We start from the raw sequence: 282,125 nt of genomic DNA on the forward strand, positions 1-282,125 counted from the left end.
ATAAAAAACCAAAAAATACAAAAAAATTAGCTGGGCGTGGTGGCACGCACCTGTAATCCCAGCTACTTGGGAGGCTGAGGCAGGAGAATCGCTTGAACCCGGGAGGGGGAGGTTGCAGTGAGCCAAGATCACGCCATAGCACTCCAGCATGGCGACAGAGCAAGACTCTGTCTTGAGAAAAACAAAACAAAACATATAGATAGAAAAGGTACAGTAAAAATATGGTATTATAATCTTATGTGACCACCATTGTACATGTGGTTTGTCATTGACCACTGTTATGTGGTGCCTGACTGTGATTGATTATTGGGACAGACTCTGGAGGAAAGTACCTTATTTAAACGTATTAGAGAGACTCCAACCACCCCTTTCATTCTAGCCTTATCCCCTGTCTTTAATCATGTCCCAATCAGCCTTCACACTGCAGAGAGACTATTCTGAAAAACCATTTTAATTATAGAGTATAACCTCCCTGTTCCCAGTTCTTCATGACCCTATAATGTAATCTCCAGTCTTCCCCCGATATTCCAGCCACTATGTAGCTCAGTTTCGTCATCTTTAAAATAGGCACAATAATGACGCCTACTTAGCAGAGTTCAGTACATAATAAATGTAAACAATAGCAATTGTGATTATTAGTAGAGTTTAATACTTTTGTCCTTATCACAATTTATACTTCTATCTTGTCTACAGTCTTTGTGTATTGGTTATCTCTCTCAGTAGATAGTAGGGCCCTCCACAAGGGCAGAGACCTTATGTTTCATTAAAAAATATATATGACCATGGCCGGGCACAGTGGCTCATGCCTGTAATCCCAGCACTTTGAGAGGCCGAAGTGGGTGGATCACCTGAGGTCAGGAGTTCAAGACCAGCCAGGGCAACATGGCAAAACCCCATCTCTACTAAAAATACAAAAATTAGCTGGGTATGGTGGCACGCACCAGTAATTCCAGCTACGCAAGAGGCTGAGGCACGAGAATCACTTGAACCCAGGAAGCGGAGGTTGCAGTGAGCAGAGATTGTGCCACTGCACTCTAGCCTAGGCAACAGAAGCAAGACTCTGCCTCAAAAAAAAAAAAAAAAATTTATGGCCAGGTGCAGTGGCTCATGCCTGTAATCCCAGCACTTTGGGAGGCCAAGGTGGGTGGATCATGAGGTCAGGAGATCGAGACCATCCTGGCTAACACGGTTAAACCATGTCTCTACTAAAAATACAAAAAATTAGCTGGGCATGGTGGCAGGCACCTGTAGTCCCAGCTACTCGGGAGGCTGAGGCAGGAGAATGGCATGAACCCCGGAGGCGGAGCTTGCAGTGAGCCGAGATCATGCCACTGCACTCCAGCCTGGGAGACACAGTGAGACTCCGTCTCAAAAAAAAAAAATAAATTTGTATATATTTATAAATATATATATAAATATTGTATATATATATGACCATACGTATCACATGGTCTGGCACATAGTAGGTGCTCACTAAATATTTGTTTCCCAAATGCCCTCTTAGTTGCCAAATTCCAAGTTCATTCATTCAACAAATATTTAGTGAGTCCCTACTATGTGCATCTCTATGTCAGGTGCTGGTGGAAAACAGACAAAAATCCCTGCTGTCCTTGAGTAAGAAGATTCAGGGTGAAGTGATTCTGTATTTGAACGTATTCTAACATGGTCCAGCAGTTCCAACCCTGACTGCTCAACAGAATCCCTGAGGAGCTTTCAGAAAAGTCTGAGGCCATTCTTTGAGGTGGGCCCTGGAACCTGCATTTTAATTTATTTTTGTAGAGATGGGGTCTTGCTATCTTGCTCAGGTTGATCTCAACTCCTGGCCTCAAGTCAGCCTCCCATGTCAGCCACTGAAAGGGTTGGGATTACCAGCGTGCAACACTGCAACTGGCCATGGAACCTGCATTTTTACTTTTACTTATTATTATTTTTTTTTTGGAGACAGAGTCTCACTCTGTCACCCACGCTGGAGTGCAGTGGCATGATCTCAGCTCACTGCAACCTCCACCTTCCAGTTTCAAGTGATTCTTGTGCCTCAGCCTCCTGAGTAGCTGGGATTACAGGCACATGCCACCATTCCTGGCTAATTTTTGTATTTTTAGTAGAGACGGGGTCTTACCATGTTGGCCAGGCTGGTCTTGAACGCCTGACCTCAAGTGATCCACCTGTCTTGGCCTACGAAAGTGCTAGGATTTTTTTTTTACTTTTTTTTGTTACTTTTACTTTTTTTTGAGACAGAGTCTCGCTCTGTCACACCAGGCTGGAGTGGAGTGATTATAGCTCACTGCAACCTCAAACACCCTGGCTCAATCAATCCTCCTACCTCAGCCTCCCAAGTATCTGGGACTATGCAAGCTACTTTGGAGGCTGAGGTGGAAGAATTGATTGAGCCCGGTTGGAAACTTCCTTCCTCAAAAAAAAAAAAAAAAAGTAGCATTTAATAGCTGGTCCAGTGTTTCCAATATTGAGCTCTACAGGATATTTGGAGGGGGAAGAGTGGAGTTGGTCACAAGTTCTAGTAATTTTTTTTTTTTTTTTTGAGACGGTCTCGCTCCGTGGCCCAGGCTGGAGTGCAGTGGCACAATCTCAGCTCACTGCAACCTTCACCTCCTGGGTTCAAGCAATTCTCCTGCCTCCACCTCCCGAGTAGCTGGGATTACAGGTGTGTACCACCAAGCCTGGCTAATTTTTTGTACTTTAGTAGAGACAGGGTTTCAGCATGTTGTTCCCATGGTGGTCTCGAACTCCTGAGCTCAGACCATCTGCCTGCCTCGGCCTCCCAAAGTGCTAAGATTACAGGTGTGAGCCACCGTACCCGGCTCAGTTCTAGTAATTTTTAAGCTTGAGGTTTTTAATGACATGATTTAAAAACTAGATTTAAAAACCAGATTTAAAAATATTTCCTTTACCAGTTATAATTGCCCAATTTCTCTTTTGCAGTAAAATTTCCTAGTTGAAAGACTTGATTTTCTTTATCTTTTCTTTTCTTTCTTTTTTTTTTTTTTTTTTTGAGGGAGTATCGCTCTTGTTGCCCAGGCTGGAGTGCAATGATGCGATCTCGGCTCACCACAACCTCCACCTCCCGGGTTCAAGCAATTCTCCTGCCTTAGCCTCCCGAGTAGCTGGGATTACAGGCATGTGCCACCACACCTGGTTAATTTTGTATTTTTTTTTTAGTAGTGATAGGGTTTCTCAATGTTGGTCAGGCTGGTCTCGAACTCCCGACCTCAGGTGATCCGCCTGCCTCGTCCTCCCAAAGTGCTGGGATTATAGGCGTGAGCCACCGCGCCTGGCCAAAACATGATTTTCTTAAATCAATGTTTCTCCCACTGGGATTCCCTGAGTGTATCCCTAGGGGACTTTGCATTATTCAGGTTTGAAGAACGTAAGAATATACTGCTTTCTATTTATTTATTTGAGATGGGTTCTCTCTATCACCCAGGCTGGCGTGCAGTGAGGTGATGATAGCTCACTGCAACCTCCAACTCCTGAGCTCAAGCAACCCTCTGCCTCTGTCTCCCAAGTAGCTAGAACTACAGGTACACATGCCACCATGTCCAGCTAATTTTTCAACTTTTTGTAGGGATGGGGTCTTGCTATGGTGCCCAGGATGGTTTTGCATTCCTGAGCTCAAGCGATCCTCCCCTCTTGGCTTCCCAAAGTGCTGGGCTGACAAGTGTGCACCACCGCCTCTGGCTCATACAGCTCTCTATGGGTAATGGTGACCCAAGTCTGCTCAAAGAGGCCTTGCCTCCAACTTGAGGGGAACTTGGCTTCTGGCCCAGCCCTATGCCCCATGAGATTTCCTAGGAGGAAACTTTGTAAAATATTTGAAGAGATTTATTCTAAGCCAAATATGAGTGACCATGGCCCATGACACAGCCCTTGGGAGATCCTGAGAACATGTGCCCAAGGTGGTTGGGAAGCAGCTTGGTTTTATACATTTTAGAGAGACATGAGACATCAATCAAATACATTTAAGATATATTAATACAGGGCCAGGTGCAGGGGCTTATGCCTGTAATCCCAGCACTTTGGGAGGCCGAGGCGGGTGGATCAACTGAGGCAGGAGTTCGAGACCAGCCTGGCCAACATGGTGAAACCCCGTCTTTACTAAAAATACAAAAATTAGCTGGGTGTGGTGGCACATGTCTGTAATCCCAGCTACTCAGGAGGTTGAGGCACGAGAATCGTTTGGACCCGGGAGGCAGAGGTTGCAGTGAGTGGAGATCACACCACTGCACTCCAGCCTGGGCGAAGAGTGAGACCCTGTCTCAATAAATACATAAAAAGGCCAGGCGCCGTGGCTCACACCTGTAATCCCAGAACTTTGGAAGGCCGAGGTGAGTGGATCACGAGGTCAGGAGTTTGAGACCAGCCTGTCCAAGATGGTGAAACCCCGTATTTTCTACTGAATTTTGTATTTTCTACTGAAAATACAAAAATTAGCTGGGCACGGTGGCGGGCGCCTGTAATCCCAGCTACTCGGGAGGCTGAGGCAGGAGAATCGGTTGAACCCAGGAGGCGGAAGTTGCAGTGAGCGGAGATGGTGCCACTGCACTCTAGTCTGGGCGACAGAGCAAGACTCAGTCTCAAAAAAATAAACAAATAAATAAAAATAAGTAAATAAATAAATAAAAACTACATTGGTTCGGTGCAGAAAGACCGGAAACTTGAAGTGGGGGCTTCCACATTATAGGCAGATTTAAACATTTTCTGATTGGCAATGAGTTGAAATAGTTATTATCAATAGGCCTGTAATCCAAGCATTTTGGGAGGCCGAGGCAAGTGGATTACTTGAGCTCAGGAGTTTGAGATGAGAGTGGACAACATGGCGAAACCCTGTGTCTACAAAAAAAATGGAAAAATTAGCCAGGCGTGGTGGTGCCCGCCTGTAGTCCCAGTTACTCAGGAGGCTAAGGTAGGAGGGATAGCTTGAGCCTGAAAGACAGAGGTTGCAGCGAACCAAGAACTCATCACTGGACTCCAGCCTGGGCAACAGAGTTAGACCCTGTCTCAAAAAAAAAAAAGTTATTATCAATAGAAATGAATGTCTGGGTTATGATAAGGGATTGTGGACACCAAAGTTTTATCATGCACGTGAAGCCTCCAAGTGGTAGGTGGGCTCCAGAGAGAACAGATTGTAAATGTTTCTTACCAGTCTTAAGGTCTGTTGTGTTGATGTCAATGCTGAAGGATGTAATGAGGCATGTCTCATGTCCTGCTTCCTGTCATGGCCTGAACCAGTCTCTCAGGTTGGTTACATTTTAGACTGCCCTGGCCTAGGAGGAAGTCCGTTCAGATGGTTTGGTGTTGGGGGGGGGGGTGGGGGCTTAGGTTTTTGTTTTGTTTTGTTTTGTTTTTTTGGCTTACAGAGTTTAGACTGAAGCCTTTGACTCTGTATCTGGCATTTCCTTAGACCACATGCTGTAGGGCTGGGCTCATGAAGATTCTCACCTACACACCAGGTTGCTCCCTTGAGAAGGGGGACTTTGCTGGATCCTATCCCCTAGCTAGTAGGAAGTAAAGGAGCTTGGGAACCAGACAAGCCTGAGTTTAAATCCTCTTTCCCGCGCCGCCCCACCTCCACTGATAGGTGTGTGACTCCGGGCAAATAAGTGATCGTTTTCTGTGCCTCAGTTTCCTCATCTGAAAAGTGGAGCTAGTAAGAACTCACACAGTGGTTGCTACGAGGCTACGGTTAAGGGAAGACTTCTCCTGCACACCTCAAGCACAGTTTCCCTCCCCTTGGCGATATCCAAGGGCACTCCCATCCGCCATAGCCCTCTCTGCTCATCGGGCCCTCGGGGTAGAAGTGAGTTAATTCCTGGCTAAATGTTAGTCTCAAACCACCGGGAAAACCACCCAGTTGCCCCAGACAGTGCAGCGGACGGTGGGTGCGGCTATCAGGTCGACGCTAGAGACGCGGCGAAGGCGGGTGCGGAAGCCTCGCTCCCCCGAGCGCATTCCACCCTCCACAGAACCTCGGCCTGTGACCACGGCCCTTCTCAACACTGCGCCGCCCACTGGCCGCCCCTCGCCAGCCCGCCGCGCTGACGTGAGTGCGCGCGCGTCCTCCGCGCCCGCCCCGGCGCATGCGCGCTCTGCGCTGTCTTCTCCCGGCCTGAGCAGCAGCAGCTGCGGCGGCGGCGGCGTTTGAGTGGAGGAAGATGGCGGCTCCGGGCGGCTCGGGGTCCCGCCAGCTGTGAGGAGCCCCGAGCACGGCTGTCGCGGCCTGAGGCAGAGCGCCTCTGCTCTGGCCCTGTCCCTGGCTCCCTCATTACCGTCGCCAGCGGAGCGAACCCGAGAGCGTGGAGCGGGCTGGGCCAGGTGAGGCCTCTCCTCCTCCCCGGGCCGCAGAGGGGAGCCGGCGCCTTCTGCCCTTTATGCCCGGGACTGGCAAGGGGCAGCGGGCGCCCGGGGTCTGACGCAGGCCCCGTATCCCACGCGGGGGTCGGTCCTGGTTGGGCAGGGTGACTTGCTATCGCCGTCCTCGAGTGAGACGAGGAGGAGGAGAGCTCCTTTCCAGCCAGCCCTTGGGTTGGGAGCGAACCCACCCCCTCTCCTCAGCAGGGTGGTTCTCGTCCCCTCACCCGGGCAGTGAAGGGGTGTGTGGCCCGGGCAAGGATGGCTTTAGGGTGTCAGGTAATCTTTCATCGCTCCTCCGAACATTTCACTCCTTTGCGAGAGAGGAGTCGGGGGTCGGGTGCCCATCAAAATTGGGGCTGCGGCTGGGGGCTAGCATCTCTGAACCTGCAGCTGCAAAGGGATAATTTTGGAATTGGTTTACGTTAAATAAAACACAAAAGGCCTTTCCTATCCCCTAGCTTGTTGAGTGTTCCCCTAGAGAAATGGGAACTGCGGATCTCCTTGCTTGAGACAGCAATCCATGCTGTGACTGTGGAAGGCTTCTCTTGGCGAGAATTGTGTGTGCAAAGGGAACGGTGGAGGGTGGGAACGAATTTGTAAGCAAAGAGAAAACGATTGTGAGATCTTGATGGTCGCTGCAGAGTAACTTCAGCGCTGAGTTCGTTTGAAACCTTCGGTTTGTTAAGATTCAGAATAACCAATTGCTTTGTCTGTTAAATCTCCCGATTTCTGTTAGGAAAATAAAAGCCTCATTTCTTAATTGCCAGAGTCTGGATTTTTCTGTGGTGGGATTCTGATCGATCTAGATGAAGATTCTGACACATTACCAGTTTTACTTGCTGGCAGTTGCTGGCCCCGACGTTGAAACTATGTTGTTCCTTTTTGAGAACAACTTTTATTGCTGTTTAAATGCTAATTGGGAGACTTCGATTGTGTTTCTGTCATGTAGGGAAGTCGGTTTGAAGCCTTGTGGTCTCTTTCTTGAGGAATGATGGCTTCACTGAACTTGTGCTATGCAGAATTGTTGAGGCGATTGCTTTTGCTTGGACACACCAAAATATCTTTTGTAACAAATTGGCTTTACTTCTGCTTAAGAATGATGACATCATGGATTTAAAGAGGCAAGGAAAATTTGGGGGAAGTACCATCATTTAGAATTGAATATTTAGAATTAAGTCTGTATATCTTATGGCCATTAGTGATGCTGTGTTAAATTGCTAACTTTGAGTGTATTCACGTGTGTAATCTGATTGGGTGTCTTTTCTATTGTATGTTGTCATTTTATACCCAGTAACTGTTTGCTTTTGACAAGCCAGTATAAATAGATGATTCAATCTACATTGATCCATAGGCATGTTGCGTATCTTAAAAAGCTTTTCATTGTTAAAATGACAACTGTTTAGGTTATTATTTGACCATTTTCTTTCTTTCTTTCTTTCTTTCTTTTTTTTTTTTTTGCAGTCTCTCACTCTGTCATCCAGGCTGGAGTGCAGTAGCACAGTCTCGGCTCTCTGCAATCTCCATCCCCTGGGTTTAAGCGATTCTCCTGCCTCAGCTTCCTGAGTAGCTGGGATTACAGGTGTGCGCCACCACGCCCGCTATTTTTTTTTTTTTTTGTAATTTTAGTAGAGACGGGGTTTCACCATGTTGCCCAGACTGATCTCAAACTCCTGGTCTCAAGCGATACCCTGCCCCACCCCAGGCTTGAGCCACCGTGCCCAGCCTCCTTTTCTATTTTTAAATCAAAGACTTTTCCATAGAAATTTGTCGATTTTCTTAGTGTCTTTGCTAAAGATGTAAATCTGAACCAGCAGCTTCTCTGTGGTAGAAAATTGGAGAGCTACTTTGCATATCAATTTGCTAATAAAGAGTCATGAAATTAATGCAGTAAAACATCCTGGTGGCTCATCATTATGCTTCTTGGCATAATATGTTGCACTGTTATGCTAAATCATCATCAGGTATTGATGCAACTTCATGACATCCATGACATCATTTGCTCTCCAGATTTTGACCTTTGCAATTCCTTACCTTAGTTACAAAAAGAACAGGATCAGAAAAAAAATAGCTTAGGATGCTTCTTCTTGTCTGATTTCTAGAGGGGTCTTTAATAACAGCTTTATGTGGTTTAAACCCTGAGTAAGATTCAGGCAGGGTGAGTCCTACCTATTATGGAGAGCAAGCAAAGAAAATGCTAACAAAACGTCTGAGTTTTATGAGAACACTGAGGTCCCAGGGAGAAGCTATCTCAAAGATGAACAAATACGTAATTATCTTTGTGATTTCAGAATTGTTTTAGTCATTGAATTAACTCTTTTTGTTTGTTTGTTTTTTGAGACATAGTTTTGCTCTTGTTTCCCAGGCTGGAGTGCAATGATCTCGGCTCACTGCAACCTCCACCTCTCCGGTTCAGGCGATTCTCCTGCCTCAGCTTCCTGAGTAACCGGGATTGCAGGTGCCTGCCATCATGCCCAGCTAATTTTTTGTATTTTTAGTAGAGACAAGGTTTCACTATGTTGGCCAGGCTGGTCTTGAACTCCTGACCGCAGGCGATCCACCTGCCTTGGCCTCCCAAAGTGCTGGGATTACAGGCTTGAGCCACTGCGCCCGGCCCTGAATTAACTCTTTATAAAACCAGAAGCCATTTGATTAAATAAAGCCCTTCCCACGATTGTTAATGTGGATCAGAAAAGATAGTGTTCGTGAAAGTGCTTTGTAAAATGTAAAATAAAAGGTAAATGTAAAATTGATTATTCCTATTTATGAACCACCTACTGAGGGCCCTCCATATGGCAGGTGTTTTGGGAAGTAGGTACTAATTTAAGACAGCTTTTGGTCTGAAGTTGCATATAGTATGGCTGGGGAGCCAGACAAGGAAACCCGTTAAGTGCTATGTAGTGTAAGAAGTGCACTGAATCCAACCAAGAGAGTCAAGGAAGGCTTCTTGGAGCAGGGATGGCTTTTCCCCAACCTTTCCTATTATTCTGCAGAGTCTGCCTTTAGTGAGTGACTTGCTTTTTATAAAAACTTGAAAAAAAATTCTGTCATGGGTTCTTTTCCCCTTTTATTCATTCACTGTCATGACAGTTCCCACACAGTATGCCCCAGTTATGGCTTCTGCATTCTCAAAAATCCAGCAGTCTTGGGAAAACCTTTCTATATGAGTCATATACACAGGCAACAAACACAAACATTGCAGCTGCAATTAAAATATCTCAGATTACTAAGTGGTGACAACTTTAGAGTGATGATGCTTTTTTGTTTTTGTTTTGTAAACTAGTACAAGAGGCACTGTGTTTTTAATTTGATGACATTTAATTAATACAGTAAATATTTAATTGTTATTCCTTACAGTGTTGATTATAGGTGGTTATTAGTACTGTCTCCTTTTTCCCAACAATAAATAAAATGAGAAGATCTTAATTCCTTTTTGATTGAAGCTGACCGCTTAAGTGAGAATTACACTAAACTTTCTTTTTCTTTTTTATTTTTTTGAGACCAAGTCTTGCTCTCGCCTAGGCTGGAGTGCAGTGGTGCAATCTCTGCTCACTGTAACCTCTACCTCCTGGGTTCAAGCGATTCTCCTGCCTCAGCCTCCCGAGTAGCTGGGAGTACAGGCGCCCGCCCCACGCCCGGCTAATTTTTGTAGTTTTTTTTAGTAGAGATGGGATTTCACCATATTGGCCAGGCTGGTCTCGAACTCCTGACCATGTGATCCGCCCACCTTTGCCTCCCAAAGTGCTGGGATTACAGGCTTCAGCCACCGCTCCCAACGAATTACACTAAACTTTTATAGAATCTATGTGGATTGGTGTTGCTAGTAGCTTTGATATTGAACTTCTGTATCCCAGTACAAGTTATTCACCTTAGTGCTGTAGTTGTTGTACAATTAATTTAGCGTGTTGTTGCCTATATTGCAAAAACTTCGAATTTTTGGATTGAGTGAAATTTTTATGTGGCACTGTATTACTGAACATATACCATCTGTATCTTAACTGAAAATGAGTGCTCTAAAGTTGCGGCTGATGGAAAAGTGAAGGTGATGTGTTCAGTTTTCTATAATGTGACAGCTTGCTACATATACAAGGATATGACTTACAGACAAGTCATTTAAAAATTGTCCAGCATTAAGCTTATAATACAGCTTATGACTTATAGGCAAGTCTTTCTTTTCTTTTTTTCTTTTTTTTTTTTTTTTGAGACGGAGTCTCGGGTCTGTCGCCAGGCTAGATAGAGTGCAGTGGCGCGATCTCGGCTCACTGCAAGCTCCACCTCCCAGGTTCACGCCATTCTCCTGCCTCAGCCTCCCGAGTTGCTGGGACTACAGCCACCCGCCACCACGCCCAGCTAAGTTTTTGTATTTTTTTGGAGGGGGTGGCGCGGGGGCAGAGTCTTGCTCTGTCGCCCAGGCGGGAGTGCAGTGGCGCCATCTCGGCTCACTGCAAGCTTTGCCTCCCGGGTTCACGCCATTCTCCTGCCTCAGCCTCTTGAGTAGCTGAGACTACAGGCACCCACTACCACGGCCGGCTAATTTTTTGTATTTTTAGTAAAGACAGGGTTTCACTGTGTTAGCCAGGATTGTCTCGATTTCCAGACCTCGTGATCTGCCCGCCTCGGCCTCCCAAAGTGTGGGGATTACAGGCGGGAGCCACTGTGCCTGCCTAATTTTTGTATTTTCAGTAAAGATGGGGTTTCAACATGTTGGCCAAGCTGGTCTGGAGCTCCTGATCTCAGGTGATCCGCTGGCCTTGGCCTCCCAAAGTGCTGGGATTACAGGCGTGAGCCACAGTGCCCTGCCTGAAATTTCTACTTTTTAATTTGTAAAGTTGTTTGTTTGTTTGTTTGTTTTGAGAGGAAGTCTCTCTCTGTTGCCTAGGCTGGAGGGCAGTGGCGTCATCTTGGCTCACTGCAACCTTTGCTCCTGGGTTCAAATGATTCTCCTGCCTCAGCCTCCTGAGTAACTGGTATTACAGGTGCACACCACCATGCCTGGCTAATTTTGTATTTTTAGTAGACATGGGGTTTCACCATGTTGGCCAGGCTACTCTCGAACTCCTGTCTTCAAGTGATCCACCTGCCTCAGCCTCCCAAAGTGCTAGGATTACAGGCATGAGCTACTGTGCTGGCCTGTAAAGTTTTTTTCTGAGTTTTTAATTTTTTCCAGTGTTTTGCTTCAAAGGTGGATGTATCTTGTGATGCTTTGATGCACACACACACACACAGATAAGTGTATTTATATATGTATACTATATAAATCTGATAAATGTATAGTTATTATATATGGCAATAGTCACTTTTAAAATTGTACTATTCTGACAGGCCAGGTGCGGTGGCTCATGCCTATAATCCCAGCACTGTGGGAGGCTGAGGTGGGTGGATCACTTGAGGTCAGCAGTTCAAGACCAGCTTGGACAACATGGTGAAACCCCATCTCTACTACTAAAAATACAAAAATTAGTGTGTGCCTGTAATCCCAGTTACCTAGGAGGCTGAGCCAGGAGAATCACTTGAACCCAGGAGGCAGAGGTTGCAGTGAGTTGATGTCCCTCCACTGCCCTCCAGCCTGGGCAACAGAGTGAGACTCTGTCTCAGAAAAAAAAAACAAAAAACTGTACTGTTCAGTACAGTAATTTAGCTTAGTAACTTATTATCTCTTGTTTTTTTTTTTTTTTTTTTTTTTTCCCCGAGACGGAGTCTAGCTCTGTCGCCCAGGCTGGAGTGCAGTGGCGCAATCTCGGCTCACTGCAAGCTCTGCTTCCCGGGTTCACACCATTCTCCTGCCTCAGCCTCCTCAGTAGCTGGGACTACATGCGCCCACCACCACGCCCAGCTAATTTTTTGTATTTTTAGTGGAGACGGGGTTTCACTGTGTTAGCCAGGATGGTCTCGATCTCCTGACCTCATGATCCGCCTGCCTCGGACTCCCAAAGTGCTGTGATTACAGGTGTGAGCCACTACGCCTCGCTCTCTTGTTTTCTAGTAATAAATAGATTTGAAGTAGTTCATTTAATTTCTATAAAGGCAAGCATGTTTTGGTTTTAGCTGGTAATGTTCCCTTAGAATATTTTCTATTTAGGATACTTTCAGTTGTTTTAAGGAATTCACTAGTATGGGGGTAAATGCACTTTCAAATGTTTCCTTTATTGATCTCTAATAAGGTAGGGTGTTTACTTTTTTGCTTTTCATTATAAATTTCTTCGTAAAGAATTGGTGAAGTGGTCACCTCAGTGGTAGCAAATAAGTTTCCTTGCTACTTTCTGTATCACTATATTGTACATGGATTTTAATTTATTCATTATTTTACACTTTGCTCTCACCATTAGTCGTTCTGACCCTGAAATTTGGCCAGCATAAGCCTCCTTAAGTTGGTGGTGTGTCCTTCTGATATGTCACCTTTGGTCTTGGAGTGCTTCCTTATTTTTTGTCACAACAAGCTATCCCGGATTCACCTTGTACTCTACCTGTCATTGAAGTGAAATTAGTTGTTTTTCTAAGAAGACCTGGTGTCTTTTTTTTTTTTTTTTTGAGACGGAGTCTCGCTCTGTCGCCCAGGCGGGAGTGCAGTGGCTTGATCTCGGCTTACTGCAAGCTCTGCCTCCCCGGTTCATGCCATTCTCCTGCCTCAGCCTCCCGAGTAGCTGGGACTACAGGCGCCCGCCACCATGCCCAGCTAATTTTTATATTTTTAGTAGAGACAGGGTTTCACCTTGTTAGCCAGGATGGTCTCGATCTCCTGACCTTGTGATCCGCCTGCCTCGGCCTCCCAAAGTGCTGGGATTACAGGCGTGAGCCACCGCGCCCGGCGACTCAGTGTCTTTTACAGGGAATGCCAGTAGAAACCAGGATCTGTGTGCTAGGGATGCTCATTGCTACAGGGTCTTCATTGTTTCTAGGTCCTTTCAGTAGTCACAACTAGAAAATTTTATTTTATTTTATTCTATTTTATTTTTAAGACAGAGTCTCGCTCCATCACCCAGGCTGGAGTTCAGTGGTAGGATGTCAGCTCACTGCAACCTCCGCCTCCTGGGTTCAAGCAATTCTCCTGCCTCAGCCTCCCAAATAGCTGGGATTACAGGTGTCCTGCACCACGCCCAGCTAATTTTTTGTATTTTTAGTAGAGATGGGGTATCACCATGTTGGCCAGGCTGGTCTCGAACTCCTGGCCTCGTGATCCGCCTGCCTTGGTCTCCCAAAGTGCTGGGATTACAGGCGTGAGCTGCCGCGCCTGGCTCAGAAAATATATATATATTTTTTGTTGTTGTTGTCGTTTTTTTGAGACGGAGTCTCACTCTGTCTCTCAGGCTGGAGTACAATGGCATAATCTTGGGTCACTATAACCTCCGCCTCCCAGGTTCAAGTGATTCTCCTGCCTCAGCCTCCGGAGTAGCTAGGATTACAGGCGCCCACCACCACACCCAGCTAATATTTGTATTTTTAGTAGAGATGGGGTTTCACCAGGTTGGCCAGGCTGGTCTCAAACTCCTGACCTCAGATGATCCACCCACCTTGGCCTCCCAAAGTGTTGGGATAACAGGTGTGAGCCACCATGCCCGGCCCAGAAAATATTTTTATTAGAAATCAGAACTTTATATTGATATTTACAACTGAATTTAACACATTTATGGGATTTTTTCTTTTGATTTTATATTTGTCTCATACTGAAATATTTGGTTTTAATAATATTAACATTTATTTGCTTTATCCTATGTATGTATAAGAAGGTTTAAAAATGTAACAACTGGATGGGTGCTGTGGCTCACGCCTGTAATCCCAGCACTTTGGGAGGCTGAGGTGGGCAGATCACCTGAGGTTGGGAGTTTGACACCAGCCTGGCCAACATGTGGAAACCCCGTCTCTACTAAAAAATACAAAAAAAAAAAAAAAAAAAAAAAGTTAGCTGGGTGTGGTGTTATGTGCCTGTAATCTCAGCTACTTGGGAAGCTGAGGTAGGAGAATCACTTGTACCTGGGAGGCCGAGGTTGCGGTGAGCTGAGATCAAGCCACTGTACTCCAGCCTGGGCGGTAGAGTCTCTGTCTCAAAAAAAAAAAAAAAAAATTATATATATTCCATATTACTACTAATAAAATACCTGAAGCTAACTTAAAGTAATCCCAGCACTTTGGGAGGCTGAGACGGGTGGATCACCTGAGGTCAGGAGTTCGAGACCAGCCTGACCAACAATGGAGAAACCCCATCTCTACTAAAAATACAAAATTAGCTGGGTGTGGTGGCACATGCCTGTAATTCCAGCTACTTGGGAGGCTGAGGCAGGAGAATCGCTTAAACCTGGGAGGTGGAGGTTGCGGTGAGCCAAGATCGCGCCATTGCACTCCAGCCTTGGCAACATGAGTGAAACTCTGTTTCAAAAAAATAAAAAAAAGATCCCTTTGCAGTTTTGTTTTTTTGTTGTTGTTTTTCTTTTGCCATGCTAAAGTGTGGTGTGATTATGGCTCAATGCAGCCCCAATCTCCTGGCTCAAGCGATCCTCCTGCCTCAGCCTCCTGAGTAGCTAGAACTACAGGTGGGCACCACTACACCTGGCCAATATTTTTTTTTTGAGACGTAGTCTCTGTCACCCAGGCTGAAGTACAATGGCACGATCTGGGCTCACTGCAACCTCCACCTCCTGGGTTCAAGCGATTCTCCTGCCTCAGCCTCCCAAGTAGCTGGGATTATAGGCACCCACCACCACGCCTGGCTAATTTTTTGTATTTTTAGTAGAGATGGGGTTTCACCATCTTGGCGAGGCTGGTCTTGAACTCCTGACCTCATGATGTACCTGCCTCGGCCTCCCAAAGTGCTGGGAATTTTTTTGATTTTTATTTTTTTAGACACAGGGTCTGGCTCTGTCACCTGGGCTAGAGTGCAGTGGTGCGATCTCTGCTTACTACAACCTCTCCCTCCCAGGCTCAAGTTACTGTCCCATCTCAGCCTCCTGAGTAGCTGGGACTACAGTCACATGCCACCATGCCAGGCTAATTTTTTTGTGTTTTTTGTAGAGATGGAGTTTTGCCATGTTGCCCACGCTGGTCTGGAATTCGTGTCTTCAAGCAATCCTCCACCTGCCTTGACCTAAAGTGTTGGCATTGCAGGCGTGAGCCACTGCGCCTAGCCTGCAGTTCTTCTAAATCCTTAGAATTTTTTATCCATCAGGATCCAGCCAAAAACTGGAAAATATACTAAATATTTCAAAGAGGAAATTTAATATAGGGAATTGGTTACATATGTGTTATAACACCAGAAGGGCAAAAGATGGTAGAGTAGGTGTCTTAGTCCATTATGTGTTTCTGTAAAGAATACCTGAGACTAAGTAATTTATTATATAAAGAAAAGAGGTTTATTTAGCTCATGGTTCTACAGGCTAGGAAGTTCAAGTCCATGGCCCTGGCTTCTGGCAGGGCTTTCCAGCTGTATCACAGTGTGGCAGGAAAGGTCAAAGGGGAAGTTGACACGTGAATAGGGGAAACGTTGGGGATGGCCTGATTTATAACAACCTACTCTCCCAGGAACTAATCTAGTTTCGGAGAGCCAGAACTCACTCACTACCAGGAGAACAGCACCAAGTCACTCATGAGAGATCTGCCCCCATTACCTAAACACCACCCAGTAGGCCCCACCTCCTAACACCACCACATTGGGGATCAAATTTCCACATGAGTTTTGGTGGCGACAAACCTTATCTAAACCATAGCAGTAGGTAACTTAGAAATTAATTACTGTAGGGTGAAACTATTAAGGGTCAGGGGAACAAAAGGGAGGAGATGGTATTACTATAACTTTTTTTTTTTTTTTTTTTTTTTTTGAGACAGGATCTCAATCTGCCTCCCAGACTGGAGTGCAGTGGGCGATCACGGTTTACTCCAGCATTGACCTCTCCAGGCTCAGGTGACCCTCCTACCCCAGCCTCCCTAGTAGCAGAGACTACAAGCAGGTGCCACCGTGTCCATTGTTTCTGTAGAGTTAGGGTTTTTTTTTTTTTTTTTGAGACAGAGTTTCGCTCTTCTTGCCCAGGCTGGAGTGCAATGGTGTGATCTCGGCTCACCACAACCTCCGCCTCCCAGGTTCAAGCAATTCTCCTGCCTCAGCCTCCTGAGTAGCTGGGATTACAGGCATGTGCCACCACACCCGGCTAATTTTGTATTTTTAGTAGAGACGGGGTTTCTCCATGTTGGTCAAGCTGGTCTTGAACTCCCAGCTTCAAGTGATCCGCCCGTCTTGGCCTCCCAAAGTGCTGGGATTACAGGCGTGAGCCACTGCGCCTGGCCTGTAGAGTTAGGGTTTTGCCATGTTGTCCAGGGTGGTCCTGAACCCCTGGGCTCAGGTGATCCACCCACCTCAGACTCCCAAAGTGCTGGGATTACAGACATGAGCCACTGCGCCTGGCCCAGAACTTTTTTTTTTTTTTTGGAGACGGAATTTCTCTCTTGTTGCCCAGGCTTGAGTACAATGACGCGATCTTGGCTCATCGCGACCTCCGCCTCCCAGGTTCAAGCGATTCTCCTGCCTCAGCCTCCTGAGTAGCTGGGATTACAGGCAGATGCCACCATGCCTGGCTAATTTTGTATTTTTAGTAGAGACGGGGTTTTCTCCATGTTGGTCAGGTTGGTCTCTAACTCCTGACCTCAGGTGATCCGCCCGCCTTGGCCTACCAAAGTGCTGGGATTACAGGCATGAGCCACCGCACCCGGCCCAGAACTTTTAAGAATATCAAATAGTAGGGACCACCACTCAAACTTACTGCCACTTTTTTTTTTTTTTTTTTTTTTAAAAGACGCAGTCTCACTTGGTTGCCCAGGCTGGAGTGCAGGGGTGCAATCTCGGCTCACTGCAACCTCTGCCTCCCCACCTCCCAGGTTCAAGCGATTCTCCTGCCTCAGCCTCCTGAGTAGCTGGGATTACAGGCGTGCACCACCACTCCCAAATAATTTTTGCATTTTCAGTAGAGACAGTGTTTTACCATGTTGGTCAGGCTGGTCTCGAACTCCTGACCTCATGATCTGCCCGCCTCGGCCTCCCAAAGTGTTGGGATTACAGGCATGAGCCACGGCTTCCAGCCTACTACCACTTTTATAGCTGGGACTTTGAGGAGGAATTGCCAAGGGTTGTCTCATGGTTGGTGCTTGAACCATTCTAATATTTATTTGGTTTTGGTTTATCCTTTAAATGTTGGATTTTGCAATAATAAGCAAATATCTGCATATATTCTTTTTTTCTCTTATGCAAAAGGTTTTCCTACTATATATGCTGCTCAGCCTCTTGGTCTTTTCACCTAGTATATTTTGGAGATCATTCCATATTGGAACAGAGGTAGTCCTTATTCATTTCCACAGCTACACAGTGAGGATGCACCAGAGTTTGTTCAACTGGTCTGTTTTTGATGGACATTAGTAAATAATGCTTTACTGCTGATTTTTTATAAATAAATTTTGGTATGGTACAATAGAAGAAGTGCTGGGCTGAAAGACAAAAGATACAGTTTCTATTTTTGCTACTCATTGGCTGTATGACCTTAAAGCCACTTAGGTTTTCTGACCTCACTTTCCTCATTTGTGAAATAAGGGTTCAGTTGTTCTATAATATCTACTCCTGCTTATACTATTTTGTATTTTTCTGCAAGTTTTATTAACCATATTTTAAGCCTATTGCTCAGTAAAGTGTATAAAGCATTGTAAGAAAATTATAAATGAGAACATAAGGTTAAGTTTTAGAAGTAACTTAACCTTGGCATGGCAAAACCCTAACCCTCAGTAGAGGGTTGGCCGGGCGCGGTGGCTCACGCCTGTAATCCCAGCACTTTGGGAGGCCAAGGTGGGTGGATCACTTGAGGTCAGGAGTTTGAGACCAGCCCGGCCAACATGGTGAAACCCCATCTCTACTAAAAATACAAAAAATAAGCTGGGCGGGGTGGGCGCCTGTAATTCCAGCTACTCGGGAGGCTGAGGCAGGAGAATTGCATGAACCTGGGAGAGGCGGAGGCTGCAGTGAGCCGAGATGGCACCATTTCACTCTAGCCTAGGCAACAAGAGTGAAACTCCGTCTCAAAAAAAAAAAAGTACTACCAAAGGTTTTCTGGATTTGGATCTGTGGTGCTTGTTGATAGAATTAAGATTTCTGCTTTCATGCCTATTTTTCTGAAACAGTCTCCAGGAAATCTACCTGCTAGGTGATTTTTAATTTTTTTAATTTACTTTTTTTTTTTTGAGACTGGAGTCTTGCTCTGTCGCCCAGACTGGAGTGCAGTGGCACGATCACGGCTCATTGCAAGCTCTGCATCCCGGGTTCACGCCATTCTTCTGCCTCAGCCTCCCAAGAGCTGGGACTATAGGCGCCTGCCACCACGCCTGGCTAATTTTTTGTATTTTTAGTAGAGACAGGGTTTCACTGTGTTAGCCAGGATGGTAATTTACTTTTTAAATTTTTTCTTGAGACAGGGTCTTGCTTTGTCACCCAGGCTGGAGCGCAGTGGTACAATCATGGCTCACTGCAGCCTGGATTTTCCAGGCTAAGTGATCCTCTACCTCAGACTCACAAGTAGCTGGGACTACAGGTGTGAGCCACCGTGCTTGGCCAGGTAATTTTTATGATCAGGTGAAGCAAAGATTTACTTCATGTGCATATACACCACTGTCCTTTAGGTTTCCTGGGGATAAGATGTAATCAAGACATTATCTACCTTTCATAAATTTATAATCTGTTCCAGCTGTGCAAGTATTAACCAAAAATGTGTAATCTGGTTATTGAGAAAATTTACATAAGAACATAACTATGGCTGGGTGTGGTGGCTCATGCCTGTAATCCCAGCACTTTGGATGGCTGAGGCGGGCTGATCATGAGGTCAAGAGATCAAGACCATCCTGGCCAACATGGTGAAACCCTGTCTCTACTGAAAATACAAAAATTAGCTGGGCGTGGTGGCACGCACCTGTAGTCCCAGCTACTCGGGAGGCTGAGGCAGGAGAATCACTTGAACCCAGGTGGCGGAGGTTGCAGTGAGCCAAGAACATGCCACTGCATTCCAGCCTGGCAGCACAGTGAGACTTCATCTCAAAAAAACAAAAACAAAAAAACTATAACAATATGAAATAGTGTGACATTGTGTCGATAAGTAATGGTATAGATGGACTTCTGGAAATGATTAATGTGGAGTGGAGTAGGAAATGACTTGTGATGGAAGGAGGTCCTCTCCTCTGCTCTAGAGAAGTGAGTAGGAGGCAGAAGCAGGAAGGCATTCCTTTGCCCTGACCACCACTAGAAAAAAGATAAATGACCGCTGGGCAGGGTGGCTTACGCCTGTAATCCCAGCACTTTGGTAGGCTGAGATGGGCGGATCGCTTGAGGTTGGGAATTTGAGACCACCTGGCCAACATGGTGAAACCCCATCTCTACTAAAAATACAGAAATTAGCCGGGGGTGATGATGCGCACCTGTAATCCCAGCTACTCAGGAGGCTGAGGCAGGAGAATTGCTTGAACTTGGGAGGCGGAGGTTGCAGTGAGCCGCGATTGTGCCACTGCACTCCAGCCTGGGGAAAAGGGCGAAACACCGTCTCAAAAAAAAAAAAAAAAAAAAAAAAAAAAGACAAATGGAAATAAAATGTTCCATTCCATCACAGCATCTTGTTAAAATGTATTATGTTCTTTGCAGAATATTTTTGTTTATCAGTGGGGAAGCTAGGTTTATATGCCACCCGAGAGATTTGATAGGAGCATTGTGGGATTGTAAAGTACTTTGAATTCCTCTTGAAACACTATTTTTACCGTGCTACTGGTCTGCTCACATTTAGTAAATTCCTGGAGACAGCAGAATAATCTCTAGATTGATGAGGCAAAAGGCTAGAGTCAGAACAGTTAGGTAGGTGTCTACTATTTTGGTTCAAGTGTGGATGACAATGCCCAGCATCAAAGCAGGGGGATAACAATAAAAGGTAGGACGTTTTGAAGAAACAGGTAATAGAGGAAAGTGAAAGTCTGTATCCAAGACAAGATGTCATGCAACATTGTTATTCTTTTTTTTTTTTTTTTTTTGGAGATAGGGCCATGCTCTGTTCCTCAGGCTGCAGTGCAGAGACTCACTGCAGCCTCAACTTCAGTGCTCAAGCGATCCTCCCTCTTTTTTTTTTTTTTTTTTTTTGAGATGGAGTCTTGCTCTGTTGTCCAGGCTGGAGTGCAGTGGAGCATGATCTCAGCTCACTGCAAGCTCTGCCTCCCGGGTTCACACCATTCTCCTGCCTCAGCCTCCCGAGTAGCTGGGACTACAGGCGCCTGCCACCACACCTGGCTAATTTTTTGTATTTTTAGTGGAGACGGGGTTTCACTGTGTTAGCCAGGATGGTCTTGATCTCCTGACCTCATGATCCACCTGCCTCGGCCTCCCAAAGTGCTGGGATTACAGGTGTGAGCCACCGCGCCCGGCCAATCCTCCCTCCTTGGCCTCCCAAAGTGTAGGCGTGAGCCACTGTGTTTGGCCTATTATTCTTTTTTTTTTTTTTTTTTTTTTGAGACGGAGTCTCGCTCTTTCTCCCAGGCTGGAGTACAGTGGCGCGATCTCCGCTCACTGCAACCTCTGCCTCCTGGGTTCAAGCAATTCTTCTGCCTCAGCCTCCTGAGTAGCTGAAATTATAGGTGCCTGTCACCGTGCCCAGCTAATTTTTGTATTTTTTGTAGAGACGGGGGTTTCACCATGTTGAGCAGGCTGGTCTTGAACTCCTGACCTCAGGTGATCCGCCCACCTTGGCCTCCCAAAGTGCTAGGATTACAGGCGTGAGCCACTGTGCCCGGCCTGGCCTATTATTCTTTTGAGGATGGTTTGAAGTTAATTTCAATGACAATTTATAGTATCTCTTAAAAAGAATAAATGGAGTCCTATGATTGGGTTCAAATCTGGTTCTGTGTAATCATGGGCAAGTTAATTTATCTCAGCCTCAATTTTCCTCATCTTAGCCTCATCTTAGAATTGATAATATGTTCCTCACAGAGTTGACGTAAAGATTAAATGAGATAAGGCACCTGGCACATGTTCTCAATACCTGTTGATTCCATTTTCTCATCTAGTGTTGATACCAGCTACATTTTAATGGTTACTGAAGACCTTGATACTCAAGGTCCCCAAACTGGCAGTGCTGGCATCATCAAGGTGAGAATACAGTGTCAAGTTCCACCCAAGGCTTACTGAATCTGAATCTATAAACTAGATTCACATTAAAATTTGAGAAGCATTGGAACCTTAGGAGATATCGAATGAGATTTCCTCTGAGTACCTAATGATTTGGTTGTTCTTTTATCTTTGGACAGTTGTTTTTGCTGTGCACTCTTAGCTGAAACTATTTTAGATAAAACATGTGCACTTGTGTTTGGAAAGACAGTCCAATTGCAGAAATGTTTATATTATTATTTTTGAGACAGGGTTTTGCTCTTATTGCCCAGGCTAGAGTGCAATGGCGTGATCTCTGCTCACCACAACCTCCACCTCCCGGGTTCAAGTGATTCTCCTGCCTCAGCCTCCCAAGTAGCTAGAATTACGGGCGTTTGCCACCACACCCAGCTATTTTTTGTATTTTTTAGTAGAGACGGGGTTTCACCATGTTTGCCAGGCTGGTCTTGAACTCCTGACCTTAGGTGATTCACCTGCCTTAGCCTCCCAAAGTGTTGGGATTATAGGCGTGAGCCACCGCACCCAGCCCAGACATCCTTCTTCTATGAATATGTCCAAATTAAACCTTGGCCCAGCTAGGGACAGTGGCTCATGCCTGTAATCCCAGCACTTTGGGAGGCCGAGGCAGGTGGATTGCTTGAGGTCAGGAGTTCGAGACCAGCCTGGCCAACATGGTGAAACCCCTCTCCCCTAAAAATACAAAACTTAGCCAGGCGTGATGGTGTCTGCCTGTAATCCCAGCTACTCAGGAGGCTGAGGCAAAGAGCTGCTTTAACCCAGGAGGTGGAGGTTGCAATGAGCCAAGATCACGCCACTGCTCCCCAGCCTGGGTGACAGAGCTAGACTACATCTCAAAAAAAAAAAACAAAAACAAACAAAAAAGGGCAGCAAGAACAAAGGATCATAGAGGTGGGAAGAGAGAATATTACGATCATTTGGCTGAAGGAGAGAGGAATAGACCAGAGTGAGGAGAGGCACACAAAAAGTAAGATTAGGTCAGACGCGGTGGCTCATGCCTGTAATCCCAACACTTTGGGAGGCTGAGGTAGGCAGGTCACCTGAGGTCAGGAGTTGAAGATCAGCCTGGCCAACATGGTGAAACCCCATCTCTTCTAAAAACAGAAAAATTAGCCGGGCATGGTGGCGGGCGCCTGTAATCCCAGCAACTTAGGAGGCTGAGGCAGGAGAATCGCTTGAACCCAGGAGGTGTTCAGTGAGGTTGCAGTGAGCCGAGATTGCACCATTGTACTCCAGCCTGGGCAACAAGAGCGAAACTCCATCTCAAAAACAAAACAAAATTTAAAAACCTTGAATTTTAAAGAATAGGCATTAAAACAGTCAAAAGGTTTTTTTTTTTTTTCTTTGGCGCGACGGAATCTCGCACTGTCACCCAGGCTGGAATGCAATGGCGTGATCTCAGCTCACTGCAACCTCTGCCTCCCACGTTCAAGCGATTCTCCTGCCTCAGCCTCCTTAGTAGCTGGGATTACAGGTGCCCACCACCACGCCCAGCTAATGTTTTGTATTTTTAGTAGAGATGGTGTTTCACCATGCTGGCCAGGCTGGTCTCGAACTCCTGACCTCTGGTGATCCACCCGCCTCAGCCTCCCAAAGTGGTAGGATTACAGGTATGAGCCACTGTGCCTGGCCCAGTCAAAAGTTTTTGATCCAGATTTGCATCATGACGTTTAATACTACAGCAAAATAAAGAATAGATTGAAGAGGGAAGAAGGAAGGAAGTGGGAAACCAGCTAATTCTCTCTAATTGTGGCAGATTAGTTAGGAAGTGATATGAGCCGGGGGCATGGTGTCTCACACCTGTAATTCCAGCACTTTTGGATGCCAATACAGGAGGATCACTTGAACCCAGGAGTTTGAGACCAACCTGGGCGATGTGGCGAAATCCTGGCTCTACAAAATAAAAAAATTAGCTGGTCTTGATGGTGTGCACCTGGAGTCCCAGCTTCTTGGGAAGTTGAGGCAGGAGGATCACCATGTTGCCCCAGCTGGACTCCTGGCCTCAAACAGTCCTCCCACCTCAGACTCCTGAGTCGCTGGGATACAGACACAAGCCACCATGTTGGTAATTTTATTTATTTTCTTTTTTTTTGAGACAGAGCCACCAAGCCTGGCTAATTTTTTTTTTTTTTTTTTTTTTTTTGTACAGACGAGGTTTTGCTGTGTTGCCAGGGCTGGTGTTGAACTCTTGGGCTCAAGCTATTCGCCCACCTTGGCTTCCCACAGTGCTGGGATTACGGGTGTGAACCACTGCGCGTGGCCATTATTAAAATACTTTTTTCTTCCTGATACTAAGGATCACTGTTTACCCTTCTAGAACTCCATTTAATTTGTATTTGCTTTAAGGAATTTCAGTGTTTAAGAATGAGAGAACTTTGAATGTTTTTGCATACCTGTTTGCCTGTATGAGTCATCTTTATGTACTTTCTATTTAGCATTTCTCCTATTTGGGATTCTGATTTGTAGTTTACAGCATTAAGGAAGTAACAGAGAACTAGATAACTCATAACAACCTTGGTATTATCTTTTGTATGGTAATGTTATTGTGTTGTTGGGAATTCTGTTAAGTGTGTGTCAGTTTAATTTTAGTTTGTAAACTGATACAGAATAGTAAACATGAAGCAGTGAAATTATGTTGTTAGTTGTGGGTTATTTTAAACATTATTGAAAAGTGGACTGTTTAACATAGACCATATCATTGGCCTTTTGCTCCAAGTGCCAGGGAGGTGTTCTCAGGTCATTAGTCTTATCTGTAGAATCAGTCTGTTTTTTTTTTTTTTTTGAGGCGGAGTCTCACTCTGTTGCCCAGGCTCGATCTCCGCTCACTGCAAGCTCCGCCTCCCGGGTTCACGCCATTCTCCTGCCTCAGCCTCCCGAGTAGCTGGGACTACAGGCCCCCGCCACCACACCCGGCTAATTTTTTGTATTTTTAGTAGAGACGGGGTTTCACCGTGTTAATCAGGATGGTCTCGATCTCCTGACCTCATGATCTGCCCGCCTTGGCCTCCCAAAGTGCTGGGATTACAGGCGTGAGCCACCGGGCCCGGCCTAGAATCAGTCTTAAATGAAGTGAACACTTCTGTCTTCCCCATATTTCTGTCTGGTAGCTGAATTTCATATTATAAGCTATCTTTGAATATATTTGTATTCTGCACAGTCATCACTTATTTTCATAGAAATGGTACAGAATATAGCCTTTTGAAGTTTCTGATGGATTATTATTTTTACTGTACAGTTGATACAGTATGCAAAATCAATTTTCCTGAGATCATAGCAAGTTTATAGAAGGTCAGAGATGGAAATTAGTTTTCTGGATTCCATCCCTTTAAATGCTGACTGTTAAAATTGAACTAGTATTAACAGTTTTCAGCCATAACACTACCCATCTGAAATACAGTATGATTCAACACACATAAAAAGACAATTGGGGCCGGGCGTGGTGGCTCACGCCTGTAATCCCAGCACTTTGGGAGGCCGAGGCGGGCGGATCACGAGGTCAGGAGATCGAGACCATCCTGGCTAACACGGTGAAACCCCGTCTCTACTAAAAATACAAAAAATTAGCCGGGCGTGGTGGTGGGCGCCTGTAGTCCCAGCTACTCGGGAGGCTGAGGCAGGAGAATGGCGTGAACCCGGGAGGCAGAGCTTGCAGTGAGCCGAGATCGCGCCACTGCACTCCAGCCTGGGCGACAGAGCGAGACTCCGTCTCAAAAAAAAAAAAAAAAGACAATTGGTATTGGCAATTTTCACATTTCTGGACACCACATCTTAAGGCATATTTTAAAGCAAACTCGTGGCTGTGCATTTTTGCATCTTGATTGCTTTAGTGCTCTTGCCTTGTCTTGACTTTATTGGAAGCCATAGCAATGAGAAGTAAAATGTGGATTTTATTTTTTCATATTTTAATTAATTTTTTAAGAGATGGTCTTGCACTGTCACAGGCTGGAGTGCAGTGGTGCAATCATCAAGTGATCTTCCCACCTCAGCCTCCCACATAGCTGGGACTACAGGTGCACACCACCATACCTAGCATTTTTTTTTCCTTCTTGGAGATTGGGGGGGGGTCTCACTATTTGCCCAGGCTGGTCTCGAACTCCTGGCCTCAAGCGATCCTCTGGTGGCAGTCTCCTGAGTTGCTGTGATTATAGGCATAAGCCACTACTCCTGGCTCTTAATGTGGGTTTTAATTAGGCAAGTGGTTAATAAGCAAAATTGTAACTTATGAAGTGGTGAAAAGTAGAAACTATCTCTAGTATTTATCTAATGTTGGCTTACGTCTTGTAGGCCACCTCTCTCAACAAATATTTATATAACTTTGAGATAATGAAGATACTGTACAAAATGAATAGAAGGTCAGAGGAATACTTAATTGGCTGGAGGGGATAGAACCTCAAGAAGAGGTAACTCTTATGTGGCAGAGTAGGAATTTGTCCTACTGGCAAGTAGGAGTACGGTATTTCTGCAAGAGGTCCAGCAAGAGCAGAGACTAGAAATGAGAAAGGAGTTTAAGGTATTTCACAAACAAGTATTTCAGATGACTGAATTGAAATCTGTTGGAAAAAGCCACTACTCTTCTCATCGTTAAATTCATGACATGCTTTGGTCACTATTGCCTGATAATTTTATTCATTTTATCAAAAATATTCATTAGTCGAGGCCAGGCGCAGTGGCTCACACTTGTAATCCCAGCACTTTGGGAGGCCGAGGCAGGCATATGACTTGAGGTCGGGAGTTCAAGACCAGCCTGACCAACATGGTGAAACTGTATCTCTACTAAAAATACAAAAATTAGCTGGGCATGGTGGCACATGTCTGTAATCCCAGCTGTTCAGCAGCTTGAGGCAGGAGAATCACTTGAACTCTGGAGATGGGGGTTGTAGTGAGCTGAGGTTGTGCCACTGCACTCCAGCCTGGGTGACAGAACAACTCCGTCTCAAAAAAAAAAAAGGAAAAGAAATTCATTAGTTGAAACATTGTTAATAGGAGTAGTTAAACCAAGTAAGATTTATTTTCCAACCTCCAGGAGGATAACTTTATTTGCTTACTAAATCACAATATAGCAATGTCATTTATTAAATCTTTTAATCAATTCCATAAGCATTTTTTTTGGAGAATAATAGATATATTTAATCTTCCTTCATTCAACTGTAGCAATGGTAATAATAACAATGTGCCTCCCATTGTTGGAACAATTTTAAAATTTTAACCTATAAATTTACTGTCATTTTTAAGTGCAAGCAAAGCTCTCAGTGTTTGTGATTAAATTTATCAAAGGTGGCAAAGAGGGGATTACATTTTTATTTCACTTGTTTTTCCCTGTCCTAAATCTGTTATCCCAGAATGAACAAAACATATGCTGTATCAGAAGCGACTAACTATTAAAGCTAATGAGATATAACCAGCAACTGATATCATATACTTTTTCTTTTTCTTTTTTTTTTTGGAGATGGAGTTTTGCTCTTGTTGCCCAGACTGGAGTGCAATGGCACGATCTCGGCTCAACACAACCTTCACCTCGCAGGTTCAAGCGATTCTCCTGCCTCAGCTTCCCGAGTGCTGGGATTACAGGCGTGTATCACCATGCCTGGCTAATTTTGTATTTTTAGTAGAGACAGGGTTTCTCCATGTTGGTCAGGCTGGTCTCGAACTCCCGACCTCAGGTGATCTGTGCGCCTCAGCCTCCCAAAGTGCTGGGATTACAGGCATGAGCCACCGCGCCTGGCTGCATTTATTTATTTATTTATTTTGAGACTGAGTCTTGCTCTGTTGCCCAGTAGTGCGATCTCGGCTCACTGAAACCTCCGCCTCCCTAGTTCAAGTGAAAATCCTGCCTCAGCCTCTGAATAGCTGGGATTATAGGTGCCCACCACCAGGCTGGGCTAATTTTTGTATTTTTAGTAGAGACAGGGTTTCACCATGTTGGCCAGGCTGGTCTCGAACCCCTGAGCTCAGGTGATCCACCCACCTTGGCCTCCCAAATTGCTGGGATTACAGGCATGAGCCACCGCACCAAGCCGGTTTTTACTTTTTAATTAAATTATTATTATTATTATTATTATTTTTTGAGACAGAGTCTCGCTCTGTCGCCCAGGCTGGAGTGCAGTGGCACGATCTCGGCTCACTGCAAGCTCTGCCTCCCCTGGGTTCACGCCATTCTCCTGCCTCAGCCTCCTGAGTAGCTGGGACTACAGGCGCCCGCCACCATGCCCAGCTAATTTTTTGTATTTTTAGTAGAGACGGGGTTTCACCGTGTTAGCCAGGATGGTCTTGAACTCCTGACCTCGTGATCCGCCCACCTCGGCCTCCCAAAGTGCTGGGATTACAGGCGTGAGCCACCGTGCCCAGCCTATTATTATTTTTGAGATGGAGTTTCACTCTGTCACTAGGCCAGAGTATAGTGGCGCTGTCTTGGCTCACTGCAACCTCCGCCTCCTGGTTCAAGCGATTCTCCTGCCTCAGCCTCCCAAGTAGCTGGGGACTACAGGCACGCGCCACCATGCCCAGCTAATTTTTGTATTTTTATTTTATTTTATTCTTGAGACAGAGTCTTGCTCTTGTTGCTCAGGCTGGAGTGCAATGGCGGGATCTCGGCTCACTGCAACCTCCGCCTCTTGAGTTAAAGTGATTCTCCTGCCTCAGCCTCCTGAGTAGCTGGGATTACAGGTGCCCACCACCATGCCCAGCTAATTTTTTGTATCTTTAATAGAGACGGGGTTTCACAGTGTTGGCCGGGCTGGTCTCGAACTCCTGACCTCAGGTGATTCACCCTCCTCGGTCTCCCAAAGTGCTGAGATTACAGGAGTGAGCCACCGCACCTGGCCAATTTTTGTATTTTTAGTAGAGACAGGGTTTCACCATGTTGGCCAGGATGGTCTCAATCTCTTGACCTTGTGATCTGCCTGCCTCAACCTCCCAAAGTGCTGGGATTACAGGTATGAACCACTGTGCCTGGCCAAATAAATTAATTTTTGTGGGGGACAGGATCTCACACTGTCACACAGGCTGGAGTGCAGTGGTAAGACCATAGCTCCCTGCAGCCTCCACCTGTTGGGCTCAAGCCATCCTTCCACCCCAGCCCCCAAGTAGCTGCCACCACACCCAGCTAATTTTTAAATTTTTTTTTGTGGAAACAGGGCCTAGTCTGTGTTGCCCCAGCTGGTCTTGAACTCCTGGGCTCAAGTGATCCTCTCATCTTGGCGTCTCAAAGTGCTGGGATTACAGGCATGAGCCCCTGCACCCTGCCTACTTTAAATTTTTTAATCTTCATTTCCCCATTATGAATTTCCTGACATAGATACACAGAAAGTTTTATTTGCCCAAGGTATGCAGGAATGAAATTACTTTCTGTCCATTGTAAAACTAGCTTAGTGTCTAGCTACATTGTGTGATAATAATATAATAACTTCACCTAGGTGGAGACTAGTTAGGAAGGTAGGGGAAATTATGCTCTACTACTGTGAGAGGAAAACATACATACACGAATTATTTGGAAATCTGCAGGGGAGATTCCCCCCTTTTTGTTTCCCCCGCCCTGAGATGGTATCTTGCTCTGTTTCCCAGGCTGGAGTGCAATGGCAAGATCTTGGCTCACTCCAACCTCTGCCTCCTTGGTTCAAGTAATTCTCCTGCCTCAGCCTCCTGAGTAGCTGGGCTTACAGGTGCACACCACCACGCCCAGATAATTTTTTGTATTTTTAGTAGAGATGGGGTTTCACTATGTTGGCCAGGCTGGTCTCAAACTCCTGACCTCGTGATCTGCCTGCCTCGGTCTCCCAAAGTGCTGGGTTTACAGGCATAAGCCACCGCACCCAGCCTTTTTTTTTTCTTAATCAGTTATATCAATATGAATTTGTGGATATTCATTTTGTACTTTGGGATTGATTGATTGATTGATTTATAGATGGAGTCTCGCTCTGTCTCCCAGGCTGGAGTGCAGTGGTGCGATCTTGGCTCACTGCAACCTCTGCCTCTTTGGTTCTAGCAGTTCTCTTGCCTCAGCCTCCCGAGTAGCTGGGACTACAGGCGCACACCGCCACGCCTGGCTAATTTTTTGTATTTTAGTAGAAACGGGGTTTCACCCTGTTGCCCAGGCTGATCTCGAACTCCTGAGTTCAGGCACTCCACCCGCCTCAGTCTCCCAAAGTGCTAGGATTACAGGCATGAACCACAGCACCTGGCCTGTACTTTGGGTTTTGATCCAATACCAATTTATTTTATGGCCCAGTTGTTTCAGTTTTGACCATCAGGAGCTCTTTCATCTGCCTCCTTTGCCCCTTTTACACAATCCCATCAATTTTCTTTCTTTTTTTTTTTTTTTGAGACAGAGTCTCGCTCTGTTGCCCAGGCTGGAGTGCAGTGGCACAATCTCAGCTCACTGCAACCTCCGCCTCCTGGGTTCAAGCAATTCTCGTGCCTCAGCCTCCTGAGTAGCTGGGATTACAGGCACCCGCCACCACGGCCAGCTAATTTTTGTATTTTTAGTAGAGATGGGGTTTCACCATGTTGGTCAGGCTTGTCTCGAACCCCTGACCTTGTGATCCACCCGCCTCAGCCTCCCAAAGTGCTGGGATTACAGGCGTGAGCCACCGCACCCGGCCAATCCCATCAATTTTCTTTTGTTTTGTTTTTAGGGCACTTCCTTACTTTGTGGCAGTACTGGATTCTCCAGGCTCATCTTATATATTTCCTGTCCTCCTAGATTCTGCCGTTTCACCAAGGAGCCCTGGTTTCTTTTATTGGAGAACGGTATTAGAAAGAACTTCTGGGTGCTAGGTATGCTTATTACTTGTAGGCCCTTGCAGTTAACAGAACAAGGTGGTAGATGAGTGTATACTAACACATGTATATATGTGTGTGTGTGTGTATATTATGCACCAATTGTAAATATTTATATGTAACCATCTGTATCTATTTAAACATGAGTTCATTCTGTCTCCCACTCTAATCCATTATCACAGGATCATTCTATCTTCCTTCCTTGACTATTTGTAAATTCCCACTCCAATAAGAAAATTCGGTCTAGCCATCTGCCAACTATTTACTTAATCGTTCAATGCCAATATACATGTATAGCTAGATTAGTATTGTTAGCCTCTGCTTTTGTGAGAAACAACTTTGTCAAGTAGAGACTAGTGCTTATATGAAGTTTCTTTTGCCTTTAGTCTTATAGATGCCCCTTATTTCCAAAGTTACTTAGGTTACACCTTTTCCTCCACCCAAGGTGGTCTCATATATTTGTAATATAGTTGGATTGTTTTATCATAATCTAGGATCCCCCAGCCTCCTAAGTAAGTGTTTTTAAAAAAAATTTACATGTATTAAATTTCACTCTTTGATGCTGTGGGTTTTGACAAATGTGGGTTGTTAGCTTTGAGTCTTACCAGTTTTATAGAAAACCTTGGAATTTCTGACAGTGGCACTTGTCAGTATAAGCTACTTGACTTGGATATGTCTATCATTTTGATTGTTTCAGACTGTCCCAGCTGGGCAAAGTGGGTCACACACGTAATCCCAGCACTTTCAGAGACCAAGGTGGGCGGATCACTTGAGGTCAGGAGTTTGAGACCAGCCTGGCCAACATGGTGAAACCCAGTCTCTACTAAAATACGAAAATTAGCTGGGTGTGGTGGTGTGTGCCTGTAGTCCCAGCTACTTGGGAGGCAGAGGTGAGAGAATCGCTTGAACCTGGAGGCAGAGGTTGCAGTGAGCAGAGATTGCACCATTGCACTCCAGCCTGGGCAACAGAGCGAGACTCCGTCTTAAAAAACAAAACAAAAACTTTCCCATCTTAAAATAAATGAGATTGTGTTTACTTTGCAGTAATTCATCAAGCTCGACTCTTAGGATGGTCACTTTTCTGTGTTACTTGGATTTTAAAATGCTTTAAAGAATTGAATGGTTTGGGCAAAATAGTTTAGGCTCTATCTTTAACTCTGAATCTATTTATCTTTCTAATTTTGAACTCCTTTTAATGTTTTTCTTCTGGGACTTATCACGATTAAAAGTTAGCATTTTTGTTTTGTTTTGCTTTTTGGTTTTTCAGCTAGGCTCCTGACAGTATTGCACATTTACATAAAAGTATAATTATGCCTTTGCTTAAGATTTGTTTTTATTTCAGTAAATTCGTCAGTGAAGAAAAATACATTTTATGCTCTACTCCCAACTAAGATGAACTGTCTTACAGATGGCTTTGTGCTTTTGGTCATAAGCGAGGCCATGTGAAAGTATGGTTCAGTGAAGTCTTTCAACACTGAACACCTCAAGAATATACTTTGCAACCATAAGTGAGTCATTAACATCCCTCGTCAGTAAGGTACTTTATGATCTTCATCAAAAAAGTACCGATATTGTTAAGGTGTCTACTAATGTGCCAGATGTACAAAGATAATATGGCTTAGTCTCTGCTCTCAAGTAGTGTACACTCTAATGGGGAAAAAAGGAAGTTAAAATGACATTTAGAAGTGGGTCATAGAGAGAGATGGTGAGAGAGAGATGGTGCTGTGTAAGTGAGCAGGCTTCCTGGTTGACACCTTTTGGGATTAGGAAGATTAAATGGTTCATAGTAAACTGAATGTTTTCAGAGCAGACCTATCTTGTTTAAGGGCCTTTAGCCATTACTTAGATGACATTTATGTAGCTCATCTCCATGTTTTATTAGTTGTTTGTTTAAATTATGTGAGTAATGAAAGGTGTAGTTGATTCTGGCTTACGTGTTTTAGATGACTTATAAATCCTAGAAAAAACATCACCTATCAGAATTAACTCAAGAATAATTTTTTTCTTTCTTTTTTTTTTTTTTTTGAGACAGGGTTTGGTTCTGTTGCCCAGGTTGCAATACAGTGGTGTGATCTTGGCTCACTGCAACCTCTACCTCTTGGGCTCAAGTGATCCTCCCACTTCGGCCTCCTGAGTAGCTGAGACTACAAGTGTGCACCACCACACCCCACTAATTTTTGTATTTTTTGTAGAGATGGAGTTTGACCATGTTGCCCAGGCTGGTCTTGAACTCCTGAACTCAAGTGATCCACTTGCCTTGGCCTCCCAAAGTGCTGGGATTACAGGCATGAACTACTGCACCTGGCCTCAAGAAGAAATTTTAAAACTCGAGTAGTTGTATTAACAATAAAGAGGCTGGGCACGGTGGCTCATGCCTGTAATCCCAGCACTTTGGAGGCCCAGGCGGATGGATCACCTGAGGTCAGGAGTTCGAGACCAGCCTGACCAACATGGAGAAACCCCGTCTTTACGAAAAAATACAAAATTAGCCGGGCATGGTGGTGCATGCCTGTAATCCCAGCTACTTGGGAGGCTGAGGCAGGAGAATCGCTTGAACTCAGGAGGTGGAGGTTGCAGTGAGCCGAGATCGTGCCATTGCACTCCAGCCTGGGCAACAAGAGCGAAATTCCATCTCAAAACACACACACACACACACACACACACACACACACACACACACACACACACACACACAAATTTGGGAACTGGGCAACAAGAGCGAAATTCCATCTCAAAACACACACACACACACACACACACACACACACACACACACACACACACACACACAAATTTGGGCACTGAAGTTCCATTTTACCTTTCTACCAAATAAAGCATTTTGCTGAATTTAAAACGTATGGTTCTCCATATGAAATTTTCGGCCAGGTGTGGTGGCTCACGCCTGTAATCCCAGCACTCTAGGAGACCGAGGTGGGCAGATCACCTGAGGTCAGGAGTTTGAGACCAGCCTGGCCAGCATGGTGAAACCCTGTCTTTACTAAAAATACAAAAATTAGTTGGGCGTGGTGACGCATGCCTATAATCCCAGCTACTCTGGAGGCTGAGGTAGGAGAATCGCTCGAGTGAGTTCACTGCACTCCAGCCTAGGTGACAAAGCCAGACTCTCTCAAAAACAAAACAACAAAAAAAAGAAAGTATATTGATGGGTAGTTTGTGGAATACTTTATTTTTCCATTTTTAAATTTTTCTGTTTTATTAAGGGAATCTTAATTGGGTAACACACTAATGAGTTCACCATTTTTAAAAACTGCAGCTGGTATCTGTTATGAAATTTGGTATGCTTTATAAAATAGCTTCCTGAATTTGTCATAATAGCTCACAGTTTACTAATAGCAACAATGGTTATGCCAAATTATTCTATTTCTAGGCTTTTTTTTTTGTCAAAACATAGACTGTCAATAATAAGGAGTCTCTAGATTATATGCTTCGTTAATGTAGAATTTAAAATATTAAACTGTGTACTTAAAAACAATTGGGTAAAAAATGTGTTGTTTAGTTTAGTTTAGTTTTGTTTTGTTTTGTCTTAAAGGTAATTCTGTTTTGTTTTTGTTGTTTTGGGACAGAGTCTTGCTCTGTTGCCCAAGCTGGAGTGCAGTGGCATGATATTGGCTCACTGCAGCCTCCACCTCTCGGGCTCAAGAGATCCTCCCACCTCAGCCTCCCAAGTAGCTGGGACAGCAGGTTTGCACTACCATGCCTGGCTAACTTTTGTATTTTTTATAGAGACAGGGTCTCACTTTGTTGCTTTGGCTGGTCACGAACTCCTGGGCTCAAGCAATCTGCCTGTTTTGGCCTCTCAAAGTGTTGGGTTTACCAGTGTGAGCCACTGCACCCAGCTCTAAAGGTAATTCTGTAAGTGGCAAAGGATATCAGTTTAAGTTACAATAATTTGACAGTGTTTAATCCCTTCACCTTCCCCAATTTTATTCTCTGAAATTCTACCTCTTCTTTATTTTTGTTGTTGTTTTTTGATTTTTTGAAATGGAGTCTTGCTGTGTCACCCAGGCTAGAGTGTAGTTGCGCGATCTTGGCTCACTGCAGCATCTAACTCCTGGGCTCAAGCGATGCTCGCACCTCAGAACCCCTGTAGCTGGGACTACAGGTGTGCGCCACCATGGCCAACTAATTTTTGTATTTTTTGTAGAGAAGGGTTTTGTCATGTTGCCCAGACTGGTCTCAAATTCCTGGACTCAAGTTTTCTGCCTGCTTTGGCTTCCCAAAGCGCTTGGATTACAGGCATGAGTCACCACACCTGGCTTCTACCTAGTCTTTAGAGCTCAGCTGAAATGCTTGTCTGTGAACCTTCCTTATACTAGTTAGAAGCCATCTCTTTCTTTCTTGAACTGTTAAGGCTTCTTGTTTTGTCTCATAGGTCATTTATTATATAATGTTCTGTGTTGGTATTATTAATTTATGTGTCCTTGGCCCTTAGTGGGTCCATCTGTTTGACAGCAAATAGTGACATATCTTCTTTTTGTACCCTGTGTGGGATCTAAGCATAATATATTTTTTCTTTTTGTGTTTTTAATATTTGATAGCAGTCAAGCTTGCAATAAGCACGGTATTTTTACATATAGCAAATGTTTCATTGATATTTGTTGAATGCACGGAGTAAGGTAGAATTTTTTATTTTATCCTTTTTCTACTTTCTATAACTTTTTCATTTGAGTTGATAAAATGATAACCGTGGTATATTCATAAGAAGGCTTATTGTCTTAGATTGAATCACTTTATGATCTTCTTTAAATCTCCCATTCAACAGTATATTTTCAAGAGTAGCATTTAGTACTTAGCCTACATTAGTGCTGCTGAAGTGGTTCACTTTATGAGTTCATAATGACATCTGTTCAGGGTTGCTGCTTTGTCCCTAAAGCCTCAGAAGCCCTCATGCTGTGGGATGACTGTGGGTGCCTCCATTCAGTCCAGTCCCTTCTTCTTTTTATTTTTCTCTGCTCCTCCTCCTTGTCCCTTATTCTTTTTTTTTTTTTTTTTTTTTGAGACAGAGCCTTGCTTTGTCACCTCACCCACCTTGGAGTGCAGTGGTACGATCTCGGCTCACTGCAATCTCCGCCTCCTGGGTTCAAGCGATTCTCCTGCCTCAGCCTCCTGAGTAGCTGGGATTACAGGTGCGCACCACCACGCCTGGCTAATTTTTGTTTTTAGTAGGGGTCTCACCATATTGGCCAGGCTGGTCTCGAACTCCTGACCTCAAAAGATCCGCGCATCTCAGCCTCCCAAAGTGCTGGGATTACAGGCGTGAGCCACTGCGCCCGGCCCTGTCCCTTATTCTTTAGTTAGGTCTCAGTCCTTTATTTTATTATCTATCAGTAAGAAGTTCCCTTAATTACTTTTTTTGTTTGTTTGTTTTTGAGACGGAGTCGCGCACTGTCGCCTGGGCTGGAGTACAGTGGCACGATCTCGGCTTACTGCAACCTCCGCCTCCCAGGTTCAAGCGATTCTCTGGCCTCAGCCTCCCGAGTAGCTGGGATTACAGGTGCCCACCACCACACCCAGCTAATTTTTTGTATTTTTAGTAGAGATGGGGTTTCACCATGTTGGCCAGGCTGGTCTCAAACTCCTGACCTTGTGATTCCTCCGCCTTGGCCTCCCAAAGTGCTGGGATTACAGGCGTGAGCCACTGTGCCTGGCCAATTACATTTTTTAACCTTTTGAATTTGTGACAAATATGTTCGATTGCATTTTAAATGTTCAGCTTCCTTTTAGGTAAATGAAGTGTATTCCAACTTTAATAAAGATGTGTTTACCACAAGAGGATTGTCAGATGTCTAGTTGAATAGAAACCAAAGGCAAAAAACTAATCAAATATTGCCCTCAAATCTGGCAATGGCTTTTAAATGCATAGCAGTTTCATTCCCATGTTGAAATTCTTTTGAGTTGATTCTTTCTAGGTTATGGATTTTCTCCAATGAATTCAGAGTAGTTTCTTGATATCTACTATCTTTACAAAATCTTCCTGAAGTAAGTGGGGAACTTTCATTACTTAGGGAGGTTTTTGTTTCTTACTCTGTGTGACTTATGCTAGGTTTCACAGCATTAAAGCTAGAAACAGTGGCCACATCTTCCAGTCTCAAAATCTTAACCTTAATTTATACCTCAGAAGGGTAAGGCATTCAGACTTTAGAAACTGATTTGTGTTTAGTTATATGTAGCATAGTTTTTTTTTTTTAATTTAAAAATTTTTTTTTATATTTTGAGACAGAGTCTCGCTCTGTTGCCCAGGCTGGAGTACAGTGGTGCGATCTCAGCTCACTGCAACCTCCGCCTCCCAGGTTCAAGCAATTCTCCTGCCTCAGCCTCCTGAGTAGCTGGGATTACAGGCATGCGCCGCATGCCCAGCTAATTTTTGTATTTTTAGTAGAGACGGGGTTTCCCCATGTTGGTCAGGCTGGTCTTGAACTCCTGACCTCATGATCCACCCACCTCAGCCTCCCAAAGTGCTGGGATTACAGGTGTGAGCCATCACGCCTGGCCTAGTATAGTAGTTTTTCGGAAGAAAAAGATACTACTGGGCCAAATAAATAGTTTCCTCTCTGGCAGCAGACTCTCAGGCCAGTATATATACCTTAAAAGGTACAAAATTCCATAAACCAGAGATTTGTATTAATTCTGACCAATAAAATATTTTGACAACATCTAGTAACATATAAAAGTAGGATCTACCATTTTTTGGATATACTAATGATGTAATTTTTTTTACATGTCCCAGGTAGCTGGGATTACAGGCGCCTGCCACCACGCCTGACTAATTTTTGGTGTTTTTAGTAGAGACAGGGTTTCGCCATGTTGGCTAGGCTGGTCTCGAGCTCCCGTCCTCAGGTGATCCACCCACCTCGGACTCCCAAATTGCTGGGATTACAGGCGTGAGCCACCACGCCTGGCCTAATGATGTAATTTCTATTATAAAATAACTACTGGGCACAGTGACTTATACCTGTATTCCCAGCACTTTGGAACATTGGGACAGGAGGATCACTTGAGCCTAGGAGTTCAAGGCTGCAGTGAACTATAATTGTGCCACTGCACTCTAGCCTGGGCGACAGAGCAGAACCCTATCTTTAAAAAAAAAAAAAAAAACCCTTGCGAGCTCAGCACAAAGGTGTTCTGAGTAGACATGTCAATAAACCTTACACTCATTTGAATGCCTAGTGCTTAGAAGACAAAGATGCCTAGGCCAATGGTCCTGCCTCCAGGGAGTTCAGATTCCAGTACATTCATTCAGTTATGTTGGGGAAGCTGAGAAGGTGTAACACAAATGTGAAGGGTGAGAAGGACTTCTTTTAAACAGTTTCATGAAAATTACATTCATTGAGTTAGTATGCTTACGTGTGAAAAGTTTGTAGGGCTTCTTTTGGCATGAAAACAAGAAAAACTCAGAGTTTCAAAATGCCTCTATATCCTTGGGGGAATATGAGTGATGATTTTATTACCTAATCATGGAAGTGAAAAAGAAGGGCTATGCAAATTGGTGTTGGGCATGTAATTACAGAGGAATTGCATCTGAGCTCACCCATGTGTGTTCTCCTTGGCATCTGTGCCTAGGGCCAAGTTAGCAAACATGCCCTCAAAGGTATGGGGTTTGATGTTTTTGTGGAGGGTGTAACAGTTGAATGGTGGAAATTGCTTGACATTGGCTATTACAGCAGTATGAGTCTCTTTATGTTGGCTTGCTATTGTATTTTAAGACAATTTGGAAAGAGAATGAGTTGTTTTATTGAATCAAATTTATTCTGATTGGGAAAAATAGTAATGTAAATAAACTTTTGCAGCCTCCATTGATTCATTTTGTTCTGCAACAGACCTTAGGCTTATAGTCTGTCAAAATGTTGTGCAAGGGAGCAACTATTTAATTTAAATGTCAACCATGCAGCCAAAGTCAAAGAATCCATTTCTTTGGGCTCTTTTCCTTGGTGAATTTAGAGCTGAGTGGAGGTTAAAAATATAAGAAAGTTAGGCTGGGCACGGTGGATTACTTGAGGTCAGGAGTTTGAGACCAGCCTGGCTAACATGGTGAAACCCTGTTTCTACCAAAAATACAAAAATTTGATCATGCCACTGCACTCCAGTCTGGGGCACAGAGCGAGACTCCCATCTCAAAAAAAAAAAAAATTAGCTGGGCATAGTGATGCGCGCCAGCTACTTGGGAGGCTGAGGTGGGAGAATCACTTGAACCTGGGAGGCAGAGGTTGCAGTGAGCTGAGATCATGCCACTTCACTCCAGCCTGGGTGACAGAGTGAGACCCTATCTCAAAAAAATAATAAAACAAAAAATATATATGAAAGTTAATAAATCAGTGAAGTTAGCCAGTAGGAAATGATAATATATAAGGGAACAAGTAAGAGGGACTATGGGAAGTGATATTTTTTCCAGTAATAAAAGGCATGGTTTGATTTTTTTTTTTTTTTTTTTTGACATGGAGTTTGCTCTTGTTGCCCAGGCTAGAGTGCGGTGGCATGATCTCGGCTTACTGCAACTTCCACCTCTCCAGTTCAAGCGATTCTCCTGCCTCAGCCTCCCGAGCAGCTGGGATTACAGGCATGTGCCACCACGCCCAGCTAGTTTTTTGTATTTTTAGTAGAGACGGGGTTTCACCATGTTAACCAGGCTGGTCTTGAACTCCTGATCTCAGGTGATCTGCCTGCCTTGGCCTTCCAGAGTGCTGGGATTATACGCGTGAGCCACCATGCTCGGCGACTGTACGTTTTAGGATAGGAATTTGGGCTGGAAATGGAGGTCTCTGTTGTTTGAAAGGCCTCCCTCTAGCGAGTCAGTCATGTTGAAAAACACCTTACCCACGTGAGCATGGAAAGAGGCATAACTATCTAGGATCCTTTTTCTTTTTCTTTTTCTTTTTTTTTTTAAGATGGAGTCTCACTCTGTTGCCCAGGCTAGAGGGCAGTGGCGCAATCTCGGCTCACTGCAACCTCTGCCTCCCAGGTTCAAGTGATTCTCCTGCCTTAGCCTCCCGAGTAGCTGGGACTACAGGTGCACGGCACCATGCCCGGCTAATTTTTGTATTTTTAGTAGAGACGGAGTTTCACCATATTGGCCAGGCTGGTCTCGAACTCCCGAGCTCGTGATCCGCCTGCCTAAGCTTCCCAAAGTGCTGGGATTACAGGCGTGAGCCACCACACCTGGCCTAGGATCCTTTTTCTAATACAGTTTTCAGGAAACCCATTATAATACTCTTCTCTGCTTTTGGGGAATGAAGGGAATTGCTCCTTTCTCACTGTCACTGCCTTTCCCCCACACCACCAGGTGGACTTAAGCCACTCCAGTCCTTCCAAGTAGCCACCAATTTGCTGATTATCACTAAGATTCTAATAGCCACTTTGCTAGGAAACATTTGCAGTATCATAAGCTTTCAGCCAGTTTGGTAGTAAATTATCTGGGAAGCAATTTTATGAGTTCATGTTTTCATTTTCCTTAATGTGATTCTTCCAGTTTTAAAAGATGTTACACATAATTAGTGCATGAATTACTGCAGTGGTAGAGATGAGGTAGGAGGTTTCTGTTCTCTGCTCTCCCCTGTCTGTCACTTTTTGGAACATTTCAGATCTTTCTCAAAGCCCCAAAGTATATTTCGAGATTACTCTTCGTTTCCTTCCCCACCCCCCCCAAATCCAGCTTTTCCCAATTTTGGGAAGACCCTTCTTATTCTTCCTTTCATCAGTGCTAGAGGGAATGCTGGAAATTTGTAAAGTGGGGTGGCATAGTAAATGGTCTGGGTAGAGTGTGTGGAGCAAGGGAAATAAATGTATTAAAAAATAATAAAATTATCCCTTCAAAAGGACTTACTGTCCATCTGTAAGGAGGCTGGCTGAAGCTGTTAGCTCCTTTAGGGTCTGCCTCAGCTTTGGAGCCTTCTGCCAGTGGTTGAGCGAAGCAGTGATTTAGAGCCTTGCCCTTTCTGCCCAGTACTAGATTCCCCTGAGTGGCCGTCTTTGCTCCCGAGCTCTCTGTTGGACAGGCTTTGTCAGGTCTGCGTTGTGGTCTGATGGCTCCTCTTGCCCAATCCTGCTGCTTCTGCACTTCTTCCAGAAGTTACTTCCCATTAAACTTTTTCCATTCTGAATTCTGTCTAGCATCTGCTTCCTGGAGAATCTAATCTGCAACACAGTTCTTACATAAAACACCCTATTTCCTTCATTTTACTGGTTTTACCTCAGACTTTGTGTATAATGTCATAGGAGTATAAATGAGATGCCTGCCTCTATGTGTATGTTTTCTTTGTAGAAAATTTAGGAAATACCGATAAGCAGAAGCAAGACATTTTTAAAATTATTAATAATATTCCCAGTAGAAGTAACTGCTGATAATGGCTTATTTTGGCAAACTTTATTTATTTATTTAAGACGGAGTCTTGCTCTGTCGCCCAGGCTGGAGTGCAGTGGAGTGACCTCAGCTCACTGCAACGTCTGCCTCCTGGGTTCAAGCGATTCTCCTGCCTCAGCCTCCCGAGTAGCTGGGATTACAGGTGTGTGCCACCACACCCAACTAATTTTTGTGTTTTTAGTAGAGACGGGTTTCACCATGCTGGCCATGCTGGTCTCGAACTCCTGACCTCAGGTGATCCACCCGCCTAGGCCTCCCAAAGTTCTGGGATTACAGCATGAGCCACTGCACCCGGCCAGTATTTTGACAAACTTTAGAGAAGTGCGTGAGTATTCAGCTCAGTAAATTTTTTACAAACAAAAAACATCTGTGTAACCAGTACCCAATCAGGAAACAGAACTTTACTAGTACCTCAGATACCTCACTTGTAACAGCATAAATTTTGCCTCGTTTTGAACTTGATATAATTGTAATCGTATAGTATATATTCTTCGTCTTCTTTTTTTTTTTTTCTTCGAGACATGGTCTAACTCGGTTGCCCAGGCTGGAGTCCAGTGGTGTGGTCATGGCTTCCTGTAGCCTCAAACTCTTGGGCTCAAGTGATCCTCCTGCTCAGCCTCCTGGGTAGCTGGGACCACAGATGTGTGCCAGCACACCCGGTTAATTATTTTTTTGTAGAGATGGTGTCTCACTTTGTTGCCCAGGCTGGTCTCAAATTCCTGACCTCAAATGATCCTCCTGTTTTGGCTTACTAAAGTGTTGGGATTATAGGCATGAGCCACTGTGCCTGCCCATTCTTCTGTCTTCTGTTTGTTTGTTTGTTTGTTTGCTTGTTTGAGATGGAGTCTTGCTGTATTGTCTAGGCTGGAGTGCAGTGGCCAGTCTTGGCTAACTGTAACCTCTGCATCCCAGGTTCAAGTGATTCTCCTGCCTCATCCTCGCAAGTAACTGGGATTACAGGCACGTGCATCACCAAGCCTGGCTAAGTTTTGGATGTTTGTTTGTTTGTTTGTTTGTTTGTTGAGACGATCTCACTCTATTGCCCAGGCTGGAGTGCGGAGTGATCTCTGCTCACTGCAACCTCCACCTCCTGGGTTCAAGTGATTTTCATGCCTTAACCTCCCTAGTAGCTGGGACTGCAGGCATACGCTACCACGCCCAGCTAATTTTTGCATTTTTAGTAGAGATGGAGTTTTACCGTGTTGGCCAGGCTGGTCTTGAACTCCTGACCTCAGATGATCTGCCTACCTTAGCCTCCCAAAGTGCTGGGATTACGGGTGTGAGCCACTGCGCCCGGCCTAATTTTTGTATTTTTTAGTAGAGACGGAGTTTCACCATGTTGGCCAGGCTGGTTTTGAACTCCTGACCTCAGGTGATCCTCCCGCGTCAGCCTCCCAAAGTGTTGGGATTACAGGCGTGAGCCACTGCATCCGGTCTTCTATCTTCTTTTGCTTAACATTATGTTTGAGAGATTTATTTATATGTATATAACCTGTGGTTCTTTGCTCTATATTTCATGGCGAATGTACCACAATTTATTTGCTCTGTTGTTGATAGACATTCATGTTGTTCTAGTTTTTTACTGCCTGGATCTCTTAATGATTCATATTTTCTATTGTAAATACTGCCTTGTATTTGGTATTTTAGCAAGTGAAGTCTATTCTTGGAACATTTACTATCTTCTTTTTTTTTTTTTTTTTTTTTTGAGAGTCTTTCTCTGTGGCCCAGGCTGGAGTGCAGTGGCATGATCTCGGCTCACTGCAACCTCTGTCTCCCAGGTTCAAGCAATTCTCCTGCCTCAGCCTCCTGAGTAGCTGGGATTACAGGCACGCGCCACTACACCTGGCTAATTTTTGTATTTTAGTAGAGATGGGGTTTCACCATGTTGCCCACGCTGGTCTCAAACTCCTGACCTAAGGTGATCTGCCGGCCTCAGAATCCCAAAGTGCTGGGACTACAGGTGTGAGCCACTGCACCCAACCAAGAACTACTATATTTTGTAAATGGAAATAACCACTATTAAAAACAGAATGCTATAAATAGAATGATGTCTTTTGTTTCTAAAGTTGATGTACTAGAGCAATGTGAAAACAGTAACAAAAGAGATATTTTGTGGCAAAGTTATCTCGGGGTAAACACCGCAGTTGCAGGCACCGCTGGCAAGTATTCTCCGGGCAAACAGGAAAAAGGTTAAGTGAATTGTCTTGCATAAAAGTTTAGAAAAACTGTTCTTTCTTTTCTTTCTTTCTTTTTTTTTTTGAGATGGAGGTTTGCTCTTGTTGCCCAGGCTGGAGTGCAGTGGCACGATCTCGGCTCACTGCAAACCTGCCTCCCAGGTTCAAGTGATTCTCCTGCCTCAGCCTCCCGAGTAGCTGGGATTACAGGCATGTGCCACCATGCCCAGCTAATTTTCAATTTTTAGTAGAGACGGGGTTTCTCCATGTTTGTCAGGCTGGTCTCAAACTCCCAACTTCAGGTGATCTGCCCGCCTCGGTCTCCCAAAGTGCTGGGATTACAGGTTTGAGCCACCATGCCTGGTCGAAAAACGGTTATTTCTTAACCCATATTCTCAGAATGTTATTACTCTTTGCAGGACCCACAGTTAGTTTTTCCTTCAAAATTTGAGGTCTTAGATCATTGTTACTGGCCAAGGAGGCTAGTTGCTCTTCCCTTTGCTGTCGGTCAGTCAGATCCTTGAGTTAGAAGAATTGCTGGAGAACAAGTTTTCTGGTTTACGGTTATACCAGAACTTGGCTGCCACTCTGGTTTTCAGTGAAGAGAAAAAATGTAATCAAAAGCCTTTGGGGATGGGCTTGGTATTTGAGCTGTACTTGTCGAATTAAGGTGGCTCACAAGTGGTATTGGAAAGTGCTGAAGAGCAGATTTCACACTGAGAGTGGAAACGAAATTACAAAGAGCTTGGATGTACATGCCTGAATTGTTTTTGAGCTGCTTTCAGTGGAATACTGATATTTGTGTTTTACCTATTACAGCTGTTGAGTGGAATGTCATGGCCAGCTCCTCGGACAGTGAAGATGACAGTTTCATGGCTGTGGACCAGGAAGAAACTGTGCTGGAAGGGACAATGGATCAAGATGAGGAGCCCCACCCAGTATTGGAGGCTGAGGAGACTAGACATAATAGGTCCATGTCGGAGCTGCCAGAAGAGGTTTTGGAGTATATCCTGTCCTTTCTCTCACCGTATCAGGAACACAAAACTGCGGCCCTTGTCTGCAAACAGTGGTATCGACTTATCAAAGGTACTGTGGATAGGAGAAAGGTTTATTTATTGATTTCAAATTTCACTGATTTATTTTTAGACTCCAAATTTAGTTTTTTTCCTCCCTTAAATGTATTATGGTTATAAAATCTAGCATTAGACGATACTACCTGGTTTTCTTTCTTACCCTGGTTAGTTTAATGAACAGCTTGAATACTGAAGTATCTAATCCCATTTGCATTTTAAAATGAGGATTGTTTTTAAAAGCTTCATATTCTTAGAGTTGATCTGGTTAATTGTATAGTTCTTTTATTTTTTTTTTTTTTCAGACGGAGTCTCACTCTGTCGCCCAGGCTGGAGTGCAGTGGCGCAATCTCAGCTCACTGCAAGCTCTGCCTCCCGGGGTCACGCTATTCACCTGCCTCAGCCTCCAGAGTAGCTGGGACTACAGGCGCCTGCCACCACGCCCGGCTGATTTTTTTGTATTTTTACTAGAGACGGGGTTTCACTGTGTTAGCCAGAATAGTCTCAATCTCCTGACCTCGTGATCCGCCCGCCTCAGCCTCCCAAATGGATTAATTGTATTGTTCTTGAATGGGCAAAATAGAAATGGATATGGGATAATAGTAATAGCCAATGTGAACATAGCTTTTATCACGTGTCAAGCACTATTGTAACTGCTTTACATTCTCACAGCAAACTCTGACGAGAAGATCCCTGCATTTTATAGATGACAGAACTGAGTGAAACACAGTTAACTTATTTACACGGATAGTAAATGCAGGATTAAAGATTCACGTTCAGGCGATCTGGCTTTAAAGTCCATGCTCTTATTAAGGCTACAGATTGTCTCTGAGTAGCTACTTTTAGCAACTGTGCTTTCTTGAAAACATTTGTCACTTGATTTTATCTCTAAACAGCAAAGACCCTATATACATCTTTTACTTTTTAAAATATGTTTCTTGGCTGGGTGCGGTGGCTCACACCAGTAATCCCAGCACTTTGCGAGGCCAAGGCAGGTGGGTCACCTGAGGTCAAGTTCGAGACCAGCCTGGCCAACATGGTGAAACCCTGTCTCTACTAAAAATACAAAAATAAGCCAGGTGTGGTGGTGGGCACCTAATCCCAGCTACTCGGGAGGCTGAGGCAAGAGAATTGCTTGAACCCAGGAGGCAGAGGTTGCAGTGAGCCAAGATCACGCCACTGGACTCCAGCCTGGGTGACAGAGCAAGACTCTGGTCCTTTTTTTCATCCTTTTCCTAGTCAAGATTTCAACTTTTTGCTAAATGTTTAGGTGCTAGACATGCTGTATTTTTAATTAGCAGAAAGCAGTTAGTGGCTTCATTGCATCTTAAGTGGAAAGGGCCCATTTTTTGTTTGAAGATGATCAATCAAGTGGAGTCATTTTTTATCAAGCGAGGGTTGTCTCAGTATGTTCTTTCCTGGGGGAACAAGACAGCCAGAGATATAACAGAGAACAATCTTTAGATCAAAATCAATCAGTTTTAAAATGTTTTCCTTGCATCAAGGTGGTTCTCATGGAGTCCTTGTCAACTCCCAAAGTCCACCTAGAGGGCTAAGAACCAGCTGTATTGAAACTGCTCTGTTGGCCCTGTGCTCATTTGATTATAACTGCTAATACTGGCACACACAGCCTGCTTCTATATTCTGAGTTGATGGGCTCTTCAGGAGAGATTGGCTCCCTGCAATGTGGAAATACATGGTTTCACTTCCCAAATAAAGTGAGGAAAACCACAGGTAAGGGACTGTGATTTAATCAAATATATGAATTTATCCTTAGGTTTTCTTTGGCAGTCTTATTTTGGTTTTCTTTCTTTTCTCTTTTTCTTTCTTTCTTTCTTTCTTTCTTTCTTTCTTTCCTTCTTTCTTTGTTTTCTTTCTTTTCTCTTTCTTTCTTTCTTTCTCTCTCTTTCTTCTTTTCTTTCTTTCTTTTTTTATTTTTATTTAGAGAAGAACCCTACCCTAGTACTCACAATCTTAGATCGATCTTTCTGGCAGAAGTCACTGACAAGATAGTTTTGTTTGTTTGTTTTTAATTTTAGTAGACTTTTTTTTAAAGAGCACTTTTAGGTTCACAGCAAAATTGAGTAGGAGAAACAAATTCCTCTGAGCGGACACAGTGGAACACGCCTGTAATCCCAGCACTTTGGGAGGCCAACGTGGGCGGATCGCCTGAGATCAAGAGTTCAAGACCAGCCTGGTCAACATGGTGAAACCTCATCTCTACTAAAAATACAAAAATTAGTGAGGCATGGTGGTGGGTGCCTGTAGTCCTAGCTACTCGGGAGGCTGAGGCAGGAGAAACGTTCAAACCTGGGAGGCAGAGGTTGCAGTGTGCCAAGATCGAGCCACTGCACTCGAGTCTGGATGACAGAGAGAGATTCCGTCTCAAAAAAAAAAAAAAAAGCAAAACAAAACCGATTTCTCATATATCCCCTACCCTGACACATGTATAGCCTCTCCCATTATCAACATCCCCCACCAGAGTGGTACATGTGTTAAAATTGATGAACCTATACTGAAACATTCCATAAACCCAAATTCCATAGTTTACATTAATGTTCATGCTTGGTGTTGTGCATTCTATGGGTTTGGATGAATGTATAATGACACATATCCACTGTTACAATATCATAATAGCTTCACTGCCCTAAAAATCCTGTATACTCTCCCTGTTTATCCTTTCCTTCCACCAACCACTGGCAATCACTGATTTTTTTTACTGTCTCCATAGTTTTGCCTTTTCTAGAAGGTCATATAGTTGGAATCATACAGTATACAGCCTTTTCCGATTGGTTTCTTTCACTTAGTAATATTTGCATTTAAGTTTCCTCCTTATTTTTTGAGACAGAGTCATGCTCTGTTGCCCAGGCTGGAGTGCATTGGTGCGATTTTGGCTCACTGCAACCTCTGTCTCCCGGGCTCAAGTCATCTTCCCTCCTCAGCCACCAGAATAGCTGGGACCACAGGTGTGCACCACCATGCCTGTGTAATTTTTTTAAAAAAATGCTTATAGAGACAGGATCTTGCTGTTACCTAGACTGGTGTGAAACTCCTAAGCTCAAATGATTTTCCTGCCTCAGCTTCCAAAAATGCTGGGATTACAGGTGTGAGCCACCGTGCCCGGCTTCCTCCATTTCTTTTCATGATTTCTTAGCTCTTTTTTTGTTAGTGCTGAGTAATATTTCATTGTCTAGATGCACCACAGTTTGTTTACCCATTCACTTACTGAAAGGGCATCTTAGTTGCTTCCAAGATTTTACAATTATTAATAAAGCTGGTGTAAGCATCCATGTGCAGGTGTTTCTGTGGACATAAGTTTTCAGCTCCTTTGGGTAAATAAATACCAAGATGCACAATTGCTGGATCATATGGTAAGAGCATCGTTAGTTTTGTAAGGAACTGCCAAACTGTTTTAAGTGGCTGAACCATTTTGTACTCCCACTAGCAGTGGAGTACCATTTTGCTCCACATTCTCACCAGCATTTGTAGTAGTAGTTGGAATTTTCATCATTCTCATAGATGTGTAGTGGTATCTCATTTTAATTTGCATTTCCCTGATGACAAATGATATGGAGCGTATTTTCATGCGCTTATGTATTATCCACATACCTTCTTCGGTGAAGTGTCTGTTTCAGGTCTTTGACCCATTTTTTATTTTATATATACATATATATGTGTGTATATATATATATATTTTTTTGAGACAAGATCTTGCTCTGTCACCCATGTTGGAGCACAGTGGCATGGTCATAGCTCATTGCGGCCTTGACTTCCTGGACTCAAGCAATCCTCCGCCTCAGCCTCCCAAGTAGCTGGGACTACAAGTGTGTACCACCACACCCAGCTAATTTTTGTATTTATTTATTTATTTTTGTAGAGATGGGGTCTCACTGTGTTGCTCATGCTGGTCCTGAACTCTTGGGCTCAAGCAATCTTACCACCTGGGCCTGCTAAAGTCCTGGGATTATGAGCCACCATGCCAGGCCTTTGACCCCCCTTTTTTTTTTTGAGACGGAGTCTCACTCTGTCGCCCAGGCTGGAGTGCAGGGGCGCGATCTCGGCTTATTGCAAGCTCCGCCTCCTGGGTTCATGCCATTCTCCTGCCTCAGCCTCCCAAGTAGCTGGGACTACAGGTGCCCGCCACCATGCCCGACTAATTTTTTGTATTTTTAGTAGAGACGGGGTTTCACCTTGTTAGCCAGGATGGTCTCGATCTCCTGACCTCGTGATTCGCCCACCTTGGCCTCCCAAAGTGTTGGGATTACAGGCGTGAGCCACCGCGCCCGGCCTTGACCCATTTTTTAATTGGGTTGTTTGTTTATTAATGTTGAGTTTTTTTGTTTGTTTGTTTGTTTTGAGATGGAGTCCCGCTCTGTTGCCCAGGCTGGAGTGCAGTGGCACAATATTGGCTCACTGCAACCTCCACCTTCTGGGTTCAAGCAATTTCCTGGCAATTTTTGTATTTTTAGCAGAGACAGGGTTTCACTGTGTTGGCCAGGCTGGTCTTGAACTCCTGATGTCAAGTGATCCACCAAATAAATAAATAAATAATACTTAATTTATTTGAGCACCTGCCCAAAGTGCTGGGATTACAGACGTGAGCCACCGCGCCTGGCCCTAATATTGTTGAGTTTTAAGAGTTCTTTGGATATTCTATATAACTGTCTTTTATCAGATATGTCTTTTGCAAATACTTTCTCTCAGTCTGTGGCTTATCTTCTCATTCCCTTGACAGTATTTTTCACAGAGCAGAAACTTTTAGTTTTAATGAATTCTGGCTTATCAGTTATTTTGGGGAGGGGATAAGGTCTTGCTTTGTCACCCACGCTGGAGTCTAGTGGCGTGATCAGGGCTCACTGCAGACTCAACCTCCCAGGCTCAAGCAATCCTCCAAATTCAGCTTCCCAAATAGCTGGCACTACAAGCACATGCCACCATACCCAGCTAATTTGTTTTTCTTTTTTTTTTTTCAGATGGAACCTCACTCCATCACCCAGGCTGGAGTTCAGTGGCGCAGTCTCAGCTCATTGCAACCTCCACCTCCTGGGTTCAAGGAATTCTCCTGCTTCCACCTCCCAAGTAGCTGGGATTACAGGTGCATGCTACTACGCCCGGCTAATTTTTTTTTTTTTTTTTGAGATGGAGTCTTGCTCTGTTGCCCAGGCTGGAGTGCAGTGGTGTGATCTCGGCTCACTGCAAGCTCCTCTCCCGGGTTCACGCCATTCTCCTGCCTCAGCCTCCCGAGTAGCTGGGACTACAGGCATCCACTACCACACCCGGCTAATTTTTTCTATTTTTAGTAGAGACGGGGTTTCACTGTGTTAGCCAGGATGGTCTCGATCTCCTGACCTTGTGATCTGCCTGCCTTGGCCTCCCAAAGTGCTGGGATTACAGGCGTGAGCCACTGCGCCCGGCCAATTTTTGTTTTTAGTAGGAACAAAACCTTTTTTAGTAGAGTAGGTTTTACCATGTTGACCAGGCTGGTCTCAAACTCCTGACTTCAAGTGATCACCCACCTCGGCCTCCCAAAATGCTCGGATTACAGGTGTGAGCCACTGCACCCGGCCACACCCGGCTAATGTTTTAAAAAATACTTTGTCGAGACAGGGTCTCCCTGTGTTGCCCAGGCTGGTCTTGAACTCCTGGGCTCAAGATATCCTCCCACCTTGGCCTCCCAAAGTGTTGGGATTACAGGCGTGAGCTACCATGCCTGGCCATTCTTTCTTTCATGGATCATGCCTTTGGTATTGTGTATAAAAAGTCATCCCCAAAGTCAAGGTCATCTAGATTTTCTCCTGTTATCTTCGAGGAGTTTTATGTTTTACATTTAGGATTGTGATTCATTTTTAGTTCATTTTCATGAAAGATGTCTAGATTCATTTTCTTGCATGTAGATTTTAATTTATTTCAGCATCATTTTTGGAAAAGGTTTTTTTCTTTAAGAGATGGGGTTGGCCAGGCGCGGTGGCTCATGCCTATAATCCCAGCACTTTGGGAGGCCAAGGTGGGTGGATCACGAGGTCAAGAGATTGAGACCATCCTGGCCAACGTGGTGAAACCCCATCTCTACTAAAAATACAAAAAAAAAAAAAAAATTAGCTGGGTATGGTGGCGCGTGCCTGTAATCCCAGCTACTTGGAAGTCTGAGGCAGGAGAATCACTTGAATCTGGGAGTTGGAGGTTGCAGTAAGCCAAGATCGCGCCACAGCACTCCAGCCTAGGTGACAGAGTGACACTCCATCTCAAAAAAAAAAAAAAAAAAAAAAAAAGAGATGGGGTCTCCCGGCCTGGCATGGTGGCTCACGCCTGTAATCCCAGCATTTTGGGAGGCCGAGGTGGGCGGATCACTTGAGATCAGGAGTTTGAGACCAGCCTGGCCAACATGGTGAAACCCCGTCTCTACTAAAAATGCAAAATTAGCTAGGCATGGTGGCACATGCCTGTAATCTCAGCTACTTGGGAACCTGAGGCAGGGCAATCATTTGAACCTGGGAGGTGGAGGTTGCAGTCAGCTGACATTGCACCACTGCACTCCAGCCTGGGCAGCAGAGTGAGACTCCTTCTCAAAAAAAAAAAAAAAAAAAAAACAGAGATGGGGTCTCCCAGCCTGAGAACATGGTCAACCTCCATCTCTATGAAACAAACAAACAAACAAAAAAACAGAAATTAGCTGAGTGCAGTGGTGTGTGCCTGTAGTCCCAGCTACTTGGAGGCTGAGGTGGAAGGATCCCTTGTGCTCAGGAGGCAGAGATTGTGGTGAACGGGGATCGTGCCACTGCACTCCATCCTAGGTGACAGAGTGAGACCCAGTCTCAAGAAAAAAAAAAAAAAAAAAAAAAAAAAAGAGAGAGAGATGGGTCTCACTGTGTTTCCCAGGCTGAAATTCAATGGCTGTTCACAAGTGGGATCATTGTGCACTACAGCCTCGAACTCCTGGGCTCAAGCGATCCTCCTGCCTTGCTTCTCATGTAGCTAGGACCACAGGCATACACCACTGAGCCTGGCAAAAGGCTGTCTTTTCTGCATTGCATGACTTTTGCTTCTTTGTCAAAGATCAGTAAAGGCTGGACACAGTGGCTCATGCCTGTAATTCCAACACTTTGAGAGGCTGAGATGGGAGGAACACTTGAGCTCAGGAGTTTGAGACCAGTCTGGACAATATAGTGAGACCCCACCTCTATTAAAAAAAAATGAATGGACTGTATTTGTATGGGTCTATTTCTTGGCTCTCTATTCTGTTCCATTGATTTATTTGTTTATTATTTGCAAATACCACACTGTCTTGATTACTGTAGCTTTTATAGTAAGTCTTGAAGTCAGGTGGTATCAATCTTCTGACTTTGTTCTCCTCCTTCCATGTTTTCTTGGCTATTCTGGGTCTTGTGCTTCTCCACATAAACTGTGGAAACAGTTTGTCGATATTCACAAAATAATTTGCTGGGGTTTTGACTAGGATTGCATTGAATCTGTAGATGAAGTTGGGAAGAACTGACATCTTGACAATATTGAGTCTTCTTATCCTATCCATGAACATGGACTATCTCTTTATTTAGTTCTTTGATTTCTTTCATCATAGTTTTATGGGTTTCCTCATATAGGTTTTGTATGTATTTTGTTATATCTAAGTATTTCATTTTTTGGTGCAAATGTATATGTGTTTTAATTTCAAATTATGTGTTTTAATTTCAAATTCTACTTGTTCATTGTTGTATGCTAACCTTGTATCCTGCAACCTTGCTTATTAGCTCTAGGACCAAGACAGGTTATGATTCCATAATCAATTCCTCTCTATTGTTATATGTTCATCTTTTTTTTTTTTTTGCTTGTTTTTTAAGAGACAGGGTCTCACTGTCTTGCCCAGGCTGGAGTGCAGTGGCATGGCATGGTCATAGGCATGATCACTGCTGCCTTGAACTCCTGGGCACAGGTGATCCTCCCTCCTCTGCCTCCCAAGTAGCTAGGACTACAAGTGCAGACCACCATGCCTGGCTAATTTTTACATTTTTTGCAGAGAAATGGGGTCTTGCTATGTTGCCCGGGCTGGTCTCAAACTCCTGGCTTCAAGCTATCCTTCTGCTTTGGCTTCCTAAAGCACTGGGATTACAGGTGTGAGCCACTGCGCCTGGCCTCTCATCTTTTAGAAAACTTTTCCTGGTTGGGCATGGTAGCTCATACCTGTAGTCCCAACATTTTGGGAGGCTTAGGCGGGTGGATCGCCTGAGGTGGGGAGTTCGAGACCAGCCTGGCCACCATGGTGAAACCCTGTCTCTACTAAAAATACAAAAATTAGCTGGGCGTGGTGATGCATGTCTGTAATCCCAGCTACTGAGGAGGCTGAGGCAGGAGAATCACTTGAACCTGGGAGGCAGAGGTTGCAGTGAGCCACTACACTCCAGCCTAGGCAACAGAGCGAGACTCTGTCTCAAAAAGAAAAAAAAAGAAAACAAACTTTCCTGAGTTATGTATTTCGTAATCCATTTTAGCCAGGCATGGTGGTGTTTGCCTGTAGTGCCTGCTACCCAGGAGGCAGAGGTAGGAGTATTGCTTGAGCCTGGGAGGCAGAGATTGCAGTGAGCTAAAGTCATGCATGCCACTGCAGCCTGGGTAGCAGAGCGAGACCCTGTCTAAAGAAAAAGATAAATAAACAAAACATAATCAATTGTAAACTAATTATTATCTCCATATTTAAGACAGAGAATGCTTTATTATAGTTTCCAACTATAGATATTTACTGAACACCTGTTATGTTCTAGACATTGTTTTATCATACTCTTTCATAAGGCTAAATTATCCCCCAACACCTTTGCTTTGGAGTAAATAATATCAATGATCTTGATATGTTGCCTTATGAGATAAAATAAAAGGGACTAGAGTTACAGTGTGAGCTAATTTTGTAATTTTTAATGTCACTTAACCTCCATGAACTTTGATAAAATGGAAGGATTGCCTTTCAGTTTTAAAACTGTATTTCCTTTCTTTGAATGAAAATCAGATAAATTTGGAATTCCTCAAAGAAACTTGTCTTATAGGCTGGGCGTGGTGGCTCATGCCTGTAATCTCAGCACTTTGAAAGGCCGAGGCAGGTGGATCACGAGGTCAGGAGTTCAAGACCAGCCTGGCCAAGATGGTGAAACCCCATCTCTACTAAAAATAAAATTAGCTGGGCATGGTGGCAGGTACCTGTAATCCCAGCTACTTGGGAGGCTGAAGCAGGAGAATCACTTGAACCCAGGAGGCGGAGGTTGCAGTGGCCGAGATCATGCCACTGCACTCCAGCCTGGGCGACAGAGTGAGACTCCATCTCAAAAAAAGAAAAAAAAAAGAAACTTGTCGTATAAAAATGATAAACACAGGTAATAGACACAGTTTTAATAATTTGATGGATAAGTTAAGTGTCTGGACTGAAGGGTTTGCTCTTTCTGTCTTAGGTGTAGCCCATCAGTGTTATCATGGTTTCATGAAGGCTGTCCAGGAAGGAAACATTCAGTGGGAGAGCCGTACGTATCCTTATCCTGGAACCCCAATCACTCAGCGCTTCTCGCACAGTAAGTATTTACTGTGAAAGCAGATTCCACCCTGCCTGTGGTCATATTTCCAGAAACTTGTTTGGAGGCATGTTTTTTTGTTTGTTTTTGAGACAAGGTCTCACTCTATCACCCAAGCTGGAGTGCAGTGGCATAATTACAGCTTACTACAGCCTCCACCTCCCCAGGCTCAGGTGATCCTCCCACCTCAGCCTCCTGAGTATGAGGACTACAGGCGTGCCCCATCACACCTGGTTAACTTTTGTATTTTTTGTAGAGGTGGGGTTTCACCATGTTGCCCAGTCTAGTCTTGAACTGAGCTCAAGCAATAGGCCTGCCTTGGCCTCCCAGAGTGCTGGGATTACATAACGTGAGCCACGACACCCAGCCAAGGCATGTATTTTATCCGACTTTTAATTATTTATTTATTTATTTTGAAACGGAGTCTCACTCTGTCACCCAGGCTGTGATATGGTGGTGTGATCATGGGTCACTGCAGCCTCGACCTCCTCGGCTCAGGCAGTCCTTCTGCCTCAGCCTCCCGAGTAGCTGGGCCCACAGGTGCATGCCACCACGCCTGGCTAATTTTTAAAAAATTATTTGTAGAGATGGGGTCTCACTGTATTGCCCAGGCTTGTCTTCAACTCCTGGGCTCAAGCGATCCTCCCACCTTGGCCTTCCAAAATGTTGGGATTACAAGTGTGAGCCACTGTGCCTGGCCGTTATCTGACTTTTTAATGAAGAGAATGTAAAATGAGAGTTTATATTAATTTTATAACCAGAATTAGGGAAAAGTGTCAGCCTAAATATATTGTAGGCAGTTTGTTAAGAATTTTGTATTCTGCTTTTTCTCTTTTTTGAGACAGAGTCTCTGTTGCCCAGGGTGGATTGCAGTGGTGCAATCTTGGCTCACCGCAACCTCCACCTCTTGGGTTCAAATGATTCTCCTGCCTCAGCCTCCTGAGTAGCTGGGACTACTGGTGTGTGCCACCACACCTGGCTAATTTTTGTATTTTTAGTAGAGATAGGGTTTCGCCATGTTGGCCAGGCTGGTCTCGAACTCCTGACCTCAGGTGATCCACCCACCTCGGCCTCCCAAAGTGCTGGGATTACAGGTGTGAGCCACCGCGCCCAGCCCTCTGCTTTTTCATTGGATTTTTCTCTACTCCAAAGTGGTCAAGGTGTTATGCTTAGCATTTTAAACATCTGACATTATCTAAGAGGAAAACAAAGGAAAGCTGTACATGAGGGTATTTCTAAGATCTTGCTTAGGGAGTAGTCATATTTTAGTACTAGATCATATAATGGCTATTTAACATAATACATGTTCAGCAAACACAAAATTTAAATGGACTCCTACAAAAATTTTGAATGTGACAAGTGTCGATTATAAAATTCAAATTTGGGCTGGGTTCAGTGGCTCACGCTTGTAATCCCAGCACTTTGGGAGGCTGAAGTTGGCTGATCACCTGAGGTCAGGAGTTTGAGACCAGCCTGGCCAACATGGTGAAACCCTGTCCACTAAAAATAGAAAAAAAAATTAACCAGCCATGGTGGCACATGCTGGTAATCCCAGCTATTTGGGAGGCTGAGACAGGAGAACTGCTTGAACCTGGGAGGCGGAGGTTGCAGTGAGCCGAGATTGCACCATTGCACTCCAGCCTGGGCAACAAGAGTGAAACTCCATCTCAGAAAAAAAAAAAAAAAATACAAATTTGGCTGGGTGCTGTGGCTCACGCCTCTAATCCCAGCACTTTGGGAGGCCAAGGCGGGCGGATCACCTGAGGTCAGGAGTTTGAGAACAGCACGGCCAACATGGTACAACCCCGTCTCTGCTAAAAATATGAACAATTCCATCTTGGCTAACACGGTGAAACCCCGTCTCTTAAAAAAATATATATATAAAAAATTACCCGGGCATGGTGGCGGGCACCTGTAGTCCCAGCTACTGGGGAGGCTGAAGCAGGAGAATGGCGTGAATCCAGGGGGTGGAGCTGGCAGTGAGCCGAGATCACGCCACTGCACTCTAGCCTCGGCGACAGAGTGAGACTCCGTCTCAAAAATAAATAAAATAAAAATATAAACAATTAGCCAGGTATGGTGGCAGGCACCTGTAATCCCAGCTACTCAGGAGGCTGAGGCAGGAGAATCACTTGAACCCGGGAGGCGGAGGTTGCAGTGAGTCAAGATCTTGCCACTGTACTCCAGCCTAGGCAACAAGAGTGAAACTCTGTCTCAAAAAAAAAAAAAACAATTATCTTCTTGCCTTTCTTCTATCTTCATGTGAACCTGGACTAAAGACCATTAATAACCACCTCTAAAACTGGGGACAGTATCTCCTCTTCCTCTGACATTCGGAAATCTGTAAGAAATCTGTAAAGTCATTGCTTACTGTCATCACTGAAAAGCAGTATAAACATGAAGTAGGCAAGGGGCAGGGATGTGCAGCATCCTGCAGTGCATAGGACAGTCCTACAGATAAAAAAATTATCCTGCCCCAAATGACAAGAGCTCCTGTTGGGAAATACTGCAAGTCTGAAACATGCAACTAGCCTTGCATTCTTCCATCAGCAAGCTTCAGCGTTAGTGTGCTGCATGTAGGAGTTTTCATTCTGCCTGCCTTTCAAGGACCTGGCTTGCCTTTTCAGCCTGACTCACTGCTGCATCCTTAGGTAGCCAGACTTCAGCCACATGAACCTCCTTGTTATGTCTTAAACTTCCCTATTTGCCCTTCCCTTTTTTTCTTTTTTGAATTAGTTTTTGAAATTTTTAATTGTGTTTTGCCATGTTGTCCAGACTGGTCTCGAACCCCTGAGCTCAAGCAGTGTGCCCGCCAGATATGGTTTGGCTCTGTGTCCCCACCCAAATCTCATCTCCTCCAGTGGTAATCCCCATGTGTCAAGGGAGTGACCTGGTGGGAGGAGACTGGATCATGGGGGCGGTTTCCTCCATGCTGTTCTTGTTATAGTGAAAGAATTTTCATGAGATCTGATGGTTTAAAAGTGGCGGTTTCGGCTGGCCGCAGTGGCTTACGCCTGTAATCCCAGCACTTTGGGAGGCTGAGGAGGGCGGATCACTTGAGGTCAGGAGTTTGAAACCAGCCTGGCCAACATGGTGAAACCCCGTCTCTACTAAAAATACAAAAATTAGCTGGGCCTGGTGGCGGGTGCCTATAGTCCCAGCTACTTGGGAGGCTGAGGCAGGAGAGTTGCTTGAACCCCTGTGGTGCAGGTTGCAGTGAGCTGAGATTGCATCACTGCACTACAGCCTGGGCAACAGAGCGCGACTCCGTTTCAAAAAAGAAAAAAAGGTGGCAGTTTCCCCTGTGCTCTTTCTCCTGCTGCTTTGTAAGAAGTTGCTTGATTCTCCTTTGCCTTCTACCATAAATGTAAGTTTCCTGAGGCTTCTCCAGCCATGTGGAACTGTGAGTCAGTTAAACCTCTTTCCTTTATAAATTACCCAGTCTTGGATAGTTCTTTATAGCAGTGTGAAAATGGACTAATACACTACCTCAGTCTTGCTAAGTGCCTAGATTACAGGCGTTGAGCTACCGCACCCGGCCTGCCCTTCTTAATGGACTGAAAGTGTCCTGTTCTCTAAAAGTCATCTCAAAGATAAAATCAAAAGCCACATTTTTTACCAACTTCACTCAGATTCCTCGCCGTAGATATTAAGCTCTTTTCTTCCTCTCTGCTTCCCTAATATACTGTTCATACCTTCCTCCATTATTTATTACCATCTGTCTTTTGCCATTATTATCTGTGTGAGAGAGGCTGCATGCTAAAAAGGAAAGACCTTTGGATGTGGGAAGCAAGTTTCTTGGCTTGTCTGACCCACAGTTTCTTTGTCTGAAAAATGGATATGACAAATTCTGTTTGTGCCATAGATTGCTGAGAAATGCATTTAAGAAAACACTTGTAAAAATATGTTTTAAGGTCGAGGCAGGAGAATGACTTGAGCCCAGGTGTTTGAGACCAATTTGGGCAACATCTCTATTTAAAATTAAAATATATGTATATATTTTAAGCTGTAAAAAAGTAGGATGATGATGATGTCTCCCCCACAAGATTGTTGTCTACTTGAAGATAGACAGGCTCCATGTCTTAGACATTCTTGTACCGTTTCTTTTTTTTTGTTTTTTTGTTTTTTTTGAGATGGGGTCTCACTCTGTCACCCAAGCACCCAGGCTGGAGTGCAGTGGCGCGGTCTCGGCTCACTGCAGCCTCTGCCTCCCAGATTTAAGCTATTCTCTTGCCTCAGCCTCCCAAGTAGCTGGGATTACAGGTGCCTGCCACCACGCGCAGCTAATTTTTGTAGTTTTAGTAGAGACGGGGTTTCGCCCTATTGCCCAGTCTGGTCTCAAACTCCTGGGCTCAAGAAATCTGCCCATCTCAGCCTCCCAAAGTGCTGGGATTGCAGGTGTGAGCCACCGCACCCAGCCTTCTTGTACTGTTTCACAACACCTTGTTCATAGTTGATATCTAATAAATTTGATATCAATATATTTTGATACCTAATAATTTTTGTGGACTTAAGTGCAACAAAGGTATGCACAGTACAGTATCTTTCCTATGGAAAAGTCTGGGACAAAAAAGTCAGGTGAAGTAAAAAGGCCAATTCTAGGGCCAGGTGCAGAGGCTCACCCCTGTAATCCCAACACTTTGGGAGGCCAAGGCAGGTGGATCACTTCAGGCCAGGAGTTGGAGACCAGCCTGGCCAACATCGTGAAACCCTATCTCCACTAAACATACAAAAATTAGCTGGGCGTGGTGGGCGCACGCCTGTAATCCAGCTACTCGGGAGGCTGAGGCAGGAGAATCGCTTGAACCTGGGAGGCAGAGGTTGCAGTGAGCCAAGATTATGCCACTGCACTCCAGCCTGGGCGACAGAACAACACTCTGTCTCAAAAAAAAAAAAAAAAAAAGGCCAATTCTAGCTTTTTGGTGAATGTGTGCATAGCTAATCATGCAAGCTTTAATTAATGTAGAATGTCCTTTTCAGATTGATGTAGGGGGTCTCCTGAGTCCCCAACATCATGCATTGAAAAATGTTTCAGTGTTGTAGGTGTCACATATAGTCAGGTAGTTTCATACACAATGCTCATCATGCTCCTGCAGGAGCCAGCAGGCCCAGACTGGATAACCGCCCTTGCTTCTTCATAGTTACGTAATTAGAGACCTTATCAAATATGTTCTGGCTTGTTGGTGTGAGACACATGACAGCATAGTCTCTTTAAGCATGGGATAAATGCCTCAGGATCTTTCCCTGGAGACAGGTGAAGAAACAGAAGAGAATTTGACGTCTGAAAATGCAAAAGCATATCATTCATTTAGTGAGTATTTATTGAATGCTCCATACACCATGGAAAAGATGAAACTACTGGAAGATCTTGCACTTGAGATGATTATAGAATAGTGGAGAAGTATTCAGAACTGTGAAGAACTGTTTGCTTGCTCTGTGTGTAATTAAATTGTGACTATTTGACTTGTATTTTAATAGGGATGATTAGTATGTGTCGTAAACTAAGCCCATTTCAGAAAACTTGAAGAGTTTTACCAGTTGGAATAGACATTCTCAGTATTATTTGTTAGCCCAGTATTCATACTGTACTGTGAGCTGTAACTGTATAGCACATTCTAGTGGTCTAGATGTTCTGAAAGGAAAATTTTCTGTTTGGGTTGAGAACTTGTGAAAAGGGAAATTACTACTGGAGCACTGGGAGTTGCTCAAATTCTTTTTCCTAAAAGGTTCATTTGAACTTGTTGGGTCTTCCTCCCTGCCCCTGCCCCTCTCAGATCAATCTATAGGTGTCTTAAATAAAAAATAGGCAATAAGTAAAGTTCAGTAGGCTAGGGTGCTTAAAATAGTTGAGCGTGGCCGGGCGTGGTGGCTCACGCCTGTAATCCCAGCACTTTGGGAGGCCAAGGCAGGTGAATCACGAGGTCAAGAGATTGAGACCATCCTGGCCAACATGGTGAAACTCCGTCTCTACCAAAAATACAAATATTAGCTGGGCATGGTAGCGCGTGCCTGTAGTCCCAACTACTCGGGAGGCTGAGGCAGGAAAATCGCTTGAACCCAGGAGGCGGAGGTTGCAGTGAGCCGAGATCGTGCCACTGCACTCCAGCCTGGGTGACAGAGCGAGACTCCATCTCAAAAAAAAAAAAAATAATAATAATTAAGCGTATTATTGATAGTTATTTTCTCATTCCATTATATCTGAGTTCTAAATATAGCTGCCTAAATTGACTCCCTTCATCTCCCAACTTTGTTGATAATTGACTGCTGGTCACTGAAAATACAGTAGTGTGTGAAACTTGCCATTTTAGTGCCATTAGCTTTGCATACTTTGGGCTGTGCCTTCCTCTTCCAGAAACCTTTGTTTGCTCAAGAGAAGCAGGAAAATGCCAATTGCCCTATTTTAGTGTGGGATTAAAATACATGTGGTAAGGACCTCAGGGCCCCGCTGTTGGCTGGGTTTTCAGTCCAAATAGAGAAGAAAAATGTGGGCTGGGTGCGGTGGCTCATGCCTGTAATCCCAGCACTTTGGGAGGCCGAGGCGGGCAGATCACGAGGTCAGGAGATCGAGACCAGCCTGGCCAACATGGTGAAACCCTGTGTCTACTAAAAATACAAAAAATTAGCCAGGCATGGTGGCACATGCCTGTAATCCCAGCTACTCGGGAGGCTGAGGAGGAGAATCGCTTGAACCTAGGAGGCAGAGGTTGCAGTGAGCCAAGATTGTGCCATTTCACTCCAGCCTGGGTGACAGAGCAAGACTGTCTCGAGGAAAAAAAATAAAAAAGGAAAAATGTTTGTTACCTTTTTGAAAAATACAGGCACTGTGTTCTTTTGCTACACTAAGGAAGCAGCTGCCAAGAAGTTATCTGTGAGGAACTGGGAGATGTAACAAACCCTTGACTCTTTTAGTTATGAAATCATGGATTTGTTTTATTAAGCAATGTTATAATGGACACTAGTTAAGGTTTCAGAAGTCATAGGACATTGGCCGGGCGCGGTGGCTCACGCCTATAATCTCAGCACTTTGGGAGGCCGAGGCGAGCGGATCACCTGAGGTCAGGAATTCGAGACCAGCCTGGCCAACATAGTGGAACCCCATATCTACTAAAAATACAAAAACTAGCTGGGCGTGGTCGTGGGCACCTGTAATCCCAGCTACTTGGGAGGCTGAGGCAGGAGAATCACTTGAACCTAGGAGGCGGAGGTTGCAGTGAGCCAAGATCGTGCCACTGCACTCCAGCCTGGGTGACAGAGTGAGACTCCATCTCAGAAAATAAATAAATAACTCATAGGACATTGCTAATTTCTTTTTCTGGAGGTCTGGAATATCAAGAGGAGAAGAATGTTCTTTTACTGAGCCAAACTGGTACCAGTTGGCTCATTTCAAAATTTCCCCATTTTTTAGGATTACTAGGTCAAGATATGTCTAAGAGGACCAGGATATCTGGAGTTGAGCTCCTTTAGTGGAGATTAAAATGTGGCTCCAGTAATTGTCCTTTTGTTTGTCTAATGTCTTCTAACTTGATCCTTTGTTATTTGTAGTTCTTTGGTTTTTTTGTTTTTGTTTTTTGAGACAGAGTCTTGCTCTGTCGCCCAGGCTGGGGTGCAGTGGCGCAATCTCAGCTCACTGCAACCTCCACCTCCCGGGTTCGAGCGATTCTACTGCCTCAGCCTCCCCAGTAGCTGGGAATTACAGGTGCATGCCACCATGCCAGACCAATTTTTGTATTTTTAGTAGAGAGGGGTTTCACCATGTTTACCAGGCTGGACTCGAACTCCTGACCTCAAGTGATCCACCCGCCTCAGCCTCCCAAAGTGCTGGGATTACAGGCATGAGCCACTGTGCCCAGCCTGTTATTTGTAGTTCTTAACAGATCTGACATGTGAGCCATGGATTCATTGGACTTGACTTTTTTTTTTTTTTTTTTTTTGAGATGGAGTCTCACTCTGTCGCCCAGGCTGGAGTGCAGTGGCGGGATCTTGGCTCACTGCAAGCTCCGCCTCCCGGGTTCATGCCAGTCTTCTGCCTCAGCCTCCTGAGTAACTGGAACTACAGGCGCCTGCCACCACGCCCGGCTAATTTTTTTTTTTTTTTGTATGTTTAGTAGAGATGGGGTTTCCACTGTGTTAGCCAGGATGGTCTCGATCTGCTGACTTCATGATCTGCCTGCCTCGGCCTCCCAAAGTGCTGGGATTACTGGCGTGAGCCACCACGCCTGGCCTGGACTTGACTTCTTAGTAGAGTTCTGGGGATACCATAAATATTTTGCAGGTGTGAGCCTATTGATGGCTAGATGGTATTTTATTTCTTCAGATCTGTTTTGTCTAATTTCTTTGGTAATTTTAAAAGCCTGCAGCTCCATTATTCCACAGTGTCAGAGGTCAGATAATTTGGATTTAACCCTTCCACTGACTGAGATTATGGGGTTTAAGGCACTAAACATACTGCTTTCATTACCTCTTAACTTGCTCAGTTTTCTGACTTGGCCTTCTTACCGTAGAGAGTCCCAGGGGTCTAACAGGAGGGCTGAATTAAGGGAAAATAAAAGAAGGTGGGGGGCTGGGCGCATTGGCTCTCACCTGTAATCCCAACACTTTGGGAGGCTGAGGCGGGTGGATCACCTGAGGTCAGGAGTTCGAGACCAGCTTGGCCAACACGATGAAAACCTATCTTCACTAAAATACAAAAATTAACTGGGTGTGGTGGTGTGTGCTTGTAATCCCAGTTACACCTACTCGGGAGACTGAGGCAGAAGAATTGCTTGAAGCTGGCAGGTGGAGGTTGCAGTGAGCCAAGATTGTGGCACTGGACTCCAGCCTCGGCCACACAGCAAGACTCTGTCTCAAAAAAAAACAAAAAGCGGGGGGTGCGGGGGAGGGGGGAGTTTATTCCCAGAGCTAGTATAGTGTGTATCACAGAGGTGATTATAGTAGTGGCATTGGATGAGTCAACAGTAGTAGCATTTCCCTTTTTCTGAACTCGGGTAACTAGTGCCAGAGTTCAGAAGAGACCTTAAAAATATTGGTGTGCTAAACTGAATTAGACCTACAAATATGCTAGATGATCATTAAAGCCATGCACAGGGCAATGAATCTGTGAATTTCTTGTTGGTGTTTTTTTTTTTTGAGATGGAGTCTTGCTCTGTCATCCAGGCTGGAGTGCAGTGGCGCAATCTTGGCTCACTGCAACCTCCGCCTCCCGGGTTCAAGCGATTCTCCTGCCTCAGCCTCCTGAGTAGCTGGGATTACAGGCATGTGCCACTACGCCTGGCTAATTTTTTTATTTTTAGTAGAGACGGGGTTTTGCCATGTTGGCCAGGCTGGTCTCGAACTCCTGACCTCGTGATCCGCCTGCCTCAGCCTCCCAAAGTGTTGGGATTACAGGCATGAGCCACTGCACCTGGCCTGAATCTGTGAATTCCTTTTTCCTTTCCCCTTCCTTTTATATGACACTGAACCGTTAGTTTCACATGAAAATTGAGAGGTCTTTTTTGTTTACTTAATTTAATTTAATTTAATTTTTACCTCCTGCGTGCATGAAATGGATGGCAAGGAAAGCTTTGCTTGGGCCTCTTCCTGAAATCCAAGATGGCAAATGCAAGACTGTGAGGAATGTGATCGTCATTTCCAAAGGATAGAGACCGCAAGGGGCAGAACTTAGCACTCATGCATCTTTTCTAGACTCTGGCTTTGGTCTTTGTAGTTTTTGGGTAACAGCCCTTCTCATAGTCATTGCCTCTTTTTCTTAGGAATGCCTGGTGATGTGTATACAATCATCTAATCAAAGAAGGCTTTTTTTAGAGATCCTGGTGTTTTTTAAATGTTACCGTTCTGTTTTCTAGTCGGCTCCAACCAACATGCCTTGGTAGCTCTTGGATACATATTGGGACTTAATGATTTCCATGCTTTTTCAGTCTGTTGCTTTGGGACTAGTCCAAGACCATACTACTATTGAGTTTCCCCCACTGGCCTTTGGAATTAATAAAAACTGTATTTCTTCAATCACATTGGACTTTATGTGTGGTTACTTCATAGTATTGATTAAAATTATTTCATTGTGTGTCATATAAAGATTCATTTATTGGCTGGGCATGGTGGCTCATGCCTGTAATCCCAGCACTTTGAGAGGCCGAGGCGGGTGGATCACCTGAGGTCAGGAGTTTGAGATTAGCCTGGGCAACATGGTGAAACTCCATCTCTACTAAAAATACAAAAAAATTAGCTGGGTGTGGTGGTGCACACCTGTAATCCCAGCTACTTGGGAGGCTGAGGCAGGAGAATCGCTTGCACCTGGGAGGCAGATGTTGCAGTGAGCCGAGATCTTGCCACTGCACTCCAGCCTGGCTGACAGAGGGAGACTCCATCTCAAAAAAAGAAAGAAAGAAAAAAAAAAGATTCATTTATTGATTTGTGCTTCAGGTTTAATTTGAAAACAAAAACAATAGGAGGATTGGAGGAAAGGAATGGGAGGACAGAGTACATGTGTTGGCATATCTTTGCTTAGCTCTAGAGGATAATGATGCAGATTTAGATTAATTATGTAGCTGTGCTGAAATTTCCCTCATTTGAGCACCTTTAATGTGAATTATTATGTGTTCTTGCTGGACTTACACTGTTACATCATTGTCAACTTGCTTAGTGTGCTCAGAAATAAAATTTTCATAGCTTTCCTCTGGACCTTGTTTTAAAGGGTAATATATTGATCCACTTGGAGACAAGAGGCTGGTAATAGAAATTTGGTACTTGGTAACAAAATTGCTGAATGTGTGAAATAAGCTTTGAAAAATATATGTTATGGTTAAAATGTTGGAAGGGCCTCAGAATTTTCACAGCAGTTATTTGTGTATTTTCTTTCTAGGTGCATGCTATTATGATGCTAATCAGTCTATGTATGTGTTTGGAGGCTGTACCCAGAGCAGCTGCAATGCTGCTTTCAATGACCTCTGGAGACTTGACCTAAACAGCAAAGAGTGGATCCGACCTTTGGCTTCAGGTAAGAGATGAAATGCTGATCTTTGCCTCCTTACCAGGTGACTCCCTTGGCATGGAAACTCTACCTGATCTTTTTTGGTGTTGGTCTCAAGGATAGGTTACTGGGACTCAGGTCCTTAAGTTTAATGTGCCATGTAAATGATAATAGTAATATGCTTGTGTAAGTCTTTGTTTTTTGTTAAATTATACTTTATCATTAGTAATGGTGCCCTGCCAAAATTGCTGTACTGCTGTGTGAATTCATTTGCATGGTTTTCTCAAGTATACTCATACAGGTGTGATACATCATTTGGTAGGAGGTTGAAGTAAGAACAGAAACACAGAGTCGTGAGAACTGTAGTTGACTAACAGAAGCTATTGTCCTAGGGCTAAGGTCTCTGAATATCTGTTGTTGTTGCCAGCTCAGATATTTGGGGAGTGTATGGGACGTGCCTCTGCTAGTTACTCTTAACAACCCAGGGGTGTGGGAAGATTCCACAGTAGGTACATTCCTACCCAGTCCCACTATGCCAGAAATCTGGCAGAAAGAAACTAGATTATTTTCTTATTTTTGACCTAACCTCTCCTGGGGGAAAAAATAAAAACAATGGTTTTTGCACTCATGAGGCAGGGCAATTTGAGGAGGCATAGATTGGAGGGGTTGGTGTGATGGAGAAATAGTGTCCACTGAGTATAAAGTATTCTGCTAGGTTTGTTGGCAAGCTTTTCCCAAAACATTCATTTGGCTTTTTAGTATTAGGACTCAGTCTTAGGACTAAGGACATTTGGGTTTCCATTGGGCAAGTTCCTTATTTATTTAGGCCTTGCCTTACTACTTTGATTACCAGATAGGAGGCATCATTGTGTATTAGAAAGGGCACTGGACTAAGAGTGAGGGGACATGAGTTTCATTTCCTGGCATAGTCACCAATTCTCCATGTAACTATAAATAAGTTATTGCACTTCTCTGGGAGAAATGTGGAGTAGTACTAAATGACTATTTTTAAATGGGCTAAAAAGGCTAGTTTATGTTTCCCTTTCTATAACCGCTACTGTGAATGTCTAGGCCAGGGACTTAAACCTATTTATGAGAAGAAGCTGCATTTTGCTTCCCTAAAACTTAAGTTCCTGTTCTTTCCGCCTACATTAGGCAAATATAGGAGGAGCCTACTGAGTGGATACCATGGGTGGAGCTGGGCTTTGTGTAGATGAAGTTCTTTATTAAAATTATTGGCATTTGGAGGGTAGGAGGGTGGTGGTCCAGTCTGCAGATGGCCACACCAGGAGGAGGAGCTATTATATCCCCTTCTCTTCCACTTCCTGTCACAACCTATAAAGGCTGTTTGTGCCATTCATAAAAAACAAAAACAAAAACAAACCTACAGGCCAGGCCCACTGGCTCATGCCTGTAATCCCAGCACTTTGGGAGGCCAAGGCGGGCGGATCACCTGAGGTCAGGAGTTCGAGACCAGCCTGGCCAACATGATGAAACCCTGTCTCTCCTAAAAATACAAAAATTAGCTGGGCATGGTGATGGGTACCTGTAATCCCACCTACTTGGGAGGCTGAGGTAGGAGAATCTCATGAACCCACGAGGTGGAGGTTGCACTCCATCCTGGGCAACAGAGCAAGTCTCCACAAAAACTATTGGAATAATAAAGAAATGGTAATCGTATAAAAAGTTTGATAGCTAGAACTATTTCAGGGCCCTGAGAATTTTGTACTTTGGAGAATAACCTTTTCTAGCCCTTTATACCATATTGCACTTAGTGCGAATTGATTAATATTTGGAGTTACAGCTTCTGTTTTGTTTTGTATTGTTTTTTGAGACAAGATCTTGCTTTGTCACCCAGGCTGGAGTACAGTGGCACAGTCACAGCTTACTGCAGTCTCAGCTGAGTTATGGATTCTAAAATATAGAAGATCTTCTCAGCTTAAGCATCCTATTGCCACCATGCTTGGGATCTTGTACAGGTCTTATTTCAGAGGAGCTTTGATAGTTTCAGTCACAAAATACTATTACTGTCTTTATTTTGTAAACAAGCTTTATGCCTTTGATAATTTAGCATGGGTGGTGCTCTTTCTTGTTAAAATGGAGCTCTGGTTTGGGGACCTTCATAGCCTCTGCCAACTACTGTGCTTATTTCTCCCTGTAATATGGAGTAAGACTTTTTTTTTTTAAAACCATCAAGTTTAAAGACTGCTTTGTGGCTAGGCGAAGTGGCTCACACCTATAACCCCAGCACTTTAGGAGGCCAAGGCAGAAGGATCCCTTGAGGCCAGGAGTTTGAGACTCACCTGGGCAACATGGTGAGACACCCATCTCTACAAAAAATAAAAACAAAAAATTAGCCAGGCATGGTGGCATGCCTCCATAGTCCCAGATACTTGGGAGGGTGAGACAGGAGGATTGCTTGAGCCCACTGATACAAGCCCAGACACCTAGGCGAGAGTGAGACTGTGTCTCAAAAAAAGAAACAAAGAAAGAGAAAGAGAGGAAGGGAAGAAAAGAGGAAGGCAGGAAGGGAGGGAGGGAAGCCAAAGAAAAGGTTATGCTTTGAAATTCCCAAAGTAGAAATGTTGGAGAAATAACTGCTTCAATCATTTACATTCTCTATGGAATATGAATTTTTAAAAATAGAGCATTTGGAATATTCCCTTTGACAAAACATACAAACTCCTGAATGTTTAAAGTAATTTTCTAACAAAATGTCTCAAAGAATCTAGTTACTCCCTCATCCTAATCTGAAATTAGAGGCTAGTTTTAGAAGGAGGAAAACCTGAGCTTTTTGAAATGTCTACTTATAAAAAACAATTGTTTAATAAAGAGTCCTGGCTGGGCACAGTGGCTCACTCCTGTAATCCCAGCACTTTAGGAGGCTGAGACAGGAGGATCTCTTGAGGCCAGGAATTTGAGACCAGCCTGGGTAACATAGTGAGACCCTGTCTCTACAAAACAATTAAAAATTAGCCGGGCATGATGGCATGTGCCTGTAGTCCTAGCTACCTGAGAGGTTGAGGTGGGAGGATTGCTTGAGCCCAGGAGTTCAAGGCTACAGTGAGTGATGATTGCTCCACTGCACTCTAGCCTGAGTGAAAGAGGGAGACCCTGTCTCAAAAAATAGCCTGGGCTTGGTGGCTCTCGCTTACAATCCTGGCACTTCGAGAGGCTGAGGTGAGAGGATCACTTGAGGCCAGGAGTTCCAGACGAGCCTGGCCAACATAGCGAAACCCCATCTCTACTAAAAAGACAAAAAATTAGCTGGGCATGGTGGCATGTGCCTGTAACCTCAGCTACTCAGGAGGTTGAAGCATGAGAATCACTTGAGCCCGGGAGGCAGAGGTTGCAGTGAGCCAAGATTGCGCCACAGCACCCCAGCCTGGGTGGCAGAGTGAGACTCTGTCTCAAAATAAAATAATAAATTAAAAAAAAAAAGTCCCATGAGATTCTCATTTAGGCAGAAACCCCATGTAAGATGCCCTGAGACAATGTTTCTGTATGCTATCATGAGTCCTAATCAAAATCACTTCCTAACTGAAATGTCAATTAGTCCTTCTGAATAAAACATAGTTGTTTATAAGTCTTGGTGTACCTGACTCACTCATTTTAGTGCATCGAGGTAGGTAGATTGGAGGGTGACTGAGGGGAGAGCACTGTCAGTTGTGAGGTTGTCTTCTAACAGAGTATGTACAGGAAGGTAATAGTTGCTTTAACAGTGTTCAGACTTCAAAAATGTAGCTGTTGGAGAAGTAAGAGCATCAAGCAAGGAGTGGAACACTTTTGGTTGGGAGTGGAGAGTCTTGATAGAGAATACTGCTGCATCAGATGTCTTTTTACATGTGTATTTGGTTATGTGGTTATGAGATTAGAGCATTCTCCTATTGGTTGGTGTCTTAGTCAGCTCAGGGTGCCATACAAAAATACCATAGACTGGGTAGCTTAAACAGCAGAAATGTATTTCTCACGGTTCTAGGGCTGGAAATTCAAGATGAGAATCTGGCATCGTTGGCTTCTAGTGAGGATTCTTTTCCCAGCTCCTGGTTTGCAGACTGCCACCTTCTCAGTGTGTTTTCATGTAGCAGAGAGTGAGCTCTGGCATCTCTTGTGCTTCTTTTTTTTTTTGTCACTCTGTCACCCAGGTTGGAGTGCAGTGGTGCGATCTTGGCTCACTGCAACCTCTGCCTCCTGGGTTGGAGCAATTCTCCTGCCTCAGCCTCCCGAGTAGCTGGAATTATAGGTGTGTGCCACCACGCCTGGCTAATTTTTGTATTTTTAGTAGAGACAGGGTTTCACCATGTTGGCCAGGCTGGTCTTGAACTCCTGACCTCGGGTGATCCACCCACCTCAGCCTCCCAGAGTGCTGAGATTACAGGCATGAGCCACTGTGCCCAGCTTCTTGTGCTTCTTATAAGGGGATTCATCTTGTGAGGCCTACCCTCATGACCTCATCTAAACCTCATTGTCTTCCAAAGGCTTCATCTCCACCATAGCATCACCTTGGCGTTAGGGCTTCACCATATGGATTTGGTGGAGGACACAATTCCATCTATACCAGTTGGAATTAATGTGATTTCCCAGTGAAATCTTGTCTTTAGTTCCTTTCAAAATGATAGAAGTGCTCCATCTGGAGAAAGAGTGGTATTGGAGGTAGAGTGGTGACGAGTGTTGGGATGACAGATCTTACACTAAAAGAGACCCACAGCTAGTACTTCTCAGACATTTCCAACAAGGTAACACCTCCTCCCATTTACACCTGCTTTTGTGGCCCCTGCCCTCATGGAGCTTATATTGTAACGGGAAAGAAACAAGAAGCAAGTAAGCAAATTGTTATAAATTATGAAGGAAACAAACGCAATGAAGTATAGAATAAGGGGAGAGCTCCTTTTTTTGAGACAAGGTCTTACTCTGTCATCCAGGCTGGAGTGCAGTGGCACAGTCACAGCTCACTGTAGCCTCAACCTCCTGCCTTAGCCTCCTGAGTAGCTGGGAATACAAACGTGCACCACCATGCCTGGCTAATTTTTGTATTGTTTTGTAGAGATGGGGTCTCACTATGTTGCCCATGCTGTTAGGGGAGACCTACTTTAAACAGGAGACTTTTTGTTTGTTTGTTTTTGTTGTTGTTGTTTGTTTGTTTTTGGCTGAGACCTAAAGAATGAATAGTGGAGGGAAGTGAGAATGGCATGTGCCTGGTGCAGCAAAGAAAAGGATATGTTAGAGGAGCTTAAAGCAGACCTTTGTGGATGTAGCCTAAGGAGCAGGGGAGATAGTGGCACAGGGGGAGCTGAGATAAAGACAGGAGCAAGCTTATTCACAGACTAAGGTGGGGACTCAGAAACCTTTGAGATTTTAATGAGAGGAATGTCATCATCTGGATTACTTTTTTTTTTTTTTTTTTTTTAAAGAGACAGTCTTGCTCCCTTGCCAAAGCTGGAGTGCAGTGGCACAATCATAATTAATTGACTATAGCCTCAAACCCCTGGGTTCAAGTGATCCTCCCACCTCGGCCTCCTGCATAGCTGGAGCCACAGGTTTGCACCCCCACGTCGGGACGTTTTCTTTTCTTTCTTTTTTTTTTGTAGAACTAGGGTGTCACTATGTTGCCTGGGCTGGTCTTCAACTCCTAGCCTCAAATGATCCTCCTGCCTTGGCCTCCCAAAGTGCTGGATTACAGGCATGAGCCACTGCCTTTCCCTGCCTCAATTTACATTTTAGAGCACATTTTGCTTCTATTTAGGAAATGAAGGAAGGCAAGAAAGTAAACCAGACTAGATAGAAGGCCATCAATATTGACAAGACTCAGATGAGCATATATCAGTAAGAAACTGACAAAACTTTTTTTTTTTTTTTTTTGAGACATAGTCTCACTCTGTCACCCAGGCTGGAGTATGGTGGTGCAATCTCAGCTCACTATAGCCTCTGCCTCCCGGGTTCAAGCAATTCTTGTGTTTCAGCCTCCCAGGCAGCTGGGATTACAGCAGTGTGCCACCACACCAGGCTAATTTTTGTATATTTAGTAGAGATGGGGTTTCACCATACTGCCCAGGCTGGTCTGGAACCCTTGACCTCAAGTGATCCGCCCACCTTGGCCTCCCAAAGTGCTGGGATTACAGGCATGAGCCACTGCACCTGGCCAAGACTTCTTAATGAATTAGATTTAGGAGCATGAGAAGGCCAATCAAGGGTGACTTATGTTTCAGGTTTATACAGCTACGTTGATGGTGGGGCCATTTGCTGAAGTGGAAAATAAATATTTGGGAGAGGTTCAGTTTTTGGTTCCTATTAAATGTTTAAGTAGTAGTATCTAGTAATTCATTGTTATGAGAGTTTGACATTTGTTTATTATTATTATTTTTATTTATTTATTTATTTATTTTTTTTGAGATGGAGTCTCGCTCTGTCACCAGGCTGGAGTGCAGTGGTGCGATCTGGGCTCATTGCAACCTCCACCTCCCGGGTTCAAGTGATTCTCCTGCCTCAGCCTCCCCAGTAGCTGGGGTTACAGGCATGTGCCACCATGCCCAGCTAATTTTTGTATTTTTGGTAGAGATGGGGTTTCACCATGTTGGCCAGAATGGTCTCGATCTCTTGACCTCGTGATCCGTCTGCCTCGGCCTCCTGGGATTACACGCTTGAGCCACTGCACCCGGCCTATTATTATTGTTTGTTTGAGACAGAGTTTCACTCTTGTTTCCCAGGCTGGAGTGCAATGGCATGATCTCGGCTCACTCCATCTCCTGGGTTCAAGTGATTCTCCTGCTTCAGCCTCCCAAGTAGCTGAGATTACAGGCGCCCACCACCACACCCAGCTAATTTTTTGTATTTTTAGTAGAGACAGGGTTTCATCACGTTGGCCAGGCTATTTTTAGTAGAGACGGGGTTTCATCACGTTGTATTTTTAGTAGAGACAGGGTTTCATCACCTGAGGTTAATCCTGACCTCAGGCGATCCACCCGCCTCGGCTTCCCAAAGTGCTGGGATTACAGGCATGAGCCACTGTGCCTGGCCGAGAGTTTGACACTGAAAACAAAGGGCCTGACTTCCCTTAAATGACAGCACAGGCCAGGCACAGTGGCTCACACCTGTAATCCTAGCACTTCAGGAGGCTGAGTGGGAGGATGGCTTGAGGCCAGGCCACTCTGAGGCCAGGATGGCTTGAGTTCAAGACCAGCCTAAGCAACATAGCAAGAGCCCATCTCTACAAAAATAATAAAAAATAAATGACTCTACAGTCCTTCTGTTCAGTTAAATTCTTCTCTCATCCTTCACTTGTTCATGTAACAAATATTCATGGATTGCCCCCCTGGTATTGTTCTATATGCCAGGGACACATGAGTCAATAACTGACAAACATCTCAGCCCTAATGAGACTACATTCAAATGAAGGAAGACAGATACTAAAAATGACAAATATATAACAGTATGTTAGAGGATGGAAAGTGCTATTGAGAAACTACAGTATGGCTAGGAGGATTATAACTAGGAGAATCAGAGAGAAGGCGACATTAGAACAAGGACTTGATGGGTACAAGAAGTGAGCCATGTGGGTATCTGAGAAACGAATGTTCCAAACAGAGAATAATCAGTGCAAAGACCCAGAGTTGGGAGTGTGCTTGATATAGTCAAGGGATACTGAGGAATCCACTGTGACTGGAGCAGAGTGAACAAAGGAGAGGAGGTTGGACAGAAAATGAAAGGGATGTATCACATATATGTGGCTTTCTGGCTGTTGTAAGGACATTGTCATATTCACTGAATAGAATGGCTAGTTGTGTAGGTTTCTGAGAAGAGGGCAAGTATGGAAGCAAGGAGACCAGTTAAAAGGTGGTAGCAATAATCTAGGCTGAAAATGATAGGCACTTGGAGTAAAGTATTCACAAAAGGTAAGAACTAGGTGGATTTGATAGAGCCAAAGGGATTTGCTCATATTTTGGATGTAGAGTAGGAAAGAGAAAGAAAGCAATCAAGATGACTCTTCAGGTTTTTATCCTGGGCATTTGAAAGGGTGGAGTTTTCATTAACTGAGATGGGGAAGACTGGGTGATCAAGGTTGGCAAGGGGCAGGAGAGATGAGAAATTCCACTTGAAACGTATTGAGTTTGAGATGCTTATTAGGACATCCAGGTGGAGATATATGTATATGGAGTTCAGGGGAGACACACAGGCTGGAGGTAGCCATGTAGGGCTCATTAGCCTATTAGTTAGTAATATAGTTTGGCCCTGTGTCCCCACCCAAATCTCACCTCAAATTGTAATCCTCATAATCCCCATGTGTCAAGGGCAGGACCAGGTGGAGGTAATTGGATCATGGGGGTGGTTCGCCCATGCTGTTCTCATGATAGTGAGTGAGTTATTGATGGTTATATAATTGTCTGGCATTTCCCCTGCTTGCACTCATTCCGTCCTGCTGCCCTGGGAAGAAGGTGCCTGTTTCTCCTTTGGCTTCTGCCATGATTGTAATTTTCCTGAGGCCTCCCAGCAATGCCGAACTGTGAGTCAATTAAACCTCTTTCCTTTATAAATTACTCAGTCTTGGGTATTTCTTCATAGCACTGTGAGAATAGACTAATCCAGATGGATTTAAAGCTATGAGACTGCATGAGATTACCAAGGGACTGAGTGAAGACAGAGGATGGTATAAAGGCCAGGCATGGTGGCTCACGCCTGTAAAATCAGCACTTTGGGAGGCTGAGGCAGAATTGCTTCAGCCTAAGGGTTTGAGACCAGCCTGGCCATCTCCTCAAAAAATTTAAAAAAAATTAGCTGGGCGTGGTGTGAACCTATAGTCCCAGCTGCTCGGAAGGCTGATGCAGGCGGGCAGGGGTGAGGGGAGAGGATCACCTGAGTCCAGGAGGTTGAGGTTGCAGTGACCCATGTTTGCGCTACTGCACTGCAGTCTGGGTGACGAAGCAAGTCCTATCTCAAAAAGAACAACAAAAACAAAAAAGAGAATGGTGTAAGGATTGAGTCTGGGAGACTCCAGCATTTGGAAATCAGGGGACTCGAAAAGGAGCACCCAGTAAGGAAGGAGAACATCGGAGAGTGTGGCATCTGGGAAGCCAGCATATGAGGAAAGCGTTTCCAGGAAAGGAGGAAATAATCAGCTGCATCAAATGCAGTGAAGAGGTCAAGTCATGTAAAGACTGAGAATTACCCTTAAATTTAGTAAAGAGAGCTTGTGGGGTGAGTGATAAAGATGGAAGCCAGTTTGTAATACATTTTAGAAAATGGGAAGACAGGCTGGGCATGGTGTCTCATGCCTGTAATCCCAGCACTTTGGGAGGCCAAGGCAGGCAGATCAGGAGGTCAGAAGTTCGAGACCAACCTGACCAACATGGTGAAACCCCGTCTCTACTAAAAATACAAAAATTAGCTGGGCATGGTGGCGCCTGCCTATAATCCCAGCTACTCAGGAGGCTGAGGCAGGAGAATCACTTGAACCCAGGAGGCGGAGGTTGCAGTGAGCCGAGATTGCACCATTGCACTCCAGCCTGGGCAACAGAGCATGGGAAGACAGATGTTAAAGGCATTAAGTATAAACAATACATTGATTTTTTTTTTCTTTTGAGGAATTTTGCTAAAGGAGAGCAAGGAGCTGAGGTGCTAAGTGGAGGTAGATGTAGAATTGAGATGTTCGTTGTGTTTTTTGTTTGTTTGTTTGTTTTTGAGATGAGTCTTGCAGTGTCGCGGGGCTGGAGTGCAGTGGTGCGATCTCGGCTCACTGCAGCCTCCGCCAACCAGGTTCAAGCAGTTCTCCTGCCTCAGTCTCCTGAGTAGCTGGGATTACAGGCATGTGCCACCACGCCCGGCTAACTTTATTTTTGTTTTGTTTTGTTTTTTGTTTTGTTTTTTGAGACAGAGTTTCGCTCTTGTTGCCCAGGCTGGAGTTCAGTGGTGCAATCTCTGGCTCACTGCAACCTCCACCTCCCGGGTTCAAGCGATTCTCCCGCCTCAGCCTCCCAAGTAGCTGGGATTACAGGCATGTACCACCACACCTAGCTAATTTTGTATTTTTTGGTAGAGACAGGGTTTCTCCATGTTGGTCAGGCTGGTCTCAAACTCCCGACCTCAGATGATCCTCCTGCCTTGGCCTCCCAAAGTGCTGGAATTGCAGGCATGAGTCCCTGCGCCTGGCCTAATTTTTTTGTATTTTTAGTAGAGATGGGGTTTCACTATCTTGGCCAGGCTGGTCTTGAACTCCTGACCTTGTGATCTGCCCACCTTGGCCTCCCAAAGTGCTGGGATTATGGGCATGAGCTGCCACGCCCAGCTCGTTTTTTTAAGATGACAGATTTTATAGCATATATGTATGCTGATGGGAATGATCTTCCTGAGGGGAGAAGTTGATGTGGATAGAGGGGGAGAATTGTTAGAGCAATATCTTCAAGTAGTGAGAAACACTGAATCAAATGGAGACATTGGCCTGAGATAAGAACATTGTGTATCTGTATGAACAAAAGGGAATATGTGATTGCAGGTGCTGGTGAGTGGGTAGATGCGGTGGATCCTGGTGGAAGTTCTCTATTGATCGCTTTATGACTCAGGTAAAATAATTGAGGGTAGAACAGAAACCATTGGAAATCCTGGCCAGTAATTATGAATGTATAATTATGTACATTGTAGTCTTTGCCAAATGGTTCTAGAAAGTTGAATGTTTCATCTTCTAGTATTGTCTGAAGGTAACACCTTAATTCTTAATCAGATTTGTATGACTTAGCCTTTGTTCAATTCTCAAAACAAATGAGCAGTTCTTGGGACAGGTGCTTTGAAAGACTAATGTTTAAACCACTGTTTCTGAAATAAATTACCCTTTATTCAAACTCAGACTGATTTTGGCATCTGTTTAATACAGAGTCAACGTAAGTCATACTGCCTTTTTCGGTTACTTTAAATCAAGATAGAAGTTTTCAAGTAGAAATTTTACATTTAAATTAAAACTGGAGTATTCTGATTTTCAAAACTACTTAGAGATTAACCCAAACCCATTTGCAAAAAGGGAACAAATTTCAGTTTTAAAACTTGCCACAGGCCAGGCACGGTGGCTCACACCTGTAATCCCAGCACTTTGGGAGGCCAAGGCAGGTGGATCACTAGGTCAGGAGTTCAAGACCAGCCTGGTCAAGATAGTGAAATCCCGTGTCTACTAAAAATACAAAAAGTAGCTGGGCATGGTGGTGGGTACCTGTAATCCCAGCTACTCGGGAGGCCGAGGCAGGGAATTGCTTGAACCTGGGAGGTGGAGGTTGCAGTGAGCCAAGATTGTGCCACTGCACTCCAGCCTGGGCGACAGAGCGAGACTGTCTCAAAAAAAAAAAAAAAAAAAAAAAAAAAAAAAAAACTTGCCACAGTTAGAAGAGTCTATAAATGCCAGGTAAAGATTTAAAGCTCAGTCTGTCATTTTCACTAACTGGTACTGGAGCACAGTTGATTTTCCCACCACATTCTCCCCACAGAATTGTCTTTCCCAAGGATTTTCTTTTTCTTTGCAGTTTCCTCCCTTTCAGTCACACATGCAATTCCAGGTGATGGTTTGTGGGTCCAAGCCCTTTGTTTTAGAAAAATGCACTCGAAGATAGAGATGTGTAACCTAGATGCCTGTTCTTGGCCTTGCTACTTCTCAGTTATTTGCCTCTGAATTTAATCATTTTTTGCATTCTCTGGGCCTCAATTTTCTTTCCTGTAAAAAGAAGAGACAAAATTACTGTTCATAAAAATTGGATAACAGATCACCTTTATTCAGATCACCTGAGAAGCTTACCTAAACTATGGGTTCCTTGGCCCCATAGCAGACTCACCTAATCTCAGGAGTTGGGGATAAGATGGTGGATCAGCATTTTTTTTTTTTTTTTTTGAGACGGAGTCTCACTCTGTCACCCAGGCTGGCCTGCAGTGGTGTGATCTCAGCTCACTGCATCCTCTGCCTCCTGGGTTCAAGCAGTTCTCCTGCCTCAGCTTCCTGAGTAGCTGGGATTACAGGCACCCACCACCACGCCCGGCTAATTTTTGTATTTTTAGTAGAGACGGGGTTTCACCATGTTGGCCAGGCTGGTCTTGAACTCCTGACCTCAGGTGATCTGCCCACCTTGGCCTCCCAAAGTGCTGGGATTACAGGCATGAGCCACTGCACTCAGCCGATCAGCATTTTTAAAAATGGAAATGGGGTCTTACTGTGTTGCCCAGGTTGGTCTTGAACTCCTGGCCTCAAGCTGTCCTCCTACCTTGGCCTCCCAAACTGCTAGGATTTTAGGCAATTGCCACTGCACCTGGGCATGGATCAGCATTTTTTTTTTAAAAGAGAAAATGGCCAGGCACGGTGGCTCACACCTGTAATCACAGCACTTTGGGAGGCCGAGGCGGGTGGATCACCTGAGATCAGGAGTTCGAGACTACCCTGGCCAACATGGCAAAACCCCGTCTCTGCTAAAAATACAAAAATTAGCTGGGCATGGTGGTGGGCGCCTGTAATCCCAGTTACTTGGGAGGCTGAGGCAGGAGAATTACTTGAACTCAGGAGGCAGAAGTTGCAGTGAGCCGAGATCGCGCCACTGCACTCCAGCCTGGGGGACAGAGTGAGACTCTGTCTCAAAAAAAAAAAAAAAAAAAGAAAATGTCTCAGTTGATTCTAAACATAGCTAAATTTTGAAATCCTGGAGCCCTATGATATCTTCTTGCAGTCTTACTATATAATATGTGAGCTCGCTCAGTGTTATTACAGTAAATTAGGTGAGTATGTGATGTGCTAAACTGGATTCCTCAACTATCATTAGGAAGCAACATAGCCACTCTGTGCTCTCAGTGGCTGCTTTGTAGAAATAGCTACCTTTGGCCAGGCATGGTGGCTCACACCTGTAATCCCAGCACTTTGGGAGTCGAGGATCACTTGAGGTCAAGTGACTTCACTTGGTGGATCACTTGAGGTCAGGAGGATCACTTGAGGTCAAGAGTTTGAGAACAGCCTGGCCAGCATGTGAAACCCTGTCTCTAATAAAAAATACAAAAATCAGCTGAATGTGGTGATGTGCGCCTGTAATCCCAGCTTCTCAGGAGGCTGAGGCAGGAGAATCGCTTGAACCCGGGAGGTGGAGGTTACAGTGAGCCAAGATTGCCACTGCACTCCAGCCTAGGCAGCAGAGTGAGACTCCGTCTCAAAAAAAAAAAAAGAAAAAGAAAAACAGAAAATTAGCCAGGCATGGTGATCCATACCTGTAGTCCAAGCTACTCAAGAGTCCGAGGCACAAGAATTGCTTGAACCTGGGAGGCAGAGGTCACAGTGAACCATGTTCTGTCACTGCACTACATCCTGGGTGACAGAGCGAGACTCCATCTCAAAAAAAAAAAAAAACACAAAAAAAGAAAAAGAAAAGAAATAGCCACCTTTTACAAACCCAGTTAGTCATGAGTGGCCTACTGTCCCAGGAGATGTACGTGGACCTTGAGAGGGTGTTAGGGATGAGGTGCTGGTTCGCCCAGATTCTTTATGCATATTATCTAACCTTCATATCAACTCAATAGGATGATACTATAATTATCTCCATGTTACAAATGAGGAAACCGAGGCAGGGCACATTGCGGCTCACGCCTGTAATCCCAGCACTTTGGGAGGCCAAGGCGGGCGGATCACCTGAGGTCAGGAGTTCGAGACCAGCCTGACCAACATGGAGAAACCCCGTCTCTACTAAAAATACAAAATTAGCCAGGTGTGATGGTGCATGCCTGTAATCCCAGCTACTCGGGAGGCTGAGGCAGGAGAATTGCTTGAATCTGGGAGGCAGAGGTTGCGGTGAGCTGAGAATCGTGTCATTGCACTCCAGCCTGGGCAACAAGAGTGAAACTCTGTCTCAAAAACAAAAACAAAAACAAACACACACACAACAAGTGAGGAAACCAAAGCTCACAATCACCTGGTAATTTACCTAAAATCACATAGCCAGTAAGTGATGGAGCAAGGATTGAAACCAAAGATTTTGTCTCTAAAGTTTGTGTTCTTTCTACTAAGCCATGCTGTGAGTAGTTTTCGTTTTTCTTTTCTTTTGTTTTTTTTTCTGGAGACTGGGTTTCACTCTCTCTCCCAAGCTGGAGTGCAGCGGCGGATGTTGGCTCACTGCAGCCTTGACCTCCGGGGTTCAGGTGATCCTCTTTCCTCAGCCCCCAAGAAGCTGGGACTTCAGGTGCTAACATAGTGTTTTATTTTAGAATAGAACAGAGAGAGTTTCCATATATCTGACACCCAGTTTCCCTAATGTTAGCATCTTGTATTAGTATAGCACACTGTGACAATTATTAGGTTGGTGCAAAAGTAATTGCGGTTTTTGCCATTGAATAATGATAAACCAATATTGATACGTTATTATTAACTAAAATGCATACATTATTCAGATTTTCTGATTTCTTTCTTTAACATAACATCCTTTTTCTGTTCTAAGATCCCATCCTTGATACATTACATTTAGGCTTTTTGTCTCCTTAGGCTCCTTTTGGCTGTGACAGTTTCTAAGAGTTAACTTGTTTTTGATGATCTTGACAGTTTTGAGGAATACCGGTCAGGTATCTTATAGACCACTCTTCAACTTGGAGTTTATCTTATGGTTAGACTGGAGTTATGGCTTTTGGGAAGAAGACCGTGGAGATATAATGCCATTCTCATCACATCAGATCAAGAGTACATATTGTTGGCTGGTGTGGTGGCTCACGCCTATAATCCCAGCACTTTGGGAGGTCAAGGCAGGTGGATCACTTGAGGCCAGGAGTTCAAGACCAGCCTGGCCAACATAGAGAAACCCTGTCTTTACTAAAAAATACAAAAATTAGCTAGGTGTGGTGACACAGGCCTGTAATCCCAGCTACCCAGGAGGCTGAGGCACAAGAATCAGTTGAGCCAGGGAGGCAGAGGTTGCAGTGAGCCAAGATTGCACCACTGCCCTCCAGCCTGGGCAACAAAGCAAGACTCTGTCTCAAAAAAAAAAAGAAAAGAAAAGAAAAGAAAAGAAAAAAAAACCATTGTCAACATGATTTTTCACTGTTTCTATTAACCAGGATCACCTGGTTGAAATAGTATACATTTGATTTTCCACTGTAGAGTTACTCTTTTCTCTGCCTTGTAATTCTTTTTTATAGTCTATTGCTTTCTTTTCCTGTTATTCTCTTTTACCTATTTGTAATTGCCCTTGGTTCTCAATGTTCCATTGAATTTTAGGGGAATAACTAAGCTATTTGACTATTATGTTTATCATTAGAGTCAGGAAAGGATAATGAGAAGAGGGTATATCATTTGAAGAAACTTTTTCACAGCTTAGAGAATTTTTAGATATCAACATGATTTGCTTTTAAAATTTTTTTGGTGAGGAGCAGGATGCTAGACAAGATGTAGACAAGATATCTCTTCCTGTTTGTTTGCTTTTCAAGAGATGGGGTCTCACTCTGTTGCCCAGGCTGGAGTGTAGTGACTCAGTCATAGGTCCTAGTTCACTGCAGCCTCAAACTCCTAGACTCAAGCAGTCATCCTGCCTCAGCCTCCCTTCTTTCAAGCTATCCAGAGTTAGAAGCTCCGTTGGAAATAATTTTGTTTTTTTAGGGCTATTCTCTAAAAGAACAATATCTTCCAAAATCACTGAGTAATCTTGCAGAAAAGCTAATTTACTTTCGGAGGTGGGGGCAGGAAAAAGTATTGGTCATATCACATGTCAGTAGGAAGACCACAGGATATCCTTAAAAATTGGATAGGGAGCACGACCAGTGCTAGAACTGTTCAGAAATAACCGTCTAGGCTGGGCGCGGTGGCTCACACCTGTAATCCCAGCACTTTGGGAGGCCGACCCAGGCAGATCACCTGAGGTCGGGAGTTCAAGACCAGCCTGACCAACATGGAGAAACCCCGTGTACTAAAAATACAAAATTAGCCAGGCATGGTGGCACATGCCTGTAGTCCCAGCTGCTCGGGAGGCTGAGGCAGGAGAATCGCTTGAACCCAGAAGGCGGAGGTTATGGTGAGCCGAGATTGCGCCATTACATTCCAGCCTCCAGCCTCGGCAACAAGAGCGAAACTCCGTCTCAAAAAAAAAGAAAAAAAGAGAAATAACTGTCTAGAAATAACTGTCCAGAATATTACTGTTTCTTTTACAGTGTAAATGATACCTTAAAAAGGTTACATATGGGGCTGTCAGTCCCGTTAATGAAGCTTACTGTCATGTGTCTAGTGGAAAAGCTTAATCTTAGGTTATCTTCCCTGAGCCTGTGGTAATATCACCAGGAAATGTCTAAACAAGGGAGTCTGGGACTGATACCTGGTACCAGGTATAACTAAAGCAGCTGACAGTAGAGTCTATTCTAACAAAAAACAAAACAAAATAAAAATAAAAAAGACAGTAGTCTATTCTGGGAAAAGATTTCCCAGTCCATCCTTTGGCTCAGGTCCCAAATGTCGGTGCTAACATTGAAACAGCTGGATGTGGTTTTTTTTGTTTTGTTTTTTGTTTTTTTTTTTGAGATGGAGTTTCGCTCTTGTTGCCCAGGCTGGAGTGCGATGGCGTGATCTCTGGCTCACTGCAACCTCCGCCTCCCGGGTTCAAGCGATTCTCCTGCCTCAGCCTCCCGAGTAGCTGGGATTACAGGCATGTGCCACCATACCCAGCTAATTTTGTATTTTTAGTTGAGATGGAGTTTCTCCATGTTGGTCAGGGTGGTCTCAAACTCCCAGCCTCAGGTGATCCGCCCGCCTTGGCCTCCCAAAGTGCTGGGATTACAGGCGTGAGCCACCACGCCTGGCCTGGATGTGGATTTTTAAAAATTATTTATTTTTTGATACAGGGTGTCACTCCATCACCCAGGCTGGAGTACAGTGGCATGAACATGGATTACTGCAGCCTTGACCTCTTGGGCTCAAGTGATCCTCCTGCCTCAGCCTCCCTAGTAGCTGGGACTATAGACATATGCCACCAAGCCCAGCTAATTTTTTAAATTTTTTGTTGAGACAGGGTCTTGCCCTGTTGCCCAGGCTGGTCTCAAACTTCTAGGCTCAAGTGATCCTCCTGCCTCATCCTCCGAAAGTGCTGGGATTACAGGCCTGAGCCACCACGCCCAACCTGGATGTGGAATTTTTTAATTTTTTTTTTTTTGAGACAGAATCTCGCTCTGTCACCCGGCCTGGAGCGCAGTGGCGAATTTCGGCTCATTGCAACCTCCGCCTCCTGGATTCAAGCAATTCTTCTGCCTCAGCCTCCTGAGTAGCTGGGATTACAGGTGCATACCACCACGCCCGGCTAGTTTTTGTATTTTTAGTAGAGATAGGGTTTCACCGTGTTGGCCAGGCTGATCTCAAACTTCTGAGCTCAAGTGATCCGTTTGCCTCGGCCCCCCAAAATGCTGGGATTACAAGCATTAGCCACCATGCCCAGCCTGGATATGGAATTTTTAAAAATAATATATTAGTAGTGGGGGCAGGGAGGAGAAAAAAAGAAAAAAAAAGAATAATGTATTAATGTGCTTGTCACTATTCGATTCTGCTTTTTAATATTGTTTTGCACTAAGCACTTTATACATTTTTAAAATTATAATATGCAAATATGTTAGGAGAATGCCAAATCTTGTGGCGATGGGGAAGAAGTGGATGATGATTAACTGCTGAATATCAGACAGTATAACAAGAGGACACACGTGCCTTTCAAATATACTCCTAGCTTCTATTCTGTCTTAAAAACAAGTGATTGATCTCATTGTTTTAGTATTTTGTTTGTGAATGAGACAATCCAGTTCTACTCACAGATCTTTCCTTGATTACCAAATGTATTTATTACCAAAATGTATTAATATCTGTCCTTAGCTATTTCTCCTCCATGTTGAAAATCCTGCCTCCTTTAACTTGTAGTCATTGGGTCAAACTCATGAGACTTTTCTATTCTTTCTTAAAATCATCTAAAATAAAACCCTCTTATTTTAGTAGTGTCAGTGAAAATAAGCAGTGACATTTCTTGGAATTCTCAGCTTTCAAATCTACATGCTTTGATCCTGTCTGCCTACCATCTGGACAGTTTTTGTTTACTCTTGGGTTCCCCCATGGAGTAAAAGTCTCAAATCATCTAGCATTGTTTCTCTTATTCTCAGGTATCCATGTAATCTCCTAACAGTACTTCATGTTTTATTACCACAATAAATTTCATTTCATATGATGCCTTATCCTTGTATATCTCCAATGCTATATAGATTAACTTTATGTCCTAAATGTAGTTATAAGAGGCTAATTCTAAATGGGAGAGGAACACAAGATACTATCCCTGAGTCATTTCTAACTTCTGCTTCCCAGGAATGACCCTCTTGGTTTCAAGGACACTTGGTAGTGCCATGGACCAATTCATGGCTCATGCTCAATGTTTGGCTGTTTAGTTTCTATGTAATTAGGATCAGGCCAGTTTCTCAAGTTCTCCAGTTTTCTTTTCTTTTTTTTCTTTTTTTTTTTTTGGAGACAGAGTCTCGGTCTGTCACCTGGGCTGGTGTGCAGTGGTGTGATCTCAGCTTACTGCAAGCTCTGCCTCCTGGGTTCACGCCATTCTCCTGCCTCAGCCTCCCGAATAGCTGGGACTACAGGTGCATGCCACCATGCCCGGCTAATTTTTTGTATTTTTAGTAGAACGGGGTTTCACCGTGTTAACCAGGATGGTCTCGATCTCCTGACCTCGTGATCCACCCACCTCGGCCTCCCAAAGTGCTGGGATTACAGGCGTGAGCCACCGCGCCCTGCCAAGTTTTCCAGTTTTCATAACTGTGAGGAGATGTGCTGTTCCTAGGTGGGTAAGAGCTGTGATGGGTCGTTTATTGACTTATAAATATCACCTTGAATTCTAGGAGGCTCCTTTGCCCTTTTTTGTTTATTTATTTTGAGACGGAGTCTCACTCTGTTGCCAAGGCTGTTCTTGGCAACAATTCTCCTCCCTCAGCCTCCCAAGTAGCTGGGATTACAAGCACGTACCACCACCACGCCTGGCTAATTTTTTTAGTAGAGACGGGGTTTTGCCATGTTGGCCAGGCTGGTCTCCAACTCCTGACCTCAGGTGATTCACCCACCTCAGCGTCCTAAAGCGCTGGGATTACAGGCATGAGCAACCACTCCTGGCCTCCTTTGTCCTTTTAAAACTCAGAAGCTATTTCTCATTCCCCCTTGAGGAGATGAACTCTTGAACTATGGCTTTTAATTTTTATTCTTCCTTTTCTGTTTTTGGGTAAGAGACAGGGTCTAGCTTTTTGTCCCTGAGTGGAATACGGTGGCATCATCATAGCTCACTGCAGCCTCAAATTCCTGGGCTCAAGTGATCCTCCTGCTTCAGCCTCCCAAGTAGCAAGGACTACAGGCATGTACCACTATGCCCGGCTATTTTATTTTATTATTTGTAGAGACAGCGTCTCACTATAATGCCCAGACTGGTCTTGCACTCCTAGCCTCAAGTGATCCCCCTGCCTTGGCCTCTCGAAGTGCCGAGATTACAGACATGAGCCATCGCACCTGATGTACTATGCATATTGATTCTACTTTTCAAATAAATTGTGCCCCTGATAATTTCCTCTTTTCTGTAGTTCTCTCTAGAAGTGATGATGGGTTGTGGGTTTTATATTTGATTTGTTGGCTTTTATGTTGTGTCCCTTTTTTGTCTTCTCTCCCATTTTAGTAAGCTTTCTGAAATCCCACTGCTGAATCTCAGAATGTTTCTTGCTATTGGATTTACATATGTGAGTTACAGGGTAGTTGCATTTTATGTGATGAATGGGTTCTTAAGGACCTCATATAATGAATTTTAATTCTAATAATGGATTGCTGATATTTCTGCTTACTGGCTAAAGTAGTTGGTGGTACCATGTGACACCAGTATGAACATGGTTTACAGTTTACTGCCAGCTTTTACATTAGCGATTCTTTTTTTAAAAACAATATTATTCTATTAAGACATAATTTGATAGCTGGGCATGGTGGCTCACGCCTGTAATCCCAGCACTGTGGGAGGCTGAGGCGGGCAGATTACGAGATCAGGAGATCGAGACAATCCTGGCCAACGTGATGAAACCCTGTCTCTACTGAAATACAAAAAATTAGCTGGGCATGGTGGTGGGTGCCTGTAGTCCCAGCTACTTGGGAGGCTGAGGCAGGAGAATCGTTTGAACCCAGGAGGCGGAGGTTGCAGTGAGCCAAGATCGCGCCACTGCACTCTAGCCTGGCAACAGAGCAAGACTCCGTCTCAAAAAAAAAAAAAAAAAAAGGGGGGGGCATAATTTGTATGGGGGGGGACATACATTACTTATAGTTAAATGAGCAAATCTTAAGTGCACAACTCAGAGATTTTGTTTTTTACATATGTATACAGTCATGTGATCATTACCTAGATCAAGATACGAAAACTTTCTTCACCTCAAAAAAGCCCCCTCATGCCCCTTTCCTGTCTGTACAACCCCCATAGAGGTCAGCTCCTATTCTGACTTCTAACACTGTGGCTTTGTTCTGTTCTTTTTTTCTTTTCTTTTCTTTTTTTTTTTGTGTTTTTTGAGACAAAGTTTCATTCTGTCACCCAGGCAGCAGTGCAATGGCATGATTATCATAGCTCACCGCAGCTCCAGCTCTTGGGCTCAAGCAATCCTCCTGCCTCAGCCTCCCAAGTAGCTGGGACTACAGATGCACACCACCATGCCTGACTAATTTAGTTTTTGTAGAGATGGGGTACTGCTATGTCTCCCAGCCTGGTCTTGAATACCTGGTCTCAAACAATCCTCCTGCCTCAGATTCCCAAAGTATAGTTCTGTGTTCTTGAACTTCGTGTAAATGGACGTCTGTGATAGGTAGTATTTTGTGTCTGGCTTCTTTCTTTGAACATGTTTTTGAGATTCATCTATGTGGTTGCATCTGTCAGTAGTTTATTCCCTTCCATTACCATGAGTGCTTCTTAATATGAATGTACCACTTTTTTTCTTGTTTTAGACAGAGTCTCGTTCTGTTGCCTAGGCTGGAGTGTGCAGTGGCACAATCTTGGCTCACTGCAGCCTCTACCTCTTGGGCTCAAGTGATCCTCCCACCTCAGCCTCCCAAGTAGCTGGGACTACAGGTGTGCATCACCACACCTGGTTAATTTTTGTATTTTTGTTGAGACAGGGTTTCATCATGTTGCCCAGGCTGGTCTTGAACTCCTAGGCTCAAGAGATCTGCCCACCTCAGCCTCCAAAGTGCTACGATTACAGGCATAAGCCACCATGCCCGGCCCTCATTTTTTTTTTTTTTTAAGTTGTTCTCCTGTTGATGGATACTTGGGCTGTTTCTACTTTGAATATAGCTGCCATCAACATTGTTTGTACTTTTCAGTGGATATATGCACTCATTTCCTACTTGTCAACTTTAAGAGATATTCTAGACATAGCAAGCATCCCAGAGAGCTCTCCATTTCCTTAGTCCTGCTCCATCTGAAAGATCTGATGATATAACTAAGTATTACAGAAGTTTGGGGAGGAAAGACCACTTGGCTAATAATAAAAGATACTAATTATTAGGGGCTAATGACCTAAAGTAATGTGAGGAAGATATTGTAGGAGGGAAGGAGGCTCGTTAGTAATACCATAAAAATGATGGGTTTTGTGCCAGGAGGCATACTTTTTCATTTGAGCCCTGTCACTTGCTGGTTACCGGTTGTTTAACCCCAGTTGCCTTACCTTTAGGGTAGAGATGGTAATACCTACCTTTCATAGTTTTTGTTCATATTACATACAATACAGTACTCAGTTGGAGAGGGTTTCTGGGAACTGATGATGAAGTTGACATCTTTATATATACGGAGATACTAGCTAAGGAGTAAGTTGTCAGGGTTCTTTGGATGAGAGGTCAGGCAAACTGGCTTTGTCTCTAGGGAATCTGAAAGAAACAAAAAGAATCGAGACAAGAACTTTACATCCATTCAACAGGATTATTTTTGCAGTTGCCTGTTCTGGGGACCCTGGTTGATACTTTCATGAAAATGAAATATTCCTAAGAATTCATCAAATGCTAGCCATTGTTCGTGTAAAGGCTAGAAGTTATAACATCAGGAAAAGCTATGGATTTTTATGTACACAAATTTCGATGACTAACATGTCCTTTTACCCAAAGTATCCTACTTGCTGCCACCTTGGGTCTCAGGGATAGGAAAGGTAGTTAGGGATCAAAGTGTGGCTGACAAGATCCTGCATAATCTTCCCTTCTCTCCACCTCTACCTTTGTGCATACTCTTGTTCCTTCAGCCAAGCCTTTACCTATTAGAGAGTTGCAGTGACCCACCGGGCACGGCGGCTCACGCCTGTAATCCCAGCACTTTGGGAGGCCAAGGTGGGTGGATCACTTGAGGTCAGGAGTTCGAAACCAGCCTGACTAACATGGTGAAACCCGGTCTCTACTTAAAATACAAAATTAGCTGGGTGTGGTGGTGCATGCCTGTAATCCCAGCTACTCGGGAGGCTGAGGCAGAAGAATCGCTTGAACCCGGGAGGCGGGAGTTGCGGTGAGCCAAGATCGTGCCATTGCACTCCAGCCTGGGTAACAAGAGCGAAACTCTGTCTCAAAAAAAAGAGAGTTGCAGTGAGCCTTATAGTTTGCGTCTCTGTGGACATCTGGCCAGACTTCATGCTGTTAGACATTAATCATTTCAGTCTACAGAGGACTTTTTTTTTTTTTCTTTTTGGGACGGAGTCTTGCTCTGTCCCCCAGGCTGGAGTGCAGTGGCACAATCTTGGCTCACTGCAACCTCCACCTCCCAGATTCATGCGATTCTCCTGCCTTAGCCTCTCGAGTAGCTGGGACTATGGGCATGCACCACCACGCCCAGCTAATTTTTGTATTGTTTTCTTTTTTTTTTTTTTTGGTAGAAACGGGGTTTCACCATGTTGGCTAGGCTGGTCTCGAACTCCTGACCTCAGGTGATCCACCCGCCTCAGCCTCCCAGAGGGCTGAGATTACAAGTGTGAGCCACCGCACCCAGCCTACAGAGGACTATTGAGCATCCAATGACTATGCTAGGTATGCAGGTATAGTACTAAGTAACAGGAGTTCCTAATCCTAAGAGGTTCTCCTTCTAGCAGAAGAAAACCAAACACTTATGTGGTAAATGAAGAGGGCTATGAATAGCCATTGAAAAAAGGCTGTGGATGGAGGTAAGAGAGTTTGGCATGTTCATGGACTTACAAATAGGTTGGGTGTTCCTGAACCAGGATATGTGAGGGGAGAGTGGTACAAGTGGGTATTAGAAAGGTAGTTAGGGGCCAGGTGCGGTGGCTCATGCATGTAATCCCAGCACTTTGGGAAGCTGAGGTGGGCAGATCATCTGAGTTCAGGAGTTCGAGACCAGCCTGGCCAACATGGTGAAACCCCATCTCTACTTAAAATACAAAAAGTAGCCAGGTGTGGTGGCAGGCGCCTGTAATCCCAGCTACTTGGGAGGCTGAGGCAGGAGAGTGGCTTGAACCTAGGAGGCGAAGGTTGCAGTGAGCTGAGATCATGCCACTGCACTCCAGCCTGGGCAACAGAGTTAGATGCCAACACACACACACACACACACACACACACACGCACACGGTAGTTAGGGATCAAAGTATGGCCAAACAAGGTCCTGCACAGTCATCCTGTCCCCTCATCTCTCTGACCTCATTGCCTGCTGCATTCCTGTCCCTCACTGTATTTTAGCCTCACACCTGGGCCTCTGCTCTTGCTATTTCTGCCTGGAACACTCTTCCTGCATGTCCTTGTGACTCTCTCCTTTACCTGCTTCACAGGTCTTTATTCATATGTCTCCCTCTGTGAGGCATTCCCTAACTACAGTTTGAAAGGACAACTTCCCTGACTCCTTTTCCTCTTGTTTTGTTTTTTTTTTCCCCCCTTGGCACTTACCACCATATGTCACACTGTCTTTCTTCCCCTCAGCAAGCTATACGCTTCCTGGGACTGAGGGCTTTTTGTCTGTTTTACTCACTGCTGACTCTAGTACCTGGCACATAGTAGTTGCTCAAAGAATGGAATTTTATGTGTGTGTGTGTGTGTGTGTGTGTGTGTGTGTATGTGTGTATCTCATGGTAAGTAAGGGATTTGGAATTTATCTTTTCTTTTTCTTTCTTTTCTTTTTTTTCTTTCTTTTTTTTTTTTTTTTGAGAGACAGAGTCTCTCTGTATTGCTCAGGCTGGTCTTGAATTCCTGGCCTCAAGTAATCTTCCCACCTCAGCCTCACAAAGTGCTGGGATTACAGGCGTGAGCCACTGCACCTGGCCTGGCCTTTATCTTGAAGGCTCTGGTGAATAAGTGAAGGATGATGAAAAGAAAGGGACATGATTATATTTATGAATTCATCCCCAATCTTCCCTTGGGAATTATTTTCTAGACAAATCCTAAGCACTTCAGCGTCCAGTTGTTAGGCCTAATTAAATTGTTTTCTCCATTTACTGCTGCCTAACTCCATCTAGCAGAGACACTGGAAGTGATGGGGCTTGCCATGGTTTGAATGTTTGTTCCCTCTGAAACATGTGTTGAAAGTTAATCCCCAGTGTAGCAGTATTGAGAGGTGGGGTCTTTAAGAGGTGTTTGGGTCATGACAGCAGAATGGATTAATTCGTTCCTGGATTAATGGGTTAAACTGGGAGTGGGGACTGGTGGCTTTATAAGAAGAGAAAGTGGCTGGGCGTGGTGGCTCACGTGAACCTGTAATCCCAGCACCTTGGGAGGCCTTGGCAGGCTGATCACTTGAGCTCAGGAGTTCCAGATGAACCTAGGCAACATGATGAAACCCTGTCTATACCAAAAATACAAAAAATTAGCCAGCTGTGGTTTGCATGTCTGTGGTCCCATCTACTTGGAAGGCTGATGTGGGAAGATCACTTGAGCCTGGGAGGCGGAGGTTGCAGTGAGATTGAGCCACTGCACTCCAGCTTGGGTGACAGAGTGAAACTCCATCTCAAAAACAAAACAAAACAGAAAAAACAAAGAAAACATAAAGAATAGGCCAGGCATGGTGGCTCATGCCTGTAATACCAGCACTTTGGGAGGCCGAGATAGGCGGATCACCTGAGATTGGGAGTTTGAGACCAGCCTGACCAACATGGAGAAACCCCGTCTCCACTGAAAATACAAAATTAGCTGGACATGGTGGCTCATGCCTGTAATCCCAGCTACTCGGGAGGCTGAGGCAGGAAAATCGCTTGAACCTGGGAGGCGGAGGTTACAGTGAGCCGAGATCACGCCATTGCACTCCAGCCTGGGCAACAAGAGCGAAACTCTGTCTCAAATAAACAAAAAATTATGAGTAGCCAGATGTGGTGGCACATGTATAATTTCAGCTACTCAGGAAGCTGAGGCACGAGAATCGCTTGAACTGAGATACTGCCACTGCACTCCGGCCTGGGGAACAGAGTGATACTCTCTTAAAAAAAAAAAAAAGTCTGGGTTCGGTGGTTTATACCTGTAATCCCAGCACTTTGGGAGGCCGAGGCAGGCAGATCACCCACGGTCAAGAGTTTGAGACCAGCCTGGCCAGCATGACAAAACCTCATCTCTACTAAAAATACAGAAAATTAGGCGGGTATGATATCATGTGCCTGTAGTCCCAGCTACTTAGGAGGCTGAGGCAGGAGAATCGCTTGAACCCAGGAGCTGAAATTGCACTGCTGCACTCCAGTCTGGGTGACAGAGACAGAGACTCTGTCACAAAAAAAAAAAAAAAAAAGCCAGGTGCGGTGGCTCACGCCTGTAATCCCAGCACTTTGGAAGGCCGAGGTGGGTGGATCACGAGGTCAGGAGTTCGAGACCAGCCTGGCCAACATGGTGAAACACTCCCATCTCTGCTAAAATACAAAAATTAACCGGGTGTGGTGATGCGTGTCTGTAGTCCCAGCTACTCGGGAGGCTGAGACCGGAGAATCCCGGGTTCAAGTAATTCTCCTGTCTCAGCCTCCCGAGTAGCTGGGATTACAGGCATGTGCCACCACACCCAGCTCATTTTGTTTTTTTGTTCGTTTGTTCGTTTTTAGTAGAGACGGGGTTTCTCCATGTTGGTCAGGCTGATCTTGAACTCTCGACCTCAGGTCATCTGCCTGCCTCGACCTCCCAAAGTGCTGGGATTACAGGCGTGAGCTGCTGTGCCCGGCCTCTTTGTTCTTATTAAAGTGATGTGCTTTTGATTAAGAAGGAGTTAAGATGTTATTTAAGGGAATATTTTAAGTTATTATATTAGCTCCTCCCTGACCCATGGACCTATTCCTGGTTAACCTTCTTCATGAGGTGGTGGTTCTTCCTTGTTTCCTGTAGCCCTTTGCAGTCCTGTAACAACCTGGACCTGTGATGGTCTCAGGACATGTGAATGAAAGCAGAGCCAGTAGGTTCCTTTAGAAAAGGAAGAAATCCTTCTTGTTTATTTAGAAAGTTCAGACCCTGGGATTTTTCCAGAATACATGCTTTTCTAAGGTGTATACACATTACCTCCTGCTAAAGAGAAGAGTGGGAAAATTTGTATAGCACAGATCTGGGTAACTTTTGGTCCTCCCAGGGAGAGAATAAGTAAGATTTTACCATATTTCAGTTTGGCTCACTCTCAGGGCTGACAAGGATTTTTCTGTTTTGACACCAGGCCAGAAACTTTATGACTGGTAACATTGTTTTCACTTCTTAAAGTCCCTACTTGAAAGAGTACCCCCTATGCCCCCCACCCCCATTAGAACTGCAATTAACAAATTATCAGATTAAACTGAGACTTTGGACCTCCTCTCCTCCCTCAGAAATTGAATCAAAAGACTACTTGAAATGGTAACAAGGAACTATTACTGGCTTTTGTATTGTTAATTTTTAGCTGATAAGTGCTGCCCTATTCATCAAGTGGTCTTTCATATGGTTTTGTTAAGAAGTGAAAACAATGCCAATAGAGAATTTCCTTTAGTTCATGCCTGTGGCATAGTTAGACAAGATCTAAAAGTTTCTCATGCCCATTACAAAAGTTCCTGTTATTTGGATATTTCATAAATGACCCATAGAATGATGTTTTTAAAGATGTGGATATAGTTGTAATAATAATGTATACCCTGAATCCTGAGATCCAGACAAGTTTTGTCTAATACCAGTGAATGTTGATGTCAATCAGTAACTTTTCTGGCCTTTTTACAATTGAGGAGTAAAATAGGAAGAAAAAAATGGAGTGGGTAGAGGGGGAGACCCAAAAAAATGTTTGACTTTAACCCCACCCAAAGGTGGGCTGATGCCTCTAGGGTATGTTATAATTAGCTGGAGCCGACCCTGATCTCAGCTCCTGAGAGATCTATAACCATTTGGCTTCCGTGGATGGCTTCAATTCAACAAACATTTTCATAAGAAATAGTCCCTGTCTTCTAGGATAGTATAGTCTTATTGGGGAGAATCTAAATGGATAATTTCAACACCCCTGATTAGAACTGCAATTAAAGAGCACTCCTGGGTAGAACCAAGTCTTAGGAAGCAGGAGTTTAGAGGTTCTGTAACTTTGTATTTACTTCCTATTTCTTTCTTTAAAGCATTATGTACTTGTATCTTCATGGGCATTTATATAAATGCAATGACTTGTAATTATCATTGGCCACATTGATGTTAAGTTGGAAATATTTTTATTACCAGAAGAGAAACTAGTATCTGTTCCAGATAGAACCTCCTTGGTCCTTGGGCTGCAGTATTTTGGAGACCATTCCAAATAGTTGTCTTCAAGGTGTTTATGGTCAAGACAGACTTTATACTCATGAATTTTGAAGTGTTTTTCTCAATTATCCTTTTATCCCTACCTCCTCAAACCACAGAACCATGAAACATGCTTTTGTTGTTGCCCTTACGAAGTATTGCCTGTAAAATCAAAATAGTTTTGAGTAAGCAGTTAAATTATAACGCCAGCAGTTTTTCTTTAAGGAATCTGTTTCCTTCAAAGTTAAATGTGCCACGCTATCCTCCAGTGCCCTCTAGGTTTTCTGATTATGATGGTAATATGGTATTCTGGGAAATATCTGTCCAAATTATCCTGATCTCTGAACTCCTGCTGTCGAGGTCAGTCACTTCACACAATACCATGATGACAGCTTTACCAAGCCAGATGCTTAGTCAGAGCTTTCCAAGACCCAGCTTTGGTTTTATCAGCAAAATCCATCCTTCCCACCCCCCATACACACGCCAGTTTGAGGCTCCTCGCTACCACAAAACAAAACAAAAAACACAGCATCTGTGGGGTAGGGTTTTAGTTAACTGGTCTATCTGGCATTACTTTGCCCTCAAGGCCAGTTTTGTGTGTGAAGGACTGGTATACTGCCTGTGGAGCTGGAGTTGGAAGTGAATGCTTTATATTGGACCCACTCTGAGAAAGCGAGTCTGCACAGAGTGGTTAAGATGGGGAGACTTAACCTATCTTAAGGCAGGAGGTTAAGCCATCCTCCCGCCTCAGTCTCCTGAGTAGCTGGGGACTACAGGTACATGCCACTGTGCCTGGCTGTTAGCAAACTTATTTTAGCATGGCTCTTTTCCTCAAATTCTCCTTTGAATTAGCATTACTTCCTGCTTGCTCCCTTATTAATAAGTTAAATATATCCTAACACATGTTTACTCTATATATGTATGAAAGACATGTTTCTATTTTTTTAAAAAAAACTATACTTTGAAAACAGTAATGAAAATAGCCATTTTCCATGGGGTAGAAAGGGTTCTGACTTTTTCTTTCAAAAGTTCTATCTTGTTTGATTATTTTATTTGAAAGTGTTTTAAAGCACTTTCATTTTCTTAAGGAAATAAAAATAAATAAGTCAGTTTCTCCCCAAAAGTCTGAAGTGTGTAAGACTAGAGTAACAGTTCTATTTGTTGAGAATGTAAGTGATATTGAGAAAATGGTAGGATTATATACCTGCTTCTCATCTTGTGACATTTGGCTATTATTGCCTAAGACACCTGTACTCAGAGCCAACTGTGTAGTATGCAGATCAGGGACCAAAAGGCTTTGTGAGCCATATAGAGCTCCTTTAGGAGGCCTTGAAATGTCTTTTTTTTTTTTTTTTAATAGGGACTTATCTGAACCTAAACTTCCAAGGACAAGGGATTAACTCTTCTTTCATTAAATAACCCTTTAGGTTGGATTTCTTGATTACTCAGAACATGGAATTTGCCTTTTTTTTTTCTTTTTTAGTTTTCAAGAGGTACCTAGAACAGTGTCTAGCTCGGTGTAAGCATTATGCATTAGCTTCAACTACCGTTATTCATCTGTAAAATGAGGCTAGTAATACCTGCATTTTAAGGTTATAATGATTAAATTAGATAATAAATATAAAATTTGTAGCACTCAGTAGTTAGCACATAATAGGCCATCAAACAGTATTATTTATAACTCCTTAACAATAAACTAATACTAAAAAATGATAATAGCATGGAGATACAAAAATATTTTTTAGGCCGGGCACGGTAGCTCATGCCTGTAATCCCAGCACTTTGGGGGGCCAAGACGGGAGGACCACCTGAGGTTGGGAGTTCGAACCAGCCTGACCAACATGGAGAAACCCCATCTTTACTAAAAATACAAAATTAGCCACTTGGTGGTGCATGCCTATAATCCCAGCTACTTGGGAGGCTGAGGCAGGAGAATCCGTTGAAACTGGGAGGCAGAGGCTGCGGTGAGCCGAGATCGCGCCATTTCACTCCAGCCTGGGCAACAAGAGCGAAACTCCGTCTCAAAAAATATATACATACATTTTTAAATCGTGCATAAAATACAGGCATCCCCAATTAAAACAGGTGATTGTTTTATCTTGTTATCAAATAGTTGAGCTGCTCTATTTAGTCCTGGGTTCTGTGTAAATAGAAACTACAATTGTGGGAAAGTGGCATAGAAATCAAACTAGGATTTGGAACTGCTTCACTGTTTAACCAGCTTCTTTGCAAACGTAAACAAGAATGCCGTGTAATTATACCACCATCATATGTGAAATTTTATTCTGATTTCATAGGAACCTTGGGAAACAGCTGAACCTATTAGCAGTTTTAGGGAATGTTAGTTCTGTTGTATAGGGTGTCTATCTGATTATTCAGTTTGCCACAGCTGCCTTTTGGGCTTGTGCCTTGTTTTGAAATTTGTTCCATTGATCATATCTGCTGTGCGATTTAGGAGGCCTTTGATGTGTTTGGGGAATGAAGCCCATGAGGGTGACTCCTGGCTCTAGGGGAAGAGGGCTCTAGGGGAAGAGGCTCAAGTAACATGTTCATCTACGCTTGATGTGGGCACATTTGGTCCTGTCGTGCTTGATGGGAACTCAATGGGAATGACACCCTTCCTTTCTTCACTTTTGTGCAGTAATGGCACTTAGACTGAATTTAGAAGCCCAGTGGCTTTGTTATTTTGAAGGCAGGCCAAGAAATGTCCTAATGAGTATAAAACCTTCATTTTATAAGTGTTCTTGCAGGAGCAGTATTTATTTCATCATATGTCACCATAGTGGTTATGTGCCTTTTTAACTATCGAATGTCAGCTATTCCGAGAGTACTTCATGTTGTTCAAGATTTCCAGTTACTCAGGTGCTAGTGTGGCAGATGTGTGTGTTTTAATAAAAATGTATTAAACCTATGTGCTATAACTGTAGCTGCTGTTTGGAATGAATTACATGCACATTCAGGCAGTTCTTCAAAGTCATTACTTGACATTTTATCTACGGCTACTCCATATAAAAATTATTGTTGGCCTGGCGTGGTGGCTCATGCCTGTAATCCCTGCACTTTGGGAGGCTGAGGCAGGTGGATCACCTGAGGCCAGGAGTTCGAGACCAGCCTGGCCAACATGGTGAAACCTCGTCTCTACTAATAATACAAAAATTAGCCAAGTGTGGTGGCACACACCTCTAATCCCAGCTACTCGGGAGGCTGAACCAGGAGAATCGCTTGAACCTGGGAGGTGGAAGTTGCAGCGAGCCAAGATTGTGCCATCGCACTCCAGCCTGGGCGAAAAGAGTGAAACTCTGCCTCCAAAAAAAAAAAAAAAGTTATTGTTAATAATGTATGGCCGTGGGTTTTTTGTTTTGTTTTGTTTTTTGGTTTTTCGTTTTTTTTGTTTTTGTTTTTTTCCTTGAGACGGAGTTTCGCTCTTGTTGCCCAGGCTGGAGTGCAACGGTGCGATCTTGGCTCACTGCAACCTCTGCCTCCCGGGTTCAAGCGTTTCTCCTGCCTCAGCCTCACAAGAAGCTGGGATTACAGGTGTGCACCACCATGCCCGGCTAATTTTTTGTATTTTTAGTAGAGACGGGGCTTCACCATGTTGGTCAGGCTGGTCTCGAACTCCTGACCTCAGGTGATCCACCACGCCTGGCCGGCCGTGTGCTTTTAAAGAAGGTTTATAGGTACTCTTTTTTCTGATGGAGTCTCGCTCTGCCACCCAGGCTGGAGTGCAGTGACGTGATCTTGGCTCAATGCAAGCTCTGCCTCCCGGGTTCACGCCATTCTCCTGCCTCAGCCTCCTGAGTAGCTGGGACTACAAGGCACCTGCCACCACACCCAAGCTAATTTTTTGTATTTTTCACCATGTTAGCCAGGATGGTCTCGATCTCCTGACCTCGTGATCCGCCCGCCTCAGCCTCCCAAAGTGCTGGGATTACAGGGATGAGCCACTGCGCCTGGCTTAGGCACTCTTTAAATGGCTTGCTTTTCCTGGAACTTAAAAAAAAATGAATAAAGTTATGTAATTTGAATATGGCTTTTCTTGTTTTTCTTGAAATTCTAGTAGAGACTTACTGTTTGTTTTCCAGAACTCCACTTTGGCTAAAGAGAATGTTATTCTTTGATATAGAAATTACCAAAGTTGTGGCGCACGCCTGTAATCCTAGCACTTTGGGAGGCCGAGGCGGGCAGATTGCTTAAGTCCAGGAGTTTGAAACGAGCCTACACAACATGGTGAAATGCTGTCTCTACTAAAATTACAAAAAACTAGCCTGCCGTGGTGGCACGTGCCTGTTGTCCCAGCTACTTGGGAGGCTGAGGTGTGAGAATCACCTGAGCTTGAGAAGTCGGAGTTGCAGTGAGCTGAGATCGATTACGCCACTGCACTCCAGACTCTAACGTGGGCAACCGGAGTGAGACCCTGTCTCAAAAAGAAAAAGAAATTGCCAAAATTGATGGATCCGCGTAATCTCTGACCACCCCATGTGTACTGGTGCACGGTCTGGGCTCACTGCAACCTCCACCTCCCAGGTTCAAGCGATTCTTGAACCTGGGACCACAGGCACATGCCACCACACCTGGCTAATTTTTGTATTTTTAGTAGAGACATGGTTTTGCCATGTTGCCCAGGCTGGTTTCAAACGCCTGGCCTCAAGTGATCCACCCGCCTTGACCTCCCAAAGTGCTAGGATTACAGGCTTGAGCCACCACACCCCATGTGATCTCACCATAAATTCATTTGATTTATAGATTTTGCTTTAAGATCATCGAGAGGGAATTAAGGACCATCTGCTTTAAACAAATTCAAAGTATGAAATATGAGCCAGGCATTTTGGTATACTCCTGTAGTCCAAGCTACTCAGGAGGCTGAGGCAAGAGGAATGCTTGAGCTCAGGAGTTAAAGACCAGACTGGGCAGCATAGCAAGACCCCATCTCAAAATATATATACATATACACACACACATATATGAAATATGTAGATTTTTAGAAATAATGGAAGTAGGAGTTCTTTATAAAGGCTTCACAATATCAATTCTTAAAGTAGCAATAATTTAAAAGTATCCAATTTGCAATAAATATGCCAAATATTATATGGGCACTCAGGGTCACATAAAATTTGATATACCTGGGCCAGGCGCGGTGGCCCAACGCCTGTAATCCCAGCAGTTTGGGAGACCAAGGCGGGTGGATCACAAGGTCAGGAGATCGAGACCATCCTGGCTAACACAGTGAAACCCTGCCTCTACTAAAAATACAACAATAAAAAAAATTAGCTTGAGTGTGGCGGGGGGTGCCTGTAGTCCCAGCTACTCGGGAGGCTGAGGCAGGAGAATCCCTTGAACCTGGGAGGTGGAGCTTGCAGTGAGCCGAGATCGCGCCACTGCACTCCAGCCTGGGCGACAGAGTGAGACGCATCTCAAAAACAAAAAAAAAAATTGATATACCTGTATCCTTGACTTCTCGTTGCTGAACTCACTGTATAAAAGCTGTATGTTGATCTCTGCCACCTCATTTGTTCTTGTATGGTAAGTTTTTTTCCAGTTCACCCACAAATTGAGGTGGGGGTATACAATTGATTTAACTTTCCCCTACTTAGTTGAGATAATTAAGATGCTGAAATTAAGTTGAGGTATTTAAGATGCTCCTGCTCTTTGTGACATAAAATAGGCCATGGAGATAAATTCTAGATGGAGGAGTTCTCCTACTTCATGAGATAAAAAGTAGAGGGAAAGATTTTGCCTTTCTAAAAGGTCAGGATATCTGAGGCATCGTTTTGGAAAGCCCTTACCTAAGATAATCCTAGAGGATCTCTTATATTGATTTATCATTATCACTGGCCTCAGCTTACCTTTCCTTGGAGAGTTCGGAGAATAAGTAAATGGTCCTATATTAGAGGTGGAGTGTGTCCCAGAGCCTTGTAGAGAAAAAGAGGTTCTAAGAATAGCCTTCTGTTTAATTTACTTCTCTCTGACTAGGTCTTTGGCTTTACCGGATTAAGATTGAAGAAAGAACTTCTTCAGCTTTGAAACAATAGACCTTTTAAGGCATCAGACTTGTTTGTGGCAACTATTCAGAAGGAATGTATCTGTATGCATGAAGTGCAGCATGATATATTCTGACTTTAAAGCTCATTCTTTTAAGGTGAGGTGGCTCATGCCTGTAATTCCAGCATTTTGGGAGGTGGCAGAGGTGGGAGAATCACTTGAGGCCAGGAGTTTAAGACCAGTCTGGGCAACACAGAGAGACCCCCATCTCTACCAAAAAAAAAAAATTAGCTGGATGTAGTGGCCTGTGACTGTAGTCTTAGCTGCTTAGGAGGCTGAGGTAGAAAGATCCCTTGCACCCAGGAGGTCAGAAGTGCAGTGAGCCATGATCAGTCACACCACTGCACTCCAGCCTGGGTGCCAGAGTGAGACCTCATCTCAAAAAAATAAAATTAAAAATTAAAATCCAGAATAAATGGATTAGAATCCTGGCTCTTCACTTATTAGTTCTACGACCTTGGACAAGTTATTTAAAGAGTTGTGCCCTCAGGTTTCTTATCTGTAAAATAGGAATAAAACTAGGAATTTTAGAAGGATTAAGTTAATTAATACATGCAAAGCACTTAAAAAGCTGCATAGTAATTGGGCCAGGCTTGGTGGCTCACACCTGTAATCCTAGCACTTTGGGAGGCTGAGGCCAGTGGATTGCCTGAGCTCAGGAGTTTGAGACCAGCCTGGGCAACATGGTGAAACCCCGTCTCTACTAAAATACAAAAAATTAGCCGGGCGTGGCAGTATGCGCCTGTAATCCCAGCTACTTGGGAGGCTGAGACAGGAGAATAATTTGAACCTGGGAGGCAGAGGTTGCAGTGAGCCGAGATCGTGCCATTACACTCCAGCCTGGGTGACAGAGCGAGATTCTGTCTCAAAAAAAAAAAAAAAAAAAAAAAGCTGCATAGTACATAATAGATGTAGATGCTCAATAAATATTAGTCATTACCATCAGTAGCAGTAGTAAGAGTTATAGTAACAATAATTGTCATTTCTCTTGGAGTTAAGTTATTCATCTATCCCTGCTACTTTCCCGTAATCCCCAAACATAGGCACACTGTTGACAAAGTTAAAACCTTTTTCTAAAATACCGCTATTAAATAGAACTTTCTGCAATGATAGAAATGTCCTACATCTGTGCTCTTCAGTTTGATAACCACGGGCAACATGTGGCCAGTGGTGACTTTGTTGGGCAGTACAGATCTAAAGTGTAGTCTTTCCTCTACTTACATTATGTATGCCATGTTTTATGAATACTTTTAAAAATTCTATGAATATGTCCCACCTTAAAAGGTATATATTCTTTCTTTCTTTTTTTTCTTTCTTTCTTTTTTTTTTTTTTTTGAGACAGAGTCTTGCTCTTTCACTCAGGCCAGAGTGCAGTGGCTCAATCTTGGCTCACTGCAACCTCCACCTCCTAGTTTCAAGCAATTCTTGTGCCTCAGCCTCCTGAGTAGCTGGAATTACAGGCGTGGGCTACCATGCCTGGCTAATTTTTTAATATTTTTAGTAGAGACAGGATCTCACCATGTTGGCCAGACTGGTCTCAAACTCCTGACCTTAAGTGATCTGCCTGCCTTGGCTTCCCAAAGTGCTGGGATTACAGGTGTGAGCCACTGCGCCTGGCAAGAGGTATATATTCTTATACTGCATTTATAATTTCTTTAAGCCCAGTATCTCAAATCCAAATCCACATTCTAGTCTAGAGAGTTTACATTACTATTTTGCTGAAGTCTGTGATGTGTTTATTTGTTTTTTCTTTTTTCTAACTGTTTCATAGTACTGATGATTTCCAAGTTAGAGGCAAGAACTTGGAAGCTTTGTCTGGTATTTCACAAATTAAATTATTTTAGAGCAATAGTTGTGTTTTAACTAGACCATTATATTACTTAGGCTTTCTAATTGGGCTAGGAGATAGATCCCCTTGGGGAGGTAAATGTTTTTGACCAGGAACAGTAAGGCTATATGAAAGACAACAGCCTCTTTAATCACTATTCTTGTGGGATTTGAGGGTAGAGAATACTTCAGCACTTCAGATTGATGTGATAACTCTTCCTAGAGAAGATTTCTGACTGGGTGAGGTGGGTAATGCCTATAATCCCAGCACTTTGGGAGGCTGAGGCGGGAGGATCGCTTGAGGCCAGGAGTTCGTGGCCAGCCTGAGCAACATAGCAAGACCTGATCACAACAAAAAAATTTTAAAAATTAGCTGGATATGGTATTACATGCCTGTAGTCTCTGCTACTCGAGAGGCTGAAGCAAGAGGATTGCTTCAGCCTGAGGAAGTCGAGGCTGCAGTGAGCCATGATCGCATCACTGCACTCTAGCCTGGGTGACAAAGCTAGACCCTGTCTCAAGATTAATAAATAAATAAAGACTCATTTCTACAGTCAGTTCCTGTGGTCTGGATTAGTGTTGGTTTTATTTAGGAAAGTATTCAAAATAGTTGACACGGACAGGCACAGTGGCTTACACCTGTAATCCTAACACTTCGAAAGGCCAAGGCGGCAGGATTGCTTGAACCCATGAGTTCGAGACCAGTCTGGGCAATGCAGGGAGTCCCCATCACTACAAAAAATTTAAAAATTAGTCGGGCATGGTGGTGCTTGCCTGTATTCCTAGCTATTTGGGAGGTTAAAGTGGGAGGATCCCTTGAGCCCAGGAGGTTGAGGCTGCAGTGAGCCGTAATTGTGCCACTGCACTCCAGTCTGGGCAACAGCAAGACCCTGTCTCAAAAAAAAAAAAGGAAGAAGAAATGAAAAATAGCTGATGCCACATGGTGTTCTTAGATGCTCACCCTGTACTCTTCAGGACTGATGCCTTCTCAGTAAATCGTATTGTTCCCCTAAGTGAGATCACAAGAAAGACAGTCCTCTGCTCTACCTTCTCAACCTTGAGACTTTGTAAGTGACACCATTAAAGCAGTCTGAGCAGGGCTTTTCAAACAGTGTTCCTGTAATGTGCTACTGAAAGAGGAAGCAAAGCTCTCCACCTAGATTGGAGCATCTCGACTGCTGTCAGGTTAATGTAGTGTTGGGATTTCTTCTGCTTAAGATATCCTTTGAAAAGTGAGTCCTGCAGCTTTAACCAAAAAGAAAAAAAAAAAGATTTTTTAAAAAAAAGTATTCTTGGCGAGGCATGGTGGCTCACGCCTGTAATCCCAGCACTTTGGGAGGCCAAGGCGGGTAGATCACCTGAGGTCAGGAGTTTGAGACCAGCCTGGCCAACATGGTGAAACCCCATCTCAACTAAAAATGCAACAATTAGCTGGGCATGATGGCAGATGCCTGTAATCCCAGCTACTCAGGAGGCTAAGGCAGGAAAATCACTTGAACCCAGGAGGTGGAGGTTGCAATGAGCTGAGATTGCATCATTGCACTCCAGCCTGGGTGACAAAGCGAGACTCCACCTCCAAAGAAAAAAAAAAGTATTCTGGTATTTACTGACACCTGGATATTGGGACAAGTTACTTTGGTCTTGAGGAAACTAAAGGTGACATGTAGAGTGAGGGATGGGGAAAAATAGCAATTGTTATTTCAAAGACAATAGATTTTGAAAAATTATGCTCCTGTAAGACATTTGTTATCTCTAAAGTTTTCCAGCATAAGCCAAACTGTTTTTTTCAGAATTTGGTCAGTGTAGCCCAGAGGTCCAGTCTAGATGGTGTGTGGTGTAAGACTTATGGTTTCACTGGAATTCCTTCACACCAATCCTTGAAGGTCTGCCCCATTTGTGCTAGGCTGAGGCTATCTGGTTATGTGAAGCCCATAGCTAGGGGCCTAGAGGTCCCTATGTTACAATTTGACTCACAGGACAAATAAGAACTGCCTCCTGCCTCCTTTTCTTACCTGTGTTTTGTAACGAGTTATTTTTAAGTTGCATCCAGACATCCAGCCTCTATGTATACTTCTCCCTGGTCCTCTACATTCTTTCTTTTCTTTGTGACCTCTGTTCAGTTTGTTAAAGGGATGGGAAGGGGTGCTCATTTGTTGAGCACTTTCTATGTGCCAGGCATTATGTTAGGTGCTTTGAATATACTATTTAATACTCAAAACAGCCTTATGAGATAGGTACTCTCATCCCTAATTTTAGGTGAGCAAATTATAAACATGAGAGAGGCTAAGTAACTTTTCTCTAACTCATATTTCTCTGTTAATAATAAAAGACGTGTGAATTAGTGATGATTTTCTCTCAGACTCAAACCCGGTTTTCTTTCCACCTTTCCTCTACACTTTGTAGTATTAGTTCCCCTTTTGTTACTCTTCCAGGGAAAGGTGATCTATGGATAGCCTAACTACGGATTGTTGTGAGATCCTGAATGCTAACCATGGTGTTACTGACTTTCCCTAGGGTCCTATCCTTCCCCCAAAGCTGGAGCAACTCTGGTCGTGTACAAGGACTTGCTAGTGCTGTTTGGTGGCTGGACGCGGCCAAGCCCTTATCCCCTACACCAGCCAGAGAGATTCTTTGATGAAATACACACTTACTCACCCTCTAAAAATTGGTAAGTCACAAAGATAAACTCTTTAAATCTGGAAGAAAAGGCCTTAAATCAGTGGATTCTTTGTTTTTTCTGTCAAGAGTCCCTTTGAGAATTAGATGGAAAGCTGTGGACTCTTTTCCTAGGAGGGGAAAAATGCACATATTCACAGATTTTACCAACAGTTTCAGAGAATTTACAGGACTCTCTTAGAACCCTGCATTTAGAACCCTTATTCTAAAGAGAAAAAATAGAAGAGATTTATTCCTCTTTCAAGAAAAATGAATGAGCCAGTTGAAGAACAGCGAGCTCTTCAGCTTTGGCTGCTAACACTCCAGGAGTGTTGTAGATCCAGATGATTCCTTACTCCTAACTGTGTCTCCAGGACTTACTCTGAATTGTTTTTCAAACATATATCTCTTAATGACAGCAACCGCTGTTTCTTGTAATGGAATACTTAGTACATGGCGCTTGTTAGCTGTTACTGATCAGGACCATAGGGAAAGGTAGCAGGTGGCAGGTGGTGCTTTGTCAGCAAACCAGGCCAAAGAAGCCATGATCTTGTCTCTTGTCATCGTTTTCTCATCTCTCTCCCTCCAGACCATTTACATTCAGAACTTGAAAGAAGATAACTTTAAGCAAACTTGTAGGAAAGGCATAAATACATTATGCCATCCTCTACTTATTATCCCAACAAATCTCTGCTGAAAGTGATAGGATTATCATTTTAAATGGATGCCTACTTACTATTTTTACATCAAGTGTGTGGTGCTGACTTCTTGACTTCCTCCTGTCTTTTTACATTAGGTGGAACTGCATTGTGACAACCCATGGGCCACCTCCCATGGCTGGCCACTCCTCCTGTGTGATAGATGATAAAATGATTGTCTTTGGTGGCTCTTTAGGATCCCGGCAAATGTAAGTACATTTGGTTTGCTCCATATGAGCCTGAAGGTAAATACTCCTGGGAATAACAGGTTTAAAAGTGAATTAGGGACCAGGTGCCTAATTCACACCTGTAATCCCAGCATTTTGGGAGGCCAAGGTGAGTGGATCACCTGAGGTCAGGAGTTTGTGACCAGCATGGCGAACATGGCGAAGCCCCATCTCTACTAAAAATACAAAAATTAGCCGGGCATGGTGGCACACACCTGTAGTCCCAGTTACTTGGGAGACTAAGGCAGGAGAATCGCTTGAACCTGGGAAGTGGCGATTGCAGTGAGCCAAGATCACCCCATTGCATTCCAGCCTGGGCAACAGATCGAGACTCTTAAGGAGAAAAAAAAAAAGTAAGTTAGGGTCAGTATTCCTGAGCATGGCTCTAATTAATCCAATTAGTTATCTCATCCTAGCATTCTGTTCTTTAATCCCTTAATCACAGACCAATAAATTGAAAAATTTGCTCTATAAAATCATAGTTATGTAGAATCTCTTTGACACATGGTTCTATTCAGTAGGATCAAATTCTGATGGAACCTCCACCTTGCCTGCTGTGCTGTGCCTGCAGAAGGCCAACTTTCGAGAAACAGAATGCTTTTACTTATTCTACTTTATTACCCAGCTCTTGCCCTTTTGGGCTTTAGAGGAGAAGAGGGGGAGATTGACAGGACAAGTGGAAATGGTGGGCCCTCCAAATGTGATAGGTTGGTTGAGCCACATGTAAAGGGCATGAAAAGAAAGAAAGAAGGAAAGAAAAGAAACAAACAAATGGGATGGGTTGTGGAATGGGTAGGAACAGGAAAACTGTGTCAGGCATGACATTTCTGTGAGGTCATTGTCCCTACCTCCTGTCCTGTCCACTTCTGGCCATACTGGACAGCTCAAGCCATAGTCAGGAGCCAGAGCATTCCATCTGTATCATTGTCTGATTCAGCGGTAGCAGCAGTTGTGGTCATTCCCCCTGTGCTCTGAAGTGGAAGTTGATGAGCTGTCAGCAGCAAGACCATCCCACACCTGTCCTCCCTTAGGGCATTTCCATCTTCATATTTTAAAACAGTTATGGAGAGAGATTATAGGAGCTACTCTCCCAATGAGAGAGTTTAGGATTTCAGATATTGGAACTATTATTCCTGTATTTTTGTGGGTGAATCAATGACCTTAAGTGACCATGAAAGAGAGACTGCCATCCCGGAGTCTGTCCTCGTCATGTTGGTCCCTTGAGGGTTAGAGATGCCAGTCTGTCCTTGATAAAACTGCAGCTTTCATTAGTCATTGTGCAATTACTTTTTGTAGCCAGAATCGATAAAGCTTTTAACTCCTGGACAATGATGAAGCTGCCTTTTGAATCGTTTTTTCTCTTCTTTGTGGTTTTTGCTTTTGAAAACTGTAGCTTGACCAGTGTCTATTTCCTGCTGTCACCAATTAACTATTTTTTAATCATCTGCTTTTACTTCAGTTAATAGATGGTTAAAAAAATAATCTCATTAGGTACTAGTGTCTGGCTGCAGACGTGGCTCAGATGAGGCCTCGTGGAAAGAGCAGAGGGAGGGTCTCAGGATGACTTCTAGGGAAAGTAGGGGAAGAAAGATACAGCCTAAGTGCTAAGTAGGAGCATAACACTTTGCTGCGCATCTTTATAAAGGTTCCTTCATTTTATATCAGCTCCTCAGAGAGTAGTAACAGTATTTTCATTTTAGAGATAAAGTCAGAGTTAGAGAAAATTAAGTGACTTGTTCAGGCTACAGAGCTGGGATTCAGCAACATGGTCTCTTTCTGGTTCAGAAGCCCCTGAACTCTGAGTAGGGCATCTCTAAAACCTGCTCCAGCCCACACAGTCTGTGAAAGTGAAAATGGTGCAAGTTTGCCAGATGGGCCACAGGCATGTGAAACTCCCCAGCCACCATTATGGTCCCTGGGAGCTCCTAACTACCTTTATCCTTCTGTCCTTAATTCACAGGAGCAATGATGTCTGGGTCCTTGACCTTGAGCAGTGGGCGTGGTCCAAGCCGAACATCTCCGGCCCCAGTCCTCATCCTCGAGGTGGCCAATCTCAGGTGCTCAGGAATTAAAATAACTATTCAGCAAACACTGTAGCGTCTTTCAGTTAGGACGGGAGAGGGAGGAGGGAGTCAGGTAAGATGCCAATATGCACTAAGCCAAAGAAAATGTATCATTCTTTTTTACTGGTATTTATTTTTCAACTTCTAATGGGTCATATTATTTATAGTGGTTTTATATTATGCTCCTCCCCAAAGCATTTACTTTGCTGTGTCATTTCTCAAGAGAATCCTGCATTTTATGTGGTTGACATTCATGTTAATATTTGATCAACAAAGAATGTATCCTTTCAGGTGAATTATCAGTAATTTGTTCACAGGGATCAGAATTGATATGTTTTTAGGAGAATGGAGAGGTTATGGTAACTAGAACATTCCCATTTGGGAGCTAGGTAGGCTATTCTCATATACCAGTGAAGCATAGAAAGTCAGAAACCTGTGTCTTTGTAGGTTTATTTTCAATGTCTTCCCCTCCTCAGATTGTCATAGATGATGCAACTATCTTAATCCTCGGAGGGTGTGGCGGTCCCAATGCTGTGAGTATTGCTTCTGTGGCATTCCCATGTGCATGCTACTAAGTGTTCAAAACCTGTTTCCCCTGTCTTCTTTTCTAGGAGTATACAAGACTATTTCCATGGCATTTTAATTTAAGGAATGCTTTTTGGGTATAGCCTTTGTATTTTCTGGCCTTTGTTTCTGCTTTTTTTTAGGGTTGGGGGGGATCCTTTTAATCATAGATATTTGTCTCTTGAATATTCATATCTATATTCTTCCTATTCCTATTTCCTTTTTAGGCTATAAAGTTTACTGCTATCATATTTTCAAAGGGGAGAGGGCAGTGGAACAAAAAAGCAGGTTGATAACTGTCAGAGTTCACACAGAATTTAAGAAAGCAGATTCAGAAAGTTGTGGATATGTATTATTTATCCTCTCCTTCAATCCCCAATACATACACATAAAATTATGGGCAAGTGTCAAAACCACTCAGTTGATTCATGGGTCACAAGCACAATTCCATGTGCTAAGCCAGTGGTAATATATGAATGAATGAAAGCATAAGTGGATGCATGCACAATGGAATAATTAACTGAGGATTTTGCTATCCTTCTGAAGAGTCCACATCCTTTCAAGACCGGACAGGACAGCTTTGAGACTGCAACTCTGTGTGTGTGTGTTTTGGAACGCATATCACACCTGAGTCTTGTTATTGGTTTTTTCTCTTACAGCTATTCAAGGATGCTTGGTTGTTGCACATGCATTCTGGTCCTTGGGCCTGGCAGCCACTCAAGGTAGAAAATGAAGAGCATGGGGCCCCAGAACTGTGGTGCCATCCAGCTTGCCGGGTAAGCAGGGAGCTGACAGGCTAGCAGGAGGACAGGTCCTAAATTGTGGAAAACCACATTACTTTGTCAGGTTACAAAGAAATTTGTACAAAAATAGAAAACACCTTGGTGTCACAAAAGAGGTGAACATTAGCCATAGCTCCTTTGGCATTTCTCACTAAATGGGAAAACTTACAGGGGCCCTACTCATTCAGTAAGTCCCAACTTTAAGCATCTATTTGTCTGTGAAACTTTCCCTTCTCCTTCTAACAAAAACTGATTGTTCCCTTCTCCCCACCCCTTCTGTATACATATCTCTAATGATAGCATATGTCACACAAAGCAGCGATTGTTCCCATGTCTGACTTCTAGCCTAGAGGGCAGACTACATCATTTTCATCTTCATATCTCAGGTACCTACAAAATGTCTGGCACATGACAGATGCTCATGATAAAATGTTTGACAGTTGAATGAACAATCAGAATCATAGAAGAGTGTGAGCACTGGTCCTTTGTCTTCCAGGTGGGACAGTGTGTGGTGGTCTTCAGCCAGGCTCCTAGTGGGAGAGCCCCACTCAGCCCCAGTTTGAACTCTCGCCCATCACCTATCAGTGCCACTCCTCCAGCTCTCGTTCCTGAAACCCGAGAGTACCGCTCTCAGTCTCCAGTAAGAAGCATGGATGAAGCTCCTTGTGTTAACGGCCGCTGGGGAACACTGAGACCCAGGGCTCAAAGGCAGACTCCTTCAGGTTCCCGGGAAGGGAGCCTTTCCCCAGCCAGAGGAGACGGCTCTCCTATCCTCAATGGTGGGAGTTTGTCTCCAGGAACGGCAGCTGTGGGTGGCTCTTCTTTGGACAGTCCTGTACAGGCCATATCTCCAAGTACTCCATCTGCTGCTGAAGGATACGACCTGAAAATAGGACTTTCTTTGGCCCCCCGACGAGGATCACTACCAGATCAGAAAGATCTGAGATTAGGATCCATAGATCTGAATTGGGATCTGAAACCCGCTTCCAGTAGTAATCCCATGGATGGCATGGACAATAGGACAGTTGGGGGAAGTATGAGACACCCTCCTGAACAGACAAATGGTGTGCATACCCCACCTCACGTGGCCAGTGCCCTTGCAGGGGCCGTCTCCCCAGGTGCCCTGCGTCGGAGTCTGGAAGCCATCAAAGCGATGTCCTCCAAAGGCCCCTCGGCCTCTGCAGCACTAAGTCCTCCTCTTGGGTCTTCTCCAGGCTCTCCTGGGAGCCAGAGTTTGAGCAGTGGAGAAACAGTGCCCATCCCTCGCCCAGGGCCTGCCCAAGGAGATGGACATTCCTTACCTCCCATTGCTCGCCGCCTGGGCCACCACCCTCCACAGTCCCTAAATGTTGGCAAACCCCTATACCAGAGTATGAACTGCAAGCCCATGCAGATGTACGTGCTGGACATTAAAGACACCAAGGAGAAGGGGCGGGTCAAATGGAAAGTATTTAATAGCAGTTCTGTGGTTGGACCTCCTGAAACCAGCCTGCATACCGTGGTACAAGGCAGGGGTGAACTCATCATATTTGGAGGACTCATGGACAAGAAACAGAATGTGAAGTACTATCCAAAAACAAACGCCTTGTACTTTGTACGAGCAAAGAGATAATGTGTTCTAAACCCCTTTCCTTTTCTGTGGCTTTTAATTTGGAATTTTCCAGTGTGTAAGCATTTGGACTGAGAATTGGGAAAACAAAATTACTCCCAGAAGCCAAAACTCTTTAATTCCCAACCGAAGTCACTCCAGGCTGGGATCAAATCTCCATTAAGAAAAAAAATTATATATAAATATATATATATATTATGTAGCCAACTCTGTTGACAAAAAAAGGGAGAGATTTCCATCCTGGTTCAGATAAAGTTGTTGCTGTGTTTTAACAGGGGCTAGGCTGCCTTTTTCTACCTTGCTGGTAACTAGACCAAGAAGTTAGAGAACAGACTAACATCAGTAACTTCCCAAAAGAAACTGAAGAGCCCCCTGTAAATCTTTATGTGGCCTTCTTGGAGTTAAAAAATGAAAGGGCATTTGTAAGTTGCAAAGGTGGAGGGTTTTAGACTCTCATGCTTCAGGTGCTGTCAGGGTAAAAGTAACTGTTTTTCCCCTTCTCTTAAAACCACAGAGGACCTGTGACAGCTCTGCAGAAATGCCAGTGCCTGGCCCCCTGTTGCCTTTTATGGCTGAGGAAAGTTACCCAACAAAGGATTTTATTCCACATTTGTGTGCCGGGTCATCGTGAAATAATGTTTATGCAGCCAACATCTGACCGCCTAGTAGTGTCCATTGGTCTTTGGAGTGCTTCTTGTGTGTCTCAGAAAACGTTTTGTGTCTGATTGTGGAAATTTCTGACAATCAATCATATTTGGTGGCAAGTTGCCAAAAAACATATTTATTCTCCTCTTTCTTCCCTTAGAACATGGTACTTGGAAACTGCCTTTTCCATTCACTTACAGGCTGCTTTTTTCTTCTACCTTTTTTTCTTTTTTTTTTTTTTTCATATGTGGTTAAGTCCTAAAACCTGTCTGACTTTCTGTTTCTTTTACAAAGCTCAGGTGCCTACAGAAATCAGAAGCTGCTTAGAAATACTTGTGGAACCCTTTCCCTGGTGTCACTAGGGGGCCAGTAGGGAATTCTAAGATGCCAATATTGTGAGAAATCTTTGAAGCATCAAAAGATACTGTTTTTTCCCTATGGGCTTCTTTTTACTTCCAAAGCACATTGAGCACACTCATCCCATATTTGTAGAATGTGGAAATTGATTCTGGAAGGGAATTCCAATAACAGTTCTTTTTAGAAATGTTTTTTTCCTTGTGGTGACATATATTCCTCTTCCTGGCTATTGGCAGGTGATGGAGTTGAGAATCATGTATTTGACTTCTTGACACATGGCTGACCTCAGAAACAGCTCCATCCTTTGCACTTGTCTTCTTCATGTGTCACCCAAATAGGGCTTGGGTTTTTACTTTCACTTCATTTCTGAGATTAAGGTGTAACCAAGTAGAGCATTTCTTTGCTTGATACAGAAAGTTACTAGTCTCAACCATGGCCTGGGCATAGGAGATGTCAAAATAAGTTTATTTCAAATGGCACCATTTAAATAGGGATTTTTGGTGATTTCTCATCAGTGGAAAGAGGATTTTTGTTTTGCCTTTGTTTTGTTTTGAAATATAAATCCTAATTTCAAAACATCACCTTCCCACCCTGACACTCCTCTTTTTATTATTAGCGTTTCTCAGGCACAAAGCCTGCTGCAGCTGGCCCTGGGTCCTGGCTTTCAGCCGGCATCTGGCAGCCTAAGTGTACTGATAAGTGTGTTTTCTCCTGTTACATCATGCTGAATGCTTTCCCTTAGCCATTAGCTTTTATGATGTGGTCTTCGTAGGAAAGCCACCCTGGTGCCAAGCCTAGCTTGTGGGGAGGGGTATGTGTTCCAGAAACTGCTCTTTGTGTTCCCTTCAATGAGGAAACAACATGTGTCTACTTATGTGGCATCCAACTGCTTGGAGCTCCACACTTCCCTTTCGCGACTCAGGCTCTGGTGCTGTTGCCAATCCTTGCTTGGCAAAGACTGTTCGATCATGTGGGGTCCTTATTTACAAGGGAAAGCTGGGCCAGAAGGCTAGCAATTCAGGTGTTACCGCTATTGCTGTACCTTGTGTTAGGACATTGTGTTTGTGCATGGAATGTGCCTCCAAACTCAGTAGTTCCTATCTAAATATAAAGTATATTAGAAACCTGAAAGTACAGAATCTCAACCTTACAGTCTTTCCCTTAGTCCTGTGGCCTTCCTAAGCCAGCTGTTAACGTGTTGATTCCTTCCACTTCCCCCAAGTAGGCAGGCAACAGATATGTTGATTGTCTTAGAAAGTAATCTGGTTCCTCTGAACTCCATTGAATTCCAGTTTGACGCATACTGCCTGGAACCAGACTGTTTGCTTACAGCTTTTTAAGAAAAATCTGCCTTGTCTGCCCCCATTATTGTTGGTCTTGGTAGCTCCTGGGCACTGTGGGCGTGTACCATGGGAAAGTGATTCAACACAGTGAAGGTGATTGTCTCCTCAGGCCTCCTGAAGCCACCTGTGCGGTGGGACTTCACGTGTCTCGGCCGAGGTGAGCATTTCCACAATGCCGTGGATGCTGCAGTCAGGCCAGATTGAACCATGACCCCATTTTTCACATGATACCAATTTTGTCTTAAAATTCACTGAGAAAAATGAGACTAATTTTTTTTTAACCCTCAGCAGCACCTGAAGCAAATATTTATCCGTATTTATTGAAAATTCATTTTGTTTCTACTTGAAGCTTTAACCCCTTCCATTCCTGCAAGTGTGCCTTTTGAGAGCTCCCATGGCCTAGTGACTTCACTGGTCACCTTGTCCATCTTACGTAAGAATTTTAGTCTCTCCCTACCCTCTTGGACAGAGCTTCCTGTTCTCTTATTTCACAGGTTATGCAGCAGAGAGGGTTTTGTGTTTTCATTCCTATTTCCACCCTTCATTTGGTTGGTGGACTCCACAACCCCACCCTACCCTACACTTTGGGAGCACAAATTTGGTGTTGAAACAAGCTTAAATTTCATTTTAGGGCATACTGGGCTTACTCTCCTCCCAGCTGTCTGTGGATTGATTTGATTTTAATGTTCGAGTTTTACAGCAACAGCTGAAAACCATGAACTATTCTAGGAACTGTGTTGGAACTCTTTAAAATAAAGAAAAGAGGAGGAGGAGGAGGAAGAAAGAAAACCAACTTAAGAAGCCTTGACTTTGGAGGACAGAAAGCCACCAGCCAATGGAGAACAAAGAGATGTTTCCCTTTCCTTTCTTTCACCTTGTCATTCTGGGTTTCTTCTGCTTCACTCTTTCCTTCCCCCTTAAAAGTGGTATTCCTGGTTGGTCTGTCTGTCTGTCCTTGTCCTTGTGGTGATCCTGGCATGGTGATGTGCTCTACTTTGCATTATCCATGGTCTCTTACCAGCACACAAGTCAGTGGGGAGGATCTAACCACGCCTGGTGGTGAGGAAGCTGAATTTCCAGGCCTGCGTCCCATGTAGCCTCTCCATGAACTGCAGAAGGCATGTTCTGCATGGTTACCAGTAAGTGGCTCCCTCTCACCGTGTTCATTGTCAAATGAGAGCAAACTTTAGGTGTTGGCTCCATTGTACGCTCTACTTGCTCTGCTCCCCTCCCTCCAACCAGGGTTCATGTCAGTGCACACCCCATGTGCCCTGGCGAAGCTGGTGCTGTGAGTGATGTTTCCCATACAACTCAGGGATGCCAGGTGGCTTACCCTGAGATAGTCATTTTGGGCACATAACAGTGTAGGAATGAAACATGGATTTCATTGATATTTAAATCTGTCAATTTCATTTTTTGTTAATGTTTTCCCCTGATGACTTTTTAGCAATTTAACAAATAAAATAAAATGGACAATTGTCTTAACTGTTTTATTAGCAAAAAAAGAAAAAGAAAGAAAAGAGGTCTGGCCGGGCGCAGTGGCTCACGCTTGTAATCCCAGCACTTTGGGAGGCCGAGGCAGGCGGATCACAAGGTCAGGAGTTTGATACCAGCCTGGCCAACATAGTGAAACCCTGTCTCTACTAAAAATACAAAAATTAGCCGGGCATGGTGGCAGGCACCTGTAATCCCAACTACTTGGGAGGCTGAGGCAGGAGAATTGCTCCAACCCAGGAGGCAGAGGTTGCAGTGAGCCAAGTTTGTGTCACTGCACTCCAGCCTGGGCAACAGAGTTAGACTGTCTCAAAAAAAAAAAAAAGAGGTCAATCACAGTGGCTCATGTCTGTAATCCCACCACTTTGGGAGGCTGAGGCAGGAGGATCACTTAGACCAGGAGTTTGAGACCAGCCTGGGCAATATAGTGAGACCCCATCTCTAAAAAAAAAAAAAATTTACCCAAGCATGGTGGTGTATGCTTGTGGTCTCAACTACTCAGGAGGCTGAATGGGAAGATCACACTTGAACTAGGGAGGTCAAGACTGCAGTGAGCCATGATTGTGCCACTGCATGCCAGCCTGGGCGACAAAGTAAGACCCTGTTACAAAAAAAAAAAAAATTGTCTTGATGGGAAACAATTGAGGTTGGAGATTGAAGGCACAGTAGTTGGAAAGAGATACCTTCTCTAGGAGGTTGTGTTTTCATGGAGAGGTGGAGAGTTGCCACTCCTTGGGGACAATGCCATTTAATAATAAAGCAGCTCCCTCCATCACGCTTGAAGGGCTTGGTGTTTCAGAGCCTCAGTACCAGCCTGCAATGGACATCCAAGAGTGGTCATGAGCTTGGAGCAGAGGCCCAGGGGCCAGGACGACATTTGCATCTTCCCTGGCCCCCTAAGCAAAGATGAAGACACAGGGCCCCAGGGGCATGAAGAGGCACAGCAGATGATGGTTTGGAATGCAGTCCCGAAGCTCCGAAGGCCTATGGCTTAATCCTGCTTTTCCCTACTTACTACTTAACCTTGGATACAAGCTTCCTCATCTGTAAATGTAGTTGCTTCTACCTTATAGGAGCCTGTGGGTTAATTGAAGTTGTATGTGAAAAGCGCCAGCACAGCGCCCAGCACATAGTAAGTTGGCAGCTACTGCCTTCCACTGCAGGGCCAGCACAGCACTCCCCAGCCAGGGTTCTTGCTTTTCTGGATACTAAAGGGTCAGTGGGCTAGGCATGGTGGCTCACGCCCGTAATCCCAATACTTTGGGAGCCCAAGGCAGGTGGATCCCTTGAGGTCAGGAGTTCAAGACCAGCCTGACCAACATGGCAAAACCCCTTCTCTACTACAGATACAAAAATTAGCCAGGCATGGTGGTGCACGCCTGTAATCCTAGCTACTCAGGAGGCTGAGGCAGGAGAATCACTTGAACCCAGGTGGAGGCTGCATTGAGCCAAGATTGCGCCACTGCACTCCAGCCTGGGCAACAAAGCGAGACTCCATCTCCCAACAAATAAATAATAAAGGGCCAGAGGCCTATGCACATTCGGGTGTAAATTAAAAATCTGCCCGGGGAAGGGGAGACAGTGCAGGAATCAGCACCTCAGCCCAAGGTTTTGCCTTCATTACTCCTCCCGTGAGGCCTGAGAAAGGTTCCTAGAAGTGGTAGGCTTTGAGCACCCCCACGTCCAGGCAGGAGGGGAAGCATCCACCAAAATTTTGCCCGTGAAAATCCTGCAGGCTGGCCTCTGCGTGGTGCTGCCGCACATGACTGGGGCTTAGTGCTCTGTGCCTTTTCACCTCCCCCAGGCCAAGGAGAGACTCCCAGCTAAGTTCTGCCTTCTGGTCTCAGTGGCTTTACTACTTCTCTTCCCACAAACACTGCCAGCATGTCAGTGGATGCTGTGTGAGGTGATGATTTGCCCACGGCTGGAAGTGTTCAAACAGGGTCTGACTACCTGCATGGGAGGAAATAACAGAGATGCATCAGATCAAGATTGGAACCAAGGAAACGCTTGATGCCATTTCAATTTTTTGAGACGTAGTTCTGTGGACTCAGAAGGGACTTAGAGGCAGTAGGACAGGGCAGACCTAGGTTCAGGAGCTGACTGTCACTTTGAGCTGGAGCAAGTCATCCTGCCTCACTGAGCCTCAATTTTATCAGTAAAATGGCAATGATGGCAGCCAGCCTCACAGGTTAGCAGCTTAGCTGGTACCAGCCAAGAATCGTTTAATCCATTGGATGGGTGTGATTCCCCAAAAGGCCACCTGAGGGCACCCTGTGAAAGGCTTCAAGTGTGCTTGGGCGATCTGTCAGAGGCAGTCTTGAGAAAGAAAGCAGATGGGCAGGAGGAAGAAAATGCTTGCCCGTTTCTCCCCTCCCTCTGTCAGTTAAGCCTGGGGGGCACCCGTCCCTGGCCCCTGCCTTGTTTCAAGTACCATCCTCCAGCTGGCCTACCTGCCTTTCCTTCCCCAGCCCTCAGCTGTGGGAAAATTACCGTCTTTCTCATGGGGCTGGGCTCTGGGTCCAGAGCCTGTCGGAATGCACAAAGCCAAGCCCATGTCTTAAGTAAATGCCGAAAAGTCCTAGCAGAGTGTGTTCTGCACCCACCAGGGAGCCTGTCTGCCCACCTACTGCAAGGAAGAGAAGGAGGGCTCCTTTCCAGCAGAAGCCTGGGGAGAGGGAGGATGCTCCTGCCCGAGGACATGGGCTGTGGCCCGTTGACAAGGCCTAGAATGCCTGGAACTGACTGGGAGACTGTTCACTCTCAGCAAGCATTCCCTGAGCATCTGTGACCCCCGAGGCACTGGGACACACACAAGACACAAAAGAGGCCCACCCATGAAGGAGCTTACAGCCTAATCACAAACCAGGGAGGTGTCACATGGGCTAAACAAAAATGACAAATCCTGAGATTCTAAGGTCAAAAGACAGTCCAGGTATCATACTAAAAAGATACCAAAGAGGATGGAGTCAGTAGAACCATCTGCAACCAGTGCAGCCACCCAGGGCTGGGACAGTTGTTCAGGAAGCCAGAAGCCAAGAAGTTAGCCTTCTCTTTGCTTTGGTGTCTTAGTTCCCTTGTGCTGCTATATACCATACCACAGACTGAGTGATTTATAAGCAACAGAAATGTATTTCCCACATTTCTGGGGGCTTAGAAGTCCAAGCTCAAGGCACCATCAAGCTTGGTGTCTGGTGAGGGCCCAGTCTCCACTTCCAAGACATTGCCTTGTTGCTGCTCCATCGTGAAGGCTGTGTCTTCACACCGTGGATGGGATGAACTGGCCCCTCACGCCTTTCCATAACATCACTAATCCCATCGTGAGGGCTCTGCCCTCATGACTTAGTCATTCCCTGAGGGCCCCACCTGTTAATACTGTCACAGTGGTGATTAAACTTCAACATGTGAATCTGGCGGGACGTTCAGATCATGGCACTTGGCCTCGTCCTGCTAACCTGTGGCAGGGGGGCAGATGAGGATAGAACCTATCTGGGGCATCCCAGATGGGTGGGGTCTAGGCCTCGCTTCTGGCAGTCAGTAATGCAGGGTCTTGATAAGCCTATAAGCCGCAGCAGCCAGTGGTCAGGGCTGAGGACAATGGAGGGTGACCCATGTGGACTTGATGACCAGAGGTCATCCCCTCAGATGTAATGGGAAAGGAGCTCCCGAGCAGAATCCATAGTGGGAAGACAACACTTAGGACCGCATGGCTGGGGCCACGGCAGAGGCACAGAGCAGAGTGCTCTCTGCAGCAGAAGGCCCACAAGAGATGGCGTCCAAGGAGTAGCATCGCTCCCCAGCCATGCTTCCCTGGGATTTGGGCAAGCCTCCCTGCACACCAAACATGAGCCTCAGGGCGGGCTGGAGGAGGGGGTTTCCGGTTCTTCTGCCTCTCCTGGGTCTGACCTCGTCGTTGTCATTGCCCAGGTGGCATCCAAGGCTCTGCTGTCTGTCCACAACATCCGGACCTCTCATCTGTCTACACCCATTGCTTCAGGCTTGGTCCCTCCGCCGTTAGTAATGTCCAGCTCCACTCAGGCCGCTCACCTGCGCTTTACATTCCAACATCTGCTGTGAGTGTGTCCTCTCTGGGCAGCCCCCCACCCTCCCTCACTCCCCAGGGGCGGCTCCTCTGACCCTGTGCGCTTCCTCCATGCTTCCCCCACAGTTAGGGGCACCACCATCCATCCAGTCACCTGGGAATGATCCCAGGGTCAGGTGATCTGAGGATGGAGAATTGACCGCTGAGCTTGGTGGCGAGGCTGGTGCCCTTGACCTGACTTGATTAACTGGCTGTGGCTCCAGCTTGGAGAATGGCCTGAAGCCGGTGAGCCTGGTGGAAGGACTGCTAGGAGGCAGAGCAAGCATTCCAGGTGTGAGTGGAGCACTCCTGGTGCCAGGCCATGCTGAGGGAGGGGTGGGTGTTATTCTAGGTGCTGAGAGGATTTTAAGCCTGGTGTCCTAGCTGACCTCCCGCCCCCCACCCACCCAGGATCCTCAGGCAGGGCTCTCCATGCCTCATTCTCACCCCAGCTCGGCATGTGTGTCTGCCCACCTGGGCCTCCCATCCACTCTGTCAAGGTGGTGACTGTGTCCCTGCCTTGTGGAGTCCTCTCAAGGTCTTGTGGGGACCTTGTCCAAAAGGTTTTTAATAAATATTTGTGGGGAGACCAAACCAAGAAGAAATGAGTGGATTAATCACAGGGCTCTAGGCCGGGCACGGTGGCTCATGCCTGTAATCCCAGCACTTTGGGAGGCCGAGGCGGGCAGATCACGAGGTCAGGAGATTGAGACCGTCCTGGCCAACATGGTGAAACCTCGTCTCTACTAAAAATACAAAAATTAGCCAGGCGTGGTGGCATGTGCCTGTAGTCCCAGCTACTTGGGAGGCTGAGGCAGGAGAACTGCTTGAACCTGGGAGGTGGAAGTTGCAGTGAGCCAAGATCACGCCACTGCACTCCAGCCTGGCGACAGAGCAAGGCTCTGTCTCAAAAAAAAAAAAAAAAAAAAAAAAAATCAGAGGGCTCTAGACTAGAAGGGTCCTTAGGGAGATGTTCTACATGTTTTGCTTGAGGCCCTGAAAGGAGAAGCAGCTGGCTTAGGGGGACACATAGTTTAGTGGTCAGAGGGGCACAGGAGAGCAGAACTCATAGACCAACACGGTCCACAAGCGTCCTTCTGAAATGCGGTTCTAACCATGTCACTTTCAGGTCCCAACAGTCAGCTGGCCTCCTTTGCCCAGCAGCAGTGTTTACATGAGGTCTGTGGACCCTGTTATGGACTGAATTATGCCCTGCTCCACCCAAATCCATACATTGAAGCCCTAGCCCCCAATGTGACCATATTTGGAAATAGGTCCTTTAAAGAGGTAATTAAGGCACGCTTTTCATCTGTCCCGCTGAGTGTTTGCCTCTTGATCGGGAACTCCTGCTTCTCCCTGCCTCTAAATGGACCCCAACTGCTCCTGCTCGCCTGATGGTTCCTGCGCCTGTGCCGGCTCCTGCAAATGAAAAGAGTGCACATGCACCTCCTGCAAGAAGAGCTGCTGCTCCTGCTGCCCTGTGGGCTGTGCCAAGTGTGCCCAGGGCTGCATCTGCAAAGGGACGTCGGACAACTGCAGCTGCTGTGCCTGATGCCAGGACAGCCCTGCTCTCAGATGTAAATAGAGCAACCTTATAAACCTGGATTTTTTTTGTACAACCCTGACCCATTTGCTACATCTTTTTTTCTATGAAATATGTGAATGGCAATAAATTCATCTAGACTAAAAAAAAAAAAAAAAAGGTAATGAAGGGTGAGCATGGTGACTGATGACTGTAATCCCAGCACTTTCAGAGGCCAAGGCAGGCAGATCACTTGAGGCCAGGAGTTTGAGACCAGCCTGGGCAACAAGGCAAAACCGTACCTCTAAAAAAATACAAAAGAAAAAATCCGGGCATGGTGGCTAATGCCTGTAATCCCAGCACTTTGGGAGGCCAAGGCGGGCGGATCACCCGAGGTCAGGAGTTCAAGACCAGCCTGGCCAACATGGTAGAACCCCGTCTCTACTAAAAATACAAAAATTAGCTGGGTGTGGTGGCAGGCGCCTGTAATCCCAGCTACTTGGGAGGCTGAGGCAGGAGAATCACTTGAACCTGGGAGATGGAGGTTGCAGTGAGCCAAGATCGCGCCATTGCACTCCAGCCTGGGGCACAAGAGTGAGACTTTGTCTCAAACAAACAAACAAAAATACAAAAAAAAAAAAAAAAATTAGCCAGGTGTGCTGATGTGCACCTGTAGTCCTAGCTCCCCTTGGGGCTGAGGCAGGAGGATTGCTTGAGCCTGAGGAGGTCGTGGCTGCAGTGAGCTGAGATCACACCACTGCCCTCTAGCCTGGGTGACAGAGTGAGGCCCTGTCTCAAAAAATAAAAGAAAAAGGTAATCAAGGTTAAATGAGACTATAAGCATGGAGCCCTAATCCAGTAGGACTAATGTCCTATTTGTAACAGAGGAAGAGACACCAGACATGTATAAGCACAGAGAAGAGGCCATCTGCAAGCCAGGAAGAGAGGCCCCACCCAGAAACCAACTCTGCTGGCACCTTGATCTTGGACTTCCAGCCTCTAGAACTACGAGAAAATAAATTTCTGTTGTTTAGAGTACCCAGACTGTGGTATTTTTGTTACAGCAGCCTGGGCTGACTCATATAGACCCCAACTTCAGAACTGCCTAGTGCTTTTGTCAAATCTGCAGGCTCACAGACCTACCCAGCCCCTGACACAGAATGTCGGGGTTGGATGTGTGAACCCCAAATATCTGAGACAGGTCACAGTCAATTTAGAAAGTTTATTTTGCCAAGGTTAAGGATGTGCCCATGACAGCCTCAGGAAATCCTGAGACATATACCCAAGGTGGTCAGGGGTACAGTTTGCATTTATGTTTTAGGGAGACATGTGACCTCAATCAATATGTGTAAGATGTACATTGGTTTGGTCTGGTAAGGCAGGACAACTTGAAGCAGGGGCTTCCAGGTTAGAAATACATAAGAGACAAGGCCAGGTGCAGTGGCTCATGCCTATAATCCCAGCACTTTGGAAGGCTGAGGTGGGCGGATCATGAGGTCAGGAGATCCAGACCATCCTGGCCAACATGGTGAAACCCTGTCTCTACTAAAATACAACAACAACAAAAATTAGCCGGACATGGTGGGGCATGCCTATAGTCCCAGCTACCTGGGAGGCTGAGGCAGGGGAATCACTTGAACCTCAGAGGCAGAGGTTGCAGTGAGCCGAGATTGTGCCACTGCACTCCAGCCTGGGCGACAGAGTGAGACTCTGTCTCAAAAAAAAAAAAAAAGCTGATAAGAGACAAAAGATTGCATTCTTTTGAGTCCTTGATCAGCCTTCCACTGAATACATAATTTATTTTGTTTATTTATTCAGCTCTGTCACCCAGGCTGGAGTGCAGTGATATGATTCTGCTCACTGCAACCTCCACCTCCCAGGTTCAAGCGATTCTTCTGCCTCAGCCTCCAGAGTAGCTGGGATTACAGGCGCCTGCCATCACAGCCAGATAATTTTTGTATTTTTAGTAGAGATAGGGTTCACCATGTTGGCCAGGCTGGTCTTGAACTCCTGACCTCGGGTGATTCGCCCGCCTCAGCCTCCCAAAGTGCTGGGATTACAGGCGTGAGCCACCGCGCCCAGCCATTTTTTGTATATTTTTAGGGATAAGGTTTTGCCATGTTACCCAGGCTGGTCTCAAACTCCTGACCTCAAGTGGTCCACCAGCTTCAGCCTCCCAAAGTGCTGGGATTACAGGCGTGAGCCACCGCACATGGCCCCAAGAGGACTTCACATCTTCTCTGGGTTGCAGATTAACAGGCACGTTCATTCTGCAAAGTTGCTTCATTTTCTCACACGCTCACTGAGCCCTCCACGAGCCAAAGATGGATGGATGTGAAGTCTGGAAATCCAGAAATAATTCAGATCAGAGCCCTGCCACTGAGTCACTCCTGGCCCATAGAGAGAGCTCTGGACAGCTGTGAATCTCCCTGACTGGGCAGATGTGGTGACAGTTGCAGGAATGGGAACCATGTGACCTGGGAGTATGGGCAAAGGATTCCACCTGCAGAATCCTGTAGGAATGGTTATTCATCTGGTTTTTCTGCCTAGCCACAGCGTGAGCAAGTTGAGAGAAAGCACCTTGTCTTACACATCCTCATCCCCTCTCTTAGACATAATGGGCCTTAAAAATCTGTGAGTTCGTGGTCCTCTGGCTGCTTTCTGCTTCCCTAGGAACAGCCCTCCTAGTGGCTAGGGGCAAAGTTTTAAAAACACAAAACCCAAACTGGCAGAACAGATAAGTACTTTAGAGTCAGGTAAGTGTGGGTTCTTTTTTTTTTTTTTTTTTTTTTGACAGGGCCTGGCTCTGTCACTCAGGCTGAAGTGCAGTGGCATGATCTCGGCTCACTGCAACCTCCATTTCCCGGGCTCAAGCAATCCTCCCATCTCAGCCTCCAAGTAGCTGGGACTACAGGCGTGCACTACTGTGCCCGGCTCATTTTTGTATTTTTTTTTTTGTAGAGGCAGGGTCTTACTATGTTGCCCAGGTTGGTCTCAAACTCCTGAGCTTAAGCAATCTGCCCGCCTCAGCTTCCCAAAGTGCTGGGATTACAGGCGTGAGCCACCACACCCAGCCAGCTGTGGGTTCTGAGTCGGTTTCACACTGACTAGCTGTGCGGTGTGACCTCAGACAAGTCACGTTATGTTTCTGAGAGTCTTCGTCAGTACAAGAGGGTAATACTATTTACACAGGTTTGTTTATAGAATTAAATCAGGTGACCCCTGTAAAGTCCCCACTGTCTGGCACTTGGGTGGCCTTAGGTAAAGCTTAACTCCTAAATTATTCCTTTCAAAACAGTGATTTGCCCTACTTGAAGGCATTGCGGAAAGATAATGGTAAAAATTAAATGTAATAGACAAACTCTCAGTAATGACCCACCTGCACTCTTTCCAACCAGTGGGCATTTACTGAGCACCCACCTTCTGGGTAACAGGCCTGGTGTCCAGTGCTGGAACGGTGGAGAGGAGCTCAGAGTTTCAGAGCTGAAAAGTCAGCTCCAGGAGAGCAGGGACTTCTTGTTGGCCACTGTATTCCCAGCTAGTTGCTCAGTATTTGTTGAATGAATGAATGAATGAAAAATACAATCCAGCGGGCCTCTGACTCATTTTTTAAAACTTGAGCCAAGTCCCTTGACCTCTCTGAGCTGGTGTGTGTCCCCATCAGTGAAGTCAGAGATGTTTAAGTCATCTAGAGGTCCTGCCAAGCAGGATTAATAGAGCAATAATATTAATAATAGCAACAATCATAACTAAACATATGGAGCACTGCTATGGAGGGAATAACATGTTACGTCCACGTTATAGAAGAGGAAACTGAGACACGGAGAAGCATGAAAGGCTCCTGGATGGGGGGGTTCATGATGTTTTGGAAGAAAGACTAGGGATCGGACGGAGTCATAGAGAAGAGGATCCACAACCCAGAGGAAAAGGCCTAGTCCAGAGCCACCGCGCGGCGCAGGCTGCGGACGTTGTAGGAGGGACGAACGTCTCCCGGAACCCGCCCAACCCAACCTCCGGCGTCTCCATGGCAACAACCTCCGCACATGCGCCGCGAGCACCTGCGCCGGAGCTGCCGGCGCGCGCAGAAGGCGGACGCAGGCGGAGCGGAAGCGGGCCCGGCGGGCTGGGGCGGCGGGAGTGCGGTGGGCGTTTAAAGGGGCCTTCGGCACCCAGGTCGGTTCGCCGCCGGGACTGCTGACGGGGAGGGCTAGGTAGCCCCGGGAGTCGGGATCTAGAAGGTAGAGGAGAAGCGGGGCTGTCTGACCCCCGGAGGTGACAAGGGGAGAGGGGCTGTGTGAATACCCTCCATGGGCAGTAATGGGATGACTATCCCCAGGGAGCATTGCGGAGGAGAGAGGCGGCTGAGGGACTGCACTTTCTGGGGCCCCCCGGGAGAGTCAGAGGGCAGTTAAGAGGGATCACAGGCCCGGCTTGGTACTGTCACTCCCCTTCCCACTCCCTGCTCTCAGCATTCTGTCACCTCCCTACCCCGTCGCGGTGCCCAGCCATGGCCAGACCTCCCGTGCCCGGTTCAGTGGTTGTCCCAAACTGGCACGAGAGTGCCGAGGGCAAGGAGTACCTGGCTTGCATTCTGCGCAAGAACCGCCGGCGGGTGTTTGGTAAGTGCCTCCCCCTTTCCTCTAGCCCGCCACTTGTCTTTCCCTGGGGAGAAGAGTGTCACCCGTTGCTCCCTGAGGAGAGCAGAGAGGCAGGGCAGTGAGGGCCTGCTCCACTGCAGTCTTCAGCAGTCTTCAGCCTGGGGGACTGAAAGCCCTATCTCTGGGACCCCCACACCTAAATCTCCTTAGAGCTAATTCCATCGTCAGAGCCAGGAACATGGAAACAGCAGAAACCCTGCCAGCAACCACTGTCACCAGAGATGCAGTTGATTGAGCACTCCCCTGGTGCCAGGCCCTCTGTTGGGCACGTTACACAGTGCACGCCCATTTAACCTCTCAACAGCACATGGTACAGACTTGGCTAAGATCACACCCCAATAAATAGAGGTGAGCCTCTTCCATGTCCTGCTGTCCCTGGGATGAGACGCTGGTGTTCCCCGTGGTGAAACTGACTCACCCAGGCAGGGCCCAGCTGTCAGGCCGGCAGAGGTGCCTGGAATCAGCTGTGGAGCCCAGCTCTGGCCAGGAGAAGCAAGGTGCCAGAAGACTTAAGACCAGAGAGTGAGATAGCTAGAACCAAAATTTGTGAATAAGTCAACTGTTTGTTTGTTTTTTTAAAAGAAATTATATTAAATTCAAAAAATGACCCTCTAGAAGGCTGGGCGCGGTGGCCTGTAATCCCAGCACTTTGGGAGACCGAGGTGGGCAAATTACCTGAGGTCAGGAGTTCAAGACCAGCCTGGCCAACATGGCAAAACCCCATCTTTACTAAAAATACAAAAATTAGCTGGGCATGGTGGCGGGCACCTGTAATCCCAGCTACTTGGGAGGCTGAGGCAGGAGAATCGCTTGAACACAGAAGGCAGAGGTTGCAGCAAGCCTAGATCGAGCAATTGCATTCCATCCTGGGTGACAAGAGTGAAACTCCATCTCAAAAAAAAAAAAAAAAAGACCCTCTAATATGGCCACTGTCCCTCTAATCCCATGATGGCTGGCAACACTGTATTTGGGGTCACACATACCCAGGCAAGTGACCCAGGCTCCACCACTGCTAGCTGTATGGCTGGGAATAAGTGAACTCTAACCTCAAGTCGCACCTCTGTAAAATGGGGATAATCACAGTATTTACCCCATAGAGTTACTGGGGAAATTAATAAGGAGGGTGTTTGTAACATACCAAGCAGGTTCTGGCATGCAGTGGGTGTTCACTGAAGGTTGGCTGTTATTGTATTTATTTTGCATTTAGTTGTGTTGAGTGGAAGAGAATTGAGTGAAGGTCGAGCTGATTTTCTGGGAACATCATAGAATCCACTGACCATATTATCTATGCCACAGATAGGATTAAGTAGCCATAACTTAGAGGAATGGCAGTGATGGCTTTTAATTTTTGTGTTTTTACTTTAACCGCAGACATTTGGGTTTTTTTTTTTAACAGCTGGGTGTATGCACCTGAATGTATCATTCAGTGGTTGTCATGCAGGCCCCACAACAAACGCTGAGAGCAGCTGGTAAATAAATATCAACAGACTGACTATAATGCTTAGGCTAGTCTCTTTGTATCCCAGACTTCTGTAAAATTGGGTTGAGTATTAAGAGCCACAGATGAGGCCGGGCACGGTGGCTCATGCCTGTAATCCCAGCACTTTGGGAGGCTGAGGCAGGCAGATCACCTGAGGTTGGGAGTTCGAGACCAGCCTGACCAACATGGAGAAACCCCATCTCTAAAAATACAAAATTAGCCAGGCATGGTGGCGCATGCCTATAATCCCAGCTACTCGGGAGGTTGAGGCAGGAGAATCACTTGAACCCGGGAGGCGGAAGTTGCAGTGAGATCACACCATTGCACTCCAGCCTGGGCAACAAAAGCGAAACTCCGTCTCAAAAAAAAAACAAAAAAGAACCACAGATGGTTGGTTAGCCCTGAAGAAGCCATTAGAAATGAGGTTGTCCTTGGCTGTATGTGGTGGCTCATGCCTTGTAGTCCCAGCACTTTCGGAGGCCAAGGTGGGAGGATTGCTTGAGCCCAGGAGCTCAAGACCAGCCTGAGCAACATAGTGAGACCCCATCCGTATTAAAAATAGAAGGTAAAGAAAAAAATAAAAATAAATAAATGAGATTGTCCAGCCCAGGATCTGATGGGGCAAGTGCAGGATTTACCCGCGTCTTAGTCCATTTTATGCTGCTACAACAGAATACCACACTCTAAGTTATTTATTTATTTATTTTTGAGACAAAGTCTCGCTCTGTTGCCCAGGCTGGAATGCAGTGGTGTGATCTCGGCTTAGCACCTTCCACCTCCCAGGTTCAAGCAATTCTCCTGCCTCAGCCTCCCAAGAAGCTGGGATTATAGGCACCCACCACCACACCCAGCTGATTTTTGGTATTTTTTTTGTAGAGATGGAGTTTCACCATGTTGGCCAGGCTGGTCTCGAACTCCTGACCTCAGGTGATCTGCCCGCCTTGGCCTCCCAAAGTGCTGGGATTACAGGTGTAAGCCACCGCACCAGGCCTCCTCTGGGTAATTTATAATGAACAGAAGCTTATTTGGCTCATGGTTCTGGAGGCTGGGAAGTCTAAGAACATGGCAGCAGCATCTGGAAAGGGCCTTCATGCTGTGTCATCCCATGGCAGAAGGCAGAAGGGCAACAGCAAGACAGCAAGAGGTGCCCAAACTGGCTTTTATAACAAACCCACTCCCTCAATAACAACATTAATCCATTTATGAGGGCAGAACACTCGAGCTGATCACCTTGTGTTAGGCCCCACTTCCTAACACTGCTGCATTGGCAATTAAGTTTCCAACACATGAACTTTGGGGGACACCTTCAAACCACAGCACCCCTTGACCCTGCCTGGCTCCCTCTTTGCCCTAGGGCTGCTTGAGCGGCCAGTGCTGCCACCGCCTGTGTCCATTGACACTGCCAGCTACAAGATCTTTGTGTCCGGGAAGAGTGGTGTGGGCAAGACGGCGCTGGTGGCCAAGCTGGCTGGCCTGGAGGTGCCTGTGGTGCACCACGAGACCACCGGTGAGTGGGACCTCTATCCTTTGCCCATCCTGGGAGGCCCTCCTTGGGGGTGGAGGCAAGAACCTGGCCCTGGACCACCTCTTACTCTGTAGCCTTGGAAAGTCACTTCACGTCTCTGAGCCTACATGGGCTCCTTGGTCCCAAGGGGATAATAGTACCACAGGGTTGTTGTGTGGTTGCCACTAGAGGTGGTGGTGGTGGTAACATGCCTAGCATCAAGCTACGCTCAAGGTAGATGCTCAGGAAATGCTAATCTTGCTTTGTTGTTTCTCACCACTGGATGCTGATTGTTCCACCATGTTGAAACATCTCCCAGTGTCCTGGGCCCTTTGGGTCTCCCTGGACATACAAACGAAACTTGCTTTGCCATAGCTAGGGCTGCATCTTCCTGGTGTACCAGAGTCTCCTCCAGGGCCAGTTTCTGTTTCTCCCATCAGACTGAGAATTATCCCGGGTCAAGGACTGTGCCTCCCTCATCAAACTGGGGACCCATCAGGGCAGGGATGGATCTCTTCTTCCTATTCCTTCCTGGTCCCCTATTCCTCCCATCTCCACCTCTCCCATGCTGAGTGGCTGACCCTGGCTCCCCCTCAGGCATCCAGACCACTGTGGTATTTTGGCCAGCCAAGCTGCAGGCCAGCAGCCGTGTCGTCATGTTTCGTTTTGAGTTCTGGGACTGTGGAGAGTCTGCACTCAAAAAGTTCGATCATATGCTGCCGGTGAGCAGGCATGTGGGCCTGGGTGGGCTCTGCCAGGGGCCGATTGGGTATTAATGAGCTCAAGGCACTGCTCAGAGACCTGAGCTGGCACTGGAGACAGTCCCAGCCCATGCTTGTCCTAGGACCAGCCGCTCCTTGCTCTGGGCCTCAGTTTCCCAATCTGTGAAAGGAGGGATTATTCCTGATTCTTCTGAGGGCTCTGCAGCTGATGGGGGGTGACATGGTTATATGCCTCTCCATCACCAGGCTTGCATGGAGAACACAGATGCCTTCCTCTTCCTCTTCTCCTTCACTGACCGTGCCTCCTTTGAAGACCTCCCTGGACAGCTGGCCCGCATAGCAGGTGAGGCCCCTGGTGTCGTCAGGATGGTCATCGGCTCCAAGTATCCTTTGGATACCCTTGGCAAGTCACGGAGCCAGGGGGTCAGGGGCCCAGCCTCTGCCCAGGCATGGAATTCAGCACCTGGGCTTTTACTTAAAGGGTACAGCATGGCTACCCCAGCTCCTAGGTGTGGGCTCCAGGGAGGAGGGAGAGGCAGGGTCTGATGGGGGGCTGTGCAGAGGCATCCAGTTAGGCTCCTTGACCCTCCTCCAGATTTGACCAGTACATGCACACGGATGTGCCCGAGCGGGACCTCACAGCCTTCCGGCAGGCCTGGGAGCTGCCCCTGCTACGGGTGAAGAGTGTGCCGGGGCGGCGGCTGGCTGATGGGCGCACACTGGATGGGCGGGCTGGGCTGGCTGACGTTGCCCACATACTCAATGGCCTTGCTGAGCAGCTGTGGCACCAGGACCAGGTGGCGGCTGGCCTGCTTCCCAACCCCCCAGAGAGTGCTCCTGAATGAGTCACGAGTGGGTGCCTGTGATCCCACCCCCAACCCTCAGGTCTCGACATAGGGCTGGAGGCTGGGGCAGGAACATGGATCCTATCTGGAGGACTGGCCAGCATGGCCTGATCAGGGAGGATGTGGCCAGAGAAGGCCCACCCGCGAGCAGCGCTTTCCTTGCAGAATTCATGGCAGGGAGGTGGGGACCAAGGCCCTGAGCTCGAACATCTCCCGCGGCCTTTCCCCCTTTGGCAGCACCGATGGAGGATGACTGGGAGAGGGGGTGCCTCTCAAGTGACTTCAATCAAGAACCTGTATTGGTTGAGGTGACACCATCTGTTGTAACAGATAAACCCCGAAATCCCAGTGCTGAACTCCAGAAACGTGTTCGTTCTCGCGTAGGCCTCAGCTCGGGAGGAGGTGACAGTGGGTGTGGGGCTCTGCTCCAGGCGCTCCTGCAGAGACCCAGCCCCAGAGACCCTACCCTGCCCAGTTGCCCTAGGGTATCAGCACCCAGTCAGCAGCCAGGGAGTGAGTGCAGGCGGGAGGTGTCCCCCCGCTTTCTGTGGACCAGGCCCAGGGTGGCACCTCATTCTGCCCACATTCCAGAGGCCAGCACCCAGCAGTCATGTGGTCATGTGGCGCTGTGGGGGAGGCTGGGACATGGAGTCCACCTGTGAGTCCAGGAGTTAAGCCCGTCGCTCTGCAGGGCCTTTTTTTTTTTTTTCCAGAGTCTTGCTCTGTGGCACAGGTTGGAGTACAGTGGTGCAATCTCAGCTCACTGCAACCTACACCTCCTGGGTTCAAGCGATTCTCCTGCCTCAGCCTCCCAAGTAGCTGGGATTACAGATGCCAACCACCATGCCTGGCTAATTTTTGTATTGTTAGTAGAGATGGGGGGTCTCACTATGTTGGCCGGGCTGGTCTCGAACTCCTGACCTCAAATAATCCGCTCGCCACAGCCTCCCAAAATGCTGAGATTACAGGCACGAGCCACTGCGCCCGGCCTGCAATGCCCTTCTTGATCATGGAGCTGTCAGGCCAGGCTTAGGATAGGAGTCTTGGCAGCCCAGGGGCACCCGAAAGCAGCACCATGCAGGGCCAACGACCATCCCAGTGGGGGTCAGGGCGTGAGCTGGCCTGAGAGGCAGCTCTGCCCCGTGGGAGGCCATTGAGGACAGGAGCTGGTAGAGGAGTGAGTAGGCCCAGCTTTGTATCTTGGCCCTGCCCCATAAGCCAGAGACGCTGGTGGAAGTAGGCTAAGGAGGATGAGGGGAAGTCCCCAGGGAAAGGGACCTTTATATGATCCCCTCCAATGAGCCCCTGCTGGGCCCCATAGATGAACCCCTGGGCTGAGGCTTGGCGTGCATCTGGCTCAAAGCAGAGTGTCCCCAAAGCCAGCTGACTCAGAACTCTGCAGCTGTGCCCAGGCCCCATTCACACAGTATGACCTGTGCTCACACACCTGTGCTAGGACGAAAGCACTTTCCACTCCTGCCGGCTGGCACACAGGAGGCCCAGACTCACCTGTCCTGATGCCCGTGCCCAAGCACACTGCTCACATGCCCATGCACACTGCCAGCCTATCCACCCTGGGTGCTGCCACCTACATTTGTCAACCCTTCCAGGGTCTGGGCCAGAGGAAGAATTGATTCCAGCACCTTCTCACCCCTGACTAAGGCTTAGAGCTCAGGCCCTGCACTTATCCCACACCCCAAGAAGGAATGTCCCTGGGCGGGACCCCTGCCTCAGAGCCTGCAGGCCGGCTCCCACTCCTGCAGCCCTCACCCCTGCTTCCAGGTGGGCCTGTCCACGTCCCCCTCTGTCCTTAACTCCAGGAGACCTTGGCTCACGTGGACAGCAATGGAGTGGGGGGAAGGGCCCTGAAGGCAGCCCCAGGCCTGACTGTGGGCCTCCAGCTACAAGCATTTGTGTTTGGGTACCAGCTACCCCACATTCCAGCTGGTCATCTCTGGGCATAAACCCCCACCCTCCAGAAAGGAGGCTTCCTGTCCCTCTTGGGCACCAGCTCAGCCAAAAGCCAGAAAGCTGCGCTGGAGCATAACCTGACCCCCCAACGGCGAGGCAGGGCAGTCTTCTCCTGGCTGGCACTGCTCTGGTCATAGAATTGATCCCTCATCCACCTTTACCCCAAACAAGAGGTGTCTCCCTGGGTGAGGACAAAGTGGGGAGGGCAACAGGGCTGGGGCTTAGAGCCCCTCCACCAGCCATCCAGGGCTGCCTTCTCAGCTCCTCCCAGCGCAGCACCGGTGCCACTTTAGTATTTAGTAGGCCACCCCCGGGACCTCCATCACCACAGTGCAGAACTGGAAGCCACAATGCTTTGAATAGTCGACGCCTGTGCCTCCTGGGAGGTCTCTGGGCAGCCCTGTGGAGAGTGAGTGAGAGGAGAGTGTGTTCTTACATGCACGTGCTCAGGCTGATGGCATGGGACTGTGACCCGTCCAGTCACACAGGGTCTCAAACTCCAAGGAGCCCCACACCTGGTTTAATGCTCTGCTGTTGCCCTCTTGCTGATGCCCTTCTTATTTTTTTAGAGACAGGGTCTTGCTCTGTCACCCAGGCTGGAGTGCAGTGGCACAATCATCATTCACTGTAGCCTTGAACTCCTGGGCTCAAGTGATCCTCCCCGTTTCTCCCCAGCCCCGGAAGTAGCTCCCACCATACCCAGCTAATTTTAAAACTTTTCGAGAGACCAAGCTGGTCTCAAATTCCTGGGCTCTACTGGGTGTAGTGGCTCATGCCTGTAATCCCAGCACTTTAGGAGGCCAAGGTGGGCAGATCACCTGAGGTCAGGAGTTCGAGACCAGCCTGGCAAACATGGTGAAACCCCGTCTCTACTAAAAATACAAAAATTAGCTGGGTGTGGTGGCAAGTGCCTGTAATCCCAGCTACTCAGGAGGCTGAGGCACGAGAATCGCTTAAACCCAGGAGGCGGAGGTTGCAGTGAGCCAAGATTACACCACTGCACTTCAGCCTGGGCAACAGAGTGAGACTCTATCTCAAAAACAATACAAAACAAAACAAACAACAAAAAATGGGCTGGAGGAGCGGGTTGGAGGCCCTTCCGCCTCTGGTGGGTGGGGAGAAGCAGGGGAGCTGGTGTTCAGCTCTATTCTACAAAGAAGGGGTGGATCCTGAGAGGCAAGGGTGGGACTGAGGCCTAGTTACAGGTGGTCGGGAAGGAGGTTGAAGGGGAACTGTGTGACCTTGGATGTCCTTTGTAATTATCTTATGCTTAGCTGACACATCTGTAAAATGGAGATAGCAGCACCCACTTCTTTTGAGTTGTGAGAAGTAAATGCATGTGAAATGTTTAGCATGTGCCGGGCACCAAGTTAAGAGCCCAGTAAATGTTGACTGTTATCATCGTCCTTGTTATTACAGTAGCAGCGGCGGTTCTGGTCAGAGAGCAGGTGGAGGGGAGGAAGAAGCCTCTCAGATCGCGCTGAGAGCGCCTCTATTGTTACACTTCAAATTTAGTCAGGGGTGCGGGGCGGGAGGGGCAGCCCAACTGGGCCAATTGAGAAGCTTCTGGCACCTGCAACTGCGCCCTGTCCCCTCACCTTCACCCCATGCCTGCTGCACCCAAGACGGCGATGACGCCACCGACAGGACGACGACTGTGTCTCGCGCCCTGCGGCGGCATTTATGTCCCGGACTCTAGGGGTACATTTTCTGAGACGGGAAAACCTGCATTGGTGAGACTTGGGCCAGACCCACCCAGACTCTTGTCCCACCTCACCCAGAAGGCCCGAGTGGCCAGGCCACAGGCTCTCCCTTAAACCCCCTCTCCCCTCCCCGAGGAATCCCGCAGCGTCTCTTGTCATTTTCTTGCAATGGGCAGTTCCTTCCTCGAACTAACCCTAATACCTTTTGCTACAACTCAAATTTCCTTTAATTTTGGCCTTAGTGGGACTGATGGACTCAGATCCCCCTTTCTACCCAGATAAAAGTGGGACAGAGCGGGGTCAGACCGCTCCTAACTGTCCCCCTGACCCCGCGATGGGGCAGACTTCGTGCTCGCCTGGGAGGAGAAGCTGCGACCCCCGCGGCGGCGGGAGAGAGGCGACTCCGGCAGCGGCGCTGGCGCGAGAATTTTCAGCGGAACCTGGAGGAGGTGAGCACGGAGCCGGCGGGCTGCGAGACCCGAGGCCGAGCGCAGACGCCCCTAGCCAGCTCTGAGACCCGCACAAGAGCCTTCAGCAGCTCATCTGTCAAATGGATTTGGCCGTAGTGTCAGCCCCAGGCAGGGGCTGTGACGATTACACGGACGCAGGGTGTAAAGCGCTGAGCCCAGGACCTGGCACATTGGAGGTGCCCAAGAAAGGGACAAGATCAGTCGCTATACGACGCGGCCCACCCGGCGTCTGTCTCTGCGTTTGAAAAACGAAGGTGTTCGTTTTCCTCATTTGAAATTTAAACGAGGAAAGGCATGTCAAAGCGCTTTTGAAGGCGGAAAGGACCGACGCGAAAAATGGGATCTGGCCAGGCGCGGTGGCTCACGCCTGTAATCCCAGCACTTTGGGAGGCCGAGGCGGACGAATCACCTGAGGCCAGGAGTTCGAGACCAGCCTGGCCAATATGGTGAAACCCTGTCTCTACTAAAAATACAAAAATTAGCGGGGCGTGGTGGCGCACGCCTGTAGTCCCAGCTACTCGGGAGGCTGAGGCAGGAAAATCGCTTGAATCCGGGAGGCGGAGGTTGTGGTGAGCCGAGATCGCGCCACTGCACTCCAGCTTGGGCAACAGCGAGATGTTGTCTCAAAAAACAAAACAACAACAACAAAAAAGGGATCTGTCACCTCCCGGCCGAGATCGTGAGGGGAGGGGCTTAGGGGTCCTTCCCTCTCCTCCTGGAAGAGCAGCCCAGGAGAGTACCCCGGCATAGCGCCGCACCCTTCGCCGAGCTGAGCGCGCCTGGGAGCCGCTGTGCTACGCCGAGGAACTGAGCCTGCGCGCGCCGTCTCCTGTGGAGGCGTGGGGCGGGGTCCGCCAGGGGCGGAGTCTCCCCAGGGGCCGTAACCCTGCACTTGACCCCAGGCCCGGCCCAACCCCGACTCTGAGGGCTCGGCGGAGCCACGGCGACTGCGCAACCCTCTGCAGCAGTAGGTGCCCAGCCGGCCGTAGGATACATGCGCCTTCCGCAGCTCGGAGCTTGACAAGTGAGACCAGGAGGCCCCTTGGGTGGGCAGGGTCTGTCCGCGGAGGGGCTGGAGCCAGCAGAAGCCTTAGCCCAGCCAAGGCTGATTTGCCCTTCCTCGGCGTGCCTCAGAGGCAATTCCCGCCTCACTCGCTTTAGGTCTCTGACCCTGTCCTTTCCGCAAACTGGGGCCCCAGCCCTGCCCACCATCTCTGATTCCCACCTGTTCAATCCGCTCTGATGCACACCTGACTGGAGCACACCCAGCCCAGGCTGCGCTCTGTGGGCAGAAGGGCTCTCTGGCAGTGGCAGCTGGCATGTCTCACCTGCCTGTCTCCAACGGAGAGGCTCTGGACTGGTATTAGGTTTCAGATCGGGCAGAGGGCTGGGCTTCTGACCCCTGTTCCTCTCACAGATTCCTGGGCAGAGATTCCCATGGCTCCTACTTCTCTTACATGTGGATGCACTGAGTGGTGAGATGGCTGCTTGGGGCGAGTCCAGCTGGGACCTTAAGCGGGCAGTTGACACGAGGACTCCTCTGGCAAGTGGCAGAAATCCTGGACCGCACAATCTCCAGGAAGAAGAAACATACAGAGATGGGCATCGCCCACCTGCTGGCAGAGGGAGTCTACACTGCGGCCTTCCCACTGCGTGAGGAAGAGATGTCCCAAGCCCAGATCTCTCCCAGGCCTGACAGCATGGCAGCAGTGGCTGGGGCATCCGGAGAGCACTCTCAAACCTCCCTGCAGCTCTCCCTCCTTTTGTCCTCCTAGGGCCTCTTTGAACTGCCTGGGTACCAGGTACCCGGTTCAGATCTCAACTCTTGCCAATTGCTGTACCCATACTGGGCTTGCTGGGGATACTGGCAGAAGTACCAGCTCCTGGACCAGCCTCTGGACAAAGTATGAGAGTACTTTGGGGAGAAGGTGGTCATCCACTTTGCCTGGCTAGATGAGTCTGGCGCTGGGGTGGGGGCTGGGAGTGGGGCTTGAGTGCAGAGATGGGGGTTCATGAGCTTTCTCTCACCCTTCAGGTTTCTACATGGGCTGTCTGCTGCCTGTGACCCTGGTGGGCACCCTGCTCTTTATCTCTAGCCTTGTCACCGTGGGGACCAACACACTAGTGTGGGTGGCTGTGGAAGGGTTGGGGGATGGGCTGGGTGGGCTAGGTTGTCTGCCTGGTTGAGGATAGGCCCTCCCAGGATAGGCACCCTCTGCTCACAGACAGGAGATCTGTGCCAGTGGGGGTGCCACTCTGTGATACCTGTGCCATGTGGAATATTTCTGGGATCTGCCCCATGGCCAAGGTGAGCCAAGGAAAGGGGCAAAAAAAACGGGTAGGTATTTTGGACCCAACCTGGGCCTGGATGCTGGCCCTACCATGTGCCCTCTCTCCCGTACTCACAGCTGAGCTGCCTCTTTGACCACCCAGGAACCGTGTTCTTCAGCATCTTCATGTCCTTCTGGGCCATGGCCTTCCTGGAGCACTGGAAGCAGGGAGTGCCACCTTGGCCCACCACTGGGACTACAGCGACTTCCAGGACCACAAGGCAATGCCCAGTTCAGCCCCCGCCCCCCCACTGGGACTGCAGCGACTTCCAGGACCAGGAGGTGATGCCCAGTTCAGCCCTCCACCACTGGGACTGCAGCGACTTCCAGGAACAGGAGGTGATGCCCAGTTCAGCCCTCCAGGCCACAACCCCACTTCCCAGAGTTCTCAGAGGCCTTAAAGTGTGCTGGGAAGAGCTCAGACTTTGGAGTCCAACATCCTGGGATCCAAATCTGGCTTCTCCTCACACTTTTCCTGGGTCACTTTCCACCCTCCCCTGACATCAGGATGATACAGGCTTGGCGAGGTGAAACATTGAGAGTATTTATATAATAAGCTGGGCCTTGGAAAGAGACCCTCCCAAGAACCGAGAAGGAGAAAACATTCCACCTACCCACCCACCCATCCAGCTACCTACCTGTCTATCCAAACATCTTATCATTGATCCTAAGTCTGTTCGCTTCTCCCTACCTCCTCTGCCACAACCCAGCTCTCCCCACTCCAGTCCAAGTCACCATTTCCTCTTTCCTGGACCACTGCAGTGACCTCGCAACAGGTCTCCTTGCCCCACGTAATTCATTCTCAGCTGCCAGGACAGTGACATCTGTGTTACCTTCCTCAAAGCCTTCCAGGTCAGTCTCATTTGAGACGTACCTGGGAAACCATCCAGACCCCTCACAGTGGCCTGCAAGGCCCTGTGCCATCTGGCCTGTGTCTGGTTCTCCCCAACTGGCTCCACCAGATCCTTGAATAGGTCAAGTTCATTTCCATCCTGGAGCCTTGGCATTGGCTATATTGGCTATGCTCTGCCAGAATCCTCTTCCTTCAACTTTTTTTTTTTTTTTTTGAGATGGAGTCTCGCCCTGTTGCCCAGGCTGGAGTGCAGTAGTGCAATCTCAGTTGACTGCAGCCTCTACCTCCCAGGTTCAAATTATTCTCCTGCCTCAGCCTCCCAAGTAGCTGGGATTACAGGTGTGCACCACCACACCCAGCTAATTTTTTATATTTTTAGTAGAGATGGGGTTTCACCATGTTGGCCAGGCTGGTCTCGAACTCCTGACCTCAGGTGATCTGCCTGCCTTGGCCTCCCAAAGTGCTGGGATTACAGACAGACATGAGCGACCACACCCAGCCCCTTCAGATTTTATGTGGCCTACTCCTTGTCATTCAAGTCTCAAATATCTCTTTCCTAGAGAGGTCTTCCCTGATCACTAATCCAGAGAGGCGCCCTGTCACTGTTTTAATTTAATTGCAGCATTCATCACTGTATTTTATGGTTTGTTTGTTTATTATCTGTCTTCTCCCACTGGCGTGTGAGCTCCATGAGAGCAGAGACCTTATGTGTGATGTTGGCTGCTGTACCCCAGTGCCCAGAATAGTCTCTAGCACATAGAAGATGCTCCATAAATGTTTGTTGGGTGAATCTGTGAATAATCTATCTTCTGCCTACCCATTTGTCCAGCCATCCATCACTTTATCCATTCAACAGGGTTATAGGAAGATAGAAAACCAAACAAGATATTTTAACAGAGATAATTTAATATATAAGGTATTGGTTAAACAGGTGCTGGGGGACTGAAAAAGCAGAAAGGGTACACTGAGGCAACGAAGTAAATGTCAGTGGTACCGTTTGGATAGTGCAGTACATAACTCAGGTAACTTTAAACAGTGGCCCTGGCCCGGGCACAGTGGCTCACACCTGTAATCCCAGCACTTTGGGTGGCTGAGGCAGGAGGATCACTTGAGCCCAGGAATTCAAGATCAGCCTCAGCAACATAGTGAGACTTTCTCTCTACTAAAAAATAAAAAATTAGCTGGGTGCAGTGGCATGTATCTGTAGTCCCAGCTACTCAGTAGGCTGAGGCAGGAGAATCACTTGGGGCCAGGAGTTTGGGGCTGCTGTGAGCTATGATTGTGCCACTGCACTCCAGCCTGGGTGACAGAACAAGACCTTGTCTCTAAAAAATATATTAAAAATTAAATTAAAATTGAAATTGGCCATGCACGGTGGCTGATGCCTATAATCCCAGCACTTTGAGAGGCTGAAGCAAGCGGATCACTTGAGGCCAAGAGTTTAAGACCAGCCTGACCAACATGGCAAAACTCCATCTCGACTAAAAATACAAAAATTAGCCCCGGCTGGGCGCGGTGGTTCACATCTGTAATCCTAGCACTTTGGGAGGCCAAGGTGGGTGGATCACAAGGTCAAGAGATTGAGACCATCTGGCTAACGTGCTGAAACCCCGTCTCAACTAAAAATACAAAAATTAGCTGGGCGTGGTGGCACGCGCCTCTGGTTCCAGCTACTCGAGAGGCTCAGGCAGGAGAATTGCTTGAACCCGGGAGGCGAAGGTTGCAGTGAGCCCAGCCTGGTGATAGAGCGAGGCTCCGTCTCAAAATAAATAAATAAATAAATAAATAAATAAATAAATAAATAAATAAATAAGCCCAGCATTGTGGCATGTGCCTGTAATCCTAGCTACTTGGGAGGCTGAGACATGAGAATCGCTTAAACCCAGGAGGCGGAGATTGCAGTGAGCTGAGATCATGCCACTGCACTCCAGCCTGGGCAACAGAGTGAGACTCTGTCTCAAAAAAAAATAATTAATTTAATTTAATTTAAAAAGAGCGGGCTGGGCACGGTAGTTTATTCCTGTAATCCCAGCACTTTGGGAGGCTGAGGCAGGCAGATCACTTGAGGGCAGGAGTTCGAGACCACGCTGGCCAACATGGCAAAACCCCATCTCTACTAAAAATACAAAACTTAGTGCCAGGCACAGTGGCTCATGCCTGTAATTCCAGAACTTTGGGAGGCTGAGGAGGGTGGATCATTTGAGGTCAGGAGTTCAAGACCAGCTTGGCCAACATAGGGAAACCCCATGCCTACTAAAAATACAAAAATTATCTGGGTGTGGTAGTGCACACCTGTAATCCCAGCTACTCGAGAGGCTGAGGCACGAGAATTGTTTGAATCTGGAAGGAGGAGGTTGTAATGTGCCAAGATCGTGCCACTGCACTCCAGCCTGGGGGACAGAGTGAAACTGTCTCAAAAAAAAAAAAAGAAAAAGAAAAAAAAAAAGAGTGGCCCTGCCTTTGCACCCACTGTTCCCTCCCCAGAAAGCATCTCCCCACTGTCCCTTTAGCACCTTTTCACCTTTTGGGTCATAGCTAAAGTGTCATTTCTTCAGACTGACCATCCATGAAAAAGTTTTCCTTCATAGGACATATATATATGTCTCTGTTCATTCATTTAACCTGTCTCACAAACTAGTTTGTAAACTTCATTAGGGCATGGATCTTCTCCAGTTTGTTCACTATGGCATATTCAGTATCTATTGCAGAGTGGTACATGGTTAATAGTTATTGACTAAACTAATAAATTTATCCATTTATCCATCCATGCACCCATCCCACTCATCCGTTCATCCAAATATCCCCATGTTCATCAACCATTCAAACAGACTTTCATCTGCTCATCCACCTAACCATCCATCCATCCATCCTCATGTCCATCAGCCATCCCACCAAACTTTCATCTGCTCACCCACCTAATCATCCACCCATCCTCCATTCATCCATCCATTCATCAATCCTCAACCATCCAACCAGACTTTCATCGCTCACCCACCTAGCTATCTGTCTATCCTCCATTCATCCACCCATCCATCTATCCATCCATCCTCATGTCCATCAACCATCCAACCAGACTTTCATCTGCTCACTCACCTAACCATCATCCATCCATCCATCAATCCTCATGTCCATCAACCATCCCACTAGACTTTTATCTGCTCACCCACCTGGCCATCCATCCATCCCTCCACCCACCTGCCTGTCTACCCACTTACTTGTGAATAAACTATAGAAATTTACTGATTGCTTGCCTAGTTTACCTGCCCATTTGTCGGCCTACTGCCCGCTCACTCATCAGTCTATCTATCCCTTTTCCACATGTCCACTCATTTGCTGTTTACTTCTCCGTCTACCCACCATCCATCTAGCCATCCATCCACATGCTTTTAACCATGCCCTGGGGAAAAAGGTCCTGCAAAACCGAAAATGAATTAGAACCATTCCTGCACTTCCAGAGCTCCCTCTGCAGTCAGGAAAAGGTGGGGGGCTTCCCCTAGCCTAGGATCATGGCACCAGCCTCTTGGCCCTAGGATGCACATTTCTGTTGCCCCCTGTGATAGGAGTGCCCACATCTACAGTTTGCTGCCCTGGCCCTGCAGATGACCCAGAACCCAGTGACAGGCTTGAAGGAGCCCTACTTCCAACCGCACAGCTGCCTTTCCCGCCTACTCACCAGCTCTGCAGCCATCCTCACTGTGGTGAGGGGACACTGGGCCTTTGCTCTGGAAGGACTGGCTCCTCCAGGGTGGGTGCACTGGAACCCTGGCAGTCTACTCTCCAGCTCTGACAGCCCTCTCTCCTGGCCCCCAGCTCTGTGTGGTGATGATTTTCCTGGTATCTGTCATAATTTACCATGGCATCATCAGCACTGCAATGTTCCACACTGGCAACTCTGTGCTCATGACCCAAGCGAATGTCCTTTGGGGCAATGGAGGGTGAGAGCACTGTTCCAGGCTCCAGGCCTAATGGGGCATCTTCAGGTTTTTTTCATCCCACCAATGGATGGGCTCCCGGTAATGGCCCACCACACCCGCCTAATTTTTGTATTTTTAGTAGAGATGGGGTTTCACCATGTTGGTCAGGCTGGTCTCAAACTCCTGACTTCAAGTGATCCACCCATCTCAGCCTCCCAAAGTGCTGGGATTACAGGTGTGAGCCAGCGTGCCTGGCCTGTTCTTTCTCTAAAACCAGGTAATGTGTTGCAAGGCTATCTTTGTGTCATCTGGGAACTGGGAGTCTGGCCCTCAAGCGAGAGTGGCCAGGGACACTTGGCTGGCATTAGGGGTTGGTAGGTTAAGGACAGGAGCATAGGGGCTGACCTGATGGGCTATGCCCGCCCCCTTGCGCCCAACAGAATTCTGACCAGCTCTGCCCTTTGTCCAGAGATGCATAGAATCCAGACCCTCCATGAAAATGCCTTCACTTTCATTTTCAGTTTGTCAATTTCTATTCTTCTCCCTTCTACATGGCATTCTTCAAAGGCAGGTGAGGACCACTCCCCAAACCCCAGCCTTAGGGCTGTCGCCTCCCAAGGAAGCAGCCCAGCAAAGCAGCAGCACCCTTTGGGCTCCAGATTTGTTCTTAGCCAGGTCTTGCTATGGACCTTGAAGCTGGTTCTTGATTTCCCTGGGCGAGAGTCGTAGCAACTGTAATTTATGGGTACACCATTGCACAGCTGTGAAAATCTAACACCTGCATTCAGTCTGTCCTACAGCCCTCACTGGGTGGCCCCAGGCCTGACAATGCCACCTCCCAATGCTGCAGTTTGAGTTTATCACCATCTTTTGGGGGCCTTCCTGCTGTGCACCCTTGGTTGGATGCTAGGGACACAGAAATGAATCAGAGCTGGTCCCTTTTCCTAGAAGCATTGAGTCTTTAATGAGATCTGGTTAGGAGTCATAAAGTGCTGGACTCTCAGGAGGTGCTGTTATTGTGTAATTGCCATTGTCATTTGATGGGATGGGAGGGATGGTCACCAAAAGAGCCCACTCCCCAGCACAATGACCCCATCTTCCTGGGCCATAAATGCCGCATTGGCTGATCATGGGTTGAGCAGTAAGTAGATTTAGGCCATGGTCCCAGCAGACTTCTGGGGCCTAGTAGGGTAGGCAAGGCCTCCCATCAGCTCTGTCAGCAGGGTTAGCTGTCAATTCAGGGGGTGGCCAGAGGACCAGGAGCAGTGGGGAGAGGGGGTCAGCCTCAGCATGGAGTTTAGCTGCAGCCTGGCTCCAGAGAGGGAGAGCAAATTACCCACAGATGCAGGGGGCCCTCAGGTTTGTGGGATACCCCGGTCAGTATGGCACATTGCTCAGCATGCAGAGTAAGGATGTGATTATGTACCCCTGGGTTGCTGATTCTTGGGGGTTAGGGGGTAGTCATCACAACCTCAGGTCTGGCAGGGGTAGGATCTGCCTCTGGGGCCTCCAAAGTGGGTAGGAGGAGCAGGTGGCCAACTCTCTGCACCAGCAGGGAGGTGGGGTAACCCCTATGCAGCCCCTAAGCCCTGAGTAAGGTGCTCTGTGTCTGCCAACAACAGTGCGGTCCTGGTGGCTGCCACATTCAGGTCACCCAGCAGCTCATCATCATCATGGTGGGCAAACAGCTGCTCAACCACATGGAAGAATTTGTTGGGCTGTGAGTGTTGGGGGAAGAACGGGGGACAAGGCTGGGCCTAATCAGGCCGTTTGGGAGGCTTTTATAAGAGCAGAGCAGAAAAACCCTTTACTGGGACAGAAGATAGGGGCACAAGTCCTAGCCCTGCTTCTTGTAAACTGCGTGGCTTTGTGTCTCTCTGGGCCTCAGTTTCCTCATCTGTACAATGGAGACAATAATACCTCTCCATGAGAGTTGAGGGGATTATGAGGCGTTCAACAGGAAACAGCTTTGCAAATGGAGGGCTTTCTATTACTATTTTTTTCAGGGGGCAGTGATATTTCAGAGACCAAGAATGACTATGTGGGAAGTGCAGAGTTGAGAGCACTGGACTCGAGTCTAACAGATTGGATTTGAACACTGGCTCCACCACTTACAATTTGGGGAGCCTGGGGCAAATTCTCCAGGTGTGTTTCCTCATCAATACAGTGGAAATCATCATGGTGCCTGCCTCTAAGGGGTGCTGGTGATAGAAGTGGCAGTTCCTAGCACAAGGTCCTGTTATGACCATTATCTGGTTGCCCTGCCTCCAGGAAACTGAAGGCTTGGTGGCAGAAGTGGCAGCTGGCAGGGCAGAGGGACACCCAGATCGGGCAGGAGCTGCAGCACTGGGAGAAGGAAGGACTATGAGCTCATCAAGTGCCAGGGCCTGTTTGATGAATACCCAGGGATGGAGGAGCAGTCGCTCAGCAGCGCGTGCCCTGGGCATGAGTGGGGCCCCTGGGGGCCTGGCACAGCAGGGGAGGTGGCCCCGGGCCTGACACTCCCTGCCTGCCAGAGCTGCAGTTTGGGTTCATCACCATCTTTGTGGGAGCCTTCCTGCTGGCACCCCTGTTCGCTCTGCTCAACAACCGGGTAGAGATCGGACTGGACGCCCACAAGTTCCTGTGCAAGTACCAGCGACCAATGGCTGGGCGCGGCTGGACATCTGGATCTGACTGCTCCTGCTGGAGGCCATGGTACACTTTGAGGTCACTGTGAATGGGAGTGAGGTAGATGAAGGAAATACAGGGGCAGGGGGCGGGGGAGATGGAGCTCAGAGACTGGGGAAGGGGGTTCAGGAATAGGGAAATGCAGGGCTGGAGAAGGAAATCCGGGTCAGAGGTTGGGAAATAGGGGAGAGGAGGCTAGGATCCCGGGCCAAAGGCTCATCCTGCCACGGGAGGGGGTCTGGATCCTAGTTGGGGTGAGTTAGGGGGTTGGGCCCTGAAGGCCCTCTGGCTCTGCAGGCTTTCGTCTCGCCTTCATCTCGGACTTCTGCCGCATATCCCGTAACAGTACGAACACCACACCCAGCTGCACGGATTTGTGAATTTCACGCGGACACCCGCGCCTCCTGCCTACCTGGCCCAGAGCAAACACACTCTGCCCTTCAGGCTGGGGAGGAGGGGCGCGGCGGGAGGGGCGGGGCCCTGAGCTTTGGTGGGCGAGGCCTTCCTGGGAGGGGCGTGGCGCTGAGCCTTGGTGGGCGGGACGCTGAGGCGGGAGGGGCAGGGCTGTCTGGGAAGCACGGCGCTGAGCCTTGGTGAGGGAGGCCGGCCTGGGAGGGGGCGGGTGCTGAGCCTTGGTGGGCGGGGCCTGTCTGGGAGGGGCAGGTGCTGAGGAGGGAGGGGCGGGGCCTGGCTGGGAAGCCGGGAGCCGAAACTGGACGGGTGGGGTGGTGCCTGGCTGGGGTGCAGTGAGCTGATTCTGCCCCGGACAAATGCGCGGAGCCGGCTAGGGTACTGGCTGAACGGGCAGGGCCGGATTCTAGGGAGGAGGAGGGGAGGAAATGCGGGGTTCGGAGTCGAGATCCGAGAGCCTCTCCAGACCCCGCAACCCAGATACATGGCCTCTCGCGACGTGGGGGTGAACCTCGCCCTCTTCTACTGGAAGCTGCTGGCTGTGCATCTGGGCTTCATTATCGCCTTCGAGGTAGGCTCAGCCATCTGTCTTGGACAGACTTGGTTCCAAGTTCAGGTTCTGCCGCCGACCGGCTGGAAATTGGGATATATTATACAATAGGATCTACTTCATAGGGTCGTTATGAAGGTTCGGTGTCAAGCATTTGCACTGTGCCTGGCATGTTGTAGGTGCTCAATGAATTAATATCACAAATAATAATAACATTGTCTCTTGGCAAGAGAAAGGAGAAACGAGAGGAAGCACTCTCCCACCAGCTTTGCTTTTTTACAAGCCCTGCCCTGACGGGGTTCCTAGTGTTAAGGGGTTCGAATCATACCTCTATGTCTTTGGGCAAATGGCAACCCCTTTCTGTTTCTGTTTCTTCACTTGTGGAGTAGAAATTACCCCCAGCTCATAGAGTTGTTGTGAGGATTAAATGAATTCACATCCGGAAAACCTTCAGGTTAGGGTTTGGCGCAGGGTAAGCGCTCCATGAGTTAAGATCGCTAAGGCAATCATTCTCTCTTTTTGGCCCCCTCCTCCCCAGAATGTAGTGTTCTTCTTCCTGTGCCCCAACGACCGGCTCGTGCCCGATGTGCCAGCCCTGGCTACCAAGATAACTGCGCGAGCGCTACCTGGCCAAGCAGGCGGTGGCAGACAACCGGGAGACGCTGTTTCAGTCAGCAAGGCAGGCGGACCCCGGCCCCACCCGCACCATAATGACCATAATGACCACGCCCCTTGGCCTGCCCTCAAGCTTTAGCTCAGCCCTCTCAAGTTCAGCACTCTCTAGCCCCGCCCCCTTATTTGGCCTCACCCATTGGAGGGATTGGCTGGACTCCCTGTAGTTTCCGCCTGTTCCCGCCCATCATTAAGCTCCGCCCCCGCCAAGCCCCCTTTTCTACTTTATCTGCAAGCTGGGGTTGGGGGCTCTGCTCTGGAGTGCCAGCCTGCTCAGCCTGACCAAGCTGTGCTCTATGTCCGCAAAAGGGACGCAGGGGCGTCCAGGACGCAGGGGCGAGTGAGGCAGGGCTGCCCTTCCAGGACCCTAGGTTCCCCAGGATGCTCCTCCTATTGGAGTCCTCTGGCTTCCAGTTACGCATCTGGGCAGTGTCCCAAGCGGGAGTTGGATGAAAGGATTGGAGTTCCCTGGAGACCTCCAGACCTGCACTGCTACCCTTCCGTGTTCCTTGCCTCCTGGCCTCTGTGCAATGCTGACAATAAACCTGTCTCTGCGTCCCAGACTACCACCTCTCCACGGCCACCTGGTCCCCACCCACACGGTGCAGTGTCTCCTCACTATGTGGCAATGCTCTAGGGAGCCAAAGTGAACATGGGGGAGCAGAGGGACCCTAATCACTCTGAACTTAATGGCCGTCGGTTGGCAGCTAAGGAAAATACTTTGGGGCCGGGCGCGGTGGCTCACGCCTGTAATCCCAGCACTTTGGGAGGCCGAAGAGGGTGGATCACCTGAGGTCAGGAGTTCGAGACCAGCCAAACCAACATGGAGAAACCCCGTCTCTACTAAAAATACAAAACTAGCCGGGCGTGGTGGCGCATGCCTATAATCCCAGCTACTCGGGAGGCTGAGGCAAGAGAATTGCTTGAACCCGGGAGGCAGAAGTTACAGTGAGCCGAGATTGCGCCATTGCACTCCAGCCTGGGCAACAAGAGCAAAACTCCGTCTCATAAATAAATAAATACATACATACATACTTTGGGGGACTAGGGCATGGGCCATGAAACCTCTGCTGTGTATTCCGAGCCTGTAGTGTAAGAATAATAAGACCAATAAGAGTTTAGTTAGGTCAGCCGAGACACCCCGGATTACACTTTCACACACTTTTCACCACGAGACCCTCCTAAAAGCCTGGTGAGGCAGTACCAGGCAGTGGTGAAGGACTCAGGTTGGTGGTGGGGTCAGACAGACCTGGGTTTCTTTTCTTTTTTTTTGTTTTTTTGAGATGGGGTCTCGCTCTGTCACCCAGGCCGGAGTGCAGTGGTTGTGACCTCAACTCACTGCAACCTCTGCCTCCCCACCTCCCTGGTTCAAGCAATTCTCCTGCCTCAGCCTTCTGAGTAGCTGGGATTACAGGTGTGCGCCACCACGCTCGGCTAATTTTTGTATTTTTAGTAGAGACAGAGTTTCACCATGTTGGCCAGGCTGGTCTCAAACTCCTGACCTCGTGATCCGCTGGCCTCAGACTCCCAAAGTGCTGGGATTACAGGCGTGAGCCACTGTGCCCAGACTATTTTTGTGTTTTTAGTAGAGACAGGGTTTCACCATGTTAGCCAGGCTGGTCTAGAACTCCTGACCTCAGGGGATCCACTTTGGCCTCCCAAAGTGCTGGGATTACAGGCGTAAGCCACCGTGCCCGGCCAGACCTGGGTTTCAATACTAGTCCTGCCCCTTATTAGCTGTGTGACAAGTTATTTAATCTCTCAAACCTTAATGTCATCTGTAAAATAGGGACTTCATAGAACTGATGAGAGATTTCAAAGGGATAATGCTCATGACTTAACTTGTTAAGTTGGCCCCCCATATCCTCAGGTTCTGCATCCTTGGGTTCAACCAACAATGCATGGAAAATGAAAATAAAAACAAAAAATAACAAAAATAATGACAATAAAAAATAATGCAAATAAAAAACATTACAGGATAACAACTATTTACATAGCATTTACACTGTATTAAGTAATTTACACGTGTTATAAGTAATCTAGAATTGATTTAAACTGTACTGGAGCGCCGGGCGTGGTGGCTCATGTCTATAAATCCAGTACTTTGGGAGGCCAAGACTGGTGGATCGCCTGAGCCCAGGAGTTTGAGACTAGGCTGGGCAACCTGGTGAGATCCCATCTCTACAAAAAATACAAAAATTAGTCAGGTGTGGGGGTGCACACCAGTGGTCCCAGTTACTCAGGAGGCTTAGGTGGGAGAATCACCTGAGCCCAGGAGGTCGACGAGACTGCAAGTGAGCCCTGTAATTGCACCACTGTACTCCAGCCTGGATGACAGAGTGAGACCCTCTCACTTGAGGACATTTTATTTTATTTTTTGACAATAAATACATAAAATAGACTGGGTGCGGTGGCTCACATCTATAATCCCAGCACTTCGGGAGGTTGAGGCGGGTGGATCACTTAAGGTCAGGAGTTCAAAAACCAGCCTGGCCAACATGGTGAAACCCTGTCTTGACTAGAAACAAAAAAAATTAGTAGGGTGGTGGCATGCGCCTGTAATCCCAGCTACTGGGGAGGCTGAGGCAGAAGAATTGCTTGAACCTGGGAGGCAAAGGTTGTGGTGAGCTGAGATCCCACCACTTGCTCCAGCCTGGGTGACAGAGCAAGACTCCATCTTAAAAATAAATAAATAAAATAAAATAAAATAAAATAAAATAAAATTTACTGGAGGATGTACAAAGGTTATAGCAAACACTATGACATTTCACATAAGGGACTGGAGCAGCCATGGATTTTCGTATGGGAGGGTTCTAGAACCAATTCCCCACAGATTCTGGATACCAAGAGACAACTGTACTCACCTGATAAGTGGTAGCAGTATCTACCTGACAGGGTCATGGTGGAGATTAAATGAGTAAATACATGTGAAGTGCTCAGGACAGTGCCTGGCACCTAGTAGGTGAACAATAAGTTAGCTTCATGAGTATTAGTCTGTGTACACATCTGCATATTAATATTAGGTGCCTGGCAATTGCTGGGAGCTCAAACAGATGGCAGGTAGAATTAGGGGAAAATGCAGCTTCCCCTTCCACAGGGTTGGGAAGATTGCATGCCAGGCATAGAGCATGCCCTTGTTATTGGAGGCGGTTTGACTTGGCTATTTGGCTTGGTTTATTGAGGGCTCAATTGGTATAGTCTGGGAAGGCTTCATGGTGGAGGCGGCCACTGGAGATGGTGGGGCAGGTCATTCCAGGCAGTGGGAAAGGATGGGGATTTGCAAGCAGTGGCTGTACTAGATGAGGAGAGGCTGTCCAGGATGATGCCACATGTCACATCATCAACTTTCAGGATTGATTTCTGTCTCCCAATCATAGGGATGAGTGTTCCAATTTGATAGATGTAGTAATAGGATCAGAGAGGGTCATCAGGGTTCTCAGGGTCCCTAAGGAGTGCAGGGCTTGGGAGGCTCTCTGTGAAGCTCCCAGGATGCTCCCCAGCTCCAAGAAGTCCCCTGAGCATGCTCATGTTTGGGAAGCTCCAGAAGAGTGGTGACCTGTCTCCTAGGAGCAGAGGCACTGCCTCCCCCGTCTTTAGGACCTGGGTGTAGGGTCCTTTAGAGCCTCACTTGGGCATAGGACTCCCATTGTTCCAGCCCCCCTCTTGTACCCCAGACTAGCCAAACCGGTTCTGGGGAAGGGGGGCGGGGAGCAGGCACGTTGAGACAGCCGCCTGCCTCTCTCTGCAAGGTTCCCTCCTCCTTCACCTCCCCCTCCCTGCCCCACACAATACCCAGGAGCTTGCCTTGCTCGGCTCTGGGGCCATGCTGACATGCTGACATCGCCCCCTGAGGACTTGGCTGCAACCCCAGAGCCCCCAGGGTGTCCCGGAGCCCTGGACCGTGCTGGCAGCTGGACGGAGCTCCCTGGCTGAGGTAGGGCCCCACCTGGGTGCCAGCAGTCCCATTCTCTTCCCGCCAGTTTTCCCCACTGAGTGAGCCCTTTGTGCTGCCCGCCTGGTCTCTGATCCTGGCTCTGACCCACTATGGCCTTCTGGGGCTCTGTGAACCACTTGGCCTGGATCCACTTTCCAGCCATGACTTCCCACCTGGCTTTATTCCTTAAAGGGCAGAGAGGCCCTGGCAGGGTACCAGCTCTCCTGGGCAGCAAGGCAAGGGGCACCCGGGAGGGGGCAGGGAAAAGCTAGGTACAGGAGGCCAGAAACGCTTTTTCTGATCACAGTAGTGTCCAGGGACTCTCTGGCAGCCTTGCTAAGTGGGCCCATCGTCTTCTGTAATTAGCAGCACCCACCAAGGGTACTTTCCTCGGCCCCTGCCCATCCTTCTTGGCCCAGAGACATTTATGATGAGACATGTTTCTTAGAGAGGGCATTGGGCGGTGGTGCGGTCCCTTAGGAGCCACTTTACAGATGGGAATACTGAGGCCAAGGGATGGGCTGTGAATTGCCTAAGGCCACACAGCTGGTCAGTGTCAACACTGGGCCTCAAAGCTTGGGCGGAGGTTATTCTTTTTGGGCTCCAGAGTGGCCCTTGCCTAGTAGACACTAGAGTCTCTATCCTGTGATCGTGCCTTGGGAAGGTAATGTCCCTGCTGTCTGGGGCCAGTTCTCTTTCTGAGGTTTTTGTTTGTTTTTTCTAACAGAGATGAGCTACACACAATATGAACACAGCTTGTCCCTCTTAGCTCCCCAGCATTGAGGTTGGGTGGGCCAAACCCCTGGAGGGACACAGGGCTGGCATCCCAGCTAGATGGGTCATTCTTATTACCCCTTGGCTTGAGCATAGGTGGAGGCTGACACACTCCTGACTTCCCCGCTAGGGACCTGCCTCCAGCTTCATCTCCCCGGGAAGCCTTCTATGTCCCCTCTCCCCACATTCACCTAGCCTTCTCCTCTGCAGCCTTAACTGGGGGTGCTCCTGCTGCAAAGCCTCAATGTTTTGCCTACTTATCCCTGCCAGCCATGGGAGAAAGGGTCCCTCCCTGCCCTCCAGGAGCTTCCAGAACCCAAGTGCTAGAATCTCCCAGCATACAAAGGGGCAGGGGGCATGTGTACATGCCTGCACATGTGTGCCCCCAGAAGCAAGCGGGACTTCTGTGTTGAGGACTTCTGATTCCTGCAGAGAAAGAGACCTGTCTGTGGGCAGGGGCCTCCTTCTGCACACTCCTGCAATATAATGTGTGTCTCAGCCTCACTCCTTCATCTTCCCCATCTGTGTGAAGGCCTGAGCTGCCTTCTGTCTAGAGAAAGACTGATGATAATAAAAATACTATTCCTATTTGCCGGATGAGGAGACTGAGGCTTAGGGAGACTTGCTCAGATGGGTACTTTTCAGGCTAGAGGGACAGAGGCTGATGGTACAAGCCAGAGTGGCCACCGTAGAGAGGACCCCTTTGGAGCAGCCAGTCCCCTTCTTCTCACCCTCCCAGACAGCAGGGTGAAGGGAGCAGGGGGAAGCAGTTGAGAAGCTGTGCAGAGAGAATGGGGCCTGCCATAGACCCAGCCATCTCTCACTGGGTCCTCTTCTCCCTCTCTGTCTCCAATAGTGACTGACACTGTCACTGTTCAGGCCAAGGCTTTCCCTCTAAGTGCACTATGTATCTCAGCCATGGAGCAGTTACCTATTACCTCCTCCAGGAAGTCTTCCTGGAATACCCAGGTTGAGTTGAGCCGAGCACCCTCCTCTGATGGTTCCTCTGGCTTGGCTCTTGCCAACCTGGATTGTAACTGTTTTCGTTTTTGGCTCTCCCACTAGACTGGCAGCCCACGGGCATGAAATGTTTGTCCATCTGTCTCCCTGAGTTTTCTGGGCTTCATCTGTGTCTCTGAGGATCTGGTTGGCCTGAAATTGTCAGTGTCTCTGTCTCCATCTCTGGGTCCCTGAATGTCTCAGCATCTGTGGTTTTTCTGTTTTTGAATGTCTTGGGGTCTTGGTTTCTCAGTTACTGGCTGAGTGGTCTCTGTTTCTCTGGGTCTCTCTCAGTCTTCATTTCCTGGCTCTCCTGGTCCTGCCAGGCTGGGCACTGCCCCTTTGGCCTGAGGGGGCCTCTGGGGGGTCCTGGCTGCCCGGCCTGCCCACAGCGAGGCCAGGCTAGGGTAGGCCCCCGCCCAGCCCGCTGCCTGCTCCCTCCCTCCCTCCCTGCTTGCCTCACCACAGGGTTTGATGAATCAAACTCTTTGTCTGGGTGGGATCTCCCCCAGCCAGCTGGGCAGAGAGAGGGCTTCCCCTGCCGGAACAGCCAAACAGCATCAGCAGCGGGCCTGGGCCCAGAGAGGTGAGGGGCTGCAGGAGGGAGGCTGGCAGAGGGCCACAGGGCAAGAGCTGCGGGGGCTTGGGCCTCTCAGATCATCAGGCCTGCCCCGATCGGAGGGCTGGCTCCCCAGGGATAACTTCCTGCCCAGAAAGGACCCATCCAGCCTGGCCCACCCAGGGGCTGGAAGCTGGGGTGGGGGACAGCCCCTCTTTCACTCCAAGCCGGGGGTGCTGGGGCACCTCTTTGAACTTCGAGAAGGCCCCTGCCTGATCTGGGTGGTGGCCCGCCTGCCAGTCCATGACCCTCCCAGCCAACTTGGCATGGGTGTGGGCACCACTCAGCACTGAAGGCCGCAAATCTGGGCAAGGGTCGGGGAGATGGGGGGAGAAACATCAAAGCAAGGACCTGTGGGCTGGTGTGTGTCTGTGTGCATGTGAAGGGAACAGGAGGGTGAGAAATCTTGGGTGCCTGTGTAAATATCGGACGGGTCAGCGTGTTTGTGAGGAGTTGTCTGTGAATGTATGCGGTTGTGTAAAAATGTGTGTGTCTGTGACTGTGTGAGCCTGAGTTTGAAATGTCTGTATCTATGAAAGTGTACATGTCATTCTATACTTGGGAGAAAATGTAGTGTGGATGTATATGTTGGGAAATGGATTTGTGTGACAATGTATGTATTTGCATGTCTGGTGACATGTCAGTGTGTTTTAGAGAAGTACAAGGTGGTTAAAATCATCGATTTCAAAGCTAGAACGGCCAGGTTAGAATCCTGGCTCCACCATTTACCAAATAACCTCTCTGTGCCTCAGTTTCCTCACCTATAAAATGGGGATAATAAGAGCATCAACTCACAGGGTTGTTGTGAGGATTAAATGAGATAGTATGTGTAAAGTACTTGGCCTATCATTCAGGCAATGCCAAGCAAGTATCAGCTATTTCTATATAATTAGACATGTGAGTGTGTTTGTGGAGATGTGTGTACACAAGTGTACACAGGGGTTTGTCCAGGCCTCCAGGGGTGGTGGCTTACTGGCTAGCCCCACTGTCCTCTGTCTAGGTCTGATATCTTCGCTTCTGCAGGGCCAGGTGGGTGGCAGAGCAAAAGAGGAATGGACTGTGGGCCACCTGCTACCCTCCAGCCCCACCTGACTGGGCCACCTGGCACTGCCCACCACCCTGTAGCAGTGTGCCAGCAGGAGAGTCTGTCCTTTGCAGAGCTGCCCGCCCTGAAGCCCCCGAGCCCAGTGTGTCTGGACCTTTTCCCTGTTGCCCCAGAGGAGCTTCGGGCTCCTGGCAGCCGCTGGTCTCTGGGGACCCCTGCCCCTCTCCAAGGGTTGCTATGGCCATCATCCCCAGGAGGCTCAGATACAGAGATCACCAGCGGGGGGATGCGGCCCAGCAGGGCTGGCAGCTGGCCACACTGTCCTGGTGCCCAGCCCCCAGCTCTGGAGGGACCCTGGAGTCCCCGACACACACAGCCACAGCGCCGGGCCAGCCACGGCTCGGAGAAGAAGTCTGCCTGTGAGTCACCCTGGGGGAGGCGGGTGTGGGTGCCATGGGGGGGGGATAAGGGAGGGGCTGGGCAGCTCCTTAACCTTTATGTCCCAAGGTTCCCCCAAAAGTCAGGACAAGTGGTAGATTAGTGATAAGGAAACTAGCGGGGCTCAGGGAAGGCAAGTGACTTGTCCAAGGTTATGCAGTGAGTGAGTCACCATTCTGGGCAGCCTGATCCCTCTGCCTACTGCAGCCAGGCCCTGTGCTCTCCTTACCCCTCTCGTGGACCCCAGGGCTCTGGGGACCAGATGCTAGCAGAAACACAGGCCCTTCCCTTGGGCATGGTGCCTGAACCTCCCCAGGTGCTCAGGGCCAGGGGCAGCAGCAGGGAGGGGGTTGGGGGAGACCCCAGCCCGTGCTCTCACTCCTTGCCCCCAACCCTAGGGCGCAAGATGCGGGTGTACCAGCGTGAAGAGGTCCCCGGCTGCCCCGAGGCCCACGCTGTCTTCCTAGAGCCTGGCCAGGTAGTGCAAGAGCAGGCCCTGAGCACAGAGGAGCCCAGGGTGGAGCTGTCTGGGTCCACCCGAGTGAGCCTCGAAGGTCCTGAGCGGAGGCGCTTCTCGGCATCGGAGCTGATGACCCGGCTGCACTCTTCTCTGCGCCTGGGGCGGAATTCAGCAGCCCGGGCACTCATCTCTGGGTCAGGCATCGGAGCAGCCCGGGAAGGTACCAGCTCCTCCCATGGGCCCTGAGGGCAGCCAGATGCCGGGTGGGGGTGGGGGTGGGGGATGCCCACTCACCGGCCGCCCCGGCCCAGGCCCCAGGCCCACTCTCTGGAACCCCCACCCTCTGGAACCCCCACCCTCAGTTCTCGCCCTCTCCAGGGAAAGCATCTGGAATGGAGGCTCGAAGTGTAGAGATGAGCGGGGACCGGGTGTCGCGGCCAGCCCCTGGTGACTCACGAGAGGGCCATGGCGATTGGTCCGAGCCCAGGTACCACCTCCCGTTTGGGCTTGGGTCCGAGACAGGGTGCAGGCGAACCAGGGCCGTGACGCTCTCTCTTTCCTAGGCCAGACACACAGGAAGAGCCGCCTTTGGGGTCCAGGAGCACCAACGAGCGGCGCCAGTCTCGATTCCTCCTTAACTGTACGTGGGAGGGGGGTCCCTGGGAGGAGGTAAGGGAGGAAGGGGCTGCGGTGTGGAAACGGGGAAAAGAGGGTTTGGAGAGTTGAGAGGTAGGGATCGAGTGAGAAACGGAGAATGGAACTGTCGGTATCTAGCACTCAGTAGGTGCTCAATTTGTTTATGGAATGAATGAATGAATGAATTCACTGTGTCCAGATATCCGAACCGCGGCAAAGGTTAAGTGACGCGGGCTCTTGAGGGAACCGGGGAAAAGCCGGGCAGGGGCTGGCGGGCGCCCCACGCTCTCGCCCGCCCGTCTTTCCCCCAGCCGTCCTCTATCAGGAATACAGCGACGTGGCCAGCGCCCGCGAACTGCGGCGGCAGCAGCGCGAGGAGGAGGGCCCGGGGGACGAGGCCGAGGGCGCAGAGGAGGGGCCGGGGCCACCGCGCGCTAACCTCTCCCCCAGCAGCTCCTTCCGGGCGCAGCGCTCGGCGCGAGGCTCCACCTTCTCGCTGTGGCAGGATATCCCCGACGTACGCGGCAGCGGCGTCCTGGCCACGCTGAGCCTGCGGGACTGCAAGCTGCAGGAGGTGGGCGCGCGCGGGGACCCGGCGGGGCGGGGGCGGAGGCGGGGGCGGGCCGGGGAGTACGCGGTCCGGGGACTTAGCGGGAACCGGGCCATAGAGGGAGGGGGACACACAAAGGATGTTGCTGGCGCGACTGTCCGCGCGGAAGGTTGGCTCTAGGACCTGACTACAAGAGGCCGTGTGGAAGCGAGGACAGCAAGCCGCTGAGCGAGAAGCGAGGGGAGCCGGGCTTGGGTGCGGGTAGGGGGCGGAGCCAGCGGGACGAAGCCTAGGATAGGACAGGGCCGGATGAGGGGCGGAACCATTGGGAGAGCAAATGCCTGGTGGGCGCGGAACAAGGCGGGGCCAGGATCAGGGGCGGGACCTGGGGGGTGGGCGGGGCCCTGGGAAGAACGCGTCGGGGCGGGGCTTAGGAGAGGGGCGGGATCGAGGACAAGCGAGGCTTGCACAATTGCCCGCGGCGGGACGTGGGTCGCCGGGCCAGCCCGGCGCCAGATTAGGAGTGGGGCTAGAGAAGGGGCGAGGACGCGAGGTGTGGCGTCCCGGGGTCTGGGGATGCGAGGCCAGGGCCTCCGAGGTGAACTGGTCCTGCCCTTTCGACCCCGTGTGCGCCCTCCCTCAGGCCAAGTTTGAGCTGATCACCTCCGAGGCCTCCTACATCCACAGCCTGTCGGTGGCTGTGGGCCATTTCTTAGGCTCTGCCGAGCTGAGCGAGTGTCTGGGGGCGCAGGACAAACAGTGGCTGTTTTCCAAACTGCCCGAGGTCAAGAGCACCAGCGAGAGGTGAAGAAGTGGTCTGGCCTGGCCCGGGATGGGGACCGAGCCAGTGGTTGGCCAGCTCCCAGATCTGGGCTCTCCATCCTGGCTCTGACTCCTCAGGTTCCTGCAGGACCTGGAGCAGCGGCTGGAGGCAGATGTGCTGCGCTTCAGCGTGTGCGACGTGGTGCTGGACCACTGCCCGGCCTTCCGCAGAGTCTACCTGCCCTATGTCACCAACCAGGCCTACCAGGAGCGCACCTACCAGCGCCTGCTGTAGGGCTGGGGGCTCTGAAAGGGGCGGGGGTGTGGAGGGAGTCTCAGGCAGGTGTAGGCACTGAGGGCTGGGTGATGCAAGGTGACTCTGGGAGGGGAGGGGTCCCTGAAAAGGTCTCTGTGACCAGGATAAGGTGAGATGCAACCCCAAAGGGCAGTAAGGATGTGCTGAGAAGCCCCCTGAGTACCCCGTGGATGGCCAGGGTTGTGGATCCCAGGAATTCAGGCCTACCTGTGATTCCAGAGTCCTCCCCATTTTCCAGCCTGGAGAACCCCAGGTTCCCTGGCATCCTGGCTCGCCTGGAGGAGTCTCCTGTGTGCCAGCGTCTGCCCCTTACTTCCTTCCTTATCCTGCCCTTCCAGAGGATCACCCGCCTCAAGATGTTGGTGGAGGTACCTCGAGGGGACAGGCCACAGTGAGGGCTGGGCGAGGGAGATACACCTGTGGGCGGGCCGGGTCTCAGGGGAGTATGAGGACTGCCTCATTGTGCTGATCCCACCTTCCAGAACATCCTGAAGCGGACAGCACAGGGCTCTGAAGACGAAGACATGGCCACCAAGGCCTTCAATGCGCTCAAGGAGGTGAGCTGGGCAGGGCAGGGGCTGCTTGGCTCCTGAGGCCCCCCTGGACCCCCAGCATGTCTCTAAAACAGCCCCCAGCTGTCAGAGTCTCCGGTCCCCAGGCAAGAGTCTGAGGCTGGGCTCTGGGAGCCGGAGCTGAGGGGCTGCAGGTGACCTCCCCACGGCTCCCCCAGCTGGTGCAGGAGTGCAATGCTAGTGTACAGTCCATGAAGAGGACAGAGGAACTCATCCACCTGAGCAAGAAGATCCACTTTGAGGGCAAGGTGTGTGTCTGCAGCCAGCGGGATGGGGACCCCAAGGGGCAGCTCTTGTTTCTTCCTTGCCCTGGGGGCTTCAGGCCAGTTAATCGCTGCCCACACCCTCCCATCTACCATCTTGTGCTCTCTGCCTGGTGCCCCTGGGCCTGACCCATCCTTCTCCATCCCTCTAGATTTTCCCGCTGATCTCTCAGGCCCGCTGGCTGGTTCGGCATGGAGAGTTGGTAGAGCTGGCACCACTGCCTGCAGCACCCCCTGCCAAGCTGAAGCTGTCCAGCAAGGCAGTCTACCTCCACCTCTTCAATGACTGCTTGCTGCTCTCTCGGCGGAAGGAGTGAGTCGGGGCAGTCAGGGGTGGGTAGGTAAACTGGAGCCAGGCTCTCTTCCTCCCCACCACTGGGCTTATGACCAGTCCATCCCTGGGCCTGGGAGTCCCTGCCTGTGCCAGGGTATGCTGCCAGGGCACCCTGAGATTTGGAGGCTCCTGAAGCAAAGGCAGAGATATGAGACAAGTCCATGTTCCAGAAGGGAGAATCAAGGGCTAGACTGTATGCCGAGGACTTGGAGATGCTGTGAGCTTCAGCCAGTAAGAGCAGAGACTAAGAGCATAGCCCTGGAGTCCCAACTCTGCCCTGAGTCACAGCTATGCCAGAAGCCAACATTTACTCAGTACCTACTCTGTGCAAGGCATGCTACGTGGATTATTCCCTTTAATCCTCCAAATACCTCCCTGGGAAATAGGCTTCTCTGTTACTCTCAGATCATGGAGCTAGTAGGTGGGGGAGCCAGGAGGATGCCAGCTCTGTCTGATGGCAGCACCATGCCTGACTCACAGTGAACACTTGTTCAGTATTAGCTGTGATTGTTATGAGGAGTGAGGTAGAAGACTACCTGGATAAGGTGAATGGGATAAAGGATGGACATGTGGGCTGGGCACGGTGGCTCACACCTGTAATCCCAGCACTTTGGGAGGCCAAGGTAGGAGGATCACTTGAGTCTAGGAGTTCAAGACTAGCCTGGGCAACATAGTGAGACCCCATCTCTTAAAACAAAAAAGGATGGACATGTTATGCTATAAGAAGAATTCATTCCTGATTTGTTTGTTCATTTAGTAAACAGTCACTGAATCTCTGTTCTGTAGCAGGCCAGTGCTAGGGACATAAATATGAATGAGACTTGTTTTCTGCTCACAGAAGCTCTCAGACAGTGAAAATACATTCTGATAACCATATCATCAGGGTTTTGATGGAAGGGTGTACTGCGGTAGTTCCTGGTGTGGAGTGAGAATCAATAAAGCTTCATAGAGGACAGGACATTTGAGCTGGGTTTTGAAGGATGAGTAGGAGTTTTCCAGGTAGACAGGTAGTTTGAGTGCAGGCATGCAGCAGAGTCATGGTAGTGTAGAAGAGCAGCATGTGTGTTTGGGAATGATGAAGCCTAATGTGGCTGGATTTGTAAAGGAGAAAGGCAGCAGAGGGAAGTTGGGATGTTGAAGGTCATGGTAGAGAGGTTGGACTTTTTCTGGGGCAGCAGGGAGCATGGAGAGTTAAGCAGAGGGATGATATTTTGCTCCTGGCCAATTTGGAGGATGAACTGGAAGGGGAGAGGCCAGAGGGTCTTGCAGTTGCTCAGGAGAGGGTAGATGCTCCAGAAGTGGCAGGGTACTTCAGGATAAGTGGATTCAAGGGACAACAAGGAGGAAAGACAGGACATAGCTACCAGGTGGGTATAGGGGGGATGGAAAGGGAAGAGGTGAGCATGACATCTGAGTTTCCTCTTGGGCAAACTGGTGGGGTCTTTCACTGGAATGGAGAACAGTAAAGGGGATCTGGCTTGGAGTGGGAGAAGCTGAGTTTTTTTTGATGCCGAGTTTTGTTGAATGAGTTGACGTCTGTGGAACACCCTCCACCCATCCTGCCTACAAGTACTTACTGAGCCCAAATTGTGGGTCAGGCAGTATCATCAGACACTGAGATACAGTGGCAAAGAGACGAGGCTCAGCCTTCGTGGGGCTTATATACTGGAAGAGAGTTAGACACTCCTCAGGGGAGCTGTCCAGTTGGCTCTTTGGAACAGACGCTTGGCAGAGAGGTTCAGAGAGAGGTCGTGAATCGCTTGAACCTGGAAGGCGGAGGTTGCGGTGAGCCGAGATCATGCCACTGCACTCCAGCCTGGGAGACAGAGCGAGACTCTGTCTTAAAACAAAACAAAACAAAAAACCAAAAAACAAACAAATAAAAAAACAAAAAAAAAAGAGAGAGAGAAATGTCAAAAGTGTGCTTGGGGCTCAGGGACTGGTCTCCATCACCTCCAGCCTCCACCAGCAAGCCAGCAGAGAAGGAGCTCTTGGTTCCTTGTGGGGACTAGCAGTGCCCTATCCAGAAGCAGGACCCTGTGAGAACGCTGGCAGGGCAGGCAACCCCTTCTCCCTGCTTCCAGTCAGAACCCACCTGATCCCGAGAGTGGGTGCCTGGAGCCAGGGCCCAGGCCAGGCTGACCTCCCCTCCCCCGGTCCTCCAGGCTAGGGAAGTTTGCCGTTTTCGTCCATGCCAAGATGGCTGAGCTGCAGGTGCGGGACCTGAGCCTGAAGCTGCAGGGCATCCCCGGCCACGTGTTCCTCCTCCAGCTCCTCCACGGGCAGCACATGAAGCACCAGTTCCTGCTGCGGGCCCGGACGGAGTGAGTGGGCCTGGATATGGGAGAGAGGAGGCTCCCCCTCCCCATGACAGGCACCCCCTCCCCATGACGGGCACCCCTGGGACATCCTGGCCTTGTTCCTCCCCAAGTGCTCAACTCTTCCCTGACTTGGGCAGGACACAGGGGCAGAGGGCAGGGCTGGAGGCCAGAGCAGAGGTGCCTGCCCCACAGGTGGTGTCGGGGGGGCTGCCACCTCCTCCTCAGCCTCTGGGCATCTGTTGGATGTAAACCTCCACACCCTGCTATCTCTGGCTTCAGGACTGTGGCGTTAGGCAGGATGGGGGTAGGGCTGGCATCCAGGGGGTTCTGGGCCTGTTATGCTCAGAGCTGGGTGGGGCACAGGCTTGGGAACCGGGTTGTGGGGTGGGCCCTGGGGTGGGGCAGACATGACCTGGGTCCTAGGCCTGGACATCATGTCCGGCTCCCCCAGCCTTGGTTTCAGCACCCTGCCCTGGGCAACTGCACTTTGCATATTGTGACAACTCAGCCTCCCCCTTCCCTAGAAGTGAGAAGCAGCGATGGATCTCAGCCTTGTGCCCCTCCAGCCCCCAGGAGGACAAGGAGGTCATCAGTGACGGGGAAGGTAGTAGCTCATCCCTGCTGCTTACATCCCTGGGCTGGACCCTCGCCCGCTCTCCTCCCCTCCCATCCTGGGTGCTGTGTTGCTGGCAGGGCTATGGGGAGAGAGACCAACTTCTGGGGCAGTCAGGGGTAGCTCTGAGGAACCTCGAAGGCTGGGCAGAACTTACATAGCACAGGTGGACTCTGTGTCCACAGGCAGCATCCTGGAGATCACAAAGCCTTCGTAGCCTCCCATTTCACCCCTGTTTTACAAGTTAGAAGAGAGGTTCAGAGATAAATGGACTTGTGTAAGTTCACCCAGCCAGTAAGTAGCAGAGCCGAGACCAGAGCCCGGGTCTGTCTCCATCTTTGCGTCAGTTGCAAACAAGACAAGAAGCAGCCGGAGCCAGGGTATGAGGGGTGGTGGGGGTAGTGGTGGCAGGTGAGGCATCTGCTCAGTTGGAATAAAGGTTTTTCCTTTGGGTGTGAAGTGAGGCTGGTAAGCCAGGGTGCGGCCTAATCATAGAGAGCCTTCCTATAGTGTCCCTAGGGAGCTATTGAAGGTTTGTTTGGGGTTTTTTTGAGACAGGGTCTTGCTCTTTTGCCCAGGCTGGAGTGCAGTGGCATGATCATGGATCACTGTAGTCTCAACCTCCTGGGCTCAAGTGATCCTCCTGCCTTAGCCTTTTGGGTAGTTGGGACCACAGATATGCACTACCACACCTGGATACCACACCTCTATTTTTATTTTTTGTAGAGATAGGGTCTTGCTATGTTGCCCAGGCTGGCCTCAAACTCCTGGACTCAAGCAATCCTTTCCCTTCAGCCTCCCAAAGTGCTGGGATTATAGGCATGAGCCATCGTGCCTGGCTTATTGGAGGCCTTTATTTATTTATTTTTTTGGAGACACAGTTTTACTCTGTACCCCAGGCTGGAGTGCAGTGGCACAATCTCTGCTCATTGCAACCTCCACCTCCCGGGTTCAAGTGATTCTTATGCCTTAGCCTCGCGAGTAGCTGGGATTACAGGCACTTGCCACCACGCCTGCCTTTTTGTTTTGTTTTGTTTTGTTTTTTGAGACAGAGTCTCACCCTTCCATCCAGGCTGGAGTGCAATGGCACAATCTTGGCTCACTGCAACCTCCACCTCCCAGGTTCAAACAATTCTCCTGCCTCAGCCTCCCAAGTAGCTGGGATTATAGGCGCCTGCCACCATGCCCAGCTAATTTTTGTATTTTTGGTAGAGGCAGGGTTTTGCCATGTTGACCATGGCTGGTCTCGAACTCCTGGCCTCAAGTGATTCACCTGCCTCAGCCTCCCAAAGTGCTGGGATTACAGGTGTGAGCCACTGCGCCCAGCCTTAATGGAGGCTTTTGAGCAGAGGAGTTAGGGCTGAGCTTTAGGTAGTAAAGGGAAAGAAAGGGCACTCATGCCCACTGAGCGCCTGCCATAGGCCAGGCCCAGGGCTAGGGGCCTTGTATTTGCATTAAATCTAATTTAATCCTCATGGCAACCCTACTAGGTAGACATTTTTCATATCTGAGAAAACTCAGGCTTAGAAGGTGAAGTAAATTGGTCACACAGCCAGTAAGCGGCAGAACTGGGATTCAAGCGAGGTCTGGCCCCTCAGTCTGTGGCTTTGGATGCTACCAGCCCACCTGGTCTAATGAAAAGAGCTGAGGACCAGGAAGGGGGTAGATGCTCTGGCTTGAGCTAGGAGTCCCACCTGGGTGGGGGTAAGCTCTCTATTCCCAGGTGGTCAGGGGAGGTCCCTGGCAATTAACATTTGGCCCCTGAAGGATGAGGAGAGGTTGTCACGAAAAGATCTGGGGAAGAGCATCTGGCAGAAGGAAGAGCCAGCACAAAGGCCCTGGGGCAGGAGGGAGCTTAGAGTGAGGAACAGCAGTGAGGCTGGTGTGGCTGGAGCTTTGTGAGCGAGTAGGGAGGGAAAGTGGAGGGGAAAGTAGGGAGGGAAAGTGGAGGGGAGAGTAGGGAGGGAAAGTGGAGGGGAGAAGACGAGGATAGCAGGGGGCGATGCCAGACCATGAAGGGCCTTGTAGGGCCTAGGGAGGACTTTGGATTTTATTCTAAGAGGACTGGGAAGCCCTGGAGGGCTTTAAACAGGGGAGTGATGCAGCTTGAATCCCAGTTGGGAAGGATGGGCCAAAGGGAGCACCAGAGTGATGTTAGAGGCACATTGCAGGGCCGTTACTGTTTTCTGTGGGGTATCTGGGGGCAGTTGGACGTTGGGGTCTGAAGGTCACAAGCAAGGTGTTGGCTTGAGCTGGGGAGGGGACAGCCCTTGGTATAGAGGCAGAAACTGAAGCTGGGAGGGACTGGATTAATCCTGCACTTGTGTTTAGGGTAGGAGAGGAGATAGGCCAGGGTGGGCAGAGGGTATGCCTGCTTGAACGTGGGCCTGTGGCATGGGAGTGGCAGAGGAATAGAAGCCTCAATGGCCACCTTCCCACCCCCTTACTTCCTCCTACTGCCCCTCCCTGCCCTACCCATGCTCCTGCCCCTGCCATCCTGCCCTTGGGACTCCCTGAGCCTCCCTTGGGCTGTCAGATTGCCCCCAGGTTCAGTGTGTTAGGACATACAAGGCACTGCACCCAGATGAGCTGACCTTGGAGAAGACTGACATCCTGGCAGTGAGGACCTGGACCAGTGACGGTGAGGGGGCCTCCTGGGAAAGTCTCCCTGATGGGGCTTGGGTGGGCAGGAGGTGGCTAGATGACTAAGATATCACAGGGAAAGGTTCTGCAAGTGTTGATCTGCCACAGCATGTGGGAATCAGGTTAGACGAGAGGAGGAACTTCCTGCTTGTAAAGATATAGGATGGAGAGTGATGGGGGAGAGTGGGAAATACCCTTTCAGAGGATATCAGGAAAAACAGGTCAGAAGTTCATCTGCAAGACAGCTCAAGACAGGGTCCTTCCTGGAGCTGAGAGATGCTGAGATGATGTCACCTTGGCCCCAAGGGTGCAGACAAAGCTTGCATCAGGGCTGTGGTGTTCCCTTCCAGGCCTGGCCCTGGTACCCCTTTGATGCTGTTGTTCTTGGCCTATGTGTCCCTAGGCTGGCTGGAAGGGGTCCGCCTGGCAGATGGTGAGAAGGGGTGGGTGCCCCAGGCCTATGTGGAAGAGATCAGCAGCCTCAGCGCCCGCCTCCGAAACCTCCGGGAGAATAAGCGAGTCACAAGTGCCACCAGCAAACTGGGGGAGGCTCCTGTGTGATGGGCAGCCATGGCCTAGGACCCCACCTCCATGCCTGGCTCCTGGATGGTCCTGGAGGGGCCTGCAGTGTCTCCATTCCCCAAGCTGCTCCTGCTGGCACTTCGCTTCTGTGGCCTTGGCATTGAGGGCACAGGCTGGACACAGGAATGGGGGCGCCTCCAGAGGGTCTCTCCGTCCTCATGCTCCTCAGTGTCCACACTTCAAGGCCAAGGGTAGTTTCTTCCTCTGACATGGGGACCATAACAGGTGATCACTGATACCTGGCAAAGACTGGGGCCGTCTCCTTTCTATGTCCTCAATCCTGCCTGACTCTTGGTCCTTCTGGCAGGGACCTGGCTGGGGAACGTTCTGGTGCTGATGGTGCTGGGACCTATATGTATATTTATATATATCTGGGGTCTTGTCTACCACCTCCCCTGGTCAGAGCCCGAGTGGGTGCTGGTTGCTGTGTCTTGTCTGTAAATAAACTCCTATCATGCCTTTGCTTGGAGTCTGTGATCCATCTGATGCTGCCCCCACCCCCACAGTCCTATTTTCCCAGCTAAAGACCAGGAGAGTCTCCGGCTGGCTCCCAACTGGGGCTTTGCATTTCTCTAGAGTTCATCTCTGAGCTGTAAGGGTGACCAGGGGACAGGGGGACGATTGTGTATCAGCTAGGCTGCTTTTGGCTGCAAGTAACAAAATATCAGATACAAATAGGCTTAAACATTAAAGAGATTTGATTAGTTCTTTATTTGTTTCCTGTGGCTTCTATAACAAAATTACTTCAAACTGAGTGACTTAAAACAATATTTTCTTCTCTCACAGTTCTGGAGGCCGAGTCCAAAATCAGCAGCACTGGGCCCACACCCAGGGGCTGTACCCCCTCCCGGGGCTCGAGGGGAGAGTGGTTCCTCACCTCTTCTCGCTGCTGGTGGCTGCCGCGTTCCTTGACTTGCAGCCGTATCACTCTGATCTCTGCCTCCGTGGTCACACTGCCTTCTCTGTGTGTCTATACCAAATTTCCCTCTGCCTCCCTCTGATAAACAAGTGATTGCATTTCAGGCCCACCCAGATAATCTTCCCATCTCATAATCCTTAATTTAAATCACATCTGCAAAAACCCTCTGCGCCCCCGCCCCCTACTTTTTTGTCATATGAGGTAACATTCACGGGTTCCAAGGACTAGGGCATGGATATCTTTTGGGGGCCATTTTTCAGCCCAAGCTGGAGTGCAGTGGTGCAATCTTGGCTCACTGCAACCTCCACCTCCCTGGTTCAAGTGATTCTCCTGCCTCAGCCACCTGAGTAGCTGGGATTACAGGTGTCTGCCACCATGCCCGGCTAATTTTTATATTTTTAGTAGATATGGGGTTTCACTATGTTGGCCAGGCTGGTCTTGAACTCCTGGCCTCAAGTGATCCACCTGCCTCGGCCTCCCAAAGTTCTGGGATTATAGGCATGAACCACCATGCCCAGCCCCTCCCACAGTTTTTGTCACTGAGAAGTATAGAACCAATGCAGGCTTCAGGCAAGGCTTGATCCAGTGGCTCAATGATGTCACTGAGGACCCAGATCTTTCCATTTTTCTACTCTGTTGTCCTTGGTGTTGGCTTTATCCTAAGGCTTCCAGGGGCTTCTTCATTCACATCAAACATGGAATAAGAGAATTGTCCTTGTCTCAGCCTTCCCAGAGTCCTGGGATTCTCTCTGGTTGGATCAGCTTGGCTCACATGGCTACCTCTGGGCTGATCATGGCGGTGCGGATGGGCCTAGCCTAAGTCCTGTGCTCTATCCCTGGAGCCAGGCTGGGGAGTTGTCTTCCCTGGAATCCCGTGGATCCCCAAGTGGAACGTGGTGGCTGCTGCAAAGGAGGGGTGGGTGCTAGAGAGGCCAATGCTTATTACATCACCCAAAAGAGTGGAAGGGCCTGGGAATAATGAACTTGCAGATGTGAACACCTGTGGGGATGGGAGCATCCTTCAACCCTCCAAGGGAGGTCATGGGGCAAAGAAAACAGGTGAGTCAGGGTGATCCAGAGGGCAAACGTGGGACAGGTGGGGAGAAGCTCAGATCCATGAGGAAGTCTCTGGGAATGACTTTCTATCATGGTGTAGTATAGGGACGGAGGAGCATGTGGGCTTAGGAAGCAGACACATTGGAATTTTTTTAATTTTTTAATTTTTTTTTATTTTTTAGACAGGGTCTTGCTCTGTTGCCCCGGCTGGAGTGCAGTAGTGTGATCATGGCTCACTGCAGCCTCCCAGGCTCAAGCAATCCTCCTGCCTCAGCCTCCTGAGTAGCGGGAACTACAGGTGTGCACCGCCCTGCCCAGCTAATTAAATTTTTTTTTAAGATGAAATTTTGCCATGTGTTGCCCAGGCTGGTCTTGAACTCATGGGTTCAAGTGATCCTCCTGCCTCAGCCTCCCAAAGTGCTGGGAAAACAGGTGTGAGCCATCATGCCCAGCCTTGAATTTTTTTGTTTTTTGTTTTTTGTTTTTTTGATTTTTTTTTCTCGAGACGGAGTCTTGCTCTGTCACCCAGGCTGCAGTGCAGTGGTGCAATCTCAGCTCACTGCAACCCCTGCCTCCCAGGTTCAAGTGATTCTCCTGCCTCAGCCTCCCGAGTAGCGGGGATTACAGGCGTGTGCCACCGTACCTGGCTACTTTTTGTATTGTTAGTAAAGACAGGGTTTCACCATGTTAGCCAAGCTGGTCTCGAACTCCTGACCTCAGGTGATCCACCCACCTTAGCCTCCCAAAGTGCTGAGATTATAGGCGTGAGCCACTGCGCCCAGCCTCCAGCCTTGAATTTGAATTCTGCTTCTGACATCTATATCCCATGTGATTTTAAGAAATGAACTTCTTGTTTTGTAATACTTTTAGGTTTATAGAACAGTTGCAACAATGGTACAGAAAGTTCCATCCACCCCTTTCACAACTTCCCCCATTGTTAGTGTCTTACGTGACTACGGTACAGTAGTCAAAACTAAGAAACCAACACTGGTACACTGCTATTAACTCAACTCCAGACTTGATTCGGATTTCACCAGTTTTCCCACTAATGTCCTTTTCTGTTCCAGGATCCAATCCAGGATCCCACATTGCGTTTAGTTGCCGTGTCTTAGTCTTCTCTGGTCTGTGACAGTTTCTCAGTGTTTCCTTGGTTTTCATGACCTTGACAATTTCAGAAGTTCTGGTCTGTGGACTATCCCTCAATTTGGGTTTATCTGATGTTTTTCTCATGACTAGCCAGGAGTTATGGGTTTGGGGGAGGAATACCACGGAGGTAAATAAAGTGCGCTTCTCATCACGTGATGCCAGGAGGCACGCGATGTCCACGTGACTCGTCTCTGGCAATGCTAGCCTTGATGACTTGGTGAAGGTGGTGTCTGCCAGGTTTTTCTTTTATGAAGTTACTCTTTTTCCTCTCTCTTCTCTTACTTTCTTTCTTCTTCTTCTTCTTTTTTTTTTTTTGATGGAGTCTTTCTCTATCGCCCAGGCTGGAGTGCAGTGGCACGATCTTGGCTCACTGCAAGCCCTGCCTCCCAGGTTCACGCCATTCTCCTGCCTCAGCCTCCCAAGTAGCTGGGACTACAGGTGCCCGCCACCACGCCCGGCTAATTTTTTGTATTTTTAGTAGAGATGGGGTTTCACTGTGTTAGCCAGGATGGTCTCGATCTCCTGACCTCGTGATCTGCCCGCCTTGGCCTCCCAAAGTGCTGGGATTACAGGCGGGAGCTACCGCGTCCGGCTTCCTTCCTTCCTTCCTTCCCCTTCTTTCTTTCTTTCCTTTCTTCTTTTCTTTCTCCCTTTCCCTTTCCTTTTCCCTTTCCCTTTCTTTCTCCCTTTCTCTCTCTCTTTCTTTTTCTTCCCTTCCTTCTTTCTTTCTTTCTTTCTTCCCTTCCTCCCTCCTTTCCTGCCTCTCCTTCTCTCTTTCTCTTGCTTTCTTTTTGAGACAGAGTCTGGCTCTATTGCCTAGGCTGGAGTCCAGTGGTACAATCGTGGCTCACTACAACCTCTGCCTCCCAGGCCTCAAGCCATCCTCCCACTTCAGCCTCCCGAGTAGCTGGGACCAGAGGCACATGTCACCACACCTGGCTAAATTTTTTTTTTTTTTTTTTGTAGAGATGGGGTTTTGCCATGTTCCCCAAGCTCATCTTGAACTCCTGGGCTCAAGTGATCTGCCTGCCTTGGCCTCCAAAGTGACAGGATTACATGTGTGAGTCAATTTTTTTAATTTTAATTTTTTGTAGAGAAGAGGTCTTGTTATGTTGCTCAGGCTGGTCTTGAACTCCTGGTCTCAAACAATTCACCCTCCTCAGCCTCCCAAAGTGCTGAGATTGGCCAGGTGTGGTGGCTCATGCCAGTAATCCCAGCACTTTGGGAGGTTGAGGCGGGCGGATCACCTGTGTCAGCCTGGGCAACATAGTGAGACTCTGTCTCAAAACCAAAACAAAAAAAAAAACCAAAGTGTTGGGATTTCAGACATAAGCCACCATGCCTGGCCAACTATTTTATTTTTATTTTTTGTAGAGACGGAGTGTCACTGTGTTGCCCAGGCTGGTCTTGAACTCCTGGGCTCAAGCGATCTACTCACCCCAGCTTCCCATGAGGTTGAGATGAGCCACCATGCCCAGCCCCCTTTTCAAATTCTGTTCTTTGGAAGCAATTTGAGCCCACATTCAAGTTGGCGGGGGCGGATATACTTGGGGCCAATTATTTGGAATTCTGTAAGGAAGTTTTATTCCTTTCCTTCCATTTATTTGGGAAGTCATTTACAGTCATGCATTGCTTAATGGTGGATATATTCAAAGAAAGCACTGTTAGGCAATTTGGTCATTGTGAGACCATCATAGAGGGCTGTTAAACGCACCTAGATGGAGGAGCCTGCTACACACTTAGGCTATGTGGTGTAGCCTACAGCTCCTGGTAACCTGTGCTGCATGTTACTGTACTGAACACCGTAGGCACGTTACTGTACTGTAACACAGATCACTAGGCAATAGGAATTCTTCAGCTCCGCTGTAACTTTATGGAACCACCATCATCTATGCGGTCCATTGTTGACTGGCAATGTAGAATGTCACTATGCAGCCTATGACTGCATTTCTATCAGCATGGACCTCTGCATTTATTATTTTATTTTAATTTAATTTAATTTAATTTAATTTTATTTTATTTTTTGAGACAGAGTCTCACTCTGTCACCCAGGCTGGAGTACAGTGGCGTGATCTCGGCTCACTGCAACCTCCACCTCCCAGGTTCAAGTGATTCTTCTGCCTCGGCCCCGAGAGTAGGTGAGATTACAGGAGTGCACCATCACGAGCCCAGCTAATTTTTGTATTTTTAGTAGAAATGGGCTTTCACCATGTTGGCCAGGCTGGTCTCGAACTCCTGACCTCAGGTGATCCACCCGCCTCTGCCCCCCAAAGTGCTGGGATCACAGGCGTGAGGCACCACGCCCAGACTGTTATTTTATTTTTCAGATGGTTCCGGCTCTGGCCATTAGGAGCTCTTTCAGATAAGCTCCTGTGTCTGTTTGACATGCCCCCATCTTTCTGCTTTTTGAGCATTTCCTTGCTTTCTTGCGCTGCACTCCAGAGCAAGATGCTCTGGAATCATCTTGCATTTTTTCCTGCCTCAGTGCTAGAATCAGCCATTTATCCAAGGAGTCTGATCCTTTTATTTTAGAGACAGGGTGTGCTTATTGCTGCTGAGGCGTCACTGCTTCTAGGCCCTCTCATCAGACAGAGGTGACACACACACACACGCGCACACATATATATACATATATTTATATATGTGTATACATATAGACACACATACGTCTATATGTATATACATATATGTGTGTCTATATGTATACACATATATAAATATATGTATATATATAAATACACATGTATACATATATGTTAATATATAATATATACTTACATATATAATATATGTATACATATATAATATATACGTGTGTGTGTGTGTGTATATGCACCATGTGACTTTTAGGCAAGACACCAACTCTCTTTACAGCCTCTTTAAGGCTCCAAGCCCCATCTGCAAAATGGGGACGGTGATAACGTTTCCTGCCTCATGGAGCCACTGTGAAATGAAGTATGTAAGTGGTTGACACAGTGTCTGGCCCATAATTAGTCATGAGAAGTGGTGGCTTTTATTGTGTCAGAGCTGCACAGCCAGAGCATGGGGGCCCTTGTGAGGTGGGGAGGCCCCCGTCCCCTGAGGATTGAAGGAACTCAGGCAGTCTGGGAATGGGATTCCTGTACTGAGTAGAGACCAAGGGGCCTGCGTGTTTCTTCCAGTGCTGAGTCTGCCTGAAGAGCGCCCAACTTGGCAGCAGCTTGGCAGAGCAGAGGAAACAGGCTCTCCTGCATTCAGCCTGCCCTGGCACATCTGGAATCTGGCTGACACCTGAGTCTGGGTTAGACTGCTGGGGGCCAGGGGACTGGCTTTGGGGCTGTGCTTCAGGCAAGGAGGCCAGGGCTGCTCACCGGGCCCACTTCCCTCATTCCCCACCTGCTCCCTGCCCACCTGCCCAGGGGGTAGATCCGGGCCAGGCATCTCAGGGGAGCCCCTCTCTCAGTGGTGCCTGCCTCTGCCCATCATGCCCTGCCCTGGTAGGGCTTTGGCCAAGGACCCAGGGCCCTGCCCCTGCTTGCCGCAGAAGGAGGAGGAAGCTGGGGGGTGGTATCTGCAGGACAGGACCTGGAGATGGCGTCTGGGGTGGGAGTTTTGGCCCCTGAGGCTGTCTGCCCAGCCAGTCTCCAGTCCTTCAGGAGCTCCTCCCCACCCAGTGCCCATGCCCTTCTCTGCAGCGATCCTGCTCTGCAGAGACTGCAGGGACCCTGCTACCCCTCCTCATTCCTCCTGGTCCCCCAACTCTGAGCCTATTGTTTAGAAGATTTTGTCCTGAAATGAAACTGTTGAGAAAGAAACTTATTTGATTGTTCATTTTCAGGGCACACTGAGGTTTCATATGAACCAGTGAGCCCTGGCTTCAGCCCAGCAGGCACTTCAGCTCTGGGGCAGACAGTGTGGCTTGCTTCTTTGTTGATGTCCTCCCTCCCTCCCTCCCTCCCTCCCTCCCTTTCTTCTTTCCTTCCTTGCTTCCTTCTTCCTTCCTTCATTTCTTCCTTCCTTCTCCTTCCTTCTCCTTCCTTCCTTCCTTCCTCCCTTCTTTCCTTCCTCTCTCCCTCCCTCCCTCCCTCCCTCCCTTCCTTCCCTTCTTTTTTCTTGCTCTGTCGCCCAGGCTGGAATGCAGTGGCACGATCTCAGTTCACTGCAACCTCCACCTCCTGGGTTCAAGTGATTCTTGTCCTAGCCTACCGAGTAGCTGGGACTACAGGCGTACACTACTACACCCAGCTCTCTTTCCATCTTTCCAATCCCTTCATTCTCCTCTCTGATTGTGTCACCTATGGACCAAGGGACATCAGCAGCATCCCCATCCTTGGTGACACTCCCTAATGGTGAGACAGACAAGTAAACAGGTGAAGTGCAGGGCCCCACACAGTGTGTTGTCAGGATGTGGGGCAGCAGGAATTCTACACTGTTGGTGGGGTGTGAATTGGCACAGCTACTTTGGAAAACAGCTTGGCTGCATCTGCAAAAGCTGAACTTGCCTATGCTATGACCCAGACATTCCACTGCTTTCTCTGGGTATACACCCAACAGAAATGGGTACATATGTGCCCAAAAAGACCTGAATTAGCATGTTTTTAGCAGTATTATCCATTAATAGCCAAAATGCTAGAAACTACCCAAATGCTCATCGATAGTAAAATGAAAATCCTGGTATATTCACACAGTGGAACACTGCACAGTCACGAGACTAAACCGTCTACAACTACAAGTACTGTCTGTGTCTGCATAGGCGAATCTAGACTGAACGTGAGAGAAGCCAGACGCCAAAAAAAAAAAAAAAAAAACCCAACAAAACAAATTAGTTGATTTGCATAAAGTACAAAACCAGGCAGACTAATTGATGGATCGAGGTCAGGGTGGGGAGCGCCTGCAGCTGAAGTAGTGACTGCTTAGGGAGGGACTGCCGATGTTGCTTCCACAGGGCTGTGCACTTTGGGACAGTCCATCAGGCTGGGCGCCTAAGATCTGTGTGCTTTTCTGCATGGGAGTTAAATTTCAGCTGAAAGCTTACACAGTGCAAACTGTGGGGCTGTGGGGGCACAAATAAGGGAGCAGCTTGTCCTCACTGGCGGTCAGGGTGGGCTTCCTGGAGGTGGTGCCACTGAAGCTGCATCTTGAGAGCTGAAATGGAGGTGACAGGAGGGGGACAGTGCAGAGCCGAGTGGCCACTCTGGGATTCCTTGTTGATCCATGTGGTGACCTGTTTTCTGTTGTCTCCCCTACTGGACCGTGAAATCCATGAAGAAAGGGCCTCTGGCTGTCTTCCCAGTGCTGTGGCCTCATTGCCAACTGCCATGCCTGGAACCCAGGAGCAGCTCAGTGAATATTTGTTGCTGGGTCTGAGCCTGGCTCTGCATGAACCCTGAGCCCGAGCTCATAATTGCCCCTCAGACCCGCTCTGCTTCCAAGTCCCACCCCAGCTCTCTTCCCTCATTTGAGCTACTTGGTGCCAGTATGGTGGGGTGGAGGGTCTGGATGCCCTCGGGCTGTGGGCGGGGCTGCCCCATCTGGGCTGAGACTGCCCTGGACACCAGGAGACCCACTGGGCCGCTCTTTTTTTTTGTTTGTTTAGATGAAGTCTCACTCTGTCGCCCAGACTAGAGTGCAGTGGCACCATTCTGGGTCACTGCAACCTCTGCCTCCTGGGTTCAAGCGATTCTCCTGCCTCAGCCTCCTGAGTAGCTGGGATTACAGGCGCCCACCACAGCGCCCAGCTAATTTTTATATTTTTAGTAGACACGGAGTTTCACCATGTTGGTCAGGCTGGTCTCGAACTTCTGACCTCAAGTGATCTGCCCCCCTCAGCCTCCCAGAGTGCTAAGATTACAGGTGTGAACCACTGCGCCTGGCCTCGCTTGGCCACTCTTGTCACCCTGACCGGGATTTGAACCTGCGTTCGCTCTCACTTCCTGTCCCCAAGTGTGCCTTCCCCTTCCCAGGATCCCACTCTCCCAGCGTTTGTCTCCCCCAGATTGTATTTCTGATGCTACTGGGAGAAAGAACTAAAATAAATGGGCTGACATTGTAGCAGGAGGGACTCTGGTGGGACTTAAGGCAGAGTTTGCCAACTGTGGGAACTGTCTCAGACACCTGGGCGAGTGGAGGGAGTGGAGCTGGGGAATTTCTTCCCCTGAGCAGTGTGAAGAACAGGATGAACAGTCATCTGCTTGGGTGGGGCACAGCGGGGTGGAGAGGATGGCCTTTGGAAGCCACTCTCAAGCTCTTGGCTCATGAGCTGCCCTGAGGGTTGGGAGCTGGTCAGGAAGGAGGAAGGGGTAAGCTATTGGGCCTAGCGTTTCGGCTGCTGGAAGGGTGTGGGAGCAGAAGAGGGGCACTGAAGGAGGCAGAAACCAGGCCTGCTTTACTTAAATGAGGCAATAGGATTTGGGGGATTGGAAGGTTCCTCAGAGTTTCCAAAGCAGCGTGTGGGAAAGTCCAGCACTGGGTTTGGAGGCAGGTGGACCTGGCTTGAGTCTTGCTTTAACTTATAAGCCACGATGCTCTAGGCAAGCTGCTTCCCCTCTCTGAGCCTCAGTTTCCTCATCTGGTAAACGGGCATGATAATGCAGCTAAAAGAAGGTGATGCCTTGGAAAAGGACTTCGGAAAAAGCCCTATGCAAAGGGGAGTTGATCTCCCAGGACAGACTGGCCAAGGATTAGTATATAAAGACAGCCATGTTATTCTCTCCAACCCAAGTGCCAGGTGTTAGGTCTTTTAATAGCCACCTAAATTCCAGAAGGGTATATTTTGGAGGCCAATTTAGTTCAATAGATGATTTGTTGTTGTTGTTGTTGTTGTTTGTTTTGTTTTTGACAGAGTCTCATTCTGTCGCCCAGGCTGGAGTGCAGTGGTGTGATCTAGGCTCACTGCAATCTCCACCTCCTGGGTTCAAGCGATTCTCAAGTCTCGGCCTCCTGAGTAGCTGGAATTACAGGCATGTGCCAACATGCTTGGCTATTTTTTGTATTTTTAGTGGAGGTGGGGTTTCACCATTTGCCCGGGCTGGTCTCAAACTCCTGAGCTCAAGCAGTCCTCCTACCTCGGCCTCCCAAAGTGCTGGTGTTACAGGCATGAGTCACCACGCCCGGCCAGGTGTTAGGTCTTTTAATCCTTATAACAACCCTATTTTTGTCACCCCGTTCCACAGATGAGGAGTCTGAGGCTCAAGGAAGTGACATGACTTGCCCAAGTTCACATAATCAGTTGGAACTTGACTAGGGACTTACATTCCCATCTGATTTCAGTCCAGAACCCTGCACTCTGTTTGGTGCAGCCTATGATTGACGGAGAAGGTACTCGGCAAACCATAAAGCAATGAATATCATCATCATCGTCATCATCGTCATCGCCATCATCGTCATCATCATGAGTAGCAGCAACAGCATTTTATTTTTTTAGGGCAATTGCGGTTCTACAACGGCAGTAATGGGAGCAGCATCCTTCCCAGCCCAGCCACCAGAGGGCGGCAGAGCCCAGGGCTGGGATAGCGGGGTCCTCCGAGCGCAGCCTGCTCATTCCCCACATTCCTGTGGGTTGAGTCCTCCTGAGGCTTGGCTGTGTCTGTGGGGCAGGGGTAGGGAGTAGGGGCAGGGGCAGTGGGCTGGGTAGAGGGAAGGGAGGGCACAGAGCCCGGGAGACAGGAGCACATGGCCAGTCCTGGCCTCAGCTGTGAGGGTTCCTAAGTCTGAAACATGCTCAGAGGCTCCAGAGACCACCCCCTTGGTCCTATGATGTCCCAGTCCTTCATGTCAAGTTCTTCTTCTTCTTTTTATTTTTCTTATATAAAAATATGAATCACAGAAATAGTTAGTGGTTGTATTTACAATTTGAACTTCATTATCACATGGCACAGTAACTCACATAATGTATCCATTCTTTATATTGGTGTAATTTTTTTTATGCTTTAATTTCTGGGATACATGTGTTGAACATGGAGGTTTGTTACATAGGTATACACGTGCCATGGTGGTTTGCTGCACCCATCAACCCGCTATTTACATTAGGTATTTCTCCTAATGCTATCCCTTCCCTAGCCCCCCATGCCTCCCCCTTTTTTTTTTAAGAGTCTCGCTCTGTCACCCAGGCTGGAGTGCAGTGGCACAATCTCAGCTCACTGCAACTTCCGCCTCCCAGGCTCAAGCGATTCTCTTGCCTCAGCCTCCTGAGTAGCTGGGATTATAGGCATGCACCACCATGCCAGGCTAATTTTTGTATTTTTAGCAGAGATGGGTTTTTGCCATGTTGGCCAGGCTGGTCTCGTACTCCTGACCTCAGGTGATCTACCCACCTCGGCATTCCAAAGTGCTGGGATTACAGGCGTGAGCCACTGCCCCGGATATGCCAAGTTCTTGACTGAATAAGGGGACAATAAAAATCACCGCCACTGTGCACTGAGTGTTGTTTACCACTCCATTGGCACCAATTATGCCCTTTAATCCTTGTAACTCCGCTAGGAGCAGGTTCTGTTCAACTCAGCCAAACTTTACTAAGAAGGAAATGGAAGCTCAGAGAGGAGAAGTGACTTGCCTGAAGTCACACAGCAAGTAAAAGGCAGAGCTTCTTTGAAACCAGACCCACCAGACCTAGGCCTACTCCCCGAAGCCCTTGACTATCACAACTTCCCCGACCCCAGCTCTGCAGCGATTCCAGCTCAAAGTGTAAGCATGTTCCCCAGCCCCCAGGATTCTCACAGCAGCTTGAGAGGCTGGAAGTGAAGACATGGAGGATGTGCCAGTGCTGTACCTGAGCCCACTCAGACGGGCTCTCAGGAGGAGCTCTGCCCAGGCCGGGCACAGTGGCTCACACCTGTCATCCCAGCACTTTGGGAGGCTGAGGCAGAAGGATCACTTGAGCTCAGGAGTTTGAGACTAGCCTGGGCAACATAATGAGACATCATCTCTAAAAAAATTTTTTTTGACAGGGTATGGTGGCTCATGCCTGTAATCCCAGCACTTTGGGAGGCCGAGGCAGGCAGATCATGAGGTCAGGAGATCAAGACCATCCTGGCTAACAAGGTGAAACTCTGTCTCTACTAAAAATACAAAAAGTTAGCTGGGCGTGGTGGCGGGCACCTGTAGTCCCAGCTACTCAGGAGGCTGAGGTGGGAGAATGGCGTGAACCCGGGAGGCGGAGCTTGCAGTGAGCCGAGATCGCACCATTGCCCCCCCAGCCTGGGCGACAGAGCGCGACTCTGTCTCAAAAAAAAATTTTTTTTTAATTAGCCAGGTGTGGTGGTGAGTGCCTGTATCCTAGCTACTCAGGAGGCTGAGGTGGGAGGATCACTTGAGCTTGGGAGGTAGAGGCTGCAGTGAGCCATGATCACTCCACTGCACTCCAGCCTGAGTGACAGAGTGAGACCCTATCTCAAAAGAAAAAGGAAAAGAGGCCAGGCACGGTGGCTCACACCTGTAATCCCAGCACTTTGGGAGGCAAAGGCAGGGGGATCATAAGGTCAGGAGTTCGAGACCAGCCACAGTCAACATGGCGAAATCCCGTCTCTACTAAAAATACAAAAAAATTGGCCGGGCACGGTGGCTCACGCCTGTAATCCCAGCACTTTGGGAGGCCGAGGCGGGTGGATCACGAGGTCAGGAGATTGAGACCACAGTGAAACCCCATCTCTACTAAAAATACAAAAACTTAGCCGGGCGCGGTGGTGGGCACCTGTAGTCCCAGCTACTCGGGAGGCTGAGGCAGGAGAATGGTGTGAACCCAGGAGGCGGAGCTTGCAGTGAGCTGAGATCGCGCCACTGCACTCCAGCCTCAGTGACAGAGCAAGACTCCGTCTCAAAAAAAAAAAATATTAGCCAGGCGTGGTGGTGGGGCACCGGTAATCCCAGCTACTCAGGAGGCCGAGGTAAGAGAATCGCTTGAACCTGGGAGTCGAAGGTTGCAGCAAGCTGAGATCGTGCCACTGCACTCCAGTCTGGGCGACAGAGCGGGAGTTTGTCTCAAAAAAAAAAAAAAAAGAAAAAAAAAGAAAAAGACTAGTTCTTCCCAGCATTGCACTAGGAAATTCAGGCTGGGTGCTGGAAGCGGCCATGGTGACAGTGAATATTGCACCTGGAAATCAGCTCCCGCACCCCTGCCCTGGAGTCCGCTGAGGCCTGGATTGGGAAGAGATAGGACCGAGAGGCCCAGGGGCCCTCCCTGCTTCCCCACCAGGCTTCAGCCCCTCAGCCAGGCCCTGCTGATGCCTCTGCTCTCCCTTGCCTGGGTGTGGTGTGTGGTGATGAAATTGGTGGAGGCTGAGCCCCAGATCCTATTATCCCCTCCAGGGTGTGACAAGTGTCTGTGACTGGCCCTGCTGGGACCTCCCCCAACTGGATCCTGAGGACAGGGGGTGCTCCTGAACCCATTCCGTATTCTTGACCCCCCTCTGGGCAGCGGGATCCTTCAGACCAGATTCCATGGAGGCCCTAAGCTGTGCCCCGTGGCAGAGTGGCCCTGATACCTCCCAAAGAAGAGTGACAGCAAGTGGTGTCACATAGACCTGCCTCAATGCTCGTCTACACCTGCCCCTTCAGGGTGGGGCAAAACAAGGCTCTGCAGACAGCAAGTGGGGACATGCCCTGAGAGGCTGTGCTGCTTGGCTGAGGTGGTGGCTGGCAGCACTGGTCATGCAGAGCCTTGGTGGCACCATGGACTCAGCCCACAGCTGGCTCGGACTCCTGGATCCGGTGGCTTCTGGGGTCTGGGCAGGTGGTGGGAGGTTCGGGGGGCACCTGGAGCTAAGTACCTGTGCACTGGCTGTGGGGAGCTGCAGGGCAGGACAGGGTTCCCACACACCCTTTTCCCAAACAGGTGCCTCCCTCCGACACCCGCACTGCGTCTACTGTTTTCCAGGAAAAGGCCGATGCACTCGTTGAGTCAGCAGATCGAGGCTGCTGTCACCCTGGCAGCTCCACAGGGTGAGCCTGTTGCTCGCAGGGCCCAGCAGGGCCTGCCCAGTAGTCCCAGAGCTGGCCGGGCTCCCGTTACCTGCCCTGTACCATTGTTCCTGCCTGGCGCTTGGCTCTGCCTCTCTGGCTGTCCTCTCCTTCCCCACCCTCTGGCCTAAACATCACCTTATGCCCAAACCCAGCCTCTCTCCAGTTCCACAAATGTCAAACTGGCTCATCCCTGGGGGTAGGAATCAGCAAGAGAAGACCTGGATTGGAATTCCAGGACCACACTGACTGGCTGTGTGGCCTTGGGCAAGTTCCTTTACCTCTCTGAGCCTCCGTTTCTTCATCAATGAGAGGCAAATTGTCCTCCCACCATGTCATGCTGTTGAAAGGAATCAAGTGCCCAGCGCAGTGCCCGGCCTGCAGGACGTGCTCAAGAAATGGCTTTTGCAGAACACGACAGAATCTTCCCCAGCGGGACCTGTTCTCCCAGGGCCTGTGGGGAAGGAAATGGCGGGATCTTCTGCTCAGCCATCTTACATTAATCAGCATGCAGTCATCATGTTCACACCAGCTCTAATTGTTCGCTGCTGAAATGGGCTCGAGCTTTGGGGCTCTCACCTCAGCCAGCCCAGGGCTCCGGGCTTGGGCAGAGCTGGTGCATGGAGCAGGTCTGGGGCTCCTGGCATGAATGAAGCTGAAATGTGGACAGGTGCAGTCGGGATGTGGAAGAACCCAGCCTTGGGCAAGTCCCTTTACCTTTACTCAAAGAGGGGAGTGGGTGAGGCTGCCCGGGGTGGGGGGCACTGGCCGGGCACCTGCAGGTGGGGAGGCCTGGCCATCTCTGGAGCAGCTCCGGTGATGAACTCTGGTCAAAGAACTCATCCTAGAGGGTTTGTCCCACACCTGCTTCTGGTCTTAGCACGTGACCCCTGCTCCAGATAGGTCCTTCTTGTTTGTTTTGGGCTTGAGAGGAATTAATGAAATTGTTAGGGTAATTGGCAGCACGGCGGGCACCATCCAAGACTGGCAAAGGGGGGCTGGGAGGACCGAGAGGAGAGAGCCTGGCACACGGGGATTGCTTAACAGATGACGGTGAAGAGGGAGGGGTGTGTAAGTGGCGGATGGCATGTAGGAGCGAATCAGTGAATGAACAGTGAGTGAGTGACTCAATGAAAGCGTAAGCTGGAACCTCAGTAATAGCATTGGCCAACACTCATGTAGTTCTCACTACATGTGCAACGTCGTTCTAAGCACTTCACTTGTAAAACTCATTCAGTCCTCTCAAAAACCCTGTGAAGGAGGCACTATGATTACCTCTGTATTTTTTTTTTTTTTTTTTTGAGTCTCACTCTGTTGCCCAGGCTGGAGTGCAGTGACGAGATGTCAGCTCACTGCAACATCCGCCTCCCGGGTTCAAGCAATTCTCGTGCCTTAGCCCCCCGAGTAGCTGGGATTACAGGTGCCTGCCCCCCACACCCGGCTGATTTTTGTGTTTTTAGTAGAGACAGGGTTTCACCATGTTGGGCAGGCTGGTCTCGAACTCCTGACCTGAAGTGATCCATCTGCCTTGGCCTCCCAAAGTGCTGGGATTACAGGCGTGAGCCACCGCGCCCGGCCGATGACTACACTTTACAGAGAAGGGACCAGAGGCACAGAGAGGTTAAGTAACTTGTCCAAATTTACACAGCTGGGAAGTGACTGAGTTCAGACTAGAACCCCGGCAGGCTGGCTCCGTAGTCTCCAGGTACCAAGCACCTTCAGAATCATGAAGAGAGTTCAGAGCAGAGGGGATAGGAGGATGGACTCCTCTTTTGCAGTCTCGGCCTTGAGACTCCAGGCTTCATGTCATTCAGTCTGTCATTCACTCATGCTGCATAGTCGCTGGTCAGCCGCTTACTCACTCACGCACTCACTGAGCGCTGGCTCTGGGAGTGTGAAGCGGGGAGACTTGTAAGATTCTGTCCTCCCCGGTCCTAGTTTACCTTTCAGGGCTCAGTTCAATGCCACCTCCTCCAGGAAGGCCACAGGGCTCTAGGCTTCCCCTGATCTCCCCAGCTAGGCAGTGCTTATGTTCTCAGTTCTTGGAATACCATGGGTGCTCAATAAATGCTTGAGGCGGCATCCTGTTGCTGCTGAGCCTTCTCCTGGGGTCTCGTGGCTTTCCCAGCTCTTTGTCCCTTCCTGTCCTCACCCCAGCCAGGATGCTCCCGTATCTGGACAGAGCCTGGATCCACCCACACCTCCCATGACCTTCCCATCCCACCAGCGGAGTGGAAACTCCCCGAGCACTGGGTCCAGCCGGAGGCCACGGTCAGCAGCGCTGGGATTCACCCCTGCCCTGAAAGGGAGGGACCTGGGCCCGCCCGGGCTCAGCAGCCAACAGCAGCCTCTTCCTTCCCTGGCGAAGTGTTTGTTTTCAAATTCCTGAGGCCTGCGTCACCCCCAACCCTGTGTCCGCTGGCCCCGGCTGCCTCTGCTTCCTTCCTCTGCCGGACCAGGCTGATCTGTGGGGTGGGGCGCTGGGCCAAGCCTCTCCCTCCCATTGCCCACCAGCTAGGGCCAGAGCCTCGAGCTGGCTGACTGGAGAGCCCCAGAGGTTGGTAGGACATGGGATAAGGGAACTCAGGACCCCTCATCCCAGCCCCTCTGGATAGAGCAGGGAAATTCCAAGTCTTTTTGCTCTTCAGGGAACAGTGCAGGCTGGCAAAGAATCATGGGCTGGTAGCCGGAAGTAGCTATCTTCATCCCAGCTATCTTCTGGGTTAGCTGGGATGGGGAAGTTCTGAGCAGTGCACATGCCCCTAAGCAGGCCTGGTCTGGGCCCAGAAGGCCTGGTGCAGGTCAGACTTCGTTCAAGCTCTCTTCCTGGCCGGGAGTCTTTTTTTTTTTTTGAGACGGAGTCCCGCTCTGTTGCCCAGGATGCAGTGCAGCGGCGCGATCTCGGCTCACTGCAACCTCCACCTCCTGGGATTACAGGCGCCCACCACCACACCTAGCTAATTTTTGTATTTTTAGTAGAGACGGGGTTTCACTATGTAGGCCCGGCTGGTCTCGAAGTCCTGACCTCAAGTGATCTGCCCGCCTTGGCCTCCCAAAAGAGCTGGGATTACAGGCATAAGACTTTGCATCCAGCCAGCGCTGGGAGTCTTGAACAACTAGGGCAGGGGGGTGGGTTTCAAACTTGACCTCATGTGCATCAGAATCAGCTGGGGTGTGTGGTGAACGGGCAGACGCCCAAGCCCTGGCCTCTGAGATTCTGATTCAGGGGGTCTGGGATCTCAGGGATCTGAAGTTTTGGCTTCCCAGGTGATTCTGCTGCCAGAGGCCCAAACTGTGGAAAGCCAATGCTCAAGAAAGTGAATAACACACAGCTAGGCCCAGCTCTCCCACTCACATGCTGCTGACCTTTTAGAGCTGCACTGGCCAGTTCGGTAGGTACTATTTAAATCTAGAGGCCGGGTGCAGTGGCTCATGCCTGTAATCACAGCATTTTGGGATCCAAGGTGGGTGGATCTCTTGAGGTCAGGAGTTTGAGACCAGACTGGGCAACATGGTGAAACCCCATCTCTACAAAAAGCACACAAAAAATTAGCTGGGTGTGGTGGCGTACACCTGTAGTCCTGGCTACTCAGGAGGCTGAGGTAGGAGGCTGGCTTGAGCCCAGAAGGCAGAGGTTGCAGTGAGCTGTGATTGCGCCACTGTACTCCAGCCTGAGTGACAGAGCGAGACTCTGTCTCAAATAAACAAATAATTAATTTAAATTAATTAAAATGAAATAAAATTAAAGTCAGCTCTTCAGGTGCACCAGACGCATCTCAAGTGCTCAGTAGCCGCGTGCGGCCAGTGCGGAGCAGATGTAAAACGTTTCTATCCATTCATCATTCCATCCCCAGCAAGTTCTTCTAGACTGCTGTTCTCCAATGTCAGTTTCACAGAGGCAGAGACCTTTGTCTGCTGTGTTCATTGCTATATCCATAGCATCTGACTCATGCCTAAAACACAGCAGGGGACCAGTAAATCTTTTTCTCTCTTTTTTTTTTTTTTTTTTTGAGATGGAGTCTCACTCTGTCACCCACCCAGGCTAGAGTGCAATGGCACAATCTCAGCTCACTGCAACCTCCACCTCCCGGGCTCAAGTGATTCTCTTGCCTTACCCTCCAGAGTAGCTGAGACTACAGGTGTGCAGCACCACGCCTGACTAATTTTTGTATTTTTAGTAGAGACGGGGTTTCACCATGTTGGCCAGGCTGGTCTCGAACTCCTGACCTCAAGTGATCTGCCTGCCTCAGCCTCCCAAAGTGCTGGGGTTATAGGTGTGAGCCACCATGTCCGGCCCAGTAAATCTTTTTCATTTGTGTTTTTATGGTGGTAACATATATGTAACATAAAATCGACCATGTTAAGCGTTTGGAAGTGTACAGGTCGGTGGCATTAAGTGCATTCACATTGCTGTGCAACTTCACCACCGTCCATCTGCAGAACTTTTTCATCATCCCAAACTGAAACTCTACTCAACAAAAGCTCCCCATCAATCAATGTTTTCTAAATAAATGAATAACCTTGGCCGGGCGCGGGGCTTACGCCTGTAATCACAGCACTTTGGGAGGCCGAGGAGGGCGGATCACCTGAAGTCACGAGTTTGAGACCAGCCAGGCCAACATGTTGAAACCTTGTCTCTACTAAAAAAAAGTACAAAAATTAGCCAGGCGTGGTGGCGGGCGCCTGTAATCCCAGCTACTCAGGAGGCTGAGGCAGGAGAATCACTCGAACCCAGGAGGTGGAGGTTGCAGTGAGCCAAGATTGCACCACTGCACCCCAGCCTGGGCGACAAGAGTGAGACTCTGTCTAAAAAAAAAAAAAAAAAATAATAATAATAATAATAAAAAACCTTGGTCAAATCACTTCCACTCTCTGGGCTTCTGGGCTTCAGGTTCTTCATTTACAAAACGGGTAGCACATGCGTTCCCACCCGGCAAGTTCTTTGCAAGGATTAAATAAGATGAAGCATGCGATTAGCACAAGCCCTGGCACACAGCAAGTGCTCATCAAATATTAGCTGTTCCTGTATTATTATTACCTCATCAGGAAGTCTTCCCTGAACATTCCACACCTCCTTGTTTTCTAAACTCTGCAAGACTAGAGCGCACCTCATTCAAGGCAACAGAAACAGAGTCTGCTGCTGCCGGTGTGAATCACGTGGGCGTGTTCTGTCTCCAGGGCGTGAACTGTTGCTGGTCCTTTGTGTGTCAGCTAGCCTAGTTCCTCAGCTAGCCAAGGTTCCCCAGCCCCGATATCCCGCAACAACCCCCTGAGATGGGGAAAGGAGTTGGAAGGAACCCTTATGTGGGTGCCATTGTACAGATGGGAACGCTGAGGCCCATGGTACCGAGGAAGCCAGTGCCAGAGCCAGGACTCAAAGCAGGCATCCCGACTCCAGTATCCTTCAAAAACACCACCCAGCACAGGGGAGCCGCTAACTGAAGGAATGGGTGGATGGATGAATTAAAGTAGTCAGGCTGAAGGGCCCCATTTTGCAGCTTTGAAGAAACAGGCTCAGGGAGGTTAAGTGAGGCGCTGGGTAAATATTTATGGAATTGATCATACGTGGTCAGAGGGCAGGGCACGCTAGCCAGGGGCTCTGAACCTGTAGTACCTTTAATCCCTGCCCCCAAGGGACAATCAGGACAGTTTCTTGCCCTGGACAGGAAGTTGTCATGATGGGGTAGAAAGAGACGCTAACTCTTGGCCTCGTGAGGGAAGGAAGGCATTTCTTTGGCTTTGGTGTCAGACAGGCTCAGATCCGTCACAGGTCCTGAGACACGGGAGGAGTCTTGCTAAGCTCTTAAACTTTCTAAGCTCCAGACCCTTCTGAGACGCTATAAATGCTGTGGCCTCAAGCCAGTGGTGAGCTGGTAAATGTTTAACAACCTGCTTTCTAAAAGGAAAAGAGAAAAAAAAATGAAAAGGGTAAAAAGAAGGCCAGGTGTGGTGGCTCACGCCTGTAATCCCAGCACTTTGGGAGGCTGAGGCAGGTGGATCACTTGAGGTCAGGAGTTCGAGACCAGACTGGCCAACATGGTGTAACCCGTCTCTACTAAAAATAAAAAAAATCAGTCGGGCATGGTGGTGGGCACCTGTAATCCCAGGTACTTGGGAGACTGAGGCATGAGAATTGCTTGAACCCGGGAGGCTGAGGTTGCAGTGAGCCGAGATTGAACCACTGCACTCCAGCCTGGGCGACAGAGTGAGACTCTGTCTCAAAAAAAAAAAAAAAAAAAGGAAAAAGAAGAGTGTCACTGCTGATTGCTGTGGTGTAAATACTCCCACTACAGTTGACTTCAAGCAACCAATGAAACTTGGCTTGCAAAATGCATGAAAATGGAACAATCTACTCTCCCTGAGCCTGCAAGAGCCAACTGGGCACACCACTCAGTGTAAACTCAGGCAAATGCTTCCTCTTTCTGTGCCTCATTTTCCCCATCTGTAAAGTGGGTGGTAACGGTTGCTACCTTCAAGGCTCTTATAAGGAGTCATTTCCATGTTCCAAACTAGAGGTGGCAGGATCTTCAGGGACTGGTGAGGACAGGGGAAGGTCACATTTTGCAGCCCTTGGAGGTGCGTCAGGGGATGGCAGAAATAGGGCTGGTGCCTCACCCTTCATAGGCTCCTGGGAGCATGTCTTTCTTTCCCTACCAGCAGAGGTGACCATGTGGCTCCCTGCCCTTCTCTTTGGGCCACTTTCAGAAGCCAAGCAGTGGGGAGGTCGGAGTAGCCAGGTGCTGGTGACAGAGTTTGCCCAAATCTGGAAAGACAGTCTCCCGTGTCCCCACCTTACTAATCCCGCACACTTACCCTGACTTTACTCCTGGGGCTGTGGGAGACAGGGGTGGAATGGGCCCCTGCCACCCAGGCAGCCCCTCCTATCCCTGCATGAATCCTGGCATGACCCCGGACACCCAAGAAAGTGCACCTTTGACAATGGTGCACCAGGTCATGGTGGCACCTCTCCCCTTGGTGGTGGCATCTGGGGCCCTTGCACACAGGGGACAAGGAACCTGAAGTGAAGGGGAGTTGACGTATTGAGGCCACACTGAGGACAGTCCCTCTCACTTTGGGAGAGGAGATGGCTCTCCTGGTCTGATGTTCCAGAATTCCTCTCCATGGAAGGAGAGGAGAACACCATAACATATTAGAGCAGAGAGGGGATCCGCGGCAAAGGCAAGGCTTCTGTTACAAAGATGGGGAAACTGAGGCCAGCCAGGGGAAAAGTCATATTCACAGTCACACAAGGACTCAGACGTTGAGTTAGGACCTGGGCCCAGTGCATGGGTGGCCAGTCTCTCTTCCGTATCTCCTGACCTTGCGATCTGCCCACCTCGGCCTCCCAAAGTGCTGGGATTACAGGCATGAGCCACTGTGCCTGCGAGTCTCTCTTCTCTCTTCTCTACTGCCTGGCAGAAGGGGCTGAAAGGTGGGGGCCCAAAAGCTTGTCTGTCCTGGGGAAGGGGTGACCAGCCAAGGCAGGACATTTTCCAGGGGGACCCTTGTGCTGGGTGACCACCTTAGGGGAGGGCACATCACTTCCTAGGAAGCAGACCACCCCTCTGAAAGACGCAGGGACCTGAGAAGTGTGGTGACTGTGGGTTTGGGGGTGTCAGTAATGTCACTTGGGAGTGGGGGACCTGGGTCGGCCTGGCTTTGCCTCTAACCCTCTGTGCGGTGTTGAGCAGGCCATGGCCCCCTCCTCGGCGCCAGTCTCTGGCTGTAGATGGGTGGTTTGGGCCAGACCAGTGTTTTAAAACTTGTCTCAAGCTGCAGAATTATTTTCTAGATGCTTAGTAGAGAAAACAGACACAGGAAGGGCAGATGCAGGGGCAGTGGGAGCTTGGAGGAGGAGGACGGAGGAGGATGGAGCATTTGGGTCCTGGAGCCTCCGCTGCTAGACACCCCCTCCCTCCCCTGGAGCGGCAGACCCCCGACATAGGGCTGTGACATGCCTGGGGATTTTATGGCAGGGGCCCAGGCCACACCCCGAGGGAGGAAGTCTGGTACCTCTCCTGACTCCTGAAAGCTGCGGAAAAAGAAATAGAGAAAGAGACAGATAAATCAAGAGATAGGAAAACAAAGAAAGAATGAGAGAGAGAGAGAGAGACAGAGGCAGGGAGAAACAGAGGAAGACAGAGAGAAAAACAGAGAAAGGGAGGTACAAAAAAGAGAAATATTCCATGATGAGATGGAGAGAGATAGGGAGAGAGGGAAGGGGAAGAAAAAAGAAACACATGTTTCCACTCAAAGTTCTTTTTTGTTTAAAATAAAACCAACCCAACAATCTCTGCTGCTGACGGTTGGCCGGAGCCCAGGCCCCAGGCGGAGTGTGACCGCGGGCCTCCTGGCACCCGGCCTGGAAACTCAAGTCATCACCGCCTGGGCTTTGCTCTCCGCAGCCTCTGACACGGTGACTTGTCCCCAGACACTGGCTCAGGTCTGAGGGTCACAGGAGAGACCCCCGCACAGGCAGGGCCCCTGAAGCCTCTCCCAGGTCCCCTGAGGCTCCTACCCACTACGGGAGCCTTTTAGCAATTCTAGGCTGGGAGAAACCAGCCACCATGAGGCCCGAAGCAGAGGGCCAGGCAGGGAACTGTGGCCAGGAGGAGGGCCTGCCTGAGCAGCGACAGGAGCAAGCTCGGCTTTAATTTGAGACCTAATCAGCGGGGGCTGGCATCCACCCCCCCTCCCCAACCAGTTGCGGAGGCCCCTCCGTTCCTGCTCTGGAGAGACACATCCCGGCCCCTGCTGCCCCAGGCCCAGGGCCCCTGAGGTGGGGACTGTGGAGGGTGGGATGGGAGGAAGAGCAGGCCCACAGGAGTCATAGGCCTTGCCTCCCAGCACACCTGCCAGGCCCGCACCGAGCCCCATCCCACCCCCTCCCACTCCCTCACATATATTTTACACTCAGTCCCAAGATTTGTTCTGGCCTAAGCCCCACATACCCAGGCAAGAAAGAAGCTGGTCTAATAGCAGCTGCAATTGTAGAGCACACAGGGCCCCAGGGCCTGCCGCGTGCTGAGTGCATCATCTCATTCAAGCATCCCACATCCTGAGCGACTCTAATGTCCACTTTACAGATCATGAAACTGAGGCTCCGAGGGCTTAAAACACTTGCCCAAGTCTCATGATGAGTAGAAGGTGGGATCTGAACCCAGGTTTGCTCGCCCACCATAGCTCCACACCCGGAGGTAGTGGGGAGCTTCTGGGGTATGGGGCCAGCCCCGGCACCCCAGGGCCCATGGAGGGAGTGCGGCCCACCCCTCAGGCCCAGGCTTCCGTCCCTTCCGGAGCTGAGAGAGGCAGGCCTGAGAACAGCTGATCCCCCGGGTTTTGTTCTTGGCACAAAGGCGCCCGGATCCAGGCTTAGCAGTGAATGGCGAGGGGCCCACAGCCCCCTCCCTTGGGCAGGCCTGGCAGGCTCAGCCCCTGCCTGCTTCCCCGCAGCCCATGAGCCCTCAGCTTCCTATTCAGAACCCCAGCTCAGCCACCCACAGGAGTATCAAAGGCTGGCAGATCTGTGGGGATTAAAGGAGGCAGTGAGGGGCTGAGAGCTGGGGGCACGCATATGGGACTCCCCTTTTCTGAGAACCTACTATGTGCTGGGTAGATAATAATGGGAAAGACCAGAGAGGGGAGGGGACTCGCCCAAGGTCACACAGCAAGTCAGACAGAATCAGGGTGCTCCCAGCCAAGGCCTGTTTTCATCAGACAAGTTTCTTCTGTGCTTGGGACACCCCTGTCCTGTGGCCTCTTCCTGGGATGAAGAGACAGAGAGAAAAAGACAAAGGCAGACAGAGAGAGGAGAACCTGGCCAGGCCAACACAGAGGGAGGGAGGATTCCCTGGGGGAGGCTCCTCCCCTGACTGCCTGATGGGGTTGCTGAGGGCCAGGGCTGGAAGGATGCAGGTCCTGGCCCCCCTCCCTGCCCCATCCCCCGTAAATGCCTGGTTGGCTTGAGGGGCAGAGGACGGGCAGGGTTCCCCACTTGGATGGAGCTCCAGGAAGTGGGGAGACGGAGCCCCGAGCAGGAGAACTGTGGAGCCTCCTGCACCAGGTCTGGCCCTGGCTGGTGGGAGTAGAATCTGGGAATCCTCACCGACCTGGGGTGCAGACTTGCCCAGGGGATGGGAGAGTGCGGGTCTGGCTAGTGAGGCTCTGGGTGGATGGAGAGGAGGGCAGGCATGATGGGCACTCAGCCCCTGGGGCCTATACCTGCTGTGTGGCCTAGGGGAGGTGCAACTGTCTCTCTGGGCTTCAGCCCCATTCTAGGGCCCAGAGCCAGAAGACCCCCTGATTTTATTATAGGGGTGAGGGTCTGCTTCACGGAATCCTCACGGTGAGGCAGGCTGATGCTGAGCCCCAGACGGGCGCACTCTCATTCAGTCCTCCCCATAAGCCCACCAGAAGGCTACTGCTATTCTCCCTTCACCTTACAGGTGAGGAAACTGAGGCTCAGAGAGGCCTTGTTCAAGTCACATGGCTGGTACAGATTTCAAAGCCTCATGACCTCACTCCATCCCCCTGCCCTCAGGACACTGGGCCCTGACTCCTGGCTCCCTTCTACCTGTGGCAAGGTAACAGAGGCAGGTGTCTACCTGCCCCCCACCTGCCCCCCAGTCACAGGCACGGTGCCACGGCACCCCCCAGGAATGTTGCTGCATTCCTGTGGCAGGGGTGTGGTTGCCGTGGCTCTGTTTGCCCGAGGCCTGGGCTGTTGCTACAGCAAGCCCTATCCCCAGGCGCTGAGTCAGCAGGCTGGGCAGCTCTGGCACTCCCAGCAGAGCCCGACCCTCACCAGGAAGGTGGTGGCAGGACCAGAGGAGGAAGCTCCATTTCCCATGAAGGAGGGAGGGGTGCCTGGGGCAGGAGTGGGACAAAGGCTGGGAGTAGTGGGGGAAGTCAGGCCCAGGGGTCCAGGGAGGGGAAGGGAGATCCCCCAGAGAAGCTGGGGAGCTGAGTGAGGATTTCAGACCTGAAGGAAGGCGACTGCTTCGCTGAGCACTGTCTGTGTGCCAGGGCCTGTGTCGCTGCTTTGTCCAGCCGCCTTATCTCATATAATAAAACTGACTCACTCTCCTCAGCCTCTGTCTTTCATAAGGGGAACCTGAGGTGTGGTTAGTTCTTCCGCAAGAGAAGGACACAGACAGGCCTGTGACGCTCAGAAAGGCGCTGTATGCCCCAGTGGGAATGGTGGGGATGCAACTCCCCCACCCCTCCTCTGCCAGGCCGGCTCTATGAGCCTGGACTCCTGCTCTGGGCCTCAGTTTCCAAGCTCTGCTGGGGTTGGCCGAGAGGAAGAGGCCCCGTGAACTCCTCCTCAGGGCTGATACCCTTCAAGTGACCTCGGCTGGCCTCACCCACTCGGGGCCAGACATTGATCTCCCAGCAATCCGAAGGTGGAGGGTGCCTCCATGCTCAGATTCCTTTTTCTTTTTTCTTTTTTTTTTTGAGATGGAGTCTTGCTGTTGTTGGCCCCAGCTGGAGTGCAATGGCGTGATCTCGGCTCACTGCAACCTCCACCTCCCAGGTTCCAGCAATTCTCCTGCCTCAGCCTCCTGAGTAGCTGGGATTACAGGCGCCCACCACCACGCCCAGCTAATTTTTGTGTTTTTAGTAGAGACGGGGTTTCACCATGTTGGCTAGGCTGCTCTCGATCTCCTGACCTCATGATCTGCCTGCCTTGGCCTCCCAAAGTGCTGAGATTACAAGGGTGAGCCACCATGCCCAACCAGATTCCTTTTTCATTATGGGCCATGCCCCTGGCCTGCCGCCCTCACTCCACTCCATCCCCTGCCACTTAGAGATGCCGAGGCAGAAGGCAAAGAAAGGCACACCCCAGGAGAAACAGTAGGGTGGAGGGCCCAGGGCCAGGAGGGGCTAGGGACCGAGGGGGCCTGGGTTGTTGGCCTCCTGGTGCCAGCTCTGCTCCCTTCTGGGTCTTCCCAGGAACGGAATAGGCAGGTTTGGGGCACTGGATGCCAGGTTGGGAAGACGGGTGGAGACGGGTGGGGCATGGGGGTCAGGAGGCTGGGAGTTTCGATGGCGGGTTTTGGTGGTTTTTGATAAGAGAACCAAGGGGTGGTCAGAGTCCGTGGGAGACAGGGCTGAATGGGGTGGGGTGGGAGGGGGCAGTGATCCAACTCCTGGCCAGCCAAGCGCTTGTGCCCCACTGTCCAGGGCCTCCGCCCAAGTCTCAGGACCAGCTGCTCCCAGCCGTGGCTGCCCTCGCAGGCTTACAGTGGGGGAGACTCCAACAGATGACATGGATCTGGGGACTTGGGGCTGAGAGGCCGTGTCTGTTGTGCTAATGCCTCTCCCTCGGAGACATTCACCGTAGAGCTGCTGGACTGAGCTGAGGTCCCAGTCTGATGGGGGAAGGTTACCTCTGCCCCGGGAATATCCCACAGCCTCTGCCCTCAGGGAGCTCCTAGTCTGATAGCAGAGGCCTGGCCTCTGTCCTGCTGAAGCCTCCACTCTCATGGGGAAGCCACAGCCTCTGCCCTCTGAGGAGGGGACATATACTCCATTTCCGGAAGAGCCCTCCAGTCTGCTAGAGGAGTCACCACCTCTTATCGTCAGGAAGTTTGTGATCTGAAGGCAGAGGCGGGCAGACGTAGCACTGACTCGCAGGGCTGCCCAGGGCCTGGGCCCTTCACCTGCTGGGCCTGCTGAGGCCAACTTGGAGGTGAGGAAGGCAGGGCAGGGCAGGGCCCAGAGATCCCCACTCCTCCCAGGGATCAGCCTAGGGTCAGGCTTGGGCAAGGTCTGGCCCGGCTGCCCTGACTGGGGGGTGGTCTCTGCAGACGGGCCCCGAGGCACATTCTCAAGCTATGGCATGAGGCAGTTCTGCTGGGCAAAACAGTTATTACCGCCCATCGCTGGCGAGACAGGGAGGGTCTATTACAGGGTTGGAGCTGCAGGCAGCCCCCCCTTCACTCCACCCTACCCACCATGCACACACACCTGCACACACACACCCCCATGGGCAGACTCACTAGTTGCATGATTTTCAACGAATCCCTTCACTTCCCCATGCCTCAGTTTCTTCATCTGTAAAAGGAGGATAATAACATAGGCTTGCCTGGACACGTGACACCTGTGTATGCCAGGGCCTCCGTCCCCTACCCGGTTCCATTGCTCAGGACATACACACTGTCAGACGTGGACACATATACGACCCTGAACTCACATGCAATGTGCACCCATGTCCTGGCTTGCACGCCTTCACCCAAGTGCACACACACCTGTATAAGAAGTTAGAGGGGCTGGGGGTGGCGGCTCATGCCTGTCATCCCACACTTAGAGATGCCGAGGCAGAAGGATTGTTTGAGCCCAGGATTTCGAGACCAGCCTGGGCAATACAGGGAGACCCTGTCTCCACAGAAACATTTTTAAGATGGGCTGGGTGTGGTGGTGCACATCTATGGTCCAAACTACTCGGGAGACTGAGGTGGGAGGTTCGCTTGAACCCGGGAGTTCAAGGCTGCAGTGAGCTGTGATGGAGCCACTGCACTCTAACCTGGGCGACAGAGTGAGACTATGTCTCCAAAGGAAAAAAAAAAAAAGGGTGGAGGATTGGGGCAAAGACCGCAGGACCCCAAAGGGAGCTCTCATACCCCCTCCACCAGCAGCATTCTATCTCTGGGGCAGCCTCCCACATCTACAGGCTCAGTGCCCCTTCCTTGCCCCCTCTCCCGGGGAAATGCCAGGTTAACAAGGGGAGTACGAGCATGTGAGAGCCACATAGATCTGGCTTCAAATCCCAACTCTGCCCCTGAGTCTCAGTTTCCTCATTTGTAAAATGTGGAGATGAATAGTCTTTGGGAGATCATGAGGCAGCGGGTAGGGGTGGACTCCGTGAGACGACCTATGTCAAGTGTGTTGCTTTTAAAGTGCCTAGGAAATAGTAAGTGCTCACTAAATGCTGCTTGGATTGACTTGGGAAGGCAGGACCTCTCTGGAGTGTGGAAGAAAACAGATAATTACCAGGTGTCTTCAACAAATTTGTTATGTCCCAGGGCCTGAGCTGAGTACTGGTCCTCAGATCAAAAACAAAGCAAAAGCAAACCAAGGCCTGCTTCGTCCCTTCCCTGAAGATGCTTGCCCAATACTGGAAACTTGTCAACAACCAGTTTCAAGTCAGCGTGAAATATGTTGGGAGACACAGCAAGGCAGGAGGGCACCGGTCAAAGAACAGGGTTGCCACTCATCAGGGGGTAATCTTGTCAAGTGACTTTCCTTCTTTAAGCCTCGGTTTCCCTCTCCATATAATGGGCATGAAATAACCACCTCCCTGCACTGTTGTTCACATTCACGAGGTTTTGGACACATGGCCCGGCATAGTGGCTCATGCTTGAAATCCCAGAACTTTGGGAGGCCGAGGCGGGCAGATCATTTGGGGTCAGGAGTTCGAGACCAGCCTGGCCAAAATGGCGAAAACCCATCTCTACTAAAAATACAAAAATCAGCTGGGTATGGTGGCGCATGCCTGTAATCTCAGCTACTCAGGAGGCTGAGGCAGGAGAATCACTTGAACCCAGGAGATGGAGGTTGCAGTGGGCTGAGATCATGCCACTGCACTCTAGCCTGGGCGACAGAGTGACACTCTGTCTCAAAAAAAAGGTTTTGGGCACATAGCCAAGATCACTAAATAGAAGGGATGATGATTGTGGTGTTGCTGCCCTGGAAGTTGTCTCTGGGCCCATTTCTCCTCTTCTGAGCCTGTGCTGGAATGGGTCTGAAGGTCTGGGATGAGGCTTTCTTTTTATGGCAGAGCTGGAGGTTTCCCCACCAAGAACCCAGTCCTGTAGACCTCAGATCTCAGGATCAGGACAAGGGACTGGGGCACCTTGGGGTGTGCTTGTGCTTGGAGAGACATGGTCAGCCTTCAGCCTGGATTTGGGCATTTCTAGTGACCACAGACCTGGGGGAGTGACAGAGGTGTCCTAACCCTTAGCAGTGTCCAGTCTGACAGGAGAGGCACAGCCCCTCACCCCCAGGAGCATCCGGTCAGAGGAGGGAGACAGCACAAGAAGTCACCCTCTCAATAAGCTAAGACTTCAGAATGGCAGAGCTGGAAGGCCCCTTAGAGATGTCTCTTGAGTCACTAGGAGCTTGGTCTGGAGAGATTCACTTCGGGTCCCAAGGGTGGGGACGCACTGGGGGACAGAGTGGGGGTGTGACGCAGCAGGGCTGAGGTGAACTAGAGCATGCATACCCTGACTACAGGCCTTCAGAGTCAGAATGCCACACTCAGCCCCTGCTCAGACAAACCTGCGGTCTCATTCCCACCCTTGCGTGGTCACTCGGCAAGCGCCTGGTGCGAGCTTCCCTTTTTACAAATGAGAACACTGAGACTAGAATGAGGAGGGAATTTTCCAGGTGTGAGACCTTGAGCAGACCCCCTACTAGCTTTAGTTTTCTCATTTGTAAATATCGACAAAAGTGGCCTCTCCATACAGGGTTGGTATGAGGACAGAAGAAGATGGGGGTGAAGGAAGCACAGAGACAAAGCTCAGCCAAGCCTAGCCACGATCACAGTGATGATGAATTATTATTGTTATGAAGTGTCAGTGGTGCCACCGGGCATGGTGGTGGTGGCTGAAAGCTTCCTGGAGGAGGTGACTTTTAAAGGCAGGGGTGGCCGAGTGCAGTGGCTCATGCCTGTAATCCTAACACTTTGGGAGGCGGAGGTGGGCAGGTTGTTTGAGTCCAGGAGTTTAACACCAGCCTGGGCAACATGGCAAGACCCTGTCTCTATAATACAAAAATTGCCGGGCATTGCCAGGCACGGTGGCTCACACCTGTAATCTCAGCACTTTGGGAGGCTGAGGCAGGCAGATCACGAGGTCAGGAGTTTGAGATCAGCCTGGTCAACATGGTGAAACCCCGTCTCTACTAAAAATACCAAAAAAATTAGCCGGGTGTGATGGCACGCGCCTGTAATCCCAGCTACTCAGGAGGCTAAGGCAGGAGAATTGCTTGAACCTGGGAGGCGGAGGTTGCAGTGGGCCAAGATCTGGCCACGGCACTCCAGCCTGGGTGACAGAGGGCGACATCACCACACACACACACAAAATTAGCCAGGCGTGGTGGTCCCAGCTATTGGGAAACTGGGGTGGGAGGATCACCTGAGCCTGGGGAGATGGAAGGCTGTAGAGAGTCATGATCGCACCACTGCACTCTGGCCTGGGTGACAGAGCGAGATCCTGTTTGAAAAAAATAAATAAATACATTTTAAAATAAATTTAAGACAAATAAAGGCAAGGGTGATGGGTTTGGGGAGGAGGGGCGGAAAGAGAGGCGGGCCCAGCGAGGCTGGCGGGGCCCAAGGGGAGGAACCTGCAATGGTATGCAAAGTGCATGGGGGCTCTCCGGGCCGCCGCCTCCCCGCCCCGGTTTCCATGGCGACGGAGGCCGCCGCCCCCCATGCCCAGACCTCTTTTACGAGACGCAGAGGCAGTTCCTCGCCGCGGGGAAGGGGCTCTGGCTCCGGCTCCGCGGTAAACTGCGAGCGGCGGCCCTCAAAGGCGGCACCTGCGGAGCCGGAAGCTGGGGCGGACCGGGGTGCGAGACTTGGGGGGATGGGGGTGAGGCTGGGACAGGGGGGGTGAGGCTGGGACAGGGGCCGCCCCGCCCCGCTTCCTCTCGCCTCTTGCGCTCGCTTCTACACAGCACTTCCCACCCCGAGACCCTAGCTTCCCCCGGACCCGCTCCCAGGGCAGGTGGGCCATCCCCCCACCCACTCCCCCACCCCGCCCTACGGGACCCGGAGTTCCACCCCGTGCCCCCCACCGCACCCCTGGCCCGCGTCCCTCCCCGCGTCTCCTCCGGTCCCGCTCCATTGTCCTGGGCAGCCTTGCTCTCTCCTGCCTCCTCCCACCTCCCTCTCCTCCACGTGGCCCGGGCTCCTTCCTGGGCTTTCCCGGGCGCCCAGCATTCTCCGTCTGCCTCTGTGTCTCCGTCTCTCCAAGTCTCTTTCTGCTGGTCTCTCGTCTCTCAGCAGCAGGAAGAGGAGAGGGAGCGGTGGTGGGGAGTGAGAGCCCTTTGAGGGAGGAGACTGGATGACCCCAGGCAAGGGACTTCCAGGGCTTGGGGGGCCTGGGTCCCCAACCATGCTGGGCATTAGTCAGGCCCCTCTTAAGGAATCAGGAAGAACGGAAGCCGGGCACAGTGGCTCATGCCGGTAATCGCAGCATTTTGGGAGGCAGAGGCAGGTGGATCACCTGAGGTCAGGAGTTCGAGACCAGCCTGGCCAAAATGGTGAAACCCCATCTCTGCTAAAAATACAAAAATTAACCGGGCGTGGTGGCGCGTGCCTGTAATACCAGCTACTTGGGAGGCTGAGGCAGGAGAATCACTTGAATCGGGGAGGCGGAGGTTGCAGTGAGCCAAGATCCGGCCATTGCACTCCAGCCTGGGTGACAGAGCAAGACTCCATCCCGGAAAAGAAAAAACAAAACCAAAAAACAAAAATTAGCCAGGCGTGGTGGCGCAGGCCTGTAATCCCAGCAACTTGGGAGGCTGAGACAGGAGAACTGCTTGAACTCAGGAGGTGGAGGTTGCAGTGGGCTGAGATCGCGCCACTGCACTCCAGCCTGGAGGACAAAGCAAGACTCTGTCCCCACCACCCCCCCAAAAAGGAAAAAGAATGGAGGTGGGAGAGTTTTCCAGTCGTATATTTATTTTTGAGCAGGCCATTGATGCCTACGGTGCAACAGACCACAGGGAGAATACACAGGGAAGCTGCTGTGCCCCCCACCAAGAGGTTCCCAGTCTTCCTGTCCTCAACCCCTCCCCAGCTCCTCATCCAGGTCCCTTGCCCTCTGCTCAGCACAAGGCATGCTGGCGGCCACAGACATATCTACTGACATGAACACACGCCCCCCACCTACACTGCACTGGCTGGGGGATACCACAGGGACCCAACTAGGGAACATGTGAAAGGTGGCAAGAATGGACAAGTGGCCTGTGGCATGATGGATGGGCTGGCAGACAGATGGATGGATGGGTTGGTAGACAGACAGACAGATGGAGCTGCTAGGAGGTGACTACCTGGCTGGGGAGGCCTGTCTGAGAAGTGATGGATGGGATGCAGAGGGGGCTGAGAGGGGCTGGGCCAAGGTGGGAAGGAAGGAAGGAAGGAAGGAAGGATGGATGGATGGATGGACAGATTGACAGATGAAGGACACAGCTGAAGGGGTGGGGGGATAGATGGGTGGGTTCTAGAGAAATGATGAGAGACCCTGCTGAGGACAGGGACAGGGTCTTGCAGGGGTGTTGTGGCAGAAGTGATGGACAGGGCTGGGTAGGGATAGACTGCTCACTGCAGGGCTAGCTACAGGCAGGCGACAGACAGATGGACCCATGTGTGGACGGACGGATGGGCAGACGGATGGAGGGGGAACAGGGAGGGAGTGAGCAGGGGCCCACTGGGACTGGTTGATGAAGATGGATGGACAGACAGAGGGAAACAGGGCAGGAAGGGGAATGGGAATGGGGGAGGGAAGACCATGTCCTGTCCCGAGGTGGTCCCTACAGAGCCCCTGAGACCTGGCCATTAGGAAAGTGTATGCGAGTTTGCCTGGAAAGGTGTGTGTGTGTGTGTGTGTGTGTGTGTGTGTGCGCGCACAGGCATCTGTGAGAGCTCTGGCATGGCTGTGTTCCTGGCACTTCCTGCTGTGTGTGTAGCCTTGTGAGGGCCCAGGCCTGGTGATGGGCGTGGAAATAGGGGCCCGGAGGAGTGTAAGCTCTCTCCTCTTCCCTCAGGGGCTGAGGGCATCCTGGTGGGTTTATCCAGGGAGCATGGCAGCCAGGGGGCCTGGGACAGATTTCTGGTGAATGGGGGACTTGTGTGTTAGTGCCTGCAGGGAGGGGAAGGGGCTAGAGTCAGACTGGGAAGTTCTCAGAGACAGAAAACAAACAGAGGGGCTTCCCTGACCCCTTCCTTCTTTCCTCCTTTCCTCCCTTCTTCCTTCCAAGCCTCCACCCAGGCCTGCAGCCAAACTGTCAGGACTCAGGAAGGGGGTGACACCTGGCAGGTACTCTGCCAGCCTGGGGCCCCCAAATATGGTGTCAATGATAAAAATAATCCTAGCTGACATTTACGGAGTACTTGCCATGTGCCAGGCACGTTGCCAGGTTTTTCAGGCTCCCATGTCTTCCCACAAGGTGGGTATTGTTTTATTTTTATCCCCACTTGACCCGGAAGAAGAGCTCAGGGCAGTGAAGCATCTCATCCGAAACTCCCAGTAAGTGGTGGCCGTGGGAAGCCAGAAATTTGCCTTCGGCCCCTGGCGAACAACAACTTGATCTTCCTCTGCACATCTGCCCAGGGGACACGGGTTGTCAGGCTGACCCTCAGAACACAGTGCAAGGAGGAGAGGAGGGTAGAGAAAAGATGGCAGTGATGTCCAGAGGCCACGTGGTTAGCTGAGTGGCATCAGGGCCTTTAGAGCCCAACGGCTTGGATTCAGAGGCTGACTTTGCCACTTCCTTGTGCAACATCGAGCAGGTCACTTCACTTGTGTAAGCCTCAGTTTCCTTGTCTGTGAAATGGGGAGTGTGCTGCTCACAGAGGCTATTGGGAGGATAAAATAAGATAATATAGGAAAAGTACCTGGCAGGTTGGAAGGCCCCAGGGTCACAGAGGAGGATCCTGGGAGTCAGGTAAGGGCACTTCCTGGGGGCCCCTGGGCACCAGTCGCCCCACCTTCTGCAGAAGCGGGAATCCCCCATTTGTCATTGTCTCTGGATTGTATCCTGGGCTTCTGGGCATGACGTCATGCTCTGTGCTTGGCAAATAGTAACTTGTGCCATCGTCATACTGCTCTAAGAGGCCGAGCTACTGTCATCTCTCAATGCACTGATGAGGAGAGGGAGGGAAAGACAGCAGTGACTAGCCTAGATCACGCAGTGTAAGCTTTCATCACTGGTCAGCTGGGAAGCCACCATGTTTATTTGCTCATTCATTTAACAAATTTGTAGGACAGACTAGGGGGTGGGGACGGTTCACGACTCACAGAGCAGCAGCAACCCCGGCCCCTCTCCTGGAGCTCACACACGAATGGGGGTGGTGTGAGCAGGGGGAGACAGACAATAGACAAACGAACGGTAATCTCTGGAGTGTGGCAGCTGGTGGTGGTAATTGCTATGGAGAAAAATACAGCAAGGAAGGGGGACAGGGAGTCCAGAGGTGGAGTAGGGTGAGAGGCTGCTATTTTATTTTATTTTTTATTTTATTTTATTTTATTTTGAGACAGAGTCGCTGGGATTACAGGCATGCTCCACCACGCCCGGCTAATTTTGTATTTTTAGTAGAGATGTGGTTTCTCCATGTTGGTCAGGCTGGTCTTGAACTCCCAACCTCAGGTGATCTGCCTGCTTTGGCCTCTCAAAGTGCTGGGATTACAGACGTGAGCCACCGCACCCGGCCTGAGGCTGCTATTTTAAATACGGTGGTTAGGACATGTGGCAGACATGAGCTGAACTTCAAACAGAGATCTGAAGGAGGCGAGGGAGCCAGCCCTGAAAATTTGGGGGCAGGGGCACAAACTGATCCAGGCAGAGGGGACAGTACGTGTAAGAGCACTGAGGCAGGCCTGGACTATTTTTCAAAAAAAAATTTTTTTTTTGAGATGGAGTTTCGCTCTTGTTGCCCAGGCTGGAGTGCAATGGTGCGATCTCGGCTCACTGGAGTGCAATGGCGCGATCTCAGCTCACTGCAACCTCTGCCTCCCGGGTTCAAGCTATTCTCCTGCCTCAGCCTCCTGAGTAGCTGGGATTACAGGTGCACGCCACCTCGCCTGGCTAATTATTTTTAGTAGAGACGGGGTTTCACCATGTTGGCCAGACTGGTCTCGAGCTCCTAACTTCAGGTGATCTGCCCGCCTCAGCCTCCCAAAGTGCTGGGATTACAGGCATGAGCCACCACGCCCAGCTGGCTATTTCTATTACTTCAAATTTACTTATCCCAAAGGTCGTGAGGAAGCACCTTCCATTTAGCTGACAGCCTTTGGGTCTGCAATGGAGGAGCGATGGGCTATCTTTTTCTTTTTTTCTTTTTCTTTTTTTTTTTTTTTTGGAGATGGAGCTTCGCTCTTGTTATTGCCCAGGCAAGAGTGCAATGACGCTATCTCGGCTCACTGCAACCTCCACCTCCCAGGTTCAAGAGATTCCCCTGCCTCAGCCTCCAGAGTAGCTGGGATTACAGACATGCGCCACCATGCGCGGCTAATTTCATATTTTCAGTAGAGACGGAGTTTCTCTAGTTTGGTCAAGCTGGTCTCGAACTCCTGACTGCAGGTGATCCGCCCGCCTAGGCCTCCCAAAGTGCTGGGATTACAGGCGTGAGCTCCCGCGCCCGGCCCCCTTTTTCTTTATTTTATTTTTATTTTTTCACACACATCCCGTAGGATGAGATGCTTTTTGATTTTTTAAAAGACACCTAGTTGAAGACTGGCACTCAGAGGCCGGAGAAAAGCCTGTGGTTCCGATGGTTAGGGAAAGGCTTTTGGGGTCGAAGCTGAGTTGGGAGAGAGGAGGATGTGGCCGAATGGGGAAGGCAAGGCCGAGCAGAATGAGGGGCGCCCTCAGGAAGTCGGGGATGTTGGAAGGGGGCTGTAAATACAGGCGGGAGGTGGGCGGAACCCGCCCAAGCTACCGGGTGGCCGCCTCCCCAATGCGGGCCCAGGCTGAGGCCCCGCCCTGCCCGGAGGCTCCGCCCGCATCCAGGCCCCGCGGGCAGGATCTACCAAGAACCCACATCAAAGGCTCCCAGGAAGCGCGAGCGAGCCCCAAAGGAAGCGGCGCAGCCTCTAATCCAGCTCTGGGGGTGGGGGAAGCCCCGCAATTATTGGGGGGCTTCCTCCCGCGCTACCCCCTTTAAAACCCGGGAGCCCACATTTAAGTCTCCCCACCCCCACCTCAAATTGCCTCCTTGTTGGGGGTGAGGCTGTGTTCAGCAAAACTTTTACTCAGACGAGTTTCACCCCAAAACCTCACCTGAACAGCTGAACAGTCTCTCTTTGCGGCTGCACCTGGTGAGTGTGTTCTTTTGAAAAAGATGGGGCCCTAGTTACCGCATGTTTGTGCAACACACACGTTTACTGGGCACCACTGTATGCCCGGCACCATGGGGGACGGCAAGATGGAATAAAACTGGGTCTCTGTCCTTCAGGGAGCCCCCTGCCTAAAGAGGAGGGAGTGAGAGCTGGGGTTTGTCCGGGGAGGAATTATTTATTTGGCCTGGGGGAGCCCCGTCTATTCTTCAGAAGTGACTTTTGATTGATTGTAAAGGTAGCAATAGCTAAGATTCAATGCGCATTCACTGTGTGCCCAGCACTGAGCAAAGGGCATTAGATACGTGATGATCTCACTGAGTCCCAGCAGCAGCCCTGAAGGGTGGAAACCAGGATTATTGCACCCGCATGGCTCCACCAAGGCCACACAGTGGGTTACATGGAAGAATCCAGGTCTGCTGGACCCAGTGTTCATTCATTCACCAAATCTGTGTTGGGCTCACACTATAGACCAGGCACTCTCCTACCCTTTGGCAATCCGTTCTCCTGTGTTATGTATGCCAAGGCAGGTCTAGTAGGAGCTGCCCAGATGGAAGGGGCATCCAGGGAGAGGGCACAGCTGGGACAAAGGCATGAAAGCCCAGGATGTGTTCAAAAAAGAGCAGGTCTACTCGGCTCTGGGGTAGACACACTTAACTTTTTAGTTCCACCTCTGCCATGTACCAGCTGTGTAATTTTAGTCATTTCTTCTCTCTGAGCCTCACGTTGTTTCTGCAAAAATGGAGGCAATATTAGCTTTTCCTTCCAGGGCTAGAGAGGATTAAATGAGTTTACAGAGGTGAAGTGGCCTGGCATAGAGCAGGCCTTCAAGAAATGTGGATTGAAATGAACAGAGGGGTCTGGGTGTGGTGGCTCATGCCTGTAATCCCAGCACTTTGGGAGGGTGATCGAGACCATCCTGGCTAACATGCTGAAACCCCGTCTCTACTAAAAATACAAAAATCTGGGCGTGGTGGCGCGTGCCTGTAGTCCCAGCTACTCGGGAGGCTGAGGCAGGAGAATCACTTGAACCCAGGAGGTGGAGGTTGCAGTGAGCCGAGATCGAACCTCTGCACTCCAGCCTGGCAACAGAAGGAGACTCTGTCTAAAAAATAAATAAATAAAAAATAAAAAAAGAAATGAATGGAGGGGGCTGGGCCTGCTGGCTCACGCCTGTAATCCCAGCACTTTGGGAGGCCGAGGTGGGAGGATCACTTGAGGTTAGAGGTTCAAGACCAGCCTGGCCAACGTGGTGAAACCCCATCTCCACTAAAAAATACAAAAATTAACTGTGCATGGTGGTGTGTGCCTGTAATCCCAGCAACTAGGGAAGCTGAGGCAGGAGAATCCCTTGAACCCGGGAGGTGGAGGTTGCAGTGAGCCGAGGTTGCGCCACTGCATTCCAGCCTCGGTGACAGAGCAAGACTCCGTCTAAAAAAAAGGAAATGAATGGAGGAAACTAATTTAGAATGTCACCATCAAATGTGAGCATCTAAGGCCAAGCACAGTGGCTTACGCCTGTAATCCCAGCACTTTAGGAGGCCGAGGAGGGCGGATCACGAGGTCAGGAGTTCAAGACCAGCCTGACCAACATGGTGAAACCCTGTCTCTACTAAAAATACAAAAATTAGCCAGGTGTGGTGGCATGCACCTGTAATCCCAGATACTCAGGAGGCTGAGGCAGGAGAATCACTTGAACCCGGGAGGTGGAGGTTGCAGTGAGCTGAGATTGCGCCACTGCACTCCAGCCTGGGGGACAGAGCAAGACTCTGTCTCAAAAAAAAAAAAAAAAAAATTAGCATCTATTGAGCAGAATGTGTGGGGAACTGTTCTACCTGTTGCTGGATTCATACCCTGCCTCTGAGGGATTTACAGTCTAGTTGAGAAGATAGTTCAGAGGCTTTGAAAAACAAAAAAGAGTTCAGTTGGCTGAGAGCAGGGTCCTGGTAGGCATGTAGCATGGAGGCCCCTGGGGCTCTAGGGCGGGCCTGATCCCTGGGGGTTTCACCCAAGAGGTAGTAATTAGACTGACCTTAAAGATCCCAGCTGCGGAGAGTTGGCACATTCCAGGACGGGGCACTGCTCTCCAGGTTCAGTGGAATTCAGAGGCAATGGTTGAGACAGGTACCCATGAGAGTGCGCGCTGGATCTAGCCTGTCTGGGCCACAATGCCAGCTCCTAATTTTACTTCCAAATTTCCTCTTCTGCAAAATGTGGGCAGGAGCAGTGGCCACCTCCCTGAAGGTGTCATGAGAACTAAGTGGATCAGTACAGATAAGTGCCTAGAACTGGGCCCGGCACATAGTAGTGCTTCATAAGTATTGGCTACAATTTTTTTCTTTGCTTTTCTTTTTTTAAAAAAATTTTGTTTTGAAACAGGGTCTCACTTGGTTGCCTAGGCTGGAGTGCAGTGGTGCAATCACGGCTCATTGCAGCCTTGACCTCCTAGGCTCAAGCAATCCTCCTTCCTCAGCCGCCCGAGTAGCTGAGGCCACGGGTGCTCACCACCATGCCCAGCTAATTTTTTTTCTTTTTTCTTTTGTAGAGATGGGGTCTCACTGTATTGCCCAGGCCGCATTATTTTTTTTCTGATGCTCTTGGCCAAAGGCAGGCACAGATCAAAGGTGGGGTAAGTGAGGCCATGGCTTCAGCATTCACCTTTGTCATCTCCTTGCCCCCAGTCCCCAGCCCCAGCTAAGTCCTAGCAAAGGTGGGCCCCTAAGCAGGCTGGTGGGCCGGAGGCAGGGATTGGCAGGAGAGGCAGTCACACACAAACACACACTCACTCGGGCTCCACCTGCCTGTACAGGAGCCTTGTCTGCTGCAGTGGCGCTGAGGCCCTGAGGGCTCCTTGGGGCCTTTATGGGGTAATTCCATCTCCATTAGGGCTGATTATGTCACTATAAATACCGCGTTTTGGTGCCGCTTTATAAGACTCGCTGAAGAACTTTCCTCCTTAGCACCCAGTCACCTAGAGCGGGAAAGACTCTGAGTCGGACAGGAAAAGACGGAAGGGTGTGTCATTAGATGGGTGACTAAAAGCCAGGGAAAAGCCAGGTGGAACACCCTCTTGCCACCACCTGACATACCACTCCTTTCCATAGGCCTCTGTTCACGTCACATGCTGCAGATGAGCGACACCCTGCCCTATGCTCTCAGCCCCCAACTTGTGCACATACTGCTGGGCACACGCCCCACAGCCATCAGGGCCTGCCTGCACTCCTGCCATGTGTGTGTGCTTGGATTCAACCTTTTGAGGCCACACATGGAAACCCACACTTGCCACCAGAAGGACCAACCAACACTACACACAGAGACTTTCACGCAACACAGAACTCGCAACACTGTCATTCACTCACTAGTTCATTCATTCAGCGGAGGCTTGCTGAATATCTAGTATGTATCAGGCACTGTCTGTTTTCTTTTTTTGTTTTTGGCCCTCGCTCTGTCACCCAGGCTGGAGTGCAGCGCTGCGGTCTCGGCTCACTGCAACCTCCACCTCCTGGGTTCAAGCGACTTTCCTGCCTCCAACTCGAGCAGCTGGGATTACAGGCATGGGCCACCACGCCCGGCTAATTTTTGTATTTTTAGTAGAGACGGGGTTTCACCATGATGACAAGCTTGGTCTCAAACTCCTGACCTCAAGTGATCTATCTGCCTCGGCCTCCCAAAGTGCTGGGATTACAGGCGTGAGCCACCGCGCCTGGCCCAGGCACTGTCTGTTTTCTACAAACATCCCTGTCCTCCTGCAGTGTGTCCTCTAGTGACACATCTGACAGATGGAGCCTGCAAGTGGCATGTAACACACATGTACAAGCAGTGGCTTCCACACAACTCACATGGAGTCTTACACACGCCAGTGTCCCTAGCCCAGAGGCTCCAATACAACATGCAAAACACTTATCCAAACCACGTACTACACACATGCTCACACTCATCCACACACCCCATGTGCCTGTCCACAGAGCCCTGGGCACAACACATGCCCTGCTCTCCACGGATGTGGCTTCCTGTTGCTGAAACGCATGTAACCCAGTAACAGCTGAGATTTCATGCGTGCTTTCTGTAGTCCTGGCCCCTGTGGTTTACACGCATGACTTTATTTGATCTTTACAGTAACTCTCCGAAATAGGCTTTACATCTTTCCAGGAGCAAACTGAGGCTCAGAAAAGTGAAATAACTTGTTCAGAAACTCACGGGCTGACTCCACATCTACTGTGAAGTATGGCACACTCACAAATACATGCATACACAAATCCACACTCACATGCACTCATACACAAATCTCTCACACCCACATGCACACTCATACACACATCTAGACACATCCACACAATCCACACAAACACACACAGACACACACTCATACCCAAATCCTCTCATGCCCGTGCACACACACTTATACACACATATACCAACACTTTTTTTTTTTTTTTTTTGAGACAGAGTCTTGCTGGCCCAGGCTGGAGTGCAGTGAGTGGCGCAATCTCGGCTCACTGCAATCTCTGCCTCTGGGGTTCAAGTGATTCTCCTGCCTTAGCCTCCTTAGTAGATGGGATTACAGGTGAGTGGCACCACGCCCAGCTAATTTTTTTGTATTTTTAGTAGAGACGGGGTTTCACCATGTTGGCCAGGCATGTCTGGAGCTCCTGACCTCAAATGATCTGCCTGCCTTGGCCTCCCAAAGTGCTGGAATTACAGGCCTGAGCCACCGTGCCCAGTCACATACAACACTTATGTCCATACACACACTCACACACAGTCATACATACATCAACACTCTCATGTCTACACACACGAATGCACATTCAACAAAATCTCACACCCTCATACACATGCACTTATTCTCACAGGCACTTGCACACTCACAGGCTCTCAGAGGACCAAGGCTCTCCTCCCATCCTCTTGGTCAAAGGCTTTAATTAACCCCAACGCCTGTAATTAACCCTTCCTCTCCTCCTGCAGGAGAGATGTCTGGACCCGCTTCCCAAGAGTAGGCACCAAGGCGAGAGGCCAAGATGTCCACATCCGGCAGAGAAGACCCAGGTACCTGGGTAGCAGGTCCCGGGCATCAAAGCGAGGATGGGGTCAGAGAGGAAGAGGTAGGCAAAGGGAGTCTGGGGCCTCCCAGGAAATCAGTCCTGCCACAGTTGCTCTTCCTGGACTGGTCAAATGGTGATTGGCCAACAGGCAGCCGTGGGTGGCTGGGCAGGCAGGCCAGAGCAAATTTCCCGTTTGTTTCACTCACACTAGCCGCTTCTGTCAGGAAGGGAGATGAGCTCATGTCTGAGGAAGTTTTGTGAAGAGGCCTTATCAAGGGGCAGGTGGTAGGCAGGTGTCCTCCAAACTGTCAAAACCTATCAACCCATGCCAGGGTCGGGGGCCAGGGGTGCCCCTTGCCCCCTTCCCCAAAAAGAAGCAGTGGTTCAAGCAGAGACCACCAGGATTCAAATCCTGCTTCCACTACCCGTGAGCTGTGCACCCTTTGGGCATGTTGTTTCTGCTCTTGGAGCCTCAGTTTCCTCTTCTGTAACATGGGGATGATGACCACTGCCTCCCAGATGAGAATTATTAATAAATAAGATAGTGCATGTCTGATCCATTCCCAGAGGAAATGAACCTATTCTCAGATCATAGTAGGCTTAGAGGCTTCTGAACAGAGATACTCTTTTTGACCATCAACAGCTTGGTATACTCTTCAAGGGTTTTAGGAAGGAGGGCATCCAGGTCTATTTCTGGGCCACTCTCCCAGGCCTGCTGCTTAGGAGGCAACTGCTTATTGGACCCCCAATCCATTTCAGCTCAGGCCTTCAGGCCAGCGTTGAGCTCAGTTGCATTGAGCTCAGTCTCAGAGGTGAAGGGCAGAATGGGTATGGCTCAGCGCAAAACCATTAAACGTTTCCACCGAGGATACCAGGCTCAGAGATCCCTGGGGGCTAATCCGTAGGGGCGCTGGCGCTTTGAGACGCTCAAACTTTGGAAGGCCTGCGGGGAGCCTTCCAAAGTCCAGAGGGCCCCAAGGTCCTCCTCCAAACCCCTCCGGACTTCCCCTCCCTCTCCTCTGGGTGCCAGCCCGGCCCCTTTAAAGACATTCCTGAGGGCGGGCGTTGGTGACGTCACGCAGGGCATGAATGAACAGGAGTCGGTTCTCACCCAACTTCCATTAAGGACTCGGGGCAGGAGGGGCAGAAGTTGCGCGCGGGCCGGCGGGCGGGAGCGGACACCGAGGCCGGCGTGCAGGCGTGCGGGTGTGCGGGAGCCGGTCTCGGGGGGATCGGACCGAGAGCGAGAAGCGCGGCATGGAGCTCCAGGCACCCCGCGCCTGCTTCGCCCTGCTGTGGGGCTGTGCGCTGGCCGCGGCCGCGGCGGCGCAGGGCAAGGAAGGTGAGTGCGCGCGGCGTCTGGACCCCTGGCCCCCGGGCCCCAGTGCCCCCCAGAGCCCGGCGCTCCTTGACGCGCGCAACTTTGGAACCTACCTGGTGCCGCCCAGTCCCGGCGAACTGGAGTCCGGAGGGCGCACGGGCTGCGATCGAGGCGAGCCCTGGCCCCCACCCGGGGTCATAGGGGCTCCGGAGAATAAGCGGTTTCAGCTTGGTCCCACGGGCCTCGGAGGCTGCGGAGAAGAGGACGCGGCGCAGGCCACGCGGTTGCAGTCCAGGCGGCGACTTCGGGAACGCGTCCCGGCGGGGGGCGTGGGGAGCCCCCTAGAGAAGGGGGTGTTTGGGCAGCTTTCCGCGGGCTCAGCTTCTTAGTGACCTGAATTCACTAACCCGCTTGCCGGGGTTTTGCGGAGAAGGCATACTGTGCAGGCCTCGCATTTTGGGGAGGGGGCTCGGGCGGGCGGGAGTCCCCTGTCGAAGCCCCTGTTCCCTGAGATTTTCTCCACGCCCCCTTCACCTCCAGTCCCGGGGGAGAGCGTGGAGATAGGTTCGGGCCAATCCCTGCTCACACACTCCTTTCCCTCCTTCCCAAGCCGCACTCCCGGGCTCCCGGGGCAGGTTAGGGGCCGCGAGTGCGGACAGGAAGTCCCAAAGTCAAGCGTTCTGAGCAAGGGTGACTCAGAACGAGGAAATGCGGCAGGTGGGGGTGCGGCCTCCCAAGGTGTGGAGCTGTCAGCCCAGGGCCACCAGGGAGTCAGGACACCCGGGGGTGGGGGACTGAATCACCCACCCCCGCCCCAGTGTTCCCGGAGCCGCGCCGAGTGAGGGGCCGCAGACTTTGCTCATGGCGCGGCGGGTGTGTGGTGGGGGTGTTGTCCCTCCGCTAGGGTCGCGGCGAGGATGGGGGCTCCTGCCCTGGCCGAGGACCTTCCTGTCCACCCAGCCCAGGCCAGCTTCAATTTCCAACAGTGAGGGCAAGGCTTCCCCTCCTGCCTGGGCAGAGCGAGGTTTCCGCAGGCTCCACAAGGGGGAAGCCGGGAGGAAACTTGGGCCGGTGAGAAGTTTCCTTCTTTTTTTTTTTTTTTTTTTTTTTTTTGAGACGGAGTTTCGCACTTGTCGCCCAGACTGGAGTGCAATGGCGCAATCTCAGCTCACTGCAACCTCTGCCTCCCGGGTTCAAGCTATTCTCCTGTCTCAAGCCTCCCTAGTAGCTGGGATTACAGGTGCCCGCCACCAGGCGCGGCTAATTTTTGCATTTTTTAGTGGAGACGAGGTTTCACCATGTTGGCCAGGCTGATTCTGAACTCCTGACCTCAGGTGATCCACCCGCCGCGGCCTCCCAAAGTGCTGGGATTACAGGCATGAGCCACCGCCCCCGGCCTGTTTCCTTCTTTTTCTGCCTCCCAAACTGGGTTTGGAGATTTTGCTGTTCTGTGTTGGGAGGAAAACAGGCCAGATCTGGAGCCGTTGGGCAGTGGCAGGTGTTGGGGGTGGCATCCTGTCTCAGTCTCTGGAGTGACAGGGCCCAGATTGGGGTCTCAACTGGGACCTCTGGTTGCAGGAGGAGCTCATGGCAAGGATTTCTGCCACCCTCAATATCCGCCCCACCAACGTTTGGTCCTCCCCCTTCCTGGGGGACTGTGGTTGGAGAGAAGGGGAGAGACAGCTGGAATCACTATAGGCCTTTCTCCTCGGCTGCCCATTGGGGGGTGGGGGATTAGGCGGGTGCTTTGCTGCTGCAGTCTCCAAGCTGGCCTGGAAGCCTGGAGCTGCCTTGTTCTTGTCCCCTGTGTCCACCTCTCCCCAGCCTGTGTGATTAAACCCCACCCCCACACACCATGGGATGCAGGGGGAAAGGCTTGTGTATTGCACTGGGGTGGGGGTACATTTTTGCTTCGACTCTGAGTCCCCGTGAAAGAGTCCCTAGAGAAGTGTGCCTAGGTGGGGGTGGGCATGATGGCCTAGCTGGCAGCTGCTGGTTTCAGTTCCTGGGAATCAGGCTGTATGTGGTGGGTCTGCCTGGGGGTGGCTTAGGGGGCAGGCAGGAGGACACAGGTGCCTTTTTCACCTACCCCCAGGCTGCTTCAGACTTCTTTCTTGCCCCCTCACCCCTAGGCTATACTTGGTCGCCCACGTGGCTCCTGTTAGGTCATCAACAGCCACTGAATCTGCCCTCTTTTTTACAAATGGGGAAACTAAGGGAGGCCGGAGCCCTTGCCAACCAGGGCCTTCTGGACAGAGGACCAGACCTGAGCATCCCGCTTCTCGGCTGCCAGAGCCAAGGCCCTGCCTGCTTTGTGGTTGGTGTCATGGTAGATTTTCCTGGGAAGCAGGCATAGCTGGGCAGGGGCCTGGGCGGGTGGCAGGGGGTGCTGAGCTGGGGTGCTGCTGATGGGAAGAGGGCTGGAGAGTGCCAGGAAGTCCTTGGTTTCTGGTTCTACCGGGGCCACATCTGCCCTCTATCCCCTTCCCCTTTTCTTTCATGTTTTCCCCAGAGTCCCCACCTCCCTGCTTCCTTTAGGGATTAGCTAGTCTTGGTTAGAGAGGAATGGGGGAAGCGGGGAGGGAACCACAGCCTCGGAGGCTGCGGAGAAGGACCGGAGACCGGGAGTGGGTGGCAGTCCTGCATTTGTGGAAGAAGCTGTGGAGCAATGTGGACCCACAAAGATGGCACTTACGGTGGAACTCATGGCAAAGAAAGGAGGTGTTTTTTGCTTTTTTTTTTTTCCCCCCAGAAATGGGAAGGTAAGGGGATAGAGAGCTCATGGATAAGCCCTGCTTAGCCTAAGCCTCTCCAGGAAGCCGTCTGGGTCAGCCGAGGGGCTCCCAGGCTCCCACCCTTTCCAGGGAAGCGGGAGCCTCTGTCCCTGGAAGAACCTGGGGAAAGAGCCGCGCCCGCGTCAGGGCGGAGGGACCCAGCGCTGGGCGCCTCCTGTTCCTGGTGGTTGGTTCGAGGGAATTTCCCTGGGAGGGGGCCGGGGTTGGAAACCCCTGCAGGGGGGGCTCCTTCCTGTGTGAGGGCTTCTTTTCTTCTCCGATTGAGCCCTGTGCTACTTCTAGAGCCAGGCCTAGGCTGGAAAGGGAGGGCCCTCCATGCCAGGTTAACCCTTCAGAAGCCTGGTAGCGGTGAGCCCTCTCACTTGGGCACAGACCTCAGCCTCCTGTCAATCTGAGGGGGAGCTGCAGGACTGTGAGGAACCTTTGTCCTTCTACCCACCCAGCTGAAATCAGGAGCCTCCAGATTCCTTCCTGTGTAGCTGGAACATTCCATTTGCTAGTGGGGTTAGTGAGTTTCAAAGCCCCGGCCCTGGGCATGTCTGAACAAATCCCTGCCCCTGCCCACCCCGCTGCCCCCAGCCACCCTCCCCTATCCCCACAGCCTCTGTCATGGGGCCGGTGTCACATCGGATTTCCTCTTGCCTGTCTGGGCTGCCTGACCCTTCCTAGAGGGGTTTGGCCCCGGTCAGTAGTGGGGGTGGCAGCATTTCACGCCCCAGCCTGGGAGCCTTCAGCCCAGGTAGGAGGGCCATGTCACTTCGGGAGGCGGTCTTCAAGACCACCCTCAGAGCCCAGCTCCCATCTCCACAAACCAGGCCATCCCTGCTCCCAGCCTGCCTGGAGCTCTGTCCACTCTTTGAGTCCTTCTCCGGTCCTGGCCTTGAGGAATGGGGCTTCTGAGGCAGATCCCTCATGCTCCAGGGCCCAAAGGAAGCATTGACTTGGTTTCTTTACCCCCACCTTAGGGCTTTACCCTCTGAATCCATCTTGCATAGGTTCTATGCCCCAGTTTCTCCTATCTCCTTACCCTCTAGGGAGGGTAGCACTTATTGGCAGCTACCTGGACTTTACTTGGAAATAGAGTGGGGACAGTACCTAGGGTCTTAGGTTTTGGCTATGGCCTCTGAGCCTGGCAGAGAACCTGGGGTGGATCAGTGGGAGGTGCCCAATGGCAGGACTAGGTCTAGGGAAGACCCCGGGAGTGTATCCCTCTGCCAGGCTCCAGTTGCCTCTCTGGGAACAGGATGGTCCTGACACCTGGTCTCTGGGCCTAGAATGTCCCCTACAAGGGCTTTTATTCCTGATCCCCCAGGAACCTCTGGCACCCCTGGCAGGGCAGTGGTCAGGATGTGAGGGGCAGGGGTGGTGGGAGTGACTTTCCCAGGGAGGGGACCTCACCAGCTGTGTGTATCTTTGGGCCCCTCTTAGGGGCCCTATGGGTCCAGGGCTTTATCCTGCCTGCTCTGTGGCTTTTGTGGTGAGAAGATCGGTTTCCAGATACCCTCTTCCCTCCTCCACCCTGGAGCTATTCCCACCTGTTCACAGCACTCTCTTCTTGGAGTACCGCAAGATGCACGTGTACATATAGGTGCATGTGTGTGTGCTACATGACCTGAGTGGGGTTGGTGTGTTTCCTGCTGGGGGGAATGTGGCAGAAGCAGACACCAGTGTCCCCAAGGCCCACATGCACGTGAAATGCTGCCGAAGGGCCTTGTCCAAGGAAGCAGAGGGGGCGGTGTGGTGTCACTTAATACCCTGCTCAGCCCAGCTCTCTGCCCAGCTGCTGTTCTCCTGCCGGGCTGAGCTCCCTGGCCTGCTCTGCCCAGCTGGGGACTAACGGAGGGGGACAGGATGGCTGGAATCCTGGCCTGGGAGACTGGAGGCCCAGTCCTGACCCCAGTCTGCTGTGTGCCTTCAGCTGGGTTCCATCCTTTTTCTGGGCCTGTTTCCCTCATGAGTCGAGGGATGATTTTCTTGGATATGGTGACCCTGTGTGGTGGGGTCCCTCTCGCTCTGTCTGAGAGTTGGGGTTCCTGGAGGGATCCTCACCTTTCCTGCCATGGTCTGACTCCTGAAGACACCCCCAGGCTCACCCCCTCTCCCTTCTCCCTTTCAGTGGTACTGCTGGACTTTGCTGCAGCTGGAGGGGAGCTCGGCTGGCTCACACACCCGTATGGCAAAGGGGTATGTAAGCCTTCGGGGTGGGGAGGGGTGTGAGAATGGGGCTGCTGGTCCCCTGTAGAGATGGAGAAACCGAGGCCCAGGGAGCGTGGGGCCTGGCTTCAATTCAGCAGCTCAGCCAGGTCTCAGGCTCAGGGTCCAGCTTCTTACACCAGGCTCAGAGTCAGCCGGCCCAGGCCAGGGCTGGATGGGCGTGGGAAGGTACGAGGGTGTGGGTGTAAGCCTGAGAGGTGGGGGGAACTGGGGAGACAGAGAAGGCCCTAGCGGAGCTGGGCCTTCCATGTTCCAGAAGGGCTGACAGTCAGAGGGATCTCTGGCACCACCCATCCACCTCTTGGGAGGGAAGGGGTTAAAGATGCCCCCTGTCTTGAGGTCTCAGCCCAGGAGGTGAGGGGTGAAGAAGAGACAGGGAACAGGAAAACCTGATCAAGTTCCTTCCTGCCCGCCCCTTTCCCACCTCCAGCTGTTGCTTCCCCTTCCTGTGGGGGGCTGCATTTCTCTGCCTCATTCTCACCTGGGTCTTCCCCTCTATGCCGTCCTGATGTGACCAGGAATGGGGGCAGGGGCTGGGGGTTCTTCCCCTGGCTGTGTGTGTCTGCTGTGTGGTCTTGGGGAAGATGTGGCTCTCGGGGCCTCAGTTTCCCTCTCTATACAATGGGCCCTTGCTGAGTTTGTCCTGGGACCCTGAGCTGAGAAAGGGGGCTGTCTCCCAGGGGCTACTTGGAATAGTTCCCAGAGCTGGCCAGATCTGCATGAGTCGAGTTCTTGTCCCTGGTCACCCTAGCTCTGGGCAGGCTTGGCTGGGGTGTAGCCCTGAGCAGGTTTCTAGGATCCTGGAAGTCTAGCTGGGAGGGAACATGGGTCACCTAATACAACCCAGTCTTTATACAGAGTGGGAAACTGAGGCCCAAGGGCATGTAGGGCCTTGGCCAACGCCACACAGTATAGCCCGGGCCTCTGTCCTCCTCCCCTGTGCTTTCATTCATTCTTTTGTTTATTCATTCAACAAACGCTTCCCTGAGCACCTACTCTGTCTCAGGCAGGCTCTAGGGACACAGGTGAATTAGATGCAGACCCTGGCTGAGGAGCTCAGAATCTCATGTGGGAGCCCAGATGTGGGTGTCCCCATGTGCCGTGCCAAGTGCACTTTGGTAAATGGCAAGGGGTACAGGGTAAAGGGAACATGGCAACTTTGGGAGTTGGGTGGCCGGGGGCACCTGGCCCAACTGTAGCCTAACCTGGGAATTCTTTCTGGAGAAGGCTGAGTTATGATCCAGGGAGGGAGGAACATGTTCATCTGCTGCAAAGCCAAATTCTAAATGACGGAGAGCATCCTCCGTTGTTTTTGACTTAATGCCACTCCTGCGTTTGCCAACACACATGGGTGCATGGTGAATAATACCAAGAGTAACAATAATCATACTGGCTGCCCGTATGCCTATTACCTTGTGCCAAGCACTGTGTTCAGCCAGTGTAGACATTCTGTCCTTTATCCTCACAGCAATTCTGTGAGGTAGGGGGTCTTGCTCCCATTGTACAGATGAGGAAATTGCGGCTTAGAGAGCATAACCCACCTGAGGTCACATGGAGTCCCGGACTCCACCTGCAGGCTCACAACCTAATAGAGAGGTTTGGCTTCCAGACATGTGCCAGAAAGACCAGGGGCCAGATTCCAGCTCAGCCACTTATGGATGCAGCCCCCACCCGCCTCAGGCCTCAGTTTCCTTCACCGTAGAACCCGGAGAGCACGAACTGGAAAGCATCTTCCTAGTGCCCCACTCTGCCACCTGGGCCTCAGTTTCCCCAGGCACCTGCCCACACTAACCTGTGTCTTCCCCCCACAGTGGGACCTGATGCAGAACATCATGAATGACATGCCGATCTACATGTACTCCGTGTGCAACGTGATGTCTGGTGACCAGGACAACTGGCTCCGCACCAACTGGGTGTACCGAGGAGAGGCTGAGCGTATCTTCATCGAGCTCAAGTTTACTGTACGTGACTGCAACAGCTTCCCTGGTGGCGCCAGCTCCTGCAAGGAGACTTTCAACCTCTACTATGCCGAGTCGGACCTGGACTACGGCACCAACTTCCAGAAGCGCCTGTTCACCAAGATTGACACCATTGCGCCCGATGAGATCACCGTCAGCAGCGACTTCGAGGCACGCCACGTGAAGCTGAACGTGGAGGAGCGCTCCGTGGGGCCGCTCACCCGCAAAGGCTTCTACCTGGCCTTCCAGGATATCGGTGCCTGTGTGGCGCTGCTCTCCGTCCGTGTCTACTACAAGAAGTGCCCCGAGCTGCTGCAGGGCCTGGCCCACTTCCCTGAGACCATCGCCGGCTCTGATGCACCTTCCCTGGCCACTGTGGCCGGCACCTGTGTGGACCATGCCGTGGTGCCACCGGGGGGTGAAGAGCCCCGTATGCACTGTGCAGTGGACGGCGAGTGGCTGGTGCCCATTGGGCAGTGCCTGTGCCAGGCAGGCTACGAGAAGGTGGAGGATGCCTGCCAGGGTGAGTGACGGTTCTGGGTTGCAGGGAAGGGGTTCTGCATTCCCAGGTTCTGGTCTTTAGCTTTGGAATCATGGAATCTTGGTAAGCTCATCCCTGCTTTGACACACATTAGTTCTGTTAGTGGAAATTATAGATCCTTCCCAGACATCAGTTTCCTTATTAAGGCTGGATTAACTCATTCATTAAGAATGAATGAATTGTGGCTGGGCACGGTGGCTCATGCCTGTAATCCCAGCACTTTGGGAGGCTGAGGTGGGTGGATCACTTGAGCCCAGGAGTTTGAGACCAGCCTGGGCAACATAATGAAACGCCGTCTCTACCAAAAACATAAAAATTAGCCGGGTGTGGTGGCATGCACCTGTAATCCCAGCTACTTGGGAGGCTGAAGCACAAGAATCGATTGCTTGAACCCGGGAGGTGGAGGATGCAGTGAGCTGAGATCGCACCACTGTACTCCAGCCTGGGGTGACAGAGGAGACGCTTGTCTGAAAAAAAAAAAAAAAGAATGAATGAATTGAGAAACAGCAGAATGTGGAGTTTATGATTGATGACTCTGAAACAAGAATGCCTGTGTTCAAATCCCAGGTCTACATTTTTAGCTGTGTGGCTTTAGGCCATTTCCTTGGCCTCTCTGTGCCTGGGTTTCCTCATCTGTAAAATGGAGAGGATCATAGCGTCTATCTCGTAGGGTGGCTGTGATAATCAAATGACTTAATAGTAAAGTGCTTAGGTCAGTGCCTGCCACGTAAGTACTTTTAAATGTGGCTGTTATTTTTGATTCATCCCACGAATGTATACTGAGTAGCTCTGGTACGGCGGCACTGTGGTCCCACGGTGGAGTACCAGGAGCAAGTTCCGTGTCTGTTATCAGCTCACTATGTGGCCTTAGGCAAGGTACTTAAAATCCCTGGGCCTGAAACTCCTCTTTCGTACATAGAAGTGACTGAGTTGGACTCGGGGTGCACATCCCCTGGCTGCACATCAGGATCACCCGCGGAGCTTTTGGGAAATGCTTCTGTTGAGGGAGAGGTTGGAGGGGGGCCAAGGGTCTGCCTTTCTTGTCTGAATGTCCCCAGGGCCACAAATTTCCCATTGGGACCTCTATTGATTTTCCACTGGGGCCTCTATAGATGACACACTGGGCCCAGAAAAGGGCCAATTCATTCAGACTCTCCTTGGGGAATGAGGCTTGGGCATTAGTGAGTTCACATGGAGGAAGCCGTGGCGTGGTGTGGCCAGGGCCTGTGACAGCGGAAATCTCCACAGCAATGTGGATTTTCAATGGGTGACTTTTTCTGGAAATGGCCATGAGGCAGAGCATTTGTGGAATGCAGGCCGACCTTTGGAGGGCTGGCTCATCCCCTCTCTCTGGCAGCTTCTTTGCTGAGATAAGCGGGACGTTAAGGAATTGGAGGTTTAGTGGCTGCGTTGCACACACCTTGGCTAACTCCCCCCTCATCTCTGGTCTTGGGTTTCCTTTGAGTAAAATGAGAAAGTTCAACAGCACCAGCAGACTTTATGCTTGTTTTCTAGCCATGGATCCTGCAGCCCCTGGAGGGGGTTGAAGGGTTGGAGGACACTGAAGCCCTTTGTGATGGGCCCTACTTGCCTCCTAAAGCAAGTCCTCAGAACCTTACTTAACACGGTCTGTAAACCCCCCGATGAGAAGTTCCCTACGAGCTTTCTGGCCATAAGCCTGTGGTGTAGGCTCTGCTCCGGCCCATGCCATCGCCCCCTTGTCTTCCCAGCTCCCCTCTGCTGAGCGAGCCCCCCTTCCCCAGGCGGCCCCTGCTTTAGGTGACCTCGAATGCATACTCTCAGTTTCAGACAATGAGTGCGGTTGAGGGGGCCGGGACGAGGCAGCCCAGTGGGGCGAGCAGGCTCCTCCCACATGACATCCTCGCACAAGAATGCGGGGGTGGGGGTGAGGGGCAGCTGAAAACTTTCCACAGGCTGGTGAGGCAGGCCCCGCAGAGATAAGTGGACGGTTGGGGTGGGGGGTGTCTCTCCAGGAAGCGGGGCAGCCTTCCCTCCTCTAGAGGTGGGGGGTCAGGGTTCTGGCAGATTTTGTTTGCAGAGAGCCGAGCAGCCCCCTGTTGGGAAGATCAGCCCAGCAGGAGGACAAGTTTCCAAGAGCGAAATTTCCGACTTAGTTCGTGGAACCCTGTCAATCGCTAGTCACCTACTGCCAGATTGTTCCTCCTCGGGATCCTCCCACCAAAATTCCTTTCAGTGTGGCTGGGTGCCGGTGCGCGAGATGCCAGGAACGCCCGGCTGGCTCCTCTTTATACCTCTAGACTTTTCTCAGCAGCCCCTGGCCATGCTGCTGCTGGAAGTGATGACAGTCGCTACCGTAGACGGATGCCGTCCGAGGGGCAGGCGCTGAGCCAAGCAAGCGCTTTATCAGACATGCGAGCGGAATCCACACCGCCTTTCTGCGTGGCAGGGACTGTGATCAATCCCATTTGATAGACCAGGAAACTGAGGTTCAGAGAGCTAAAGAGGCTTGCCTGAAGTCACACAGCTAGGATGTGGCTGCATCAGGATCTGAATCCAGGCGGTGCAGCGGCGCCCAGGCTGCAGGATGGGTCAGGAAATGGGGCGGGAAGTGACCAGTTCCTTTGGAATCCCTGACTCAGCTCCTGGCCCTGGGGTAGGCTCTCTGGCCAGCCCTGGGGATGGCAGGGTCTGTTGCAGGGGCTTGGGCGCTCTGTTGGAGGCAGGGGTCCTGGAGAGGGCACTGCTGGGTACATTGAGGGAGAACCAGAGGGAGGCACAGGGTCTGCCCTCCCTGCCGGACCCTCCCCAGGCCTGGAGACCCAGATTCTTTCACTGGGGCTCCTGCTGGTGACAAACCAGACCCAGAGTGAGGCGGGGCACCCTGAGGTCACCTGGCACCTTGTCTAGGTTATTCCCAGTTTGTCCGTTTCTCCTCAGGGTTCTTTCCCCAGGAAGCCCAGAGCTCAGGAAAGAGTTAAGTGGGCAGAGGAAGGGAGGCACCTCCCAGGTGCTGTGTGCGGCAGGTGGGCACGCTGCCCGGAGCGCTCCCATGAACTATGTCAGGAATGAGCCAGCTTCCCTTGGTTCCCCCGCCCTGCCCCCGGCCCTGCCTGCGGGGACAGTGGAGTGGGGACAGTGGAGTCGCTCGGGCTGACCGCTGTCCCCCGGGGGCTGCTTTGTCTCCATGTCTCCGCTTCCTGTGCTGGCCTCAGCAGCTGGCGGGGCCCCTGCTGGCGCCTCAGCCCTGGGGACCGCTGGCCAGGTGAGCAGGTGGCCAGCAGCCTTGGCCAGCGGCTCAGCTGAACAGCTGGGAGGCCAGAGCTGGGGTTGTGGGGAGTTGGAGATTCCCTCCTGAGAGGCTCCTGCTCCCTCAAGGGGCCCAGCCCCTTGGGGATGTCCCCTCCCTACTGTAGTTTCACGATCCCCTAGTTCACAGGGACACCCCATTCCAGGCACCATGCTGGACATCTCATAAGCAGGGCTTTCTTCCATCTTCACACACAACCCAGAGAGGATGAGGACTTGATCCCCATTTTACAGATGAGGAAACTGAGGTCTGGAGAGGAAGCAGTGAACAGTGACCAAAAGAACGGGGGCCTGGCACAGAAAGGCAGTTGCCCCTGGTGTGTGTCCTTCCACCCACAGGCTGTATGACCTTAGCAGGTCCCCTCGGGGTCCCACCCCCATCTGTAAAATGAGTGGGCTGGACCTGTGGCCCTGAAGGACGCTGTCAACCTGGTGATCCGAGCTTCCCTCCTGTGGTTTCCCACTGGGGCTCAGTCTGAACACCGGGGAAGCTGTTGACTGTGTGACACAAGTGTGGTGAGGAGGGGTCCCACTGCTTACAGCCCCAGTGGCCTAAAGTCCATAGCTGACAGGGAGGAGTCCCCTGGCCAGGGTATGTCTGTGGTTAAGGTGGTCTTTAGACAGGGTGGTCTCGGGCCATGGCAGGGGCTGCTGGCAGGATTCCTGTTTCATCAGATCACAGTTGGTCCCCCAGGTGGAAGACTCTGGGAGCTGCTGGCTGTGGCTCGCAGGCTTTGTCCCCTGCTGGGAAGTCCCACCAGGCCTTATTTCTGTGATGTTTCTTCTGGCCTACAGGGGTGGGACCATGGTGGCAGCACCCCCAGCCCCCCATGGTGGCTCTCACCTCTGTGCCCTGTCTGCCCCACCCTCAGCTCACACTGGGGGCAAAGCTAGGCGCTGGCATCTCCGCTGGGCGGGCACCGGCTTCTCCCTCCCTCCCTCTCTCCCTCCTGGAGGTAAGTGGGTCCCCAGAACGGAAGGAAGGAGGCGAGGGAAAGCAAACAGAAGATGAAAGGCTGGAGGCAGGACGGGAGCGGTAGGCGGGGGCTGAGGTGGGGAGTGGTGCTTATCAATGGTGGAGGAATGTGCCTGCAGATAGCTCCCTAGGGTGTGTGTGAAAGGGACAGGGTGCTGGCAGCCGTCAGGCCCTGGGGGCAGCCCCCCTTCTGCAGAGACGACAGGGCCTGCTGGGAGCAAGAAGCCACCAGGGCCTGAGGTTGTCAGCTCCCTCATTTGCTGGGTCAGTAACCCATAGGTCGCCATTTGCCGTCTGTCAGGGCCCAGAGACAAAGTCCAAGCTCCACATCCCTGGGCCAAGGTGGTTCCTGCGGTCACCTGCTGGGCCTGGCTTGGGCGGTGACTGGCCCTAGGTGAATTGCCACCATGACCTCTTGACCTCACAACCTTGCCATTGCCAGCCTGGGAGGTGGCTGTGCCTTGGGAGGAGGGGCTCCACTGGGGGCTGGACTTGCGTCACGATAAGGGCGTCTGTCCCTGAGTCACCTCATGCTGCCACCTGAGGGGCGGGCATCAGGAACTGGAAAAACCAGGGTATAGCCGGAGGTGCAGCCACTGTGCCCCAGTTCCCCTGCTCAGAGTAGCCCAGGCCTGCCAGACAACCGGGGCCAGAACAGCTCTCCACAGGTGTGCCACAGGTGTGCCAAAGTTAGGCTCTTGTGTAAGGCAGGTAGGCATCCTGGTGGACCTTCTCCACAGTGTCTCTCTGGGCGCTGAAACACTGCTCATTTCTCTGGCCCTGGAGTGCATATTTCACATGCACATGGTAGGTTTGCCACCCATTCTCTCTCCCACTCACTCTTCCATCCACCTGTCCACCCATCCACTCATCCATCCATCCACCCCTCCACCCATCCACCCCTACATCCATCCATCCATTCATCCATCCATCCATCCATCCATCCATCCATCCATCATCCATCCATTCACTCGTCTACCCGCCAACCCACCAAACCACCCATCCACTTGTCCATTCATCTATCCATCCATCCATCCACTCATACCCCCCTCCACCCATCCATCTGTCCACCCCTCCACCCAACCATCCATCCATCCATCCATCCATCCATCCATCCATCCATCCATTCCTCCACCCACCCACCCTCCCGCCTATCCATCCCTCATCCATCCATCTACTCATCCACCCGTCCACCCACCAACCCACCCATCCACTTGTCCATTCATCTGTCCATCCTCCGCCCCATCCATCCATCTATCCACCCCTCCACCCAGCCACCCACCTATCCATCCCGCATCCATCCATCCACTCATCCACCCGTCCACCCACCAACCCACCCATCCACTTGTCCATTCATCTGTCCATCCTCCCCACCCATCCATACATCCATCCATCCAACCACCACTCCACCCACCCGCCCACCTATCCATCCCTCATCCATCCATCCACTCATCCACCTGTCCACCCACCAACCCACCCATCCATTTGTCCATTCATCTGTCCATTCATCCACCCACTCATACCCCCCTCCACCCATCCATCCATTCATCCACCCACCCATCCATCCACACACTCATCTACCCATCCACCCACCAACTCACCCATCTATCCATCCATCCATCTGTCTGTCCATCCATTCAGCAAACATTAACTGAGCACCGCTGGGCCATGGGACACAGATAAATTGGTCTCCATTCCTGCTCCTCAGGAGCTGCCGGTCTCACGGAAGCTCCTGATACATGCAGGAATAATTTCAAATGGAGCATAAAAGCCAAGTTTTGAATTCCCCTGGAGCTGAAACGGTGTTTATCTGTCTCACCATCGCATCCTAGCACCCAGCATTGTGCCAGACACGTATGAAGTGCCCATTTCTATTTGGTAAACATAAGATTAATAGATGCCCTAATGGGGGCCAGGGGGGCCAGGAATTGGGCAATCTGGGAGGGCTGTGTAGAGGAGCTTAAGCTGGGTATTAGAGGATGCATAGGAGTTTGCTGGTTGGCTAAGGAACAGTAGGTATCTGGTGTATGTGGGTGTGTTTGAGTGTGTGTGACCCCTGTCCCCACTTGCCCGCCCAGAATGCCAGGAAATCCAACTAGATAAAGTCAGGAAGAACACAGGGGCTTGCTGGTGTCCTACTCATGAACTCTGGGACCCCTGAGCACTTGGAAACTCTGGCGGGGCCCTGGAGACAGCCCCTGGTAGCTTTGTGGTTGGAGGAGGGGAAGCACATCTCGTCAGGCAGGCACATGCCCTGTTGACGCTGCCTCTCTGCTGTATTATCTGGCACATCCGCAGCGGAAATCTCTCCAAATTCCCTCTTTCCTGGCGGCAGCAGGCAGGCAGGCCACCCCCGGGCGCTGGGGCCAAAGAGCCCATCTCTTCCCCCACTTCCTCCTCTTGGCATAGAAGCAGCCACACGGTGGGGAGTCGGGGCATTGTGAGGGTTTGCCGGTGGCTAAAGCCTCCAGTGGGTCCGAGCCTGGGCTGTGGGGGTTTATGGCCCCTGCCTGGCCTGAGAGCCTGGGCTGGGAACACCCCCGAGCTTCCCAAGTCAGCTGGCCCTGGACCACCTGAACCAGCACTGAGCCAGGTGAAGTCTCCTCCACAGACAAGTCAGGGCATTTGGGGGAATTGACCCCAGGATAAACATGGCCCAGCTTTCTGGAGTCTCAGTTTTACTCAAAGATCTGGTGGAGGAGAGAGCTATTTTTGTATCATGCAGATATGTTATGGGGAGGGATGCAATATACTCATGGGTTTCCAAATACAATAGGAGACTTGAAGTCATTCGGGGCTTGAAGGAGACCACTTCAGCCACCCCAACCAACCCCCCTGGGCTGGAGTCTACACTTTTCTGCTCACAGACACAAAAGTGCCCAGTTTGAGAAGATCTGTGGTGGGGAATACCCTCCCCCCCTCCACAACACATAGACCCACAGCTGCTCTGAAATTCGTCAGGAGTTTCTGGCTTTTGAAGTGGGTCAGGCCTTATCTCCTCTCTCTTCAGGCTTGTTTCAGAATGTTGATTTATCTTTGCTCCAAATTGAAGTGTTCCTAAGAACAGAAGTGGGAAAGGAGGCCCGGTGAGGTGGCTCACGCCTGTAATCCCAGCATTGTGGGAAGTCGAGGTGGGAGGATCACTTGAGGCCAGGAGGTCAAGAGACCAGCCTGGGCAACAAAGACACACCCCGTCTCTAAAAAATAAAATAGGCCGGACGCGGTGGCTCATGCCTGTAATCCCAGCACTTTGGGAGGCCGAGACGGGTGGATCACTTGAGGCCAGGAGTTCGAGACCAGGCTGCATCTCTACTAAAAATACAAAAGTTAGCCAGGCTTGATGGCCGGTGCCTGTAGTTCCAGCTACTCAGGAGGCTGAGGCAGGAGAATTGCTTGAACCCAGGAGGCAGAGGTTGCAGTGAGCTGAGATCCCACCACTTCACTCCAGTCTGGGCAACAGAGCGAGACTCCATCTCAAAAACAAAATAAATAAATAAATAAATAATGAAAAAGGAGTGGGAGAGGAGAGAGGCTGAAAATCAGGCATCCTAAGTTTGAGTTCTGGTTTCCTTCTTGGGAGCTTGGTGACCTTGGACAAGTTTTTTTGTCTCTCCTCACCTCCAAAGTGGAACCAGCGCTAATAGTGCCTGTATATAGCAGGTCTATTGCGAGGACTACATGAGGGTACAGTGCTCAGCCCGAGCCCTGCGCATAGTAGGTACTGTCATTGGGACTCCAGGCTCTGTGCAGAGCAGGAGTCGGGTCCCGGGCCTCCTCTGCTGCATGACCTGGGACAAGCCCCCTTCCCTGCCCTGTGTGCCTGAGCTCTTGCAGGGCCAATGCTGAGGGTCTGCAGAAGCAGGATGGACCAAGGGGGTGAGAGCGGCTGTTTGTGTGGTCCCTGGGCCAGGGTAGGGAGGGGACAGGGATGCAGCCTGGCTCTGAGAGCAGAGTCATCAGCAGGAGGTCACTATCTGGCACCTTACAGAGCTGGGTGTCCTTTGAGTCCTGTTCCCCTGACTCCTGGTCCCCCTCTGCACCTCTGCTCACACAGGGGACTGGATGAAGAGAGTCTTCGCTCCAGATTCTGTCCCTGAGAGTTAGCAGGTTTGCTTGGGTCAGGGCACTTGAAATTGCTTCCCTGGAGGGGGTTGTCCTTAGGCCATTAGGGGCCAGGTTGCCCCCAGGGTCTTGGACAAAAGCTGCCTCCAGGCACAGATTTTTCCTGACGGCGGGGTCTGACTTCCCCACATCAGACCTCCAGCGGCTTTCCATTGCCTCCAGAATAAAGTTCCAGCTTCTTGGCCTGGCATTGAAGGCCTTTCTCAACTGTTTTATTGCTTGCTGCTCCCCACATTTGTGCCCACAAACCCACTCATACCTTCCGTATTAGTCATGCACTTTCTCACTCCTAACTCCCTCTCCCAACATCTATCATTCCCCTGCTGAACTCCTATGCAGCCTCTGAACCCCAGCCAAAATGTCCCCTCTGTGACTTCTCAGACTCCTGGCCAAGGTTGTTTCCCCTTCTCCACCCCCTTAGCTCTTAGCTTGTTTCCTCCCTCTGTCTTGCAGACCTTGTCAGGTGCTTCTGCTCCCTGAGATCAGGAGTTTGTTTTCATCTTGGTGCATACCCAGCACTGGGGGTGGGCCAGGCACAGAGCAGAGGATCATTGTGTGTGTGGTGAACACGGTGCTGAGGTTGGAGGTGTCTCAGGACCCTCTCATCAGAACAATCTGAAGGATTATAATTGTAGGGTTGTTGGAGGAGCTCCCTAGGGTGACCTCTACCCACCCTGGCCACTTCAGCAGCTGCCCAAGCCCTGGACAGCCCTGCACCGTGAGCTCTGTGTCTGGGCAGCTTCCTGCCTGTAGGGCCAGGAAGGGGCTTAGGGCAGGGGCGGGATGAGACAGGATAGGGCGGTGGGAGGAAGAAGCCCCCGGAGTCAGGTGCCTGAGCCCCCAGCCTGCTGGGCCAGGACAGGACTGGCCACTGGGGGAGGAAGAGTCACTTCCTGGCTGTCCTTGTGAGTGGCGGATATGACTCGGTCCTGGAAGCAGAGCCAGAGAAAATGCCAGGGGGCTTGGCCTTTCCTGCTTCCTGGTCAGCCCCGGATGGAAAGGAGGGCAGGTCCTGGGCTGGAGGTAAACCTGCAGGGATGGCATCCTGAACTGATGAGGCTGGCCAGTGAGTCAGGGTGGTGGTGACAGTCAACAAACACACATGGTCAAGAAGAGGCAGTCATTGCCCTGGGCAGCTCTCAGCTACCCAGGTGGGGACCGGACAGGCTAGTCTGCACGGAGGAAAGGGGATGAGGCCGGTGGGCAGCGTGCTTGGTCAAGTGCTGAGCTAGGCTGTGATGGGATTCTTGGTTGGCTGAAAGGCGAGGTATGGCCTTGAATGCCAGGCTCAGGGGCGTGGTGCTTCTTGCAGGAGCCAGTGGGGAGTGAAGCAAAGGTTTGCAGCATGTGTGTGAAGCACTTCCTGGGTGCCCGGTACATGCTAGGCCCTTGCCATGCATTTTTCCATCACAAGACATTGTGCCGATGAGAAAACAGGTCCATAGAGATTTACTGACCTGCTTGCAGGGCAGGGGTCCCTGGTGAGGGAATGAGACAGTCACTTGGGGTGGAAGCAGATTGAACTGATGTCCTTGTGCTCTGTCTGTCCTGTGTCCACCAGCCTGCTCGCCTGGATTTTTTAAGTTTGAGGCATCTGAGAGCCCCTGCTTGGAGTGCTCTGAGCACACGCTGCCATCCCCTGAGGGTGCCACCTCCTGCGAGTGTGAGGAAGGCTTCTTCCGGGCACCTCAGGACCCAGCGTCGATGCCTTGCACACGTGAGTCTTGCAGTGGGTCAGGGTGGCGTGACTGAGGGTGACGTCTCCGCCTGGGTCCAGCACAGCACTGACTCCTCCTGTCTGTGCAGGACCCCCCTCCGCCCCACACTACCTCACGGCCGTGGGCATGGGTGCCAAGGTGGAGCTGCGCTGGACGCCCCCTCAGGACAGCGGGGGCCGCGAGGACATTGTCTACAGCGTCACCTGCGAACAGTGCTGGCCCGAGTCTGGGGAATGCGGGCCGTGTGAGGCCAGTGTGCGCTACTCGGAGCCTCCTCACGGACTGACCCGCACCAGTGTGACAGTCAGCGACCTGGAGCCCCACATGAACTACACCTTCACCGTGGAGGCCCGCAATGGCGTCTCAGGCCTGGTAACCAGCCGCAGCTTCCGTACTGCCAGTGTCAGCATCAACCAGACAGGTGAGGTCCAGGGGTGGCAGCTGTGCCCTATGGGGCCTGCCCAGGTGGGGCTTAAGGAGGACGGCCATCTGGGGCTCGGGTGTGTTTAGAGAGAGGCAGCAGAGCAAGTGGTTAAAGGCACAGTGTCTAGAGCAAGCTTGTCCAACCCGTGGGCCACATGTGGCCCCAGCCGACATTGAATGCGGCCCAACACAAATTCGTAAATTATCTTAAAACATTATGATATTATTTTTGCAATTTTTTCCCTTTTTTTTGAGACAGAGTCTCGCTCTGTTGCCCAGGCTGGAGTGCAGTGGCTCGATCTCGGCTCACTGCAACCTCTGCCTTCCGGGTTCAAGCAATTCTCCTGCCTCAGCCTCTGGAGTAGCTGGGATTACAGGCACGTGCCACCACACACAGCTAATTTTTTGTGTTTTTAGGAGAGACAGGGTTTCACTATGTCGGCCAGGCTGGTCTCGATCTCCTGACCTCGCGATCCGCCCGCCTCGGCCTCCCAAAGTGCTGAGATCACAGGCGTGAGCCACTGTGCCCAGCCTGCAATTTTTTTTTTTTTTTTTTTAGCTCATCACCTGTTGTTAGTGTTGCTGTATTTTATTTGTGGCCCAAGACCATTCTTCCATTATGGCCCACAGAAGCTGAAAGATTGGACACTCCTGCTCCAGAGCCGCTTCTGAGCTCTGTAACTGTGGGCAGGTTACTTAACCTCTCTGGGCCTCAATGTTCTCCCCTGTAAAGTGGGATAATAATTGAGAATTGAGACTGGGCGCGGTGGCTCACGCCTGTAATCCCAGCACTTTGGGAGGCTGAGGTGGGCAGATCACCTGAGGTCGAGAGTTCGAGACCAGCCTGACCAACATGGAGAAACCCCATCTCTACTAAAAATACAAAAAATTAGCTGGGTGTGGTGGTGCATGCCTGTAATCCCAGCTACTCGGGAGGCTGAGGCAGGAGAATCGCTTGAACCCAGGAGGTGGAGGTTGCGGTGAGCCGAGATCGCACCATTGCACTCCAGCCTGTGCAACAAGAGCGAAACTCTGTCTCAAAAGAAAAAAAAAAAAAGAAAGCATTCAGCAAAAGTTAGTTCTTCTTCTTCTTCTTCTTCTTCTTCTTCTTCCTCTTCTTCTTTCTTCTTCTTTTCTTCTTTTCTTCTTCTTTCTTCTTTCTTCTTCTGTTTTTTTGAGACGGAGTTTTGCTCTTGTTGCCCAGGCTGGAGTGCAGTGGCACAATCTCGGCTCACCGCAACCTCTGCATCCCGGGTTCAAGTGATTTTCCTGCCTCAGCCTCCTGAGTAGCTGGGATTACAGGCATGCGCCACCATGCCCAGCTAATTTTGTATTTTTAGTAGAGACGGGGTTTCTCCATGTTGGTCAGGCTGGTCTCGAACTCCCAACCTCAGGCAATCCTCCCACCTCGGCCTCCCAAAGTGCTGGGATTACAGGGGTGAACCACCACACCTGGCCTTTTATTATTATTATTATTTATGCACTCGTAAATATGGGGCACCTCTGATGTGCCAGCCCCTGTGATGGGGCCAGGGTGGAGGCCTGGGGCTCTGGCCCTGTGCTCTGGAGCTGAAAGTTTAGGATCCTAGGTTGGGATCTAAAGAGCCTGGGAGCTGGGCGTGGTGACCACGCCCATAATCCCAGCATTTTGGGAGGTTGAGGCAGGAGGATTGCTTGAGCTCAGGCATTTGAGACCAGCATGGGCAACATAGGGAGACCCCATCTCTACAAAAAATACAAAAATTAGCCAGGTACAGTAGCACGTGTCTGTAGCCCCAGCTATTCAGGAAGCTGAGGCAGGAGGATCACTTGAGCACAGGAGTTCAAAGCTGTAGTGGGCCGAGATCATGCCACTGCACTCGAGCCTGGGTGAGAGAGCGAGATCCTGTCTCAAAAAAATGAAAGAATCTGGGCTGTGGAGGATGTGGCTCCACGTCCACTTGTCCCCCCAAACCCTGCCTGCTCGTAGGCAGCTTCTTACCCACTTCCCCCACTGCCTGTCCTGCCCAGAGCCCCCCAAGGTGAGGCTGGAGGGCCGCAGCACCACCTCGCTTAGCGTCTCCTGGAGCATCCCCCCGCCGCAGCAGAGCCGCGTGTGGAAGTACGAGGTCACCTACCGCAAGAAGGTAACTCCCAGAGGGGCGGGGCTGGCTCTAGCTGGGCCGAGAGCAGGGGACAGGCTGGTCACATAGATGATCACCAAACCACCCAGCCATCTGAAGAAGCACCCTTCTGCAGATGGGGAAACTGAGGCCTGGGGTCTGCCAGGGGGTTACATCTCCCAAGGCAGCACAGCAGAGATTTGTACGAGAGAAGACATGGCGTCCTTGGAAGAGGCAGTCAGGGTGAGGACAGGGGCAGAATTTTGGGACCCCACACACTCAGTTTGAGTCCTGGCTCATGCATTTAGTGGTTCTGACCTTGAGTGAGTCACTTAATTCCGAGCCTCAGTTTCCTCCTCTGTAAGAAGAGCCTCAAGTTTGCTAACAAAGGCAAGCCACCTTGCTAGCTTGGGGTGGTCTCCAGCGGGCTGAGCCGAGGCCCCTGCCCTGCCCTCACTGCCTGCTCCTCCGCCGGCCACCCACCCACAGGGAGACTCCAACAGCTACAATGTGCGCCGCACCGAGGGTTTCTCCGTGACCCTGGATGACCTGGCCCCAGACACCACCTACCTGGTCCAGGTGCAGGCACTGACGCAGGAGGGCCAGGGGGCCGGCAGCAAGGTGCACGAATTCCAGACGCTGTGTGAGTTGGGGGACCCTGGGCATGGACCAGGCCAGGGCCCAGAACCAAGCAATTGAGACATCTTGGGAAAGGAAGTGAATCAAATAACTTAGAAATGCCCCTTTCTCGGTCAGCGGGGGCCTGGGACAGCCCTTCGGGGATTGCCCCCAAGCCTGGGGAGGGGGAAGCATGGAAGGCTGAGGGGTGGAGGAGCCGGGATGTGGATTCACGACAGTGGTGTGAGGAAGTTCAAATCCGCATCACAGAAAAAGCCAGAGCTTTGAGCCCCACATACCTGCAATACCTCCCGTGAGACCTTCGGGAAGGCCTCCGCTTGACCGTCTATGAAATGGGACTAAGTACCCTCTGGAGCCTTCCCAAGTGCAAGCACCCAGCACACAGTAGGGGCCCAGGTGTCTTGGGTGCAGCGTGGGTGTTGCTGTAATTTGTGGGGGAACTCCCTTGTCATCAGCTGATTTCTTCCACCAGCCCCGGAGGGATCTGGCAACTTGGCGGTGATTGGCGGCGTGGCTGTCGGTGTGGTCCTGCTTCTGGTGCTGGCAGGAGTTGGCTTCTTTATCCACCGCAGGTTCGTCAGAGCCCATACCCTAGCTCCACATGGGCTTGGGTGGGAAACTGGGGCAGGAACCTCCATTTCCTCATCTGAACGATGGGGCCCACAGGATGCTAGTCGAGTCTAATCCCTGCCTCCGGATGATGCGAGGATATACGAGTTAGAGTGTGTAGCGAAGTGCCTGGCACGCGGCGGGGCCGGGACACGGGGGTCATTACCTCTGCTCTTGTTATTAATGATGTGTCCACACTTCCTCTGGACACGCAGGCAGGAATCCCCGAGTAGCTCTAATGGGAATGCCTTCGTCACGACTGCTTAAGGGGCCATTCTGGGGCCTAGATCCTGGAGAGGGAGTCCTGGCTCGTTCACCTCCTCCCTGTTCCTCCACCCGCCTTCTCCACACCCTCGGCCCTGAGAGTGGAGCTTGGGCAGCGAAAGCGGGGACTGGGCCGCATTCTGAGCACCCCAGGTCCTCCTAGGACCAAAGTAGGGCCAGGAGGCTTCCCTGGCCGGAGCAGACCTCACTGACCTCCCTGCATTTGGTTCCCCGTGGGGCTCTTTCAGGAGGAAGAACCAGCGTGCCCGCCAGTCCCCGGAGGACGTTTACTTCTCCAAGTCAGGTGAGACGCAGCCCCCGCTCCAGGCCCAGCCCTGCCCGCACCGTCCCCAGCTCTGTGGGGGAGGTGGGGGCAGCCAGGGTGTTCCCAGGGCACTGGGGTGGGGCCACAGGCTTCCGTGGGCAGCTCTGAGGGGTCCGTCCCCCACAGCCTGGTCCAAGTCTCTGAAGATCACGTGACCTTCTCCTCTGACTCCAGAGCACCCACCATGGGGCCCCTCCTGAGCTGCCTGTGACCCCACCCCTTCTCCTTCCAGAACAACTGAAGCCCCTGAAGACATACGTGGACCCCCACACATATGAGGACCCCAACCAGGCTGTGTTGAAGTTCACTACCGAGATCCATCCATCCTGTGTCACTCGGCAGAAGGTGATCGGAGCAGGTGAGGTTGGCCCCCTGCCAAGGGGCCCTGAGGAGGCAGCGGTGGTGACACAGTGTGGGAGCCCTCATGCCGGGGCTGACCAGGGCACTCCCCTGACCCTGTCTGCCCACAGGAGAGTTTGGGGAGGTGTACAAGGGCACGCTGAAGACATCCTCGGGGAAGAAGGAGGTGCCGGTGGCCATCAAGACGCTGAAAGCCGGCTACACAGAGAAGCAGCGAGTGGACTTCCTCGGCGAGGCCGGCATCATGGGCCAGTTCAGCCACCACAACATCATCCGCCTGGAGGGCGTCGTCTCCAAATGTGAGGCTTGGGGCCAGCCCACACTGGGTGGAGAGGGGCCACTTAGCAGGGGCTCTGTCTGTGACTGTGCCCACCTCCCCTATACCTGTGCCCACCTTCCCCCCACACCTGCACCCACCTCCTCTACAACTGTGCCCACCTCTCCCCAATACCTGTACCCACCTCCTTACACCTGTGCCCACCTCTCCCCATACTTGAACCCACCTCCTCTACACCTGTGCCCACCTCTCCCCAATACCTGCACCCACCTCCTCTACACCTGTGCCCACCTTCCCCCCACACCTGCACCCACCTCCTCTACACCTGTGCCCACCTTCCCCCATACCTACACCCACCTCCTCTACACCTGTGCCCACCTCTCCCCGATACCTGTACCCACCTCCTCTACAACTGTGCCCACCTCTCCCCAATACCTGCACCCACCTCCTCTACACCTGTGCCCACCTTCCCCCCACACCTGCACCCACCTCCTCTACACCTGTGCCCACCTTCCCCCATACCTACACCCACCTCCTCTACACCTGTGCCCACCTCTCCCCGATACCTGTACCCACCTCCTCTACACCTGTGCCCACCTTCCCCCCACACCTGCACCCACCTCCTCTACACCTGTGCCCACCTTCCCCCATACCTACACCCACCTCCTCTACACCTGTGCCCACCTCTCCCCAATACCTGCACCCACCTCCTCTACACCTGTGCCCACCTTCCCCCCACACCTGCACCCACCTCCTCTACACCTGTGCCCATCTTCCCCCATACCTACACCCACCTCCTCTACACCTGTGCCCACCTTCCCCCATACCTACACCCACCTCCTCTACACCTGTGCCCACCTCTCCCCGATACCTGTACCCACCTCCTCTACACCTGTGCCCACCTCTCCCCATACTTGAACCCACCTCCTCTACACCTGTGCCCACCTCTCCCCAATACCTGCACCCACCTCCTCTACACCTGTGCCCACCTTCCCCCCACACCTGCACCCACCTCCTCTACACCTGTGCCCACCTTCCCCCATACCTACACCCACCTCCTCTACACCTGTGCCCACCTCTCCCCGATACCTGTACCCACCTCCTCTACAACTGTGCCCACCTCTCCCCAATACCTGCACCCACCTCCTCTACACCTGTGCCCCCCTTCCCCCATACCTACACCCACCTCCTCTACACCTGTGCCCACCTCTCCCCGATACCTGTACCCACCTCCTCTACACCTGTGCCCACCTTCCCCCCACACCTGCACCCACCTCCTCTACACCTGTGCCCACCTTCCCCCATATCTACACCCACCTCCTCTACACCTGTGCCCACCTTCCCCCATACCTACACCCACCTCCTCTACACCTGTGCTCACCTTCCCCCACACCTGCACCCACCTCCTTACACCAGTGCCCACCTCTCCCCAATACCTGTACCCACCTCCTTACACCTGTGCCCACCTCTCCCCATACTTGAACCCACTTTCTCTACACCTGTGCCCACCTCTCCCTGATACCTGCACCCACCTCCTCTACACCTGTGCCCACCTTCCCCCCACACCTGCACCCACCTCCTCTACACCTGTGCCCACCTTCCCCCACACCTGCACCCACCTCCTCTACACCAGTGCCCACCTCTCCCTGATACCTGTACCCACCTCCTTACTCCCGTGCCCACCTCTCCCCGATACCTGTACCCACCTCCTTACACCCGTGCCCACCTCTCCCCATACTTGAACCCACCTCCTCTACACCTGTGCCCACCTCTCCCCATACTTGTACCCACCTCCTTACACCTGTGCCCACCTCTCCCATACTTGTACCCACCTCCTCTACACCTGTGCCCACCTCTTCCATACTTGTACCCACCTCCTCTACACCTGTGCCCACCTGTCCTCAATACCTGTGCCCTCCTCCCCAATACCTGAACCCACCTCTCCCCATACCTCTGCCCACTCCTCCGCCTGTGCCCAGCTTTCCCCACACCTCTCCCCATACCTGTACCCACCCTCCCCACACCTGTTCCACCTCTCCCCACACCTGTGCCCACCTCTCCTGCACCTGTGCCCACCTTCCCCCATATCTGTGCCCACCTCTCCCACATGCCTGGGCCCACTTACCTCTCACCTGTGCCCACCCCCCTACAGACAAGCCCATGATGATCATCACTGAGTACATGGAGAATGGGGCCCTGGACAAGTTCCTTCGGGTAAGGATGTGGGTTGTAGGGGGCGGGGATGCCTGGCCATTGAGCCTGGCTGGGGCTGGCCTGGCGGGTTCAGGGCTGGCCTGCAGCTGAGCGCCTGTGCTCCGGCAGGAGAAGGATGGCGAGTTCAGCGTGCTGCAGCTGGTGGGCATGCTGCGGGGCATCGCAGCTGGCATGAAGTACCTGGCCAACATGAACTATGTGCACCGTGACCTGGCTGCCCGCAACATCCTCGTCAACAGCAACCTGGTCTGCAAGGTGTCTGACTTTGGCCTGTCCCGCGTGCTGGAGGACGACCCCGAGGCCACCTACACCACCAGTGTAAGTTGGGGAAGGGGACCTCAAGGGAGAAGCGGCCTTCGCCCTGCATGGTGTCCTCTCACCTGCACACCTGGGCAGTGCTTCAGGAGGCAGAACACCTGTAGGAGTCCAGGGAGGGGTCGTGGGGCTTGGCTGCAATGGTCCTGGGGCCAGCCAGAGGGCACAGTGGTGACTGGGCCTGGGTTCCCTGCAGGGCGGCAAGATCCCCATCCGCTGGACCGCCCCGGAGGCCATTTCCTACCGGAAGTTCACCTCTGCCAGCGATGTGTGGAGCTTTGGCATTGTCATGTGGGAGGTGATGACCTACGGCGAGCGGCCCTACTGGGAGTTGTCCAACCACGAGGTGGGTGCCCTTGCCCTCCCCAGGCCTGCCCGGACCTGAACTCAAGCCCTTTACTCATCTCAAACTGCAGGGGCTGGGCAGAGGACAGTTTAGATGAACCTTCTTAGGTTTGCTCCATAAATGTTTATTTTTTTTTTTTTGGAGATGGAGTTTTGCTCTTGTTGCCCAGGCTGGAGTTCATTGGCATGATCTCAGTTCACTGCAACCTCCACCTCCCAGGTTCAAGCAATTCTGCTGCCTCAGCCTCCCGAGTAGCTGGGATTACAGGCATGCGCCACCACACCCAGCTAATTTTTGTATTTTTAGTAGAGACGGGGTTTCACTATGTTGGCCAGGCTGGTCTCTAGCTCCTCACTTCAGGTGATCCACCTGCCTCAGCCTCCCAAAGTGCTGGGATTACAGGGGTAAGCCACTGCACCCAGCCCCGTAAATATTTCTTGAGGATCTACTGCGTGCCAGGCCTTGTGCTGGGTTCCAGGAGCTGATTCAGAGAGTGCAGAGATGAAAAAAGGAGTGGGGTGTACGTGTGTATCCGTGTGTCCATGCATGTGTGTGCATCCGTATGTGTGCACATGTGCATGCATGCATGCATGCGTGTGTGTGTCTGTGTGCTTGGTGCCTCTCTCAGCCTGGTGGCCTGGGAGGCTTCTCAGAAGAGGTCACATCTCTGCCAAGACCAAGGGCACTGTAAGGCAGCCAGATGAGAAGGAGGGGAAGAGAGATGGGAGGGAGGCTGGGCTGAGGGCACACAGTGTGGCTGCTGCCTGGTGCCCTGTGAGGGAGCAGGGTCCCTTCTAGCTGGGAGCAATGGCACATGCCTGTAATCCTAGCACTTTGGGAGGCTGAGGCAGGAGTATCGCTTGAGCTCAGGAGTTCGAGACCAGCCTGGACAACATGACGAAACCCCATCTCTACAAAAAATTCAAAAATTAGCCAAGTGTGTTGGCACGTGCCTGTAGTCTCAGCTACTCAGGAGGTGGAGGTGGGAGGATCACCTGAGCACAGGAGGTTGAGGCTGCCGTGAGGTGTGATAGCGCCACTGCACTCTAGCCTGGGTGACAGACTGAGACCCTGTCTCAGTCAAAAAAAAAAAAAGTCCCTTCCAGTGAACTCTGGACACAGACCCTTAGGCATTTGCCCTTTGGGCAGCTCTGAAGGTTGGGTGGCAGCTCAAGAAAGGCCCTTCCTGTCTGTTTCTGGGATGTTCCTGTTCCCCTCCCCTCCCCTGCCCACCTCCATAGGCTGGAGGCTGCAGAGGGTTTCAGTGGCTTTCTGCAACAGCGCCCCTGACCTTCGTGCCCTGCCAGGTGATGAAAGCCATCAATGATGGCTTCCGGCTCCCCACGCCCATGGACTGCCCCTCCGCCATCTACCAGCTCATGATGCAGTGCTGGCAGCAGGAGCGTGCCCGCCGCCCCAAGTTCGCTGACATTGTCAGCATCCTGGACAAGCTCATTCGTGCCCCTGACTCCCTCAAGACCCTGGCTGACTTCGACCCCCGGTGAGTTCTATGCCCTCTGCCCATCATGACCTCAATTTTCCTTCTGCAGACTCCTGAACCACTTCGGTAGAGTGGCCACCCAGGTGAAGCTGGTAGGGGGGGTGCTGGGGGCTAAGAGGTTATGTGTGGACTTGACTTAGACTGGACACGATGGCCCAGGAAATCCTAATAGAAGCAACCAGCTTATGTGTCTGTGTGCAGGGCACTGCGTGAGCACTTAATATGTTTTCATTCATTTAAACAACCTACGAGATGAGTCCTCCAGTGATCCTCATTTTGTAGAAGAAGAAACTGAGACACAGGGTGATTGAATATCTTACATGGCTGGAAGTGGTCAGGCTGGGATTGTGACTCAGGATCTGGAATCTCTGCTCGTAGCATTTTATGATGTGGTAGTTATTGGTGGCGGTCCTGTTAGTAGGAGTGGCGGGGCAGCAGTAGTTACAGATGCTGAGCGCTCCCAACGTGCCAGGAGGTCTCATTGAACCCTACTTGACTGGGCTTCCCTGTTGCCCAGATAAGGAGATGGAGGCACGGGGCAGCCGAGTCAATCGTCCAGGTTAGGGAGCGGCAGGTGCAGGGCCCGGGGTGGACTGGGTGCTGCAGCCCCTCACCTGTAGTGCTTCCTGTTGCAGCGTGTCTATCCGGCTCCCCAGCACGAGCGGCTCGGAGGGGGTGCCCTTCCGCACGGTGTCCGAGTGGCTGGAGTCCATCAAGATGCAGCAGTATACGGAGCACTTCATGGCGGCCGGCTACACTGCCATCGAGAAGGTGGTGCAGATGACCAACGAGTAAGTCAGGCCCCTTCCCGTCCCCCCTCGCCTCCCGCCTCCCACTCCAGAGGCTGCCTCCATGCCCCCCCAGCCCTCTTCCCTGCCCCTCAATGCTCCTCTCTTTGTTCTTTCTCTTCTGGGAAGAGGCTCCTTGGAAGAGAAGGGCAGAACTCCGCCAGCAGCTGGCAGCTCTGGGTGCCCACTCTCAGCTCTCTCCTCTTCCTACATCCTTTACCAGAGTGGGGAAATAATAGTAACCGTAATCATAACAGTAGCTACTGTTTACTGAGGGCTATGTGCCGTCTCTGCTTGAGCACTTTGAATGAGAACCCAGCGGGGTGAGTCCTGTTAACAGGTGAGAAACAGGTGCAGGTGAGAAACAGATGCAGAGAAGTGCAGTGACCTGCCCAGGGTCCCACAGCCATGAGGGGGAGAGCAGGATTCCAGGCCCAGTCAGTCGGGGTCCCAGAGCGCAGGGATCGGAGAGGTCATTGGTAGAGAAACAGGCTGAGACGTTACCGGCTTGCCTGAGGTCACACAGCCAGTTTGGGGCAGTCTTCTCCAAGATGCCCTGACTGCTGCCCAGGAGAGAGAACCCCTGGCCTACCCCAGGCACCTCTCTCCACTTGGTTGGCTCTCAGCCTGCAGTCCCACCTGGTGAGAAGTGCCACTTACTCCCTGCTGGCCCTGGGTTTGCCCCTTTGTCAAGCTGCCCCTTGGCAGCTCTTCTCCCCTTCCCAACTCCAGCATTGAGACTTTTCCCGGCATGGCCTTGGCACAGACACCTCCTCCTGTCCCAGGAGGGGGAAGACCCTATCCTCTTAGCCTTTTGTGCCTCTAAAAATAGTGGCCAGTTTCAACAACCCAGCTTGTGCATGGTCCAAGGTCATGGCGGGAACAGACCGGGAGGCTGGGAGGTTTTGGGAACCGTATGGAGGGGATGACCTGGGCCTCCCATGGTTCTAGGTCACAGAAGTTCTGGGATTTGAGCCTGTTCATGAACATTCTCTAGGGCCTTTGGAAATTGCTCAGCTGGGCTTCCAACCTGCTGGCCAAGGCCATAGCCTCCCTCAGGGGACAGTCGGTGATGGGAAGCAGGCAGGAACAGAGCCGACCAGAGGGGAGGCGGGGACACGTAGGGAGGGGAGATGGATCACAGGATGTCTTTTGCTGCCGGCCAGCCCAGCAGGGCCACAGGCTTGGGCTCTGCACACATACCTGGGTTCAAGTCCCGCATCTGCCACTTCCTAGCGGGTGACCTTGATCAAGTTTGATGGGATTGCATGGGTGCAGCGCAGATGACACGACTGGTATACAGTGGGTGCTAAATCCTCATTGCTCTCCTCTTTTCCTCCACTCCCTTGCTTTCCTCCCCTAGCACTGTGCAAATGCCCCCTCCTTTTCTCCTTTTTCCTGAGAACATCCACCAGACCCTTTGCTCCTCCAGGGGCTCCCACCAAGGACAACACAGCCTCTCTTCTGGGGACCAGAGCTGAGGGCACGGAGAAGTGCTTATAGGAAACACATGTTCTTAGAAGCTTCCCTAAATAGCCCAGGGTGCTCCTCGTCAATTCCTTTCCCACGAGCAGGGACGGGGCAGTCTTGGATGGATGGAGGCTGTGTGTGTGTGCGCTGCAGTGTGCGTTGTTGTGAAAGGGCCTGGATAAAGGCAGGAAGTCATTCGGCGACCCCCACCACCCACCACCCGCTCCTCCCACCAGCCACTGGTGCTCAGAGCTGGGGCCTGCATGCCTCCTCCTTCCCCTCTGCCTCTTTCCAAATAAATGGGGATCTCAAAGGCCTTTTTAAAACCTGAAGCCTGGGTCTACACACGCCATGGGTCCCAATGGGAGACTTGGAGCTGGTAGCAGGGGAATGCGTGCCTTTCCCAATGGGATCAGGATTTAGGCTTCAGTGTCCCACCTCCTCCCCTTCTCAGCCTCCTGCCTTCTTGACTCCCTCCCAGGGGACCAGCTGCCTGGTCCCCTGGGGTCCCACAGCCACTGTCTCTTCTCCATTTGTGCTATTTTGGAGTCAGTTGGGTTTCTAGCTAGACTAGTGGTCCCAGATGTTTTGTGAGCAGCTGGCGAAAGGCGTGGATGTTGCACCCCAGAAAAATAGCCCAACCCCAGGCTCTGTCTAGAGCTGGGACTACAGCATTTGCATCCTGTGTGGGGGTCGAGGGCACAGGCTGTAGATCTTAGGGTCTCCAGTGCCCTTGGCATAGGCTTGGCACTGAAGGAATGCTTGCTGAATGAATGAATGATCTGACACGTGAGGCTCCAGGAGCCATTTCTTACTCCCGTCTTCCTGCACCCAGGGCCAGAACACAGTAGGAGCTCACCGAGTATATGGCCTTGGAGTTTTCTACGCAGGGCCTCCAAAGCAAACTGTGCTCCCATCCTGTGAGATTAACCACTACCATTTGCAAGAGGGACCAGAGGTGGCCCAGCAACGGCCCAACCTCCGCTAAAGCATTCATTTGCTCATGCATTCATGCAGCAGACACTTCCTAGGGACCTACTATGTGCCAGGCCTATCCTGGACCCTGGGCAGGGGTGGGGGCGGGAGCAGGTGCTGTGGGGGTGATGGGCCCAGATGACAAGGTCTCAGCACTTGTCCTCCTGGAGCTTACAACCCACTGGTTTTTAAACCGGATGTCAGGTTTCTTCTGGGATTCAACCAAACGCAGACTCCTTGCCCCACCTGCGGAACTGCAAATCGAGTGAATCTGGGGTCAGGCCGGGGGTCCTGTCTCCTTCACCGTGGTCTGAGCGCTTTTCCAGGGACCACAATTTGAGACCTTCAAGTGTGTGGGAAACTGCTGCTTTTTCAGCACCTCCAACTGTATAGGTTAGAAACGTCCTGTGCGGGTAGTGTAGGAAGTTCTCCCAAATGTCCCAAATGTCCCGGCCTTCCTGCTGCTGTGGGAGCACCAGCCTCTGCGGGAGGTCCTGGAGTCCCCCCCACTCACCTGGGTCTGCCCTTCCCTGCTCTGCGCCTGTGCCGGGGCTCCCGGATCCTGTGGGAAAGTCATGTCTGCAGAACTGCAACTAGGATCTTGCATCATATAATTAGCTCCCTTTACAGCCAAAAGTCGGCCCATAAAAACTTGGGTGTTTTCATGGGTTTGGGCTAGTGGGTGAGGATCGTGGAGGAGAAAACTCCCAAAGTGAGTAATAAATGCCCTCCTCACAGGTTCCTGGGAGCATAAGTGATTTCATGAGGGGACGGAGGGGCATGGAAGGGGGCCCCAGGAGAGCGTGTACCCTGTGGGGGTGGGAAAGCAGGGCTGTGGGCTCCTGGGCACATCTGTCCATCTGGTACTGATGCTGCCTTCCCCCTCGGCTGCTGGTTTTGAGGTCTCTCGCCCTCCAGATGGACAGTAGCTCCCATTTTACACGGGAGGAAACTGAGGTTTCCCCAAGGGAAGACATCTTCCTAGTCACTGGATCTGGTGACCCGCAAGCCTCACCCATGAAGACTCGCAAAGTTTAACCCTTCAAGTATTTCCCGAGTCCTTCCTTCATGATCAGCAGTGGGAACTTGGAAGGAGTGAGGGAGAAATGAGGCAGCAGGTGGGAAGAGACCTTGGGCAGAGAGGCTTTGAGCGACATCCCTAGAGAGTTCCTGGAAATGAGGCCTGAGCTGGGGGCACTGGGAACAGACTAGGGGTGAGGGGAGGGAAGGCATTTGTTCATAGCTGCTTTGATTCCCAGCTCTTCCACCTCCTAGCTGTGTGACCTCAGGCAAGTCACTTCACCGCTCTGACCTCAGTTCTCTAATCTGCAAAATGGGGATGAAAAAGAGCACCTGCCTCACAGATAATTCAGAAGATTTGATTTATTTTTATTTTTTTAAAGCATCGTACAGAGTTGAGGCTTCTGTCGTTTTCCTAACTTTGTTGATGGTGGGCCACCTTGGCAAGCTTCTAGGCTGTGGCTCCTTCTCCCAGGCCTACCTAACCAGAGCTCTCTTGCCCTACAGGTCCCCAAGGCACCCTCTCCACCCTCCTCCTCTGCCTCCCTCCACTCCCCTCCCCAGCCGCCCACCGAGTCCTGTCCCCACCCAGCCCGGACCCCTCCCCTGCTCCAGCCCCTAACTCTCCCTTTCTCCCTCCCGGCCCACAGCGACATCAAGAGGATTGGGGTGCGGCTGCCCGGCCACCAGAAGCGCATCGCCTACAGCCTGCTGGGACTCAAGGACCAGGTGAACACTGTGGGGATCCCCATCTGAGCCTCGACAGGGCCTGGAGCCCCATCGGCCAAGAATACTTGAAGAAACAGAGTGGCCTCTCTGCTGTGCCATGCTGGGCCACTGGGGACTTTATTTATTTCTAGTTCTTTCCTCCCTCTGCAACTTCCGCTGAGGGGTCTCGGATGACACCCTGGCCTGAACTGAGGAGATGACCAGGGATGCTGGGCTGGGCCCTCTTTCCCTGCGAGACGCACACAGCTGAGCACTTAGCAGGCACCGCCACGTCCCAGCATCCCTGGAGCAGGAGCCCCGCCACGGCCTTCGGACAGACATACAGGATATTCCCAAGCTGACCTCCCCTCCGTCTTCTCCCACATGAGGCCATCTCAGGAGATGGGGGGCTTGGCCCAGCGCCAAGTAAACAGGGTACCTCAAGCCCCATTTCCTCACACTAAGAGGGCAGACTGTGAACTTGACTGGGCGAGACCCAAAGCGGTCCCTGTCCCTCTAGTGCCTTCTTTAGATCCTCGGGCCCCGTCCTCATCCCTGACTGGCCAAACCCTTGCTTTCCTGGGCCTTTGCAAGATGCTTGGTTGTGTTGAGGTTTTTAAATATATATTTTGTACTTTGTGGAGAGAATGTGTGTGTGTGGCAGGGGGCCCCGCCAGGGCTGGGGACAGAGGGTGTCAAACATTCGTGAGCTGGGGACTCGGGGGCCGGAGCTGCAGGAGTGTCCTGCCCATGCCCCAGTCGGCCCCATCTCTCATCCTTTTGGATAAGTTTCTATTCTGTCAGTGTTACGGATTTTGTTTTGTTGGACATTTTTTTCGAATCTTAATTTATTATTTTTTTTATATTTATTGTTAGAAAATGACTTATTTCTGCTCTGGAATAAAGCTGCAGATGATTCAAACCGATCTTGGCTTTCAGTCTTGGGAAAAGCAGTGGGGTCCCAGAGCTTCCTGGGTGGGAGTTGAGGGGCTGAGGGTTCCCCCCAAACCCCTAGTGTTTAAACAGAGATTCGTGCACAAGGCAGACACGTCACTTAACCCTGGGAGCAGGGGTGGGTGGGAGGTGGGCAGGGGGTCGGGAAGTAGGTTCTGCCGAGCCCGGCCTCCATGCCAGCAGGCCCCAGTCACCTTTGATCTCCAGGCTGCTCAGAGTCTTCTGGAGGGCTGGGAGGTAGGAGAACAGCAAGAGCCGCCGTCAGCTTCCCTCCCACGGCTCCCCGGAGCTGTCGAAATAGATCCTTCAACCATCCATGTAGGGCTCTGAGGTTTACACAAGCTTTTCACAGGTTTCGGCTTGTCGGAACCTCAACACTTTGTTATGAGTTTTGTGGGCGGCCCCATTTTACAGAAAAGGAAAACCAAGCTGGAGCCCAGCAACTGGGTTTGTTCAAGGCCACACAGCAAGTTAGGGGCAGAGGCCAGAATTGAAAGCAAGGTCAGAAATCTCAGTGGGATGCTTTTCTCATAGATGAGGAGATGGAGGCTCAGAGACATGCAGCGACTTGCCCAAAGTCACACAGCAGTCTCAAGAAAAGCCAGAGTTCTAATTTCTTTTTTTTTTCTTCTTTTTTCTGAGACGGAGTCTCACTCTGTCGCCAGGCTGGAGTGCAGTGGCACGATCTTGGCTCACTGCAACCTCTGCCTCCCGGGTTCAAGCGATTCTCCTGTCTCAGCCTCCCGAGTAGCTGGGACTATAGGCGCGCACCACCACACTCAGCTAATTTTTGTATTTTTAGTAGAGATGGGATTTCACCATGTTGGCCAAGATGGTGTCGATCACTTGACCTTGTGATCTGCCCACCTCTGCCTCCAAAAGTGCTGGGATTACAGGCGTGAGCCACTGTGCCCAGCACCAGAGTTCTAATTTCAAACCTGAGCCTTCTCCACTCTACCGGGTTGCAGCCCTGCATGTCAGAGGTCGTTCATAGTGGGGGTTAGGAGGGTGTCAAACACAGGTCACCAGGAACGTAACCAGGGAGCAGAGATGATCTGAGGCCCAGGAGGAAGACTTCCTGGAGGAGGTGGTCCCAGAGCTGAGACCTCAGGGACTACTAGGAGTTAACCAGCGAAGCCAAGGGAGGGTGATGCAGAGTGAGGCGCAGGGGCGTGAAACCACATGGTTGTGCAAGGGAACCACAAGCAATTTGGTGTTATTAAGGCATGACGTGAGGTGCTGGAGAAGTCTCTAGGGCCTTGTAAAGCAGGCCCAGGAGTGGGGATTTCAAGTTGAGGGCAATAAGGAGTCATTGAAGGTTTCAAGCAGGGAGTGGCATGATTGTTGTCACTGGTAGAGGCAGGTCTGCAACCCAGAGCTCCTGACTCAGCCTGGAGCTTTGGGGAGATACAGGAGAGGCGCTGGCAAAAGTCGAGAGGGTGTTCGGCCTGCCTTGGGGTCTCAAAGCTGGCATGCTCTGCCCTGGCCCCTGCTGCTGCAGGAGAGCTGCCGCCCTCTGGGTCCTGGCCCGCTGGGCATCCGTGAGACACCTGACTAACTGTGTCAGGTGCGGCTGGGGTTGGTGAGCTATGGGAGTGCAGGGAGCACCTGGCTGGGCCTTCCTCCCATTAGTGTTGGGCCACCTGAGTGTGCTGGGCATGATGGCTGAGTCAGGCCTTCCTGGTGCCTGACCCTGGCCTGGCCTGACCCAGGTGGCCACTGTAGCTCTGTGGCTGGGCTACGGCTACTGTTGCTACCACTGACAAAGCTGTTGGCCCAGCAGGGAATAAGCCTGCAGCTTGCAAATCCACAAAAATCTGGGCTATGAGGGCACATCAAGACCAGGCCTGAGTCCCATTCCCAAAGCAACTCAGCCATGGCCCTGCTGATGAGCAGGAATGAACTCAGGAAGTGGCTCAGCATGGGGGGAGGTGGCCTCGTGTGCTCTCTCCCTTGAAGTCCTGGACATAAGGCCCTTCCAAGGGCATGTGAGAACCCATAAACCTGTGGGCCACGGACAGGTCCGATGCTCAAAACCCAATGAGCAGCTGTCTGCAGTCTCCAATGGACCCTGCGATTGGCAGGAGGGGAAACTTTATTTTTAAATTAAAGCAAATCCAGATCTGTCTCCTAGAGGGCCTAGATGCAGGAACACCCCTGTAGCAATAAGAACACCCAGCCCGCAGATCTTGCTTCCTAAAAACCATTCTCCAATGAAAGGGACCAGGGCTCCTTAGAGAAATGGCTGATTCTGGGGCTGAAGCAGGGAAAATACAAGATGAGCTGGGAGCATCTTGGAGTATCAGAGAGTAAAGAAGTGCTCAAAAATAAACAGGTGGGGCTGTGCCAGAGACACACAGGAGCCGGCCCTAAAGAACTCCCAGGGCCTAAACCTAGAACAAGCTGAGCAACAAAACGATGAGGTATTAGATTAAATCCAAAGTCAAAAATAAATATTCACGAGTCCATACTGAGATAAATAAATGATTAAAGGCTGGGTGCAGTGGCTCACGCCTGTAATCCCAAAACTTTGAGAGGCCGAGGTGGGTGGATCGCTTGAGCTCAGGAGTTTGAGATCAGCCTGGCCAAGATGGCGAAACCCCGTCTCTATCAAAAATACAAAAAATTAACCAGGCATGGTGGCACGTGCCTATGGTCCCAGCTACTCAGGAGGATGAAACGGGAGGATCGCCTGAGCCTGGGAGGTGGAGGTTGCAGTGAGCCGAGATTGTGCCACTGCACTTCAGCCTGGGCAACAGAGTGAGACCTCATCTCAAAAAACTTAAAAAAAAATGCTTGAATAAATAAATAAGTGGAGGGAGCCTAGACAAATCTTCCTTACAGATGAATTTCAAAGGGGTGGATTCTTTTCCCTCTAGTGGGTAAAGCTTACTTCCCCACTGCCTGGACTGCGGACTGGACACCCTTCCAAAGAAAGGCAGTAGGGAGGTATAGAAAGGGTTAAAAAAAATAAGAAAGAAAACAAAAAGTAACTTTACAGTGGAGAAACCTGGCAAACACCACCCTAACCAAGTGATCAAAGTTAATATCAGCAGAGAAAAAACAAACAAACCAACATTGAGCTTGAATTGAAGATCAGGTATCAGCAAACACTTACACAAGGCTTTCTGGGCACCACCCACTGTTCTAAGCACTTAGCCTGTGTTTACTTATTTCATTCTTCCAACAGTCCTTCAAGGTAGATGCTATTAATATCCCATTTTACAGATTTGAACACCGAGGGGAGGGAGGTTACATAACTGGCCAGAGCCGCCCTCTCCCCTCTCTGCCATCATGGACACTTCCCTAGATAAGGTCTGAGAAGCACTGGTTCTGGGGAAACTGAGGCACCATAACCTGCCCATGGTCTCCAAATGCCACCACATCCCACACCCCAGGTGTCTAGATAGTTTGCTGCTCTGTGCCTTCTCTCAGTGGCCAGTTCCTGCTCTATGCCAGGCTGGGCACAAGGTCACAAAGATGGATAAGGGCCCTGTCTGCCCTCATGGGACTCAGTCTGGTGGGGGCAGCAATGGTAATAGAGTAGGACCCAGGCTAAGAAGGGGCAGAGCTGGGTGTTACAGGAGCCAGAGGTTGGGGCGGGGATGGGGGAGGGGCACCTGACCCAGCCTAGAAAGTCCAGGCAGGCTGCCTGGAGGAGGAGCCATCCAAGCTGAGGTGGAGGTCAAGTGAGAGTCCACCAGGCGGAGGAAGAAGTGTCCCAGAAGAGCCTGGCTCTGACTCCAGACCTCTGTGGGTGGGGCTTGAGTCTCCCCTCCAACATCTGGGCCCCATTTGACCAAGACAAGATTCCTCCACCTGCTATGCCACCCTAACCCCTGGCTGTTGTGTCAGGAGCAGCTGTAGGACAGCAGCCCTGCCCTCATTCCCACCCCTAGCAGAACCTTCATCTCTGATTTTAGCCTTCTCTGCTGAGAAGTGGGCCTGCAGCCCTTTCTGGGTTCTGAGCTGCAGGGACCTTGGTGGGCCTTTGATGCATCCAGCAAAGCCCTGAAGGAGGTGAAGGCAGTGGTGACGGGGCATTGGGTAGGGAGATGCCTGCTTTCTCTGCTGCTCCCAGTCTGCATGGCAAGTTAAATTCGTGTCGCCAGGCACCAGCCTGAGATTTCCTAATTAATTAGCAAATTCTGGAGGGACAGGCAAGCTCTCTGCTCGCCTTCCCATTCACACTCCCTCAGCTCCAGCTGCAGCCCAGGGCCTGGGATGGGGCCTTGGGCACCATAGATGCTGCTAGAACAGGGGGCAAATGAATGTGTACGGGAAATGCTTGAGTTCTTAGCTCGGGCCCTCTGTGCCTTTGCCCATTCTGTGCATCGCGCCTGCATCGTCCCTCCCCGGAACTATGTCTGGTACCCAGTAGGCCCTCAATAAACATTTGTTCAATAAACAAATGAACTGTGGGGGACAAGGACTGGGCTTTTGAGATCCAAGAGCCCGTGGAACTGGATATGGGTTTTGGGAATGTGGTGAGTGCTGTGCAATGGTCCTGGGCTCCCTCTGGCTGGCCGGGAGGGACCACAAAAGCTGGTAAGGAGAAGCAGTTGAATGTTTCTGAACACCTACCATTGTAGGTGGTGGACGTTCCTCTAGCATTGCCTGTTCCTAGAGGAGTTGCTAATTAATTAGGAAATCTAAGGCTGGTGCCTGGCGACACGGTTTTAACTTGCCACGGTGCCAGTGAGTGTGCCATGCCAGTGATCATGCCCAGCCCAAGACCTACACCGTCTTATGCAAGGGTCACAATGACCCTCAGAGGCATACATTTATCCCCATTTTGGGGACCCTGGGGCTCAGCGAGGTTACAGTAATCAGACCAAGTTCCCACAGCTAGGAGGTGACAAAGCGGCATAGGAGACGAGAGTCAGCTCATCCCACTGCCTGCTGCTCGGTGACATTTGGGGACCTTGGGGTTCTTTTCAGGAAATGGCAGGAAGACCCTTGGACTGGGAAGGGAAGACAGAGGTTCTGTTGGGCGCCTACTATTGACTTGGCTGTGGACTCCTGGGCATGTCCCTTGTGTCACGGGGGCTCAGTTTGTCCGTCTGTAGTGAGGAAGGCTCCAGGAAGTCTGTCCTGGCTGAGATGAGGGGCCCCTGCCCCCACCACAGAGTTGCCCCCTCCCCACTCCTGGCACCCTCTCCCCAGGCAGCCCTGGGCAGCCCCAGGTAGCCCGGCCAGCAGGCCTCACTCCAGCCCTCTGGGTCTGGCTTTCCAGTCCAAACCGTCAGCCAGTCTCTGTCGGCAGAACCAGACCCAGTTTCTGGGAAGCTGCAGCCACATCCCACCCCTGCCCGGGGTGGGGGCCCCCTTTCTCCTGCTGGGCCCGGGCCCCATTTCAGCAGCCTCATCACATTCCCCACAGCCTCAGCAGCCTGATGGATGGACGGATGCAGTTTCCACACTGGGCTGGCAGAGCAGGCGGCTGCATGATCAGGTCTCCTGCTGGGCGGAGGGGCCTTTCCCCCAGGACCAGGCCTCATGGGCCCGGCCAACCAATCCCAGCATCTGGGCACGGGACACACTTCCCCAGACTCTGCACCCCTCCCCTGTACTCTAATGCGGTCCAGACTCCCGGACCTGCCCTCAGTTCCCCACGAGCCCTCACCCACCCCCGCACACATCCCTCCCTATTTCTGTCTGTGGAAAATACACCCAACCTTCCAGGCTCAAATCAAATCACCCATTTTCCAAGAAACCTTTGCAGGCCAGATGTGGTGGGTTACGTCTATAATCTCAGCACTTTGGGAGGGGCAGGGGGCCGGGTGGCAGGTAGGGACAAGGCTGGAGGGGTGGGCAGGGTCTGAGCCTTGTTGCTGTGCTGAGGATTTTATTTTTATCCTAAGGGTGGGCACCAGGAAGCCACTCAATGCCCCTTAACTGACAGGTGGTGGTGGTGAGCCAGGATAAAAGGCAAGAATATCTCAACTTTTACTTTTTTCAAAACGGTGCTGTCCTCTTTTTAAAAAATGGTCTGAGTGTTGACTCACACCAAAGAAAAGTCGATTTATTTGCCTGTCCTTAGTGGCATTGCAGCCAATGCTGCCTGGCCCTGCTCTTCAGAACCACGGCCGGTGGGGCTGAGCCACCGAGGACGCAGGTGTCCTGGCCCTGCCCCCACGACCCCCGCCCCAGCCATCTGTCCCACCCCCAGTCTGGGCGGCTGGGAAGGTCCATTGTGGCGGCCTCTGACATCACAGCAGGGGGCAGCGTGATGTCACAGGGCCCCATTGTGGCTGCGCAGGAGGGTGTCCCCCACCAGAGGCCTGCTCCCCACCCCCAGCCTCCAATCCTATTAAGCACGGGCTGGGGACAAAAGAAGGCGCTTTGTGTTTTACCCATGTCTGAGGGAGGGGACGGCAAGAGGTTGTGCATTCCAGAGCCGACTCCCCCCGCCCCCACCAGCTGGGCCTCCAGGTCAGACTGGAGACCCTGCTGCCACCCCCGTGGCTGTCTTCATGCCCCAGCCCTCCTGCCCCCCAACCCCCCGTGAGGGAGACCACAGAGATAAAGGAGCTCCAGGCCCCCTGCCTCCTGCCCGCGCCACTGTCAAATCTAGGGCCAGATCCCAGGCAGAGGCTGCAAGCAGAACCTGTGGGGTGAGGAGGAGAGCCCTGGGGGGCCTCCCAGCGGGAGGAGGAGGGGGCCAGGAGAAGGAGGCCACAAGTCTGCTGGAAGATAAGAAGACCCCAATCCCTGAAACACAGGCCTGGGGGAAGCAACCTCAGGGCACAGGTGGGGGACAGAGGCCTAAAGAAAGACAGGGACTTGTCACCCAGGGCACCAATGAGCACTTATTAAACATCTACTGAGAGCTACACTGGTCTGTGCGGGGGTCATTTAATCTCACAACCCTGGAAAGTAGTGGCTGGCACCAGCCCCAGGCCTGGCTGCTCTGTACAGGCACTTAGAGAGGGAAGCCTCTCATGGGGACAGCTTGGGGACAACTTGGCAGCCCCCTCCTTCTCCCAGGTGTCCCTGAGTCTCCAAGGTTGGAGCTTTGGGGTCAGAGGACTGATTTGCAGGTCCTCCTCTGCCACTAACTTGTGTGTCCCCCCTTTGCTGAGCCTCTGTTTACTCGTCTGTGAAATGGGCCTGACAGTACCTCCCTTACGGGGTGTGGGGGAGTCCGGATGAGAGTGTGTGAGCATCCAGAATGCTACTCACACCTCACCCCTCGCTCAGCTGGGGTGCAGGTATTTCCCTAATCCTGACACTCCAACCACTCCAACCTCTGTCTCTCCTTGGACTCCAGTCCCCAGCCAAGCCCCCTTCCAGGCTGGCATCGGCACCCTTTAATGGACCTGTCTGGGCCCTAGGCTGGGAGGGAGCGACTGACCATGGGCGCCCAGGCGGGGGGAGGCCGAAGTTTCAGGAGAGGCCTCGGCACACCCGCCTGTATGGTGTGAGCTTCTCTATCTTTGGCCGAGTGCCTGGGCATGCAAGGAGACCGGGGGCGGCTCAGTTTCGGGCAACAAAGCCCCCTTTCTCCCCAGCTGGAGGAATGCCTGGCACCCCTCCCGCCTCTGCCTTGTTCCATATCTGCTATCAGGACCCAGACCCCAGTGTTCACTCTGTGGAGCCCAGGTGGAGCCCGAGAGGCAGCCATGGCCCTTTATGGGGTGGGAGCACCACCACCCTCCTCAGCACTGTTCCCCCACCTTCACATGCCCCACTACATACACGCACACGCGAAGGCATGCAGCCCTGGCTCCCCAAACAGCCCGGCCCTTGGGTTGGTCACAATCAAAGCAGTCTAGGACAAAGGTGTCCCCAGCTGGCTGGGAACCGAGAGGGGCCCATGGAGAACCACGTGGGCAGTGCCCACCTATGCCTGTCCCTGATTATTATTATTATTATTATTTTTGAGATGGAGTCTCACTCTTTTGCCAGGCTGGAGTGTAGTGGTGTGATCTTGGCTCACTGCAACCTCCACCTCCCGGATTCCAGCGATTCTCCTGCCTCAGCCTCCTGAGTAGCTGGGATTACAGGCACCCGCCACCACGCCTGGCTAATTTTTGTATTTTTAGTAGAGACGGGGTTTCACCAAGTTGGCCAGGATGGTCTCCATCTCTTGACTTCGTGATCCACCCGCCTTGGCCTCCCAAAGTGCTGGGATTACATGCGTCAGCCACTGCGCCCAGCCCTACTTTTTTTTTTTTTCTTGAGATGGAATCTCACTCTGTCACCTTGGCTCATTGCAACCTTCACCTCCTGGATTCAGGTGATTCTCATGCCTCAGCCTCCAGAGTAGCTGGGACTATAGGCGTGCACCACCACATCCGGTTAATTTTTGTATTTTTAGTAGAGATGGGGTTTCACCATGATGGCCAGGCTGGTCTCAAACTCCTGGCCTCAAGTGATCCACCTGCCCTGGCCTGCCAAAGTGCTGGGATTATAGGCATGAGAAAACGCACCTGGCCTAGGCTAGATCTTTTTTTTTTTTTTTTTTTTTTTTTTTTGAGACTAGTCTCGCTCTATTACCGAGGCTAGAGGGCAGTGGCGCGATCTCAGCTCACTGCAACCTCCACCTCAAGCAATTCTCCTGCCTCAGCCTCCCCAGTAGCTGGGATTACAGGCATGCAACACCACGCCCGGCTAATTTTTGTACTTTTAGTAGAGATGGGGTTTCACCGTGTTGGCGAGGATGGTCTGGAACTCCTGACCTCAAGCGATCTGCCCACCTCGGCCTCCCAAAGTGCTGGGATTACAGGTGTGTGCCACTGCACCCAGCCTGTCACTGATTTTTTGGATCAGTATTGGCTTCAGAAACTCCGGAGTGGGAGACCCTGACTCTGTCCAAGCCCCTCATTTTTACTAAAGAAGGTGTGGAGGCCCAGAGAGCAGGGGTTGCCCAAGGCCACAGAGCCAGACTGGGCGCGGACCAGAATCAGGGAAGGCTGGTGAAGGCCACCTAAGTGCTCTGGTGGGGCCGCACCCCCAGCTCAGCCCAGGGCAGGAAGGAGAACTGGCCTCCCCGGTGATGGTGGCACCCTTTGTATAGATGAGAACACTGAGACTCCAAGAAGAGAGGCCCAGGGTCACCCAGAGGAGCAGAGTGAGAATTAAAGCTGCAGTCCATGGGTGGGGAGGGGGACAGTGAGCCCCCAAGTCTCCCCCTGGGCACTACAGACCCAGCACAGCCCCAGGCCTCAGCTGGAGACTGCTCGGTGCTCAGGCCCGGCTGCTGCCCTGGCCTTGACCCCTGAGTGGGGGAGCTGCCCCTCCTGCCACAGCCCTGCCGGACTCTGCCCAGACACCTCAGGAATGCAGGGGGAGGGGGACTCAGAGAAGAGGGACCTGGGATCCGGGGTGGATGGAACAAAGAAGCCGTGTATCTGGGCTCTCTCTGCACCCCCAGCTGGACCACAGTTGGCAGAGGGAGGCCCCCAGGGGTGGCTCAGGCACGTGCCATCGTGTGCTGTGTGACCCTTGGGATGCAGCTGCCCATCTCTGGTTTCCTGGGATGCAAAGTGGAGTTCCAGAGCCTGGGCTCTAAGGCAGAGGAGCCTGTTGAAGCTCTGAGGTTGGGGCTTCTGGCAGAGGGAGGAAAGAAGTGGGGGCCCAGCCCTGTGGCAGGCTCCTCTGCCTGCCTCCTCCCGCAGCCTCAGGAATCGCCTTAATTACAGTGTCAGCCTTGCTGCGCTTCCTGCCATAAACCCAGGAATCTAAATTAGAAGGCAGGAGGTCGGCTCCCCCTTCCCTCTGACCCCCCAAGTCTGCCGGGAAGTTCTCCTGGAGACAGGCTGCCAGCAGGAGCCAACCTCAGAGGGAGACTAGGGAGGCCCAAGAGCCTAGAGGAGGGTGGGAGGCTGTCCACAGAATCTTCTTACCTGTCACTGTCCAGTGCCCGCTTTGTGCCAGCAATTCTGCAGAACCGATGTAAAGGTTCCTGTTGACAGAGGAAGAAACTGAGGCATGTGCCCAAGGTCTCCCAGAGTGATGGTGGCTGAGCTGGCTGGACCCGTGTCTCTGGGTCTCTGGCCAGGGCTGGCTGCCTTTGCAGAAGGCAGACTAGCTTGTGGGGGCAGAGGAGATGGCCCGTCCACCTGGGGCAGGGTTAGGGGACCCTGAGCCATGAGTAACCCCCAGCCCCAGGGGGAGATGGGAGGGAGGCTGGCAAGAGGGAGTGGGCCGAGTGTGTCTGAGCAGAGAGCTTGATTTCTGCAAGCCCTGCCTGGGCTCCCTGTTGTGGCTCTGCTCACTCCTCCCTGGGACCTGACTAGATGGGCCAAGCCTGCACGGAGGCCAACCATGGGCAGGGCCACGTCAGATTCAGAGAAACCCAGCCAGGGACCCTTGTGCACGGGTCTGAGCATATGAGAGTGTGTGTTGGTGTCCCTGGGCGTGTGCGCCTGTAAGTGTGTTTCCATATGTATATGAGTGTATGTGTCACTGTGTCTTTGTGGGAGTGCGTGCTTTTGTGTGGATTTGTGTGTGACAGTGAGTGTGTGTGTGTGTGTGTGCACACGTGGTGGGGAATGAGGTCATCTGGGCAGAAGGGAGCTGAGCTTGTCCAAACCACTGGAGCCACTGAGGGAGAGAGACAGACTCGGGAAGGGGGGCAGTGGGTGATGAGGCTGGAGAGACCAAGACTGAGGCTGAGGGAGGGAAAGAGATCAAGGCAGAGAGGACAGATGCAGCCAAGGACCGGGCAGGGGACAAGGTAGGGGTGAAGCAGACAGACAGACAGACAGACAGGATGATGGAGGATAAGGGGGCAGATAAGGTAGGAGACAAGGAGAGGCCCAAGAGAGGCCCAGAGAGAGCATGTTTGAGAGAGGGGGTGCCAGACACGGTGGCTCATGCCTGTAATCTCAGCACTTTGGGAGGCTAAGGCGGGAGGATCACTGGAGCACAGGAGTTCGAGACCAGCCTGGGTAACAGAGTAAGACCCTGTCTCTACCAAAAATAGTTTTAAAGAGTACGTGCCTGTAGTCTCAGCTACTCTGGAGGCTGAGGTGGGAAGATTGCTTGAGCCTGGGAGTTCCAGGCTGCAGTGAGCTGTGATTCAGAATGAGACCCTGTCTCAAAAAATAAAAAGTTTGAGAAAGAGGGATCCAGAGACCCAGAGAGCTGAGAAGAGGGAAGATGGGCCTCCAGAGGGGATGGCAGCTGTTCAGTCAAAGGGGCTTCCCGACTCCCCTACCCTGAGTGGGAGATGGAGGGAGGACCCTTTATGGTTATTTTTATTTCGGGTTGAGGGCAGTTTCTGGAGACCCTGATACCTGCATCCCAGGGGGGGCCTACCTAGGGAGCAAAGGCTCAATGGGGGCCAGGGTTGGCCCCTGGGTGGCCCCCCAGGCTTGGAGTGGATCGGGGAGGGAGCCCTGGGGGCACTTCAAAAGGAGCTGCAGTGGAGGGGAGGCCAGTACAGAGCCCCCATCTGGGCAGGGCTAGGGCAAGGGTGAGGTGTCCCCTTCTCCTCAGTCACGTCCCCGACCCTCTTTGATCTTCCCATGTTCTGACCCCTGGAAGGAGCTTGCCAGGCCCCACTGGCCCTATGACCTGCCCACCTTATTATCCATGCTCTCCCCAACCCTGTGGTCTTCAACCAGGGGCAATAACCCACCCCACCACCCACCCAGGGGACATTTGGCTCTATCTGGAGACACTTTTCTTTGTCACAGTTGGAGGGATGTCACTGCTGCTATCTGATGGGCAGAGGCCAAGGAAGCTATAATCGTTCTGCAACAAAGAATTTTCTGGCGCACTCACCTTTCTTTTGTTCCTAGCACATGTCATGCATGGCATGTTCATTTCTGCCTCAGGGCCTTTGCACTTGCTGTTACCTTTGGCTGGTATGCCCTTCCCTGCAGATCATCACACAGCTGCTTCCTTCCTATTTTTTGAGAATCTGCCCTAAATCCCCTCCTCAGAGCAGTTTTCCTGATACCCCCAGCCTCCCTGCACTCTCTATCCCAAACCTCTGGTTCTTTCCTTCGCAGCACTCATCCCCAAATCGTGAGAATCTTGTTAATTCATTTAGATCCTTATTTACAGTTTGTCTACCCTCCACTTGGCTCTGAGCTCCATGATGGCCAGGGACTTTGGCTCTCGACAGTACCCGCACACAGAGTATTGAGTGACACGATTGAGGCCTCACTTAGAACAGCCAGGAAGCTTTGCTTAGGAGACTTTGCTTGTTAACTCATTTCAGTCCTGTGAGGCATGCACTGTAGTTGTGCCCATTTCACAGATGGGGAAACTGAGGTTCAGAGACAGCAAGTCATTTGCCCAAAGTGACAGCTAGTCAATGCCTGAGGTGGGATTTATGCCCAGGCAGGCTGACTCCAGGTTCACTCCCTAACCACCACACAGCACCAGGTTCACTCTCTAACCACCACAGAGAGTTGAATGTATGTCTCGCCACCAGAAAGCACGTCCTGCAACCCAGGCCTCTGTCCCTCCCTCTCCCTGGAAAAGCCTCCCCACTCTGGGCCTGAAGCTCTGTTCTCAGCAGAGCTGTGGCTTCCAGAAAGAAGGGGGGGCCTCTTCACTCCAGATCAGCAGGGAGATAAGGCTCTTGTTGGCAGGTCCCTACAATGAGGAGACTTGGGGATCCAGGTGTAGGGAGGGAGCCCCAGGTCTTAGTCACCTCAGTGGGGCTACAACCACTGAGTTACTGCTGACTCTCCCAGGCACTGGATACAGCAGCTTGTGACAGCCCTGCCCTCCTCCAGACCCAGAGCTGAGCAGGAGAGGCCTGGAAAGAAGCACACCCCTTCCTCATGCCTCCTGGGTGGAGCAGGGTAGGTTGAGCACTGGAGTGAGTCTGAGGGCAGTGCTAAGTCCTGCATGGGGACCTAGAGTAGCTAAGGAGGGCCCCACTCTCCCCAAGGCTAGCCTCAAACTCCTGGACTCAAGCAATCCTCCCATCTCAGCCTTCCAAAGCACTGGGATTACAGGAATGAGGCTCCATGTGTAGCCTCCCCAAAACTTCTTTTCCTGTCCTTGTCTTGCTGTCCCTTGAGGCCAGGAGTTCAAGGCTGCAGTGAGCTATGACCATGCCACTGCACTCCAGCCTGGGCAACAGAACAAGACCTTGTCTCTAAAAAAAAAAAAAAAAGTTTTAGGGAGACTGGGACAGGACCGTGCAGCTGGTGGGAGAGTCACAGAGATACCAATGCCAGGCAGAGGGGCAGAAGGGGATGAAAGGGGATAGTCAGTGGGCTCTGGGCTGGCAGGGGCCTCCTGGCTGGGAATGGGGTCAGCAAACAGCTCTGGGCCAACTTCCAAGCTCCTCCCCATCTCAGAAAGCAAGGGCTGCCCAGTTTGCACCCACAGCTTCCTGGTGAGCACTTCCTGATGTCCCTACTGTGACCTGTCCCCCATTTTGGTTGCTGTTCTTTACTGGGGGCCACCATATTGGCCAGGCTGGTCTCAAACTCCTGGCCTCAAGTGATCTGCCTGCCTTGACCTCCCAAAGTGCTGGGATTACTGGCATGAGCCACTGCACCCGGTCTGTGAGCCATTATTCCTATTAGCTAGCATCATCTCTGAGGATTTTTATAAAATTGAGATATAATTCACATTCCATAATATTCATCCTTGTAAAATATACACAACAGTGTTGGGAGCAGGCCCCCCAAAATCTGGCCATAAACTGGCCCCAAAACTGGCCATAAACAAAATCTCTGCAGCACTGTGACATGTTCATGATGGCCATAAAGCCCATGCTGGAAGGTTGTGTGTTTACTGGAATGAGGGCAAGGAACATCTGGCCCGCCCAGGGCAGAAAACCGCTTAAAGGCATTCTTAAGCCACAAACAATAGCATGAACGATCTGTGGCTTAAGGACATGCTCCTGCTGCAGTTAACTAGCCCAATATCTCCCTTTAATTTGGCCCATCCCTTCTTTTCCCATAAGGGATATTTTTAGTTAATTTGGTATCTATAGAAACAATGCTAATGGCTGGCTTGTAGTTAATAAATACATGGGTAAATCTCTGTTCGGGGCTCTCAGCTCTGAAGGCTGTGAGACCCCTGATTTCCCGCTTCACACCTCTATATTTCTGTGTGTGTGTCTTTAATTCCTCTAGCGCCACTGGGTTAGGCTCTCCCCGACCGAGCTGGTCTCAGCAAGTGGCGCCCAACATGGGGCTCGAATCCAGGTCGAAGGGTCACCAGAGCGATGGTTGAAATGGAAAACTAACTGGAGGACACCCGAGTACTCTTAAAGCAATCCCTGTGGTGAGTAAGAAGGGGAGCTCGGAAGCATCAGGGTAACAATGGTACAAGTGTGGGGTGTGGTTCGTTCCACCTTGGAACTTTTTCACACTGATGATGAGGAGGAAGGAGAGTATGGCGAAGTAACAGAAGAGGTTACAGAGCATGTTTATTTACCAGCTAAAGCTAAACGGCAAAGGAAGGAGAGGTTCATCCCTACCCTTCTGCATCCCCTCCTTATTATTTGGAAGAAAAAGACCCTCCTGATCTTTCTTTTCCGGAGGACACTGGGCAAAAAGTAGTTGCCCCAGTGACTGTTTGAGCAGCACCTCAAGCGACTGCTCTTAGTTCTATTCAGGCAGGAATTCAGCAAGTTAGACGAGAGGGTGATTTAGAGGCTTGGCAGTTCTCTGTTAGAATACACCCCCCAGATCAACAGGGAAATATTATAGCTACATTTGAGCCTTTTCCTTTTAAATTACTCAAAAAACTTAAACAAGCTGTAAATCAGTATGGACCAGGTTCTCCTTTTGTAATGGGGCTGTTAAAGAATGTTGCTGTTTCCAGTCGGATGATTCCTACTGACTGGGACACTCTTACTCGAGCTTGTCTAACTCCTGCTCAGTTCTTACAATTTAAAACTTGGTGGGCAAATGAAGCTTCCATTCAGGCTGCTTGCAATGCCCAGGTCCAACCTCAAATTAATATAACTGCAGACCAACTTTTGGGGGTTGGCGGCTGGGCTGGTTTAGATGTACAACTTGTCATGCAGGATGATGCCATAGAACAGCTTGGAGGAGTGTGCATTAGAGCTTGGGAAAAAATCACTTCAGGTCGGGAACAATACCCTTCTTTTAGTGCTATGAAACAGGGACCAAGAGAACCATACGTTGATTTTATAGCTCGGTTACAGGAGTCTCTTAAAACGATGATTGCATATTCGGCTGCTCAGGATACAGTGCTGCAGTTATTAGCTTTTGACAATGCTATCCCAATTGCCAGGCTGCTCTGCGACCTATCAGAGGGAAAGCACATTTAGTTGATTATATCAAGGCCTGTGATGGTATTGGAGGTAATCTGCATAAAGCTACTTTGTTGGCACAGGCAATGGCAGGACTGAGAGTGGATAATGGAAATACTCCATTTCCTGGAGCTTGTTTTAACTGTGGGAAGCATGGTCATACTAAAAAAGAATGTAGAAAAAATTAGCGAGTCAGGCTGCGAGATAGGGGAAAAAAGAAAACTGCTGATCCTGAAATATGCCCAAAATGTAAAAAAGGAAAACATTGGGTTAATCAGTGTCACTCTAAGTTTGATAAAGAAAGGAACCTGATTTCGGAAAACGCCATGAGGGGCCTGTCCCGGGCCCCATTCTAAACTGGGGCATTTCCAGCTCAGGCCATTCCCTCATCCCTGTACACTGTCTGTCCCCTGCCACAGCTGGTAGTGCTGCAGTAGATTTATGCTGCACAAAAGCTGTGAGCCTTCTACCTGGGGAACCCTTGCAAAAGGTCCCAACAGGAGTCCGTGGACCCTTGCCAGTGGGGACAATAGGATTACTTTTAGGAAGGTCTAGTTTAGGTTTAAAAGGGGTACAGATACATACAGGAGTCATTGATTCAGATTACACTGGGGAAATTCAAATTGTTATATCTACTTCTGTTCCCTGGAAAGCAGAGCCAGGAGAGCATATAGCACAGCTCCTGATTGTGTCATATGTGGGAATGGGAAAAAGTGAAATTAAACAAATAGGAAGATTTGGAAGCAGAAATAAACAAGGCAAAGCAGCTTACTCGGTGAATCAAATTACTGATAAACATCCTACCTATGAAATAACTATTCAGGGAAAGAAATTTAAAGGTTTGGTAGATACAGGAGTGGACAGTTCAATCATTTCTCTACAGCACTGGCCATCCACATGGCCAATTCAACCCGCTCAACTTAACATAGTTGGAGTTGGTAAAGCCCCTGAAGTATATCAAAGTAGTTATATTTTGCATTGTGAAGGGCCCGATGGACAACCTGGGACTATTCAACCAATTATAACTTCCGTACCTATAAATTTATGGGGAAGAGATTTATTACAATAATGGGGAGCACAAGTTCTAATTCCAGAACAATTATATAGCTCTCAAAGTCAACATATGATGCATGAAATGGGGTATGTCCCTGGTATGGGACTAGAAAAAAATTTGCAAGGTTTGAAAGAACCGCTTCAAGCAGAAAGACAAAGTTCCCACCAAAGATTAGGATATCATTTTTAATGGAGGCCATTGTTAAGCCTCCAGAACCTATACCTTTAAAAAGGTTAACAGATAAGCCAATTTGTATAGAACAATGGCCGCTAAGTAAAGAAAAACTGGAGGCTTTAGAGAAATTAGTTACTGAACAATTAGAAAATGGGCACATAGCTCCAATATTTTCCCCTTGGAATTCTCCGGTTTTCGTAATTAAGAAAAAATCAGGTAAATGGAGAATGTTAACTGACTTAAGAGCTATCAATTCAGTTATACAACCTATGGGAGCATTACAGCCAGGATTGCCTTATCCTGTTATAATTCCAAAAAATTGGACTTTAATAGTCATAGATTTAAAAGACTGTTTCTTTACTATCCCTTTAGCTGAGCAAGACTGTGACCGGTTTGCATTTACAGTTCCTGCAGTAAACAACCTGCAGGCCTGCTAAGTGTTTCCATTGTTTTTACAGATGGGTCCAGTAATGGTAAAGCTTCTTATTCTAGATCAAAAGGTAAAGTTTTGCAGATGCCCCATACTTCAGCTCAAAAAGTGGAGCTTGTAGCTGTAATTGAGGTATTGACTGCTTTTGATATGCCTATTAATGTGATTTCTGATTCTTCATACGTGGTTCATTCCACACAGTTAATTGAAAATCCTCAGTTACGATTTCATACAAATAAACAACTGATGACTTTATTTACCCAATTGCAAACAGCAGTTAGAAGTAGAATGCACCCTTTTTACATCACTCACATTAGGGCTCATACACCTCTTCCAGGACCTTTGACTGAAGGAAGTTAAATGGCTGATTGCCTAGTCGTTAATGCAATATCTAATGCTAGACACTTTCACAATTTAACCCATGTTAATGCCTCTGGTCTTAAATGCAGATAGAGCATTACCTGGAAAGAAGCTAAAGCTATTATCCAGCAATGCCCAACTTGCCAAGTGGTACATTCCTCATCTTTTACAGTAAAGGAAGAGTTAATCCTTGATGATTGGAACCTAACTCCCTTTGGCAAGTGGATGTCACACATGTTCCCGCGTTTGGGAGACTAGCTTATGTACGTATATGTGTGGACACCTTTTCTCATTTTGTCTGGGCTACATGCCAAACAGGAGAGTCTTCTGCCTGTGTTAAACGTCACCTTTTGCAGTGTTTTGCGGTGATGGGCATTCCAGCTTCTATTAAAATAGATAATGCCCCAGGCTATACTAGCCAAGCTCTAGCTACATTTTTCTCTATGTGGAATATTAAACACATTACTGGTATCCCATACAATTCTCAAGGACAAGCCATAGTGGAAAGAATGAATCTCTCCCTAAAACAGCAGTTGCAAAAGCAGAAGGGGAGACAGAGAGTATGGAACCCCACAAATGCAACTGAACCTAGCATTATTAACTTTAAATTTTTTGAGCCTGCCCAAAGGCCAAATGTTATCAGCAGCTGAACAGCATCTACAGAAACCAGCTGCAAAGATAGAAGCAGAACAACTGATTTGGTGGAGAGATCCAATAAGAAAAAGTTGGGAAATAGGTAAAATAATAACTTGGGGTAGAGGTTATGCTTGTGTTTCTCAGGCCAAAATCAACAGCCCATTTGGATACCATCAAGACACCTGAAACCTTATCATGAGCCAGATGCCAAGGAAGAGATTCCGGGAGGATCCTGAGGACCCCCTGGTTGCAGCCATGTCGAGACTGATGCTGAGGAGGACCCCAACTGTCACAAGCAACACTCGTCAAACACAGCCATCCACCTGGGGACAGATCAAGAAGCTGTCACAGATGGCAGAAGAAAACCTGAGGAAAGCGGGACAACCAGTCACAACGAGTAATTTAATGGTAGCTATGATAGCGATTATCACCACTGCCATGAGTATTCCTTCAATAAGGGCTGACACAGGGAACAATTATACTTATTGGGTATATTTATCAATCTTGGCTGGCAATAATGCCTGGATGCAATCACTCTATGACACAGTTACACATGCTTTCTGGTCTCAGTATTTACCATAATAAATCTGCTCCTATAATTGAGGCATACTGCCCTCAAAAACCTATTTATAAACAGGATTGGACCTATTTGTAAACATAGAAAAAATGAACCTACTTGTTTAGGAAGATTGCATTGCAGAACAGGCAGAGGTGCTGCACAACGATTCCTGTAGAATCATTATTAATTGGTCCCCTAAGGGGATGTTTAGCTTGAATTGCACCTCTCAGTCTGCGTGCCATGGCCACACTATGTTCAGATGATCTGAACAAAATGGTCAGATGGTAGAAATGATAAGAAGTATGGCAAAAGTTCCTATTATCTGGAACCATGGCAGTAGAGTGGCACCTCAACCTCAAATGATATGGCCCACTCTAGGAGCTTAACATAAGGTTTTAAAATTAAAAGAACAAATATTTAAAGCGCACCTGACCTTAATTCCAGGAACTGGAGTGCTTAAAGGAGTTGAAAATGGATACAAACACTTGGAAGTTCTGTGATTTCAATGATGATTGTGCTTTTAATCTGTGTCATTTGTCTTTGTATAGTCTGCAGTTGTGGATCCCGATTCCTGTGAGAAGTAGCTCACCGTGACAAAGCTGCCTTTGCGTTTATCGATTTGCAAATCAAAGAATGGGGACATGTTGGGAGCAGGCCCCCCAAAATCTGGCCATAACTGGCCCCAAAACTGGCCATAAACAAAATCTCTGTAGCACTGTGACATGTTCATGATGGCCATAAAGCCCATGCTGGAAGGTTGTGGGTTTACCGGAATGAGGGCAAGGAACACCTGACCCGCCCAGGGCAGAAAACCACTTAAAGGCATTCTTAAGCCACAAACAATAGCATGAGCGATCCGTGGCTTAAGGACATGCTCCTGCTGCAGTTAACTAGCCCAACCTATTCCTTTAATTTGGCCCATCCCTTCGTTTCCCATAAGGGATACTTTTAGTTAATTTAATATCTATAGAAACAATGCTAATGGCTAGCTTGCAGTTAATAAATACATGGGTAAATCTCCGTTTGGGGCTCTCAGCTCTGAAGGCTGTGAGACCCCTGATTTCCCGCTTCACACCTCTATATTTCTGTGTGTGTGTATCTTTAATTCCTCTAGTGCCGCTGGGTTAGGCTCTCCCCGACTGAGCTGGTCTCGGCACAACAGTGGTTTTTATTATAGTCACGAGGTTGCACAGCCATCACCATGGTCTCATTTCAGAACATTTTCATCACCCCAAAATGAAGCCTGTAAGCTACTCCCCATTCTCTGTCCCCCACCCTGGCAACCATTAATCCATTTTCTGCCTCTAGGATTTGCCTATTCTGGACATTTCATATAAATGGAATATACAGGCTGTGTGCGGTAGCTCACGCCTGTAATCCCAGCACCTTGGGAAGCTGAGGTGAGCAGATCACTTGAGCTCACGAGTTCAAGACCAGCCTGGGCAACATGGTGAAGCCCCGTCTCTACTAAAAATACTAACATTAGCCAGGCTAATTAGTGGTGCTGGCTCATGCCTGTAGTCCCAGTTAATTGGGACACTGAGGCAGGAGAATCGCTTGAGCCTGGGAGGTGGAGGCTGCAGTGAGCCAAGATCATGCCACTGCACTACAGCCTGGGTGACAGAGTGAGATTCCATCTCAAAAACAAAACAAAACAAAACAAAACAAAACCCGAAATTGGAATATACAGTATTAGCTGGGCATACTGGCATGTGCCTGTAGTCCCAGCTATTCTGGAGGCTAAGGTGGGAGGATCTCTTGAGCCTTGGAGGTTGAGGCTGCAATGAGCTGTGATCATGCCACAGTGCTGCAGTCTGGGTGATGGAGAAAGACCCTGTCTCAAAATAAAGCCTTTGTGATTGGCTTCTTTCACTTAGCCTAATGTTTTCAAGGTTCACACATGTAGCATGGATCAGAATTTTATTCTTTCTTTTTATGGCTGAATAATGTTCACTGCACGGATTATTGATCAAAAAGTGAAATAATAGGTACTCAGTATAGACAGTATAGACCAAGAATGTGTTCAGAAGTAGGTTCTGTGAGGCACAGTATATAATTTTCTAACAGAGGGATATGCGTAGCACAAAAAGTGGGAGAAGCAGTGGGAAGCAACGGCTGCATTCCTGCAATTCTGGTCTCAGTTCCGTGACGCTATTGTGTAAGGTCAGATGAACATGCCGTCGAGCGGGTAGAGAGAAAGGTTAGGCGTCTTAGGGTCTGGCGGAGGGTCTGGTGGAGGGCAACTGATTCCATCTTGACTTTTTTCTGCATCTGATAAACAGGTTTATAGCCAGCACCTTTCAGTGAAATATTTCACAAACTCCAGTCGCGCAGTTAAGAGATCAGCTTTATATGATAGGTCTAGGTTTTATTACCCACGTGCCTGACTGCAGCCACCGTGGGCCACTATGAACATTTTCTTTTGAATTGTCCTTTTTCTGAGAGGATAGACTTTATTTTATTTTATTTTATTTTATTTTATTCTGAGATGGAGTCTCACTCTATCACCCAGGCTGGAGTGCAGTGGCATGGTTTTGGCTCACTGCAACCTCTGCCTCCTGGGTTGAAGTGATTCTCCTGCCTGGACCTCCCAAGTATCTGGGATTACAAGCATGCACCACCATGCCCAGCTAACTTTTGTATTTTCAGTAGAGATGAGGTTTTGCCATGTTGGCCAGGCTGGTCTTGAACCCCTGACCTCAGGTGATTCACCCGCCTCAGCCTCCCAAAGTGCTCGGATTACAGGCGAGAGCCACCGTGCCCAGCCGACCATATTTTATTTAGCATTCACCATTGTATGGGCTTTGGGGTTGCTCCCACTTTTTGGTTATCATGAACACTGCTGTTGTTAACATCACCTCTGTTTTTCCTTCTCTGGGGTATTCCTAGGAGTGGCATTGTTAGACCATATGGTAACTACTGATTTAGGTGGTTTTTTTGTTCGTTTGTTTGTTTTTGAGATGATGTTTTGCTCTGTCACCTAGGCTGGAGTGCAGTGGCATGATCTTGGCTCACTGCAACCTCTGCCTCCCTGATTCAAGCGATTCTCCCACTTCAGCTTCCTGAGTAGCTGGGACTACAGGTGCGCGCCACCACATTCAGTTAATTTTTGTAGTTTTAGGAGAGTTGGGGTTTCACCATGTTGGCCAGTCTGGTCTCGAACTCCTGACCTCAGGTGATCCACCCCTCTTGGCCTCCCAAAGTGCTGGGATTACCGGTGTGAGTCACTGTGCCTGGCCTCGTTCAGGTTTTTTTTTTTTTTTGAGAGGGAGTCTCGCTCTGTCACCCAGGCTGGAGTGCAGTGACACGATCTCAGCTCACTGCAAGCTCTGCCTCCTGGGTTCACGCAATTCTCCTGCCTCAGCATCCCGAGTAGCTGGGACGACAGGAGCCCACCACCATGCCTGGCTAAATTTTTGTATTTTTAGTAGAGACAGGGTTTCACCATGTTAACCAGGATTGTCTCAATCTCCTGACCTCGTGATCCGCCCACCTCGGCCTCCCAAAGTGCTGGGATTACAGGCTTGAGCCACTGTGCCCGGCCTCGTTTAGGTTTTTGAGGAACTGCCAAACTGTTTTCCAAAGTGACTGCACCATTTTATATTCCCAGCAGCAATGTATAAGGGTTCCAATTTCTCTGCATCCTCAACAGTGCTTGTTATTGTCTGTCTTTGGTTGTAGCCATCTTGGTGTGTGTGAAGGAGTGTCTCACTGTGGTTTTGATTTATATTTCCCTAATTGCTAATGATATTGTCTTAGTTCAGGCTACTATAACAAAAATACCATAGACTGGGTGGCTTAAACAGAAATCTATTCCTCACGAAGTCTGAGATCAAGGTGCAGCATGGTCAGGTTCTGGGGAGGGCTCTCTGCCTGCTTCATAGATGACTTCCTGCTGTATCTTCACAAGACAGACAGCAGAGCATAGGACAGAGAGCAGGAAGAGCAGAGAGTAGGCTGGACACAGTGGCTCACACCTGTAATCCTAGCACTTTGGGAGGCTGAGGCGGGAGGATCACTTGAGCCCAGGAGTTAAAGACCAGTCTGGCCAACATGGTAAAACTCCATCTCTACAAAAAATAAAAAATTAGCTGGGCATATTAGCATGTGCCTGTAGTCCCAGCTATTCTGGAGGCTAAGGTAGGAGGATCTCTTGAGCCTTGGAGGTTGAGGCTGCAGTGAGCTGTGATCGTGCCACAGTGCTGCAGTCTGAGTGACAGAGCAAGACCCTGTCTCAAAATAAATAAATAAATAAATAAGAAAATAAAAGAAAAAGGGAAGAGAGACAGAGAGAGCAAGCTCCTGTGTATCTTCTTCTAAGGGCACTAATCCCATTCCTGAGGGCTCCATCCTCATGACCTAATCATCTCCCAAAGGCCTCATCTCCTAACACAATCATATTGGGAGTTAGGATTTCACCCTATGAATTTGGCAGGGGGGACACAAACATTAAGTCTATGATACTGTGAAACATGTATTTGTATTTTGATGAAGTGCAATTCATGTATTTTTTCTTTGCTTTTATTTATATGTCATGTATTTGGTCTCCAACTCCATTTCCTAGCACACATCTCCTAAAACGCTTAGGATCCCCAAAGTGAGATCTTTGTGTATTTTAATAAGTGGACTAATGGCTAGCTGCTCCTCAGTAGCTTTAGGCTAAGGCTGGTCACCAGAAAGACCAAGCCGTGATTAAGGGGTTAGTTCTTTCAGCCCGATCTCCCAACCTCTGGGAAGGAGAGAGGGACTGAAGGTTAAATTGCTCATCGATGGCAAATGTTTTAATAAATCATACCTACGTAACGAAGCCTCCACAAAAACCCAAAGGACCAGACCTGGAGAGCTTCCAGACAGATGAACAGGTAGAGGTTATTGGAGGGGAGCGCACCCAGGGAGGGCATGGAAGCTCCGTGCCCCATCCCCCACACTTTGCCCTTTGCTTCTCTTCCCCTCCCCTCTCCTCCTCTCCCTTCTCCTCTCCTCTTTTTAAAGACAGTCTGGCCAGGCGCGGTGGCTCACTCCTGTAATCCCAGCTCTTTGGAAGGGCGAGGCAGGCTGATTACCTGAGGTCAGGAGTTTGAGAACAGTCTGGCTGGCCAACATGATGAAACCCTGTCTCTACTAAAAATACAAAAAAATTAGCCAGGTGTGGTGATGTATGCCTGTAATCCCAGCTACTCAGGAGGCTGAGGCAGGAGAGTCGCTTGAACCCGGGAGGCAGAGGTTGCAATGAGCCGAGATCGTGCCATTGCACTCCAGCCTGGGTGAAAGAGCGAGACTCCGTCTCAAAAAAAAAATCCAGTTTTCCAAAAATCCAGTTTTCCCAATATAATTTCTTGAAAACCACCTCCCCATTGAATTTTTTTTTTTTTTTTTTTTTTTTTTTTTGAGACCGAGTCTCACTCTGTCACCCAGACTGGAGTGCAGTAGTGTGATCTCAGCTCACTGAAACCTCTGCCTCCCTGGTTCAAGCAATTCTCTGTCTTAGCCTCCCAAGTAGCTGGGACTACAGGCGCACACTACCACACCTGGCTGATTTTTGTATTTTCAGTAGAGATGGGGTTTCACCATGTTGGCCAGGCTGGTCTCAAACTCCTGACCTTAGGTGATCCGCCTGCCTCAGCCTCCCAAAACTCTGGGATTACAGGTGTGAGCCACCATGCCCAGCCTGCTTGGTTATTTCTGACTGACCTGCTCATTGTATTTGAAAATTATTTGTGAGAATAATTTGAGGCCTAGGATGATGACACCCAAATTGTCCCTTCAGACAAGTTTTTTGTTTGCTTCTACCAAGCACTTGGGGACACTACTACGAATCCAAGGCCACTTTAATTCAAGTTCAAGGCTTTCATCTAATAATTCTTTTCTTTTTTCTTTTTTCTTTTTTCTTTTTTTTTTTTTTTTGAGACAGGGTCTTGCTCAAGTGCACTGCAGTGACACCATCATAATTCACTGCAGCCTTGACCTCCCTGGCTCAAGTGATCCTCCCACCTCAGCCTCCCAAATAGCTAGGACTGCAGGCACATGCCACTAGGCCTGGCTAATTTTTTAATTTTTTGCAGAGATGGGGTTTCACCATGTTGCCCAGGCTGGTCTCGACTTCCTGGGCTCAAGTGATACTCCCACCTTGGCCTCCCAAAGTGCTGGGATTACAGGCGTGAGTCATTGTGCCCGGTCTCAAGGCTTGCATTTCTTGAATCACTCAAGATTTGGTTTTCATCTGGTTCATCCTTGTTCTGAGGATGTCTCAAAGGTATTGTGGGGTATCAGACTCCTCACCTCAGACAGAAGGCTGGGCTTGCCTTTTATCCTGCCCCTCTCAGCCCCCGTGAGGCCATCAAAGCTACAGCTCAGTTTCAAAGCTGTTTCTTCCAGATTGGCAAATGTCCTCAGGGAAAATGTGGCTTTCTGCACTGGGCTTTCTTCTCTGGATTCTTACCTTCTCCTCTCCTAGATTTTTGATAACGGATTCTTTCTTTTTTCTTTTCTTTTTTTTAAGACAGGATCTCACTCTGTCATCCAGGCTAGAGTGCAGTGGCACAATCACTGTAGCCACCTGAGCTCAGATGATCCTCCCTCCCTCAAGCTCCAGAGTAGCTGGGACTACAGGTGCATGCCACCATGCCCGGGTAATTTTTGTATTTTTTGTAGAGATGGAGGTCTCTGTATGTTGGCCAGGCTGGTTTCGAACTCCTGGGCTCAGGTGATCTGCCCACCTTGGCCTCCCAGAGTGCTGGGATTACAGGTGTGAGCCACCTAGCCTGGCTGATAAGGGATTCTTACTGCCTTGTTAATTAAAACAACAACAAGCAAAAAAAAAGAAAAAAAAAAGCACACACACACACAAAAACTTCTTTTTGTAGAGATGGGGTTCTCACTGTGTTGCCCAGGCTGGTCTTGAACTCCTGGCCTCAAACGATCCTCCCACCTCAGCTTCCTAAAATGTTGGCATTACAGGTGTGAGCCAGTGAGCCCAGCTGGAAGATGATTTTTAAGAAATTGGATCAAGGGAATTTAGTTGTCCTCAGAAGGAGTGTTGGTTCAAATTACAGATCCCATCATGACTCAAAGCGGAAGCCCCTGCAAAGTTGTAATTTCCCACAGGCATCAGGCTGTGCCTAGCCCAGCATGAACCCTCTCTCTACCTGTCTCCTGATCTCAAAGCTCTGCACAGACCTTTGCCACCAGAAGCCACCCTAAGTCAAGGTCCCTTGCTCTCAACTCTGGTCCTTAGGGTGTACATCTCCATCACTGTGGTCACTCATCATCCAACATTTATGTGGCACCCACATACGACAGGCCCATCCCAGGCACTGAGGATTCAGCTGTGAACAGGACAGACGCTGGTTCTTACCCTTGAGGAGGGGAATGACAGTAGGCAACAACCCAGTGTGATCAAGTTCGGGAGGGAGAAATAGAGCCATGGGGGTGTATTGCAAGGAAGTCCAACCAGGAGAGGCTTCGTGGAGGAGGTAATATATAAGCTGAGGCTTGAAGGATGTGTAGCAATTATCAGGCAAACAGGAATGTGGGAGCAAAGGACGTTCCAAGCAGAGTGAAGGACATCTGTGAAGGTGCATAGCAGTGAATCAGAGTGGAGTGTGAGGGAGGAGGGGACTGACGGGTGAAGCAGGAGGTGGGTTCAGCACCCTTGTCTGGCTTTATGAATTCCCTTTTTCGGTTTTTTTGTTTGTTTGTTTTGTTTGTTTGTTTGTGATGGAGTCTCGCTCTGTTGCCCAGGCTGGAGTGCAGTGGCACGATCTCGGCTCACTGCAACCTCCATCTCCCGGGTTCAAGCGATTCTCCTGCCTCAGCCTCCTGAGCAGCTGGGACTACAGGCGCCCGACACCATGCCCGGCTAATTTTTGTATTTTTAGTAGAGACGAGGTTTCACTATGTCGGCCAGGCTCATCTCGAACTCCTGACCTCAAGTCATCCTCCTGCCTCGGCCTCTCAAGGTGCTGGGATTATAGGCATGAGCCACCGCACCCAGCATGAATTCCCCTTTTCCCTCTTCCCCTCCAAAAGATGGGGCTGGAAGCCTGGAGGACCCCACACTTGAGGGAAAGCAAACTCCCTGCATCTTCCGTGTGAAATGATCCCTTTTTGGAAAGGTCACTGCCCTTGGCGCACACTTCAGTCCTCAGCTTCTGCCACCTCTCTTTCTGCCCGGGGCAGAATGGAGGATGCCACATCCCCTTGGCACAAGAGAGGTGGGATTTGGGGCTGAATGGAGGTACAGAGACTGTCTTGCTCAACTGCCTGCCAGTGTCCTCCTTATAAGCCCTGAGGCTCTGCCGGGACGGGACCTTCCTGTGGCACCTCCGGCTCTGTCCTGGCCATCCTGTTTGACTTGGATGTGGTCCCTGATCCAGGGAACGAGGAGGGATGGGAATGGAAGGGCATGGAGCCCTGACCTTGAACCCTTGGAAATGGCCACAAGCAACACTTCTTCCTACCCGGCCAACAGTGTAGTGACTGGGGACACATGGGATCCCTGGACCTCACCTGCTCTTTGGGTCACCCCAACATCAAACCTGGAGGGAAAAGGCTGGGTTAACCCTCAGGGAACCATGGCTTGATAGAGGAGACTAGAAGATTCCTGTCTTGACCACTCAAAGTTTGATAGAAGGGAGGTTTTTATTTGTTTGAGACTGAGTCTCACTCTGTCACCCAGGCTGGAGTGCAGTGGCGTGATCTCGGCTCACTGCAACCTCTGCCTCCCAGGTTCAAGTGATTCTCCTGCCTCAGCCTCCCAAGTAGCTGGGATTACAGGCACATGCCACCATGCCCTGCTATTTTTTGTATTTTAATAGAGACGGTGTTTCACCATATTGGCCAGGCTGGTCTCGAACTCCTGACCTCAGATGATCCTCCCGCCTCAGCCTTCCAAAGTGCTGAGATTACAGGCATGTGCCACTGCACCTGGCCAATAGTAGGGAGTTGAGCGAGTAGTTTCAATTGGAGAAGGGTTCCCTTCAATCAGTTATCCCACTCGCCTCCACCCCACCCCATTGTCCAGATGGATAAACTGAGGCTCGGTCACATGACAACTGAGAGGCAAAGGCAAGACTGAACCAGGATCTCGTGACTCCTGGCCCAGTGCTTGCCACCTTCTGCCATCCTCTCCACACAGACGCTTGATGGTGGTGATGATGGTGGTCGTGGTGATGGTGGTGGTGGTGGTGACAGTGGTGATGGTGACGGTGGTGGTGGTGACGGTGGTGACGGTGGTGGTGGTGACGGTGGTGACGGTGGTGGTGGTGACGGTGACGGTGGTGGTGACGGTGGTGACGGTGGTGGTGACGGTGGCAGTGACGGTGGCGGTGACGGTGGTGGTGACGGTGGTGACGGTGGTGGTGGTGACGGTGGTGACAGTGGTGGTGGTGACAGTGGTGATGGTGGTGGTGGTGGGTGTGTCAAGGCTTACATTTGGGCTGTGGTGAATGGAGCTGCAGGGCCAGCAAGGAGTTAACCTTCTCCACCCAACAACCTGGAAATGCGGCCTCCTGGGAACAGCTGGAGATGACAAGGTCCTTTCTCACCTTGTCATGCTTCACTGGAAGCTGACATTTTCCTGGCCCCTGGCTCCAGAGGCATCAACAAAATGGGCTGAACAAAACACGTCTCGTTCAGTTGTTCTAAGACCTTGTTAATGCCTTCTAGCCAAAGACCACCAGAAACACACCTGGACAAAGCTGAGTTTACTGCTCATTGATACGAAGGAAGACACACACCTCAGGAAAGCTAGGGGTGTCTAAGAGGGTGCAGGAAGGACTTAGAGGATTTGGGCTTGTGTTGGATGCTTTTGAGGAGCGTTCAGGGAAGTGGAGTTTGCTCTGAATTATATGCTGTCACGAAGGGGGAGGTCATTCTGTGATTGGAGATCTTAGGAATTTTTATCTGCAGAGTGAGAGGAGTGAACTGAAACCAAAGCTATAATAGGCAAAGAAGCCATTGTCATTTGTTTAGCCAGGAGAGAGGGACGTTTGATCATTTTTGTGACTTGGGTCACCTTTTTTTTTTTGTCTATGTTCGGATATAATTGTGAAGTGGTCTTGTTTTTTGTCTTGATCATCACGGTCATAGGGTGGCCTTGTGTTATGTTGGTGATGTGTGAAATGGATTCTCTCTAACAGGATCACACCAAGGGCTTGCTGGGAGGGCCAGGCAGCTCCAGGTCGTCAGGGGCTGCTTCCCTCTTTCTTCATTTGAAAGCGAACAGCATGGAGCCCTGGAAAGCTAGCCGCATCGCACAGGGTGCTCATGCGGGGCAAATGTCAGCCTTGTGTCATTTGCGAGCCCTCAGGCTGCAGAGGAGGCTCTGCCGAGTTCAGGAAGCTGAAGAGCCTTTGGCATCAGATGGATCCTAATCTTGACTGCTCACGCTTTTGGTCACTTTGCAAGTCGCTTTCCCCTTTGCAACTTCATTCTCTGAAGAAATACTAGTGAACAGCCACTGTATGCCAGGTTTGGGGGACCTTGGGCCAGTGCCTTAACTCCCTGGGACTCAGTGTATCCCTCTAGAAAATGAGACTATTCCAGCCTGGACAATAAAGCAAGACCCTGTCTCTACAAAAATAAAAATAAAAAAAATTAGCCAGGCGTGGTGGCGCATGCCTGTGGTTCCAGCTACTCAGGAGGCTAAGGTGGGAGGATTGCCTAAGCCTAGGAGGTCAAGGCTGTAGGGAGCTGCGATCGCGCCACTGCCCTCCAGCCCGGGCCACAGAGTGAGACCTTATCTCAAACAAAACAAAACAAAACACACACACGCACACACACAAAACAACAATCAAAACAAAACAAACAAAAAACAGAAAAAAGAAAGAAAATAAGACTATTGCTGGTACGTAAAACAAATTAATGCCTTACTCCCAGGGTTGCCATGAGGTCAAATGGAAAACTCAGTGTACAGGCTCAGGGACAGAGTCCAGTACATGCCACCTGGACTTCCTAGGGGTCCTCTGGGCCTCCTTAACCACCTCTGCCTAGTGGGCCCTTTATTAGTAGAGAACCAGGGCCCATTCCAGGTTCAGCCCGCTCTGGAGAACAAGGCCCCCGCCCCACAGCCCAGGGAGCTGAGACCCCAGCTGGTCCCCAGGCAGATCTGGGAGTGCACAAAGCAGGAGGAGGAGATCCTGGGGTTTGGGCCTCCCTCTCCGGTCTACACTTTCAGCTGCTCCGGAGGCTGGACCATGTGACACAGTAGGGAGCCGGTCCTGCACCATGGGATCACCTTGCAGGCAGCCCAGCCCCTTGCTCCCCCAATGCTGCCCAGGTGTCAGCTCCACCTCCGCAGGCAGGGTGCTGCGTTCTTTGGGCTTGAGACTGACCCTCTATATGCCGGGGGGATGCCCTTCCAGAAGTGACGTTCTGTGACTCTCTAGCCTTCTCCGGAGCAGCGGTGGTGCCAGTGCAACTGCTAGGCCTGGAGAGGCAGAGAAGGCACCAGGGCTGTGGGGGTGGAAGAGGGCATGTACCATCCTGCCTCTCAGGTGTGGAGGAGGGGGTGGTGACAAGGAGGGTGTGAGAACAGCACAGAAGGAAGTCTGTGTACCCACAGACTTCCAAAGACCACCAGAAACACACCTGGACAAAGCTGGATTTACTGCTCATTGATACGAAGGAAGACGCACACCTCAGGAAAGGGAGGGGTGTCTAAGAGGGTGACTGGGAGGTGATGGTGGGAGGGCCCTTTGCATGGGCTTGAGTGGTGTGGGTGGGGGCTGTGTGCCTGGGTGGACCCACACAGGTGTAGATGTGTATATGTGTGTGAGCAGGACTCTGACAGCGGGGTGGGTGCACGTTCATGTCGGCAGGTGTGATGCCTCCACCTCGGTGGGTGGGTCTCAGAAGCAGCCTGAGTTTAGGGTTCAAACTGGCCTGAATTATCCCCAGTTGAGCTCCTTTCTGGCTGTGTGACCTTGGCCAGGTCACTTGCCCTCTCTGAACCCCATTCATCCCTTCCACAAGTACACCTTGAGATCTTGCTGTGTGCCGGGAGCAAACAAGGCAGAGAAGGTCCCAGCCTTCATGGAATTGGTGGTCTTGCCTCAGTTTCTCCATCTTTAAAGTGAGGGTGGCAGTATCTGTCTTCCAGGCAACATCTGTCAAATGCAGGGCATCGGGGCCAAGTGCTCAGTGGAGGTCTGTTTTTGTCCTCCTTCTGGAAACCTGGAACTGCACGCCTTCTTCCAAGGGACACAGCTCTCAGCTGGTGGGTAGAGAGAGCCAAGCTCCCTCCACTTAAGGCACGACCTAGTTCCCAGACGGCCCTTGCTCTGTTGTGCTGGCGAGGGCCCTGGGAGGGAATGGCAAAGCCATCTGGGGTGGGTGGGTGAGACAGGGGCCTTGGCATTCCAAAGAGCTGAGCACCTCCGGGACAGTGAGGGGCGCAGGTCTGGAGGACAAAGATCCGTTGTGGGCCCCCATCAGAGTCCCCCACACACACCCAGTACAGGCACCAGGCACCGACGTGGGATGGAAACTCCTCCAACAAGTTGGGACACCCTCTTTCTCTGGGTAGGCGGGGCTCACGGGGCAGGGACTGGGGATAGAGCAGAGGAGGTGGCTGCCAACCTCCCACCGGGCAGTTGTTTACACCCAAGTGATGAGCTGGCTCTTGGCTTCATCACCTGCTCACCTGGCCAGGTGTGCCAGGAGAGGCTGGCTGTTCCTGCCTGGCCCAGTTGGCATTCAAGGTTCTGGCTCCGCTGGGACAGGGCACGAGACTGAAGGGGTGACCAGAAGAGGACGACTGCAGGTCTTTGCTTAGAACCCGATGTCTGATTTCCTCTCTGCCTGATTTCCCTCACGTGCCCACAGCAGCCCTGGAGTGTGAGGAGCTGCAGTTCCTTTTGCAGGGGAGGCTGGCAGAGATTTAGGGCACCCCTGGCCCAGAAAGGACGATGCCCGGCAAGAGGGGTTGGTGACCCCTCTTTTCCACATCACTGAAGCGTTGGGGGTCTTGATAGAGGTGGCTGCCATCTGCCAGCCCAGCAGGCAGGTGGAGAGGAAGCAGTCTGTACCCAAAGTAGGAAGGACTCAGGTTAGACCCAAGAGAGTCATTGCAGCCCACGGAGGAGTTCTGGAGTCAGAAAGGGATGCTTCCTTGCAGGACCTGCCTTTGGTGGGGTTGGGAGGTGGAAGAGAGGCCAGGACAGATGGAGGAAGGGGGTAGGTCCCCTCTCCCTCTTGCCAAGTGAAGAGCATGTGGAGCCTGCACCCACCTACCCACACCCATTTCCCTCCACATTGCCAGCCAAGGGAACCCAGGCCTAGGAGTTGCACAGTTAGAATTGTAGGGAGATCATGAGCCAGTTCCTTTAACTTCTCTGAGCCTCAGTTTTCCTCTTCTGTATGATGGGCAGCATGTATTTGACTCTCAGGGCCTGGGTGAGACCAAACTGTGTACCAGGCACTTCGTATGCGCCATGCACAGTGTACCAGGTACATCATATGTGCCACTCACAGTGTACCAGGCACATCATAGGTGCCACTCACAGTGTACCAGGCACTTCGTATGCGCCATGCACAGTATACCAGGCACATCATATATGCCACGCACAGTGTACTGGGCACTTCATATGTGCCACACACCCTTGTACACAGTGCCCTTGGCTTCTTCTTCTGAGGCAGGCACCATTATAGGCCCATTTTACAGATAAGGAGATTGGGGCTTAGAGTCCAAAGGAGACACTGGGTAGGGCAGGAGATGTCCATCCTATGGGTCCCTCTCCTCTCCCAGAGAGCAGGCAAGTGAGGCAGGGTCTTGGATTGTGGCATGCAGGAGAGGCTGACGGCTCAGCTTGGGCTTGCACTGGCTCTGGCTCAGGGGGTTCTTATAATCTAGGCAGGGTGTTCTCTCCTGGTCACCTTCCAGAGTTTCATTTCTTGAAGCAATGCGTCACAGCTGCAGAGTTGGTCTCCCCTAATAAGGATGTGAGAGCACTGGCAAGCAGGTCCCCGTTCCTGCTTCCTTGCATCTGTTTCTGGGTTCTGGGCATCTGTGGCCCAGGGTGTTTAGTGCTATGGTGTCCAGAGAGAGAGACAGGAGGCTTTCTTTGTTCTGCCTCAGTTCCAACCTTACTTTTGTTATGTTCAAAAGACAAGAGGGATGGACTTCACACACCATCAGGTACACAGTGGGCCATGCCATCAGGAAGAGGACCGGCTGCCTGACCCCAGTGCCTGCACCTCCAACCTCCCTCCCTCCCTCCCTCCTCCCTTCCTTCCTTCCTTCCTTCCTTTCTTCCTTCCTTCCTCCTTCCTTTCTTTCTTTCCTTCTTTCCTTCTTTCTTTCTTTGACAGAGTCTTGCTTTGTTACCCAGGCTGGAGTGCAGTGGCGCGATCTTGGCTCACTGCAACCTCTGCCTCCTGGGTTCAAGGGATTCTTGTGCCTCAGCTTCCCAACGTGCTGGGAGCCACCACTCCCTCCCCCTCCCTTCCCCTCCCCTTCCCTTTCTTTTTTATTTTTTGAGACAGAGTCTTGCTTTGTCACCCAGGCTGGAGTGCAGTGGTGCGATCTCGGCTTACTGCAGCCTCCACCTCCTGGGTTCAAGCGAGTCTTGTGCCTTGGCCTCCCAAAGTGCTGGGATGACAGGTGTGAGCCACTGTGTCCGGCCTTCAATTTCTTTCTTTTTCTTTCCCCTGCCATCTTTCACAGGCATCCATTAAACCTTATTCTGTCACCCTCTTCTAGCATTTCACTGAGGTCCAAGCTGTGGTCTCCTCCTTTCACCTGGACTCTACCCACCTCCCTCTAGCCTCCAGCCTGGCCCCTTCCTGCACTCTCATCTGATCACCTCCTGCCCCAGTGCTGAATCCTTCAACAGCTCCCCTTTGCTTCCTGATGAAGTCCTGACTAGTGGCTCTGGCATTCAGTGCCTGCCCTGCGGAAACTGGCCAAGCGGTGAAGTACGTGGGCCTGCGGGGCCTTCTCCTGACAGCCAGTGTCCAGGCTCTGAGTCAGCCCTGTGTGTGGAGGTGAGGGAGGCAACGGTTGCATGAGTCGCTGAGGGGAACTGAGGCCCCAAGAGGGGCCTCAAGTCCCATGCTCCAAGTCCTATGGTGGGGAAGCTCAGCAGAGGCCCTGCCCCTTTCCCCTGGGTCTTGCCCCTGCAGGCACTGGGCCCCTGGGAGCCAAGTGGCCCATGGGTAAGGCTGAACCCTCCTCCTGCCCTGTTGGCTTCTCGAATCCTCATAAATCAGAGGTGAAGAGTGGGTGGCATTCTGTGCAAATCACCCTCAGTGCTGTGTGTGCCCATTGGCCCCGCTGCCCGCCTGCCCACCTGCTGCTCCCTGGTGCCATGCGTATCAGGGAAGTAACGAGCCCAGCTACCCCTCACAGGCAGATTCGGGGCACAGGCCCCCAAGGACTCCTCCCAACTCTGTCCCAGGGGAAGCCCACAGCTTGGCCCACTTCCCCCTCTCCGGGCAGTGAGGTCTCCACCCTGGTGCCCACCCTCCTGGCCCTGCCCAGGCGGCCTCCAGCAGGTTGTTTTCCCGGCTGGGCCTGGCTCAGCCTCCAGGGCCTGCCGGTCACGTAGCCAAACTCGTTCCTCTTCTCCTACTGCCCAGGCTGCTGAGCACAGCGGTTTCCTGCTGGGGAGAGCACAATGGAGCCCGCCCCAAGGGACCCACCCCGGGGAGGCGCCACCCCAGCGGGCTGTGAGCGCTGTGTGACCCAGGACTGGGCCCACGCCCTCTCTGAGCCTTGGTTTCCCTACAGAGAAGTGAGGAGGTGAGGCGAGGTCATGGGAGGCCACTCTCCAGTAGTAACAGCCATCTTTCCCTGAGCACCAAGCCCACAATCCCCATGTCCTCACCGCCAGCCTGCGGGGCTGAGACAGAGTGAGGTTAATTCATTTGGCCACAGCCGAACCTCCTTTTTCTGTCCAACATCTCAGAGCTTCTTCCTGTCTCCTGTTTAGGAATCTGCTCTCCCTGTCCCCACCCCTGCCCTACCTCCCCCTCTTCCTCCCAGGAGGTGCCCAGCCCGGGCTGGGGTGGGGAAATGGGAGGAAGTGTTAGAAAGTACAAATTAGATCAGGGGGCACCTGGACCAAGGTGGTCCTGGTCTGCCTGCCCCAGCTGGCTGGCAGGAAGGAGAAGGTTTGGGAGCTGTGGGGAGAGAGACTGTGTGGGGAGGCACAGGGAGGAGGGAGAGGGACTAGGGAGGTTCAGAGGCTGAGAGTCAGTGGCCCTACAGGGTTCTGTTCCTGCCTCCCCACCCTCTTGCTTCCGCCCTCAGCCCCAACAACCTCTTACTTCTCTTCCATCTAAAGCCTGGGACCCAGGGCCTCTCAATGGTGTGGAGGGGGGCTACCCTCCCCACAGTGACACCGCCCCAGGACATATCAACGAGCGGCCCTAGGCAGAGAGGACTCCCCAAGTTCTCACGACCTCATTGTGCCTCCCCAATTTAAAGCCATGTTGATGGGCTCCATTCCCAAGTCCTGGGTCAAGCTGAATTAACCCCAAGTTGGAGCACTGGAAAACTGTTATTTGCAAATATTATTGTTACCATTTAGAAATACGTGCACAACCTCTTTTGTCTTTAGAGAAAACTATCCACCTATAAAAAATTACCTTGACAAAAACAATTCTGGTTTGACTGATCATTTTGTTTCTTTTTTTTTTTTTTCTTTTGAGATGGAGTCTCATTCTTGTTGCCCAGGCTGGAGTGCAGTGGCACGATCTCAGCTCACTGCAGCCTCTACCTCCCAGGTTCAAGTGATTCTCCTGCCTCAGCCTCCTGAGTAGCTGTGATTACTGGCACCGGACACCAGGCCTGGCTAGTTTTTTTTTTTTTTTGTATTTTTCGTAGAGACAGGGTTTCACTACGTTGGCCAGGCTGGTCTCAAACTCCTGGCCTCAGGTGACCCACCCACCTCGGTCTCCCAAAGTGCTGGGATTACAGGTGAGCCACTGTACCTGGCCCATTTTGTTTCTCTTTTTTTTTTTTGGGGGGACAGAGTTTTGCTCTTTTTGCCCAGGCTGGAGTGCAGTGGCGCAATCTTGGCTCACTACAACCTCCACCTCCCGGGTTCAAGCGATTCTCCCTGCTTCAGCCTCCTCAGTAGCTGGGATTACAGGCATGCGCCACCATGCCTGGCTAATTTTGTATTTTTAATAGAGATGGGGTTTTACCACGTTGGCCAGGCTGGTCTCGAACTCCTGATCTCAGGTGACCCACCCACCACGGCCTCCCAAAGTGCTGGGATTACAGGCATGAGCCACTGTGCCCGGCCTCCCATTTTGTTTCTTTAAGCGGTAAGTGTATGCAGTGTGGGTCCTGGGTGAGCCAACATTGCACTGTGGATACATTTCTACGTCCACGTGCTATTCGAACAGAAGGCACCCTAAATAGAAATGTTGCTTTGAAGCAATATTTGCAGAACATGCAAACTTCTGTATTTGTATTTGGAAAAAATAAAACAGGTTCTTGTTGCTTAAGGAAAAAAAAAAAAAAGAGCAAGGTGCCAGGCACAATCGCTTAGGCTTGTAATCCCAGTACTTTGGGAAGTTAAGGTGGGAGGACCGCTTGAGCTCAGGAGTTCAAGACCAGCCTGGGCAATATAGCAAGCCCCATCTCTACAAAAAACTTAAAAAATTAGCCAGGCGTGGTGGCATTACTACTCAGGAGGCTGAGGTAGAAGGCTTGTTTGAGCATGGGAGGTTAAGGCTGCAGTGAGCTGAGGTCAAGCCAAAAAAAAAAAAGCAAGTCCAGGCGTGGTGGCTCGCACCTGTAATCCCGGCACACTTTGGGAAGCTAAGGTGGGAGAATGGCTGGAGTCCAGTAGTTCAGCCTGGGCAATATAGTAAGATCCTGTCTCTATTTAAAAAAAAAAAAAAAAAAGTGGCCAGGCGTGGCTCATGCCTCTAATCCCAGTACATTGGGAGGCCAAGGTTGGTGGATCACTTGAGGTCAGGAGTTTGAGATCAGCCTGACCAACATGGTGAAACCCCATCCCTACTAAAAATACAAAAATTCGCCAGGCATGGTAGCACACTCCTGTAGTCCCAGCTACTTGGGAGGCTGAGGCAGAACTGCTTGAACCCTGGAGGCAGAGTTTGCAGTGAGCTGAGACTGTGCCACTGCACTCCAGCCTGGGTGACAGAGAGAGACTCCATCTCAAAAAAAAAAAAAAAAAAAAAAAGGCACAGCCCAGACTCTCCACCTGACAGTGCCATGGTGTGTCCCCAGAAAAGTGGGTCCCCAAAGCGGGACTTCCTAAGAGCACTGCTGAGGTTTCTGGTGAGAACCAGGGACATGGGGAGGAGCAGTCCTTCCTTGGCAGGGCCTGGGAGGCTCCCTTGAAGGGAAGAGGAAGTGACTACTGTCCCCAGAGCCACATCTCTCCCCTCCTCAGTCCGAGGCCTGGCAAACACTCCTGAAGCCCACGACCCCCAGCCCTCCAGGATCAGAAGGCTTGACCTTGCCTTCGCTCAGCCCTGAACTCCATCCTGGCCCAGCCAGGCCCTGGAAGTGTCAGCAGCAATTCAACCCTGAAGCCCAGGGTCCACAGAGGGACCAGCCCCAGCCCAGCTGACCCACGCTCTCCTCCTCCCCTCCTATCTCCACCTCGAGATATGGAGACCTGTGCTCTGGATGCCCTCTCAGGCGATGGAATTTGGAATCCTAGCACTTGCCTCTTAGAGCCTCAGTTTCCTTATCCGCACAACCATCCTCTAAATAATCCCACTTCCTCAGCTGGTCGTGAGGACGAAAAGGGACAATGTTCATGAGGAGCCTCACCCAGCAGATGCAGAATCATATGAATGTTTATTTCTTTTTTCTTTTCTTTTCTTTTTTTTTTTTTTTTCTGAGATGGACTTTCACTCTTGCTATCCAGGCTGGAATGCAATGGCACCATCTTGGCCCACTGCAACCTCTACCTCCCAGGTTCAAGCAATTGTCCTCCCTCAGCCTCCCGCATAGCTGGGATTACAGGCCTGTGCCACCACACCTGTCTAATTTTTTTTTTTTTTTTTTTTTTAGATGGAGTTTTGCTCTTGTTGCCCAGGCTGGAGTGCCATGACACGATCTCGGCTCATCGCAACCTCCACCTCCCAGGTTCAAGCGATTCTCCTGCCTCAGCCTCCCAAGTAGCTGGGACTACAGGCATGTGCCACCATGCCCGGCTAATGTTGTATTTTTAGTAGAGACGGGGTTTCTCCATGTTTGTCAGGCTGGTCTCAAACTCCTGACCTCAGGTGATCCACCTGCCTTGGCCTCCCAGAGGGCTGGGATTATAGACATGAGCCACCGTGCGCAGCCTAATTATTGTATTCTTAGTAGAGATGGGGTTTCACCACATTGGCCAGGCTGGTCTCGAACTCCTGACCTCAGATGATCCACCCTCCTCGGCCTCCCAAAGTGCTGGGATTACAGGCGTGAGCCACCGCGCCTGGCCAGGAATGTTTATTTCTAATTGTCTCGCTCGCCCTCTGTGTCTCCCACCCATCCCCTTCTCTCCCGCACATCTGGCTTTCTAATTTCCACTGTTGCCTCCTCTTTGGCCTCTAAGTCTGTGGAAGTTCCCCTTTCCTGACAAAGCGTGTCCCGGAGGCTGTTTCCTCTCACCGTTCCCCACCTGGCTTCTGCCCTTCCCAGCAGGTCTTAAGGCCCAGTTCAGGGAGCCGGGTGTGGCGGCGGGTGCCTGTAGTCCCAGCTACTTGGGAGGCTGAGGCAGCAGGATTGCTGGGGCCAGGAGTTCGGGCCTGCAGTGAGCTATGATTGTGCCACTGGACTCTAGACTGGGAGACAAAGCAAGACCTGTCTTTAAAAAAAGTGGAAAGTTGGGGAAGAATTTTTTTTTTGAGACAGAGTCTTGCTCTGTCGCCCAGGCTGGAGTGCAATGGTGTGATCTTGGCTGACTGCAACCTCTGCCTCCTGGGTTCAAGAGATTCTCCTGCCTCAGCCTCCTGAGTAGCTGGGACTACAGGTGTGCGCCATCAGGCCCTGCTAATTTTTGTATTTTTGTGGAGACGGAGTTTTATCATGTTGGCCAGGCTGGTCTCAAACTCCTAGGCTCAAGTGATCTGCCCGCCTCAGCCTCCCAAAGTGCTGGGATTACAGGCATGAGCCACCACTCCAGGCCGAAATTTTTTTACAAGAAGGGAAAAAAGCCCCATTTGGGGACCTCCTACATCAGTCCCTTATCTCCCATCCCGGCAGGGAGCTCAAAGTTCCTACCAACTCAGGGAACCAGGACCTCGTGGCAAGGAGTGGGGGTGGCAGGACTGTAGAATCCGCACATTCAGTGAGCTTGCTGGGGGGCTTCTGCCCACTGCTCTTCCCCTAGGAAGGAACATCTTGAAGGCAGGTGAGGCCTGGGGCCCACCCCTCAGCTGGCACCACCCTGACCTGGACTTGTGCCCCCTCCATACCTCTGCTGGGAAAAACACTTTCCCACAATGTGAGTTTCTCCACCCCTCCGCCCACCCGCTTCTCGGAGTGGGAAGGGCAGGAGTGGGCTGGGCAGGGCTGGGCAGGGCTGGGCAGGGCTAGGCAGGGGACACCAGCTGGGCTGTGTTTGTTTTTGGGGTTTTCCTCTTAGACTGGTTCTCTAAACAAAAGGCCTGGATGGTTGTGGAGACGGAGCCAGCCCCAGCCCCTCCTGGGGCCAAGGGGGTTCCAACAGAAGATTAAGTGGGAGGGGGGCATTTAGAGTCCCCCCAGGGCCATGTCGTCCTAGGGAACATTTGAAGCCCAGTGACACGAGTGCTATTTTCCTATTTTACAGAGGAGGAGACTAAGGTTCAGGGAGGCCAAGTGATATACTCAGTGAAAGCTGAGGAAGGGGCTGGCAGGGGGTGGCTCAGCAGGAGGGCTTATTTTGGGGTTGCACTGGGTGCTTGGCTACCCTCTCCTCCTTCAAACTCCCTCCGTCCCCTCATTGCACCCTCCCCCAGAAGTCGTGTTTCCTTCCCCAAATCTCCCAGGCTGTGCCTCTCGCTCTTTCTTCTCCAGGCAGCTCCATCCTCAGCTTTGTCCTCATCAGTCTCCCCCAGGTGGGCACAAGCCCCTGGCGGCAACATCCAAACCACTGGCACCAGGCCATAACCATGCCATTTCAAGAGTTTGCATGGGCCACGCTCTGTTCTAAAAGGTGTTACCCAAGATTAGCTGCTCAGTCCTCACAGCAGCTCTGGGAGGTGAGTACTCTTCTTATCCTTGCTTTGCAGGTGAGGAAGCTGAGGCCCAGAGAGGGGACGAAATTGACCATAGGTGGCAGAGCCCTATTCAAACCCAGGCAGCCTGGCCCCAGAGCCCACACACTTGCTTCTTCAGGTTGCCCCTCTGGCTCTCCAGCCTAGACCTCTGACCTGGGCTCTCCCAACTAAGGAGAGATGGGAGCTATGGTGGCAGAGGTGCCCCGGGCACCATCCCTGCCTAGCCCCCACCATAGCTCCCATCTCACTCTGCATTAGGCCTGGTTGCTCCATGACCCCACCCCACCCCCTTGGGTCCCATTCATTCATGGCCACGTCCCCATGCCCAGCACAGCAGACATGGTACACAGTAGGGCCTCAGCATGTGTTCTCAGAGGAACAAAGTGGATTCCAGTCCTAGAACCAGCCCCAGCTTCCCCAGAGTGCCCTCTGCTGGTCAGACCAGACACTGACCCAAGGCCTCCAGGCCACCAGCCCTCCTTGATCCTGGATCATCTAATAAACCCCTAGGTTTATAGAGCTCCTTTCTCCCACCGAGCTCAAAGCACTTTCCCATCTGTGATCTCTCTGGCCTGGGACCCGCCTCAGAAGTGTGGGAGGGCCCAGTATTCATCTCCCCATTTTACAGAGACGAACCAAAGCCTGGAGAGTGATGGGACGAGCCCCAGCGTGCTGCTGGCAGCTGCAGAAAAGAACTTACAGGTCCATTCATCCAGCCCTCTAGGGTACAGATGAACATACTGAGGCTCAGAGGGGAACAGACTTGCCCGGATGAGTCCTGGGCTAGAACCCTGGTGTCCTAAATGCCATCCAGGGCTTTCCCACGACATCAAGATCTCTGTCTACAGAGGCAAGGAGTAAGGCCTTGGCCAAGTCATCGAACATAAGGAGCCTGTATTGTCCAGTTGTACTTCCTGCTCTTGCCTTCCTCCCAGGGGATGACTGACAGGGAAGTGCTCCTGAACCGCTCCTGAAGGCCACGAGGCCAGGTGAGGCCAGATGAGGCCAGGTGAGGTTGCGATCAGAACATTGGCCCCTACTGCAGATTTGGGCGGGACCCTCACCCCTGCCTGGCATAAACACCGACCCAGGAGGAGGCCCCCACCCAAAGCTTTGCTTTCAGAGGGGCCGGCATGCTGTCTGCTAGCCCACCCTGCCCTGGCTGACCTGGTGGGGGACCAAAGGTGAAAATAAATGGTTAAGCAGTGTGACCCTGAGCGTCAGTTCCTGCCCCCTGTTGTGCCCCTCCTGGCACTTTGGATTTGTCAACTTATTATTTATTCCAGGGACTTGTTAATGTTGTCTCCTCTGCCGCACTCTAAGCATCAGAGCTCACTGCAGCCTCAACCTTCTGGGTTCTAGTGATACTCCCACTTCCGCCTCCAGAGTAGCTGGGACTACAGGCGCATGCCACCATGTGTGGCTAATTTAAAAAATTTTTTTTTTGTAGAGACAAGTACTCACTATGTTGCCCAGGTTGGTCTCGAACTCCTGGGCTCAAGTGATCCTCCCATTTTGACCTCCCAAAGTGCTGGGATTATAGGCGTGAGCCACCAGGTCCAGCCTATTTTCAGCTTTGAGGGCCCTGTCATCTCTGTCTACATCACTCTGTCGGGGGAGTGTGAGGCAGCCAGAGACAATAGGTAAACAAATGGGTGTAGATATGTTTCAATAAAACTTTGTTTAGGCCGGGGGCGGCGGCTCATGCCTGCAATCCCAGCACTTTGGGATGCTGAGGTGGACGGATCACCTGAGGTAAGGAGTTCCAAGACCAGCCTGGCCAACATGGCGAAACCCCCATCTCTACTAAAAATACAAAAATTAGCCAGGATTGGTGGCACATGCCTGTAGTCCAGTTACTCAGGAGGCCGAGGCAGAATTGCTTGAACGAGGGAGGCAGGGGTTGCAGTGAGCTGAGATTGTACCTCTGCACTCCAGGCTGGGTGACAAAATGAGACTCTGTTTCAAATAAATAAATAAATAAATAAATAAATAAATAAATAAATAAAACAAAACAAAACCTTGCTTACAAAAACAGACTGTTGGCCATATCTAGCCAATGGGCCATAGTTTGCTGGCCCCTGCTCTTATCTCCAGGACAGCTGGATCACCTCCAGACCATGGCTGCGGCCTGAGCTGTTCCCTCTGCCTTGGAGGCCAAGCATGGCTGTTCACTGTCAGCTATAACCCCTTGTAGGTGCTGCTTCAATCAATATTTGATGAATAAAGGTGTGAACAGAGAGTGAAACAGGCAAGACCCCTGCGGGACTCGAAGGATGTGTGAGGTATGGACTGATTGTGACAGGGTGTGCAGCTTGTGCAAATGTCCAGAGGCAGGAATGGGGGAGATGCTCAGGCCCCAGGGGTTTCCCGGCTCAGAATCGCCCCGAAGGTCAAGATAGAGGGGACTGCCAAGAGTTTAAGGGCTGCCCCAGCATGATGATGGCTTGGACCACCTTCTCCCCCTCCTAGAGTTACTGGGAGGGTGAAACAGGACAGGAGGGTAAGGGTCTCCAGACAGCTCCTGACACACAGAAAGGCCTCAGCTGCCATGATGATTATTGGTACTGTTTTTCTTTAGTTAGTTAGTTTTGTTTTGTTTTATTTTGTTTGTTTTATTTTTGAGACGGAGTTTCGTTCTTGTTGCCCAGGCTGGAGTGCAATGCCGCGATCTCGGCTCACCGCAACCTCTGCCTCCCGAGTTCAAGCGATTCTCCTGACTCAGCCTCCCGAATAGCTGGGACTACAGGCATGTGCCACCATGCCCGGCTAATTTTGTATTTTTAGTAGAGACAGGGTTTCTCCATGTTGGTCAGGCTGGTCTTGAACTCGCAACCTGAGGTGATCCGCCCGCCTCAGCCTCCCAAAGTGCTGGGATTACAGGCATGAGCCACCTCACCCTGCCGATTATTGGCACTGTTAATAACCCAGACACCTGAAACTGCCCCTCAAGCTCCCACTAATGGCTTGACCTGGTCAGCAGGGCTCTCGCCGCACTGGGGCTGGGAGTAAACACCTGTTTACTCACCAGGCTAGGAGCTTCCCCGGCACAGGGACTGGATTCATCCGTGTTCCCAGTGCTCAGGACAGGGCCTGGCAGCATGGCTGTGTCTCCTGCATCAGACTTGGAATTCCCTAAGGGCTCTGTCTCCCCCATCAGACTAGGGGCTCAACTTTCTGTCTCGGCCTATCCCACCTAGTCCAGCCTGGTTTCCTGGGGAGGGCTCTGACCTAACATCCAATTCCAGTCGGAGCCTGGAAGTGAGAGTAGGCATATTCCGAGAATGGCCTGTGACTTTCTCAGGCTCCCCAGAAAGGCCCCAAGCCCTAGCCCCGGGGAAACCCCAGGCGGGGCCAGGACACCAGAAGTGACACCTAGCACCTGACTCCTCCAGACTGGAGCAGCGGGTCCTGCTGGCTGTGGTGTTCCAGTCCCAGCTGTGCTCCTAACTGGCCTTGGTTCCTTTCCTGGGGTTCAGTCTCCGCATCTGTACAATGGGGGTCAGGACCACGTGTCGTCTGACTTCAGGAGCCTGGCTAGGCTATACAGAGACTTTGTGCAAATTTGTAAAAAGCCTTCCCTCTGGGTAGATGCACCCTGTGAGTGCACAGCTTAGAGGAAGTGACACCTTTGTGCTAGGAAAAAACCTCCCTGTCCTGGGGCAGACACAGAGCTCTACACAACGGTAGAGCTCAGGGCTTTGGGACCAGAGCACGGGCAGGTTTTGGTCCCCTCCCACTCAGCCAGGCACCTCTGTGCAGGGTGCAGCATGCACCACCCAGAGCCATGGCTGGGGCTGAGTTACCAGCAGGCTACTTTCTGGGTCAGCAGACGGCGGGAGGAAGGAAAAGGAAAGCAACAGAGAATGATGCTGTCTCAGGCTGCCCCCTGATGGCCAGCGGCTGCCTCACACTCACAGCTCTGGAAAAGCAACAGTTCTAGCAGGGGGGCTTCCTTCTACCTGCAGAGATCCTGAGATCTAGGAATTGGAGTACCAGCCCTCTGAACCTTGAGGAAGGGACCCTGTCACAAAGCAGCCACCATGGGCCAGGACAGGGCCGGGCATTTTAGAGATGAACTCAGGGCGCCTCTTTTTTTTTTTTTTTTTTTTGAGACAGAGTCCCTCTCTGTCACCCAGGCTGGAGTGCAGTGGCGTGATCTTGGCTCACTGCAACCTCCGCCTCCTGGGTTCAAGCGATTCTCTTGTCTCAGCCCCCAGAGTAGCTGGGATTACAGGTGCATGTCACCACGCTGGCTATTTTTTTTTTTTTTTTTTGTATCTTTAATAGAGACTGAGTTTTGCCATGTTGGCCAGGCTGGTCTCGAACTCCTGACCTCAGGTGATCCGCCCACCTCGGCCTCCTAAAGTGCTGGGATTACAGGCATGAGCCACCGTGCCCAGCCCGGAACGCCTCTTTACCCATCAGGCTGAAAGCTCCCAGGGAGGGGGCTGGTCTCACCTCAGTGTCCCCATGCCCAGCACAGTGGCCGTGTCTCTTCTGTCAGACTTGGAGCTCCCTGAGGGCTCTGTCTCCCCCATCAGACTGAGAGCTTACCCTTCTCTCTCTTTCCCTAGTCCAGCTGGTTGCCTGGGGGTGAGGCAGGGAGATGACCTGACACCCAACTCCAGCCAGCAGCCCCCAGTCCTGAGCCTGGAGCTGAAAGTGGGCCCATTCTGAGGTCAGCCTGTGGCCTTCTTTCTCAGCCTCCACCAAAAGGCCCCAAGTCCTGGCCCCTGGAACCCCCCAGGCAGGGCCAAACCTCCAGAGAAAGCAGGGAATTCTCCTGGAAACTCATGTGCACCTCCATCTCACCGAGAATGAATGGAGGGGGGTTTGGTTCACAGATGAGGAAACAAGAGATGTGCTTTGGACAAAGACCAGATTCCACTGTGAGGCCCTGCAGGAGCTGCCACCTCTATCCTCCTCCCGGGACCTGGTCCCTCCCTCCCACCTCCGGACCGTGGCCATGGCCTAGCCTCTCTGCCCAGCCCCTCTGCCTTGGAGGCCCTCCCCTCTCTCTGCCTAGCTAAATCCCACCCATCCATCAGCTGTGGGCTCTGTCACTGTCATTTCTCTGGATGTGCCTTTCATGCCTGGGACCAGATGAAGTCCTCTTCTTCACTCTCAAGGGCTCCTTTCTGAGCGCTTCCAGGGCCGTGATTCTAAATGTATCTGGGTCATTATTGAATTAACACCTGCCTCCCCCACCAGAACCATAAGCTCCAATGAGCGGGGCCCTTGTCTGTCTCATTCATGCCGTAATCTCGGCACAGACTGCGCTTGTCACACAGCAGGTGCTCAGTGAGCAATTGCTGGATGAATGAAAGGTTGAATCAGTCCTGGCTGATTGAACCAGTCCCACGTTCTAGATGTGGGACCTTGGGCAAGTCTCACTTTCTCGCATTCATTCAGCAAATACTTATTGAGCATGAATCTACTGCATGTTGGTTTTGGCACAGGATTCAAACACAGATCTGGCTGGCTTCCGATGCTGTTCTCTTTCTGCTTTTCAAGCTCTGCCCTTCTTGCGATGTTTGGGGCCTGGGGAAGGGGTCCAGCCCCACCCTCTCCCACTGGTCCCTGGATGTCATATATGCCAGTCTGCTGTGGCCCCCTGCCTCCAAACCTTTGTGCACACAGAGCCTTCTACCACCCACAGCCCACTCGACCTTCAAAATCCGCTTCTAGGGTCACGATCACCTGAAAGCCATCCCCACAGCCCTTGGCAGAAGTGACTCTCCTGTCACACACTTGGCTGGCATGGAGATGCAGCACTGTCCACCCTGACCCAGCGCTATTTATGCACGTGGCTCCTGCAGCGTCCCCACCCCACCCCCAGGGCTGCCAGGGCAGGGCCTGGTCTGATTCATCGCTGTAATGGTTGGCCTTGATTAATCTTTCTCTGATCAAACCCTGCAGCAGCTCCTCTTCACGCTCCAGTGCCCAGCCAATCAGGGCCAGGCACTCAGGGCTGATGCATGCTCAGAGCAAGGCCACCGGAGTGGGGGTTCTGCCTGGATCCCCGAAATCATGGCAAGAGAATGGGCTGCTAGGTGTGAAGGGCACAGCCTGGACACTCTCTCCTCTCCACTCTAGCCCAGCAGTGGCATGGCAAAGAGGGCCTTGGGGGCGGGCAGTGGAAGGTCACAGGGCAGATGGGCTATGGGGTGAACTGGGAAAGGACAGTGTGGCCCCAGGGAGGACAACCACACAGCTCAGAGCTGTCTGGACATCGTCCACTTCAGCAGAATTCCAAGGTGAATGTGAGCGTGCAAGGAGAGCCACCGGCCCTGCGTGGCCTGGTCTCAGGCTGGTGCCAGGGCTGGGCTGAGAGGCAGGAGACCTGGGTTCTAGTCCCCACTCTACCACTGATTTGCTGTGTGACCTTGGGCAAGCCCCTGCCCCTCTCTGAGTGCCAATGTGTACAAGGAGAGGATTGAGTCAATGTGGAACTGACCAGCATGAACACCAGAGGCTGGAGAGCCAGATCTCCAGCCCAG

At 50.2% G+C, this 282,125-nt stretch overlaps 4 protein-coding genes, 1 long non-coding RNA gene and 1 pseudogene across 9 annotated transcripts; all 6 read left to right on the plus strand.

Moving 5' to 3' along the window:
• Window positions 1-6,060: 6,060 nt before the first annotated feature.
• On the plus strand, window positions 6,061-112,405 carry FBXO42 (F-box protein 42). Of its 2 annotated transcripts, XM_003806235.5 has the most exons (10): window positions 6,061-6,330; window positions 43,682-43,948; window positions 53,361-53,477; window positions 64,336-64,470; window positions 102,497-102,650; window positions 103,434-103,544; window positions 105,523-105,619; window positions 106,102-106,158; window positions 106,849-106,965; window positions 107,468-112,405. In XM_003806235.5, the coding sequence occupies exons 2-10, from the start codon at window positions 43,699-43,701 to the stop codon at window positions 108,581-108,583; spliced, it is 2,154 nt and encodes a 717-aa protein (XP_003806283.1). In that variant the 5' UTR covers window positions 6,061-6,330; window positions 43,682-43,698; the 3' UTR covers window positions 108,584-112,405. The 2 variants fall into 2 exon arrangements, with proteins under 2 accessions (XP_003806283.1, XP_063450626.1); XM_063594556.1 differs by lacking the exon at window positions 6,061-6,330 and having other exon boundaries at window positions 43,876-43,948; window positions 48,906-53,477.
• Window positions 112,406-117,727: 5,322 nt separating this feature from the next.
• Window positions 117,728-118,052, plus strand: LOC134728603 (metallothionein-1X-like; annotated as a pseudogene).
• A 4,027-nt stretch (window positions 118,053-122,079) lies between these two features.
• Window positions 122,080-130,600, plus strand: CPLANE2 (ciliogenesis and planar polarity effector complex subunit 2). The gene is made up of 5 exons (XM_003806236.4): window positions 122,080-122,641; window positions 125,515-125,667; window positions 126,262-126,386; window positions 126,633-126,769; window positions 126,982-130,600. Exons 1-5 carry the CDS (start codon window positions 122,530-122,532, stop codon window positions 127,229-127,231), a joined length of 777 nt encoding a protein of 258 aa, XP_003806284.1. The 5' UTR covers window positions 122,080-122,529; the 3' UTR covers window positions 127,232-130,600.
• A 1,806-nt stretch (window positions 130,601-132,406) lies between these two features.
• Window positions 132,407-137,152, plus strand: LOC129393829 (uncharacterized). The gene is made up of 2 exons (XR_008620908.2): window positions 132,407-133,279; window positions 133,784-137,152. It is a non-coding gene; the product is annotated as an uncharacterized LOC129393829 (long non-coding RNA).
• Window positions 137,153-141,831: 4,679 nt separating this feature from the next.
• On the plus strand, window positions 141,832-161,346 carry ARHGEF19 (Rho guanine nucleotide exchange factor 19). 3 transcript variants are annotated; one of them, XM_008951541.6, is made up of 17 exons: window positions 141,832-142,124; window positions 142,642-146,709; window positions 150,102-150,565; window positions 150,983-151,264; window positions 151,423-151,531; window positions 151,608-151,684; window positions 151,992-152,254; window positions 152,874-153,034; window positions 153,131-153,283; window positions 153,547-153,676; window positions 153,791-153,865; window positions 154,039-154,128; window positions 154,296-154,456; window positions 156,643-156,801; window positions 157,323-157,402; window positions 159,948-160,052; window positions 160,458-161,346. In XM_008951541.6, the coding sequence occupies exons 3-17, from the start codon at window positions 150,154-150,156 to the stop codon at window positions 160,613-160,615; spliced, it is 2,415 nt and encodes an 804-aa protein (XP_008949789.4). In that variant the 5' UTR covers window positions 141,832-142,124; window positions 142,642-146,709; window positions 150,102-150,153; the 3' UTR covers window positions 160,616-161,346. The 3 variants fall into 3 exon arrangements, with proteins under 3 accessions (XP_008949789.4, XP_003806285.4, XP_024782086.4); XM_003806237.7 differs by having other exon boundaries at window positions 150,125-150,565; XM_024926318.4 differs by lacking the exons at window positions 141,832-142,124; window positions 142,642-146,709 and adding an exon at window positions 146,759-149,068 and having other exon boundaries at window positions 150,125-150,565.
• Window positions 161,347-202,894: 41,548 nt separating this feature from the next.
• EPHA2 (EPH receptor A2) lies at window positions 202,895-235,993 on the plus strand. 2 transcript variants are annotated; one of them, XM_003806238.8, is made up of 17 exons: window positions 202,895-203,140; window positions 208,031-208,098; window positions 209,940-210,609; window positions 220,575-220,730; window positions 220,820-221,152; window positions 223,165-223,280; window positions 223,746-223,899; window positions 224,368-224,467; window positions 225,017-225,072; window positions 225,326-225,451; window positions 225,564-225,752; window positions 227,883-227,944; window positions 228,053-228,262; window positions 228,456-228,605; window positions 229,913-230,106; window positions 230,742-230,897; window positions 235,010-235,993. In XM_003806238.8, exons 1-17 carry the CDS (start codon window positions 203,056-203,058, stop codon window positions 235,113-235,115), a joined length of 2,931 nt encoding a protein of 976 aa, XP_003806286.4. In that variant the 5' UTR covers window positions 202,895-203,055; the 3' UTR covers window positions 235,116-235,993. The 2 variants fall into 2 exon arrangements, with proteins under 2 accessions (XP_003806286.4, XP_054953720.2); XM_055097745.2 differs by having other exon boundaries at window positions 202,913-203,140; window positions 234,867-235,993.
• Window positions 235,994-282,125: the final 46,132 nt, after the last annotated feature.

Source organism: Pan paniscus, chromosome 1, assembly GCF_029289425.2.
Source record: "Pan paniscus chromosome 1, NHGRI_mPanPan1-v2.0_pri, whole genome shotgun sequence".
Classification (NCBI taxonomy): domain Eukaryota; kingdom Metazoa; phylum Chordata; class Mammalia; order Primates; family Hominidae; genus Pan; species Pan paniscus.

Coding starts and splice junctions, on each gene's coding strand:
- FBXO42 (XM_003806235.5), top strand. CDS start 43,699: ATGGCCAGCTCCTCGGACAGTGAAGATGACAGTTTCATGGCTGTGGAC. Junction 53,478..64,335: donor CACTCAGCGCTTCTCGCACA/GTAAGTATTTAC, acceptor TTTTCTTTCTAG/GTGCATGCTATTATGATGCT. Junction 102,651..103,433: donor TACTCACCCTCTAAAAATTG/GTAAGTCACAAA, acceptor TTTTTACATTAG/GTGGAACTGCATTGTGACAA.
- CPLANE2 (XM_003806236.4), top strand. CDS start 122,530: ATGGCCAGACCTCCCGTGCCCGGTTCAGTGGTTGTCCCAAACTGGCAC. Junction 125,668..126,261: donor GGTGCACCACGAGACCACCG/GTGAGTGGGACC, acceptor GCTCCCCCTCAG/GCATCCAGACCACTGTGGTA. Junction 126,770..126,981: donor AGGATGGTCATCGGCTCCAA/GTATCCTTTGGA, acceptor ACCCTCCTCCAG/ATTTGACCAGTACATGCACA.
- ARHGEF19 (XM_024926318.4), top strand. CDS start 148,957: ATGAATCAAACTCTTTGTCTGGGTGGGATCTCCCCCAGCCAGCTGGGC. Junction 151,532..151,607: donor GGCGATTGGTCCGAGCCCAG/GTACCACCTCCC, acceptor TCTCTTTCCTAG/GCCAGACACACAGGAAGAGC. Junction 156,802..157,322: donor CTGCTGCGGGCCCGGACGGA/GTGAGTGGGCCT, acceptor CCCCTTCCCTAG/AAGTGAGAAGCAGCGATGGA.
- EPHA2 (XM_055097745.2), top strand. CDS start 203,056: ATGGAGCTCCAGGCACCCCGCGCCTGCTTCGCCCTGCTGTGGGGCTGT. Junction 220,731..220,819: donor AGCGTCGATGCCTTGCACAC/GTGAGTCTTGCA, acceptor CTGTCTGTGCAG/GACCCCCCTCCGCCCCACAC. Junction 227,945..228,052: donor CCCTGGACAAGTTCCTTCGG/GTAAGGATGTGG, acceptor GTGCTCCGGCAG/GAGAAGGATGGCGAGTTCAG.